At 43.4% G+C, this 288358-nt stretch overlaps 2 protein-coding genes across 2 annotated transcripts; one reads left to right on the forward strand and one right to left on the reverse strand.

Moving 5' to 3' along the window:
* Positions 1-9188: 9188 nt before the first annotated feature.
* Positions 9189-135483, reverse strand: GTPBP1 (GTP binding protein 1). Its single transcript, XM_073592522.1, has 12 exons — positions 135263-135483; positions 101576-101687; positions 97342-97522; positions 94530-94878; positions 77555-77678; positions 68925-69039; positions 53890-54034; positions 53608-53790; positions 51855-51990; positions 42246-42424; positions 22267-22449; positions 9189-19096 (listed from the first exon to the last, which is right to left on the reverse strand). Exons 1-12 carry the CDS (start codon positions 135458-135460, stop codon positions 19004-19006), a joined length of 1998 nt encoding a protein of 665 aa, XP_073448623.1. The 5' UTR covers positions 135461-135483; the 3' UTR covers positions 9189-19003.
* Positions 135484-157095: 21612 nt separating this feature from the next.
* On the forward strand, positions 157096-201136 carry JOSD1 (Josephin domain containing 1). The gene is made up of 5 exons (XM_073592523.1): positions 157096-157255; positions 160869-161404; positions 185092-185220; positions 188430-188624; positions 198543-201136. The coding sequence occupies exons 2-5, from the start codon at positions 161223-161225 to the stop codon at positions 198640-198642; spliced, it is 606 nt and encodes a 201-aa protein (XP_073448624.1). The 5' UTR covers positions 157096-157255; positions 160869-161222; the 3' UTR covers positions 198643-201136.
* The last annotated feature ends 87222 nt before the right edge of the window (positions 201137-288358 follow it).

Consider the following 288358-nt stretch of genomic DNA (forward strand, 5'->3'; position numbering starts at 1 on the left):
AAAGAAATCTCTATTTGTGGGAAAAAAAAATGGATGTCAATTTTGTTCGGGTGACCGCGTAATTGTCAAAGCAACGCAGTGCCGAATCGCAAAAAGTGCTCTGGTCAGGAAGGGGGTAAAATCTTCCGGGGCTGAAGTGGTTAAGTCACTATATCAGCAAAACAGTCAGGCAACTAGCACTTTCAGGTGAGATCAACAATAGCTGCCTGCATACCTCCTTAGTACTTTTCTACTTTAAAATGAACATTTTGGAAAATTGAGCAAGAAGCTCTCTCCCTAATAAGGAAAAAGTTCATTCTTACCTCTGCCACTACCAAAATGCTGCTCAGTTGAAGAGAATATCTGGCAAATACTGGCTGTGTGGTACAATCTCCTGTATTCTTCATACGTCTGGGCTATGGGGTAGAGTGGGAAGACGGAAGCCTTTTCTTACAAAGAAAAACATCCAAGCCCCGCTAAATTTTGCAAAAACACAAGTCTCTCAAAAGCATGTGGGAAAATGTGTTATGGTCTGATGAAACCAAGGTTGAACTTTTTGGCCATAATTCTAAAGGATACGGTTGGTACAAAAATACCATTGCATGTCACCAAAAGAACACCATACCCACAGTGAAGCATGGTAGTGACAGCATCATGCTTTGGGGCTGTTTTTTTTTCAGGTGGAACAGGGTCCTTCTTAAGTCAAGGTAGAGGGAGTTATGAATAGTACCAAATACCAGTCAATATTGGCACAAAACCTTCAGGCTTCTCCTAGAAAGCTGAACATGAAGAGGAACTACATCTTTCAGTATGACGATGACAAATCAACAAAGGGATGGCTTCACCAGAAGAAGATTAGTCTGTGGGGTGATCTGAAGAGGGCTGTGCGCAGGAGATGCCCTTGCAATCTGACAGATTTGGAGTGTTTTTGCAAAGAAGAGTGGGCAAATATTGCCATGTTAAGATGTGCCATGCTGACTCATACCCAAAAAGACTGTGCTGTGATGAAATCAAAAGGTGCTACAACAAAGTATTAGTTTAACCACTTCACAACCGGCCCATAGCCAAATGACGGCTACAGGATGGTTGCATAACTCTGGGAGGGCGTACAGTGATGTTCTCTCAGAATCCCGCTCTCGCGCGGCCCCTGGGGTGTGCACCTTAACACATCCACGGATCACGGTAAACGGCCGCTCATCGCGGCCGTTTACCATGTGACCGCTCCGTCAAATGACGGAGCGATCACATGTAAAACAAACCGGTGTGATATTTGGTTCCTCTTTCCCCTCTCCATCCAGTGTGAACGGAGGGGGGAGAGATCGGTGGCAGCAGCGATGTGGGCTGGATGTGTAGTGCCCACAGCGCTGCTCAGTGACAAATCCATTCATCCATTCTCAGCCATGCATACCCATCCATACTCTGCATACCCATCCATCCATACTCTGCATACCCATCCATCCATGCTCAGCATACTCACCATCCATGCCCATCCCATCCACACCATATTCAGCCGTACCCAGCCATACTCAGCTGTACCATCTATACCCATCCATCCCATCTATACCCAGCCATACTCAGCCGTACCCGGACATACTCGTTCATGCTCAACCATTCCCATTCATGCTCATCCATGCCACTACAGTGCCTCACAAAAGTGTAATAGGTAGTCAAATTAGATTTGAAACTTATGTCCCTAGAACACCTGATGGTGCTCCCTGCATGCTGGTCCTCTGTATGTGGCCAGGCTGTGGAAAAGTCTCACATGTGGTATCGCCATACTCAGGAGGAGTGGGAGAATCTATTTTGGGGTGTAATTTTTGGTATGTACATGCTATGTGTTAGAAATATTGTATAAATGGACAACGTTGTGTAAAAAAAAAAAAAAAAAATGCGTTTTCATTTTCTTTACAAATGTTCCAAAAAGTTGTAGAAAAAACTGACATGTTCAAAAGACTTTCTTTCCAAAATGGGGTAATTTTTGGGGCATTTCCATTGTCCTGGTTCTCCGGGGCCTTCAAAAGTGTAAGAGGTAGTCAAGGAATTATATGTGTAATTTATGCTCCAAGAACGCCTGATGGCGCTCCCTGCATGTTAGGCCTCTGTATGTGGCCACGCTGTGTAAAAGTCTCACACGTGGTATCGCCATACTCAGTAGCAGCAGAATGTTTTGGGGTATAATATGTGCTATGCATATGCTGTGTGTGAGAAATAACCTGCTAATAACAATTTTGTGAAAAAAAAAAAAAGAAGAAAAAATAATCTTGATTTTGCAAAGAATTGTGGGAAAAAAATTACAACTTCAAAACATTTACCATGCCTCTTACTAAATACCTTGGAATGTCTACTTTCCAAAAAGGAAAGAAAATTTGGGGGGTATTTGTACTTCCCTGGCTTGTTAGGGTCTCAAGAAATGAGATGGGCCGTCAGTACTTCAGGTGTGATCAATTTTCAGAGATTGGCACCATAGCTTGTGGACTCTCACAAAGACCAAATATACACAGATTTGGGTTATTTTTACAAAAGAAATGCAATATGTATATGTAAATTTTGGCCACAATATATGAAGAAAAATTACTAATTTGCAAAATTTTATAACAGAAATGAAGAAAATGCATTTTTTTATTACAGAATTTTCGGTCTTTTTTCTTTTATAGCGCAAAAAATAAAAACCCCAGCGGTGATTAAATACCACCAAAAGAAAGCTCTATTTGTGTGAAAAAAAAAGGACAAAAAATTCATATAGGTACAGTGTTGTATGACTGAGTAATTGTCATTCAAAATGTAAGCGCACCAAAAGCTGAAAATTGGTCTGGTTAGGAAGGGGGTTTAAGTGCCCAGTGGTTAAGGGTGTGCACACTTTTGCAACCATATTTTATTTTTACTTCCCTCCACCTAAAAGATTTCAGTTTGTTGTTCAACTGAGTTGTACAGTTTATAGGTCACATTAAAAGGTGGAAAAAGTTCTGAAATGATTTATCTTTGTCCCATTTTTTTTAAATGTAGTGTCAAACCAGTCCAACATAAATATAGATATAAAAAACTATATACAAGTTCAATTCTTCTGTGTAGATTCTATCTCAAACACCGTGCCTTCCTAAAGTGCAATGTGCTTGGATTTACAAGAAACAAGAAGTGCTTCACCCGAAGTGTCATAAATCTGCTCACCAGATATCTCTGGCCACAAAGTGACCGCCAGGCATATACAGTAATAGAAGGGAACCTTCCTCAATCAGCTAGGATCTTCCAAGCCGCATGTAGCTTCATTCAATCATAGACAATGCATGGTGTTCCTCAGTGTTCCACTCTTGGAGTATAAATCCAACGCTCTTAGTCATTAGATCTGTGGAAATTGGCTCCCCCATAAACGAGCCACAGAAAGGCAATATAGTGTAATCCTGTCTTTATTAAAAAGCACTTACATGCCTATAAAAGTACAGCGGATAGCAGCACAGCTGTGAGATGAGGCATCGGCCAGTCCGTCACTCGGTGTGTGAAGCAGGAAGCGCGGCGTGCGTCTCAGCAGGGAGTGGAAGTAAAACTCCTGTATCAGGCGTCTGAAGCCTCGTTTTCAATGCATTTCGTGCTAGGGCGCACGTCATCAGGAAAACTTTCCTGAATATTTTCACTCCCATTTTTTTACATCACAGAAACCTGACATTTTAACAGGGGTGTATAGACCTTTCATATCCACTCCATATATAGATATATACACATGTAGCGTCACGGTCCTTCAGAAACTGAAGGTTCTAGAATTGCCAAAACTTTTCCAAAGAATTCAGACATAGTGGCAGTGGTATAGAAAGGCCACATGTTGCATGTCTGAGAGGGAGCCAGAGTCAGATAATGGGAATAGTGTCATAACAGAACATCGCTCCAGGACAAGGAAACAGCTACCACCATGAACAATGGTCAGAGTTTCCTGTAGACGGTCTGCAAAACACATGCTATTTGGTTCTTTCAGAATCAATGAGGTTGTGTCCCAATATAGGGGCCACTATAACTCAGATGCAGACAGTGTTTCTGTGGCTGTGTCTCAGTAGAAGAGGGCAGCAATATGCTGTATGAGTTTTCGGGTGAGAAGGTGTCATCCAGGAGGCATGATGCAGTCTGGATAGGAAAGAAAACCTACCAATTGTAAACTACTCAGGGAATCCTAAAGAGACAAAATGGCAGCTGAGGCAGAATTCACACTGGAAGGAATATATGAACTGGAACAAGGTCAAAAGAATCATCTAATGCTAGCACTAGAGGGTTCTTGGTCCTGGTTACAAACAGGGGTAACTTGCTATTGAACCTCGAGACCAGGATGTCCACATAAAGGGCTCACTCCCCTTGGTGAAGTTGGTGACAACTGAGGTAATCCGCCCTCCAACTGTCCACATCTCTCTCTCTCTCTCTCTCTATATATATAGAGATATATATAGAGATATATATATATATATATATATATATATAGAGATATATATATATAGAGATATATATATATATATATATAGAGATATATATATATATATATATAGAGATATATATATATATAGAGATATATATATATATAGAGATATATATATATATATATATATATATATATATATATATATATATATATATATATATATATATATATATATATATATATACTCAAGTCACCGCCGTCTGTCTGCATGATCAGTGTATCATGCAGGCAGACAGCGGCCGGCGTGTGATAATTCCTTCGGAGGCTATTCCAGCTTTCAAAAGCCGCACCTCCTGCTTGTCTGTGATAGGCTGAACAGCTGTCAGTGTACAGCCTATCACGGACATTCTCTCATCCTCGTCCGTGGTATGAGAATGAGAGAATGTCCGTGATAGGCTGACCGCTGAGTGTTCTGCCTATCACAGACGAGGAGGAGGCGCGGCTTTTGAACAGTGGAATGGCCGCCGCACATACACGCTGATCGGAGGATGGAGATCGCCACAGGGAGGCTGCACAGGACACAGGTAAGCTGCACAGGACACAGGTAAGCTGCACAGGGACACAGGACACATACACATGTACAGGACACATACACATGTACAGGTAGGCTGCACAGGACACAGGGAAGCACGCAGCTGCAGATGGGCATTGTTGACCCTCTGCATTTCTCACCCTCGTCTTATACTCGGGTCAATAAGTTTTTCCCAGTTTTTGTGGTAAATTAGGGGCCTCGACTTATACTCGGATCGACTTATACTCCAGTATATACGGTACTTCTATTAAGGGTGCCTGACTCCTGACACCCACCTTTAAAACTGGGGTTTGTAGCTCGCGATGTAAGAGCCACCTTCTGTCTGCAACAGAAGGCCACCAGGAGCAACAACTGTTAAATATTTGTAACTGCACTTTTGAAGGAAAAAAACAATCCTATCTGTGTCATCTATATACATTGAAAGGATTTTAATAAACTTTGCTGCAAATTCATAACTTTCTCTTCTGAAGAAATTTCAGCTTGTTTCACCATGTCCTTTTCACCCAGATTCCTGAATGGGAGGGTCTTCCATTATAATCACTTTGTAAAATCGCTAAATGAGAAAAGCTCTAGTGTCTGTATGCTTTTAGGAGCAGTTAATCCTTATATGAACAAAAATTAAATTCCTATTTCAGAGAATCTCCAAAATTGGACTTGTATCTTAGTGCAGACGTCTTAGAAAATCAGCTAGCCAATCACAGAAGCAAATTACATTTCTGGGGACATTACATACATCAACACAAACAGTTAAACATATGAAAGGAAGGAGGTCTGACCAGATAACTGCTGTCTTTTTTCTTTTAAGCATCTACCAAATGTGCTTCAACTAAGTCCTGTGTAAAGGGTCTGAATACTTAAAGTGTAAGTTCACTTTTACAGAAAATCTGTAAGGTACCGCTGACTTGGAGTCCCGGGGTCACCGCTTCACTGGTCTGGGTATTTGACATACCCACAGCTTAATCTCCTATCTGTACCTCTCAGCATGTACAGATAGGAGGCATTCTAATTGGTCAGCATCGTCACTGACCAATCAGACTCCATCTAGCCTGTCCTGTCAGCACTGGAGAGGAGAGAAGAGAAATCGAGGAGGATTTAAAATCCCCAGACCGGTGAAGCAGCATCCCGGTTCCTACCAGGTGGGGATCACTGGACTCCAGGTCAGCGGGAGCGGAGGGAGTCCAGTGTAAGTTTATCTTACGGATTTTTTTTTTTTTTTGTAAAGGTAAACTTACCCTTTAAGCACGTCCTGAAGTAGATGAGCTTGTGCCTTGCAGAAATAAAATCTTCACTGTGCGTTCACCTCTGAAGACCCGTGAGTGTCACTCTCTTTTGGAGTACATGTACTATAGGCTTTGTTGCACACCCAAGCCCATATGTACAGTGGCAACCACTGGAATATACTTAAGTACATGTGATATTTCATTTTTGTTTCTTTTTAATATAGTCACAGACATTTCTAAAATTCTATTTTCATATTGTCATTATGGGGTACTGAGTGTAGATTAACCACTAGCTGTACATCCCCTTTAAGAGGCAGGGATAACAGGTACATGCCCTCCGTGGAGACACTCGTTGCAAGCGTCTGATCGTTCCATAAAGCGCTGGTTGTTTATCAACAAATTGTGAGTGCAACCCCCTTCCTTTTGGAGAGCTTTATTATAAACAGCATTGCGCAATGATACCTTTTTTTCTTTGTTTTTTATGAGAACCACTGTACACTGAAATCCTGAAAGAACATTGAAAATTGTAAGAAGCCGGCATAACTTTGAGGGAGAACTTGCTAATAGGACTGCTGTGAATAGGCTATCCATTGCTTCTTTACATGGAGGATTTTTATTTTCACATTTACTTGATTGTATTGTCACGGAGGATTGCAGCATTGTGTGTGTTTCTGTAGCTCAAATAGCAGGTTGAGTTTAGCACACTGTTTATTTACCGCCGTGTACAGCGTGACCGTGCCCGTGGGACCGGCGGACTCTATGTCCGCTGGTCTCCCAGCGATCGTGTCACGGAGCCGCAGAACGGGGAAATGTATATGTAAACTAGGCATTTCCCCATTCTGCCTTGTGTCATGACAGAGATTACTGTTCCCTGTTGTCATCAGAAGCAGTGATCGCTGTCATGCGAGTTGAAGCCCATCCCTCCCACAGTTAGAATTAGTCCCTAGGACACGCTTAACCCCTTCATCACCCCCTAGTAGTTAACCCCTTCACTGCCAGCGTTATTTACACAGTAATCCATGAAATTTTAATAGCACTGATCGCTGTATAAATGACAATGGTCCCAAAATAGTGTCAAAAGTGTCCGATGTGCCCGCTATGATGTCGCAGTCCTGATAAAAATCGCAGATCGCCACCATTACTAATAATAAAAAAAAAAAAAAAAAACAATGCCATAAAACTATCCCCCATTTTGTAGACGCTATAACTTTTGCGCAAACCAATCAATATACGCTTTTGGCTTTTCTTTTTACCAAAAAATGTAGAATACATATCAGCCTAAACTGAGGGAAAACTTTTTTTTTTCTAATATATTTTTGGGTGATATTACAGCAAAAAGTGAAAAATGATGTTTTTTTTCAAAATTGTCATTCTTTTGTTTATAGCGCAAAAAATAAAAACCGCAGAGGTGATAAAATACCACCAAAAGAAAGCTCTATTTGTGGGAAAAAAATTGTTTGGGTGCAACTTGCATGACCACGCAATTGTCAGTTAAAGCGACACAGTGCCGAATCGCAAAAAGTGCTCTGGTGAGGAAGGGGGTAAAATATTCTGGGGCTGAAGCGGTTAATGAGGAAAATAAAAAATTAATTTAATTTAAACTTCAATATCAAGCAGGACTATAACAAATTTAAAAAAAGTGAAGGGGGTCTGAATACTTTATGAATGCACTATATATTTATTTATATTTGCCATCTATGCTGTTTATCCAAACATTGAGGTGTGCAGCGTCTAGATATTGTTTCATATATTTTGTGTTTTATTCAAATTACACTAAGCACGAAGGTGGTTCTGCACAGACGTTATGACAGTGGACTTCTCCAACTGCATGGCAAAATTTAGGCTATTGCATATTGGCAAGTAGCGGACTATATATAATCCAATAATGATCACCCATGAATTGTACAGGCTGAGAGAAAAAAAAAAAAAAAACTTAAAGTGAGACTAAAGTTTTTTTATTATTAGTAAATTAAATATGAGGTTTATAATTCTTTAACAGGAACCTGCCACTGAAGGCAAGGGTAGAAAAGGGATCTGGGAGGTGGTGTGTGCGAGAGCGAGAGACAGAGCGAGAGAGAGTGTGCGTGTACTTTTTTCTGGGTGGCTTCAACAATCAATTTAAATCTGCCTATAGAGGGGATTAAAATTCGTCCAGATTTCAATCCATTTGTATCTGTTCCCGATTGACTTCTGGTGAATGTTTGAAACTTTCCTGTCCTGGAAGAAGGGGGGCATTCCTCCATTTGCCTCCCTTTTGCAGCATATTCTGACAGTGGGGGCATACCCCTCTGTCAAAATGCAATAGTGCAGCAGGGAGGATTCCCTCATTCACCTTGAATGTGTGGATCTGGAAATCATTTTTTTTTAACAGCTGTCTGCCTGATCAAAAAGAAAATACATATCTAGGGCCAGCTTTATATGTGATGGCTGCATTTGTTTTCTTTGTTGAGGTTTCTTTCATTTTCACCTGGTGATCTGACAATAAGTCTGTTATTTCTCAACAGAACAAGCTGTCCTGCAGATGTAGCAGTTAGGGGATTGAGACAAACCATTTAACACCGACAGGGCACTTACAATGATCAGCTTTTATTTATATAAAACCTTAATCCAAAAAGGAGCAAAACAGTTAATGCTTAAAAAGTGTTAGCTAAAATTTGGCTTCAATTTGTTTAGTGTACATAAATCTGCTAGTGCATCTAACACTCCGCTGACTGCCGACTGACAATGCTGCTGTCATAAAAGGTGCATCTGTTGCTCCTCCATCCAGAGTTTAGGCACAAATACAAAAAGTGTGTTATTAGCCAGATCACCAGGTTAAAAATACAGAAGTGGGAGGTCTACCAAAAAAGAAAACAATGCAGCTTTAATGATTGGCGAGCTGCAATATATTACATTTTTGGTTTGGGGTTAATTACCGCTTTAAACAAAATGGCAAACTGGCAGAAAAGAATAAACATGATCTAAGTAATTAGCAGTCTGTAGGTTAATTGAATCACAGACAATATTGGAAAAACATTGAGCATTTTATTTCTGAATGTTTTACGCTGTCAAAACAGCCTAAGTTTGGAGAAGCAGAGACATTTCCCAGTTTCCTGTGTCCATAACATCTACAGTAAATTATTTATTTAATAATGCACCAGACCCTGCATTATGCACAGAAGGAATCATTTAAGGACCTGTTCACATCAGTCATGCTGGCTGCATTGCTGCACACAGGCCCAATGTAATGACCAGTTGAAATCCATTGTTTCCACACGCTGCATAGATGTGTGCTGGGTGAAAATGTAACATGCTGCATTTAAATGCAGCACAAGAATGCATCACAGTGCAATGCAGGATATGTTAAGACAAAATGGATTCTTAGACCATAGGGAGAAAAACGACTAGGAAAGGTACATACTCCACTTCACCTATTCCCGTCTTCTCTTTCTGCCAAACCACCCTCTACATCATTTGTTGCCCAATTATTCCTGCAGCTGATGATGCATTATATAAGGTCTCCACCTCTGGAGACTCACACCATGATTAACATAGGTACATGAACATAGCATGTTGAAAAGGAGGAAACCATTTCATATGGTTGCCATTGCAGACCACTCTTTCTAAATGTGCTAGATACCTGGCTGACATGCCCATCTTCTGGCTACAATACTTTAAAGGCACTGAACTGAAACATGTATACAGATAAAAACTTCTAACTTTCTGGTTTACGCACTTTTGACAGAACTGAGGACAGTGGGTCAGCATAACAGCCAAGCAACCAGCATTTCCAGAAGAAGATTAGCAGTGGTAGGCCCCATATTTCTCACAGGTGTGGTTTTAACAGTATCTCCATTTCAGTGTAATGCCACCAACAGCTCCTCACAACTTCAGCAACTAAAATAAAAGCCGATCAGTTGATATAAAACCAAAAATCAGGTACACAATAGAGTCAAACTCTTTTTGCTCCCTTAGCCTTTTTTTTTTTTTTTTTTTTTTTTACAAATGTTAGTCACATTTTAGGCCTGAAGATTACTTAAACTCCCAAAAAGGATTATAGATTTTCTAAAAGCGGAGAACCTGCAAAATAAACTTTTGGCAGTTGCAATTTTTTATGCCACTTGACAACAGCACTGTTGTTTATCAAATCTATATTTTCAGTAAGAATTCATTTTAGATCCATCATTGGTGGTTGGAAGCTAGCTGGTTGCAGGAGGAATACGTAAAGATTAAATGTAATGAAGCTATCAAGCTTTTCTGGACAGAAAATAGGTACGCTGGGTCAGATCTCCTTCAGTGGGAGGCTTTTAACCACTTAAGGACCGAGCCTTTTTCTGAGATTTGATGTTTAAAAGTTAAAAACCTTTAAAAAGTTTTGCTAGGAAAATTTATTAATATATATATATATATATATATATATATATATATATATATATATATATATATATATATATATATATATAGTTTGGGGGTTCTAACACCCTAGAGAATAAAATGGCGGTCGTTGCAATACTTTGTCACACCGTATTTGCGCAGCGGTCTTACAAGTGCACTTTTTTTTGGGAAAAAATATACTTTTGATTAAAGAAATAAGACAACAGTAAAGTTAGCCCAATTTTTCTTTATATTGTGAAAGATGATGAATCCGCCGCAGAGACCACTTTTATCTGAAAGCAGACACCGGGGTTATGGCAGCTAGCTAACTCATCTATGATCTGAGTTTCAATGGTGGGACGTCTGAGGTGGGAAGAGGGGGAGGAGTTGACCCTTATGGGAGGGGGAGAGAACATGCCAACTCTTCTCCCTAAACAGCATTGTTGGGGCTTGAATTCTTCATTGTTCTGTTTTTTGTTTGCAATAAAAAAAAAAAAAAAGGGAGCGTAAATACTATACGGGGGTGTGGTTGGGATTCAGGAAAATATGCTAACAGAATGATGGCACTGATATCCTTGACTGAATCACTGTGAATTTATTCCTACCGATCTAGGATTACCCACCCGGTGTTTTGTATGTAACATTTTTGTTATGCTAAATAAACTTAAAAAAATAAATTTAAGTCCACACAAACACAATGCCCATTTTTGAGAAAAATTATAAAAGATGCATTTGAGTTTGAATGAATGAATAAATACCAAAAATGTCAATGCTCCAAATTGCGCATGCCCACGAAACATCAAACTATTATCCAACAATCAACCATCTGCAACTATAACTACTTATATCTGTTACATCGGTTACATCGGTATGTGCGAGGTTACCCAATTTGTGTTGGGTATTCTGAATGGATGTAGTCGCAGTCTGGCCAAATTTCCATTATGCAAATTGAAAGATGGCAGTTAGCAGGGGGCTGTCTGGGCTAAACACATAGCAAATTTCATCAGGAACCTGTTAAAGAATTTGCATAAAGAATAGGCAACATAAATTGCCAACACAAGGACGCTGATAAGCTCTCTATGTGATAACATAGTGCTGATGACAGGTTCTCTTTAAAGACTAAAAAAAGAGTGTGGGTGTAATAATATGGTGCCAAGTGGACTCCCCCGCTTTAAAAAAAAAAAAAAAAAAAAAGGAAGGTTTTCCCCTGCAGCAGCTGTCAGATTTGAAAGTGGCACAGCTGTGTGGGGCTCTTTCTGCACAGCCAAGTCACTCATTTAGAGATATGTGAATGAGCTGCAAGTCCTGTCTACCACTGCAGTGCCATGCTCACCACACTTAGTCCATTGACACTTCCTCCAGCTTTCTAACTGAAAGCCCATATCTTGCTATGGGCAGGGACCGAAAGTCTGCAAGAGTCTGGCATTGTGCAGGGTATCCACTGCTTTGCAAAAAAATAATAAATGCACATTTTTGCTTTCAAAAATACACTATTGTGCAAAAGTTTTAGGCATGTGTGAAAAAAATGCAGTGAATTAAGAATGCTTTCAGCAATATAAGTGTTAGTTTCTTTTTATCAATTAACAAAATGAAAAATAAATGATCAGAAGATGAATCTAAATCAAATCAATATATCGTATGACCACCCTTTTGCTTTCAAAACAGAATCAATTCTTCTAGGTATACTTGCACACAGTTTTTGAAGGAACTCGGCAGGTAGGTTGTTCCAAACATCTTTGAGAACAAACCACAGATCTTCTATGGATGAAAGCTGCCTCAAATCCTCTGTCTCTTCATGTAATCCCAGATAGACTGGATAATGTTAAGATCAGGGCTCTGTGGGGGCCAATCCATTACTTCCAGGATGGTATGTGCATTTATTTATTTTTGCAAAAGATGGACTTGGCCTTTTAGGATAAGTCAGGAGTGAATTAGACCTTTTAATTCACACCTGCACTCTGTTGAGGATAATTGAGCAGAGTTTGCACAATTATGTTTATGCCTGGTGTCATACTTCACAAGGAAGGTTAGTGAATGGATGTCCGCTGATCAGCCCCCACTTTGCATCCTGACACCTGCCATGTTGGCCATAAGCATCCAGGAGGGACAAGTCTGGCATACATGGCATAGGATAGAGGAGAAGCAAGTTGCTGAGCATTCAGAAGTGATCAGGCGGCTGATGTAAAATGTAAACAATTTCTTGGCTACTATAGCAGCCAGGTGACCATTTGCATGTCAACAGCAGCTAAAGGGTTAAAGGACCAGTCCACTCAAAAGTGAAATTATTATTATATACCTCTTGGGATCCCTATGGACAAGACCTTTCTGTCATGGTTTCCGGACATGTTGAAGTTTTATCACTACCTGGCTTGTTCCAGAGGTGTTCCCACTCTTCCTGCTGCATTCTACAGAATTAAAAAAAAAAAAGTTAAAAACTCAGGTAGAGTGGGATTCCTTCATAATGAAGAAGAGCAGAGAGGTCACAGGCTGGAGTTCTAGAGAGATGAATGGTTAGGCAATGTCACTCCTGCATCTAATAAGAAAAAAAAAAAAAAAAATGGACTGAAGAATTCAAAGCACACACCAGCAAGAGGAACAGGTTTCATTCACTGTAAATACCGACCCCGGTGCAGTTTTTTAATTTTCACTAAACTTCAGATTTAAATCTTCACACCATTTACTATACATATAAAAAGATTAATTGATCAAACACTGTTTTAGTTTAAATCTTTATTCCCATATAAAATGTTTCATGAAACTTTTAGGCCTATTAAAAACACCTCCCTCACTACCAGACTACATGGCCATAGGCGTACATGTACAATTGCCCGATTAGTAAATAGTAAACAGATATGCACCAATGTAAATGCTCAAATAAGCTCAATGACCAGCAATGCCTGTGTGTTGTACATGGCAAACTGTATACGGTCTCTTTTCTTGGATCAGGATGCAGACAATATTGAAGAATTTGAAACCGCTGGTCCTACCCTTAGCTCAGAATGCACAAAGTGTAAAGATAGTTGACATGCTCATAATGCATGCTTCATAAAGATGATCACAGAGAAAAGCTGGATCCAGAACTGGCAAGGTATAGTGAGGACTTTGACTCACTATTGAATGGCAAATAACTGCACAAGTGTAGCTTGTAATAGCAAATGATGGCAGTCAAACATTCATAATTCATCCAGACCATCTTATAGGTAAGAAGACCTCTATTATGATAGAGACCCTCCTAGATGGAGACTAGATAGAGTATGGCAGTCACACCTATATTAGGAATCTGCCAGGTAACACTCCTAAGCCCTCATGCATTTGGCAAAAGAATTAGAAATGGATGGTCATACGAACAAAAAGGATGCCACACATCACCAGCCCAGCAGGTAAGGAAAAATGTAAATGGCCACACTGCTGATGCATTTCACACCACCCACCAGGGCTTAATCATAGACCTCAACGACTAAGCCCCAGTGAGTGGGGTGAAATGCATCAGAGGCTTGGTTTAGGAGCAGTCTTTCCTTACCTGATGGACTGATGGCGTACAGCATCCTTTTATTCATATGTGCTCTATTGCTCTCTGGACTAGGCATTTGATAAGCCTGCACTCACCTAACACTGTGGGACATCAGACTTGTTTCATTCGTTATTGGAACACCTTGTACAGCTCCAAAAAGTTGTTACATGATATTGTAGAGACTAATGGTGTTCTCTGGCTTGATAGTGGACTTAAGTCCATAATGGGGATATGGCGGCCATACCCATTGTAGATGTGTACCTGGAAATATCCCATTAATATATAGCTAAACCCTGTTATACATGCATAGTCTTACAAAGGATTCTATAATGCAAATATGTAAATAGGGTGGAAGCAAAAGTTATTCAGCTTGAGGCAGACATAAGAAAACATGAATATGAACAAAACTCAGCTAAGCCAAAGTAAAGCATTAGCAGTGGCAAACATGTTAGTAACAGTCAGTGCATCCAGGAAGCCAAGCTGAGTGCCATCACATACTGAGTTCATATCTCAATCATATAGATGGGAGAGACATACAAAGCCAAGACACTTTGCACCATTCATGGACATCTTAAAGTGGTGATAAGAAGATGGTAGTGGGGAGCAATGCCTGACCAGTTTTGTGAGGCCCTCCTGGCTGCATGAAAAAGGTTTGTAACCCCCAGACCCCATAGCAGCCTCACAGGCTGCTTTGGCTATTGTTCGACCACTGGTGTTAAGTGGTCAGAAGTACATGATTATATTGTTTGTACTTTGTAGCAGACAAATTGAGGGAGAGGAGTCATCGATTTGAAAATGTGAACCTTTTGTTTATATGACACTGACAATTTGACATGACTGTGAAAGTGTTGGCTTTAAATATTACTCAAGACTAAAAAGTACCCTGGGAAAAACAGCACTCCTAGCCTAGGAGGTACACAAACATAAAACAGAAGTTGGAAGATTTGTGCACAAATAACAAAATATTAGCCAAGTTAAGATCTGAGTCAAGATATATGCATGATGCATAATTTCTTGAGTTCTATAGTGGTTGGGGGGTGGCGCCACCACTTCCTTCTCCATGACTGGCCAAAATGGATCTGCAGTAATTACAGAATGTCCATGGACAGGTGTTTGGTTCCTGGCTAGAACACTATAGATTATCTCCAGATAAAGGAAATATGATAATGGACGAGAAACACTGAATAGAAAACCTCAAACTTAAATAACTAAACCCAACAAAAGTGTAATAAAGTGCAACTCACCAGTTGTCAGACTGAAAATGAAAATTAATGTAGTCAACACATCTAAGTACATTTTCAACAAGCGCAGGAAATGCTCATTGATCTTGCTAGAAATGCAGTGTCCTGGTCACCACCTGAGATGAGCTGGAAGCAAAACAAAGTTTTATTTCCTGTATAAACTATTATTAAATTGGAACTTCACTCCCTAACTGAACTTTTACCCAAAACAACTCTCGCCTTAAAAAGTGGAATTTTATTTTATTTTTTTTTTACTCTAGCCATCCCCCTCCTCCATTCCCGCCTAGGGACACACACAGCGGCTGGACAGCAGACCTGATGGTGCTTCATTTGAAGAGATAGCCAGCTCAACAATGGAAGAAGGGATGTTGGTGCAGGACCTGGTATGTGATAATGGATCACAGTAAGACAACGCTGGATTCAATGGTGTGAAAGGAAAAGAGGCGGGAAAGGTAATTGGGAACACCGGTGAAGATTCCTCTTTAATCCCATCATTCCGTATATAGTCAAGATGAACAAAAGCAGACATGTTTAAAGTGACAACCATGGCTCCCTTAATGGAAACAGTTGAATAGCGAGCATATTGACCCAGGTCCAAGAAGTGTGTTTGCAGGATTACCCAATGAGAATAAAGAAAAAAAGGAAAACAAATGCAGCCCACCTCATCTAAGGTCTAATAAGCTGCAATTGATTACATTGCTTAGGATTTAGATATGGATTTGAGAATATTTTCTTGTGGAAATTGCACTTCTGTGTTCCAAAAAAAATAAAACGTCCAGCCTTTTCTGAAAGTCTGTAAGATACTGCTTTTGTCAACAAGATCAAAGAGTCAGACAATGGCGAACTGATATTTAAAGCCATTTTAAAGAACGAACCAAAAAAAATGTATATAGTGCAGCTTACCGATCATTAGATGTGGCGGCTGTATTCGTTTTCTATTTTTAGGCTTTTCCCCTTCTGCGATCACCTGGTGATCTGATCAGTAACACACCTCCCAAATTAGAGTGCTCCCACTCTGGCTGAATGAGCACAGGGGGACAGTAGCATTGTTAGTCTGGAGGGGAGGGTATTGTTGAAAGTATTAGCAGATTTAAATACACTAACAAATTGAAGGCAAACTCAAGCTCACACTTTATAAATCCGTAACAGCAAACCGTTTTTTCCTTTTGGGATAAAAGGTTTACATAAATTAAAGTTGATCATTGTAAGCATCCCTGCCAGTGTTAAATGGTTTTTCTGCCTGTAAACTACATCTGGAAGAGAGCTTATTCTTTTGATAAACAACTGACTTACTGGTTGGATCACCAGATGAAAATAGAAGAATATATATATATATATATATATATATATATATATATATATATATATATATATATATATATATATATATATATATATATATATATTCTTCTATATATATATATATATATATATTTTTTTTTTTTTTTTTAAATTACACACACACGAATGCAGCCATCACATCTAAATATTGGTAAACTACAATATAATATAGGTTTTCGTTTTGGTTTAATACCACTAATTTACAGTGGTATGCTGGGAGCTTTTATTCATGATGCATTACAGAAAGGCCATAGAGGGAGCAGAACTTCATGGAGGTAGAGCTGTGACCTTTGGTGTGGAAATCATGTCAAATAGTGATAATGTATTTTAAAAGATATGAGTAAACAAGATACACCACCCCATAACACAAAAAACTAAAAATGATGAAAAAGCATACTAGCTTGCATTTGAGTTTCAATATATAGTACATTGGTGGAGCATTGTTGTTTATTCAAACAACTGACATTCAGCCACAGCCAACCACAGAGTGGAAGCAGCCCTGTGCATATTTCCCTTTAAGACTGTGTAAGAGGGGGGATGCTGTCTAAAAGTTGTACTTTGAACAACTTTAGAGAAGGGAGTGCTGCAGATAAAAAGGTAAAACTTATGTAGGAGGTTTTTTTTCCCATCTCTGTAGCACTTGAAGCTAGTCACTTTATTGGGTATATGTAAGGGCTCTTTCACATAGCAGGTTAAATATAGCCACCCCATTCTTGAGGCAAGAACTGGCAATTCCTGCTGCTGGAATGACCGGGTCAGTCAGCACAGTTTAGGCTCAGACATCTGTTCCTAACCACTTTGTGTACGGCTACATGTTAACAGGAGTGGCCGCTGTCAGCTCACCATTAGTTTAACCACTTGCCACCAAATCACCTATGTGACGGACTTCAAGTGGTTATACCAGGATGATGCTTGAAGCTGCAGGCATCATCCGGTCATTTTTTTTTTTCCCAGGAGATGATCAGCTTTTATATAAAAGCCATCTGAGCAGTTAATTAGCTGCTGGACAAGTTTTAAAGGTGGTAGGTGTAGGTCTGTTCCCATACTAGACTAGCAATAGAAAAAAAGATTTGCTCGGAGATAAAGAACTAAACATATATCTTACAAAGTTGTGATCAAGGACACCAAAAGTTTAACTGAACAGTTCAACCCAGGACGAAGCTGACATCACATTAGGAATGACAAAAATCCTTTTAGGCTGGAAGCACAATTTAGCTTTTTTTTCCCCCCCGAATGAAACTTTCTCTTTGTAAAAATCAACAGAAATTCATGAAAATGCAATTCAATACACATTATCACAATGTGAGATGATGTAGTTTGATTGATTGCAATAGCAAACACATGACAAAAAAAAAAAAAAAGACAAAAGGAAAAGGATGTTTCGAACCTCAGTAAATTAGAGGGGGTATAAATATGTTATATCATGCCCAAACAGCAGCCTTAAATGGTGGAATTCTCTTAACTATAGGCCAAGTCCTGCAAACACAATAAAATCACATTTAGCTAGGATTGTCAGATATGCCTAAACCCAGAAAACAAGGTAGTGTTCATTGGTGAAACCCAAAGGGGACCTTACATGAGTGGTATTTGCAGAGATACTTTTCACTGGGTTAGTTCCAGCTCTTCGTGGCACACAAAATATCTTTGTAGAAGTATTTTTTTTTTGTTAGAATAGCACATTTAAACAATGAGAACAGCCACTTCAGAGGTGATATCGGCAATATGCCACAGAGAGAAACAAGCTGCCACATATACAATGAGTCATTAAAAATTCTGGAAGGTAATTTAAGAACATAAATGAAAACCCCTATTTATCATTACATTACAAGAAAAGATCTTAAAAATTTAGCCTTTGCCAGGAGGAAAAGTCACTGAAATGAACACCACAATAAGTAATGTACAATCCCAACAGTACAAAACTACACATTGTGTAAAAGTAAAATATTCTTTAAAATAAAATGTCAAACACTTTTTTCTTAAATAGCATGGTGGTAGTCTTTTTTGGAAATGTTAGGGAACTAAAATGTTTACCTAAAATTTACAAGATATAATGAAAGTCCATGTCCAATTTGCCGTTACATGGTGGACAATCACTTGTTGACTTGGCATTTCAAAGTAAGACCTTGTGAATTAATGTTACAATCCTGCCGTGGGTGTACTTCATTCTTTGCCTTTACAGTGAGCCAGGATTCAAAGCCACAATGACTGATCATTGGTCGCCATAGTCATAGCTCAGTAGCAAATCTGTGCATTCGGATTAGGCTGATGTACACAGAACTGCAGGACAGTTGGGAGTGTGATGCTTCTCTCCAGTAAACTGTGGTGAGGGCATGTTCAACTTGTTGGAGGGAAACATGAATTGAGCAGTCAAGTTCAACAACCTCCTGCTGGGGCCACACACGCCCCTTGGGATTTTACTTTATGCCTCTGCCCACCGCGGCGTCTTCCACCTCCCCCAGTCTTTGGCTGTTGAAGAGAGAAAAAAAAAAAAAGTTATAAAGTTTGTATAGTATGCCTGGGTTCTTCTTAAAGTGGTAGTAATCTTGTTTATTATAAGCTTACCTGTAGGTAAAAATGTCACAAAGCTTACCTGTAGGTAAAATGAATATCTCCTAAACGTGCACTGTTTTAGGAGATATTCCAGTGAGCAGCAGCTGGTAACGCCACTGGGGCATGCGCTCTGAAGGAATGGCATACCCATGCAGTCAACCGTGACTCCTGGGTGCATGTGTGGGAGTGAAGTCACCCAGTCAGACAGCTGAACCCAGCAAAGGTAGATCCGGGTGAAGATGGAAGCCCTATCAGCACACCGCTGGAGGGCTTCATTTTAAAGGCAAGTCTCTCATAATGTGCCAGTATATGATGCATACTAGCACATTATAACATTGCCTTGCAGGGGAATTTTTTTTTTTACTTTGCAAACTTTACTACCGCTTTACTTGCACAGAGCAAGGCTTTGCTAATTATCTGACTGCTAGCCCCTGACGATTTAGAGTAAGATTTGAGGATGCCACTACTGTGCTGCTCACTGCTTGTTCTTAGAGGCTCTAACATGAGGATGCAAAAACTCTACCTCTAGGCACATAGAAAATGAAAGTAAAAATCCTGGTTTACTTTGACTTTACAAAGTTCACTTGAACCAAGCTGACCCAAACAAACCATTTCCATCACTAATTGAAGCAGCCACTGAGCGTGCTGTAAACATACTGTAGCAACAATGTTTTGCAGCAGTACTAGCAACTTCCCATCTACTGCTGGAACTAAGACGTCTGCCTGAATGCTTCTCAGCCATTCAGGGAAAGTATTGTATTTTTATTAGTGAATACAAGACTTCCTCTGATTATCTAAGGTGGAGAGGCAGGCGTCACAATTTCCACTTCAGCCAATCAGAGGAAGCCTTCTATTCACTGATAAAAATGCAAGGCGTAGATGCATTCAGTCCAACTATTTGGTTTTGGCAGCAGGCAGTCACCTGTACTTCTGTGGAACACAGCGCTGCAAGTAGCTCATGCTACTACAGTATATTATGGTGAATTCAGCAGCCATATCAGTAATGAAAATAGTACCACCTAAAGTAAACCTGGAATTTTACTTTAATTTTCTATGTACCAGCCCCCTATGGGCCACAAGCCCCTACTCAAATTGTACCAAGCATTCCATAGACAGAAGGATAACATATGAGTGGAGGGAACTCCCAATGCAATCTGGAAAAGGGAAATTACAGAGTACAAAAAAATTAAAATATTTTCTATATCAACCACTGAAGGACACAGCAGATAGTTAGGCCACCTAGGGACATCTAAAAGCAGTTCAAACAAAAAGGGAGGGGCACACCAAAACAGGCAAACCAGCACAAGAGGAAAAAGCTAGAAATAAAATTAAAAGCATGAAATGGCCACTAGCAGAACCAGTCAACCAAACCTAGCATCTAATGATATATGATAAAGCAACCTTATAAAAAATCTTAATGAATATATGCACAGAAAACCAAAGTTGAAGCCTTACAGATCTAAGACCAAAGCCTGATAAGGAACGCACAATGGAGTGGGCTTTAACAAGTAGGCACTTTATCTTGCAATTCATAGGCCTGCACAATTCACTTAGAAATAATGGATACAGAAGCCAGAGATCTTCTTTGTAGATCTTCTAACAGCAAATGGGAAGTCAAGAAAAAAAAATGCAGCAGCTGGATAGAGTGGTAAACCCTTGGGACCATATCAGAGAGAGAGTTCCTTGGGATAAATCACAACATCCTTATTGAAGTGAAAGGCAGAGACCACTGAGTAAAGTGGAGGTCCTTGGTCTTAAGAGGACGTTAATATAAGAGCAAAAAGGGGTTCCTTACAGCAAAACGCTGATGAAATCAGACACCCTTCTGGCCGAAGTGATGACCAGAAGAATGGCACAGGACATCACTTCTTCTGGTCATCACTTCGGCCAGAAGGGTGTCTGATTTCATCATACTGGATCAAGTCAAGTAAAAGTTGCACATAAGTTCAAATGGGGGTTTCTGTAACATTGCCTAGAGTGGAGTAACACTGACTAGACAATTAACATTGACTGTAACACTGACTAGAGTGGGGTGGGGGCCCAACTGGATTGGCACTCCAACATGTGAAGCCCCTTGAATGCAAGTACAAAGCATCACATTAGTAACAATAGGATGCTAAATAAAAAGGTTGGTAGGACAAGGCAGACACCTGCCCCTTGATGGTACGAAGGGGCCAAGTGTCTTTCTACTACCAACTGAAGGGAAAATGGCTCACTGAAAAGGCAACATGGGAAAGTCTCCAGACTGACACCAGCAAAAGTTTTTCACATGTTGTTAAATCCTGTGGAAAGTAAATTTAGAAGCTTTAAGAATTGTTGGGGTAACATAATTCAAAATGCCCAACTCCAAGAACCAAAGTTTCAACAGCTAGGATGGTAAAGCCAACAACCCTGTGGATTTGGATAACCAATCCGCCTGCTCTCAGAGGTAACAGATCGTCAGATTAAAAAAGGCAGTGTACCAAATTCTCCAATGCCAATACAGAACTTTGTGAACGACTTTAGTTTCGATCCTTCGAAATAGACCAGGTAAAAGTTCCAGCAGAGGAAAGGCATAAATCCAGGCAAACTGAATGAATACAAAGCTTCTTCTGATTGACCTAGTCAGAGATCGTGAGGTCATCAGCCCTAGTGCCCATTTCCCCCTGTAGGTGGCAGTATAACCCTTGGCTGTTTATCATCAAGCCGTTTCCCCCAATGGACAGTAGAGAAAAGAAATTGACAAACAAAACTCCACCAATCAGGCATCCAGACCCGATTTCTTCAGACAAGAGATTTAAAAACAGCTAAAAATTATTGCATGGCTTCACAGCACATATTCATTCCTCCTAACAGTGTCCATTCTGGGAGGGTGTTAGGCAGAAACCCTTGTGCTCCCTGACACCAGCCATTTTGAAAATCAGGCAGCACTAGTCGAACAATCACCAAGAATACAACCTGTATCTGACAGGAGAATACTTCTGGTGCGTGTATATTTTCTGATAAAATCTTGTAGCAAGTCAAATGTAGAAAAGGGCCATAGTTTGGAGACCATTGCTGTAGTCTGATGAAAAAAAAAAAAGTATCCTAAACCCAAATTTTCATACCTGTGCTTGCAACCCTGTTGCTCCAGATGCTGCTCCAACAGTAGCTGCCAGAGGGACCTCCTCCACTGCTGCGGTCCCTAGGTTTGCTTCATCCTTCTTTCCAATCGGACTCTTTTTGGTGGACTGCATTTTAACTTGCTGTGGCTTAGAGTTCATTGGCAAGTTGTTTGTGCTTTGTAGCAACTAAATAGGATTACAGAAATTAGTTTCTCGAAATATAGTGAATTCAAATACAACCACTAGTTATCTCCTTTATCATTTTGCCGGAAGGAAAATTTTGCAATAAAAAATGAATGCAATTTATTGTTATGCACAACATCGACTGAAACAAGACTTGAAGACTGGCAGGCATGTTAAAAGGAATAAAACGCACATTTCATTGCATGCATAAATAAACAAAAACAAAAAAAAAAAACACTTATTATAATTTTCTAAGGAACCCTGCAAAGCATTACACCACCCATGATCAGTAGATCACAGGTGTAATGTTAGGCTCCTCAGTACAGCTGTCTGCTTGTACATCCCATACGGGCAGTTACTGGACAGCAGGAAGAATAAAATGAACTACAAGAGCGCTCATCAGTGCCACCACAGTTCACTGAGAACTACTAGCAATCCGCCGCAGTGACAGGAGGTACTAGTAGTTCATTTTTTCACAGCGCTCTGAATTAATGATGTGGCTGTGGAGGCGGAATCCCGCACAGCCGCACTATTTTCAAATGGTGACAGCAGCTGTGGGGAGAGGATACCCAGCCGCTGTAAAGGGGAAGGGAGGGTGGAATCATGGGAGAATGCTGAACATGTTACACTGTAAATATGGGTGTATGATGTAACAGGTTCAGAAAGGTGAACTTATCCCTTTTAAACCCCCTTGAGAACTACTCATCCTCAACCCCAGAATAGGCACTTTGGTCTGAATGACATTCCAGGAGCCACAATTTCTAAAAGGCTCTTGTGGTAACAAAAGCCATTCTGCACAAGCGGATTTACCCCAATCCCCCCAGTGTCTCATTGTTTGTAGATAAACGCTCTTAGGCCGACCATAGACTGTTCGAATCTGGGGCGGTTCAGCAGAAATTGGCCGAGATTTGAACCATTATTGTGCAGGCTGAATGTACCAAGTTTATCGATCAACTTGGGCAAACCAGCCTGTCAGATTTGCTTGCGATTATGAGGGGTAATCACTGTCTTCTGGCGGGGCTTCCCCCCCCGGGAGAAGACATTGGTCGGCAGGAGGAGTTCCCCTGTCAACACTGTGTGTTGATGGGGGAATCGTGCAAATTTCTTTCCTGCAACTTGTGGTCGCAGGAAAGAAATTTGCAGTCTGTGGCCAGCCTTGGGTATGCCAAATAAAATGGGTAGAGGCCTCCCTAAACAAAGAAGCACAGGTATGCAAGTTTTTTGAGGTCTGGGAATCTCATTAAAAATGTTGCTTATTGACACTCAGCAATATACTCAAATGGTATCAAACCAGATTATTAACCAATAATATTTTTATTGAATGAACCGATCACCAAAAAACACCCAATACACCATGGCTACCACCGGACAGCATGTCAATTTCAAATTGTATCATAAGAATGTTTTTATTTTTTCCATAGTGATTTTGTCCCCGATTAGCCACCCTAGTATGGTGTCACAATATCTGTGTAGCCAGTCAGTGTTCCTGACCACCGCCACACCAGTCCCAATGTAATCCGACCAGTGTAAGCCAGCAACAGTGTTCCCAATTGCTGCCACACCACTGTGACCAGATAAGTGAAGCCAGCAACAATGCCCTTAATCACCACCACATCAATACAGAGTCACCAGAGCAAGTACAGCCAGCAAGTGTGTTCCAGATTGCTGCCACACCAGTGCAGCCAACAACAGTGTTCCTGGCCAGTGAACATAGCCTTCCTGGGGGCAGCCACGTACCAGTAGGCTAGACTTGCTTGGCTTACAGGGACTGTATAGCGACGCTACATTGTTTTGGATGCAATGTTAGTTGAATTTGTGATACACAGGATACAATGTCCGATACATAATCAGTCCAAACACTGAAAGTCTCAAGCAGGTGGCATCCGTATACTTGGAAGGAGTAGTAGAAAGTGTTTTGGGTGTGTTATTCTAGGTATGTACGTGCAGTGTGTGAGAAATAACTTCATTTGCAACTTTTTTTTTTTTATCTTTTATAAAAAAAAAAAAAAAAAAAACACACCAATTTTCATTTTCTTTCTGCATTTTTGAAAAACTTGTGGCAAAAAAAAAAAAAATTTCAAAAAAGACTCACCATGCCTCTTAAGAGAAGTAAAGAATTTTTTTTTTTCTTTGCAGTTTTCTTTCAGGATCCCCTGAAATAGCGAACGTATTCCACTCATATTGTAGTTCGTTGTATAATGTGGGTCAGAGAGGGGAAAATAGAGGGAAACAAGACATGGAAGCCCAAGAGTACCTGCGGATCTTCCCATGGTGCCTAAGGAGGAGCTTGAACAACTCAAAGCTCTGATTAAGCATGAAGAGGTGGGGAGAGCAATAAAGAATATGGCCCTGACGGGTACTCAACTCTATACTATAAAAGATTCCAAAAGCTTCTGGTCCCCAAGTTATGCGATTACCTGAATACATTAGCAGAAGGAGAGACCCTGTGGGAGGAATCATTATTGGCCTATATAACTCTTATTTTAAAAGAGAGGAAGGATCCAGCAGCCCCAGCGAGCTATAGGCCAATATCTGTTAAATACAGATATGAAGATTTTTGCCCTTCCCCTCACATTGCTTTGGGGAAATTATGTTTCTGCCTTTTCCTCCCATCGTAGTAAGGGGGGGGTTGAAAGAGATGTCCAATTTATGGCAGAATTCCGCCAGATCATCCAGGAATCTCAGGATTGCAGTTCGGTCATCTTTCTTCCCTTTAAGACAGGCTAGGAATCCCCACTGATATGGTACATTAAGTGTCCTCATTTGCTCAGTCAGTGGTTTAACCCTTTCATGACTAAGTCCCTCTTTGACATTTGGTGTTTACAAAATTCATATTTTTTGCTAGAAAATTACCCAAACATTATATATATTTTTTTAGCAGAGAATCTAGAGAATAAAATGGTGATTGTTGCAATATTTTATATCAGGGGGTTAATAGCCAATGGCCCTTGTTCCCAGAGGCTTAAATAGAGTGAGAATACCGTGCGACTCCACCCTCTGATGATGTCATGAGTGACAAAACACGTCAGAGTGGAGCCACACGACGTACGTAGACACACCAGTGTTTCCAAGGTAAGACAGAAGGTTCCTCTCGAGAGTAGTAGGAGACGCTGTTTACCTGTAATTACCTGATGTGGATTTGTGAACACCGCTTGTTGACATATATATTCTTGTAAGTGTACACCTTGAAGGGGGGTATCCTCTTCTTGTTTTGGATTAATAATTTTTTTTTTTTTAAACGGGAATTACGCTATGTCTGCTCCTCTCTCTTTGGTTGAAACACTGAATCATTTGTGAGCTGTTCCGATTGTCTAATTGAGGGAGGATACCGGCATGGGTTCCCGTGGCTTATGACTTACACGTTAAAGATCAAGATTGGATCCAGCGAGAGTCTTTTAAGAGGGGGTTCCCTTGCACACCCCCCCTCTTTTCAAGCACATGTGATGTGGAATTCTTTGGAGTGAATACAATTATCCTTGGTGATTTCTCTCCATAACATTCAATTTCTGAAGGACTTATCTCTTTTCTGGATCATCTGTGTTAGTGTTTAAAGAGTGCACAGACTTGATCATATATGATTTTATATATATTTAGATTGTTCAGTATTCTTGACCATTTTATAAGCGCTGCCAAAAGTTTTTAGCCTTTTTTCCTATTACGATTTAGCAGTGTATGTTCTGGTCTCAGAAACACTTTTTCAGGCAGCAGCTGTTGCCATTAATTTTGGCTGTTGACATATACTGCTTGTGAAGATTCACCACTCCTAAGCGCTTGTTTTTAGATGTGACATTAGGCCTTGTCATATTTACTGTTTCTTTTTAATATTTTATAATCACACGGTATTTGTGCAGCGGTGTTTTAAACGCAACTTTTTGGGAAAAGGGACACTTTCATGCATTTTAAAATAACCAAACGGTAAAGTTAACCCAATTTTTTTTATAATGTGAGAGATGATGTTATGTCGAGTAAATGGATACCAAACATGTCACGCTTCATAATTGCACGCACTCGTGGAATGGCGACAAACTATGGTACCTAAAAATCTCCATAGGCGACGCTTTAAATTTTTCTTACGGACCAGGTTACAGTTAAAGAGGAGGTCTAGTGCTAGAATTATTGCTCTCGCTCTGACGATACCTCACACGTGTGATTTGAATATAGTTTACATATGCGAGCGTGACTTCCGTATGCGTTTTGTTTGCTGCGCGAGCTCGAGGGGACGGGGGCGCTTTAAAAATGTTTTTTTCTTATTTATTTTATTTTTATATTTATAAGCTGTGTTTAAAAGAAATTTATTTGATCACTTTTATTGTTGTCACAAGGAATGTAAATATCCCTTGTGACAGTAATAGGTGGTGACAGGTACTCTTTATGGAGGGATCGGGGGTCTAAAAGACCCCCAACCCCTCCTTTGCACTTCAAAGTATTCAGATCGCCGTTTTCGGCGATTCTGAATACTGTATTTTTTTTTTAAACCAGCGCCATTGGCAGCCGAGTAAACGGGAAGTGATGTCATGACGTCGCTTCCGTGTGTACTATTAGGAGGCTAGAACAAAGCCGCTTACGGCTTTGTTCCACTGTCACTAGCCGGAGGCGGCAGATTGGTGATCGGGCCTCCCGGTGGATCGGGAGGCCCGGTAAGAGTGGCAGGAGGCAGCGTGAGGGGTATATTTAAGCCGTATCGGTTGTTATACCTGGAAAGCCAATCGCCGGCTCTAAAAAAACAGTACCAGGATGATGCCTGCAGCTGTGGGCATCATCCCAGGTATAACCCCCGAAAGCCGAGTACGCACATCTGTGTACGCTCGGCGGGAAGGGGTTAAAGTGGTTGTACACCCTGTACAACCACTTCTACCTACAGGTAAGCCTATATGAAGGCTTACCTGTAGGTGCTTGAAATATCTCCTAAACTTCCACAGTTTAGGAGACATTTACAAAAAAGCCAAGCTCCGATGTCTACGGCGCATGCGCACTTTAGAAAGGGCACATTGTGCCGTTTCTAATAGGGGCCATGCTGTGACTGGCATGCGCGGAAGTGAGGTCACGCAACTCCGGCCAGTCACAGAGCCAGAGTTTACGGCCCCGGGAGGAAGAGGGGTGAAGATGGTCGCTCGCTGCTAGTGGGGACAACAGTGACATCGCGAGCTTCGGTTTCAGGTAAGTGACACATAATGGGCTACTATGCAATGCATAGTAGCCCATTATGCTTTACCTTTGCAGGGAAATAAAGAGGAAGTAAAACCCACAAGGGTTAACTTCCTCTTTAAGGAGTCTCTTTGTTAAAGTCTCTATAGATAAGTGAGAAAATCTGTAACTCAGCTCCTTCATAGGAGATTCCTGCCGATTTCCACATTTTTTCCATAATTTTAGATTTCTCTTCAGCATAGTGAACCCTAACTATTACATCTCTTGGGTTTTCAGTCCCCGATGTGTAATACCTTGTAATCCTATGTACTCTATCAATTTTCAATGTCTCTGTCATTCCTCTCCCTAATAGGGTGTTAAATAGTTCTTGCATCACTTTTGTTAATTCATCACAACTATGCTTTTCTGGCAGGCCTCTTATGCGCAGATTTTTATGTCGATTTCGATTCTCTTGATCCTCCATTTTGTATAAGAGAGCTCTATTTGCTCTCTGCAGGGATTGTATCTGTTCACTTCTTCCAATCTTTCATCGTGGGTATCCAGCCTTTCCTCCATCTCCTCTACCCTATCTAGAACTTGCCCGATACCTGACCGTATAGTGGCAATGTCTACTTTTAACGAAATCTCCATTTTTACCAACATCTCGGCCAGCATCTTTGATTTGAGGGGCCCCCTCCTGAGCTTCCATCGGTTGTAAATCTTCCGTTAGTGGTTCACCTCCTCTTTTCTTCTGCTCCCCATTTTGAATTTTAAGGCCTTCCTGGGAATTATTCCCAGTGCTTCTTGGTCGAGTAGAGGCTGAGTCATTAAGTCTTCCAGCCTTATTGTCCTTTTCCGACATTTTTTGTCTACTAGTCCCTGTTCGTAGTGAGATCCCCTGCCTAGGGATACTAAGTCCATCCTCTACTGTACTGGTGTCTGCTGACATGTAACGCTGGATACCTCCTTGGCTAGGGGCTGGTGGAACTCCTTTACCTGCTTTGTTTGCCTTACCCCTCATTTTCATCAGTTGTTCAACATAGAATACAAAGCAATTTTCCAAGTTCTAAGTTATAGTTCAGATACTTAAGTGGATAACGAAAGTAAAGACTTTCAATGTTTGGACTGATTGTGATGAACAAGATGCTTTTGGCACATAAACATTGGGTCAAAAACAATGTACTGTATATGCTCTAGGGCCGAAACAACGAATCGATTAATCGACAACTAATCGATTATGAAATTAATCGATTACTATTTTCATAATCGATTAATCGGCCAGTAACATAATGGGGTTAAAAAAGCTAAAATCAGCCCTATATAGTACAAAAAGAGCAAAAAATCTCTACTGTAAATATTAACTTTCAATGTTGCACAGTAAAAAAAACGAAGGGCTAATTTTTTTTTTTTTAACTCCATTATGTTACTAAATGTCTTAGGCCTGGTTCCCACCCATGTGTTTTTGGTGCTTTTTGCAGAAATGCACTACAGTTCATTTAACGTTCATATTTATGCTTTTTTCAGCTGCTGTGTATTTGGAAAGGGTGCTTTTTTGGTTCAATATACTTCAATGGAGAAGCTGCAGAAAAGTATGTAATATTACAGTTCTGTTTGAAAATCTGCAAAACCGTCTAGAATTGTTTTTTTCTTTAAATAAAAAAAATTTGATCTGAGTCTGATAATATTTACCAGATTCAACCTCTAATAGTATATAGAGTATATCTCTTCTGTCTGTTATTCTCAGAGAGGATTAAAGATTTTACTCCCTAACCATATAGTTGGTTATTTATATTTACCACTGCATAGAGATATTTAAGAATAAATTGCTTTTTTTTTAAACTTTACATATTAACTAAAATTATACACCACACTTTTCTTTAAGGTTATTAACCGATTAATCGAAACAATAAACAGCCAACTAATCGATTATGAAAATAATCGTTAGTTGCAGCCCTAAAATGCTCACCTCTGTACAAGTGGTAAGTGAAATATAAATGGTCAAGACACAATTCTGATTTAAAGAAGCACTTTCACAAAAATGTTTTAGCTTTTAGCACATGGTTTCATTCTCATCAGTGATCCCATTGAGGACTTAAACGCACCTCATTATACAGTACATTTTAATGATGCATGTAAGCTCCAAGTCAGACTGGAGCCCAATTTATGTATGTTCCTGTGAGGAGAGGTACAGCCAACACCGAGGTTCTGTCCCCTCTCTAAGCTGACTGTTCTTGAACAATCAGCACTGCAGGGCAGTGTGACAGAGCTGCCGGCTGCTAGAAAACCCAGAACTTCACAGATCCATCACACAGCCCCAACAGCGCTGATTGTATATTCAGAATAGTAAAAAGATTATTAAAAACAATGTGAAAGTGGAAACTCCTGTGCTGTCGGGGGGGGGGCTATGCTAAAAGGACACTGCTGCAACACCTAAGTACTGATCCAAGGCAGGACAAATGGGACAAAAGTGGGGGAAGATGGTAGTTGCGCTGTGATGAAGGGGGGGGGGGGAAGCTACAAAGATGACTAAAGTGGCAAAGTGAACTAAAAAAGCAGAAACGGGCCAATGCATGAATAGATCCTACATGCTAAAAGAACATGGTGGGGATGCAGTGCAGTGCAACGTAGCTGATCAACATGACATGTTGCGGGCAGACAAAGCCCAATATATAAAGGTAATCGTGAAACAGTGACTGCTTGAATATAGCAAAACAAAAATGCATATACTAACACAAATAGGATGAATAATGACACAATGCAGAAAAAGAAAATATATAATGCAAGAAAAATATATGTGGGCTAGTGCCCCATTAGCAAAAACGTGCCAGATCCTGGTGAACTACAAGTGACAAATCCCTAGGACAAACATGAATATTAGTTCTATCATCCAGTCCAAAAAACAAAAACATGTGATGAGAAACACAAAACAAGTCCAATCGTGAAGGGAGGGGGGGATCTTCAGTGAGGACACCTCCGTGTTTGCAAGCCGCTTACCTTACAGCTGTAAGGTGTACAGCCTGTGTTGCAAATGACCCGCAGGTGTAGACGTTCCGTGTATACAGGCAGTGAAAATGATGAACATGCCAAGCAAAATATAAAAAATAAAAAGTATACAGCATGTAAAATAACTCTGCAACGACCACAGTGGAGGGGGGGCAAGACACACACAGGGGGAGGTTGCACTCACTTTCATGAAGTGAGTGTGGGCATCAATCCACGAGCGCCGAGCTCGTATGCCTCCAGGAGTGTCACCAATCTGGAATCTGTCCCCGTGCCTGGAAACTGGAATATGTCCCCGTGCCTCTCTCCTCAGTGTTCGTCAGGTAGAGTAGTGATGTACAGTGTGAGGGGGAAAGAGACGCACATAGCGTGATCCCATATAAAAGGTATATTTATTTAATAAAACAAGTCCAATCAACTTACATTTAAAACAATGCTGCAGTGTGTAGTAACTACGAGCGCCGAGCTCGTCTCCTGTTTGTCTGTGGCAGCGTCCCGTGCTCCAATCCTAATGCATATCGTCACGTCACGTGACTTCAGAGGATAACACGGGATAGAAAGCCAATGCTTATATATAGTCCCCTTGTAATGGGCGCACGGCGGCCATTTTCCCAAAGCCCGCTCTAATGTTAATGGGTGTCCGGCGGCCATTTTTTCAAAGCCCATCAATACAAAGGATAGCACACAGTGCTGTTGCCTGTTGTCAGGATGGCTCTAACAGGTCAGGTTGGAAAGAATGTACTTAGCCACAGACCAGATCAGCTAGAACATAATCTCAAACTAGATTTTAGAAACCGAAAAATAAAAACCACAATGCAACGCCCTACCAAGACGCACTATCACATATATGGAATTGCACTGAAAATGCATAACATGTGAGGTATGCGGAAAACAAAAACGTAAATAAAAATGGATCTTAATAAAAATTAAATAAAAAATATATAAAATGAAAAAAAAAAAAAAAAAATGATGATGAAAAAAATATAAATTTACATATACAAATAAAAATAAAATAAAATGAAAATGAAAAAAATTAAAATTAAAAATAAAGTAAAGTAAAAATAGAAAAAAAAAGTGAGTGAAAATAAAAATAAAAAATAAAGTAAGAATAAAGAATGAAAATAGCACGACGGGGAAGACGGAAAAACCGACCCAATGCAAGAAAAAAGAAAGGAGGAAGCTGGAGCTCGGGACGTGTCACAGACCTACTAAATGAATAATAAAAATGTACAAAAATACAAATATAAAAATATGTATAAATATATAACATTACAACCAATGTGATCTAGTAAACTAGTGCAACTAGAAACAGAGAGTGGTTGACTTGATGAAAGGAAAGGAACTACTAACCGAGGAAGAACACTAAGAAGAATATTGAAGCCTAAAAGTCGCTAAGGAAACAATTTACTTCAAACTCGATGTTGAGTCCCTTCGGCACAAGGGTGTCCATGGAAAAAATCCATTTGGACTCGAGTTGACTCAAAATCCTTACTTTGTGTCCCCCACGCCATGGTCTGGCGTAGGATACGATACCCCAAAATTTCAAATGACTGGGGTCCCTTTTTATGGTATTTGTCGAAATGCCTGGACATATTGTGTTTGTCGAAACCCTTTTGGATGTTTTGCACATGCTCCTTTATACGGATTCTCAATAGCCTTTTGGTGCGGCCCCACATACTGGAGGCCACAGCTGCACTCCAATACATAGACCGCTCCCTCGGTGTTGCACCCGATGAACTCGTTGACATCATATTGGGTGCCATTACTGTTTGATTTAAAAGAGAATACTTTTTCATTCGGACGTTTGGTGCGGGTACAGGCATAACAGCGTTTACAAGGGTAAAACCCTTTACCCGTAAAGAAAGAAAATTGTTTTTTTGGGGGATCAATCACGCTTTTCACTAGCCGATCTCTCAGGGTGGGTGCCCTTTTATAGATGAACTTTGGTCTATCTGGTAGTACCTCTCTTAGGCCAGTATCGGATTTTAGAATATGCCAATGGCGAGATATAATGCTTTCAATCTTTTTGTGTTGAAAGTTGTAATCAAACACCAGGGGTACCTGGTCTTGCTGGCACATGGGTGTTTTATCTTCAAGCAGTTCTTTTCTTTGCATTTGTCCGACTTCTACTATTTTATCTTTTATAAACTCTTGATCGTATCCTTTGCTGGTAAATCTCTCTCCAATCATTCTGGCTTGCATATAAAAGTCTTCTTCCAAAGTACAATTGCGTCTTAGTCGCATTAACTGGCCTTTAGGGATGTTAAATAGCCAGTTACTGTGATGGCAACTACTTAGAGGTAAATAACTGTTACGATCGACATTTTTAAAGAACGTTTTAGTGGTGTATTGATTGTTAATACGTGAGATCTCTAGATCGAGGAAAGAAATGGACTGTTCCTCAATCTGCCAGGTTAATACGATGTTTTTGATGTTATTGTTTAGTTTGAGAAAAAAAAAGAGGTTAGGAGATCACGATCTCCTACCCATATAATAAAAATGTCATCGATGTATCTTTTATACAGTCGTAGTTCTTCGGGGGGGGGGGGGGGGGATCTGTAAACACCACTTCCTCTTCCCATTGGGACATGAATAGCCCTGCGACACTGGGGGCAAATTTAGCCCCCATAGCTACTCCTGTTTTCTGATGGTAAAATTGTTTACAGTACCAAAAATGGCTGTTTCAGACAGAAATCGAGGCACTTAACGAGAAATTTCCTCTGGAACCGGGGAAGTTCGGTATATTTTCTCAGACCCCCACTTCGTGGCCTCACATGCCGCAAAGTGGGGTATGATCGTATACAGTGACGAAACGTCAGCTGTTGCCATCCATACAGTGCCAATGTCTACTCTTTGTTCAAGTGTCTGGAGCATTTGTTTCGTGTCGCGTAGATAAGCCTTTGTACTTTGTACTGCCGGTTGGAGGTATTTATCAATATATTCACCCAATCTCGCTGTGATTGATTCTATGCCATTAACGATCGGTCTTAGAGGGGGATCTGTTCTGTTCTTATGGATTTTAGGTAATGCGTAGATAATCGGAGTTCTACAGGCCTCTGGGACCAGGTACTTGGATTCTTTTTTATTAAGAATGCCCTTTTTAAGGCCCAGTTGAACTACTTGTTCAAGTTCTTTTTTCCATTTAAATATGGGATTATTGGGAAGTGTACAATATGTATTCTGATCTTCTAGTAGTTTCATCATGCCATTATATTGTTCGGTGGCAAGAATCACGATTCCACCGCCTTTGTCTGAGGGCCTAATAACAAGATTCTTTCTTTTGGTGAGTTTTTGAATGCCAATCCTGATATTTCTTGGTTCTTCTCTTATTTTGTAGGTTAAATTCTTAATTTCTTCTGTCACAAGATTCTTGAAGACTTCTATGTGGGTATTGTCCTTCGGCTTCGGGTTGTAAATCGATCTATTTCTCAGATTACTGTGTAACACTGAATCTTCTTGCGTTGTGCTGACATTAATGGACTTTTACAACAAGTATTTTTTGATATTCAATTTTCTTATGTATTTTTGTATACTTATATAAGTTTCAAATTTATCAAGATTCTTCACCGGTGCGTATTTTAACCCCTTATCAAGCACTACTAGTTCTTCCTGGGTTAGTGGTATATCTGTGAGATTAAAAATGCCTTCTCCTAGGTCTCCCTTTTTCGTTTGTTTTCCCTTTCCTGCTCTACAGCCTCTTTTCTTGTGGGGCTTGTTCTCCTCGTTTCTTCCGTTCTTCTCGGGGGATGATGTTCCATACCTCTCTCTAAAAAAGATCTATTCTGACCTTGTTCGTATTGGTAGTCATAGTAAAATCCACCTCTATCTGTGTCTCGGAGATCCCTCAATGGGGCGTAATAGTTATATGTTTGGATAGGACTCCGTTCTCTAGGTCTAGGCGGTGCATATGGTAGTTCTCTGCCGTCTCTGGGCCCATAATAGTAGTTTGGGCCCGAACTTCTATCGCGTGGTCTATGATAATCTTGTTGACCATATTGATTCTCTCTTGTATCATAGTTATTTTGAGGATAGGTTGGATGTCTCTCCTGCCTATACGGTTCTTGTGGAGGACCTCTTGTCTCTCTGGGTCCATTAGAAGGTCGTGGCCAGTAAGGTCTTTTATTAGATCTATTTAGATTTATTAGGTCCTCCACAAGAACCGTATAGGCAGGATAGACATCCAACCTATCCTCAAAATAACTATGATACAAGAGAGAATCAATATGGTCAACAAGATTATCATAGACCACGCGATAGAAGTTCGGGCCCAAACTACTATTATGGGCCCAGAGAAGGCAGAGAACTACCATATGCACCGCCTAGACCTAGAGAACGGAGTCCTATCCAAACATAACTATTACGCCCCATTGAGGGATCTCCGAGACACAGATAGAGACGGTGGATTTTACTATGACTACCAATACGAACAAGGTCAGAATAGATCTTTTTTAGAGAGAGGTATGGAACATCATCCCCCCGAGAAGAACGGAAGAAACGAGGAGAACAAGCCCCACAAGAAAAGAGGCTGTAGAGCAGGAAAGAGAAAACAAACGAAAAAGGGAGACCTAGGAGAAGGCATTTTTAATCTCACAGATATACCACTAACCCAGGAAGAACTAGTAGTGCTTGATAAGGGGTTAAAATACGCACCGGTGAAGAATCTTGATAAATTTGAAACGTATATAAGTATACAAAAATACATAAGAAAATTGAATATCAAAAAATACTTGTTGGAAAAACCCATTAATGTCAGTACGACGCAAGAAGATTCAGTGTTACACAGTAATCTGAGAAATAGATCGATTTACAACCCGAAGCCGAAGGACAATACCCACATAGAAGTCTTCAAGAATCTTGTGACGGAAGAAATTAAGAATTTAACCTACAAAATAAGAGAAGAACCAAGAAATATCAGGATTGGCATTCAAAAACTCACCAAAAGAAAGAATCTTGTTATTAGGCCCTCAGACAAAGGCGGTGGAATCGTGATTCTTACCACCGAACAATATCATAATGGCATGATGAAACTACTAGAAGATCAGAATACATATTGTACACTTCCCAATAATCCCATATTTAAATGGAAAAAAGAACTTGAACAAGTAGTTCAACTGGGCCTTAAAAAGGGCATTCTTAATAAAAAAGAATCCAAGTACCTGGTCCCAGAGGCCTGTAGAACTCCGATTATCTACGCATTACCTAAAATCCATAAGGACAGAACAGATCCCCCTCTAGGACCGATCGTTAATGGCATAGAATCAATCACAGCGAGATTGGGTGAATATATTGATAAATACCTCCAACCGGCAGTACAAAGTACAAAGGCTTATCTACGCGACACGAAACAAATGCTCCAGACACTTGAACAAAGAGTAGACATTGGCACTGTATGGATGGCAACAGCTGACGTTTCGTCACTGTATACGATCATACCCCACTTTGCGGCATGTGAGGCCACGAAGTGGGGTCTGAGAAAATATACCGAACTTCCCCGGTTCCAGAGGAAATTTCTCGTTAAGTGCCTCGATTTCTGTCTGAAACAGCCATTTTTGGTACTGTAAACAATTTTACCATCAGAAAACAGGAGTAGCTATGGGGGCTAAATTTGCCCCCAGTGTCGCAGGGCTATTCATGTCCCAATGGGAAGAGGAAGTGGTGTTTACAGATCCCCCCCGAAGAACTACGACTGTATAAAAGATACATCGATGACATTTTTATTATATGGGTAGGAGATCATGATCTCCTAACCTCTTTTTTTCTCAAACTAAACAATAACATCAAAAACATCGTATTAACCTGGCAGATTGAGGAACAGTCCATTTCTTTCCTCGATCTAGAGATCTCACGTATTAACAATCAATACACCACTAAAACATTCTTTAACCACTTCCCGACCGCCGCACGACTATATACGTCCTAAGTTTGAACGGGGATATCGTTGTTATGGCAGCAGCTAGCTGCCATAACCCCGGTATCCCCGTTTTCGTGAGGCGGCCGGCTTTCAGATAAAAGTGGTCCCTGCGGCGGATTCGCCGCGAGATCACTTTTATCGGTGGCGGGAGAGGGGCCCCCCCCTCCCGCCGCGATCCGGTGCCCTCCGCCGCTTACCGGAGCCGTCGGTAGCGGCGGAGGCGATCGCGTCCTCTTCCGTTGTGTGTCAGGAGACAAGTGAGGCCAAGATGGTGCTCACTCGTCTCCAAGATACTGCTGGGCGGAAGCGACGTCAAAACGTCACTTCCGTCCACGCCTCTTAAAGGCATATTTTTTCAAATGTCATTTTTCTAAATGACTTTTTTTTTATTGCATTTTAGTGTAAATATGAGATCTGAGGTCTTTTTGACCCCAGATCTCATATTTAAGAGGTCCTGCCATGCTTTTTTCTATTACAAGGGATGTTTACATTCCTTGTAATAGGAATAAAAGTGAAACAATTTTTTTTTTTTTTTTTTTTTAAACAGTGTAAAAATAAATAAAATATTTTAAAATAAATAATAAAAATAAAAAAAAAAATTTTTAAAACCCCCCTGTCCCGACGAGCTCGCGCGCAGAAGCGAACGCATACGCGAGTAGCGCCCGCATATGAAAACGGTGGTCAAACCACACATGTGAGGTATCACAGCGACCGGTAGAGCGAGAGCAATAATTCTAGCCCTAGACCTCCTCTGTAGCGCAAAATATGCAACCTGTAGAATTTTTTAAACGTCGCCTATGGAGATTTTTGAGGGTAAAAGTTTGACGCCATTCCACGAGCGGGCGCAATTTTCAAGCATGACATGTTGGGTATCAATTTACTTGGCGTAACATTATATTTCACAATATTAAAAAAAATTGGGCTAACTTTACTGTTGTTTTATTTTTTTATTCAAAAAAGTGAATTTTTTCCAAAAAAAGTGCGCTTATAAGACCGCTGCGCAAATACGGTGCAAAAAAAAGTATTGCAATGACCGCCATTGTATTCTCTAGGGTGTTAGAAGAAAAACCATATATAATGTTTGGGGGTTCTAAGTAAGTTTCTAGCAGAAAAACCTGTTTTAAACATGTAAACACCTAAAATCCAAAACGAGGCTGGTCCTTAAGTGGTTAAAAATGTCGATCGTAACAGTTATTTACCTCTAAGTAGTTGCCATCACAGTAACTGGATATTTAACATCCCTAAAGGCCAGTTAATGCGACTAAGACGCAATTGTACTTTGGAAGAAGACTTTTATATGCAAGCCAGAATGATTGGAGAGAGATTTACCAGCAAAGGATACGATCAAGAGTTTATAAAAGATAAAATAGTAGAAGTCGGACAAATGCAAAGAAAAGAACTGCTTGAAGATAAAACACCCATGTGCCAGCAAGACCAGGTACCCCTGGTGTTTGATTACAACTTTCAACACAAAAAGATTGAAAGCATTATATCTCGCCATTGGCATATTCTAAAATCCGATACTGGCCTAAGAGAGGTACTACCAGATAGACCAAAGTTCATCTATAAAAGGGCACCCACCCTGAGAGATCGGCTAGTGAAAAGTGTGATTGATCCCCCAAAAAAACAATTTTCTTTCTTTACGGGTAAAGGGTTTTACCCTTGTAAACGCTGTTATGCCTGTACCCGCACCAAACGTCCGAATGAAAAAGTATTCTCTTTTAAATCAAACAGTAATGGCACCCAATATGATGTCAACGAGTTCATCGGGTGCAACACCGAGGGAGCGGTCTATGTATTGGAGTGCAGCTGTGGCCTCCAGTATGTGGGCCGCACCAAAAGGCTATTGAGAGTCCGTATAAAGGAACATGTGCAGAACATCCAAAAGGGTTTCGACAAACACAATGTGTCCAGGCATTTCGACAAATACCATAAAAAGGAACCCCAGTCATTTGAAATTTTGGGGTATCGTACCCTACGCCAGACCATGGCGTGGGGGACACAAAGTAAGGATTTTGAGTCAACTCGAGTCCAAATGGATTTTTTCCATGGACACCCTTGTGCCGAAGGGACTCAACATCGAGTTTGACGTAAATTGTTTCCTTAGCGACTTTTAGGCTTCAATATTCTTCTTAGTGTTCTTCCTCGGTTAGTAGTTCCTTTCCTTTCATCAAGTCAACCACTCTCTGTTTCTAGTTGCACTAGTTTACTAGATCACATTGGTTGTAATGTTATATATTTATACATATTTTTATATTTGTATTTTTGTACATTTTTATTATTCATTTAGTAGGTCTGTGACACGTCCCGAGCTCCAGCTTCCTCCTTTCTTTTTTCTTGCATTGGGTCGGTTTTTCCGTCTTCCCCGTCGTGCTATTTTCATTCTTTATTCTTACTTTATTTTTTATTTTTATTTTATTATTTTTTCTTTTTATTTTCACTCACTTTTTTTTTCTATTTTTACTTTACTTTATTTTTATCTTTATTTTTAATTTTTATTTTTTTTTCATTTTCATTTTATTTTATTTTTATTTGTATATGTAAATTTATATTTTTTTCATCATCTATATATATATTTTTTTTTTCATTTTATATATTTTTTATTTAATTTTTATTAAGATCCATTTTTATTTACGTTTTTGTTTTCCCGCATATCTCACATGTTATGCATTTTCAGTACAATTCCATATATGTGATAGTGCGTCTTGGTAGGGCGTTGCATTGTGGTTTTTATTTTTCGGTTTCTAAAATCTAGTTTGAGATTATGTTCTAGCTGATCTGGTCTGTGGCTAAGTACATTCTTTCCAACCTGACCTGTTAGAGCCATCCTGACAACAGGCAACAGCACTGTGTGCTATCCTTTGTATTGATGGGCTTTGAAAAAATGGCTGCTGGGCACCCATTAACATTAGAGCGGGCTTTAGGAAAATGGCCGCCGTGCGCCCATTACAAGGGGACTATATATAAGCATTGGCTTTCTATCCCGTGTTATCCTCTGAAGAAGTCACGTGACGTGACGATATGCATTAGGATTGGAGCACGGGACGCTGCCACAGACAAACAGGAGACGAGCTCGGCGCTCGTAGTTACTACACACTGCAGCATTGTTTTAAATGTAAGTTGATTGGACTTGTTTTATTAAATAAATATACCTTTTATATGGGATCACGCTATGTGCGTCTCTTTCCCCCTCACACTGTACATCACTACTCTACCTGACGAACACTGAGGAGAGAGGCACGGGGACATATTCCAGTTTCCAGATTGGTGACACTCCTGGAGGCATACGAGCTCGGCGCTCGTGGATTGATGCCCACACTCACTTCATGAAAGTGAGTGCAACCTCCCCCTGTGTGTGTCTTGCCCCCCCTCCACTGTGGTCGTTGCAGAGTTATTTTACATGCTGTATACTTTTTATTTTTTATATTTCGCTTGGCATGTTCATCATTGTCACTGCCTGTATACACGGAACGTCTACACCTGCGGGTCATTTGCAACACAGGCTGTACACCTTACAGCTGTAAGGTAAGCGGCTTGCAAACACGGAGGTGTCCTCACTGAAGATCCCCCCTCCCTTCACGATTGGACTTGTTTTGTGTTTCTCATCACGTGTTTTTGTTTTTTGGACTGGATGATAGAACTAATATTCATGTTTGTCCTAGGGATTTCACCAGGATCTGGCACGTTTTTGCTAATGGGGCACTAGCCCACATCTATTTTTCTTGCATTATATATTTTCTTTTTCTGCATTGTGTCATTATTCATCCTATTTGTGTTAGTATATGCATTTTTGTTTTGCTATATTCAAGCAGTCACTGTTTCATGATTACCTTTATATATTAGGATTTGTCTGCCCGCAACATGTCATGTTGATCAGCTATGTTGCACTGCACTGCATCCCCACCATGTTCTTTTAGCATGTAGGATCTATTCATGCATTGGCCCGTTTCTGCTTTTTTAGTTCACTTTGCCACTTTAGTCATCTTTGTAGCTCCCCCCCCCCCCCCTTCATCACAGCGCAACTACCATCTTCCCCCAAAAGATTATTAAGTGCTGCAAGGCTGTGCATCCATCTGTGGCTGCTTGTAAACACACACAGCCCCAGCAAATAGAATACACAGCACTGAGTGATGTTTTACAGTTATGAACAAATGATCAGAGCTGTTAGGGCCAGTGCCGAGTATGACCCAGCCCCGCAGTGCTGCCTGGCAATTGAGAAAATATTACTCAGTGCTGCGGGGTTCATGTGGTCTATCTGCTGGGGCTGTGTATTTACAAGCAAAGACGAAGACAAAACACAGCCCACAGGCTCCGTGATCTGGAGTGAACAGCAACGCTGATCTACAGAGAGGCCCTAGTCTCCAAAGACCAGTGCAGTCACTCCATCCCCTTGCTAGCAGCACAATCAAACAGCAAGGCCAAACCACACTGCTTGGCAACAAGCAGGACAGATTTCAACAGGACCAAGTGCTACATGAGGGAAGTAAACGTTTAAAAACTTTGTGAGACTTTAAGCTCAAAACGGTTTAAAGGAATAAGTGTACAGCAGAATTCTTAAAACTATAAAACCTAAGAATACTTTTGTTAGAGAGTACAGAGTGTGTAACCCATAGCAACTAGATTTAGAGGTGTAAGGACACTGAGGGCATTGGTTATTGTGGGTCCAGATATGGATTGTTAAGGGAATCACAATTAAGTAGCAGGGCTCCCAAAGAAATCTTTCCACCTCTAATTGAACTTAAAGAGGAACTGCAGTCTGCTCACATAATTTGTAATAAAAACCATCTTTGCCATTCTGAAGCTTCCCTCCAACCACTTTGCATATTTTATATATCCTCCGATTCTGTACTTGCCAAATATGCTGCAGAAATCAGAAATCTCCCTCCACTGAGTCTGGCTGCAACCATTTTAACTGTGGGCAGATGAAGCTGCTGCCTGATCACTTCCTGGATTTACACAGAGGCACACCTCCAGCTCTGCAGCTCTCATTGGCCCTCTTAGGACTCATCCTCTCCCTTCATGGCAAACTCACGAGAGAGAGAGCGCGAGAGAGAGAGAGCGAGAGAGCGCGCGCACGCTGTGCGTGATGTCATAAGCCTAGGCTTTTTACCAGACAAGAATCAGGAAGTGGGCTGTATAAGGTATTTCCTAGCAGGAAAAAAAAGTTTTACTATCCAAAAGCTAAAACAAGGGCACAGGATTTAAAATGGTTTTAAACCCTTACAGACCACTTTTTACTACAGGTAAGCCTATAATAAGGCTTACCTGTAGCTACACCAGATATCTCCTAAACCTACACGGTTTAGGAGACATCGCCTGTATCAGCATGTGCCAATGTCATAGGGACATAAGCACTGAAGCAATGGCACATTTGTGCCATTGCTTCAGCTAGTGAGCCGTTACCGGCGGCTCCCGTGGGAGTGACGTCAAAGGTCCGGCCAATCACAGCGCCGGAGCCCGCAATACCTGGAACTAACTCCGGGAGCCATGTCACCAGCCGGAGCGATGTACGGGGACTTCAATCTAAGGCATTTCATAATGAGCTCGTATGCCATGCATACAAGCTCATTATGCCTTTGTCTTGCAGGTTTTTTTTTTTTTTATTCTGAGTTAACAACCACTTTAATAGATGGAAAGATTAAAAAATTACTGATGTTCCACTTTAACATGTAATCTAAAAACACAAGAATAATTTGGGGTAATTAAAAACACATAGTATGTTGCTTTAGGTAGACCTTGTTCTGCATACATCTCATCAAAATACCTTAGTTATTGTGCCCACAGCTTTCGTTCGACCCTCTCTGAATACCAGTCGCTGGTCTATGTGCAAGTACTCAGGTGTTTTTATGAATCGGAAGTGAACTGTAGCCTTGTCTCCAGTGCGCAAGCAGTCACGGCTCATACTGAGGATGGTGGCAGTTTGACGGATACTGCCACAATGCACTGGAATAAAGACGACATTTTCCATCATTTACTTTAGGTAAACAGAATAAAAATAAATTATCTATAAAACTTGTAGTTGCACTGCTATCATGTAGTGAGTTTCAAGTGTGATCAGCATTGTGTGTACGATTCAGATTTAACATAAAAATTTTCAACCATCAATTTTTCAAGAAACACACAAGGGAACACAGATTATACTGGGTGGAAGAGCATTAAGCAAACAATGAAATGTATCTTTCGCTTGTCCTTTTATATTTCAGGACAGGACATAAGGTGGAGCAAAATATTGGAATTTGAAAGAACAGCTCTGTGTCTACATATATGCTTCACAAAAAAAAAAAAGTTTAATAGCAGGTACAAAATCTGTTTCTCCACCAAGAGCACATGTGGTACCCAAAAACACTCAGTGGATGTCAACAAAAGACTATAGGTGGGAAAACACCAATGGGAGCACTACTGAACCAATAGCTGCATCTGATAAAAAGGAAACACTCAAACACCATATGGTGCATATTTGCAGAGATGACCAGGTAGAAGGCCTTGTAGACCTGCTCCACCGCATACAGTCCACAATACATTTCATGGCCGGTCACGTGACTGCTCTCCTCCAATCTAAAGCTAGACTTGGAGGAGGAGCAGCAGAGCAGCCAGAAAAAAACTGAGCTAATAAGGTATTTACAGGCATCGGTTTACAAGGACCCTGACAGTGTAGGAGAGATGAAAAGGGGCTGGCAGTGATTTTTTTTTTTTTTTTTTTAAACTTTAGAATACGCTGGCAGGGCTGTCCCAGGAAAGGCGGGGCGTCCGGGATGGCAGTTACATAGTTTAGATAGGTTAGATTGGTTTGGCAAGAACAATTCTTCATGAATCCATGCCGATTACTGCTAATGATACTGTTGACATTACTAAACTCTTGTATATAATTCCTTATCCCTGCCAAGAGCTTACATACAAAATTAGTGTTAGGCCAACTGGTCTGTAATTCCAAGGGATGTATTTTGGCCCTTTTTAAAATATTGGTGCTACATTGGCTTTTCTCCAATCAGCTGGTACCATTCCAGTCAGTAGACAATTCATAAAAATTAGGAACAATGGTCTGGCAATTACTTGACTGAGTTCCTTAAGGACCCTCGGGTGCAAGCCATCTGGTCCTGGTGACTTATTAATGTTAAGTTTTTCAAGTCTATTTCTAATTCTGTCCTGTGTTAGCCATGAGGGTGCTTCCTGTGACGTGTCATGAGGATAAACATTGCAGTTTTGGTTACTGAAGGCTCCCCCCCCCCCCCTCCCCCCTGATTCCCTCGTGAAGACTGAAGAGAATAAATTTAATACCTTCGCCATTTCTCCATCCTTAGTAACCAGATTCCCTTCATCATTCTTTATGGGACCAATATGATCTGACCTCCCTTTCTTACTATGTACTTAAAGAATTTCTTTACTCTCCTCCGCTATGTGCCTTTTGTGTTCTATCTTAGCCACCCTAATATGTCTTGTTGCATTCTTTGTAAAGTTGGAATCCTGATGATAATCCCTCAGCCTTGAATTTTTTGAAGGCCTTTTCCTTTGCTTTTATATGCATTCTTATGTTGGAGTTAAGCCATCCAGGACTTATTAGCTCTTACATTTTTTTTCCCCATTGGAATGCGCTGACTAATACCCTTATTTAATATGCTCCTAAAAGCATACCCATGTTCCCTCTGTGTTCTTTGTTCCGAAGATTTTATCCCCCTTAGTATCTTCTAGCAAGGATCATAGTTTAGGGAAGTTGGCTCTTTTGAAATTCAGTGTCTTTGTATTCCCCTTATGTTTCCTATTTGTGTGATTTAAACTGAAACGAATTGACCTATGATCATTGTTTCCTAAATTACCCCGTATTTCCACATCCGTGGTCGGGTCTGTATTGTTGGCAATCAGTAGGTCTAGTAACGCTTTGTTTCTAGTTGGTGCATTTACCATCTGACCCATGAAATTGTCCTGCAAGACACTTAGGAACTGGCGAGCCTTAGATGAATGCGCGGTTCTTTCCACCCAGTCTATGTATGGATGATTAAAATCCCCCATTACAATGACACTTCCCATTCTTGCCAATAATCCAAATTGAGATAGGTCTGCCTCCGTTTCCTCCTTCTGGTTAGGAGGACTATAGCATACGCCCAGTATCACTTTCCCCTTAGTTTCCTTCCTTTGTAGCTCTACCCATAAGGATTCCACCTCCTCCCTTGCTCCATAAGTGTTAAGTGATGTCGTCTCTCACATTCACTTGTACTTCATTTTTGATATACAGGCATACCCCTCCCCCTTTTTTACCCCCTCTATCCCTGCAATATAGGGAATACCCTTCAATGGTTGCCAGCCTATCATGAGAGCTGTTGAACCAAGTCTCTGAAATTCCTACAAAATCTAAATCCTCCTCATACAACAGTAGCTCTAGTTCTTCCATATTGTCTGCCAGACTCCTGGCATTGTTGAACATAGTTTATACCAGGTGCCACATAGTTTATACCAGTAGCATACTATCTCCTTACTGGGTGTTCTGAGGTTGCAAATAGGACTTCTTACTGTACTTACCTCAGGTTGAGGTGCTTTAGTCAACCTACCACTAATGCCCCCAAATACTACCCTCTGTAATTTGTCCCACGCTGACCATCTTTACCTCGGGACCCTCCCCCCCTCGTCGCCTAGTTTAAAATCCCCTCTAACTTTTTGTCCATCTTTACTCCTAGCAGATCTGCACCCTCCTCATTTAGGTGCAGTCAGTCTCTTCTATAGAGCTGGTAACCAACAGAGAAGTTCTCCAGGAACCCAAACCCCTCCCTTCTACACCAGCTCCACTTGTTTACTTCCCTAATCTCACTCTGCCTTTCTGGTGTGGCTCGAATTACCGGTAGTATTTCTGAGAAAACTACCTTGGAGGTCCTTTTCCCCAATTTAGCTCCTAAAGCCCTGTACACACGGATGGTTTTTCCGACTCAAGATTGCCTTGCATACACATGGTCACACAAAAGTTCTCTGAACTTTCGACCGTCAAGAACGCGGTGACGTACAACACTACGACGAGCCGAGAAAATTAAGTTCAATGCTTCCGAGCATGCGTAGGAATTTTGCGTGTCGGAATTGCTACAGACGATCGGAATTTCCGATAGGAACTTTTTCCATCGGAAAAATAGAGAACCTGCTCTCAATCTTTTGCTGGCGGAAATTCCACCAACAAAAGTCCGATGGAGCATACGCACGGTCAGAATTTCTGACCAAAAGCTCACATCGGACTTTCGCTGGCGGAATTTCCGATTGTGTATACGGGGCATAAGTCTCCAAAATTGTTTAGGACACTACATCTACCTCTGACTTTGTCATTGGTGCCAACGTGCACCATGACAGCCGGGTCTTTCCCAGCCCCTCCCAGTAATCTGTTCACCAGATCCGTGATGTGCCCAACCTGAGCGCCCGGTAGACAACATACAGTTTGGCGCTTTAGGTCTTTGTGACAGCTTGCCCTTTCTGTCCTAAGAATTGAGTCCCCTACCACCAGAATCTGTCTTTTCTTTCCCTTGGCTTTACTCCCACCCTCACTGGAGGAGTTATCTCCCTGGTAGCTAGGGGAGTCACTCAGCTCCAGCAATGCCGGTCCCGGACTGGTTTCACAAAGGTCACTCAACAGGGCGTACTTATTGGGGACGTTCCAGCCCAGGACCGGCCTCCCTGGCACTTTCCACTCTATCCTTCCTGCCTGTCACAAATCTACTCTGCTTTGGTGCCTGCCGCTCATCTCCACACACCTCTGTGCTGGCCCCTGCTGGGTACAATCCCAACTCTCCTTTAGTATAGAGTGTCTTCTCAGTGTTGATAGTTGCTTCCCTAGATTCAGAACCTGGACTTCAAGCGAAACAATGTGCTTACATTTTGCCCAGCAGTATTTGCCCTCGATTGGATGCTCAAGGAACGCATACATGCCGCAAGATGTACACCGAGTCGCATCTCCACACCTGCCGGGCATCGTACCTACTAATTTAATGGGGATTGGGTCTTATACCCTGTCCAAATTAACTAACAACTAGCTTCCTGACACTAATACTCAATACACGGGATCTCAACAAGACAATACTCAGGCCCTCCACAATACTCAGGCAGTTTTTTATTTTTATGTTAATTGGTTATGACCGCTCTGGTCCTGTTCAAACACCCTTGCAATCTGTCACTTGCAGGGCTTGTCAGTGTCTACGGTCTCCCCTGGTCAGTCTGCCTGTTACTGCTCCCACCGCTCCCCTGTTACTCACCCCCACTGGTCTGCGGCACACTCACCTGCCGCTTCTCCTGGTCAGACCTGTCTCCTCACGGTCCCCTCGGTCTCCCGGTCCTGAGGAGTCAATGGGGTGGTGCTGTCCTCGGTCACTCTCGATGGCCCGCGCCCACTGCCGCTCTGTTCCCCCGCTACTTCTCCCGGGGGGGGGCTTCTTTGATCCAGTCCGCATCTCACTCACACAAGCTCCTTCCAGACACGATGCTGCTCTGTGGATTCGTGCCACCACCTAGCTACCAAAGTAGAGTAAGCTCTTCAGCGCAATTAGAGAAGGGTAGAGAAGGAAGCGCCACCTGAGTGTAGTATTAACAAATGATGTTTAATGACACCAGGTAAAAACACACTTACAGGATAAACATATAAAAGGCTCATCTGTATAGGTATGTGGTCCTTGGTGTTCCCTCTGATCCTGTGGTGGTGACGCTGCAGGGATGATGGCGTGGAGCGCACGTGAAGCGTGCATGACGTCACAGGTCGTCCGTCTGCTTCCGGGTTCGGTATCCAGGGGAGGGATCGTCCAGGGAGGAGGGCTAGCAGAGAGGTTGAGAGAAGGCTACGCGCTCGGAGCCACTGCTCCTTCAATAGGCCTATTCACGTGCGCTCCACGCCGGCCCCTAGTCTCTTCCTGATGGCCACACAAGGAGCTCCCGGCTGGTAATCCACCTTCTGCAGCCCAGCATCCCTGCAGCGTCACCACCACAGGATCAGAGGGAACACCGAGGACCACATACCTATACAGATGAGCCTTTTATATGTTTTTATCCTGCAAGTGTGTTTTTACCTGGTGTCATTAAACATCATTTGTTAACACTACACTCAGGTGGCGCTTCCTTCTCTACCCTTCTCTCATCCATCACAGAGCCAGCTCTCTGAGGAAACAGCAGCCGCCTAGCCTACTTTAACCATTACATTACCGGTTACCACTTAACCCTTGAACTTCCAGCCTGTCCCCTATGGACTAAGTTGCTCAGTAGGGGTGCGCATCTTCACTGGTCTCACGATTCGATTACGATTATCTGGTCAACGATTCGATTCCGCGATGCATCACGATTACCGACGAGCTTCCGCTTGGGCTGCCTAGGCGGCCCTTCTTCCCTGCAATCTCCTGGGACTCATCACAGTTCCCAGAAGATTGCCCGGCTGAGCAGGACAGCGCAGTGAGACATGCGCACCCGGCTGTGAAGCTGCAAGCTGTCACAGCCGGATGCCCACAGTAGTATTGCCAGTGCCGTGGACAGGCAGGGGAGAGAATGGAGGGCTTGGGTGGCCACGTCGCTGGATTGTGGGACAGGTGAGTGTCTTTTTATTAAAAGTCAGAAGATACACTTTTTTTGTAGCTGCTGACTTTTAATAAACAAAAAATTTACTAGGCGGCCCCTCCCAGCCAGCGATCTTCTGGGTCCCAGAAGATTGGCTGGCCAATGGCAGATCGCAGTGCAGCTCGTGCAGTCTGCGCCCAGCTGTGAAGCCATAAGCTGTCATGGGCGGGTGTCACTGCCCACAGTAGATGACGGCACCGAGGAGAGGGAGAGGAGCGAGGCTCCATGTGGCCGCATCAATGGACCGTGGGACAGGTGAATGTCTGATTATTAAAAGTCAGCAGCTGCACTTTTTGTGGCTGCTGACTTTTAATAAACTAAAAAACGTGTGGAACTCCACTTTACGTAGTGCACTAATCCGGTGCACTACAAGGTACAGGAATTCACACACACGGCTGCTGGAAGGTCAGGAGGGATTACAATCCACAACTGACAAACAGCCCTGTGAAGTTCCTGTACTGTGTCTGTGACATTTCTCTGGGCTCCCGTTTGCACCTTCCAGCACACTAGGAGTTAACACAGTGGAATGTGCAAACTGGGGGGGGGCAGAGAAATAATGTCACAGAGCACATGTATGAGACAGTGTAAGTAGAATACAAACACACTTGTACTCTACATACAGCTGTTAAAATACCTGTGTGGTAAGAAAAATGCAGTTAAAATCCATTAAGTGCCCACCACTGTATCTGCATTTTAAAATTTATGCAGCTTCATATCTTATTTTTCAGTCTGTGTAAATATATATAACTGTTTTTGTCAAAATTGCTTTTGTTAATAAATACAATTGTAATCCATTAACTGGTGATCGTTGTGTGTGTGTTTTTTTTTTTAAATATATGCATCTTCATACCTTGTTTTTTTTGTCTGTGTGTAAAACTGTATAAGCCGGTCATGTGACTGCTCAATCCAGCCCGCATCGCTCTCCTCTCAGTCTCAGGTCTCTCTGACTCTCCTGACGTCAGTGGGAGTTCTCAGCCCTGCCCACCAACTGTAGCTATCAGATCAGAAGAGAGGCGGGCGAGGCTGACGTCAGGAGAGACAGAGGAGAGGGGCAGGCCGGACCGAGCAGTCACATGAGCGCCGGGATATACAGTTATATACACAACTAAAAACGAGGTTTGAAGCTACATATATTTAAAAAAAGGACACATACAGCGATCACCACTGAATGGATTACTATTGCATTTAATAGCTAAAGCCATTTTGAGAAAAAATGCTCGGAGTACACTTCCGGGAGGGGCGGGGCAAGTCGGGATGACGTCACACCCGACATCGATTCTTCGGGGGGCTTGCATCGGGGACCCCCGAATCGCGATGCGACGATTAAAATTCCACACCCCTATTGCTCAGCCCTTTATATCTCCTGTTATATATGGACTTGTGTGTTTGCGCTTACAGTTACCAATACTCTGTTCTTCAGCGCAATTGTCTTTCAAAGTGCGACAGCGCTGAAAGCTAAAAATTTGCCTGAGCCGTTTTCTGCATCGATTATTTTCAACACCCCTAGTATGTACCGTGTGTGTCATATCGCTGTTCTTATAGATTTGAAACAAAAGAGGTGCTTTCATTCCTAGAAGTGCCGCCAGCCTCCCTTTCCTTTTACTTGGTTCCAACACTGACTTCTGAAGATATGACCCATCTGAACCTCTATAGAGCGTACACCGTTTGATGGACATTGGCAGACAGTCTGGGCCGACCGATCCTTAAGTAGGCGATTGTCCAGGTATTCCACAAAGGGAATACCTCCCTATCAACAACTAGGGGACCCCCTCATTGTGAGGAGGGCTTGCTTCTGGTTTGCAGGTTTGCTGGAATTGAAACCTGGAAGCCCGAGTAAAAGGGAAAGGAGTGCTTCATTTCAGGAGCTGAAGGTTTACCAGAAGGAGTTTTAGCCTTTTTCTGGGGGTAGGAGGGTACCTTGAACCCCCAAGACTTTTTTGATCTAGGTGTTGTCCAAGTAGTCACTGAAGAGGCGTTACTCCTCAGAGCATTCTGAAAAAAGCAAAGAGAACTCCTTCTTTGATAAGCCAAAAGGTTTATATGCAGAAGCTTGAGCTTTGCTTTTCTGGAGTAGGACATTACCCTCCCTCGAAGACAGCTGAGCACAAGCTGGTAAGGCCTGCTGACCCATTCATTCCTGTTGTGTCTATTATCTGCCATGCAAATTGAGGGTTAACTAACCAGAGGTACTCACAACCTGTAGGTAGGGTTAGGCTTTCTGTGACCAGTCACTGTAGGAAGCAGAGGAACCAGCCCACCGTGTGTGCACAAAAAAAATTGTGCGTGTGCGCATGTGCAGTGGATCTCCACGAGGAGGCAACTGTCCAGCTGCACTTGTGGCCTCAATCCATACAGGAGCACAGGATACACAGCAAAAAGGGAATCCAAAATAAAAAATAACAAATTTAAAAAAAAAAAAATTAAAAAAAAAAGTGAAACTTGGTTTTTGTCCAGTCATATAAATCATACTATGCTGTACGTTCTTTGTTTTGATCATTGTCTTTTTTATAGATAATTTTGCTTTCTAAAAATACTCCTGAAGAAGCGATGTGACCACGAAACATGTCGAGAGGATATGGATAAACTATGTAATTATCCACTCGAGAGCGATTTTAGTGCTTATGTCAATAATGTTTTATTGAAATGATGTAATAAAATAAATGTTTTTAGATCATTTGTGTGTTTGGTATCCATTTAGGTACCATGAAAGTCCACATAGCCTCCATATCAATTTCTTTGTACAAAGATTCTAGGACACAGGTACTTTTAAGCAGTTAAATAACTATTGGCACACATCTAACATTTACTCCCACCACCAGTTGCTTTCTTGATAATGGTATCCAGTCAAGATATGAAGAGGCTTGTTCCTTAAAGACCATGCAGATGCTTGTTAAACACAGGTTCTGCAGTTCAGCCCTTTAATCAAAGTGGCCTCTGTGTACAGAAACCTCCAGTGGCCTGTCACAACTGGAGCTTAATGCTACAATCATTTGCTCCAAATGTTCTATGACTGAAGGATAAACCACAACAAAGGCAATATCTCTTCTAAAAAGGGGCATTGACCAGTTGGCAACAGCCAAGATGGGGTGAAAAGCAAGGCCTGCCAGTGAAAACAGCACTCTAGAGGGCACATCCAACCATTGATCGGTTAGGTATGTCAATCTATTCTTTAAGATTAAAATTAGGAATAGCAGTGGTAGAAGCAACTTGTCGATTGTCTTTTTTCAAGTGGTGCTCATCAAAACAAAAATTCCAAACAGACTCTTAATTTGTGAGCAATAGCAGATGACCACCACTCTTTGGGGGCAAGCTTTTCGTTGGGTAATAACTGTATTGATTCAGAATCTACGTAACTATGTAATCAGTCTCACTGGAGACTCAATTTCACAGATGATTGCCCAGATGCCTTGAGTAGATCAGATGCTAAATCTGCAGTAAGGAAGCGCTGGAGTTTGTTTATATGGTAATGCACTTTAAATTTAAAAAAAAAAAAAAAAAAAAAAAAAAAAAAAAAACTGTCCTTCAGTCTTTCCCCTAATTGCCCATTGCAAGCTATTCTGAACAATAGAAGCTGCTTATAAAGTCCTATATATAAACCTACTCCAAAGAAAAATGGAAATGTGAATATTTTTTTTTCTAATATTTTTTCAAGTAACGCGGTGTCACTAGAAAACAAACCTATAGTGTGGGTTTCTCAAATTTAAACAGCAAAGGTTGAAATATACTTTAAATATGATGTCAAAGCGCTGTCCATGAACTATTTAGTGTTCCAACCTTAAATCACAAACCCTGAAATAAGTCAATATTAAACTACCCATCGCCTGGTATCGCGGACTGATTGTTGTAGGGTGATGCAGCACCAAGATCTCAGCTTCAAACTCCCAAGATGCTTGAGGGTTAAGGCGTGGCGAAACCATTACCATGCCCTTTCTGATAGAGGATCGCTTAATCTGAAGAACAAGCAGAAAGAATGCAGTTTGTTACTAGGACCATAAAAAACAGCACAAGGTTCTATAGAGGATTTATAAAACCAACATAAACCTTTTTTTTTTTTTACTGGTGCCGATGGGAACAATAAGAAAATGCAAAAGGGAGATAGAGGATAGTTACATTCTTGCCACGTTCTAGGCTGCACAATGTATTCATGTAGAATATCCTAGCAGGCCTCCTGCACACTGGAAGTTATAAAAAACGCCAGTAGCGTTAGCTGTAGAAAGTGTTTTTTGTAGTAGCGTTTTTTAGCATTTGCGTTTCTTTTTTAGGAAAACTATACTCCCACAAAAGCTTATGGCTCAAAAACGCTCAAATACCGAATAGCCTTTTTTCAGCGTTTTTCAGAGTTAAATCGTTTTTACAGCTGAAAAACACCTCTTCAAACCCACTAGCTGTTTTTTTTTCCTAGCCAGTTAACAAAGTTGATAAAAGCCTCTGTGCGCATGGACAAATCGGATAATGAGAGTTCACTGGCTGCAGAAAAAAAATTCCTGAAGCCAAAAACAGCAGCTAAAAACATCCAGTGTGCATGAGGCCTTAGAAGTAGTAGGTTTATTGGAAAAAAAAAGTGTTGCGTTTCTTCATAGTGTGTACAGAACTGCACCAAGATGTACAGATGCAGGCATGCACATGTAGCCTGGAGTCTCCAATGGAGTGTTCTCTGCAGAGAACATACTAACTGTCCATATAGGACTCTTGAGTTCAAATGCTCTCCCCCATTTACTGAAATTAGAGCATTACTTACTTTACAGTCCCAAAAGCAAGAGAAGCAGTAAACACATTTATAAAACATGTGACTGTGCTTAACAAAATGTGGTTGGTTTGTTAGTATTTCAAGGCAGCAGTGTTGCTGTGGTTAGGCCATACCACTGCCTTCTACACAGGACCCTTCGTAGAAATTTGTGGTCCATTTCCTAATGACAATTTACTTGAGTGCAGCTGCTCCTCTTCTCCAGGTCACTGATCAGGAAAGAACTCTGTTCACAAGATGTCCTGAACAAAAAAGCAAATCATATCCCTGTGTATGCTGAGAGAGAGGTGAGAACATCCTGGCTGAATTGTGTATGACTTTCTACATCTGAAAAGGAATGCATGTGATCACAGCCTTTGTAGGAGTCTCAGGGTAGTCAAGGGTATGCGAGAGGAATTCATGTTTATTCCTTCAGAACTACAGTTTTACACTTTTTTTTCCCTGTTAAAAAGGTATATCAAGATGATAAATTCTGTAGAGTCTGTTAATTTGTGTTTAAAATTGTTGCACGTGAATTTTTACTGAAATGAAAGCAGAACCGTCTCAAAGCATAACCCTGGCCAATGTTTTCCTAAACTGGACAGGGGCTCTAATCAAAACTAAAATAAGTTTTAGCTGCAGTTGGGTTTTAAGATCATACTAAACAATTGGACCACAAAATCAGAGTAAATCATGCCTTTGATTAAACGATTGTAAAACGAGAACTTATGTAAGTTATTGGAGATACGCACAGATAGAAAAAAAAAAAATAAGATCTCAATGATAAAAGAACACACTACTAGGGTGGAATCACAGCTAATCTGATATTACAACAATGCTGTACCTTCTTCAGAGCAAAAGATGCTGTCTGACCACCTCGTACTTCTTTAACAGGCATGCGTTTGCGATGTATAGACTTCACTGCAATAGAAGTAAAGTTGCCAAGAGGGTCAGGTCCTAGCAGCAGTAGATCATTTAGCTTAATTAGTCCTCTTAATGTTGTTCCTGAAACCACTGTGCCCACACCCTGTAGGAAAAAAAAAAAATCCTGTAATTTTCCAGTACGGAAAACATAACTATAGCTTCTGTGGATTTTTTTCTATTACGCTCAAAACAAAAAGCTTACTGGTACAGAGTAGGTATCATCAATCTGGAACTCTGCAGGTTCTTCTTCCCTTGAGCTGCATCGGGGAGAAAGCAAATTGAGGAACATTTTGAGCAGATCCAAGTTTTCCCCCGTTACATTCGAGATTTGAAAGATCGGACACATCCTAAGAAGTGTTAAAAAAAAAAATAAATAAATAAATATAAGTGTGGTTAATACAATATGCTAAAAACTTTTTTTTTTTCCCAAGAGAGAGATTATGATTATCTATATCTACAGTGGGGATGGAAAGTATTCAGACCCCCTTACATTTTTCACTCTGTTGTTATAGTGCAACCATTTGCTAAAATCATTTAAGTCTCTCGCTCTCTCTCTAATAAATTTTAACTTGCCTGTAAAACAGGCAACATATTCATAGACCATTGGTTACAGGCTCATACATTCAGGTGATTGGGCCCTGACAAAGCTTTCGCGGACACGCCACCTGAATGTCTTCACTATAACCCTAGCCCAATCCGCAAGTCCTGAGTTTTGTAGCAGGCAATTTAAAGTATCCAAGGAAAGAAAAAGGGAGAGTGGCCTGTGCCCTGCACTGTACTCCAAAATAAGTCATTTCCGGGTAAGTCTAAATTCCTTTCATCTTAAATCATACAGCCCCAAGCAAAGTATGAGAAGGGTGGGCAACAAAAAAAGCAAACTGGGTCAACAGACCCAACAATAAGGGTCAACACACCCAACTACACAGTGCAGCTGCAAGAACCTTTCAAGCCTCATCCACAAAAGATTGCACGTCCACCAGGTAGACCACAAAGCGAGGCTACAGAGGCCTGGTGCTTGAAAGCCCAGGAAACTACCACAGACCTGGTGGACTGAGCCGGTAAAAGCAAAAGGATTTTGTCCCCGAGAGGGCATCCTCTAGAAACCATATTTCTTAGCCACTGAGCAACAATGGACTTGAAGTGGGGCAGCCTGAGGACAGAACAGAGTCTTACTGTTCTGTACAGTACAGTATTATTGATTGAAGCTGTTGGTTTGACGTAAATAGCGCTGACTACAGCCAAGCAATGAACAGAAATTTCCCTTTGATGCTTTGGAACATGGTATAAGGATGGTAGGACTATGTTCTCATTGAGGTGGAAGACTCTTACCACTTTAGGAAGAAAAGGTTGGGCGTAACAATACCTCGTCATTGTGAGGAATGAGGAACAGCTCCTTACAAGGGAGCTGCCAACACAGACATGTCTGACAGATGGGAAAACAACCAAAAAGACCATGTTGCAAGAAAGATCACCTAAGGGAAGATCCTTTATGGTTCTCTGTCCTGTAAAAAAATCGCTCTAATCCCAACGAAGCACACAATTCTACAAGGGTGGCTTGATGCGAGATACACCTTGAAAAAAAATGTTTTTACAAGGGAGTGCAAAGCCAGAGGTTCTTGAATAACAAATGGACAAAGTAAAAAACTGACCTTTTAGAGTGCCTAAAGCCAAATTCTGCCAGAATGCAAGGCACAGAGTAATCTCTGAACTGCATTGCCTTTGTTCAGAATGGGTAAAGAAGGATTTTCATAGATCAATCTGGAAGTGGCTTTTCTTTCTTTCAGCAACGTAGAAATGATAAACTCTGGCTTTTCTCTCAAGACCTGGGCTTCAACAGCCATGTCATTAAAGCTAAAGACTGAGAAGCAGGATGGAATAGAGGGCCTTGAGACAACCAATCTGGCCTATTGGGGAGAGACCAGGGGACTCTACTAGAAGAGTAAGTATGTCTGTGTACCAGGTTCTTCTTCTGGGCTTGGCTGCTCAAGAACAAGAAAGGAAGCAGGTCATTGTCTTTGCACTAGAGGAGGCAGAATTTGCACTGAGGGAAAGGCATAGAATAGCCTGAATTGAGACCAGGGAATTATCAGGGCATCCAAAGCCAGCACTAGAGGATCCTTTATCCTGGCTACAATCAGGGAGGTAGTTTTTGGTTGGATCTGGAAGTTAGGATGTCCACACCTGGAGCCCCCCTTTTCTACCATATCCGAATGAGCAAAATGTAAAAGGGAACACTCCTACGGCCACATCCGTATGGCTGAATTATCAAAAAAAAAAAAAAAAAAAAAAAAAAAAAGAAAAGAAGGAGAGGTTCAACAAGGAACCCCTGGTCGGACTTTGAGGCACAGCAAACCAAAGGGATCGTATTCAAAGTAACAATATAATAAACTTTATTAAAGACATATACATTTGTGACAAGGACATTGACAAAAAATATATAAAAATCATCTATATAAAAATATACATGATGTGAGCCCCGATGCGTCTACGTGTTTCGTTCTAAAAAAAAACTTCAGGACACATTCAGGTTTCAATTAGACCCCTTTCACACTGGGGCGGTTTGCAGGCGGTATTGCGCTAAAAATACCGCCTGCAAACCGCCCCTAAACAGCCTCCGCTGTTTGTTCAGTGTGAAAGCCTAAGGGCTTTCACACTGAAGCGGTGCGCAAGCAGGACGGTGAAAAAAGTCCTGCAAACCGCTTTTTTGGAGCGGTGAAGGAGCGGTGTATTCACCACTCCTGCCCATTGAAATCAATGGGACAGCGCGGCTATACCGCGGCTATAGCCGCGCTGTACGAGAGATTTTAACCATTTAAAATGGTTAAAAATGAACGACGGTACAGCAGCGGTACAGCAGCGCTAAAAATAGCGCTGTTGTACCGCCGACGCCCCCACCGCCCCAGTGTGAAAGGGGCCTAAATGCAGAGAAAAGGAGAAAGGTCTCACTATCTTGCAGAAAGGCTCTCAAAAGCCCTAGTAGTTGATTATAAAAGTAAATAATTCATATTTCCGCTAGAGGTGCAGGAGACTTGTCATAAGAATGAGTGGCTGTCAGCTGTTGTCATATCAGTCCTAGCTATAGATGCAATCCCAACAAAGAAGACACAAAAGTTGCCAACAAGGGATAAGTGTCAATGCCACAAGAAAGCTCCACGAACCAAAGGGCTAAACAAAGCCCATATATAATGTCCACTCAATGATCCACGTGGAAGTGTATGAGTACCCTAATGGAGCTTTCAGTTAAATTTAGTATAAATCCCCTGGAGGAAACAAAGACGCTCAACTTGACTGATATGACAATAGCTGACAGTCACTCATTATGACAAGTCTCCTGCACCTCTAGCGGAAATATGAATTATTTACTTTTATAATCAACTACTAGGGCTTATGAGAGCCTTTCTGCAAAATAGTGAGACCTTTCTCCTTTTCTCTGCACTAAACCTGAATGTGTCCTGAAGAAGTTTAGAACGAAATGCGTAGATGCATTGGGGCTCACATATATATTTTTCTATAGATGATTTTTATATATTTTTTGTCATTTCCTTGTCACAAATATATATGTATTTAATAAAGTTTATTATATTGTTACTTTGAATACGATCCCTTTGGTTTGCTGTGCCTCAAAGTCCGACCAGGGGTTCCTTGTTGAACCCTTTTTTTCCCCTTTTTCTTTTGATAATATATCCGATTGTCTGTGTTGAAGGGCCCATTCCCCTTGACCCAGGTGGTGGTAGCTCAGGTTATCAGATTTCCAGTTGTTGACTCCTGGAATGTAGATTGTAGAGATGGCTGGACATTGATTTCCTGTCCATGAGGTTATCTGGCTTGCAACATTCAAGGATGCATAATTCCTGATTCCCCCTTGATGGCTGATGTAGGCAACAGCCAAGGCATTGTCTAGCTGCACCACAATTGGAGTCCAGTCTCGCAGAGCCATCCTTATTGCTCTGGGCTCCAGGTTTTGATTTGGGGGTTTTTTCTCTCCTTATTTTCACCTGTTAATGCAAATAAGCCTGTTATTTTTCTTCCTTTAACAGACTAAGCTGTCCAGGAAAAGTAGCAGCTGAAAAGTTGAGACCAACCATTTAACACTGATAGGGGGTGCTTACAATGGTCAGCTTTTATTCTTTTATGCAAAACCTTTATCGCATATGAGCATTGTCTACCGGACAAGTCAGGTTTTTGTTTACAGAGGATATAGCAACATCAATTCTTGGAATTACCCATTTTTTTATAGAACTCTTCCTCCATAGGATAAGGTATTGAAACCTTTTTAGGAAGGAAAAAATGTTTTTTTGGGTGTTCCCATTCAGAACACATTAGCTTTCTTAGCTATGAATGGATAGGAAAGGCATGAACAGATTGGGGAGGCTTTAGTGAACCCAAACCAGAGGTGGGCTCATCGACCGACTGCGTTACTGGCATTAAAAATATGGAGCGGACCAATTCAGTGAGAGACTGTACCAACAACCTTTCCTGCGAACCTGATCCTCCCGCATTAGGTTCTTCGGAAGAGGAGAAATCAGCCTCTTCCTGGTCCTTTTTAGAGAAATCAGTCCTCTCTTGCCCCTTGTTCCTCAGCATGAGGATCCTGAGCAATGGACGGGGATCTGCTATGCTTAGTCCCACTCTGAGATGCTGCCCTTCCTCTTTTAAAAAAAAAGTTTATTCCGTGCGAGCGTGGGCTCCGATCCTATGGGATCAGCAGGAAGAGAGGCAGTAATGGCGAAGCCGCCGAGCGGCGTGCCTTTCGCGCGCCCTTTATATGCGCTCCTTGGGAAGAAAAACAGCACAGGGGGGGGCGTCTGGTGGGGAGGTAAAACCCCCCTCCCCCAGATTTACTGGAGGTCTGGTGCCGGCTGGAGGAAGATAAAACTGCTGTTTCCTGGACACATCGTGAGCTCTCTGAGAAGCAAGAGACTGTAAGTGCTCTACACAGCCCCCAGTGGTGACACATAGCCATGACAACATTTACTAAATGAATGGAGACATTCGTAAGAAAAATCTTTAAAAATTTCTTAGAAGACTCCACTTTTCTGCCGCAGGGTTTTCTGTGGTAAACCAACAGACCCAATCTTCACCCTTCACAGTGGGTTCCATTAAACCTTCAGGAGCTGGGGATCCGAGGAAACCCACAATCCTGGACCTGTAATAGCACCACCGCCAGTAAAACTTTATGGCCTTAATACCAAAAAGTACTGGATCCCAGGGCCCAGCTCTCTAAAAGAGAAGCGTTATAGGCAAGACCACGTTACTTCGGACATGAGGCCTGGGTACCATTCAATTCAGCCAAAGACACTTTAAATGGATCTGGCTGCACGGCTAGCCCCAGCTCCAGTGGAGCTCAGCACATCTTTACTCCTGACCAACACCTTAGACACTGGCGAAAAAAACTGAGAAACTTCCAGTAGTGGGAGGGGTATATTAGTGAGGCAACTTCCTGTTTAGGGTGTGCCAGTGTCCAGCACCTGAAGGTGGACTATAACCCAAATAGTAATTACTATGGAGTCCCGTGATGTACGATTAAAGAAATTAGAGCCATTCTGTAAAATTGGTCTCATCCCACGTTCGAGGGCATCTACATAAAAAAAGCAGAGCAGAAGGTAACCACTGAAAAAACTGAGGTACTCCCAGTAGTAGGAGTGGTTATATAGGGAGTGCACTTTTTGTCTTAGGGTGTGCAGGGTCCATCACCTGAAGGTGGCCTATAACCCACATAGTAACTACTATGGCTCTGTGTCCAGCGATGTACGATAAGAAAGGAAGACTAGCCAGGGGCTTGTTACAAGGCGCTTAGCGAAGGGCGCAAGGCTTGAAGGATAGAATCTCTCATAGCAACTATTGCAAACATAAAGCTGTCTCCTGGGCCTGCTGAGCAGGATAACCTTGAACACCTGTTTAAACTGGTCTCTCAATGATTAAGCAATTACTGTCAGAGAAAAAAAAAGTGTTTTGTTTTTTTCCAATAGGAATTCCAACTTTTTATCCGTTGGATCCCTAAGCATTTGAGTATTATCTGCCAGACAAGTCAAACTTATAGTTATATACTTGTAAAAAAGGATATAGCATAGCGTTATATAGTGTTAATTGCTGGTATACCCTACTTAGTGAATTTCCTCCACCATAGGATAGAGTGTGAAAACTTTTTAGGAGGGGGAAAAAAAAAAAAAATGCTTATCTGGATGATCCTCTCAGATACAAAAAAGAAGAAAAAAAAAAAAAAAAAGCCTGCACAGCTTGAGGAGGCTTTAGTGAACCTAAACACTCAGTTAAGGGTACATAAATGTGGAGTGATCTTTCAGCAAGAAATTGCACGATCTTAAGATTGGAACAGCTGATTCTCCCGCATTTGACACCTTTGAAGAGGAGTCATCAGCCCCACCACGGTCCCCTGAGGGAATTCATCTTCTCCTGCCCCTATTTGCTCAGTTTGAGGGTCCTGGGTAATGGAAGAGAACCTGTCGCATTTTGACCCACACTGGGATGCGATTAAAGTCGCTAAACTTTTTTTTTTTTTTTTAAATAAAATAAACAGGTGCTGCAGTGTTTAACAGTTGCAGACATTTCATGGCCATGATGCTCACTCTGACCAGCCACCCCCTCTAAAGGGAGGATGCCATTTGTAGAGATAAGCAGGCTTTCCAGAGCCTGAGGGAGACCCTTTTAGCTCTTTTTTGGGGGTTTCAACCCCCCCTTTTGACCATAGCCTGATGCATAAAGCAGAGGTACTACCAGAAGAAACTGCATCCACTGCTTGAGCAATAGTCCGGCCACAGCCGCTGCTATTAATGCTCAGCCTGATGCAAATAGTAAATGTGTCAAATAGGAAATGCCTGTATCGCCAAAACCTCTTTCATGCTTTTCTTTGCTCTTATGTCTCTGACAATTTTGCAGCCAGCATAAATGGAGATTTTTTTTTTTAAACACTCTTGCGTTGGAGGACGCCAACGCCACGCTAAGCCCCGCCCCCACGTCGCATTGCGCTCCCTCCTTTCTTTTTTTAAACACGGACCTCCGATCTGACATGATCGGCTGAGTGAGGAAGGGATGCCCTGGAAGCCGCCGCCGTGTAGGGGCGGTGAAAGAAAACGGCATTGCCGAGCGTTTTTAGTTCTCCCTTATACTCAGCCTCTTGAAGAGGGAAAGAGTTCAGCTCAGGTGGGGGTGTCTGGAGGAAGCAAAACCCCCCCAAACTTACCGGAGGTCTTGCCTGCTAGCTGGAGGAACACAGCGACACAGCGTGACTCTGAGCAAAGCATTAGAAGGTATGTGCTCCATACAGCCCCCAGTGGTGACTTAGGCATGACAACATTTAAAGGAGACATTGCATAAGAAAATTTAAAAATACCTTAGAAAAACTCCACTTAGCTTTCCCGCCGCAGGGTTTTCTGTGGTAAAACCAACAGACCCAATCTTCACCCTTCACGGTGGGTTCTGTTAAACCTTCAGGAACCGGGGACCCTAGGGGAGCCCACAATCCTGGACCTGTAAAAAGCACCCCGCCAGTAAAACTTTATGGCCTTAATACCAAAAGTACTGGATCCCGGGGTCCAGCTCTCTAAATAGAGAAGCGTTACAAGCAAAAGCTCATTTCTTTGAATACGAGGCCCGGGTACCATTAAATTAGTCCGAAGTCACTTTGAATGGATTCGGCTGCATAGCTAGCCCCAGCAAGGATTGCTCCAGTGGAGCTCAGCACACCACATCTTTACTCGTGACCAATACCTTAGACACTGGCGAAAAAAAACTGAAATACTCCCAGTAGTGGGAGGGGTTATATTAGGGAGGCACCTTCCTGTTTAGGGTGTGCCAGTGTCCAGCACCTGAAGGTTGACTATAACCCACATAGTAATTACTATGGCTCTGTGTCCCGTGATGTACGATTAAAGAAATTAGAGCCATTCTGTAAAATTGGTCGCATCCCACATTCCAGGGCATCTACATAAAAAAAAAAAAAAAAAAAAAAGAGCAGAGCAGAAGGTAACCACTGTAATTGTTCCATCAAAGCATGGTCCTGGAATGCAGTATCCTCTTGGCTGTTCACTTCTCTAGTAAAGTAAGCTACAGCTTGACACACTGAAATTGCAGTGAGGCGATCACAGGGCTGGGCCTGGCAGAGTAAAGAGCCTTCAGAAGCGTCTCACACTTTCTATCTGTAGAATCTTGAATCAACAAGCCTCTTCAAATGGTACAGACTGTAGGATCAACTACAGGAACAGACCGCTTTTACTGAACTCTTTTTCCACTGGATACAGTATGGCAAAGGTTTTTGAAGGAGTGAGAATCTTTTCTGGAGTAAATGAATAATTACTGTATGCCCATTCTATTAGTCCATGAACTGGGAATGTCAATAGTTTTTGCAGGTACCCAAAAACAGCTTGGTGAGACAGAAAATCATCATGAACTACAATGCCAGGATATTCGCGCACGGCAGCAACAAGCTTATTTACATGTTGTGTGAAGCTGGGAAAGAGTGGAGGTGGAGAAAAATCTTCTGTAGCTTCTTCTAACATTGCTTCTATATCCTCCTCATTCTTTTCTGTGTCTGCCTCGTCTAGGGCAGGCATACTGGGATTCGACTCAGAGATGGAGGAGCTGGAGAAGGGGCATAGCATTTTGTAGCCCTGGACATAGATGGCTGTATAAAGCACTTAATTGTCTGAGGAATTGTGGCATTGATGCAGAAAATTCTGCTTTTGTCAGGTAGGTCTCATGTTGCATGCCTATAGAATGTGTCACTGGTGTTAAATGAAAAAAAAAACAAAAAAAAAAAAAACAGTTTGTGTTCTGGTGCAAGGGAACGCTTTGTCACTGAGGTGGAGTGCTGTGTGGACCCCTTCAGCAGAGTGAAGGTTCATCTAAGATTCAGCCCTGGCTCCTTTTTCTGGCTCCTGCCACTGCTACAGGTGAATGTATATCTTTGTGGCCTAATCCCAGAGTAGGGTATGGAATATAAGGTTTTGCCAGAAAAATATGCAGCGACCCGGGTGTAGACCGCCCCGGTTACGAATCCTCGTGGCGAAAGAGTGGAAAAAATTGGCGGTAAAGTGAGCAACCAACGGGGTAATGTAACACCTGGTCACCCAGACAAGACTAAGCAAAACTAAGTGGTTTAATTTTAGAACCAAGATTGAAAAGTTTACATTGTAAAATGAACACATTGCCCCCGTTTTTACAGTAATGGTCAGATACAGGGTGATCCGGTCTTTCCTGCCCATGACACTGGACTATATACACTCACCAGCCACCTTAGGTACACCTGTTGAAATTGCTTGGTAAAACAAATTGCTAATCAGCCAATTACCTGGCAGAAACTCAATGCATTTACGCATCTAGATGCGGTGAAGAAGACTTGCTGAAGTTCAAACCGAGCATCAGAATAGTGAAGAAAGGGGATTTAAGTGACTTTGAACATGGCATGGTTGTTGGTGCCAGACGGGCTGGTCTGAGTATTTCAAAAACTGCTGATCTACTGGGATTTTCACGCACAACCATCTTCTAGGGGTTACAGAGAACGGTCCGAAAAAGAATATCCAGTGAGCGGCAGTTGTGTGGACAAAAATGCCTTCTTGCTGTAAGAAAATGGGCAGACTGGTTTAAGATGATAGAAAGGCAACAGCAACTCAAATAACGAAGGTACACAGAATACCATGTCTGAACGCACAACACATCAAACCTTAAAGCAGATGGGCTACAGCAGCAGAAGACCCCAAGAACAGGAAACTGAGGCTACAATTTGCACAGGCATAACAATATTGGAGCACATTATATAAAAAGGTATCATCCACTGTATTCCAGTGGGTAATAAGTATAAAAGAGCAAAAAATAATCCTGGGTGGCTAAACTAGAACGTAAAAATGCATAGAAAAGCAAAAAAGGCCTAAAAAAACAAAAACAAAAAAAAAAAAAAACACATTAAATCCTTTAGGGGTCATTTTCAGCATTCCAAAAAGGAATGCAATAAGAAATGTAAGCATGCAATCAGGACATCTAAAATAGACCATGAAAGTCACATAGCGGAGGAGAGTTAAAAAAAAAAAAAAAAAAAAAACCCCACAAGAATTTTTTTCATTTTTATATATTAACAGTAACAAAATGAGGCCAGAGCATGTTGGCCCCATAAAGGATGATGAATGTAATTTAGTTACAAAAGACAAGGGTTTTAAATGCATTCTTCTCCTCAGTTTTCACGGAAGTAAAAAGGGGGCTATAGTAACCAAGACTAATGTTTAGTAACCAAGGACTAATGTTAACAAGTCACAGAATGTACCCTCATGGCTAACAGAAGCCAATATCAGTAATAGACTTGATAAACTTAACAAGTCACCAGAACCAGATGGCTTACACCAGAGGGTCCTAAAAGGGATTGTAAAGGTTCATGTTTTTTCACCTTAACGCATCCTAGGAAGGAAAAAATAAATAAATAAAAAAAATAAAATAAATGTATACATACCCTCCAAGTCCGCCTGCTAATTTTCTATGCTTGAGAGGTGGATGGCGGACAGGGCAGAAAAGTGCAGTTTTGCCCAAAAGAGGATCAAGTCCACTGCCCTTTTGTGTGATGCAACTTCTGGTGCCTCCCTGATGGTTGAGCAAGGCCATGGCATTGTCCAACTGAATTCTCATTGAGTCCAGAGGAGTCCAGCACTTAACAGCCAACCAAATGGCCCAGAGCTCCAAAATGTCCTGCACTGGGATGGTATCCTGAAGTGCACCCCAGCCTGACAGGCCGATATTGCTCATGAGAACTTTCTATGTCTTAAGAGGAAAGAGTTCCGTGACTCAAACTCTGGGTTGAACTGAACTGCCACAGGCTTGAGGCACTTCCAACCGTGTGAGGGAGCCAGCCATCCAGGCGGGATTTATCATTCTAAAGTGCAGTTAGACCTCGAGACGTGGGGTCTAAATATTTAGTAAGCTGCTTTATTTAAGATGGCTGGTGAACGTTTGGGGTGAAGAGTTTGTATTCACAGAAGACTACCTGAATTTGGAGTTTAATTTTTCACTGGACTCTAATGATATATGCACTTTATGAATGTATGATTTGTACGTTAGCGTAACACTATTTTTGGAAACAACTGATGTTGGATATTTGATGTGTGAATATCAGTAAGTGCTGCAGTCACAATTTAGATTTAAAAAAAAATTTATGTGCTATTGCACAGATCTGGTTATTGTCTAGCACTGGTTACCTTTGTATTTTAGAACCTTATATAGGGGGCTCAGGACACTAAGATCTAATTTTCATTTGTGGTTTGAGGGCAGTAAAACCCCATAGTTAAATTGTGGCCCACGAATGGTTACCAAATCACTTAAGCGGCCCTTGCTCTTCAAAAGGATGAGCACTGCTGGTGTAAAAATTATATGGTATGACTAGGACAATAAACCAAAAATTTTTGGTTTATTCAGAACCAAAATTAGTTACCGGCTACTGTGTGGGAATCACAACTGGTTAACGCACAGCTCTCGCATTGATTTATCTCTCTACGCACAGAACCTACTAAGTAAAACAACGAATGTCGGCAACATTATGGGGCAACATATGTTGGTAAAAATCATGAACCTGTAGGTGGATGCCGGGGATAAAAAAGAAAAAAATCTGGTAGAAGTATTCAAATTAAGTTTTCGACTAAGAGAATCATTCTTACTTACAGTATCTCACAAAAGTGAGTACACCCCTCACATTTTTGTAAATATTTTATTATCTCTTTTCATGTAACAACACTGAAGAAATTATACTTTGCTACAATGTAATGTAGTGAGTGTACACCTTGTATAACAGTGTAAATTTGCTGTCCCATCAAAATAACACACAGCCATTAATGTGTAAACCGCTGGCAACAAAAGTCAGTACACCCATAAGTGAAAGTGTCCAAATTGGGCCCAAAGTGTCAATATTTTGTGTGGCCACCATTATTTTCCAGCACTGCCTTAACCCTCTTGGGCATGGCGTTCACCAGATTCACAGGTTGCCACTGGAGTCCTCTTCCACTCCTCCATGATGACATCATGAAGCTGGTGGATGTTAGAGACCTTGGCGCTCCTCCACCTTTCGTTTGAGGATGCCCCACAGATGCTTAATAGGGTTTAAGTCTGGAGACATGCTTGGCCAGTCCATCACCTTTACCCTCAGCTTCTTCAGCTAGCCAGTGGTCGTCTTGGAGGTGTGTTTGGGGTCGTTATGTAAGGAAGGGGATCATGCTCTGCTTCAGTATGTCACAGTACATGTTGACATTCATGGTTCCCTCAATAAACTGTAGCTCCCCAGTGCCAGCAGCACTCATGCAGCCCCACACCATGACACTCCCACCACCATGCTTGACTGTAGGCAAGACACACTTGTCTTTGTACTCCTCACCTGGTTGCCACCACACACGCTTGACACCATCTGAACCAGACAAGTTTATCTTGGTCTCATCAGACCACATGACATGGTTCCAGTAATCCATGTCCTTAGTCTGCTTGTATTCAGCAAACTGTTTGCAGGCTTTCTTGTGAATCATCTTTAGAAGAGGCTTCCTTCTGGGACGACAGCCATGCAGACCAATTTTATGCAGTGTGCGGTGTATGGTCTGAGCACTGACCGGCTGACCCCCACCCCTTCAACCTCTGCAGCAATGCTGGCAGCACTCCTACGTCTATTTCCCAAAGACAACCTCTGGATATGACGCTGAGCACTCAACTTCTTTGGTTGACCATGGCGAGGCCTGTTCTGAGTAAATCCTGTCCTGTTAAACTGCAGTATGGTCACTTGGCCACTGTGCTGCAGCTCAGTTTTAGGGTCTTGGCAATCTTCTTATAGCCTGGGCCATCTCTATGTAGAGCAACAATTCTTTTTTTCAGATCCTCAGAGAGTTCTTTGCCATGAGGTGGCAAGTTGAACTTCCAGTGACCAGTATGTGAGAGTGAGAGCGATAACATCAAATTTAACACACCTGCTCCTCATTCACACCTGAGACCTTGTAACACTGAGTCACATGACACCGGGGAGGGAAAATGGTTAATAGGGCCCAATTTGGACATTTTCACTTAGGGGTGTAATCACTTTTGTTGCCAGCGGTTTAGACATTAATGGCTGTGTGTTGAGTTATTTTAAGGGGACAGCACATTTACACTGTTATACAAGCTGTACACTCACTACTTTACATTGTAGCAAAGTGTCATTTCCTAAGTGTTGTCACATGAAAAGATAGAATAAAATATTTACAAAAAAATTGTGAGGGGTGTACTCACTTTTGTGAGATACTGTATGTCCAAAAATTGGTCATACTAATGAGTGCCTCCCACACCAGATTATTTTTAAATTTAACCCCGCATCCCCTAATATAAAAAGCAGTGGCTCTCAACCTCAAGTACCCCCAACGGACCATGTTTTCAAGTTTTCCTTCACTATGCACAGCTGTCTTAAATCAATATCAATGACATGGCATCCATCTATTTTATCTATGGGAAGTTCACAAAACAGACTGTTGGGGGCACTTGAGGACTGAGGTTGAGAACCAGTGATATAAAAAAGCACTTAAAAGAGGAGTTCCCATAAAAAAAAAAAAAAAATAAATAAAAGTCAGCAGCTACAAATACTGCAGCTGCTGACTTAATTGGACACTTACCTGTCCCAGGGGATCGAAGCCCTGCTAGTCTCCCCCTCCATTCGGCGGCACCGGCATTGCAACTGTGGGCGCCGAGCTGTGGCTTCACAGCCGGGCACCCACTGCGCATGCGCGATTGGCCGCTAAGTCATCTGGGACCTGTAATGGGTCCCAGATGATTGACAAGAGGGAGGGTGCAGAGCTGAGCCCTTCCTGTGCCGAGGGGAAGTGATGTCACCAGCCCAGGCACTGAAAGGGGCAGACTACGAGGGATCCCCTAGCAACAGGCATTTAGAGGCGAGTAAAAAAAAAAAAAAAATTTCCAAATGTTTTTATTTTTTTTTTTAGGCACATTCATGTATTTTTTTTTTTTTTTTTGGGGTGGAACACCACTTTAAAGTGAGCACCCCAACCAACATGTGTTTTGTGTAGGAGCAAGTTTTATTTAAAATGACATTTTTTCACTCCCGATCAAGCCCTTTATAAAGTGAGCACCCCAACCACAAACACTCAACATGTTCCACCCATTAAAGTGCTATATAAAAAGAATATCTTTGCTTTTTGACACAGATCCATTAGAGCGGAATTAAACCCACCAATTTAACGGTCTCCCAAGATACCTGGTACAGTTACTAGTGTGCCTTTGTCAACTCTCAAATGACCTGTCAAGGCTAGTGTCACAGCTGATCACATGTGCAACATCATGGCAATTGCATATCAAATAAGTCAAGATGGCAGCATCCGTGGCTATAATGGATAGGAGGGTTTAGTTCGGCTTTAAAGTCGCTATACTGAATGCACCCGAGCATTACATTAAGTATGGATTTTCCCCCGAACGAAAACCCCATTGCCAGAATGTCATCCAAGAAAAATTTTTCATTCTCCTTTGATCTTGTCACTACAGTTGAAAGACTTAAATTTGACCCCCGTTATCAGATATGTAAACAATCCAAAAGACACTTACCAAATTAAATTCTACTGATGTATGGCCAGCTTTAGGGTCCATGCACACTGGGCATAAAAAAAAAAATGCTGCTTACACAGGCACTTGGCCGTTTTTAACCCCTTGGCACTGGCCGTCCGCAAAATAGGCAGCCTCTCAGCGCCTGATCCTTAGCGCCAAGGGGCCGCATGTTTGCATGAATTGCTGCTTATGCACTTGTGCAGAGAGCGCACGCGCTGCGCGGTCCCAGGACAGTTACCGTCGACTAGCCGAAAGCTCCCGATCGCTCGCTGCAATCGGGAGTTTTCGAACCATGTGACCAGTGGTCACGTGATCTTAAGCCACACCGTCATAAATCTACTAAAGGGCCAGGAGGTACAGGAGCCAAGAGGCCAATTCAGCCTGTATAAGCAACTCTACGTTAGTCTATTTGTCCATGCACATTTGAGCATTTAGGCGGTGCATTTTGAGGGGAAAAAAAAAAAAAACTGCTGAAATACTCCCATGAATGAGTACAAAGCTTCCTCTAATCAGCTGAGGCAGAAAGGCAGGCTAATGACATCATGAACTCCACCACAGCCAATTTGTACGTGCCTACTTCCCATTTCTCCTATAGGCATCAGTAGAACTCTAGGTTGCTTAATCTAAAGCTGTATCGCTCAGTGGATATTAGAATAAAACTATTAAGCGCATTAAAACCAGTACCTTTCTGAGCTGAAGTTGGAGGCTGTTACAATGACATCATCTTTATTTTGTACCAAGACTGGAATCTTCCTGCATCCAGGAGATTTAAGCAGCCTCTGCAGAAGTTTTAGAGTTTCTGTAAAATGAAAGGATGACATTTTCATAATGTATTTGAACTTTTGTCGGAAACTGTACTGATGTGATGAATTTAACTTTCTAGACCTACCCTAGGTATCTGGGGTGCAGCCGTCACTCAAGACCTACATTGCGGGGATTTGTCCCTGAAGGCAAAAGGGCCATAAACACGAGTACCACTTGATACAGCCTTCAGCCCCTTCCAGCCGGTCATATCTGATGACATACACACTGCACCTATGCCGCCCAGCTAACACCCCCCCCCCCCCCCATAGGCAAGGGCCCTTAAGTTTAGTTATTCTAGGCATCTTAAAGCGATTGTAAAGTCTTTTTTTTTTTCCAATAAATATCACCATAAAAATAAAGATCCTCTTCTCGGGTGCCTCTTCTGCACTCTTGCCCCCTTCCTCCTGTCGAATGCCCCCCAGCAAGTAGCTTGCTATGGGGGCACCCAAGCTGAGTCACAGCTCTGTGTATCCATTATGACACAGAGCTGCGGCCCAGCCTGCCCCCCCCTCTCCCGATTGGCTGACAGCAGCGGGAGCTAATGGCTCAGAAGGGAGAGTCTCAGAGGGCTGAGACACTCATGGACATCGCTGGACAGAGATGGGGCTCAGTTAAGTATTAAGGTGGCCGAGGGGGCTGCTGCACACAGAAGGCTTATCTGAATGCACAGAATGCATTAGGATAAAAAAACCTTCCGACTTTACAACCCCTTTACGCTCCCGCTGATGTTTTAATATATGTACAGTGGTGCACCGAAATTAAAATTCTGGACCAAAACTTCAGGATGCACTTGGCTGAAAACCGAAATGGACAGGTTTTTTTTTTTTTTTTTTTTTTTTAAACCTTTTTATATATAATCCAAAATATAATAGTAAAGTGCTTTCAACTACAAGTGCAATATTTATATAAAAAAATATGATGATAGATATATAGAGATTAAAGAAAATAAAAATAGAGCCAAAGAAAAATAATTTTTGAACTTTTTCCACCTTTAAATGTGACCTATAAACTGTACAACTCAATTGAATAACAAACTGAAATCTTTTGGGGGGGGTAACAAACGAACATAAAGTAGTTGCATAAGTGTGCACACCCTCTTCTGACGTAGCTGTGCTCAGAATTAAGCAATCACATTCAAGCTCATTCAAACTCTTGTTTAGTAGGAGCCAGTACACATCATTTATATGCGCTGCACAATGGAAAAAAAACACACAGGCAAAACATGGAATGACAAAGAGCCTCTAAGTTTATGTAGACATATTGTCACGCTTCTGAATTATTGTGCAATGTAGTAGTAATGAATAGAACGTCAAAAGGCCTCTAATCTGTTTCAAGCAAATGTATTTTCCCTACGATTTCAAATTCAATGTGCAAAACAGTAATAAATAGAACCAACAGATTGGCAAAAGGCAGTTATTTTCATGTAAACAGATTTCAACCTTACTTGAAATCTATTGAGCAAAATCGTATATAACCAAACTCTAAAATATTTCCACACCGCAGACATGGTCCACCTTTGCCGGTAGCACAGTGATATAATAAGATTAACCACTTCAGCCCCGGAAGGATTTGCCCCCTTCCTGACCAGGCCATTTTTTGCAATTCGGCACTGTTGCTTTAACTGACAATTGCGCGGTCGTACGATGCTGTACCCAAACAAAATGTATGTCCTTTTTTTCCCCACAAATAGAGCTTTCTTTTGGTGGTATGTGATCACCTCTGTGGGTTTTATTTTTTGCGCTATAAAACAAAACAAAAAAAAAAAGCGACAATTTTAGAAAAAAAAAAAAACACAATATTTTGTAGTTTTTGCTATAATAAATATCCTTTTTTTTCCAAAAACAAAAAAAAACACACCACATTTTTTCCTCAGTTTGGGCCGATATGTGTTCTTCTACATATTTTTGAAACCCCCCCCCCCAATCGCAATAAGTGTATACTGATTGGTTTGCGCAAAAGTTATAGCGTCTACAAAATAGGTGATAGATTACATTTTTATTATTCTCTTTGCTTTTTTACTTGTAATGGCGGCGATCAGCAATATTGCGGCTGACAGATCGGACACTTGACACCACTGACATTTATACAGCGATCAGAGCTAAAAGTAGCCATTGATTACTGTATAAATGTCATTGGCAGGGAAAAGGTTAACACTAGGGGGCGATCAAGGGGTTAACTGTGTTCCCTAGGTGTGTTCTAACTGTAGGGAGGGTGGGACTGACTAGGGGAGAAGAGAGATAGGTGCCTGGCGGTCATTGAACCCGCTGCGCATGCGCATCGGCTCCGGGGACAACAGCTCCAGGCCGATGCGCTCCAACTGTCACATCTTAAAAAAGGAGCGACGTACAGCTATGGTGATTTGCGCAGCCGTGCCAACCTGCCGCAGTATAACTGCCGCGGCTGCTCGGCTAGTGGTTAAACACTTCCCACAGAGCCTACAGTCAGTCAATTGACGGCCGGGCGCTTTCCTATTCTGACTGAACGTTAGATGTACATCCTGTCAGAAAGTGTCGCTTGTGGGACCGTGTAGCGGCGAGATCTGTCACTGGCTGTGTCCACGAGACACAGCCGATGATTGATCAGTGTACCGGCTCGCTGCTGGTACCATGTGCCCATGTGACTAATCACAGCAGGTCACATGACGGATGTACACAATGGATAGCTTCCTTTCATGACATCCACTGAGTACAATTGTGTTGCTAGCTGTGATTGCTTTGGTCACAGGGTTAAAAAAAAAAAAAAAAAAAATTCCATAAAAAAAACAAATTTATGAATTTTTTTTCTTCATACTGTCACTGACATTAGTTATATGACACTGTACTGCACTGGTGACATTGAAATTACAACTTCAAAAACCTGATGCCTCTTAAATACCTTGGACTGCCTACTTTCCAAAAATTGGTCATTTGAGGAGCATTTCTACTGTCCTGGCATTTTAGGGCCTCAAGAAATTAGTCCTGCGGTACATCGGGATTGATCAATTTTGAGATATATACCATAGTTTGTGGACTCTAACTTTCCTACAGACTAAATAATATTCAATGATTTGGGTTATTCTCACCAAAGAAATGTAACAGAACACATTTTGGGCTAAATGAAGAATGATTGCAAACTTTCAGCTTTTTTCCAATTATTTAGCAAAAAATAAAAAACCCACTGTGATTAAATGGCACCAAAAAAAGGCTTTACTTATGTGAACAAAATGATAAAAATGTAATTTGGGTACAGTGTTGCATGACTGCGCAATTCTCAATCAAAGTGCGACAGCACTGAAAGCAGGCCTGGGCAAGAAGGGGGTAAAAGTGCCCTGAAGAAGTGTTTAAAGCTAGAGTGGGAATTAAATCAGAGGAAAGAAAAAAGGAAACTACATTAAAAAAAAAAAAAAACTTCTATATTTACTCAAAAAATTACCTCCTGAAGTCACCTCAGCAGTCCTTTTAACAGATAGGGGAAGGGTCCAGTGAGCGAAGGTCACTGTGGTGTCACACAAAAATAGCCAGGCTATTAAGAGTGGGGGTCACACACACACTATATCCCCCTAATGTACACAGTACCTGCTACCAAATAATAGTATCACAATGAAGGATAGGGCAATGCTCCAAGTGATATTAACAAGGAATGAACACACCAGTGAACATCTTGCATGACTTAACAAAAGTGCAAACAAAATGTTTCTGTAAACTTTGACATCTGAGAAAAGTACAGGCAGTCCCCAGGTTACAAAGATAGGGTCTGTAGGTTTGTTCTTAAAAGGGGTTGTAAAGCTTTGTGTTTTTTCACCTTAATGCATCCTGAGTGACCGGCCTCCCAGACCCCCCCCCGTTTTATTTACCTGAGCCGTGGAACTTGACCCGGCAGGGACGCGCTGTCTCTGCATGGGGTTCTCGCCTCTTGATTGGATAGTTTGATAGCAGTGCGGCCATTAGCTCCCGCTGCTGTCAATCAAATCCAATGACGCGGGCGCTGGGCCATACATTCGGCAGTTATGGACGCCGAATGCTGGACTTGGATCACGCCCGCAAGGTAACCCCCTCAGGAGAGCGCTACTCCTAGGGGGCCATCTGATGCGGGGAGGAGCCGAGAGCCGCCGGGGGACCCCAGAAGAGCAGGTATCGAATTCAAGGACTAATTAATGGACGAATTCAGGGCCACTCTGTGCAAAACGAGCTGCACAGTGGAGGCAAGTATGAAATGCAAGTCATAAAAAAAAAAAAAAAAAAAAAAACGAACCCTTACAATCACTAAGTTGAATCTGTTTGTAAGTTGGAACAGGTACATTTTTTAAGTGTAGCTCCAACCAAAAAAATATTTTTAAAGCTTTTTTGGATAGCATAGGGGAGGGTAATCACTCCTGTAATGTTTGTTTTGCTGTCAGTGCCCCTGTTCAGAAGATTTCACCTCACTTTCTGTTCCAATGACAATTGGATTTTGGGATGTTTTGGAAACAAGCAATCGGTGGAGGTACCATTTTCCCATAATAACTCTTACAAGAGTGAATTTCCCTTCCTAGGGGTAGATTTCCTCTAGCTTCCTGTTGTCTTCCTCAGTTTGTAATTAGGAGTCGTTTGTAACTAGGGGACTGCCTGTATAAACCTTCCATTAAATTTTACTAAAAAATAAACTGATTAAAAAAAATTCCCAAAAATGCTCCTACTGCGAAACGTAGAAAGCACTACTGAACTTGGTAAATGGAAAAATCCAGATGGGCATCTTGGATGTCTGTCTACAAATGCCATTACTCCCCTTGTCACAAAGGAGGCAATAACTGATCTTACAGATTCCATATTAAAACTTTAGAACCTGGGGGTATTTGTTTAGCGATTTATGTGCAGGATAGGATGAATGCTCCTGATGCTATTGGTATGAGAACAGGTTTAAATATAATACTTTTAACCCGTCTTCCAAAGGTACTGGAATGACTACTCACTGGTAAAAGATGGTTCAGGGGATTCTGCAAATCTGACTGTCCTTGAGCAGATTTTGGTTGGTTTGAGAGAAGACCGTGATTAACCTCCCTGGCGGTATGATTATTTTAGATTTTTGGTGCTGAAAGCGGTACCATTTTGCATGGAAAGTTGGCATTTTATATTGCAGGCCTGTAATTCCTAGGAATAACTCACTTAAATCTGTCCAAACCAGAGTCTAATAGACATCTCAGGTATGATAAAAAGTTTGAAACACAAAATCATAAATTATAATAAATAACTATAAATATTAACAACATAACACTTTATTCAATAAATATAAAATCAAAAACACTGACTTTTGGCCAAAGGGTGCAATATTAGTAGTCATATTGCTTCAGTAAACATCCCGGGTATGGAAAATTTTAAAACATGCTACAGCACAAAGTCCAACGTCACAATCAGGACAATAGAACCTGGTTTCTTTTCTGATTTTCCTTCCAGTGTCGTCACGCTTAGAGCAGCAAACCACACACATCCTTGTGGGTGCGGACTTCTTTTCTGTTGGTGGAATGTGGTCCATAAAATGACGACCAGTCAGGCGTTCCGGGTTCACAATGCCAGCAGTACGACGTCCAGATCCATTTACAGTCGATGTGTGGTGCTTGAGAAATATAAGTTCGGCAACTTACCAAACAAAGTCCGCGTGAACCACATGCTTGTCACTCTTTTTTATCAGAAAAAAGGCATTCCACAGGCACTGTTCAAGAAGATGCCTGAAGACTTTTTTGTAATTTTTTTTTTGTTGTTTTCTCATCGCTGGATAAAATGTCATGGCCTGGTCACCTCCCATGGTGCTGTTGTAGTCCATCACGACTTTCATTATGTCTTTTTCACCTTTTGTGTGTACCATGACAGTAGAGGTTTTGTGAATAGTACTCATTAGGCACACATCTTTTTTGTTGCGCCATCATTTTGCCTTTCTGCCAGGCAACTATTTCTCCTGCCTTGAGCTTTTTATTGCCAAAGGTTGGTGGCATGTCACGCTGGCTAGCCCTAACGGTCCCATATGCCTCCATCTTGTTCTGTAGAAGGAAATCAGAGTTCTGGAGAAGTGTAAAAATGGTCTGTGGTTACAAAGTAGCCCTGATTCAGCAATGGCTCAAAGTAAGAACTGAAGCGATTGCTATTCCATAATTACTGAATCTTTCATTGAATTTGGTGCCTTTCCCGGTGTATAGGACCGAACTGCACATGTAACGAGTGCTCGATTCACATAGCATGAATGATTTTATGCCAAATCGTGCTCTGATGCGATATACTGTATCCAGCTGAGTCTTCCTTTGTAGACCATTAGACTTTCATTGATACTGATGTCTCTATCTGGTACACAGGTCTGCTGGAAATTTTTCTGAATAATTTGATATACCTCCCAAATCTTTGAGTTTTGGTGCTGTATGAGAAGTCTCAAATTCTTCATTATTTTCAAAGTGCAAATACTTCATTAACAGAGAAAATTTGTACTCCGACATGACAAAAAAAAAAAAAAAAAAGAAGGAGTGGCTAGTAATTTGTTGGTTGTCCAATACCACTTCTGCAGGGGTTTCCCCACCACTCCCTGAAGAATTATTAGGCCCAGAAACTTGCAGATGTCCTCTTTGGTCACCGGTTCCCACTTTCTGCTCCTTGCAAACCACTGATGCGTAGCAGCTTGTTGCTCCTGGCACCGATTTGTCTCCGTAACAATTTTTTCAATAACCTTATCGGTCAAAAAGAGTTGGAGGTATGCCAAGAGGTTGTCATTTTAAACCTCCACTTTGATACCGGGTGCTCCAGTAAACGGGAATCTTGGGGGCACTACATGCCCCATACCTCAGTCAATCGAGCACCAAGTCCGCACATCACTGGGCACAGTCGCAGGATCATCGCTGAAATCGTTTTCCGTGCCCGATGACGAACTTTCCCACAAATCGCTATCACTCAATTCTGCAAGCGATTCTGTATCGCTGTCTTCCAGCAGGTCATATACTGCTTTTGGAGGTAGGGGCGTGCTTTTTTGATGCCATGGTCTTTCTGCAGTTTCCAGACAGAAAGTACAGTAAAACTGCAGGCAAGGGTACTGGGGAAAGCACTGGGGGGCAAACTAAGGTCAATTTTATTTTATTTAGTAATGTAATCCAATAGGATTACAATGTATCAGTGCTTTATACTATTTGAATTTGCCGCCGGTTCCACCCCCTGCGTCGCAACACTCGCGGGGAATGGAAGCCAGGGCACACAGTGCATCGGGCGGAGGATCCGGCCGCCGTACACAGAGGGAGTGCATCGCGTGGGCAAGGTAAGTAACCTCTTCCAGGATCCAGCGATGCAATCCCGAGTGTGGTTCGGAGTTATCGCTAATCATACTGAAATCGCACCCCGAGCCACACTCGGGAATGCCACCAGGAAGGTTAAGGTGTAGCGTTTTAAACTCTATATTTAGCTTCAAATCCACTGATTGAACCCTAAGGCTTGGGACGTCTGACCCAGAGAAAAGGAAAGACGACTTTGGAATTGACATTGTAAATTTTGTGTTCCATGTCTTCCACTGAAAAGAAGGGGTTTAGCAGTTGTAGCCTGGGTGTTTTGAGGCCCTTGAAGAAGGGATTTTGAACCTTTGGAGCAAGAACCTTTCCCTCTGTGATAAATTTGTCAAGTGGCTAAACAAAGTGATGTCCACCCAAAGGGCATACATGTGTGGGATCTTTTGCAGGCAGCTCCAGTTGACCAGGCTTTGAGCCGCAAGATTCTGCACATGTGAATAGAAATTGAAGCCATTCTGGAGATTTGTGTCATGACTTGTTCTAGGGTATCCACACAAAAGAGCAAGAATGTGGAAACAGGGTTAGCATGTCCAAGATATAGTGTCCTGCAATCCGGGTGCAGACCAATCTGTAGTAAAAAGTCTTTCTGGCAAGAGGGTAGAAGGAAGCCCCCCATACCTTATAAAAGGCAAAAGTGGTGGTCAACTGTGTGACCTGTGGTATGACGCAACACCTGCTCATCTACCTGAGACTAAGCTGAGTGAATGTTAGCACCAAGTTTGAAACGTTTAACGCTGTATTAGTGGATACGTTTCAAAACACATTCCAGGTTCCCTGATAGTTTAAACATATAATACACAGAGTGTAAAGCAATTAATGGATGCATTATGCCCAATACTTACTGTGGGACTACAGTAAGTGGCAGAGAAACAGGGTGACCTGTCCATGTCGCTGGTCCCTATATAGGGTACAGGCTTCACCCATTCCAGTGGGCATATACCCAGGAGGAATGTTGTCAAAAAAACTTTGCCAATGTCCAATCACCTGAAGGTACTATAACCTAGGGTCTATGAATAACAAGCATTTGCTCTGTAGCGTATATATTAATAGTATTAAAGTATTAATTTAGGCTTTTCAACCCAGTAAATTTTTGATGAACATTTCATATTTTGTAGAAACCCAAGCTCAAGATGCTTTGTAATACATATTATGCTTTACCAGGAAAATGTAAAAATAATCTACAGTTTGATCCCCACTCACTGTTGTACTCATCACAAATCACAAAAACGGATGATCTTTTCACCTTGTAATATATTTGCTGGACACATGTCAATCTTTGTTACCACCACAAAAACTGGAACGTTTAATGCCAACGCCAGACCGAGGTGCTCCTTAGTCATGCCCACTATGCCAGCATTGCTGCCGACCTGTGGAAAGGAAGAGTATAAAAAGAAAAAAAATATATATGATTACTCCCAAATATTCAGTTCATTAAATAAGTTTTTTGTGATGACAAAAAAAAAAAAGGGGGGGGGGGGGGGAGGGATAATTTAAGCGTATCTAAAACCAAAGACAAAATGTTATATAGTGTAGCTTATACCAGTCCTTATACATGGTCATTGCATTGGTTTTCTTTTTAGTAAACAAGTGCAGTCACAACATCTAAGGAATGGTTAACCTGCAATATAATAAGATTTTTGTTATACCTGTAAAAACCCTTTTCTTGAAGTTCATTACAGGACAGTATCCAGGAACAAAAGCATAGCTGCCCAAAGAAAATTTGTGGAAAAGTAAGTATACCGAAGTAATACGGTTATGTAGTCCATGAATTATGTACATCCTTATGATCACATAATGTAGTTACATTAAAAAAAAAAAAAAAAAAAAAAAAAAAAAAAAAAAAACCCACGAATAAAGTTAATCCATACGGTATGTGTCCTATCTTTTCCTCTGGTGGATGGGAAGAATAGGAATATGCCCCTTCTGATAGGTGCTGAATCAGTAGTTCAGTAAAAAAAAAAAAAAAAAAATTAAATATAAATATATCTATATATCTATATCTATCTAAACTGATGCACGTGGTGGCCCATCTGGGCAATCTGTCTCTAGTTTTCCTTCGTTACAAACTATAGGGTCTTACCTTTTGCCCAGAATCAGACAGACAAAATTTGAAGTTATTAAAGACTTGTATCTATTCACAAGAAATATGTATAGTAAAGACACTGTACCTACTCAGAGGGAGAAAACTTCGAATGAAATTGACCTTGATGTTCTAATAGAACTGGCTGATGAGCAGGATGGTTTGGATTTTATTGACAGGATTGACCTAGAAACTCTCCTTGAAGCAAACACTATGACTAATAAGGAGAAAAAAATAGAAATTAAATCCACATTAAAAAAGAAATCTGATAAGTTTCCCCCACTTAGTTAGAATATCAACCTAGGAGCCTTTTAGACTATGACCACCAGAGACATCAACAAACTCAGTGTTCGTTCTGGCACGTACCATAATGCATCAGTAGGAGAAAAGGCAGCTATAACCACTTTAAACAACCAAACCCACCTCACAATAAAGCCAGCTGATAAGGGTAGGAATATTGTTACGATGACCAATATAAAATTTCAAGATCCCTGATAGAAAAATATGACAAAGAATTCTACATATTGGTAGATGATGCCTACCTGAATAATGTAATTGATAAATCTGGGATTTCATTTGTACCCCTCATCCAAAGATACCAACCTTCTACAGTTTACCAAAAGATTCACAAAAAATAAAAATAACCCCCAGGACGAGCTATAGCTTCGGGTTGCGGGGCTTTGATGGAAAATCGAAGTAAATTCATAGATGAACAGATCAGGTCATATGTTATCAATTTACCCTCATATCAGGGATTACCTTGCACCTCCTTCAAAATTTAGAGGAAATGGTATTGCCGCTAGAAGCTCTTTATAGCTCCAGCCCCCACCAGCAGGGCATCAGTGCTGTCAGTCATGCCATTTCTCAGTCACACAAGGACAATCGTCCTTTTAATGAATGTATCCTTTCAGCATTGGAATTTATATTGGTTCATAATGTTTTCTCTTTAGATGGTTCCCACTACCTCCAGGTACAGGGTGTGGCAATGGGGACCTGTTGTGCCCCCGCCTATGCCAACCTGTACCTGGGGGAGTGGGAACAGGCCTTTTTGATGGGCGACAATTATTCCCATTTAACTGACAAGATACTAAGTTGGTATGGCTATATAGACGATATTTTGATTGTCGGGGGGGGGGGATATCACTTGACTTATTGAACGACTGCATTTCAGCCATTAATCAAAATTCCTGCAACCTAAATTTTATCATGACCCATAACACCTCAGAAATTTTCTGGATGTCTCTATTTACAAGACGGTACACTTGCTAGCTCCCTGTACTGTAAGGAGACAGCAAGTAACACAATACTTCACGCTAGCAGTGCCCATCCGGCACCACTAATAAAATCTATTCCCTATGGCCAATTCCTGAGAATCCGTTGGAATTGTTCAGGTGAGGCTAGATTTCGTGAAGAGGCAAATAAATTGCGAGAGATTGCTTTTGAGAGGCTATTCCTCCACATGCCTTAAAAAGGCTTTTAAGGGGTGAACTCTAGATCAAGACATGATCTATTATTTAATAAATATATTCCAGGCAATTCTGATCCGAGACATTCCAACGATGCGAGAATTATCACACGATACACCAGACAATACAAGTAAATGCCAATGTATCATAGTACTGGCATTTACTTACTATTGACCCTTTATTAAGTCCATTTTTTCCAACTAGCCCCTCAATTACCTACCTCAGAACCAAGATATACATATACATACACACACACACACACACACACACACACACACACACACACACACAAAGTGAATTCACTGTAGAATTCCACAATCACCCATGGAGACGCTTGGGTATGTTTCGATGCAGTGGCTGCAACCACTGCAAATACATGTATATTGGAAATAACATCAAATTGCTAAGTGGTAAGATTTTCAAACCGGCACATTTTGCCAAAAGTAAAACGGCTGGAGTTGTCTATATGCTGGTATGCCAGTGTGGATACTTTTACATCGGTAAAACCAAAAACAAGAATTCCATAAAAGAGCACATAGACATATTCTAAGCATGAAAAAAAATCTAAACCTGATCTTCCACTGGGCAGACATGTCGGAGATGCTCATGGCAGCAAAACTCCCCAAATTAAATGCTTAATTTTGGACAGAATACATCCTAGTGCCCGAGGGGGCAATCGGAATAGGATTTTGTTGCAATGCAAAACTCGCTGCATAATCAATTTAAATGCTACTCTACCCCCAGGCCTAAATGACATGGTTAGTTCTCGTCCATTTTTGGAAGGCTTTTCCTCTGCTGGATGGGAAGAATAGGTATATGCTCCTTTCCGGTAGGTGCTGAATCAGTAGTAATTTCCCTTTTTTCTCCTCTATCTACGCATACATATATATTATCAAATATACAGCAGGGAGGTAAAGTATTCAGACCCCCTTAAATTTTTCACTCTGTTATATTGCAGCCATTTGCTAAAATCATTTAAGTTCATTTTTTTTCCTCAATGAACACACAGCACCCCATATTGACAGAAAAACACAGAATTGTTGACATTTTTGCAGATTAAAAAAGAAAAACTGAAATATCACATGGTTCTAAGTATTCAGACCCTTTGCTGTGACACTCATATTTAACTCAGGTGCTATCCATTTCTTCTGATCATCCTTGAGATGGTTCTACACCTTCGAGTCCAGCTGTGTTTCATTATACTGATTGGACTTGATTAGGAAAGCCACGCACCTGTCTATATAAGACCTTACAGCTCACAGTGCATGTCAGAGCAAATGAGAATCATGAGGGCAAAGGAACTGCCTGAAGAGCTCAGAGACAGAATCGTGGCAAGGCACAGATCTGGCCAAGGTTACAAAAACATTTCTGCTGCACTTAGGGCACAGTGGCCTCCATAATCCTTAAATGGAAGACGTTTGGGACGACCAGAAACCTTCCTAGAGCTGGCCGTCTGGCCAAACTAAGCTATCGGGGGGAGAAGAGACTTGGCGAGAGAGGTAAAGAAGAACCCAAAAGATCACTGTGGCTGAGCTCCAGAGATGCAGTCGGGAGATGGGAGAAAGTTGTAGAAAGTCAACCATCACTGCAGCCCTCCACCAGTCGGGGCTTTATGGCAGAGGTTCCCGACGGAAGCCTCCCCTCAGTGCAAGACACATGAAAGCCTGCATGGAGTTTGCTAAAAAAAACACCTGAAGGACTCCAAGATGGTGAGAAATAAGATTCTCTGGTCTGATGAGATCAAGATAGAACTTTTTGGCCTTAATTCTAAGCGGTATGTGTGGAGAAAACCAGGCACTGCTCATCACCTGTCCAATACAGTCCCAACAGTGAAGCATGATGGTGGCAGCATCATGCTGTGGGGGTGTTTTTCAGCTGCAGGGACAGGACGACTGGTTGCAATCGAGGGAAAGATGAATGCGGTCAAGTACAGGGATATTCTGGACGAAAACCTTCTCCAGAGTGCTCAGGACCTCAGACTGGGCCGAAGGTTTACCTTCCAACAAGAGAATGACGCTAAGTACAAAGCTAAAATAACGAAGGAGTGGCTTCACAACAACTCCGTGACCATTCTTGAATGGCCCAGCCAGCCCTGACTTAACCCCTTCCCGCCGACCGAACGTACATATGCGTACTCTGCCTTCCGGGGTTATACCGGGATGATGCCTGCAGCTGCAGGCATCATCCCGGTACCGTTGTTTACAGCGGGCGATCGGCTACCCGTGTATAACAACCGATGCGGCTAAAAGCCGCTCGGCTGTTATACCAGAGGAGCGGGAGGGGACATCCCCCCCCTCCCGCCGCTGTTACCGGGCCTCCCGTGCGATCGGCAGGCCCGGTGTCCGTTCGGCTGCCTTCGGCGGCTGGGGGCGGGCTGGAACGAAGCTGCGAGCGGCTTCGCTCCAGCCTTCTTGTTGTAAATGCGGAAGCGACGTCATGACGTCACTTCCCGTTTACTCGGCTGCCAATGGCGCCGAATTTAAAAAAGTACACATTATTCAGAATCGCCTTTTTCGGCGATCTGAATACTTTGAAGTGTAAAGGAGGGATGGGGGGTCTTTTAGACCCCCCATCCCTCCATAAAGAGTACCTGTCACCACATATTACTGTCACAAGGGATGTTTACATTGCTTGTGACAGCAATAAAAGTAAAAAAAAAAAAAAAAAAAAAATTTTAAACACAATTTATAAAAGTACAAAAATAAATAAATTAAATAAAAAAAAAAATTTTTTTTTTAAAGTGCCCCTGTCCCCGCGAGCTCGCGCAGCGAAGAAAACGCATACGGAAGTCGCGCCCGCATATGTAAACTGTGTTCAAACCACACATGTGAGGTATCGCCGCGATCGTCAGAGCAAGAGCAATAATTCTAGCCCTAGACCTCCTCTGTAGCTCAAACCTGGTAACCGTAAAAAATTTTTAAATCGTCGCCTATGGAAATTTAAAAGGTACCGTAGTTCGTCGCCATTCCACGAGTGCATGCAATTATAAAGGGTGACATGTTTGGTATCTATTTACTCGGCGTAACATCATCTTTCACATTATACAAAAAAAATTGGGTTAACTTTACTGTTTGGATTTTTTAAAATTCATGAAAGTGTCACTTTTCCAAAAATTTGCGTTTAAAACACCGCTGCACAAATACCGTGTGATAAAAAAATATTGCAACAATCGCCATTTTATTCTCTAGATTCTCTGCTAAAAAAATATATATAATGTTTGGGGGTTCTAAGTCATTTTCTAGCAAAAAATACGGATTTTAACTTGTAAACACCAAATTTCAAAAATAGGCTTAGTCATGAAAGGGTTAAACCCAATTGAGCATCCCTGTGGGACCTAAAAATGTCTGTCCACCAACGTTTACCACCCAACCTGACAGGACTGGAGATCTGCAAGGAGGAATGGCAGAGGATCCCCAAATCCAGGTCTGAAAAACTTGTTGCATCTTTCCCAAAAAGACTCATGGCTGTATTAGATCAAAAGGGTGCTTCTACTAAATACTGAGCAAAGGATCTGAATACTTAGGACCATGTGATATTTCAGTTTTTCTTTAATAAATCTGCAAAAATGTCAACAATTCTGTGTTTTTCTGTCAATATGGGGTGCTGTGTGTACATTAATGAGGAAAAAAGTGAACTTAAATGATTTTAGCAAATGGCTGCAATATAACAAAGAGTGAAAAATTTAAAGGGGGTCTGAATACTTTCTGTCCCCACTGTATATGTACTACTACAGGTATACTACCCGTGTTGGAAATATACTATATATTCCCTCAGTTGGTTCACATATACTGAATGCATCCTTTTTGTGCGGTGATACCCTTGATGCGCTATCTCCACGGGTATGTATGATCCTATGGAGGTCGCTCAGATGTGTTATATCTATATCAATTTATGCTCACAACCTATTAGTGCATACTTTTTCACATCATTTGATCTGATTTAGGCCCACGTTTTTGTTCGGACCTTCACTGGGGAATCTGTGTGGAGCGTTTTTATTTTGTTGGGATGCATACAGGCAGCTTTTCCTTGTTATTACTTGCAGAATTTTCATTCCCCAATTATTGGGACACCACCATTATCTGGTACGCTTTATATGTGTGTGTGTATGTGTATATATATATATATATATATATATATATATATATATATATATATATATATATATATATATATATATATATATATACACACACACACACACACACATATACACATACATACACACACATATATACACACACACACACACACACACACACACACACCTCTTTAATTGTCTTGATAAACAATAACAAAAAAGAGTTACATTGTATAATATATACATACACACACACACACACACACACACACGTTTTTTTTCTCTCAATAGACACCGGGCTTTGGATGTTAAAAAGCCCCAGAAGAATGGCATCAAGCTGGAAACGCTGGGTTCATCCACTACAGCCTGTGTCTGCACGTACCATGCAATATATTTTATATGTAGTATACTATTGTACTTTTTTGCCTCTTGAGTCTTTATACACGTGTTTTCTAAAAAAAATGTGATCTATTTGACAAAATGTATTGTTCCTGGTCACGTTTAAAGTCCCACCCACTTATGGTGGGTTCTTATTCTATTGGGATGTGGTGACCTTGAACTCATGACTCCATAAAACTTGGAATTTTTTTTTCATGTCCTTATTTTCTGACCGTCACCACACCTCCTGCTTTATCACCCCTATGGTAGTAAACTCACCGGATAAACAATAGGTAAATGTCTGTATAATCATCCATTTGTTGAGCAGCAAAATCAGTCATCTGCATATTATGACAAAGATGCATACACATAACAGGAAAAATTAAGGGGTTTGAGAGGGCTCACAGGGTCGCTTGAAGAACCTTATGACCAAAGCTAGCAAATGTGTTAAACATTTTAACACATGACCAAGTGACAGTCTTGTACATCTGAGAAACAGATTCCTGATGCTGGAAAGCCAAAGAAGCTCTAACACAGCTAGTAGAGTTCACATAGGTTTGAATAAGAGGTTTACAAATTTACATGGAGATGGGGTGGAACGAGAATCAGGTTGTCCCAGGTTAGGACTCTCAGGAATGACAAAGATTTGGTTGTTCAAACAAAGCTTTAGATGAGAAAAATGCAGTGTACACCACATCCAGATAGTGGAGAATGCCTTTCTTAGGATGGTAAGGATAGGGACAAAGAAGACAAGACAATTTTGTGATTAAAGTCCAAATCATAGAATATTATGGTGAAACATGAAAGCCAGGAGGTCCACGTCTGGCATCCTGATCGACAGAGGTCTTGAAAACGCCTCCAGGTGAAGAGACCATTCCCCATAGTTCAAACGTTGACAACTGCCAATTTTCCAACCCTGGAATATGAACTTGGGATAAGACTGGAATGGGACGTTCCATCCAAGTCAGTTAGTTCTATTTTGAGCAACAAGACTTCCAGTATCCCCTGGTGATTGATGTAAGCCACTGCTGTGCATTGTCCAACAATGCTGACCGAGTGACCCAGCAGTCAAAAAAGGTAGAGCATTGAAGGAATAACCAAACTGCTCTAAGCTTCAGGATGCGGTTCATGAAATGAGCTTTCTTTGCACTGAGAGAAGAGTCGTCTACTTGAGAAGCTGACATCCATTATGCCCTTCCATCATAGGGGCACCGAGCTAGAGACTCCAGGGGTGTGGGCGAATGTGCTGGTTTAGAGACTGTCATGTTTTGCCATGCAAACAGTTAAGGAGGTAAATTGGGCTTAAGAGACTGATCCGTCCAGTAACATTTCCTGCCTTAAGGTGTCTCCACACTACTGTATGAATAACAGGACTGCAGTACTGTCAATTTAGGGAGAGGGTAGTATCAGATGCATTAGCCAAATTAGATGGACTTGACTAACCAACGTAAGCCTAAGTGCAATCATAACAAAAATTAATAATTATTATATATGCGCACAAGAGAGATAAACTTACAGTCAGTAGGGCATGCCCCTTACACTGGTGCCTCTTTGGTTAGCTGAAATCCTCTTCTATCGATGCAACGCCCACCCATTGTAATCATCTGGTGTGTCGGGGATAATATAACTGTGGGAGTGGTCACAGGTTCCCATCAAGAGTGCCCAACAAAGCCTGTCCTTTAACCTCAGCTCCGCCACTTGTATAGCTTCTATATAATGAAACTGGATCTATGGACTGGAGGGGATGGACCTTTAAATCATCTGCCCGTCCATTCCATAGAAGCTGTAGCTCATAATGAGAGCCTGTGACTATTCCCACCATTCTATAAAACTTCTGCTACACTATTATGGCCGCAGAGATGGGGTGGGGAGATAGGGTATGAATGGAGGAGAATTTCAGCCAACAGAAGAGACCTTAGCACAAGGGACACATTCTACTGATAGTTATGTCCCGCGTGTAGATATAGGGTCCTATAGAAATGACACTGTGCAGACTCCGTAGAGTGCATATCCCGAATCTCTGAAAATGGTTTTGAATTCAAAATGGCAATCCACCTGTCAGTTGTGACCAAAGTGTTGTGCCTGGTGGAACTAAATTAACCATTTGTGGAAATACTCCCTAATGAGGCACAAACTACAGGGCTTTCTTCATAAAGGCCCAAAAACTACACTGCAGGATGACACAGGATGCAGGATTACACCAGACTTCACCCTCCCAGTGGGCATACACTAACAGTCTTCAAGTGCAAGGGGACAACTTAAGCGTGACCCAAATCCCTGGACCTGTAAAGCAGCCTGCAGCTTCCACCAATGCTTCACTACAGGTACTAAAGGGTGATCGCCCAGCAGTGTCTAGTGCACAAAGGCACATTTACAGGCCACCCCATTTCTCAGTGGGGTCTGAGTATGGCCTTCTAGGCTCTGAGGGTCAGCTGACCTTGAAAGCTGAAAATGAGCCCCAGGGCCAGGGTGCTGCCAGAAAAGAAACTTGGTAGACAAAAAAATGTATCTTGATATAAAAAAAAAAAAAAAAAGGAAGAGGAAGGTTTCGTTTCAGAGCAAAAAGAACACACATGTCTAGAGGACAATAGAAAAAAAAAAAAAAAAAAAAAAAAACCACACAAAACACAATACTAACATTTGTGGGGAAGGGGGGGTTGTTCCTGTATACCGTCCTGTAATGTATAATAAAGAAATTACATTTGTGTTCTTGGGTTTAGATATCCTTTACATACAAAATAACCATTTAAAAGCATACAACTGAAATACATTTCAAGTGTTCTACCAATTTGCTCTAGTCAGAGATTCGTAGATATCAGTTAATAAAGACGCATTCCACCTACCATTGCCTTGAAAAAGTATTCATACCCCCTTGAAATTTTCCACATTTCGTCATGTTATAACCAAAAACGTAAATATATTTTATGTGATAGACCAACACAAAATGGTACATAATTGTGAAGTGGAAGGAAAACGATAAAATGTGTTTCAAATTTCTTTACAAATAAATATCTGAAAACAGCTTTTCTTCTAAGATTGCCCTGTATTTGGCTTCATCAATCAACTCTGACCAACAAGAAAAAGAACCGCTGCTCCAGGTGTATGGAAATAAAGCTGGTTGGAATATCTCGTGGAGTACCAGCCCCGGCCTGCCTCCGTGGGAAACTTGGAAAGAAGAAATGGCTTTCTTATCAACTCTGACCAGGTTCTCTGTCCCTTTTGAAGAAAAGCATCCCCACAACATGACATGATGCTGCAACCACCATATTTCATGGTTGGGATGGTGTGTTCAGAGTGATGTGCAATATTAGTTTTCCGCCACACATAGCGTTTTTCTTTTAGGCCAAAAAGTTAAATTTTGGTCTCATCTGACCAGAGCACCTTCTTCCACCCATTTGCTGTGTCCGCCACATAGCGTCTCGTAAGTTGCAAACAGGACTTCTTATGGCTTTCTTTTTGCCACTCTTCCATAAAGGCTCAATTTGTGGAGTGCACAACTAATTAGTTGTCCGGTGGACAGATTCTCCCGCCTGAGCTGTGGATCTCTGCAGCTCCTCCAGAGTGACCATGGACCTCTTGGCTGCTTCTCTGATAAATGCTCTCCTTGCCTGGCCTGTCAGTTTTGGCAGTCAGCCATGTCTTGGTAGGTACACAGTTGTGCCATACTCTTTCCATTTTGGAATGATGGATTGAACAGTGCTCTGCGAGATGTTCAAAGCTTGATTTTTTTTTTTTTTTTTTTTTTAATAACCTAACCCTGCTTTAAACTTCTCCACAACTGTATCCTTGACCTGTCTGGTTTCTTGGCCTTCATGATGCTGTTTGTTCACCAAGGTTCTCTAACAAACCTCGGAGAGCTTCACAGAACAGCTGTATTTATACTGAGATTAAATTACACATAGGTGAACTCTATTTACTAATTAGGTGACTTCTGAAGGCAAATGGTTGCACTAGATTTTAGTTGGGGGTATAAGAGTAAAGGGAGCTGAATATAAATACACGCCGCACTTTTCAGATATTCATTTGTAAAAAAAATATAAGAAAGCCTTTTATCATTTTCCTTCCACTTCACAATTATGTGCCACTTTGTGTTGGTCTATCACTTAAAATCTCAATACATTCATGTTTTTGGTTGTAACATGACAAAATGTGGAAAATTTCAAGGATTATGAATACTTTCAAGGCACTGTAAATAAAACTACTGTATCCTACTAAGTGGAAAGTGCAGAAAATAGGTGTCAGCAATGCCATGAAAACTGAAGTTTGACTTGGTGGTGTGCACGGGTACAGCCTGTACTCCAGCAGATTTTAGTCATCTACATACAGTGGATATAAAAAGTCTACACAACCATTAAAATGTCAGGTTTCTGTGATATAAAAAAAATATGAGACAAAGATAAAATCATTTCAGAACTTTTTCCACCTTTAATGTGACCTATAAACTGTATAACCCAGTTGAGCAACAAACAAATATTTTAGGTGGGGGAAGTAAAAATAAAAAACAAAAAAATTATATGGTTGCATAAGTGTGCACATCCTTAAACGAATACTTTGTTGAAGAACCTTTAGATTTTATTACAGCACTCAGTCATTTTGGGTATGAGTATCAGCATGGCACATCTTGACTTGGCAATATTTGCCCATTCCTCTTTGCAAAAACTCTCCAAATCTGTCAGATTGCAAGGTCATCTCCTGTGCACAGCCCTCTTGAGATTACCCCACAGATTATTTTCAAATGGGATTCAGGTCTGGGCCATGCCAAAACTTTAATCTTCTTCTGGTGAAGTCATGCCTTTGTTGATTTGGATGTATGCTTTGGGTTGTTGTCATGCATGAAAGATGAAGTTCCTCTTCAGGTTTAGCTTTCTAGCAGAAGCCTGAAGGTTTTGTGCCAATATTGACTGGTATTTGGAACTGTTTATAATTCTCTCTATCTTGACTAAGGCCCATGTACCAGCTACAGAAAAACAGCCCCAAAGCATGATGCTGCCACCACCATGCTTCACGGTGGGTATGGTGTTCTTTTGGTGATGTGCTGTGTTGTTTTTGTGCCAAACATATATCTTTTGGAATTATGGCCAAAAAGCCTTGGTTTCATCACAACATAACACATTTTCCCACATGCTTTTGGGAGACTTCAGATGTGTTTTTGCAAAATTTAGTCGTGCTTGGATGTCGTAAGAAAAAAAAAAAAAAAAAAAAAAAAAAAGAAGAAGAAGGACTTCCATCTTGCCACTCTACCCCATAGCCCAGATATATGAAGAATACAGGAGATTGTTGTCACATGTACCACACAGCTAGTACTTGCAAGATATTCCTGCAGCTCCTTTAATGTTGCTGTAGGCCTCTTGGCAGCCTCCCTGGCCAGTTTTCTTCTCATCAATTTTGGGGGGACGTCCAGTTCTTGGAAATGTCACAGTTGTGCCATATTTTCTCCACTTGATGACTGTCTATACTGTGTTCCATGGTATATCTAATGCCTTGTAAATTCTTTTGTACCCTTCTCCTGACTGATACCTTTTAACAATGAGATCCTTCTGATGCTTTTGAAGCGCTCTGTGGACCATGGCTTTTTCTGTAGGATGTGACTAAAAAAATGCCAGGAAAGATCTACTAGAACAGCTAAAAACTTTATTTGGGGTTAATCAGAGGAACTTTAATGATGACAGGTGTGTACTGACTCCTATTTAACATGGAGTTTACATTTGATTGCTTAATTCTGAACACAGCTACATCCCGTTAGAGGGTGTGCACACTTAGAGCCAGTTCACACTGAGGCAGCACGACTTGCAGCATGACTGCTTCAGGCGACCTGCACACGACAACAGCAGCGACTTGCAAAACGACTTCTAAATAGAAGTCAATGCAAGTCGCCCCCAAAGTAGTACAGGAACCTTTTTCTAAGTCGGAGCGACTTGAATCGCTCCTATTAGCACGGTTCCATTGTACAGAACGGAAAGCAACTTGTCAGGCGGCTAAGTCACCTGACAAGTTGTCCCAGTGTGAACCTGCTCTTATGCAACCAAATTATTTTATTTTTTTTATTTTCACTTCTCCCTCTAGAAGATTTCACTTTGTTTTTCAACTGAATTGTACAGTTTATAGGTCTCATTAAAAAGGTGGAAAAAGTTCTGAAATTATTTATCTTTGTCTCATTTTTTTAACATCACAGAAGTGTGTAGACTTTATATCCACTGTACACCTTCTGGATCTTCACTGTTCTGAACATAGTTAGGGTTCCTTGCATCAAAACACATGGCCAAGCTGGTATTTTAAAGGCCATTGCATAAAAAAAATAACCAACACAAAACACCACACAACACTGTAGTTTTAAATAAAATGTGTCAAATCTTTTAAGATCAGTATTGTTGGCCCAAAAAGGTTTTCCAATTATATCTAAAAGTAAAAACAAGTACCCCAAGTCAAAAGAACAAAACAACCTTGGCTGTACATAACTGTAGAAACAGCATCTCATTCTAGATTAATGCATAGCATTTCTTTTTGACACCTTAATGCAAAAGGACCCATGTTGTATTATCAAAAAACATCCTACAATTCTTTCCTTGTTAGATATATTTATTTTATAATATATTCATAAGCACTTGGCACTATTACGATTTATTGTACTCATCCACATAATGTGTTACCCAGACATGAAAAAAAAAAAACTTTTTTTTTCAAAATAAATCTTCACTATGCAGCAATATCTTTGAATCTGTTGTAGTGTTTTGACAAATAATTTTAACAAATAATGGAAAATTTTAGATGCCTTGCAAGTTAAATCTATGTACACCAAAATTGCAATGTTCTAGTTCTTACCGTTCATATCTACCATCCAATATGTAGGTACAGTATACCTGTGTCAGCAATGCAAGACTACTCTAATACAACCTGGATCCTTTTTATTGAAGCTTCAAAAACTAATATACTGTGTATGTGTAGAAGGATATATCTACAGTCTAGAGGTCCACCAATATGGGTTTTTCTCTGGCCGATGCCGATATTTAGAAATCGCGGTTACGATGGCCGATATATGATGCCGATTTTTTTTGGGGCCGATATATTAGGCCGATTTTTTCTTTTTTTTCCCTTCATCTCATAAAATCTAACAGTTAGACCCCTTTCACACTGGGGCGTTTTTCAGGCGCTTTTGGGCTAAAAATAGCGCCTGTAAAGTGCCTGTAAAACGGCTCCCCTGCAGTCTGTGTGAAAGCTCGAGTGCTTTCACACTGAGGCGATGCGCTGGCAGGATGTTAAAAAAAAAGTCCTGCAAGCGGCATCTTTGGAGCGGTGTATACCACCACTCCTGCCCATTGAAATGAATGCGCACCGCTGCCGAAGCGCCTACAAAGCGTTTCGGCAGAAGCGCTTCAGGGGCGCATTTAACTCCTTCCTCGGCCGCTAGCTGGGTTATAAGCGCCCCGCTAGCAGCCGAATAGCGCCGCTAAAACTAACAGCATTTTACCGTCAACGCATGCCCGCTCCAGTGTGAAAGCAGCCTTAAGTAATAAGTGATACAGAAAATTTTTTACATTTATTAAACAAAACAAACCTCCAATCAGTTCAGTATGTATGATTTAGATTTAAAAAAAAAATAACTATATCTTAAATATTAAATACACAAAAACAGGTAATCAAAGCTTTCGGACGAAAAAAAAATGGGCTAACTTTACTGCTTTTTTTTATTTCATTAGTGTATTTAAAAAAAAAAAATTGCGTTTGAAAGACTGCTGCGCAAATACCGTGTGACATAAAATATTGCAACAACCGCTATTTTATTCCCTAGGGTCTCTGCTAAAAAAAAATATATATAATGTTTGGGGGTTCTAAGTGATTTTCTAGCAGAAAATACAGGATTTTTACTTGTAAGCAACAAGTGTCAGAAAAGATTTAGTCTTTAAATGGTTAAACTGAGAACTCCTCCACACCAGTTCAGTCTATTGATAAAAAAAACCTGAAGAGATACAATGTATCTTCTTATCAGATTTGGCAGGCTGCCCAGGGAGGAGAGAAGAAAACTTCAGACAACTTGCACTGACTTCTATTACAGAAGTCACTTGCAAGTCCCGCTGAAGTTATAATCGGCTTTTTTTATCAGCACAATCTGCCGATGCCGATTAAAGAGGGGTTCCACCCAAATTTTGAACAATATCTGTATGTATTCTCTTCCTTGCCTAGATGCTGACATGCCGTTTAAAAAAAATTTAAAATCGCCGTAATTACCTTTTATTTTTCTATTCTTCTTTGCACTTCCTGGTTCTCCTCCCGTGGGAGTAGGCGTGTTTCTAGCCTCTCCCAGACTCCTGGGAGCTAGTCTCAGGCTTCCCAGGATGCCACTGAGCATGTGCGGGAACGAGCGGCGAATGCTGGGAGCACAGCATTCACCGCATCCAGGAAATAAATGCTTGTGGGCTTCAAATGCCCACAATGAAGATGGAAACGCCTGCAGTGAATAATATAAGTTATTCTTTCCGACGAAATCTGACACAGGCGGACATATTACACACAATATGTGAGTATGTAATGCTGAGAAGAAAAGTTTGTGAATGAACTCAAAAAAAAAAAAAAAAAAAACCCCACACGATAGATAGGTGGACCCCCGCTTTAAGTAAAAAAAGCCAAATATCGGCCGATATATCAGTCGACCTCTACTACAGTCACCGAGATAGTTTTGCCCTTGACTTGGGGTATCTGGTTTCAATAAAAGACAAAATGTACTCGATTGTTTTTTACTTTCGCAACCTAATTTGAAAAAATAGCAATGCAAGTAGTTTGCTGGTTACCTAGAATTTTTTTTTTTTTGTTACAGATCACTTAATTCACGGACCTTTAAAATATTGCTCTCTCCTTTCCTCATTGTGCAATAAAAGCATGACAAGAGCTCTAACCTGAAATAGAAAAGTAAAAAAAAAAAAAAAAAAAATAGCTTTGGATGCCTTTTAATACCCTTTCTGACTTTTAGGCTCCGTTCACACCTAGGCGTTTTTCTGCTCTAAGACTCAGCTCTAAAAACGCCTAACAAGACAAATACCATTCATTTCAATGACCCCTGCTCACATCTGAACATTGTATCGCCCAAAGCAAAAACGCCCGTCGCTCAAAAAAAGTACATGAGCTTATTTGGCAGATTACAGGCGTTTTACTGCTTTTATGTTGGTGAGCTTTCAACCTTGAAAATTTTTGTACAAAAACATGACTAAGGCCTTATAGGCTGAAACGCATCAAAGGTTTTAATTTGCGTTTGTTCACTGTGGCTTGCCAATAAAAACTTTTTTTTTTTTAAAGAGCAACAACCGGAGTGCGGATCTTTTTTCCTACATTACTTTATTCAGCCAGCAACTGTGGATCGAGCACCCGGGAGCTCTGCCATCTATGTTGTATGGGTAGTAGCACTGACTTTTCTGTTTATACTTAACACCCGAAAAACACCTGTAAAATAGAAATGCCTAGATGTGAATGGAGTCCAATACCCCTTTGAGTGACCAACCCACCACAAGTCAACTGAGTTCTACCTCCACTGTGATCTCCAATGATATTAATGGTGCGTTTCAAAAAGTGTTGGAAGAAACAGGCAGAAAATTAGAATTAGAGACCAGCAGCAGTGAAATGTTTCTTTTACCAACAAAGTTGGGTGGAAAATTACACAAGTGTTGCTAAAAATATAATAATGAATTACATAAAGCGTAACTTAAAAGTGGTTGTAAACACAGCTCTGCATCCTTCCTCTGTTCCTTGTGCCGTGTGTGAAGCGCCTTACAGAGCAAAGGATTTTATCTAAAAATTCAGCACTTTTGAAGGGATGTAGAAAAGAGAAGACTGCAGATAAAGTAAAACTTACATAGGAGGATTTGTTTCATCTGTGTATTATCTGAGGTTATTCATTTCACTGGGTATAAGTGAGGATTTACAACCACTTTAAAAGCTAGATAATTGTTTATGCCAAGGTTACTAGTAGAAAGGACTTGTAACTGGTTACCAGGGGAGTAAGGGATAGGACAAGTGAAAGTCCTTTATACTGGAACCCCAAGAATAAACAAGCACTTAACCTGTTCAGTGCAGGAAAAGCCCCACTTGGAGAACATTTTTGTTTTCCCTGAAGTTCAGCTTTAAGGTGATAGCAAATACTATCATTTTGTTGCTGCAAAAGAGAAGGAAACTGGTACTACCCAAAGAGAAGTTTTATGTACAACACAAAATACCAAAAGCTTGAGCTCACCATCAGCATGCAGAAATCTGGTAGATGACCAGTCATTCCAAATACAGTGGTCTTCAAATATTTCTCATGGCCAGCAAGGTCTATAAAAGTAATGATCTTTGAAGACTTCTCACATATCTTGGTCCATTCCAGACTACCTCCATGACTGTCTGGTTTGTTTACAACATGTCCATGGCTATCAAAGCCTAGGATGTCATTGCCCACGCTGCTGGTGCGGCCCGACTCAATCTCATGCTTGTGCCGAAAGAGTTTCTGTCTGGCAAAACCACGGCCATTGTCGAGTTCTCCATGTGTCAGAACTCCTAAAAGTGTACTCTTCCCGGCATCCACATTGCCAACTACAGCCACCCTACAACAGAACACAGTAACAGACATATGCTTATTTTGGGTACTTCTACTATTCACAGAACATAGCTATAAATGTATCAGGAAGGGAAGAAAGACTGAAAAGACTGAAATCTTATTAAAAAGGTGTCATTAGAGATGGAGAGAGAGAGTAGGTCTGTAGTTCAGCAGGAGAGAACTCCAAGCTGACAGCATTGCTTGGGATTGTAGTGCAGAACAATGCTTGTCAGCTCACTATAGAAGTAATACATGCGAATAGCCCCATATTTAAACGATTGTTAAAAGAGGGGTGGGTTAAAAAACAAAAAATGCATTTTGATGCAAGGTCTGCTTTGAATGTACAATCATGTGCAAAGGAAAAAAAAAAAATAGTATTTGTCTCAACAGTAAAGTCAGTCTCCTGGAATCTAGTACAAGACACTGGTCCTTCCCCCTCTTTATGATCTTATTACTAAACTGAGGCTAGATGGGAATCGGAAGGGATGCAGATTTTTTTCCCCCAGTGTTCAGTTGCCTGATAGCTGCATCTTAGCCCATGGTTAAGGACTAAAAGATCCATGGTTCTGTACCCAAAGAAGGTTTAGTGGCAAGCCAAAAAATCCTATTTCTTAGTCAGTACAGTACAGTACACAGGCTATTGTGATTCCAAAAGCAGTCCAACCAAGGGGGTGGGCAACACAAACGCCAAAAGGCTCACGTAACAAAATGGGTCAAGAGGAGCTCGACACCCGAAACTGTCAGGCCAGGTAAAACAAGGTGAAACTTCACCCTCCCATCCCTCTTCTCTCACAATTGCAAAGTGTTTTTTTCTTGAAATTTTTTTTTTTTTTTTAACCCCTTCCCTTCTATGGGTAAAACAAGTGCCTAAGCACAATTTTGCAACTTGACATGTGTAAAACTACAACTACAACTACTTTGTGTATCATATTATAAAATTGTTTTTCTTCTGGACAAGTTGGGCTCTCTTTTTTTATCAAAAAGAAATGTGGCCCAAAACTAGTAAACAAAATAATCTTTTTTTTAAATTTATCTGTACATTTCCTGTTACCAAAATTTACCACCAAACAACCCCTCAAAATAAATTCTGCTCCTGACGATTGCAGCAATACCACATGTGTACATTAGCAGTTGTTTGTACCCGTAGTAGGGCCCAGAAGCAGGTTTACAATAATGCATTTTCTGCATTAACCACTTGCCAACCAGCTGGCGTCATCATACTGTGGCAGGTTGGCTCGTTCCCGCAAATCGCCGTAGCTGTATGTCGGCTCCTGTAAGAGCCATAGCAGGCTCGCGCTCGCTGCACGGCGGGGGACCTGATGCGCGTGGCTGCGATGTCCGCCGGGCTCCCGCGAATGCAGGAACAGCGGTCTTTCTCCTCCTTCAGTGAGTCCCACCTCCCCGGGAACACATTTAACCCATTACCTGCCAGTGACATTTACACAGTAATCCGTGCATTTTTATAGCACTGATGGCTATAGCTAGCACTGATTGATCTGTGCGCCGCAATAAAAAAAAAAAAAAAAAATGGCATAAATCTATTCCCTATTTTGTAGACGCTATAACTTTTGCGCAAACCAAATATACGCTTATTGCAAATTTTTTTAACCAAAAATATGTAGAATACATATTGGCCTAAACTGCTGAAGAAATTTGTTTTACATTTTTTTTTTAGGGGATATTTATTATAGAAAAGAGTAAAAAATATTTGTTTTTCTTTAAAAATTGTCGCTTTTTTTGTTTATAGCGCAAAAAATAAAAACCGCAGAGGCGATCAAATACCACCAAAAGAAAGCTTTGTGGGAAAAAAAAAAGGATGTCAATTTTGTTTGGGAACATCTTCGCATGACCGAGCAATTGTCAGTTAAAGCTACACATTGCTATTGCGCAAAAATTGGCATGGTCATTAAGGGGGTATTCTTCCAGTCTGTAAGTAGTTAAGGTAAAAACCTTCCAGCACCTCCCCCTCTCCCATCCCTAAACACTTAGCCCAATCAAGTGCTGATGCCCAACGGCAGCCCTGTTTTCCTCTCCTAATAGGAGGCTCAGACTCAGTGGAAGTCATTGGCTCCCACTGCTGGCAGTCAAATCTTGCGAGGAGGGAGCAGGGTGTGTGGCCGAGCGGCAATAAGTGTTTAAGGACGTACATAGCCCGGCACAGGAGTGCACCCACACAGGTGCTGCCTCAGCAAGCCCTATGCACTTGAAGAGGCATAACAGACAGCACCAGCTGGGGGATCGAAAAAGAGGAGGTAAGCCACTACTCTGTGCAATGTCCTTGCTCTGAACAGGGAAGAATTCAATTTTTTTTCACTTTAATGCGGTGATGTATTGATTTGGGCCTTTTATGTATGCATATAGTTCAGCTTTAATTGCTGTACCCAATATGAACTCAATTCCTCACAAAATAAAACCAATAATAAATAATAATGTAGCACACAGACACAAACATCTGAATAGGTGATCTCACCTTACTTCCAAGAAGTCATTATCTCCCACTCGTTTGCGCACCAGGTAGTCTCGTACTTTGCCTCCAACCTCTTGGTGCTCTCGCAGCAGGATCATGTCAGCACCAATCTGTTCTGCCATGCTAGCTACTGTAGCCACAGATGCCTCCATATCACTCTCATTTAGCCCATATTCTGTACCATCTGAAATGAAAAATAAATTAAAAAAAAAAAAAGGTAGTATAGGGGAAAAAAAAAAAAAAAAAAAACAAAAACCCACACACGCCCTATGGCTTCCACATTGAAAAGGATGGCGTCTGTATTTGATTTGTTAAAGAATATTTCAACATGCAGGGAAAACGAATATCAGTGCTTCAAGCAGGCTCCTAAAACAAAAGTAGAGTTTCTTTTCCCACTGTTTCATCAACCCCTTTGGAGTATTTTTTTATATTTTGTCCACACACTTTGAAATCTGCATTCTGACAGCAGGTGGGGAATCTCCTCTCCGAACCCGCTGTCAGAATTTAAAAACAGTGCTGCGGTGCGGGGCGTGGCCCACACAGCCACATCATTCATTTATCGTTGACTGCTGCCAGAGATGGACACTCCCAGAGGTGTCAGATTCCAGAAGAGGAAAGAGTACTCAACAGGGGCAGCAGAAAAGTATGGGAAGGATCCCCAGACTACAAGACCAGCATAGAAGAGCAGCATCCACCTTAGAGAGCTACTAACCAGGCCAAAGAGGAGGAGCCATAGAGGTAGCCAGAACTATCCACTTTAGAGAGCCACCATAACAGGAACAACTGTAGCCACTGGATCACCACCAGATCAGTCACTTATGCTGTTACCTTACAGCAGTAAAACGAGAGGCCAACTAGCACAGAGGTGTCACTGCACTGGAAAAGGAGACACTTTTTATATGTTCCTTTAGCACGGTAAAAGCATCTATCACTTCTGATATCATCTACACTTGATTTATTCCAGGACTTTTATATTCCAACCTTTATGGTCTATTACATGTCTAGTATCTATTTAGTCATGCGAACATGTTCACTAGCACATAGTGTTAATTTTAGTTTTTTTTCTGGGCTTTTATATATTTTTTTTTTTTTTTTTGCATTAATCATTTTGTGAGTTTATTTCACCACGTATTTATACATATTTAGGTACTTGTGTAACAATTAGTACAGTGTTGCATATATCTATTGGATTCATCTTTCGGATTGTGATTTTCTTCACTTTTCCACATTCATTATTTTTGTTTAACAGCGCAGAACCACACAGTGCAATATATTCTACATTCCATTGGCCACGGGTTTACCCTATCTGTGTTTGTGGCAGTTCGTTCTTTTACCCACTTACAGTGATAGCGCGGGAGCACCACTTTATACTTCATGAACTACAACAGGGCTCAAAATTAAGGCCTGAGCCACTAGCTAGGCCTTAAAAGTTACTCGCCAACAGTTACAAACGCCCCCCCCCCCATCCTCTACCCTGAGCCACCCCTAAACACGCTCTTGTAAAATTATCTCATGAAAATTACACTGTTAAATGTTTTATACAGAATTAAGTTCCAAAAATAACTAACGACAGCCTTAACAATATTAACACAATGCATATCAGTGCAGCCCATCAGTGCCCATCTAGTGCAGCATATCATTGTCAATCTGCGCTGCATATTAGTGCCCATAATTACAGCATATCATTTCCCATCAATGCAGCTTACCATTGCCCATAAGTGCAGCAGGGAGGATTCAGGAGGATTTGGTGGCCATATTACACAGAGCGGGGACCTGCTGAGATACATCTTGTATATGAATAGCCACGCTGTCAAACGAAGTCCTGCCTTCTGGACTTGCATTGGACCAGTATGCTGTCTATTAGAGTGGCTGGTGCAGGAGGCGGGACTTCGTTTTACAGCGTGGCTATTCATATGCTAGATGCGTTTCAGCATCCGGCCTCCAGATCCTCCTGACAGTTTCCTGGCTGATCGCTTCTGCCAGAAGCGGTGCAGCCTTTTTTACAGGACATCAGAGCGGTCTGGAGGCAGGGAGTCCCACGGGTTACCTGGCTATTTAAGTCAAGATTATGATAGGTCTGAATCCAGAAATGCTTGGAAGCCAAGCCAAGTATACTGTAGCTGCTGACTTAAGACACTTACCAGCTCATGGATCCAGAGCTGGTCTTTACTTTTCTCAAAGGGTAACTCCACTTAAAAAATGGCAAATAAAGAAAAATATAGCGTATACAATTGCGAAATATTGCAATTGAACGTCATTAAAAATTACCTTTCCTTTTTAATCTGCAGCCGCTGTAATTTTCTAAAATAATGCAATGGAATATGGCTATCTGGAGTTGTTCTGTACACAGAATGTGTACTCACCACCCCCAGAAACATTTCCTGCTTGTGTGATTGGCTCACCAAATTTCCTAGAAGTCTGCCTAAAGCCCCATACTAGATTTTCTGCAGATTTTTGTCTACAGATTTAACAAAATCATGTAGAGCAAGGGCCTGCCTGATTGCATACAAATTAAAACTCTTAAGGTTTGACCTCATATTATTTGGTTTTGGTAATCTGAAGACAAAAATCTGAAGAAAATCTAATAGTGTGTATGGGGTCTAAGATACAAGTCAGATTTCAGGCATCCCCTGCAACAAAAATGTAATTTTTGGTAGCAACATGTCTAAAGGGATGCAGGCCCAGCAGCTTTCCTCAGAGCTCTGTCAGTCAGCTGTGCATCTGCAATTATGAAACCACTTCCATTAAACCCACTCAGAACAGAGGAACACACAGGGATTTCTTCAGAATAACAAAAAAGGTAGGAATCTGCAACAAAGGTTGTTATAATCCTTGCAATATACATAGATCACCCAGGGGGAATGTTTTTCTCTCAACAAAAGTGGAGGTACGCTTTAAGCTTTTTTTTTCCCCCTGGTGATCCTGCCAGTAATCCGGTCATTTAACCCTGATAGGTGTAGTGTATCTAAATCTACTAGTCCATCTAATACTCCCCTTCCTCTACACTGACAATCATGCTGTCCAAAAGGTGCCCCTTCATCCAGAGTCGAAGCATTCTAATACTAGGTGTGTTACTGGCCAGGTCACCAGGTGAAAATAGAGGGGGGGAGGGGGGGATGCCTAAAAAATAAACCACAGCAACCACATCTAATGACTGGTTAGTTGCAATGTTAACGTTTGGTTAAATACCGCTTTAACCTTTGACATTAAGACAATATGAGGGAAGATCCCAGACAGGAAGTAATCTCTAAAGAAGGTGGATATGAGAGTTCACTAAAAAATAAAATGGAGAAAGGTTAGGAATAGAAGGATAGCAACCCTCAATCCTTAAAGTGATTGTAAAAGGATTGTTTTTTTATTTTTTTTTAAACATCTCATACTTGCCTCCACTGTGCAGCTCGTCTTGCACAGAGTGACCCCGAACATACTCTTCTGGGGTCCCTTGTGGCTACTTCCCACATCAGATAACCCCCTAGGAGTTAACTTGCGGGCACACTCCCGAGTCCAGCATTTGTGCCCATAGACACTCCATGCAGGAGACACCCTGCAGTCAGGCCACTCCACACCATCCACTTAGAGCCCAGCCATATCAGGACCCAGGCAGGACTGAGCTGTTGGTGGCAGCAGGGGACCTGTATGAGTTTTCTGTGCCCCAGGGCATAAGAAGGAGGAGAGCAGCACCCATTTATTGACAGGGGGCGGAAGTTCATTCGCTCGACCACTCACCCTCTGCTGTGCGGCAATTAAATATAATAGCCCTTCATCATAGCCACACAGAAGGGGGTGAGGTACGGGGGAGAAAAGCTCTGCCCTCTGTCAATGAGTGGCAGCTGCTCTCTTCCTTCTGACCCGGGGCACAGCAAACACATGGATGCAAAAGCCTGGTAAACTGAGGTGCTCGGGGAGGAGCTCTGTGCAGTGATCCACTCACTATAGCATTTCTATAAGAGTCTCTGTGCAGTCAAACCTCTCTAATGATCTGTAAATACAGATCATTAGCAAAGAGGTTTGACTGCACAGAAACAATTTGTTAAAACCCCATCAGTGAGTGGCAACAATATCACCCAGCCCCCATCACTGGGCCCTGAAAAAATTGGCCGCACAATACCAGTCCCTGGCACCAAAAAGGTTGGGGTCTGCTGCTGGAGCAAACAATATAACTTGTACATGTCATACATTTTATAAAATTCATGCTTAAACACACATTTACGAACATGTGTAGTAACTATCAACATACCAGATCCTTGGCCAATAACATATATCGTCTCCCCTCGTCCTTCATCCATTCGCTCACGTAGCTGGTGTAAAAGGCTGTCATACTGCTCTGCACTGGGGCTTACCAAGACATGCTAGGATAGGAAAAAAAAAAAAAAAAAAAAATTTAATAAAATAAAATGACAGGACATTGTGATAGGTACGCCCTGAAACTGGCTTATTGAAAACTAGACTGCGATTTTTGTATATATATTTGGTTATATTATTCTGAGGGATGACATTTCGTCATTTTGGAATAGTCTGCACTCTTAACCTTTATCGCTGCCAGGCTCTGCACTTCACTTTTAAACTCAGTTGGACGGAGCATATTATGCCTTTTCTTCAATTGCTTTTTTCCCCTAACAGCTTATAGAGTTTCTAAAGGACTCCCCCAACCATATTTTCTGAAAGCACACGACCTGTAGGATTAAAAAAAAACAAAACAAAAAAATACAAAAACCAACACACACACACGATTTTTAAGGCCCTGCAATATTTGCGCAAAAGTTTACCAAAACAATATTTTAGCTAAAAATAAACTAAAATCGTTAGTAGATAGAAATAGCAAGTTTTACAAATTTCCTACTCAATATAAAAGCTTAACCTTTATTAAAGCGGCGTTCCATCCAAAAATTGAACTTTTAAGTGATGGCGACCACCTGACATGGACACATTTGGCATCTTTTTTTTTTTGGGGGGGGGGGGGGGGGGGATACCCAGTTTTTACAGGCACCCAGCTCACACTTCCTCCCTGGGCTCTGCAAGGAAGTTCACCTCTCCCCCCTCTTTTTTTTTTTTTTTTTTTGAGGTTTTCAGTTTTTCACTCACAGCTTTTCAGAGTTTGTAAAAGACACCCCCACCCAAACCATATTTTCTGAAAGCACATAACCAGTAGAATATAAAATAGATGGTGCTACTGATTTTTAAGGCCCCTGCGATATTTGCGCAAATGTTTATCAAAGCAATATTTTTGCTAAAAATACAATAAGATCATTAGCAGATGCAGGCATAGCAAAACTTACAAACATTCCTGCTAAATATAAAAGCTAAGGGAGGAGCCGGGTGTTGTCACTTCCGGTCGCGGCCCAGACCAGAAGTTCATTTGTGAAGCTGTATGCAGCGATTTTAAACTAAGTTACTATGTGTGTTTTATTAATTTTTTATTGGATTACTACACCATGGAGCCCCCATCCTTTCATTACATGTAATTGAGGAACCGTGAAATTGATCCTTATATTGGTGCTTTCTTGGATACCTCTGGAAATCAATTGAGTGCTGGGCATCCTGTCTGGTTTAAAATGATCAATTTTTACTATGTACAAAGAACGTTGCTATTTTCTGTGAAAACACTGACTAAAAAAAAAAAAAAACAACGAATTCTTTGTTAAGTGGGTAATATTTCATTTTGTGCATTTTTTTTTTTTTTTTTATTATCAAAACTGCAGGATTTGAGGGAGGGGGTGTTCTATGTGTCTGTGCAATTGTACAGAAACGTACAACAAAATAAGACTATTCATTGCCAATTCAACTGATGAGGTCCAAAAATCAATGGAGCACATTTTTTTACATTTCATATGAATATTTAACCACTTAACAACTGGGCACTTAAACCCCCTCGTGACCAGACCAAATTTTCAGCTTTCAGTGCTCTCACACTTTGAATGATAATTACTCAGTCATGTAATACTGTACCCAAATGAATTTTTTGTCCTTTTTTCATACAAATGGAGCTTAATCACCTCTGGGTTTATTTTGTGCACGATAAATGAAAAAAAGACCGAAAATTTTGAAAAAAAAAAAAAAAAAAAAAAAAGCGCATTTTTCTTAGTTCCTGTGATAAAATTTAGCAAATTGCTAATTTTTCTTTATAAATGTTGGCCACAATTTATACTGCTACATAGCTTTGGTAAAAATAACCCAAATTAGTGGATATTATTTGGTCTGTATGAAAGTTAGAGTCTCCAAGTTGTGGTGCAAATCATAAAAAAATTGATCACACCTGATGTACTGGCGGCCTATCTCATTTCTTACGACCTGAACAAGCCAGGAAAGTACAAATACCCCCCAAATGACCCCTTTTTTGAAAGTAGACATTCCAAGGCATTTAGTAAGATGCATGGTGAGGTTTTTGATGTTGTCATTTTTCCCACAATTCTTTGCAAAATGAACTTTTTTTTCCCCCCCAAAATTGTCATTTTAATAGGTTATTTCTCTCACATGGCATGTGTATACCACAAATGACACCCCAAAATACATTCTTCTACTCCTCCTAAGTATGGCGATACCACATGTGTGGGACTTTTTCACAGCCTAGCCACACAGAGAGGCCCAACATGCAGGGAGCACCATCAAGTGTTCTAGGAGCATAAATGACACAAACTTGTTGACTACCTATTACACTTTTGAAGGCCCCGGAGCACCAGGTCAATGGAAACGCCCACAAAATGACCCCATTTTGGAAAGCTAACACCCCAACGTATAATCTATGGAGGCATAGTGAGTCTTTTGAATGGTTCATTTTTTTCCCAGAAGTTTTTGGAAATTTTTTTTTTTACACAAAGCTGTCCACTTATAAGATATTTCCAACTTATAGCATGAACATAGCAAAAATGACATCCAAAAATACATTCTGCTACTCCTCCTGAGTATGGTGATACCACATGTGAGACTTTTACACAGCCTAGCCACATACAAGGAACATCGTCAGGTGTTCTAGAGACACATTAGCATGCACATACCAAGATTACACCCCAAAATACATTCTGCTGAGCAAAGGGTTAAAAAATAAAATAAATAAATAGAAAAAAAAAAAAAAAAAAAGAAAAAAGGGATTACCTGTGGTTTTAATAGCACAGTTGTCCACAGGAGGATAGCACTAGTTCAGGCAGCAGGCAGCGACTTGGTCAGCAAAAGCAAACGCAATTGTCCAGGCAACAGGCAGGAACAATGTCCATAGTCAGTACAGGCAGCAGGCAGGGATACTGTCCATATACAGCCCTGGGTCAGTGCAGGCACAGATTGTCAGCAGTGCCAAAATATTGATCCTGGTAGTAGGCAGGAACATGGTCCATCCATGTGGTGTGGTCAGTTCATGCGACAGGCAGAGGCATGACGACATAGGTCCTACAGGCAGCAGTAGGGCCTCGTTCAGGACAGAATGGGGACAGGGGTAGAGGCTTCTCCCACCCAAATCTCTTTGAAGCCTCCGAGTCTCCAGACCCTAATCTAGGAATGAGAAAACAAAAAAAAAAAAAAAAGTTTTCTTCATCCAGAAAAACAATTCTGGAGCCCCTCACATGTGAGACTGTCCAGTGGCAGGGTACAAGATCAGTCCAAGAGGCAGGCAAAAAAAGGATGGTCAAACAGTCCAGGGCCAGTTCCAGATCAGGCAGAGGTATGAACAGAATTGGTAGGCAGAAGCATGGTCGAATAACAAGCCAGGGTCAGTTACAGAGCAAGTAGAGGCATAAGGGGTGTGAAGGTAAATGGCAGGAAGTGAGGGTTAGGTTTACCATACTTCACTAATAATTTAATGAAGTATGGTAACAGTACAGAAACTGTCTACTATGCAGAGGCCTGGTTGGAAAGGACATTGGGGACAATAAAAAGTGGTGTCTCTTCTCGCTCCTCCTTTGGTGCACACCCGTCATTTTTTCTGCCGTTTTTGGCCTGTTGGTCTTGGAGGGATTTTTTCGGGAAAGTGGCGTTCGGAGAGTCTGCTAATCACATCGGATTGAATGGTTTCTGGTGGGCCATTCGGGAATACAAGGGCAGTGATGATTTCCTCCTGGTAGCCAAGGAAGGATTTGGGGCTTGCAGTGGATTTGTGATAAATAATGTAGCTGTTGTATATGGCCAAATTAAACAAATTGAAACTTTTTTATACCACTGGTATGTTCGTCTCGTGGCAAGGTAGGGTTCGAGCATCTGGTCGTTGAAGTCGACACCCCCCATGAACATGTTGTATTCGTGGATACATGTTAGCTTTTGGATTCGGCCATTCCTCCTGGTGATCTCCACGACTGTATTATTGTGGATTGATGAAAACACGTAGACATCCCTTCTGTCCCTCCACTTCACAGCCAGAATTTCCTCATTCCGTAAACTCGCCATCTCCCCTCTTCTTAGCTTCTTGTTGACGAGGCTTTGAGGAAAGCCCTTGTGGTTTTTCCTTATGGTGCCACATGCTGGAGTGTTCTTTCTGTGAAGGATGCAGAACAGGGGCAAACTAGTGTAAAAATTGTCCACATACAAATGGTAGCCTTTCTCCAGGAGTGGGTTTAGGAGTTCCCAAACGACTTTCCCACTCGATTCAATGTATTCTGGGCAATTGGGGGGGGGGGGGGGGGGGGGGGGGGTGTAGCTGGGTGTCCTTCCCTTCGTATACCATGAAGGCATAGGTATACCCTGTAGCTCTTAACCCCATAGCGGGCCTTTTGGTGGAAATAAATTGTTTTATGCCCAGTCTGCCAGTAAATTTGACAAGGGACTCATCCACGCATATGTGTTGGTCTGGGGTAAACAACTGGGGGAAGATATCAGAAAAATATTTTAGTAGTGGCCGAATTTATAAAGCTTGTCAAAATTTGGGTCATTTCGGGGAGGGCACTGGGTATTATCATTGTAGTGTAGGAATCTCATAATCATGAGATATCTGGTCCTGGGCATTACTGAGGAAAAGATGGTCATGTGGTGGATGGGGAGGGTAGACCAATAGGAACGTAATACATTTTTTTGGTTAGTCCCATACAGAATGTGAGGCTCAAAAAAATTTTAAACTCCTCCACTGTTAGGGCTCTCCACTCGTAGGGACGGGCATAATAGGACGTTGGGTTACTTGCTATAAATTGTTGGGCATATAGGTTGCACTGGGCCACAATTGATGGCAAGCATGTCCTCAGTAAAAATAAGTTTGAAAAAATCTATTGGTGAAAAATGTTCTGTGTCCACCTGGACTCCTGGCTGGGCAGTGAAAGGGGGGAATGTTAACTTCTCCTGAATTAGGAGGAAGCCATAGAGGTTCTGAAGGGAATAGGGATGGCTGGCATGGCACCTAACCCTTTGGGACTGAGGTGACACCCCACTGGTATGTGGCCTTTGCCGAGGTACTGCGGTGCTGGTGGATGGCACTGCCTCCTCACCAGTACGCCTTCGTCTGGCGGGCGGACTCTCATCCTCCAACTCTGAGGCGGTCAGTGTACCACTGCTTAGGACAGGCTCGTAGTCCACGTCAGACTCAGAATCTGAATATGAGGAGGAATCAGAAGCAGAGAGCTCCCCGTTGCTCGGCCGCAAGAATATTGTATGCCTCCTCGGCTGAAAATAATCTGTGACATCGTTAGGGATGACAAATGGCACTGATGACATGTGACATTGGCAGATTGCACTGGTGACAGATGGCACTGTTACGCGACACTGATGTGGTAGGTGGCACTAATGTGGCAGGTGACAGACAGGTGGCACTGACGACACTGGCACTGATACGTGGCACTAATGACATGTGGCACTGACAGGTGGCACTGTGACACTAACAGTAATGAGCACTGTGGCACTGTATGGGCCCCTTATGTGTGTTTTTACAAAACGGCTGGCACTCACGATTTAGCACAGATCCTCCCTCTCCTCACATCGCAGAAGTAAACAGATGGACGTCCAGGGACGCCCTCCCGTCAATTGGAGTCCGCGCTGTAGCCGTCTTTCGGCTATATCGCAGACGCCTAGTTGTTAAAGTGTTACTAAACCCACACCAGTAAAAATCAGTCTGTATATGCAGTTAAAGCATGCTGGGTATACTCACTTTGGAAGCTAAAGGGTTAATCTTCTGCATGGTGAAAAAAGTCTGTTTGATCCTGTCTTCTCTGGTAGTCCCCAAACCATCTCCTGATAGAACTGAGCCTTGGGGGCAAGCTGCACATGCTCAGTTTGGTGTGTATTGCTAGAGAGTTTGTTTTTTTCTTGGGAGAGTGCATATGATCAGCACAGGGCCAATCAGCACTGTCCAGACAGAGGATCAGCGGTCCTGCAAACCTCATAGGACAATCAGGGGAGAATGAAACTCCACCTACAAGCTTTAACCAGACACTGATAGAAGTCACAAGACTGCTTTAACTGATGAGAAAGGTATCTAGCAGTTTATATTTACTAAAACTATTGCATTTCCTGGGTCCTGGTTTAGTAACACTTTAACAAATTATATGCTGCAGTCCCATTGAACACGATTCTCAAAATATTCGACAGGCATGTTTACTTCTACGGCAAACACGCTACCAAATCCCATGCATGTACTAGGCAGTATGCAGAAAGACTGAAAGAGGAGCTCCAGTATCCCCTCCAAAGAATCTGTAGCGTGCTACTTTAAAATAAAAACACCTACCTGCCCCTGGATCCAGTACTGTCCTCACCTGAGCGGATTATTCAATCGGCTCCGGGTCCAGGCGCCAGCATCTTAACTAAGGGAAACTGGCTTCCAGCTGTGCATGTGTATGGTCCTACAGTCTTCTGGGACCTGGGGAGGAGGAGGGAGGAGAGAGAATCCCCATTTGGGTGAAGTGCTGCTTTAAGTGACCTAAAGCCACAATAGTAATCCTATAAAAGGTCTTTTTACATGCATTATTTTTGTTTTTGCGATGTGTGTCGCTCTTTGTGAGGCAAAACAACAGGTGAACCTGTTGACTTTGAATGGGCTGTCTATGGGCGTGAAGAATTTCAGGTAAGGATATTTTTACATAGTTAACCGCTAGCTGACCAGCCGCCGCAGTTATACTGCGGCAGGTTGCGCAAATCGCCGCAGGTATAAGTCAGCTCTTTTAGATATTGCAGGTGCGCCCACAGCGTTTCCCCGGAACCGATACGCGTCCCGGGTGGGCACGATGTCCGTCGGGCACCCGCGATCGCTCGTGATAGAACGAGATATAGATAGATATATTCTGTCAGGGGAGAGGAGACAGATCGTGTGTTCCTACTAAGTAGGAACAATGATCTGTCTCCTCCTCTAGTCACTCCCATCCCCCCCACAGTTAGAACACAGTGAGGTTACACATTGAACCCTTTGAAAGCCCCCTAGTGTTAACCCCTTCCCTGCCAGTGACATTTATACAATAATCAGTGGCTCTTTTTAGCTCTGATTGCTGTATAAATGTCAATGGTCCCAAAAAAAAAAAGCATCAAGTGTCCGATCTGTCAACCGCAATGTCACAGTCCCGATAAAAAAAAAAAAAAAAAAAAACCACACACACATTCAGGTTTACATCCACTTTAAAGAATTTGTGATATCTACCTTAGTTTTCCCATATGAGAATTTTTTCACCATTACTTTCATACATTTCTGTGTCTGTTATATTAGAATCAGTTGGGCTATCACTCTTAGTCATTTGGGTGTGTTAGCTGCCTTAGTTTTTACACCATCACTCTCTTGGATTAATATTCTTATTTTTTCTACACCACTTTATCAGCGCTGAATCCTTATTTTATTTTAACTTATTTGAGTTTAGTATTGGACTTTTTGGTGCTGGCAGCTTTTCTATACCTTTTAGGGGGAGGGAGAGAGAGAGAGAGAGAGAGAGAGAGAGAGAGAGAGAGAGAGGAGAGAGAGAGAGAGAGAGAGAGAGAGAGAGAGAGAGAGAGAGAGAGAGAGAGAGAGAGAGAGAGAGAGAGAGAGAGAGAGAGAGAGAGAGAGAGAGAGAGAGAGAGAGAGAGAGAGAGAGAGAGAGAGAGAGAGAGAGAGAGAGAGAACGTTGTGCATGTCTTGATGCTCACAGCCGAGCTTGGAAGCATGCCTGCATGTGTGTCTCCATAGCAAGCAGCTTGCTGGGGGGGGGCACACAGAACAGGAAGAGCAGAGAGCATTGACTGAGGATTCCAGAAGAGGAATGGGGCTGTTCTGTGCAATGGCAAGTATAGCACCATTTTTCTTTTAAGAAAAAAAAAAAAAAAAAAGTTAGAGACCGTTTCTAGTGCTAAAACACCAGAAAACCACCTCCGTGTGAAAGCAGCCTTAACTTCAGTCCCGGAAGATTTCCCCCCCTTCCTGACCAGAGAATTTTTTACAATTTGGCACTGTGTCGCTTTAACTGACAATTGCGCGGTCATGCAATGCTGTACCCAAACAAAATTTGTGTCTTTTTTTCCCCCACAAAGAGCTTTTTGGTGGTATCTGATCACTTCTGTGGTTTTAATTTTATGGCTATAAACAGAAAAAAAAAAAAAAAAACGCAACTAATTTTGAAAGAATAATATTTACTTTTTGCTATAATATCCCAAAATTTTTTTTTCAAAACACAAAATTTCTTCATCAGTTTAGGTCAATATGTATATTTTTTTTTTTTTTTTTTTTTTTTTAGCAAAAATAAAAACAAAACAACGCAATAAGTATATATTAATTGGCTTGCGCAAAAGTTATAGCGTCTACAAACTATGGGAAAGATTTATGGCATTTGTTTACTAGTAATGGCGGTGATCTGCGATTTTTAGCAGTATTGCGACAGACAGATCGGACACTTGACAGATATTTGGGACCAGTTACATTTATACAGCGATCAGTGCTATAAATATGCACAGATTACTGTGTAAATGTCACTGGTAGGGAAGGGGTTAAATGTGTGATCCCTAGATGTATTCTAACTGTATGGGGATAGGACTGACTGGGGGAGGAGACAAATCGTTTGATCCTACTAAGTAGGAACAACGTTGTGTCTCCTCACCCCTGACAGAACAGGGATTTGTGCGCACACGCATTTAACTGACCTCTCCCTTAATCTAATGCTTATGCTCTGTTCTGCTCATGGAATCTTTGATGATAGCATCCGGGTAAGGTCAAAAGAGACTATGTCCATGAGAGGTCAAACAAAATAAGGTGCTCTGGACATGGCATTAACTTTCCCATATCCCAAGAAGTCTACACTGCGCATCTGTGAAGACCACAACCCCATACATGACAAAATTTGGATGCCTGAACCAAGCAATCACACCTGAAGCATAAAGCTCCAGACAACAGAACCAACTATTCACACAAGAAGGGACCTACCCTAGACGTAGAATGATCCTTTTCGGGGATATCATACTACCAAACGGACACAAGAAAGGAATCTGAAAGCCTGACCAGTGAGAAAAAAAAAAAAAAAAGTGTTAGCATGCCCTCTACATACTAGTAGTACTCCTGTAAGATGGGAAACTGGAAACCCACAGTGGGTATAAGCCGACTAAAATTGCAATCAAAAGGGTACAATCCCAGCTACCCTTAAGCCTTGTACACACAAATCGGATTTTCCTGAAGGGAATTGTGCGTTTACAGACTGTTGGCCTAAAATCCGACTGTTTGTACGCTCCATTGGACAACTGTCAGACTGGACAAATGTTGGATGGCAGGATTATAAATTTTCCGCACAACGGTCTGTTGTCGGATTTTCTTATCGTGCGTACACAAGTTCGTCATACAAAAGTCCAAACACGCATGCTCAGAAGCAAGGACGACCCAGAAACGGTCAGTCTTGTAAACTAGCGCTCGTAATGGAGAGTTAACATTCGTGTCGCGGCAAATTAAGAAATCTCGAAAAGCAGCGCGCATTCTCCTCTTCTTTAATGAGATAATAATGAAGCTGCTTTGCTGGTGATACTGATGGAATTCTGCCAAACGTATTTTAAAAGGCTTTTATTTTCTAGTGGTATCAAGAATAATATTATGGGGTTTTTTTGGGCAAGTTACCACAACACCATTATTCGTAGTTTTTAAGAACAAAGATACAACTATGTTGGTGTCCCTTGTTAATTTTACATTGTATTTTTTAAAATGTAACTGCCTACTCCCAAACTGTCATTTGAAATAAAAACACATAGCCAACTATTATTCTACACACATTTTTTATTGTGCAATAAAAGAAAAGAAAAAAAAAGTGCATTCTATGCATCCAAAAAAATATACCAAAACAAATAATTAACCAAAAAATAAAATGAAAGCCTCATGCATGTGTCCTTGCATGTGTTCTTAATATAGGGGGTCAACAATGCCAAGAGTTGGTGAAAGCAGGGAGTCCATCATCCGGAGACAATTCCAAAAGACTGGATTATTCTCCTGGAGCTCCCGCAGCAAAGGTATATTACATAATTGGTCACGATTAATAAAGTAACTAATTTTTGGTCCAAGAAACCCTCCTCCTCCCGTTCCTAGACTTGGGTCAAAGCAATAACTCCAAGGCCAATAATAAACACATCATCTCCTCCGATTCCACAACATGGCTGGTTGACGAACGGCCGTTCAGAAACAAACTGAAAAGTGAGAATCAACACTCCCCAAACTTCTACTAAACACGAAATTAGCAGAAGGAGCACAAAGGGTGGTGCCTGACAATTGAACTTTCTCTTGTTCGGCTCGTAGTACGTCACTACGTTCGCGTTTGTTGGCCGACAATTGTGTACCGTTTGTATGCAAGACAAAATCGAGGCACACGCCTTCGGACAAAAGTCAGAGGTTTGGTCTACGGAAAATCCGATCGTGTGTACGAGGCTTTAGGGTGGACACACCGGTAACTCTTTAAAATGGATACAGGCACCTCTCCAATACTCCTTAGAATGAGTACAGCCTCCTTTCAAATTGGTTCACTCAGGATGGTATAAATGGAAGAAAGATCCCAGATAGTATAATACCGTATGATACCATATGAACTGATATTTATTAGAATAGCATAAAAGGGAATACACTCACTTAAATAAAAACGCTCAGATAACACTCCACATACCACGAGCTTGTCTGCTTGCGTCGCTTCCGGTTTGCGCCTATTGCTCCAATCCCGACGCATATCATCACATCGCGTGACTTCATCAGGGGGTAACAGGCAATACTTGATGTCCTTAAATAGTGTGGTGAAATTAGTAAAGTGGCAGCCATTTTCCTGTAGTTTGCTACTGAAATACAGTACGTCGGCCATTTTGCTGTGGTCCCTCATAGACTAATGCTATTGCGGACATTTTCTCGTGGTCTACACGTAAGTAAAACCATAGTGGCCATTAAAAAGGGGTCACAGCATTAATCTAAAAAAGATAGATAGATAGATATCCGCACTCAGTAAAATTAAGGGTTGCAGCCCCCCGTTAGGTTCCCAAGGGAACTTACATAAAATAAAAGGAAAAAACGGGGTACGTGGCACTCCCTATTATATCAAGCGGTGTAGACAGGGTTAAAAATGAGTAACCTCCCACCAGTGGAGGCAAAAATACCTATGCTGTTGGAGCTAGGTTTATGGAAAATGTGTCTCCATACATGATGGATATAAAAGTGTAATGTGACACAAAACCGTGCCAAGTAAAAAGCAAGAGAGTGCCTGTGTGCACATATAAACAGATATGTATATTCCGTCAAACAAGAAAGTGAAAAAATAAGTAATATTATAGCCATATCTAGTAGGGGTGCAACGGATCGTCATCGATCCGTGGAGGTTGATCCGATCCGCGGAGGTTGATCCGTACGGAACACCTGCGATCCACGGAGCGCTCTGTGGGCTCGGCCATAGGAAAGGCCGCAGCTTCGGCCTAGCTCCGGAGCGGTGGCCATCTTGGTACACCCGGCGGCCGTTTAGCACATGATCGCTCCGTCAAATGACGGAGCGATCACTTGTAACAAACCGGCGTCATGTCATGACGCCGGTTCCTCTCTCCCCTCTGTGTACTGATCTGTACAGTGGAGAGGAGAGATCGGATGGCAGCAGTGCCAATACTCTGCAATGCCCTGCAATACCCTGCTGCAATGCCCTGACAATACTCTGCCACACCCTGCCAATAGGGAGATTGTGGATATTACAGTGGGGGAGATTTTTTTTTTTGTTGATCTGAACCGTGACTCCTAATCCGAGGAACGATCCGAACCATGAGTTTTTTGATCCGTTGCACCCCTAATATCTAGTAAACCAAAATTGTGAACTAACATACATATATATTGAAGGTGCTATCCCGTGCAGATTATGAGTGAAAAAGCAAAAATGATATAAACCTAAAAAAAAAAAAAAAAAAAAAAAAAAAAAGGTAAAAATAAATATAAAGTCCCAGATAAGATGTATCACGGGAGTATATTCCAGGATAACCGGTTATAATCCTTTCAAGTGACTTCGGAGCTCAGCAGATAGGGTGACTGAAGATGCTCCACCCCGTTGTGTCCCCACTCACCAAATGTTGTCACCCCTGCAGAGGTAATAGGTGTGAATGTGTGGTCCTGGATTGGCTCCCTCCCAAGCTCTCCCAGATTTCCGTCTGTAGGTCTATCAGGATCCTCCAGCTATCTCCACAAGTAAGGATTCACAATGGTCAGCACCTTCCCAGAATAACACTCCCAGTGCTCAGAAATGGGTCCTCATAAGAAGAGGGGGGGGGGGGGGGGAAGAAAAAAAAAAAAAAGGGGGGTGGGGGAGGGTTCTCTCATAGTATAGTACTTAAAAATATATATTTAATTGTGGTGAATAAAAACAATGGCTTCCCATCCAAAAATGTGGGAAAGCCCAGAAGAACAAAAAAAAAAAAAAACACCACAGTGCGGTAAGGGAAGCCGGAACGCAGCTTGCGTTCCACATGCACTCCAGGCTCTCTGGTAGCGTACCGGAAATGATGTAAAAGCGTAGCCCCGCCTTACGCGTTTAATCATTGGACTCTCTCTCTCTCTCCCTCGTTTTTTGACCACCCAAGTTCGGGGGTGGTTCTTTGGAGTGTAGCATATAAGTCACCCGGCCCCCAAATGCGGAAACCTGGGACAGCGCTTAGAAAAAAAAAAATGACTGGGGCTCCATCACACCTTGCCGATCTCAAGTCTATCCCCCTTACGATCCTGCATATGCATGGTCATCCTCAGGGGAAGAAAAAAAAAAAAAAAAAAAAACACACAAATGCCCCAAGTGTGCGTTCTCATAGCAACATTGCACCCCCTCAATCTCCGCGCCTTCCATGAATTGCAGCAATAACCCCCGTTAGACGCAACGTTATTTCCATGAATCTTCCAGGACAGCTACTTGATATGATTGGCTCCGCATCCAACAGGAAACACAAATCGGACACAATTTAAAAGACCCCTCCCTTGCCTCTGACCCTCAGTTGTTGGAAGAGCAAGTAAACCTCCACCAAAAGTGTAACAGGCAGAGGAATAACTGAATCTTGCTAAAAACACCACCACCAGGTTAAATAAGGAGACCAGTGAATAAAGAATAGGGTGGGACTAGAGACTCTGTCCTTGAAAATTTGTGGAAATACCATTACTGGTAAGTCTAACAGGGGTTCCTCCCCCCTTCATCTTCCAGGACAGCTACTGGAGGATAAGCAAGATTCTATACCTTAGGGAGGGACGACAGCCTGAAGTACTTTCCTTCCAAAAGGAGAGATCCTGGCTGGAGAGCATCTGGACTCTATAATGCATGAGATGACTAGACAGCAGTTTTGGATATTTCTTCTCACGATGCTCCCGCTTTTTCTGCCCATGATGCGGACAGGTCTAGTAGAATGAGCTCTAACTCTGGTAGGAAGGGGTCTGACCTGACAACATGTAAGCTTCAGAAATAGCTTTCCTAATCCATCTGGAAATGGAACCCCTGGAAGCTTTGTTCCTTTCTTGGGACCACTGAATGAAATCAGGAGTTGGGAGGATTTCCTAAACTCACTAGACACCTTTAAATAAAAGTAGAAGGCATCGCTTCACATCCAAAAAAAAAAAAAAAAAAAACAATCTTTTCTCCTCCGAATTCTTGGGGGAGGAACAAAAACTAGGAAGAAATACCTTCTGGGATCTGTGAAAATTGGACGAGACTTTAGGTACAATCACTACCCTGTCTAAAATTCTCAAGAAAGAGTTTTTACAAGAGAGGGACTCCAAGTCAGAAATCCTTCCCCCTGATGTTATGGACAAAAGAAAAGGTAACCCTCTCAGGTTCGTGGGGCTGCCGGAGAGGTCGGAGGGCTCGGAACCCCCCCACGTTCCTGGAAAACCTCCTCATCACCAACTTTGGCAGGGCGGCCTTTTCTACGTTTGTGGTGGAACGTGCGCATCGGCTTGCTGCAAGACCTCAACCATCTGGAGCCCCCCCGCGCACCTTCATAGCGAAGCTGCTGAATTACCGGGACACCATCCTTCGCCTTACCCGCGAGAAGGGCAACATTCCCTTTGTCAACTCGCACACTGCAGTGTTCCCGGACTTCTCCCCTGAAGTTAAGAAGAGGGCACAGTTCTCTGAAGCCAAACGACAGCTGCAAAACCATCACCTGGCCTACGTCATGTTGTTCCCAGCAAGCCTCCGCGCAATCCGGGATGGCAAGGTTCACTTTTTTTGAGGACCCCTCCATGGTCATCCTGTGGCTGGAGAGACAGGATGCAGCCACCCCAGCACCATCCTAACATTCCAGTCACATCCTCCCACAGATAAGACTTGCTGGTCTGGATATCCGGGAGGCTTGATCCCGAAATCCCCCTCTGAACCATTAGTTGGCTTTGGCCTGTTCCCCCCTTTGTGAACATACACATGGCACTCTGGGAACCGTCCGAGTTACCCGGACCTCTTTCTCCCAGCCCTAAGCAGGCACGCCGCCATTTTCACCCCAGTTCCCCCAACATGCAATGCCCCTCTAATGCATCCATTCAGGCACTCTCGAACAATGTACCTGCACTCCCTTAGCATCCATACACCACCTAGCACCATTGTGCACTGATAACTTTTGTTCGCCCCCAGAGACAGGAGAGAATGCATCTGGACTTCATTCTCTGTGCATTCTCCCCCCCTGCCCATCAACACAGATGCACCTTGCTGCCCCACTAAGTTCTGTTTCCCTGGCCAGCAGCAACCCTCACGGCTGTGGAGGGTTGCCACAAGTTTGACATGCCGCACTGGTCCAGAGCTGGCAAAGTTATGTTTTTGCTGCGTTTCTTTTTTTTTCCCCCCATTGTACAATCTGACATGCCTTACACCGCAATACAAGTATTGTTGTCTGCCACTGTATTCCTATGGTTGCTTCCTCACCTTCTTGGCGCCCTGCTGGTTCGTCACGGATGCTATGCTGCCCTCTATGACCCACCTGCAGGGCACCATCATACACCGGGACCCTTGTTTCATTATATGCTGCTGTATACAAAAATTATATCATGTGTGGAGGTGGACACGGGCCGCCACTTGCTCCGACTGTACTCCCAATCAGTATCACTACAACTATGGAGTCCCTTAAGATAGTTACCTGGAATGTGTAGGGACTGAGCCAAACCTAAACGGTTAGCCGTCCTCTTCCACCTCAAAACCATGCAAGCAGATGTCTCTGTTCTCGTAGAGACTCATATAATGGGTCAAATGCAGATGGCACTCAAACCCTGGATTGGGTGGGTCTACCAGGCCCCGTACACTAACAACTCTAGAGGCGTTGCCATTCTCATTGCCAAGTTGGTACAGTTCCAACTCCGCAGCCTACAGTCAGATCGGCAGGGCCGGTTCCTCTTCCGTCACACCACCTTCAGTGGCCTTGAGGTCCTACTCTTAGCATTTTACATTCCCCCCCACCATTTCAAATTGCTGCCCTGAGGGAGGGAGTGACATTCATGACCCAGCACCCCACGGTGCCTGCCATATGGATGGGGGACTTTAATATGATCATCAACCCTCTCCTTGACAGACTCCATCCGTCCACCCCAGCACCAACCCAGCCCACTCCTACTAGGTTCCTCTTGGAATTCGCCATGACAGATACCTGGAGACAAAAGCACCCTAACACAACCGCCTATTTCTGCTTCACTCCCTCACAAGCCGCAATGATCCCGGACCTCCTCAATGTGGGATTCTGTGTCAGGGTCCTCTCAGACCACTCACCATATCGGGCTACCCTTCGCCTGCCCTCCACCCGCATCTGGAGGCTGAACCCGTTTTGGCTTACTGTCCTCACGGACTCACGGAGAGAGTATCCAACGAGAGTGGACCCACTACTTCTAATCCAACGCGGGGTCAGCCTCAGTGGGGATAGTGTGGGAGGCTTTCTAACTACATGCCCGCTTGATCCTCTCCACACGCATAAACGGACACAAGGCCTCCTCTAGGCTTATCCTACAGCAAGCCGAGGAAAGTTTGACTAAGCTCTCTAGAGCAGGTTTTCCTGGCAGACCAATCGACCTCCAACTCTGTCCAGCTACGCCTACACTCTAGAGCAGGGGTCTCAAACTGGCGGCCCTCCAGCTGTTGAAAACTACAAGTCCCATCATGCCTCTGCCTGTGGGAGTCATGCTTGTAACTGTCAGCCTTGCAATGCCTCATGGGAATTGTAGTTTGGCAACAGCTGGAGGGCCGCAAGTTTGAGACCCCTGCTCTAGAGTAACAGACAGACAATCTAAAACTTTGAAAAAGCTAAACAAGGCATATTCTTCAGCAAACAAAAAGACCTTTGAACATGGCGAGCGCGCCAGTAAACTTCTGGTATACATGGCCCATCTACATCATAGCCTAGCTCCGTTTGGAAGCTGGAATCATACTCACAGACCCCACACGAGTTTAGACGATTCTACTCCGACCTACACACCTCAAAGAACAGCCGCCCCCCGAACGATTTACATCTACTCCTGCAGAGCATCGACTTCCCTTCCCTCACTGACTCCCAAATAGAGCTCCTAGAAGCACCTATAACTGCGGAATGCATAGCGGAGGCAATAACGAGCCTACAGACATCCAAAGCCCCCGGTTCCGACGGCCTCCCCCTGGCATTCTACTCCCAATTCCAAGAAATCCTCCTCCCCAATTTGCAAGCACTTTACTCCCATATCTATGAGACTGACACACTCCCATGCACCATGGGTGAAGCCCTTATTGTCCTCATCCCGAAACCAGGAAAAGACCCCCTCTACCCTGAATCATATCGCCCCATTTCTCTCCTACAACTAGATGTCAAAATACTGGCCAAGATTCTCGCCCTAAGACTCAAAGTGGTACTCAGCCTCATACACGCCAACCAAACTGGATTCATGCCCAATAAAAACACTGCATTTAATCACCAGAGGCTCTTTAAGAATCTCCAGGCTACTCATGACAACGTTGGCTCCAGGGTGGTGGTTAGCCTGGATGCTGCCAAGGTAGAATGGAGCTACCTGTGGGAATCTCTTTGCAGATTCGGCTTCGGCCCCAGATTTATCAAATGGCTCCAGCTCCTTTACCAGGCTCCCACCCCCGGATCAAGGTCAATGGTAAAATATCAGAACCCTTTCCCCTATCCCGGGGTACCCGCCATGGATGTCCCATATCCCCCCATGCTATATGCACTGGCTGTTGAACCCCTGGCCATTGCCATTAGGGCACACCCTGACATTAGGGGCCTCCGCATGGGACGAATGACTGAAGTCCTCAGTCTCTATGCGGAGGCTATGCTCCTGTATTTGGAGGACGCCGCCCCCTCACTGACAGCGGCCCTTCATTTGATTCAACAGTTTGGCACTTTCTCGGGGCTGCAGATCAACTGGTCCAAATCCCAAATTCTTCCTATAGACGTCACGGCTGCTCAGGTGGCTCTCCCCCTAGTGAGGACAAACAAGCTCAAGTACCTAGGCGTGCAGTGCTCACAATCTCTTAAAAGATTATATGCACCTCAATCTAGAACCCCTGCATGATCTCCTCAAAAGCAAAACCCAAGTTTGAACCAGACTCCTTCTTTGAGTCATGGGTTGCATTAACTTAGTTAAGATGATCCTCCTCCCCAAGCCCCACTTTACATCCCAGCCCGCGTTTTTAAATGCATGGAGTCTATACTTAACACGTTTGTGTGGGGCCCCTCTAGACAAAACTGTTGTGGCAGACCCTACAACGCTCTGTCCACCTGGGAGGCATGGCCCTTCCTGACATTGCGTTATACTACAGAGCCTTCCAGCTGTCCCACTTCTACTACTTCAACCACCAAAACAAGCTTACTCCACCATGGTATGCATGGTCGGTCGCCAACGTAGTGGCCCACCCTTTCGATACTTTTCTGTAATCATCGGGGCCCCCCCCTGCCTTGGCGACAGACATATGTTGACACACCACTGCAAAATATGGCAACTGGCGCTGGTCACTACTGAAGCTCCCCCCCCCCCTCCATGCCCACACACCACTCTGGGACAACCGCCAACTGCCTGAACTGATGACTATCCCTGACCACAATATATGGGTTGCTAAGGGCATCATATACCTTTCCTAGGTTATATCAGATGGCACGGTGAAATCATTTCAGGCCCTCAATGACGAGTTTGCCCTCCCTAATCATATGCTCTTCCGCTATCTCCAGGTTCGGCATTCCCTTCAATCCCTCAGCTAGTCTTCCCCCCCCCCCCCCCCCATGAACAGAGACAGGGCAGCAACCTGAACCCTAAAAGGTGCTGACAGAAAGCCCCTTTTCTGTAAGAGATCCAGTATACAAGGGATGGAAAAGGAGTCAATACCCGTTTTCTTCTGCCAGGAAACAAAAAAAAAATAAATAAGTGTTTTCCAAACTTTCCCATAAATCTTTCTAATGGCTAACCTACGGCTGTTTAGAAGTCTCAATAACTTTAACTGAACACCCTTTTAGTTGTAGAAGTCGCCGCTCAGCCTCCAGGTTGTCAAATGGCAAGTCTGAGGGTTTGGATGAGTACTGGCCTTTGATGGAGAAGGTTCCCCAGCTCCGAAAGTGCTCTCAGTGAGAACAAACTCCTCCTGGGCCGCCAAGAAGCAACTTCTGCTTATTCCTGAAAAATCTTCAAAATTACCAGGGGCAACAGAGGGAATGGAGGGAAGGCGTAGGCCAGAGTGAAATCCCACAGAAAAGAGCGCATCGGTCTCCAAAGACCCCGCCTCTTTCCATTGAGAAGAAAGCTGGAAGCTTCCTGTTGAACGTGGATGCAAAACGATCCACACTTTAATATGATCTCCTGGAAGGTTTATTGGTTCAGTTCCCCAATTGCTGCAGCAGATACTTACTCTGCTCCGATAGTCTGCCAAAACATTTGCAGTCCCACTGATGTGAACTGCCCTGACCGCAGAAACATTGTCCTTTTCCCAGGTAAGAATCTGCTGGCTCAACAACAGAAGCCTGTCCAAGCAAGCGCCCTCCTGCTTGTTGAGGTATTCCACGGTTGTGGCATTGTCTAATAAAAAAAAAAAAAAAAAAAAAAAAAAAAAAAGTCCCTTGCATTGACTCTTGCCTCTAGAGCTACAAAGCCTTCCCCACAGCTAAAAGTTCTCTTAAGTTTGACGACTGGGCTGCCTCTTCTGGCAACAAGAAGCCCAGAGCCTGAAAGTCCTCTGAATGAGCTCCCCACCCCCCACAGGCTGGCATCTGTGGTAATTTTTTTTGGGGGGGGGGGGGGGGGGGGGGATGCTGTGCCCAAGTCTTCCCTTTCTTCAGATGTTCCGGCTGCTCACACCAGGATAGATTGAGAGAATCTTCTCCTGGAAATTTAAAAAACTGATTCAAGGACTCTTTCCAGTGATCCCAATGATGCAAAAGAAACACCTGAAGGGGCCTGGAACGCAATTGGGCCCATGGGACCCCTGGAATTTCCGCAGTCATTAAGCCCAATAACTGCATAATTTGACGCAGGGGTGGCTGCGGGACTAACCTGAAACTCTGCACGGGGAGAAGGATCTTTGCCAGCTTTCCCCTGGAATAAAAATCTTCTGGGCGACCGAGTTTATCGGGAGAGGGAAAGATGACTTCTCCAGATTGCCCTTCCAGCCCAACTTCTGAAGGGTCTGGAAAATCAACTGTAAATCTTGCAAAAGGTTCTTCCACCTAGGCGAAGATCAAAAAATCATCCAGATGATACGGAACGATTGAGATCTTCTGCATTTGAAAATAGACCATGTCCTCGGCCACGATTTTCATGAAAATTCTCAGGGCTACAGAGAGAGACCAAAAGGAAGGGCTCTGAACTGTCAATGTCGTGGATCTTTCTCCATGAGGATCGCAAACCTCAGGAATTTTTGATGATTCTGGTAGATTGGGATATGAAGGTACTGTAAGCGTCCTGAAGATCCAGAGTTACCATGAACACTTCTGGAATTAACAGATTTCTGACTGAGTAAAATACTTTCCATCTGGAATCATCTGTAAACTAAGAACCTGTTCAGGATGCTTAGATCGATCACAATCTGAAAGCTGCCAGAAGCTTTCTTCACAAGAAAAACCTGAGAACCCTTGAAATTACCTGTTCCGATTCCCAGAGAGAGATGAGACCTCTGTCCATTCTTTGGTGAAATGGGTCAACCTTCCTCCTACCCCCGACCTGGCGTCACTGGGCATTCTTAGTAGGGGCTCCATTTCTTTTTGGTCTGTTAACCACCAGTATTTAAATTAGCTCTGTTCTGGAAGCTACCTATTCTTCCGAGAAAACAGGAACCGTTTATATACTTCTCTGAGGAACAAGCCAAGACCTCCTCTAAGGTGGAACCGAATAAGAGCTTGCCCTCAATAGGAATCCAGCACTAGGGGTGCAACAGATCTTCAGCGACCCGTGATCTAAACGGTTCACCCTGTTCGGATCGGCACGCATGTGCTCCGCGGAGCACGCCGCTGCCTCGGGCTTAGGAAAGGCCGCGGCGTCGGCCTAGCTCCGGAGCGGTGGCCATCTTGGTACACCAGGCGGCGGCAGCGGTGCGCGCTGATGTCATCAGTTCACCCCTTAAGCCCTCATCATGGATCTGATCTGGCTGGCTTGGGCGGCCGGCTTCTATTCTGTATGAGCCGGTAAACACTAAAACACTACAATGCTAGTCATCTAATAGTCTTCCTTCCCAATTTCTATACTATACTGTTACTGTATATACAGTGGGGGAGTCTGGGGATATTATTATAGTGGGGGGGGGGGAGATGTGGCTATTACAGTGGGGACTATATGGTGGTGGAATTTTCACAGGTTTTTGTAAATTCAATGAATTGCATTTTGCACATTTATCCAAACTGACTTTTAGCTTAGCCATATATTTTTCTAATTATTTTTAATATTTTTGGTGTTCTTGTCAATTCAGGTGTTTACATTTACATCATTTAAATCCCCTGTATGGGAGCATTTTGGCTTCCCTGTCAAATATGATGATAAAGGAGAGGTTAGTGGATAAAACCGTGACTGTGTGTAGGCACTGTGGCACAAGAAAGCCATATGACACTGGAAACACATAAACATGGCCACGCATTTGAAGCGACATCACCCCGGTGTTTCACTGACGGGAGTGAAAACGAAAGCTGCTCAACAACAGCTTATCACCACGGCATTTAAGCAGCCCCTTGTTGCACAATCAGACCAGGCTAAAGCCATCACAAAAGCTATCGGTGTGCTTATAGGTGCAGACATGAGGCCATATTCGGTTGTGCAAAACGAGGGCTTTAAACACATGCTGAAAGTGCTTGAGCCACGTTACAACATCCTGTCACGCATCCACTTCAGCGAAAAGATTGTGCCAGATATTTATGAGCAGGAGAAGAAAAAAGTTGTGGATGAACTATCCCGAGCATCCTCTGTTGTGCTCACGACAGACGGGTGGACGTCCAGGGGAACGGAGAGCTGTGACGATAACCGCTCACTTCATCACAGCAGACTGGGAGATGAGAAGTCCGGTGCTGCAGACACACCCCCTCTACGAGAGTCACACAAGTACTCATCTTGCGCAGGTACTGACAGAAGCAGTGGAGGAATGGAAGATGAAGAGGCCCAGTACTAATATCCCAGTCACAACTGATAATGCCAAAAATCAAATAAATGTAGTGAATGAGGCAGGACTGGGCCCACAGATAGGGTGCTTTACACATGTAGTGAATTTGGCATCACAGAAGGGAATCTCAGTCAATAGGATGGACCGCCTCCTTGGGAGGATCAGGAAGGTGGTTTCCTACTTCCACCGAAGCACAACAGCTGCTCATGTGCTTAAGACAAAGCAAGAAATGCTAAAGCTGCCTATTCATAAGCTCATACATGATGTCCCAACAAGGTGGAACTCCACTTATGATATGCTGGAGCGTTATCTGGAGCAGCAGGCAGCTATATACTCTGCATTGACTGATAAGACCCTGAAGAAAATTGTCAGACATCATTACCCTGTCTGATGAAGATGTGAGAGTGGCAGAGGAGGTCCTCCAGGTGCTTAAACCCCTCAAAACTGTTACATCTCTGCTGAGCACTGAAAGTTTACGATCTGTGTCAATGATCCTGCCGCTGAAAACAAGGATTCTACAATCCATGGCTCCAAGTGACGAAGACAGCACCATCACTCGAGATGTCGACTGCCATTAGAGAGGACCTGCAGCACAGATACACTTCACCCCCTAATCTACAGGACTACCTTCACAGATCTACTGCCCTGGATCCGAGGTTCAAGTCCCTGTCTCACATGAAACCTGCCTTACGCCAGAGGACATACAGTGACCTCACCAGTGAGATTGTGAGCAGTCTGGGCACTGAAGACTGATGAGGTAAACAAAAAGATTATTTAAAAATGATAAATTTTAATCTAAATACATTTTTTTATTTTCGTAATAATGGTGTGACAGACCTAGCCGGGAGAGAGACTTTTGGAGGGGACAGTATGCTAGCCTCTTGCCGATCGATCGGGGGCCCTTGCATTTGGGGGAACGGTGCTCTTTGTGAGCTGTATGCCTGGGGACCCTTGAGGTGGTATTACTGTGGATTCGGGTCCTGGTCCCCCAGACTCTGGGGACCCTGGATTTGCCATATTGGAATAGTGGCTGATTCATAATGCTGGGACAGATACTGTTAGGAGATGCTGATGTAAATTCCAACACCTGTCTGTCTATTGTCTGCTAAAATGTGTATTGTAAATAAGTCTACTATGGGATCTAAGAGTCATTAGATCCCCATTGTTATTTGTGTTAATTAACTCTGCTATTGTGTGAAGAAGAGTCTATGTTGATTGTGATAATGTTGATTGGATTTTCTGAACTACAAGACGGCCAGTCTGACCTAACGGTCATGTCTGAGTCATCTAGGCTGTCTAAAGGGATTAGTTAATTAGCTCATGTTAATTAGGTTACAGCCGTATTGTTAGAGTAATATGAGCAGGAGGTCTGCACTTCCACTTTGAGTGTATAAAAGCCTGTATTTTGCAATAAAAGAGAATTCCTGGTTGAACTTACATACAGCCTGCCTGGTGTTTGTTCTGAGCTATCACAACTGGACTAGAACGGCACCGAGCTGTAGTTCTAGTCCCGGAGCATCGAATGACTGAACAATCAGATGTTGTGACATTGCAATCTGATTCAATAGCTGCAGAGGAGTGTCGGGAGAGTGAAACCGAGCGAGCAAGGGGCTCGTTACAAATGGCTTTTATGAAACGTTATTTTTTCATGTTTCATAGACATGAAAAATGTGGTAATAATATTTCCACATTTTTCATGTCTATGAAACATGAAAATAAATAATAGGTTTAATCAACAATTTTTTGTCTGCAGGGTCAAGCTGCAGAGCCAACAGGAGCAAACTTGGACTCCTCTTCTCCTCCACAAAAGAAGTCGGCAATGGCAGAGCTTTGGAGAGACCTTTGCCAGCAAAGACTCTTGCTGACATCAAAAAGGAGGTGGCATCCTACCTGGCAGCAAGCGGCATTACAGTGGATGGTGATCCGCTGACATGGTGGAAAAGCAATGAATGTAAATACCCTCATATTGCCACGATGGCAAGATGCTATCTCGCTGTGCCAGGCTCTTCAGTTCCTTCCGAGAGTGTTCTCAACAGCAGGGGACATAGTGACTGCAACGAGGTCCACACTCGCCCCAGACAATGTAGACATTCTTGTTTTTTTAAAAGAATTTGAAAATATAAGCTCTGAAATCTTTGCTTTCTTTCTTTTATTCTTCTTTGATGTGGACATACTAGGCTTTCACAACCCATTTTTAAAGGAAGGAGATATGCCTTATGTTGCACTTTAAGTTGTTTTTGGCTCATTGCCCATCGGTCCATGTTTAAAAAGGAAGGAGATGTGCCGTTTTTATGTTGCACTTGAAATTGTTTTTCATTATGTTAAAAAGAAGATATTATGCCTTGTGCACGTTAACTTAATTTTATATATTTTCAAGTAATTTAAAAGTGTTAATAAACAAAAACTTATGTTTGACTTGTCTTTTTTTTTTTTGTTGTTGATCCGAAAATGATCCGAACCGTGACTCCTGATCCAAGGAACGATCCGAACCGTGAGTTTTTTGATCCGTTGCACCCCTATCCAGCACAGTGTATTCTTGGAGGTTAGATCCCCCTCCCTGGATTTCAACCAGATTGCTCGTCAATTAATGAGTGCTGACGTTCTCGCCACTGATCTAAGGGTATCTGATGCCGCATCAGCCAGAAATGCGACAGACTTCGCAATAAGGGGGGGACGGACTACCTCCAGCACTCATGTGGAAGAAGTCAGGAAATAAGCCCATCCAGCCTTTGAATCCACACATCCAGATTCCTAGCAACACAAGTGGACGCTAGGGCTGGACCAAGAAAAAAAGGCTGAGGTATCCCAGGCTTTAAGTAGCAGAACGTCAGCCTTCCTGTCCATTTGATTCTTAAGCACTTCAGAACCCTCAAATGAGCGATCTGACTTTTTAGACACTTGTGACATAGGAGCATCTAATCTTGGACATTTGAAAAACACCTTCAAAACTGGACTGAAAAAGAAACCTTCCTGTAGACAGGTTCTTTCCACTCAGAAAGGATCATGTCAGAGAATGATGTACTGAAAAAGAGGAAACCACCTCTTTCATAGAGGCCAACAATTCCTTTAAAGAGGCAAAAGAATCAGAACCTGCCACAAAAAAATAAATAAAAAAACCCAAAACACAACACCACACAAACACTTTCACTTAAAAAGTTTTTACAGCTATCAGAAAGCCTAGACCTACAGTTTCCACACTTTTTTTTAGGTTTGTCAGCCTAGGGAACAAGCAGAGAGGAAAAAAGCATTTAAAAAAAAAAAAAAAAAAAAAAAAAAAAAACCACCCCACACACACCACACATTTCACTGAATGTGCCAAATATCCCCTGCTCTGTCAGCTCTCGTATTGTAATCAGGAGACACACATACCGTGGGAGCAGCATTGGAATTGGATGCTGGATCAGTCTGAGAAGGGTGATCCACCTCCCAGGATGTCCTCAGCGTCCATGAGGAAAAACTCCTAGCAGACAGGGAAGGATGCTGTAACAAAAGGAGCACCGATCCCACGTGCCACGCTGCTAAGGCCAAGTGCTTGCCTGTGTGTACCAGCAGAGCTCCCTGTGCCTCTAGCTGTTCCCCAAGACAGCCCGTTCTTGCATGGCTAGCTCAGAATAAAAAAATTTTTTTAAAATTCCAGCATCCGGAAATGTGTCCCGCCACTTTCGGTTTCATCTTGCCACGTCACCAGAAGTGCGTCATCCGACGCCATTTTGGTGCACTCGGCAAGGTGAACGGACATCAGGACGCTAACTCCCGCCCATCCTCTTCACCCAAGTCCACCCTAGGCAGGACGTACTGCAGACTTGAGGGTGCTGGGGGAGTGGGAGTCGCAGGTTTAAGAGATAGATACATACATACATACAACCACACCAAAAACTACTGAGTGTCAGAGGCAAGGGAGGGGACTTTTTAAATTGCGTCTGATTTGTGTTTCCTGTAGAAGGCGGAGCAAATCTCCTCAAGTAGCTGTCCCAGAAGATGAAGGGGGAAAAGAAAAGTGAATCCCCTCCACTGTCACCTCCTGATAGCACAGGAACAGGGAAAAACCAGTGGGAGTAATGTCAGGCAACATCCCAACTTCACCTTTGCCATCAAGCTTCAACCTGAATGATTTCCAATCTGACAAAACTCACCTTGAAGACCTGGCTGACTACAAGGCCCTAAGCCCTATGTGAATGCATGTTCTGCAGAGCAGACACCACAAAAACCCCTAAGGCATCAAAAAAAAAAAAAAAAAAAAAGGCCCAGGCCTGGTGTGTGGTCACAGAATGGAAGGAAGCCCAGGTTAGCCAGGGCTGCACAATTTTCCATCCAGCATTCTCAATCTTTCAATTGAAGGATGTTTGGCGGGAGGGGGGGGGGGGGAACCAACAGCAAAGTGAATTTCGGTTAAATCATCAAAAACCGGCCAAAAATCGTACAGTGTATGGCCAGCTCAAGACGAGGACTACAGTAAAGTAACGCCAATAACTCTTAGAAAAAAAAAAAAATGAGTATAAAAATATCTCATAGGGGTAAAATACTACCTCAACCCACTCCTTAGAGTTGGAGACATACTGCCCAGGATAATTTCTGCAGTGTAAGCAGAAAACCCAATCTCTGCAATCAGCCTATGCAGCTGCTATAATTTTTGCTGAGCAGTTTGATATATCGTTTCAGCATATCATACTGTTTAACTTTATTGGCGGTCTACAAAGTTACACTCCAGTCAAGTCTCTGCAATGCTATGTGGTGACCTGCAGTGCCATCCAATGTGTTGCAGGGAAAAAAAAAAAAAAAACCCACCACAGTGGTTTAGATTTTTAAGGGTTAAAATAGGCGGATTCGTTTTCAGAGGGACTACTGCATGTCTTAATGAGCCCCACAGAAAGTAAAAACCAGCTTGCAAGAAAGTAAGACTGGTCTGGAAGTACTGCAAGTCAAACACCTGTTAAAAAAAAAAAAAAAAAAAAAAAAAAAAATCACCTGCATAGAAGTAAATGGGAAATATTTAAGGGAATTACAGTAGTTGGGTTGAATAAAAGAAATTATTGGAGAAAAAATACCAAGTAAATTTTTATGCTTAAAGTGGTAAAGGAAATAAAAACAGGATAAGGCTGAAGAGAAAACCCCCATCTTTTCTGCCAATAAATGATACCATTATCTCCATCCTCCAGCATAAACCCTGTACACAACACCCACAAACAGGTGGGCGCAGCCATCTCAAAATGAACCGTCCTGGATGGAGGTTCACTTGGGATTTTATTTAATCTTCTATTATTGTTTATTCTAGTGTTCCACAACCATTTTTCAGTCACAGCACCTCTTGAGTTTACAAAATCTTGGGAAACACTGGTCTAAAATGGGGTCCCCGTCACAACAGAGTTCACCAAAGCCCCTCATCAAATCCCTCCCCTTTTCACATCAGATTCCTCATCCCCCTTATATATTTTTCCCAGCACCCTGGTTGAGAAATGCTGGTGTATGACAATAACACCGGTCACCAGAATATGTAGAGTGGGAGATGCTACCCACCAGGGACAGAGACAGCAATAAATATTGACATGGTTCCAATTCTTCCCTGCTCCATAAAACAAAAACAAACCTGTACACTTTACATTTTTTTCCTTGACTTGCACTCCTTATATAAAAGGAAACAAAGCAACTAACCCACACAGAGTTCATGACAATACATGAAAAGCTTTAGAACAATTTTTTATCCAAACAGCTAAGGAACTAAAAGTTAAAGCATGCCCGGTCACAGTATTGGTTGGTAAAGCTTGCTTAGACAAGTAGTTCCCGAGCAGCTGAAAGGCTTCAGAATGACCAACCCCGAGTTGTACTATCCCTGTCAGGATAAATATACACAATAAAAAGTTTCTTTAGAGATGTCACAAAGTGGAATGTGGACTCCACTCCACCCACAATTATCATTTTATTGCAAACACATTTCATCAGCCATGCTTATCCAGTTTTGTTTGGACTGCCCACTGTCTATTGCTGTAGATTACATCAAGAAAACAAAACTTCAAATACAAGAATATGTTGCTAGGTAGCCAAAAATCAATACGCATTGTCAACAATCTGGTGCAGCCATTCAGTGACAGCTGCCAAACCTATAGGGCCAACAATCCATTCATACACGGAAAAGCTGATCTCCAACATCAAAAAACAACAGCAAGTGGCCTCATGGTGATGGTCAGTTCATTCATGTGTAGCATTATGCAAGCTGGGAAGAATCAATTCAAAAAGTAACACTGTGCTATAGGCATTTTATGAAGTCATCAGCTTTGCAAAGCTCACAGAGTGCAAGCGCAATGAGGAATTATGAGACATGGCAAACGTTTTACAACTCGTTAGATGACATTCTAAAAAGGCAAATGTAAAAATGGCATCTCTGGAATCAGAAACACTTTGTAATTAACATTAATCCAGCAATTATCATACATCTGGCATGACCAGATCTTCGGACGCACAGCTCATCTCTGACATGGAATTACTTTACATGTATGCAAAGATATGTCTGAGAGCTCACATGAGCACTGACTGGGGTTATTGTGTGGTTTTAATTAACTCATTTGTAACCCATTGTTCAACTCTTTCATGGCCAGACCAAGTTAATGTGTTTCTCATTATTCAATTTGTCATCGGGCATAACTAGGAGCACACAGTTGTACATTCCTAGTTCTCCGCTAAATGTTTACTGAAAGTTTATTCAAAGCTTCACTTCTCATGTGCTGGTGGCTGCTGTGTTGGATTAAAAGACCAGGTCCTCTGCCACCGTGATCTTCCAGCACTGTGGGGGTTAATGTGAGCTGCTGCACCTAAGGGACAAAAAGTGCCAACTATGCCTGCCCCAGTCTCCATTCAGAGAAGCTGTACTATTAGTTCCCACAATGAAAAGAGTTCTATGAATGGATAACAAGACTGCCACTTCCAATCATGGAATGTTTTTCATTGTGGGAACAATGAAGACACCCCACAACACACCCCTACCTCTTTCAGTTTGTGCCTTTTTTTTTTTGCGCTGTTGGCCTCACCCCACTCCCAGCCTGCATTCAAGGTAGGACAAAGATGATGTTTTGCTTTCCACCTGCACCTTCCTTGGATACTGATGTTACAAATCCCAGGAGGAACACTTTTCAGGCTGGGTTCACAGCATCCAATTTGCATGACAGGCTCTCAACGGAGCCAGTTCACACATCTCTGGGGCAGCCGCGGAGCGCACATCAGAAGGGTCCTGTGCACCTATGGCTCAATTTTAGGTCCAAAATGAGACAAAAATTCGGACCTGAAACAGTGACACACCAGACCCCCTGCTGTGCCCCGCAGTGTGAACACAGCCTCATTCTCCATTCATGTAAAAAGATGCAGGGCCGTATCTCACATGTGCGGACAGATATGGCGCCACATCCATCTACATATTTTTCTACAAATGGAGGAAATGAATGCCTCGTCATATGAGAGGTCTGTACCCCAGAAGGCGTCACTTTGACAGTTATTTCCAAAATTAGTGTTGCGCTAGCACATAAAGAAGTATCCTTAAGTGAAAGTCAAAAAGATTCCAATTTAAATAGTCTACTGTGAATATAAAATCTTCAAACCAAAAAGGGTACCAGACACCTATAATAAAACATGTTACCAAATATTTAGACCCCAAAACTCAAGAGGTCTAATAGCGCTTTAGGATGACAAATACCACCCAGATCGATGGATGGCTCCAGCTCTCACAGATGGATATGCCACAAGCCTATCACACTTCCAAGGGATATGCCCCACAGCCACTGGATCATCTCACATGATATTAAACACAAAAGCAAGGAAACCCCATAGTGAAGTACAGTTAAAAGAGATTTATTAAAAGAACTTGATGGGTACGCAGAAGCAATGCAAATGTTAAGAGCATAACACACACCTGCCGGCTTCTCGGATGGTCTCTGCCTTTTCGGCAATTATAGAATATCATGTAAACAGGCACGGCGGTAGATCTGCCTGCGATATGTGCGATATCTGGTGCTGCGTCACTGGGGAGCCTGCTGCAAGAACCAGAAGAGACCACCAGCTCCCCATTAGATTAAAAAAAAAAAAAAAAAAAAAAAAAAAAAAAAGACAGCGGCATGTGATTGGATCTGGAGTATGAAAGCGTAATTGGATTGAGATCTAAAGAACTTGGAGGCCAGGTCAATACCTCAAACTCGTTGTATTCCTCAAACCAGGCCACCTTCCTCCATTGCACCATGGTCCAGTTCTGATGTTCATATATCCATTGTAAGTTCTTTTGGCTGTGGAAACGATGCATCCCCATACTAATTGAACTGCGAAGCACTGTGTTCTGATGCCTTTCTATGGGAACCAGGTATTAACTTTTTCAGCAATTTGAGATAAAGCAGCTCTTCTATTGGATCCGACTACACAGGCCAGCCTTCACTCCCAACATACATCATTAAGCCATGGCCATCCATGACCCTGTTTCACCAGTTTTCATTTGTTGAAATTAGGGCTGCAACTAACAATTATTTTCATAATCGATTAGTTGGCAGATTATTGTTTTGATGAATCAGTTAATAACCTTAAAAAAAAAAAAAAAAAAAAAAAAAAAAAAGGGTGTGGTGTACAATTTAGTTAATATGTAAAGTTTTAAAAAGAAGGCAATTTATTCTAAACTATCTCTATGCAGTGGTAAATATAAATAACCAACTATATGGTTAGGGAGCAAAATATCTAATCTACTCTGAGAATAAAAGACAGAAGAGATATACTATTAAAATCTGGTAAATATCATCAGACTCAGATCAAATAAAAAAAAATAAAAAAAAAAAAGTAAATTTTAAGAACATTCGTTCTATTTTCTAATCGTTAGTGGGGTCAAATCAACGTTCACTTTCAACCACGGTGATGGGAAAATTTGGAAGTAGAAAACTTGTTGGTCAAAGGAATTTTCAGTGTATGTGGTTTTCTTTCAGAAATTACAATTATTTTAAAAAACAGAATGTTAAAAACAAGTGAAAATTTCAAACATTCTTTAATTCAGCGAATGTACAAAGATTTTTCGTCTGAATATTCTCGTCTGAAAATTGATCCATGTGGCCAGCATAAGGCTCGGTACACGCCTATGCAGTTTGCTTTTGATCTGTTTCTGCAGTACTTTTTGCTGTGCGTTTAGATTTTTGCGCATGTGATTTTGCTGCGATTTGCGTTTTTTGCATTTTTTTTGGCCAATTTGTTGTTGGGCAGATTAAAAAACACAAATTGCTGCAAAAATGCATTACATGCTTTTCTGCAGCTTCTCCATTGAAGTATATTGAACCAAAAAAGCACCGTTTTGCGTTAAAAAAAAAAAGTCCCTGATCCTTTCCAAATATGCAGCGGCTGAAAAAAGCATAGATGTGAACCTATCCCATAGGAAACCATGTAAATGAACTGTAGTGCGTTTCTGCAAAAAGCACCCAAAAAAAAAAAAAAAAAAAAAAAAAAAACACACATAGATGTGAACCATGTCTAAGATGTTTAGTAACATAATGGGGTTAAACTAAAATTAGCCCTTTATAGTACAAAAAAAAAAGCAGCAGATAATCACTACTGTAAGGGGTTCATCTCTTTACTGTAGAACTGTGAAAGTAATATTTACAGTAGGGATTTGCTCTTTTTGTACTATAAAGGGCTCATTTTATTTTTAACCCTATTATGTTACTGGACGATTAAAAGATGAAAATAGTAGTCGATTAATTTCATAATTGATTCGTTGTTTCAGCCTTTTTCAACTAGGGAGTCTTCAGGTTTTTTTATGGGTGCCTTGGCAAAATGCCTAAAAACTGGTCAAAAAAAAATTGTGTACAAGACAGCAGAAAGATGAAGCCTGCTTTTTATTTATACCAAGCCACGGGTTTTCATTGTGCACCATTAGAACTTTCGACCCGCTGGTTTCCTAACAACCAATGATGTAATTTGTTGATAAGGAGGACGTTGTGTGCCTCTACAGCAGTGGTTCTCAACCTGGGGGTCGGGACCCCCTTGGGAGTCAAATGATGATTTGCCAGGGGTCACTGAATCCTGGGCTGTTCTGAAGCCCGCATCGCTCTCCCAGCCTTTTTGCGGCCGCCCAGCAGGGCTGTCCCTGGAGCCTGTGGCTGCCCACTCAGCCTCTTTGCAGCCACCCATTCAGTTTACGCATGGCTGGGAGGCAGAGACTAGAGGTCAGGTGAGGAATGTGAAGTGGAAGGAGCTGGAGTAGACCCCATCTCCTGATTTCGGCATAGGTGTCACTGCTACGAGACACCAAGGAGCTGGAGACACAGTGAGTAACACTACCTGTGATTATAGTTGCCATTAAAAGTCCCCACTACAGTTCTCAGATCAGCAGATGACCTTGATCAAGTGCACCCAAGTTGGCTAATCAGAACTCCCACTAGCACTGCCACTTATCCCAATTACCTGCCAACACTGCCACTGATCCCATTGCCCCCACCAAGGAGTAAGTGAAGGAATAAAAACAGAGAATAAATGGAAGGGAAAGGAGGGGGGGGACAGAGAAAGAACAAGAGAAAGAACAAGAGAAAGAACAAGAGAAAGAACAAGAGAAAGAACAAGAGAAAGAACAAGAGAAAGAACAAGAGAAAGAACAAGAGAAAGAACAAGAGAAAGAACAAGAGAAAGAACAAGAGAAAGAACAAGAGAAAGAACAAGAGAAAGAACAAGAGAAAGAACAAGAGAAAGAACGCTAGATAGAGGGATGAGGAAAAAAAAAAAAATAGGATAGAGAGAGATAAAAAGGAAAGAAAGGAGAAGAGAAAGAGTGGTACATCCTAAAATGTACCATAAGGGGTTTTAATACTGTACGAGTGGAAGGGACTCGGAATGCTAAATGTTAGTGGGTTAGGGGTGCAAATAACTTGCCTTGGGTGCTGACAACCCACGCTATGAAAATAATTTTACTGTTAGGGGTCCCCACAACTTGGGAAACTTTATCAGGGGGTCACTGCAATAGAAAGGTTGAGAACCACTGATCTACAGCATCCTTGTTTGTCCCACTCCATCAGCACTGATGTCACATTAGCGGAGCGAGGGAGAGGAGAAACATTGGAATACTAGTCTTTACCAGTGTGTAAAGGTGTGATTGCTTTAGAAGAATAAATCACCTCTAAGGCCTCATTCACACGAGGCGGATCCGCTGCCACAGAGTCCGCCGGCTCAGCAGGAGATCTCTCAGTTGATCTCCGCTGATCCGGCAGATGACAGGTCCCTCTCTGCTCACTAAGCGGGGAGGGGCTTGTCGAGCGCCGCTGGTTACTATGGAGAGATCAGACGAAAATCGTCAGATATCACCCGATCCGATAGGGACGGATGTGAGCATAGGGCCAGCTGTCTGATTTTGTCAGATCGGATGTCAGTGGACAAGTCTCCGCTGACATCCGTCGCTCCATAGCCTTACATGGAGCGCCCGTTGAGGTCCGCCGACAAAACCGACAGGCGGACCTGAACGGTCAGTTCGTGTGAAAGGAGCCTAAATGTCGGGGTCTCCTACGTGTGAATGTTGCTACAATTTTGCAAAAATATTCATTTAGTTTTATACATTTTAGAATGGAGTGCCTTGAGACTGGCCATAACTTTAAAGGATGCCTTGAGTGAAAAAAGGTTGAGAAAGACTGGTCTAGCCATTACAATCTGGCCCTTGTCAGAGGCGCTCAAGTCCTTAAGCTTGCCCATATTTTCTGGCTTCAACACCAACTTCAGGGACAACATGTTCACTTGATTCCCAATATATTCCACTCACTTCCACGAGATAATCATATAAACATTGATCAGAACATTAAAAGGGCAGGGGGGAGGGGCATTGTTAAAGGGGAACTCCACCCAATGACAGGTATCATTTTCATGGCACCAATGCAGCCAGGAAGGGGTTAGGAGGCTGAGCAGAGCTCTATGGCCGGGAACACACACAAGCCAGAGGTGTCCACTCAGCCCAGGCCTCCCCGCCCTCTCCGAGTGACACGTCCACTTGTCCCTTCACCGGGGGGCCCAGCTGTCACCGTTTCCTCCTTCCCTGTACTTACTTTACTGGTGAGGTCCACCTCCGCCTCGCCGTTCCTCAGCGGCTCTCCGTCCACACTGCAGTCCGAGTCCTCGTCGTCAGGCTCCGGGGAAAACATTGACGCTGGCACCGGGGACTCGCACAGGTTCACCTCCGGCTGCGACGCTGAAGAAGCCGCCATCTTGGAAATACTGACTACCGTCCCGCAGTCTATTACCATAGTCTAGAAGACGGTCCGCCCCTTCAGCCCCATTCCCTGTTCTGATTGGTGGTTGTTGTATGAGCTCAGCATCAGCGAGCTCCTGGTGACACGCCCACCTCAGCGGTAGCTGCTGAATATTATGTAGAGTCCTCCCTGTGACAGGGACAGTAAATAAGGATTCACGCGGCTCATGAATAATATACACGGAGTCAGCTGGGCGAAAGCGGGTAACTGGAGCCATGAGGGTGGGGGGGGGGGCAACCCAGTCTGCTCAGCTACATTATTCATTAAAGTAGAACTATAGGTAAAACTTTTTTTTTCCATTTTGGATGGAGCATAGGAGGGTTATACACCCTGTCAGGTTTTATTTTCTGCCATCTGTGTCCCATTGTGGAGATTTCCCTTCACTTCCTGTCTCAAAGCCAAACAGGAAGTGAGAGGAAATCCCTGCAAATTAAAGGAATTCCTTGGCCCCCCCCCCCCCCCCCGGGTCACCAGAAATAGTGTCCCCATTGGAAGATTTCCCCTCTATTAGGGTACTTTCACACTGGGGCGGGGGTGCATTGGCGGTAAAGCACATCTAGATTTAGTAGCGATTTACCGTCCTTTTAGTGACGCGCTTTGGCGGCTGGCGGGGCGCTTTTAACTCCCGCTAGCAGCCAAAGGGTTAAAAGTGCCACTTACAGCCACTTTGGCAGAGCTGCCCATTCATTCCAATGGGCAGCGTGTTTTGGGAGCAGCCCCAAAGATGCTGTTTGCAGGACTTTTTTTCCCGTCCTGCAAGTGCACCGCCCCAGTGTGAAAGTACTCAGGCTTTCACACTGGGGAGGCTTGAGAGGCACTTTGCAAACGCTATTTTTAGCGCTAAAATGCCGAAAAAGCGCCTCGGTGTGAAAGTAGCTTTACTTTTCTGGGGACAACCCAAAATTTGGGATTTTCTTTTACTTTCACTTTTAATGATAATGGCAAACAGGACAGATAGAGAAGGTGAATCTCCCTAATGAGGGCACAGACAGCAATAAAAACTGACAGGGGTTCTAATCCCTCTCCACTCTATCCAAAACTAAAAAAAAAAGTATTGCGTTTAGTTATACTTTAACGCTTGGAGGGTGGCAAGTCTGCTCTTCTGCATTAATATTATTTAGTAGGGCCAAAGACAAAACTATTTTCATTTTTGATTGAGTGAGGGAGGGTTATAACTCGTCAGTTTTTTTTAATACATAAGAAAAATGCATTGTACATACAAATAAACAAAAACAAATTGAGAAGAAAAAACATTTAGGCTGGGTTCACACTGGTGCTATCACAAACATTGCAGTGCACATCTCCTGCGATGTCTGTGTGATGCGAATTCAGCCATATATGGCTGAAATCGCATTCGCACCAAAATGGTGCAGGACCCTTTTTCTGGTCCTCACTGGAATCAGATCACATAAGTGCTCACACCCATGCGATCCGATTCCTGTACCATTTTACAGTTCGCACTGCCACCTGAGAACATATTTGGGGGTGTCATTAACTTTACGCAGCAGTTCGCAGAGGTCAGTGTGGACCAGTGTGTGATTCAGGTGTGATGCGGGAACCCGCACAGGAATTGAAGGGTTTCCCACATCTCACCAGTGTGAACCGAGCCTCAGGCTCCATTCACACTTCTACGATTCCAAAGTTGCGCCAACTTTGGAGTGCAACTTTGGATGGGTGCCACGTGGATACAACCTTGACTTTGTTCAGTGATAATGGACAACTGTTGCGTTGTATAACATTCAGGTTTGACTTTCATGCAACTTTTAAGAGTTTAACATTGAAGTCTATGGCCCTCAAGTTGAATGAAAGTCGGACCAAAGTAGTGCATGAACTACTTTGAAGTTTCTGCAACTTTAAGTCGCACATATATGAATGGTTATCATTGGAAAACTTGGGGAAGGACTTGTCATGCGTCTTTGATGCCCAAAGTTGCATGACAAATCACACAAGTGTGAATGGAGCCTAAGTCTACAAAACAGTCCCAAAGTGATATTTTAAACTATGAACTGCAAGTCATGAGAAGCCTTCACCAGTCTCATTGCTCCCACCACATGGACATCCTTACCAGAGCTTGAGACCACATAAAAAGGAGGTCCAATATCGCTTAATTGTCTCCAGGAAAAAGAAGCCTCACAATCTGGCAACCTTCTTACTACGTTCTATGGGACGATACACGTAAGGGTGGAGCCAAGTGGTGACATCATCATACCAACATGGGCAGACAGCGGTTGCTTTTCTGCGAGTATCTAGCTCTGTTCTATTCTGTGAGTATATGAATGTGTTTCTAGTAAAACGATGCTTGAAAATATTACACTATGAGGTCTCCCCTTTCTTCTCTATGTGCAATACACTGCCTGGGGTGGATGTGACAAATTGGTGGATTCTGGTCTTTTATTCCAGTGTGAAGGATTCTAAGGCTTCTTCTTCCTGGAGATATTTAAAGCTATATTAGATATTTGACATTTATTTGGTGAATGATTCAGGGTACTATGTACCCCATGCTTTTTCATTTGGGGGGGGCAGGATCTAGGGGCTCCCTTTTTAAAGGCTTCCAGATTCCAGTGTCAACCCCCGCACCCCCACAACCACCAGGCCAGGGTTGTGGGGCAGAGGCCTTTATCCTCATCAACATGAGGACAAGGTGCTTTGCCAGGGGGGCCCCCTCATGTTGAGGGCATGTGGCCTGGTATGGTTCAGGAGGAGGGGGCCATAAGCTCGCCCACCCCCCCCTTTCCTGCGGTAGTCGGCTGCTTAACAACCAATGACTCATCCCTTTTTTTGACAGCAGGGGTTAGTCAATGGTTGTTAGGGTGCCGGCTCCTAACAACCAATGCAAAAAATGTAAACCAAAAAATGTGTGAGAAGTGGGGTTTTAAAGGTACCCCTGATATAGGAAAGAACACTATCAACTAAAAATATACCAAATATTTATTAATACAGTTTTACAAAAATGTGCGGTAAAATGTGAGAACAGTTATACATTCACAGTCAAAGGTATACATCCTCAACCTAATATTGACAATGAAGGAACTGTGGTCACAAAGGGTTCATAACATAACCACGTCCACAAAATTTCAACATGTTTCGCCTGGAAGGCTTCATCAGGAGAATGGATGAGGCTTTTCAATTATTCAACAACAATAATCACGATAAAAACAACCTTGGATGTTCAAAAAAGAAAAAGAGGAAGTAAGTACACAAAGAAAATACATGAAACATTCACATTTATACAACTTGAAAGCTCTTTAGCTTGTGCAACCATAACTCCACCAAAGCCCCCCTCCAAAAACATAAACAAAACAAACCCCCCACCCCACTCCCCCCCCACCACCACCAACCCCCATCGCACAGGCTCGCACCCACCCCCCTCTCAATACTCCCACCCAACACAACCCCCGTGTCAACTCCATACCTCTTTATAGAGTTCTGGGGAAGTCGCAGGATACGAGGCGTCAACTGAGAGAGGAGGGGAGGAGGGGTACCCCCAGAGTTGGCTCCCCCCTGTGGTCCAGATGGATGCCTGATCACCCGTAGGGAGGGATGTATATTCTTATGGATGAAGACCATCATAGGCAAAAAAGATGATTACAGTATCTGTAACATATATCATAGATAGTGAGATTTCACACATATTGCGGGTGAGGAGAGAAGTAGTCCACAAGAAAAACTAAACAGTGGACACTACTCACCAACCCCCCGAAGAGTAGAAGAGTATTTGTATTGGGAGCTCATGAGGACTGATGGCACAATATCAATTGTAAAAGAGCACCTGTGCAAGAGAAGACAGAGCTGCTCCACAATTTCTGAAAAGGTATATAAAAAAATATACATGTAGCTATATTAAACTTAGATGCAACAAAGAACATATGTACACTGCGATTTTAAATCTTCAAGAGCACCTGCTCACCTTGAAAAAGTATCACGTCGTTATATAAAGAGCTACGTCACGTTTCTATTGGTGCTACTGAAGGGGCACCCTAAGGTGATATGCCACAAAGGGTAATCACTTCCTATATTTGGAAAAAAAAAAAAGGGTTGTTTAAAGGGAGATAGAGCACCCAAAGTGGTGCTTGGTTTATAATTGAGCATATCACAGAGTGCTGGACTGACTAACGGTCAATGTTTGGTTTTACCTGGACGCCGCCACCCTCCTCTTTCAGTTGACGCCTCGTATCCTGCGACTTCCCCAGAACTCTATATAGAGGTATGGAGTTGAAGCGGGGGTTGTGTTGGGTGGGAGTATTGGGAGGGGGGGTGGGTGCGAGCCTGTGCGATGGGGGTTGGTGGTGGGGGGGTGTTTTGTTTCTGTTTTTGGAGGGGGGCTTTGGTGGAGTTATGGTTGCACAAGCTAAAGAACTTTCAAGTTGTATAAATGTGAATGTTTCATGTATTTTCTTTGTGTACTTACTTCCTCTTTTTCTTTTTTGAACATCCAAGGTTGTTTTTATCGTGATTATTGTTGTTGAATAATTGAAAAGCCTCGTCCAGTTTCCTGATGAAGCCTTCTGGACGAAACATGTTGAAATTTTGTGGACGTGGTTATGTTCTGAACCCTTTTTGACCACAGTTCCTTCATTGTCAATATTAGGTTGAGGATGTATACCTTTGACTGTGAATGTATAACTGTTCTCACATTTTACTGCACTTTTTTGTAAAACTGTATTAATAAATATTTGGTATATTTTTAGTTGATAGTGTTCTTTCCTATATCAGGGGTACCTTTAAAATCCCACTTCTCACACATTTTTTGGTTTACTACTTTAGGGATGATGGTACATACATAAAAATGTTTGGAAATACTGATCTCTACCCACTTAGCTTACAATGCAAAAAATGGATGCAAAAACAGGCTGTTTGTCCATTAACATTTATTTAGGTCCCCTTCCTGAACAGACACGGATGTAAACAGATGATTATCTGTTTATCTGTTTTTCATCTACCAACAGATGAATGAAAAACAGACAGACAGAATGCCTGTGTGAAAGGACCCTAAGCCTAGGTTCACATTGATGCGATTTGACATGTCAAACCACATGCCAAATCGACTGCAATTGCCGACAATGGCACCGTCCAAATCGGTGCAATGCCGCATTTGCGACGCCTCAACGATTCCCAAAGGTAGTTTCTGTACTACTTTTGGCAACTTTGGGGGTGCGATTTGTATAGACATCTGTGCAGGAACCTGCACAGATGTCTCTGAAATTGCCCCCGAAGTCAGACTGACATGCGGGAATGAAATCGTGCGAGTTCAGATGAACTCGCACGATTTCCATCCCTCTGTTAGTGTGAACCAGGGCTAAATGATAAAAGATCTGCTCTAAGCTTTAAAATTCAATCTAGAAGCTGATTAGGTTCAATGCACAGCTGCTCCAGATTCAGCTTTAGTAAAATACCCCCAGTGTGTTTAAGTCATTTGCCTAAGAAAGGGGAACTTAACCCTTAAAGAGTATGTAAACCCAGCATTTCATATTCCTGATATGTGCCTGTTGTACCATGTACTTCTATGAAAAAGTATCCTGTTCTCTTTGTATTGCTTCCTTTGTGTGAAATCCCTGGTGTTCCTGCCAGTCACTTTGCTTTCCTATTAAAAACTGACTACAATTTTGAGAATTGTATTTTTGTGCATGAGAGCACAGCGTGGTCAGTTCTCTAGCTGTGTTCTCCTCCAATGATCAGACTTCTGCACAGGCATTCACTAGGAAGTTCAGTGTGCTGCTGTTTCTCTTCTCCCAGTTCTCTGTTCTCAGCTGCATAAGGAGCTTAGATGGTATGTGAACACTTATAGAAATGATAAAACAGAAAAAAAGGGTATTTATAATGTTTATATATATATATATATATATATATATATATATATCTATATATCTATAGATATATATATCTATATAAATATAGATATATATATATATAGATCTATATATAGATCTATATATATATAGATCTATATATAGATCTATATATATATATAGATATATATATATCTATATATATATAGATAGCTAGATAGATAGATATTTTATTTACTGAAGAAGTGACACTTTGCTACAATGTAAAGTAGTGAGCATACAGCTTGTATAACAGTGTAAATTTGCTGTCCCCTCAAAATAACTCAACACACAGCCATTAATGTCTAAACCGCTGGCAACAAAAGTGAAAATGTCCAAATTGGGCCCAAAGTGTCAATAGTTTGTGTGGCCACCATTATTTTTCAGCAGTGCCTTAACCCTCTTGGGAATGGAGCTCACCAGAGCTTCACAGGTTGCCACTGGAATTCTACAAACAAAAAATAAACTCAGCGCGCATTTGAGAAAAGACCCTGGAGGTGTACACAGATAAAATAAATGTGTGTTACCCTGAAAAATCTCATAAGGCAACATGTGGTTTAAAAAGTCTCTTAATAAGAGAGACAAAGTCCATAGCAACAGTCTCTAAGATAAAGAGGGAGAGGAATTCATGTACCAGCACTAAGGGCAGCCAGTGTAAAGAGCTAGAAGCAGTCACTGCAATGCAACAAAGGAAAAGAAACACAGCGCTTATAAGTAATGGTAAACCATTTAATGAAAGGTCAAAAGTGAAACTACTCACAAAGGGAGCATAAACACAAGCATGATAGTAATCCTGCGGCAAAATCCAGGGGTGGCTTTCTCCTAAATGTCCATGTCTCTGGGAGATCAGAGATTACGTCACTTCCGGGTGCAGGGTGAGAGGAGGCGGCTTTACGTTCGGCGCATGCTTGTTCTTTCCTCTGGATGGCCTGAGGAATGTAACAAGCATGCTCCGAACAAGAAGATGGCCTGAGGAAGGAGCAAGCATGCTCTGAACGCGAAGACGTCTCCTCTCACCTTGCACCCAGAAGTGACATCATCTCCGATCTCCCATAGGCTGCGAATGCTGGAATCCACCCGCACATGCTGTCAGCTGCACTTCAGAGAAATGGACGTTTAGGAGAAATCCACCCCTGGATTTTGCTGCAGGATTACTGTCAGGGACGTGCCGGTGCCCGTCGGGCGAACCTGCGTGCGCGCGTGCGCACGAGGGGCTTTTCCAGGGCAGTTCAGCTGAATTCCCCACCGGGGGGCGCCGGCGCGCGCCCGCACGCGCGCCCGTGCGCGCTAGCGCTGTTTGGCGCCAAGGACTCTTTAAAAGGTTGTCAGATGCTTCCATCAGGTGCTGTTCGTCTGCAGCTCTGCACCTGAGTTCCTGTATCCCGCCTGTTGTTGTTATTTGCTATTGACCGGCTACGTCTGACTATTCTCCTATCTCCAACCCGACCCGGCTTGCCTGACTCTGCCTATATCTTGTGACCTGTTGCCGAACCTCTGCCTGCCTGCCTGACCATTCTGTAGTCATCCCTCCTGCCATATACCTGCCTGATCTCCTGCCAAACGGACTGTCTGACTCTGCTTTGCCTGTGTCCTGTGACGCTGCTTCCAGCCTGCTCTTCCAGCTCCAGGTTCTGCTGCTGCCATATCATCTACCTGCCTGCTTACTAATCAGCTTCTACCTGCCTGCATCCGCAGCTCAGCCATTCCGGAGGGACGACTTCCCAGCTCCTGTGTCGGCCACCGCAAGGACCCGCACCGGGCACTCCTACCCACTGTGCTAAAGAGACCACTGTTCCCACTCCAGTGGCTCCTGAACCAGCGCTTAGGAGAGGTCTTCTTCTACCAGTCGGGCTCAACTACCAGGTACCTAACAGTACGAACAGCCATGACTGAGCCTGCAGGAGAGACCTCTCCCATTAAGGAGATCTGTACGCACTTAGCGGCACTCACCCAGGCCGTGAAGACCTTGCAAGAAAGCTACACCAGACTGGAGGGTCAAGTCCTGAACCTCAGTGGCCTTGGAGGTGTGGCCTCTGCCTCAGCAGCTGCCCCAACACAGGCTGTTTCTTCTCCCTCTGTGGTCATGCTTCCACCCGAACCAAGAGTCCCCATCCCAGAAAGGTTTTCTGGTGACCGAACCAAGTTCCGGGCCTTCCGCAGCGCATGTCAACTCTACTTTGCCCTACAGCCACGGACTTTTTCCTTAGAGGCTACCAAAGTGGGATTTGTTATATCACTCCTACAAGGAGAACCTCAGACCTGGGCCCACCGCCTGCTTGAAACTGACTCTGTACAGATCCAGTCCTTGCCCTCTTTCTTCGAAGCCATGGCCCAGTTGTATGAGGATCCTCAGCGGACTGCCACAGCCGAGTCAGCTCTGTTCGCGCTCCAGCAAGGCCACAGAACGGCCGAGGACTATGTCACGGACTTTCGACGCTGGAGCGCGGACACTCAATGGAACAATGCAGCATTACGCCATCAATTCTGCATGGGGTTATCCAAGAGTCTAAAGGATGAGCTTGCTCGGGTTGGGATGCCTGATACCCTTGAGGAACTTATTGCCCTAACAAGCCAGATTGACCGACGCCTTCGTGAACGTCGTTCTGAAAGTTCCTCCCAGCAAACACACCCAATGTGGATGACTGCAAGAGTTCCGGCTCCTGCCTCCCGATACCTACCTCCCGCCTGCACAAACCCAGCCACCCCAACACCTGATGCTCCTGAACCAATGCAGCTAGGACTAATATGTTCTACTCTGCCCCCAGAAGAACGGGCACGCAGACGCCAGCTAAACCTCTGCCTCTACTGTGGTGGAGCAGGCCACTATGTGAACAACTGCCCGGTCAAGACCCGTAAGTGTTTTTCTTCTACCCCGGCCAGTCTATCCCCTTTGACCGCCAATGCAACTCAACTTGCTCTCCCTCTCTCGTTACAGCTCCAGGGAAAAACGATTCAAGTCAACGCCATCATTGATTCTGGGGCATGTAGCTGCTTTATTGATTCTGCCTTTGCTACTCAACAAGATCTTCCCCTGAAAGACAAGACTCATAAACTCTCAGTTTTCCTGGCCGATGGGTCCCACATAAGGTCGGGACAAGTCTCTCAAGAAACCCTTCCTCTGTCTGCCACCTGTTTATCTCAGCATAAAGAAATCCTAACTCTGGACGTTATCTCCTCTCCATTATTCCCAATCATTTTGGGCATGCCCTGGCTCCAGGCCCATAACCCCCACGTTAATTGGACTACCGGTGAAGTCAAGTTTTTGTCACCCTATTGCCAAAGACATTGTTTACCTGAACCCTCCAAATCTGCTACCACCTTACTTTGCATGGACGTTGACCAAGATCTGCTTCAAACCATACCAGAGGCCTACCGGGAGTTTGCGGATGTATTCAGTAAGAAGGGAGCGGACTCCCTGCCACCCCATCGTCCTTATGATTGACCAATTGAGCTGCTCCCTGGGGCCGAGATTCCTTTCGGGTGAATCTTCCCGTTATCTGAAAAAGAGCAAGAAGCACTCAAGTTATACATTGATGAGAATCTCGAAAAGGGCTTTATTCGACCTTTTACCTCCCCAGCTGGTGCCGGAATATTTTTCGTCTCCAAGAAAGATCAGACTCTTCGTCCATGTGTGGACTATCGGGAGTTAAACAAAGTCACAGTTAAAAACCGCTACCCGTTGCCCCTGATACCTGAATTGTTTCAGAAGTTGAGGTCTGCCATCATCTTCACCAAGCTGGATTTAGGAGGAGCCTACAACCTGGTCCGCATCCAGGCCGGGGATGAATGGAAGACGGCTTTCCGGACCCGGTTTGGACATTACGAGTATTTAGTCATGCCCTTCGGCCTATGCAATGCCCCTGCCACATTCCAACATCTGGTCAACGACGTATTCAGAGACTTCCTGGACATCTTTGTAATCGTCTACTTGGATGACATTTTAATTTTTTCCAGTTCACTTAATCAACATCGGGAACATGTTCGCAGAGTCTTGGGCCGTCTTCGTTTGCACGGACTGTATACTAAAGCGGAGAAGTGTGAATTCGAACAAGAGGACGTTCAGTTTTTGGGGTTAGTGATCTCCCCAACTGGCATCAAAATGGACCCTCAGAAGGTGTCCACCGTGCTAGATTGACCAGCCCCTCTGGACAAGAAGGGTGTGCAGCACTTCATTGGATTCGCAAATTTCTATAGGAAATTCATTAAGGGATTTTCTGCCATCATTTCACCCATCACGCAGTTAACCAAGCAGAACTGTCGTTTTCACTGGAGTCCGGAGGCTCATGAGGCCTTTGAAGAATTGAAAAAACACTTCACTTCAGCTCCGATCCTCAGCCACCCTGATCCATCTGGAGGTTGATGCTTCCGGAGTGGCCGTGGGTGCAGTCATCTCTCAACGGCAGGGCAACAAGGACCTGATGCATCCCGTGGGATTCTTCTCTAGGAAACTCTCGCAGGCTGAGCGGAATTATGACGTGGGTTATCGGGAACTACTCGCTATCAAGACAGCATTGGAGGAGAGGAGGTATCTGTTAGATGGCGCAGTTCACCGGGTTCTAATATATACTGATCACAAAAATCTAGAATACTTAAGATCTGTTAAGAGACTGAAACCCCGACAAGCTCGATGGGTCTTATTCTTTATACGTTTCTGTTTCCACATCACTTACTGGCCAGGAACTAAGAACATAAAACCAGACGCACTATCGCGCATGTTCGATAGCCCTAAAGACCTTTCCGTACCTGACACCATTCTGCCGGCAAATAATTTTTTACTTCTTCAGACGGATCTCCTGTCTTTGATCAGAGAAGCATCGCCAGAACCTTCAAGTCTCCAGGGAATCACTTTAACACCTCGAGATGGATTATTGTGGAGAGGAAGTCAAATATTTGTACCGGAGAACGTCCGAGTCAAGATGCTGATTTTGCTTCACGACCATCCACTTGCAGGACATTTTGGGGTTCGTAAGACCCTTGAACTCGTGCAACGCACGTTCTAGTGGCCTAATCTGAAAGAATTCTGCAGGAAGTACGTCTGCTCTTGCCCTGTTTGCATCCAGAACAAAACCTCCAGGAACCGAGCCTGGGGACTGTTGAGGCCATTGCCCATACCAGATAGGCCCTGGAGGATAATAGCAATGGATTTTATAGTTGAGCTACCATGCTCTGAAGGATGTTCGGCGATCTTTGTGGTCGTCGATCGCCTGTCTAAGATGGCCCATTTCGTGCCCTTAAAGGGGACGCCTTCTGCTGTAGAGACGGCCCATGTCTTCATCAAGGAGATCGTCAGGCTGCACGGAGTCCCTGCAAATATAGTATCTGATAGGGGGGTGCAGTTTACTTCACGCTTCTGGAAGGCCCTGTGTGAGATCTTGAAGATTGAACTAGCCCTGTCCTCAGCATACCATCCCCAAACTAACGGGCAAACAGAAAGGACAAATCAGACGTTGGAGCAATACATTAGGTGTTTTACATCTTTTGTACAAGATGATTGGGTGTCCCTGCTGCCCCTAGCGGAATTCGCTTATAATAATGCCAGCCACTCTGCCACTGGTCAGTCTCCATTCTTTGCCAATTATGGATTTCATGTATCTTTTTTATCTGATTTTCTTCCAGAATCCTCAGTTCCAGCGGTCCAGGACACATTACAGTTTCTCAGTCACCATAATCAGATGTTACAGGAAGCGGTATCCAAGGCACAAGCAGACAGTAAAAGGATCTTTGATCAAAAGAGAAGAGGAGATCTAAACCTTCAGCTTGGTGATAAGGTATGGCTGTCTACCAATAACATTAAATTGACTTGTCCTTCCAAAAAGTTTGCTCCTAAGTTTATTTGGCCCTTCCCGGTGAAAAGGAAGATTAATGAAGTATCCTATGAACTGTGTTTACCTGACTCACTTAAAATCCACCCTGTATTCCATGTGTCGCTATTGAAGCCTGCTGTGACCGATCCCTTTCCTGATAGGGGCACCAGGGTCCCTGAACCTGTCTTGGTGGACGGAGATGAGGAATACGAGGTGGAGGCCATTCTCGATTGCAGAAAGAGACTGGGGCAAGTACAGTTCTTGATTAAATGGAAAGGGTATGGTTCAGAGAATAATTCATGGGAACCTGACAGCAATATTCACGCTAAACGTTTGATCCATGCCTATTTTTCGCTCATCCTGAAAAGAAGAGTTGTCTGGGCATCCGGAGGCTGCCCATTGGGAGGGGGCAATGTCAGGGACGTGCCGGTGCCCGTCGGGCGAACATGCGTGCGCGCGTGCGCACGAGGGGCTTTTCCAGGGCAGTTCAGCTGAATTCCCCACCGGGGGCGCGTGCGCGCGCCCGTGCGCGCTAGCGCTGTTTGGCGCCAAGGACTCTTTAAAAGGTTGGCAGATGCTTCCATCAGGTGCTGTTCATCTGCAGCTCTGCACCTGAGTTCCTGTATCCTGCCTGTTGTTATTTGCTATTGACCCAGCTACGTCTGACTATTCTCCTATCTCCAACCCGACCCGGCTTGCCTGACTCTGCCTATATCTTGTGACCTGTTGCCGAACCTCTGCCTGCCTGCCTGACCATTCTGTGATCATCCCTCCTGCCATATACCTGCCTGATCTCCTGCCAAACGGACTGTCTGACTCTGTTTTGCCTGTGTCCTGTGACGCTGCTTCCAGCCTGCTCTTCCAGCTCCAGGTTCTGCTGCGGCCATATCATCTACCTGCCTGCTTACTAATCAGCTTCTACCTGCCTGCATCCGCAGCTCAGCTATTCCGGAGGGACGTCTTCCCAGCTCCTGTGTCGGCCACCGCAAGGACCCGCACCAGGCACTCTTACCCACTGTGCTCAAGAGACCACTGTTCTCACTCCAGTGGCTCCTGAACCAGCGCTTAGGAGAGGTCTTCTTCTACCAGTCAGGTTCAACTACTAGGTACCTAACAATTACTATCATGCTTGTGTTTATGCTCCCTTTGTGAGTAGTTTCACTTTTGCCTTATCATTAAATGGTTTACCAATACTGCACTTAAAGGCACTGTGTTTCTTTTCCTTTGCCTCTGTAATCCTCTTCCATTCCTCCATGACGTCATCACAGAGCTGGCGGATGTTAGAGACCTTCATCTCCTCCACCGTCCATGGATGCCCCACAGATGCTCAATAGGGTTTAGGTCTGGAGACATGCTTGGCCAGTCCATCATCTTTACCCTCAGCTTCTTTAGCAAGGGATTGGTCATCTTGGAGGTGTGTTTGGGGTCATTATCATGTTGGAATACTGCCCTGCGGCCCAGTCTCCGAAGGGAGGGGATCATGCTCTGCTGCAGTATGTCACAGTACATGTTGGTATTCATGGTTCCCTCAATGAACTGTATCTGCCCAGTGCCGGCAGCACTCATGCGCCCCAAAACATGACACTCCCACCACCATGCTTGACTGTAGACAAGACACACTTGTCTTTCTACTCCTCACCTGGTTGCCGCCACACATGCTTGACACGATCTGAACCACGACAGCCATGCAGACCAATTTGATGCAGTGTGTGGCATATGGTCTGAGCACTGACAGGCTGACCCCCAACCCCTTCAACCTCTGCAGCAATGCTGGCAGCACTCATACGTCTATTTCCCAAAGACAACCTCTGGATATGACGCTGAGCACGTGCACTCAACATCTTTGGTCAACCAAGGTGAGGCCTGTTCTGAATGGAACCTATCCTGTTAAACCGCTGTTTGGTCTTGGCCACCATGCTGCAGCTCAGTTTTAGGGTCTTGGCAATCTTCTTATAGCCTAGGACATGTTTATGTAAATGTCAGAAACCATGAACCAGACCGAGACAGAAGTATAGTTAAATCACACTTCTTTATTAATAAAAATAAAAAGGTGAATAGAGTAAGCATAGTCAAGCATAGCCAGAGTCCAGTAACCGGATCGAGTGGTCAGCCAAGCCAGAGTTCAGTAACCAGATCGGGTAATCAGCCAGGCCAAAAGTCAAGGATCCAAATAGAGGAACAGCAAGCAGGATAAGGAGCCAGAAGGGATGTCAGCAAGCCAGTCTTTAAACAGGAACGCAGGAGATGGTTTCTTGTGATGTGACCAAGGCGAAGGCAGGAAGGAAGTGAGCTGGATGTCTGTAAGTAGGCGGGACTGACAAGCAGATCCACAACAGCTGGTTAACTGTGGAGAGAGAAGAGAGCTGGCAATTAGCTGACAGCTGAGCAGCCAGCTCAGAGAAGGAAGGGCTGAGCCAGCCCTGACAGTACCCCCTCCTCAACGACCCCTCCCCCTCAGAGGACCACCGGGCTTGAGGGGAAAATGTCTATGGAAATCACGGAGGAGGGCAGGGGCATGTACGTCTGAGGATGAGACCCAGGAGCGTTCCTCCGGACCATACCCCTTCCAATGCACCAGGTACTGTATGTGCCCACAGGACCTACGGAAGTCAACAATGGATTGTACCTCAGACTCCTCATGGTTCTCAACCTGTATAGGGTGAGGACGTGGCACTGAGGTAGTAAAGCGGTTGCAGACCAACCAACACATTTGAGATGCGCATACTAGGAGGAAGGTCCAACGCGTAAGCTACTGGGTTAATCCTGTGAAGGATACAGAAAGGCCAATAAACCAAGGTGTGAACTTCAGTAAAGGAACACGAAGTCGGAGGTTGCAAGATGATAGCCAGACCCTGTCCCCAACCTGGTAGGAAGGCGCAGGCAGGCGTCTGCGGTCAGCATGGAGTCTGTACCTATCATTAGCATGACGCAAAGCCTCCAAGTAGAATGAAGACCACGGAGATGCTCCTCTAGCGCAGAAATACTCTGCGGAACAAACGAGTCAGGCAACATGGAAGGTTGGAAACCATAATCGCCATAAACGGAGACAATCGAGAAGCAGAATTCAAGGCACTGTTGTGAGCAAACTCTGCCCATGGTAATAGGTCTGACCAGTTGTTGTGATGGTCAGAAATATAGCAACGTAGAATTGCTCCAAGGACTGATTGGCTTGTTCTGCGGCCCCATTAGACTGCATGTGATACGCAGAGGAGAAAGCAAGCTGAATTCCCAACTGTGCACAAAAGGCTCGCCAGAACCGGGACACAAACTGACTACCCCGTCAGAGACAATCACCTTGGGTAGCCCATGTAACCGAAAGATCTCCCGAGCAAAAATGGAAGCCAGTTCCTTAGAAGTGGGCAACTTTATAAGTAGAATACAATGACACATCTTTGAGAACCGGTCAACCACCATAAGGATAACCATGGTGCCTTGGGAGTTGGGCAACTCCACAATGAAATTCATAGACAGGTGGGTCTAGGATCTCTCCCCATTGGGTATGGGTTGTAGGAGGCCCACTGGAAGGTGTTGTGGAGTCTTACTCTGAGCACACACGGAACAGGCAGCTACGAAGGCAGTTACATCGGCATGTAGACTAGGCCACCAGAATTGTTGGGAAATGGCCCATATACGATCAGGAGGAATCATAGGAACCGGAACTGAATCCAACTTGGAAGTGGAGGAAAATTGTCGTGATAAGGTGCCAGCCCTTAAATTCTCAGTACCAGGTAAGAATAAGACAATGTAATTGAAACTTGACAAGAAAAGAGCCCATCGCGCCCTTCTGGGAGAAAGGCGTTTAGCCTCAGACAAGAATGTGAGATTCTTATGGTCAGTAAGAATGAGAACCGGCACAGTGGTACCTTCGAGGAGATGTCTCCATTCTTTCAGGGATAAAATGATCGCCAACAGCTCTCTGTCACCAATTTTGTAATTGCACTCCGCAGGTGACAATTTATTGGAAAAGTAGCCACAAGGATGCATAGCACTCTCAGAGGTAGGACGTTGAGATAGAAGGGCGCCAACACCAGTCTCAGAAGCATCAACCTCAAGGATAAAAGGTAACATAGGATCAGGATGTGCCAACACAGGAGCAGAAACAAAGGCAGCCTTGAGACTTTCAAAGGCCTGAATGGACTCTGAAGACCAACTCCGTGGGTTACCGTTCTTTCTGGTCATATCGGTCAGGGGCTTGACCAGACATGAGAAGTTACAAATAAACTTCCGATAATAGTTGGCAAAACCCAGGAAATGCTGCAGAGGACGTAACCCCACGGGTCGAGGCCACTGTAGGACTGAAGAAAGTTTCTCTGGGTCCATCGAAAAACCAGCAGTGGAAATTACATAGCCCAGGAATTTAACCTGTTCCCGATGGAACTCACACTTCTCAAGTTTACAATAGAGATTGTTCTCTCTTAATTTCTGAAGCACACGACAGACATCTGTGTGGTGGCTCTCCAGAGACTTGGAAAATATGAGGATATCATCGAAATAAACCACCACACATAACTGCAACAAATCACAGAGGACATCGTTAATAAATTCCTGGAAAACTGCCGGGGCGTTACAAAGGCCAAAAGGCATTACGAGCAGGGCTGGTGCAAGGATTATTGACACCCTAGGCGAAACCTTATTTTGCCGCCCCCCCCCCCCCTGGCTCCACCCCTGACTCCACTCATAAATGCGACCTTACCAACACTCATAAATGCGACCTTACCAGCACCCATAAAAGCAACCTTACCACGACCCATAAATGCGACCTTACCAACACTCATAAATGCAACCTTACCAGCACCCATAAATGTGACCTTACCAGCACCCATAAATGCGACCTTACCAGCACCCATAGATGCGACCTTACCAGCACCCATAAATGCGACCTTACCAGCACCCATAAATGCGACCTTACCAGCACCCATAAATGCGACCTTACCAGCACCCATAAATGCGACCTTACCAGCACCCATAAATGTGACCTTACCAGCACCCATAAATGCGACCTTACCAAAACTCATAAATGCAACCTTACCACGACCCATAAATGCGACCTTACCAAAACTCATAAATGCAACCTTACCACGACCCATAAATGCGACCTTACCAAAACTCATAAATGCAACCTTACCACGACCCATAAATGCAACCTTACCAGCACCCATAAATGCGACCTTACCAGCACCCATAAATGCGACCTTACCAGCACCCATAAATGCGACCTTACCGGGGGGGACCCCTTGGTACACACAAATCAGAGTGATTGGCAGATCATTATACATGTACTATATCTGTATACATGTAAATGCGATAATGCAGGATGAGAATCTCAGTGACAGTGAAAACGTTTACTCACAGGTGATGGTCTTACTGTGACTGGAGCTCTCCTCTGCAGCTCTCTGCATCCAATGACCCTGCCGCTGCCAGTGTGAGAAACTAACAAATTTAAACACTGACCACCTCCGTGAGTTCAGGCAGGCTCCATCTGTCACCAAGCCCGGAGCGCTGTCAGTGACTACACTCTGACCCCTGCCGTAGTTCAGGACAGACCAGGTCAGGTGGGAGAGCAATCTGAGTCTTCACGACGGGGGGCGGGGCGGCAGCGGAGGAATCGTGCGGTGTATGGGTACTCGGCAGGAGGAAGAGAGAGCGGCCTCCATGGGGGGGATCATGCGGCGCCGGCGTACGTACATAGCACTGGGCATTAGAGACGGTGACCGCGTGCGGTGGTACACAGGTCACAGTCACACTCACTGCTAGTGGCACTGTAATGATCAGGGGCGCGCAGCTGTGCAGGGGATGTTTCCTTTTCCTTCCTTTATAATGGATACAGTTCGCCGCTGCTGCACCAGCGCCTCTGAAACTGTACGGAGGGACTCGAGAGCAGAGCGGCTGCCTGCTGAGTTAGTTGCTGAGGGAGGGAGGAAGTAGGATCACCAGCGGCCGGGCGCCCTAAGCAGCAGTGCGCCCTAGGCGGCTGCCTAATCTGCCTAGTGGTAGCACCGGCCCTGATTACGAGGTACTCATAATGGCCTGTTCTGGTATTAAACACAGTTTTCTACTCGTCACTCTCCTTAAACCTCACGAGATTGTAAGCCCCTCTCAGATCAAGCTTAGTGAAAACCGTTGCTCCCTTGAGGCGGTCAAATAACTCTGTAATCAACGGGATCGTGTAGGCATTCTTAATCGTGAAATGATTGAGACCCCTATAATCAATGCAAGGTCTCAGTTCACTGCTCTTCTTCTTCACAAAGAAGAAACCAGCACCAGCAGGAGATGAGGATTTGCGGATGAAACCTCGAGAAAGTGCGTCTGCAACATACTCCTCCATGGCTTTATCCTCCAAGACCGACAATGGGTAAACCCGACCACGAGGGGGAGTGGCACCAGGTTGAAGGTCAATTACGCAATCATATGGCCGGTGTGGAAGCAAACTACCGGCTTGACCTTTGTCAAAGAAATCGCTAAAATCACGGTACTCCTCGAGTGAAAAGGTACACAGGACCTTGGCTACCTTCCGGAAGCATGTTTCACTGCATTGTGGTGACCAGGAGAGAACCTCAGCACGGAGCCAATCAAAAGAGGGGTTGTGCCTCTGTAGCTAAGGATAACCAATAACCAGCGGAAACTTAGGAGAGGAAATCACTTGGAATTGGATAATCTCATGGTGAAGAGCCCCTACGGCCATGGACGGCCATGGACAATGGAACCGTCTCCTGAGTCACATGGGCAGGCTGTAGAGGTCTCCCATTAAGAGCCTCATGGCAAGTGGAGTGTCATGCACCTGCAGTGGAATCAAGTGCTTTGATACAAAGGCAGCATCAATGAACAGGCCTGCAGCCCCAGAGTCGATTAGAGTCTGTATCTTGATAGACGACTTAGCCCAAGAAAGGGTGACCGAAACCAGGGGCTTGTCCTTCTGAATAACTGGGGACGACACAACACCACCTAAGGTCTGTCCATGGCAGGACCTCAAGGTTCGGGTGTTCCCAGGACAGGTAGGACAAGACTTCAAAAAGTGACCTGCCTGGCCACAATAAAGGCACAATCTCTCCCTCCTCCTAAAGACTCTCTCATCCACAGAGAGACGCATGAAGCCCAAGTGCATGGGTTCATCTTCACTGACCGACTCGGTACCAGGAGGCAAAGGGAGGTGAGGGAGGCATGGGTGGGACTGCAAAGCTCGGAGGCAAACGTACAGGAGGCTTCCGCAAGCGCTCCTTAAAAGAAAGTCTTTCTCTGAGCCTGGAGTCAATGAGGATGGCAAACGAAAAAGCAGCCACGAGGGCCTCATTGTTCCAAGGAACCTCTGCTGCCAGAGTAGGGAACTCAATGGCATAGTCGGCAACAGTTCTCGTACTCTGTTTGATGGACATGAGGCACTTGGCAGCAGAAGTGGAGCGTGCGGGAACATCAAATACCCTTTTAAAGGAGGCCACAAACTCAGGGTAACTCAAGACAACAGGTTTTTGCATCTCCCATAGAGGGTTAGCCAAGGCCAAAGCTCTCTCTGTCCGTGGAAAAAGCCTGGGGCAGCATCTAAAAGTATATCTCAACTTGGTTGAGAAACCCTCTGCATTGAACTGGATTGCCCCCAAATCGCTGGGGAAGCGGGGTGGAACCAGACATATCTCTTTTAGAGGTAGTACTCAAGGCGGGTGCCTCCACAGAGACTGGAGCAGCAGCAGGGACGACCTGCAACTCAGGTTGTACTGGAGCAGCCACAGTGGGGGATTCCAGGTGAGCCGTGCGACTCAGGAACGTTTGTAACGCAATGGTAAACTGATCGATGCGGTGATCTTGCTCATCCAATCTGGAGAAAATATTACCAGCAAGTGGATTGACTGTATCTTCTGAATTCATGGCCTTCGCCTACTGTCAGAAACCATGAACCAGACCGAGACAGAAGTACAGTTAAATCACACTTGTTTATTAATAAAAATAAAAAGGTAAATAGAGTAAGCGTAGTCAAGCATAGCCAGAGTCCAGTAACCGGATTGGGTGGTCAGCCAAGCCAGAGTTCAGTAACCAGATCGGGTAATCAGCCAGGCCTGAAGTCAGGGATCCAAGTAGAGTAACAGCAAGCAGGATAAGGAGCCAGAAGGGATGTCAGCAAAGCCAGTGTTTAAACAGGAACGCAGGAGATGGTTTCTTGTGATGTGACCAAGACGAAGGCAGGAAGGAAGTGAGCTGGACTTCTTTACGAAGGCGGGACTGATGAGCAGATCCACAACAGCTGGTTAACTGTGGAGAGAGAAGAGAGCTGGCAATTAGCCAACAGCTGAGTGGCCAGCTCAGAGTAGGAAGGGCTGAGCCATCCCTGACAGTAAAGCAACAATTCTTTTCTTCAGACCCTCAGAGAGTTCTTTCCCATGAGGTGCCATGTTGAACTTCCAGTGACCAGTATGAGAGAGTCAGAGTGATAACACCAAATCTAACACACCTGCTCCCCATTCACACCTGAGACCTTGTAACACTAATGAGTCACATGACACCGGGGAGGGAAAATGGCTAATTGGGCCCAATGTGGACATTTTCACTTAGGGGTGTACTCACTTTTGTTGCCAGTGGTTTAGACATTAATGGCTGTGTGTTGAGTTATTTTGAGGGGACAGCAAATTTACACTGTTATACAAACTGTACACTCACTACTTTACAGTATAGCAAAGTGTCATTTCTTCAGTGTTGTCACATGAAAAGATATAATAAAAGATTTACAAAAACGTGAGGGGTGTACTCACTTTTGTGAGATACTGTATACACACAAATGCTTTGCCTTTCATTTCTATTTTAAACTGAATGGGTTGTTTTACATGGTGAGGGTTTACGAGGAGGGGAGAGCTGGGAGAACAGCTGCTCTATAGTAACTTGACAAAGGGACCTGGCCTTGAAACACATTGTTGCCATGATTATGGCCTGACTTTACGTGTTGGTGAGCTGTCCATTGAGTGGGTCTCTCCAGCTGTTGGTTCCCGGCGGTGCGATTGGTGTAGGCAGCCTCCTTCCCATCTGCTGCTCTGTGGCTAGATCAATCATTGGAATGTAACTGTTTTTTGGAACTGTGAAATAGATAGGTTTACTTCCGCTTTAAAGTGAAAGTTAACTTCCATGCATGACTTTTACCTATAGATAAGCCTATAATAAGGCTTACCTATAGGTAGTGTAAATATCCAGCGTCCAACGTTTAGGAGATTTTTACTATATATGCAGCCAGTGACATCACTAGTGCGTGCGCTCTGAAGAAACGGCAACCCGTGCCGTTCCTTCAGAGCCCTGTGCTGTGACCGGCGGCTCCTGTGCTCATGCGCGGGAATGATGTCATCGCGGCTCCGGCTGATCACAGAGCCGAAGCTTGGGTAAAGATGGAAGCGGCCTTAAGCTCTGACATTTTGGTGCGGTGAGGCTTAGCTTTAAGGTAAGTTTAACATAATGTGCTAATATGCCATGCATACTAGCTCATTATGGGTTTACAACTGCTTTAATGGTTTCTTCCGCTTTAAAGCGGTTGTATACCCCACTTTCACTTTTTTACCTACAGGTAGGCCTGTAGGTAAAATTAATATCTCCTAAACCTGCACGGTTTAGGAGATATTCACCTTGCATGCAGCCGCTGTTGTTTTTTTTGCATGCGGGCATACAACCGATTTAACGGTTTTTGTAGGAAGTGCACTAATATGGCTACTATCACCTCAAGCATGATGAAAGGTATTGTTAGGAGAGTAACTGAACTTATTTTAAAGCAAATTGCTTTGCTATCTGCTTCCTATTGTTGCTCAAGTCTTTGTTTTCTAATTGAAAGGAAGCTGAATAAAAAGAAAAAACTCCAAAGAACCATCAGAGCAACCAAACACTCAATGGACAGGGAAAAGTCTGCAAACGTGACGAATGCGGAAGTTTTGCGGTCCAAGGTCTCGTCAAGTCTTTCAACTCCACCCATACCCGGAACTAATTCACCAATCGCAGAGCAATTCGCAGCCGAGGTTTGAAACGCACGAGAAGCCACATCCTCTCCAATCAGCGAAGAGAATCTGAGACATTGGGTTGGTGCTAGTAAAGTGTTAGGAGCTGTGACGTCACGCAGCTGGCGAAACGTTGGGGGGCTGTAAGTGGTGTGGAAGCGGAGGAAGGATGTGAAGTGGTCGTTGCTTTCGGATCTGCTGAATGAGGTAATGTGTGCTGCAGATGGAGGGAGATCTCCGCACACCTCCCTGGTGGTCAATGGAGACCTGTGCTCTCTGACTCAGAGTGGCATATTCCCAGCAGGCCATGTACTCCTCCTAACTTACAGTGAGGTCTAAGCACGGTACGGGCCAGGGGGACCTTCCCATAGTGGTGTGAGTGTTCGGGCAGCCATGGGGCCCTCAGCAGCCAAGACAGTAAATGTGGAGGACTGCTCCTGTCCCTGGTCCCCCCTGAAGGAGGTCTCCTTGGTGCTCTGGGCTACATTCACCTCTCAGAGAACTTTCTACAGAAGCCTTTTGTTAACCACATTTTTGATTTGTGTTTGAGCCATGTGCACTCACAAGTCTAACCATTTCACTTTAATGATCTCATTATTCTCCAAATATAATCCATACACATCCACTACTCAATGGCCCTGTCATCTATGAAATTGGTTCCTTCTGTGTAGATCTAGCTCCTTGTAAGGTCCCCCTTTCCCCCCTCGCTTCCCCTTGGAATGAGCAGTACAGGTTAGTTGTGGTCCTGTGCACTGCTCTGTGCACACTACAAATCCCATAGTCCATCTCAGAGCGAGCAAGAGAGGGTGGCTACGTCCCTACATATAGTGGGTGCATGAATGTAGCCACCCTCTAACAGGAAGTCACAGCAAAAAAAGAATTTGGAGGAGGCCAAGAGCTATAGAAGGTATTTTTTTTTAGTTAAAGCAGAGCTCCACCCGGTTCTGTGTTTATTAAAAGTCAGCTACACTTTTTGTAGTTGCTGATTTTTAATAAACGCACACTCACCTGTCCCATGGTCCAGCAATGCGGGAACTCAAAGCCTCGCTTCTCTCCCTGCGGCGCTGGCATTACTACTGTGGGCACCCGGCTGTGACAGCTTGTGGCTTCATAACCAGATGCTCATTGTGCATGCGCGAGTCCTGAATGGCCGTGTAATCTTCTGGGACCTGTGACGTGTCCCAGAAGAATGCAGGGAGGGAGTGGAGTCGCCACCTAGGTGGCCCGAGGGGAAGTGGGAGCTGGGTACCTGTCAAAACTATGTGGCATGTCAGGGGGTAAGAAGTACTTAAAGCTGAAGTTCCACTTTTGGGTACAGCGCCACTTTAAAGTAGTAGTAAAGTCTTGTTTGTTATTTTTATAGAAAAAAAAAATGTTATACTTGCACAGAGCAGCCCCGGTCCTCCTCTTCTCGGGTCCCTCTTCTGTAATCCTGCTCCCTCCCTCCTGTCCCGTGCCCCCACAGCAAGCAGCTTGCTATGGGGGCACCCGAGTCACAGCTCCGTGTGTCCATTCAGACATGGACCCCAAACCCGGTCCGCCCCCTCGCTGCCCTGATTGGCTAACTGATTTTGATTGATAAGCACGGGAGCCAATGGCGCCGCTGCTGTGTCTCAGCCAATCAGGAAGAGAGTCCCGGACAGCCAAGACACTCGTGGACATCGCTGGAGAGAGAGGGGGCTCAGGTAAGTAATAAGGGGGTGCTGGGGAGGCTGCTACACACAGAAGAGTTTTTATCTTAATGCATAGAATGCATTAAGATAAAAAAAATCTGCCTTTACAACCCTCTTTAAAGCCCAAATCTGGGCATCATTTTTTATTTTTTGTCATGTTAACTGCTAGTTTTGTGTAGGGGTGAACACAGAGCCTATACTCACCTGATCCTTCAATCCCCTGGAAAATGGCACACCCCCACATCCAGCAGTGGAAAGTTGCTGACGTCTTCATGTCCAGAGTCTATGAGCATGATGATGTCAGGAACAGTCCACCGCCCAAGAGTGCTGGAGGGGGGGCAGGAGCCGAAGGGAGAATCGGGGGATTAGGTAAGTATATCTCCGCTCTACGATCCCCTAGACAAATACGAGCAGTTAACCCATGCAGTGCGGGCACAGCCTCACTGCATGGGGGGGGGGATGCCCAGAGTTCAGCTTTAACATGTCTCTTTATTGTGTACTGTGAATATATGTTTGTCCTGCTTTTCCTTGAGATTCGTTCTGCTGCAACATACATACAGTACCTACATGTTGCTAAAAGATGGCTAGCTCTTATGCCCTGTACACACGGTCAGCCATTGATCGGACATTCCGACAACAAAATCCATGGATTTTTTCCGACGGATGTTGGCTCAAACTTGTCTTGCATACACACGGTCACACAAAGTTGTCAGAAAATCCGATCGCTCTAAACGCGGTGACGTAAAACACGTACATCGGGACTATAAACGGGGCAGTAGCCAATGGCTTTGTGCGTCGGATTTGTGTACACACAATCGGAATTTCCAACAACAGATTTTGTTGTCGGAAAATTTTATAGCAAGCTCTCAAACTTTGTGTGTCGGAAATTCCAATGGAAAATGTGTGATGGAGCCTACACACGGTCGGAATTTCCGTCAACAAGGTCCTATCACACATTTTCCATTGGAAAATCCGACTGTGTGTACAGGGCATTACTGTTCACCATCACAGGAATGAGCTCTTTCTCTGATTCAATCCCCCTCGCATGCACTTTCTCCCTCCTGATGTAGTAGTTCTGAGCTTGGCGTTTGAGAGCTCGCTCCTGTGGTCGCGAAGGTAAACAGTAACAGCTAATGCCTAGTACACACAATTAAGGCTTCACAAATTTGCCTCTTACCCCAGGAGCCAACTAATAAAGTTAGGAGCCAGTTTTTTTTAGCGTAGTGTGGGTTGTCAGCACTTGGTGCAAGGCAAGTAATTTGCGCCCCCAAACTTACTTGCAGCAGAGCAGCCAGCTGATAACCCCAACGTAACGCTACAGAGCTAAAGTGTGTTTTTTTTGTTTGTTTTTAAAGGGTATTTCCACCTTCACCAAAAAAAATAAAAATATATATATATATATATATATATATATATATATATATATATATATATATGACCCTCCTGACAGCCTCCTCACTGCTGCCATCCCCAGTGCACTTATCTGTCTTAGGTAACATCATCTGCTGCCCGTGCATCTCTGTACACTTGAAACATTTTGTACACAACCCAGGAAGTTGTGTAGGAGCATAATCTTTGCAAGGGCTCACCCACAAAAATTAACAGGGCAGTTTAATTCCTGCTGCGGCATGTGTACACCTTTGACCGCTGCCTCAGCAGCTAAAGGGGGTAGGGATTGGGAGTGGTAATTCTGCGAATCAACCACAGAGTTTTATTTCCCCCCCCCAAACTTTATGTGTACACGGTCCCTAAGGGTGCTGCTGCCAAATGCAATTAGGGGCTCATTCTCAAGTGCAGCAGGTACTGCTGTTCCTCTGAAAAGTGATCCCAGTGTGTTTGCTGGGTGGCGAGGAGGCGGCATGCTGCCTCCTCACTACCTGATTTAAACCCATGATTTCCATGCAATACACGCGATTGCAACATGGTGGTATGGCAATTAGAGGTTTAAATCAGTTGTGAGGAGGCGACACTATGCCCAGTGATCTTTGGCTTTTTCCATGTTGTTCAGGTAGATCTCCACCTCTTTAAGGTTGCCAACCCCGGGTTTCGAGTACATGCAGTGTGAACAAGCCCAAAAACTTTGTTACATTTCTGATCTTGTAGGATGAGGATCATATTGTGCCTAATTTTTCTTTTATTTATTACAGGGTTAAGGAACCCTACTTGCTTTCATATACTAATAGAAGTGACTGAAAAGATTTCCAGTGATTTCGTTGGCTCCAAGACTGTGGTGGTATGGAGGAAAAAGAAAGATGTGGAGAGCTTTCCATCATCTAATTAAAGAATAAATTATCAGCATCCCTCTCCTTATTGTGGACTGCTAAGAAAGGCTCAGGTTATTAGTCACTGTGATAGAGCCCACACACCCCCCCCTGCAGGGAAGCATGGCATATCACATAAACGTACATGATTACTAGGACCTCCAGTGTGCAGCCACTTTAGAGGACATTTCTAAGACTAAACGCAAAGCTGCAGTTCTATCCTAACATTGGTTCTCAGCCATGAGTTGTGTACCGTGGAAAGGAGATAAGGCAAAAAACTGTGGTGAGTTTCAGGAACCTTTTCCAACACAAATTTACCACGAGAAACAGCGACGGGAACTGTGTGCTCTCCATGCCTTGAATAATGTCTTCCAGGATGCTGGAGCGTTCACTCGCGAAGCCCTTCAGGAGATATTCCAGAGGTGAGAAGAGATCTAGTCTAATAATGGAATTCACTGTGGTCTGTTTTGTAGAACTTGGATTGCCTGTAGTTTATATATAGCTGAATACATATTACTATGAATCCTATATACAGAATGAGCTCACTTTTAACTAGAACAAATGAGAGGTGAAAATGTTGCTCATTTTCGTTAACCACTTGCTTACTGGGCACTTAAACCCCCCTCCTGCCCAGACCAATTTTCAGCTTTCAGCGCTGACGCAGTTTGAATAACAATTGCGCAGTCATACAACACTGTACCCAAATGAAATTTTTATCATTTTTTTTCACACAAATAGAGCTTTCTTTTGGTGGTATTTAATCACAGCTGGGGTTTTTATTTTTTTATTTTTTGTTAAACAAACAAAAAAAGATGAAAAAGTTTCATAGTTTGTTATAAAATTTTGCAAACAGGTAATTTTTCTCCTTCATTGATATGCGTTGATGAGGCGGCACTGATAGGCTGCACTGATGGGCACAGATAAGGCGGCACTGATGTGGAGCACTGTTGATGATGACTGTGGGCACTGATGGGTGGCACTGGTAGGTGGCTGCTAGGTGGCACAGGTGGGCACTGAGGAGCTGGTGGCAGCTCTCCGTGATCGGGACTGATGTCCCTCTCACGACCACTGGTGATCGGCTTTTTTTTTTCTCCTCACGCTGTCAGAAAAAAAATTAGCCGATTACTGGCTCTGTTTACATCACGTGATCAGCTGTCAATGGCTGACAGCTGATCACGTGGTAAGGGGTCGGGATCACAAAGCAGGCTGCTTGGGTACGGGAGGACGTCAAGACGCCCTCCCGGCAAAGTAGGCGGGTCCGTGCTGTAGCCGCAATTCGGCTATAGCGCGGATCTGAAGAAGTTAATTAAGTTTTGGTTTTGTAACATGGAACTTGCATTAACCCTGTCATGCATGAATTATGAAAGCCACACTCAGGATTTCTTTCCTCAGCCTTTTTATTGCTCTTTGGGCATGAAAAGAAAAAATAGAACTTCATTTTTTTTTAACATTCATTTTCCAAGGCGTTCTTCACATATACACTTGAGTGAACTGCATGCATTTTAACAATATCAAAGTGAAAGTTAAAAGAGAAGTATGGGTGTGGTGGGTTTTTTTTTCTTTTCTTTTTTTTATAGAATTATACTGAGCACCGAGCAATCAAACACTGCCGGTCACTCGGTTCTCACAGCTCTGCAAGCAGAGAGCTGCTGACTGTCAGTCACAGCTCTCTGCTCTGCTCCCTCCTCGCTCAGTGTAGAGCCGTCCAGCAGCTGTAAAGCGTTCTCATGCGTGTTGGAAAGAGGAGGCAGCAGGGAAGCCTGTATTCACTGCGGCACACACAAGGCTGATGGTGTCAGTGTAGAGAAGGGGGTGGTAATGCGTTTCGGAGCACGTGCGGCTCCTTCGTCAGAAGGTCTGAGGTGCCTTTCTTTTCTTTTTTTAGATCTTCAGATTTGCTTCCCCTCTAACCAAAGTGCTGCCAGAAGTGCCATCTCATCACTATCATCCCTCTGACCAGCTACCCACCTCCACCAGAGCGCCCTTATCACCTCTCTGGAGGGGGGCCTGGGCTGCCAGCTCAGGCTCTCAGCGGCCCGCTTAGACGCTGAGCCGGGTGTCGGTCCAGGGATCTGGTGGATCCCGACTCCATGGTCGTGATGAAGCGTTGCCTGGACCAACTTCTGTGACGTCATCAGAGCGGGCTTCGGCCCGATCTCTGCTGAAAATGGGTCACAGGAGTGCAAAACGAACTGCACTCCTGTGATCCATAGGAGAAGTATATCCAAACGAGCTTGGCTGTACTTCTCTAAGTTTCATGGAAAAAATACAAATATGGTCCTTCTGCAGGTTTAACAACTTGCCTACCGGGCCAATTCTGACATTTCTCTCCAGCATTTTTGTTTTTTTTTGCTAGAAAATTACTTATAACCCCCAAACATTATCTATTTTTTATTTAAGCAGACACCCTACAGAATAAATTGGTTGGTGTTGCAACCTTTTTTTTTTTATGTCACATGGTATTTGTGCAGAGGTTTTTCAAGCGAAGTGTTTTTTTTTTTTTTCTGGTCAGCCACGTGAACTGTTGGATCGTTTCCCATGCTCGCCAGTAAAAACAGTAAGCCCAAGAAAAACCGGCGAGTGTGAAAAAAAATACTGGGATTATAACTGATAGCTTTAGTCATAACCCTGGTAAGCCACTTGCAACCAAATGAGAAAAAAAAAATTGACCAAAGCTATCAGCCATAATCCCAGTTTTTTTTTTTTTTTTTTTTTTTTTCTTTTCACACTACTGTTTTTACTGGCGAGCATGGGAAACGATCAAATAGTTCACGTGGCTGACCAGGGATCAGATTGACTCTGATCACCTCTATGAGAGAGTCTCTCTCTCTCTCTCTCTCTCTCTCTCTCTCTCGATCTCTCTCTCTCTCGATCTCTCTCTCTCTCGATCTCTCGATCTCTCGATCTCTCTCGATCTCTCTCGATCTCTCGATCTCTCGATCTCTCTCTCTCTCTCTCGATCTCTCTCGATCTCTCTCGATCTCTCTCTCTCTCGATCTCTCTCTCTCTCGATCTCTCTCTCTCTCAGATCTCTCTCTCTCTCAGATCTCTCTCTCTCTCAGATCTCTCTCTCTCTCAGATCTCTCTGTCTCTCAGATCTCTCTGTCTCCCAGATCTTTCCATAAAGAGAACCTGTCATCCCATGTAAACATCCCTTGTAATAGAAATAAAAGTCATTTTTTAAAAAATTAGAGGGACAGTGTAAAAAAAAACAAAAAAATGTATTGAAGCGAACGCATACATAATTCGTACATGCATATGTACACTGTGTTTGCACCACACATGTGAGGCATCATTGTGAGTGTTGGAGCAAGAGAAATAATTCTAGCGCTAGACCTTCTCTGTAATGCTAAACAGGTAACCTGTAAACATTTTTAAAGCATTACCTATGGAGATTTTTAAGTATCATAGTTTGTCGCCATTCCCAGAGCATGCACATTTTTAAAGCGTGACATGTTGGGTATCTATTTACTCTGTGTAACATCATCTTCTATATTTTACCAAAAACTTGAATATATGTTGTGATGTTTTATTTTTAATTTTTTTGCATTAGAATTAAAGTGTCATTTCTGTTTTCCTAAACAATTGCATTTAAAAAAATGCTGCACAAATACAGTGACATAAATTGCAACAATCGCCATTTTATTCTCTAGGATCTCTATATAGGATCTATACATACACACATATATAATGTTTGGAATTTTTTTGCAAAAATGCAGATTTTTACTTGTAAACAAAAAGTGCCAAAAAGGCTTGGTCTTTAAGTGGTTAAAGGGGTTGTAAACCCTCAGTTTTTCACCTTAATGCATTCTATTCTATTAAATGGTTGTCCATTTTATAGTGACCGCTATGCATGAAAGGATTAAAAAGCAAAAAAAAAAAACCTGCAGCTCCTTTTCTGAGTTGTATAAACCAGCCTCTGTGGTTTTATTTACTAAAGGCAAATCCACTTTGCACTACAAGTGCACTTGGAAGTGCGGTCACTGTAAATCTGAGGGGGACATGCAAGGAAAATAAAAAACAGCATTTTTGCTTGCACATGATTGGATGATAAAATCAGCAGAGCTTCCTCTTGTTTCAGATCTTCCCCTCAGATCTACAGTGACTGCAGATCCAAGTGCACTCATGTGCAAAGTGGATTTGCCTTTAGTAAATCAACCTCTCTGCCTTCTAGGTCCACTCAAAACTCATAATCATCTTTGAGCATCCTAGGTTTTCTTTTAAGGAGTTGGTGGAGCTATAAATCTTAAAATGTGAACCTTCTTGTCAGACCACAATCTATTTCTATCTCATGATGTGCTTTCCTTTCGGGTTAAAAACATTGTATGAAGCTGTCAGGTGATCAGCTTGTTATATTTTTCTTTTTTGTTCATTCACAATTCTAATTGTACCTGTAAACAGGTTATCTTTTGTTAGTTCTTTTCGTGTGTTTTTTATTTCAATCCAGATTTTTGATTTCTGTGTGTGTAGGTTCTGTAAACACTGAAGAATTAAGGGGTTAGTCCACTTTTTTAATGACATTTGCCAAAAACATCCCTATACGTTACTGCATCCTCAGTACTACAACATGCAGTCTTCCTTTAAAGCGGGGGTCCACCTATCTATCGTTTTTTTTTTTTTTAGTTCATTCACAAACTTTTCTTCTCAGCATTACATACTCACATATTGTGTGTAATATGTCCGCCTGTGTCAGATTTCGTCGGAAAGAATAACTTATATTATTCACTGCAGGCGGTTTCCATCTTCATTGTGGGCATTTGAAGCCCACAAGCATTTATTTCCTGGATGTGGTGAATGCTGTGCTCCCAGCATTCACCGCTCGTTCCCGCACATGCTCAGTGGCATCCTGGGAAGCCTGAGACTAGCTCCCAGGAGTCTGGGAGAGGCTAGAAACACGCCTACTCCCACGGGAGGAGAACCAGGAAGTGCAAAGAAGAATAGAAAAATAAAAGGTAATTACGGCGATTTAAATTTTTTTAAACGGCATGTCAGCATCTAGGCAAGGAAGAGAATATATACAGATATTGTTCAAAATTTGGGTGGAACCCCGCTTTAAGTAGAATAATGTTTGCTTTTCAAGATGCTTACTCCATTGCCCTGTAGATGGCAGGACATTTGTGGTTGGATGCATGGCCCCAGCAACTCGTGAACAAGCACTCTGCTTTTTTCCCTACTTATGCATGCGCAGTCCCCTTTCTCTTGCAGCTCGATGTTCCATGAGAGTGAAAGAGCAGGCTGTGCAAGCATGTATATGGAACGAAGCCAAGCTGATACTACCCATGCATGTGAAGTCGTCTCTCTCTCTCTCTCTCTCTCCCTCTCCCTCTCCCTCTCCCTCTCCCTCTCCCTCTCCCTCTCCCTCTCCCTCTCCCTCTCCCTCTCCCTCTCCCTCTCCCTCTCCCTCTCCCTCTCCCTCTCCCTCTCCCTCTCCCTCTCCAGTAAAGTTAGCCTAATTCAGTTCAGACACTGAGTTTAGAGTAATTTCAAGCACCAAACGCTTCTAAATGCGGCAACATGCGTTTAGCCGCATTTTGTTTACAGGCGTTTTTCATTTTTGGCTATTTGAGAAAAAAAAATTGTTGTTTTTTTCAAATGCTTCTAAACGTGGCATGTAAACACGGCAAAATGGATGTTTTAAACATGGGTTACTATCTATCAAGTTAAATCGTTCAGGAGAGGTTGTAAAAACATCCCGTGTACATTAAGCCTTAGGTTTGCGTTTGCTTCTGCTCGTGATCTCAGCGGGAGGGGGCCCTTTACATTTTACTTTTTATTTTTACACTGTCTTTTAAAAAAAAAACAAAAACATTTTGTCATAAGCGGCAGATACGACCAGAGGGAGGGGGGCCCTATCCCACCACAGGTAAAAGTGATCTTGCAGTGAATCCACTGCTGAAACCTCTTTTATCTGAAAGCCGACCGCCCGCTGAAGGAGAGGATACCGGGGTTATGGCAGCTAGCTGCTGCCATAACGGTGTTCCTCTTCAAACAGCCACCGTATAATGACGGCAGGTGGTCGGTAAGTGGTTAAAGTGATTGTAAAGTCTCTTTTTAAAGAAAAAGTAAAATAAAAATAACAAACGCGTTATACCCCCTCCGTGCAGTTGGTTTTGCACAGAGCAGCCCAGATCCCCCTCCTTCTTGGGCCCTTCTTTGCTGCTCCTGGCCCCTCCCTCCTGCTGAGTGCCCCCACAGCCAGCAGCTTTCTATGGGGGGGCACCCGAGCCAAGTCTCAGCTCCGTTTATCCATTCAGACACGGAGCCCTGGCTCCACCCCCTCTCTCCCCTGATCAGCTGACTGACTTTGACAGCTGTGGGAGCCAATGGCGCTGCTGCTGAGTCTGAGCCAATCGGGAGGAGTGTCCCAGGTGGCTTAGATACTCGTGGACATTGCTGGAGAGAGAAGAGGCTCAGGTAAGTAGTTAGGGGGGTGCTGGGGGGGGTTGCTATGCACAAGTTTTTTTTTTTTTTTTTTTTTTTTTTTTTTTTTTTAATCTTAATGCATAAAATGCATTAAGATAAAAAAGTGTGATGGAAAGATAAAACTGCGCTATTTTGAAAAAAAATTGGAAAAGCTAGAGCAGCTACATACAAATGTGACTAAAATTTATAAACGTGAGGTGAATGAAAATGTAGCGCTGGTGTGGGCTGTGTGAAACAGCTACATGGTCTAAAAAATATATTATTAATAAATGAAAAAAACATGTGGATAAACATATAGGGAATCTAGACACGTAAGTCTTATTGAGTGATAAAACACAAGTGAATCAAAGATTAGGGGTGAATCTCAAATGAAAAGTAATAGTAGTGACAACAAAAAGTCCGTCAGATGATGGACAACTTCCTGTTTTTGATTGTTCACGTGAAATGTTGAATGTTTTGGCAACTAGTGTCCCCAAAAGATGAAGGTTGTGAAAAAACGGAGTCCGTCAGTTAGTGGACATCTTCATGTGGGCAATCGGAGACATCAAATATAATGTTGACAGCAGATGTCACAAAAAAGGAATAAAATGGGTACTCTTACTGGAACATGTGGATCCGGATGTCAGCGACACTGGATCGAACAGGCATGGATAGGAGCAGCACAAGGTATCTTGGGATGATCAGCAAGGAAACTGGAGCGGGCTCAGGTGTCTTCAGAAGGCAATATCCATCCAATATGATCACCACAGACGGAACAAGCAGGTTGCCTAGTTGCCGAAACATTCACATTTCCTGTGTTTGATTGTTCACATGAAGTTGTCCATAATCTGACTGACTTTTTGTTGTCACTACTATTACTTTTCATTTGAGATTCACCCCTAATCTTTTTGATTCACTTGTGTTTTATCACTCAATAAGACTTACGTGTCTAGATTCCCTATATGTTTATCCACATGTTTTTTTATTTATTAATAATATATTTTTTAGACCATGTAGCTGTTTCACACAGCCCACACCAGCGCTACATTTTCATTCACCACCCATTAAGATAAAAAAGCCTTCTGCCTCTACAACCCCTTTAAAGATGAACTAACACTTGAAATTTTAACATGTTACAACCAAATTAAAAAATGAATAAACATTTTTTGCCCTCTTTAATCCTCCAATGTTTTGTGTGTGTTCCCAAAGAAGAAATCAGGCAAACAAATGTTTGGACTCAAACATGTGTAAGCATATTAAAGCCCAGCTCTTGTTTGGGCATCTTAAGAAACTCTGGCTTTCCATTATTTTTCTTTTTCTCTGTCACCAGTAATTCTCACACTGGTATTTTAAAATCCACTCTAAAACACTAAACTAGACTCAAATGAAAGTAAACACCTCATATTCATGCACATGTGAACAGGCACCTACAGTTTTGGGATTTTTAAAAAGGGAAAAAAGAACCCTCTCTGTATGGGGAAAAAATAATTGCCTGTTGTGATGCCCACTCTTCTTATCTTCACTGATTTGAAGAGAACAGCCTGTTGGCAGTCCCCTTATTTAGGCTGTGGCTCAAGTTTCCGACCACTACATCTCTGAGTGCTGTAGTGACAGAAGGGTCAGAGGCTGGAGCCACAGGATGCAAAGGGGACACTGGCATCCAATAAATGACCCATCCCTGGAATGGGGAGAGAAGGTAGGACACACAAGCCACCTGAGAGGTGAGTTCTTCTCTTGTGGGGTACCAGTATTTGGGTGTTTTAGCGACTTGATCATGTCCCTTTTGAAGGGCTTGTTCACATGGCTTGGGGAAGCAGTATTAAATGGTTTGTAAAGGTAGGTGTTTTTTTTGTTTTGTTTTTTAATCTTAATGCATTCTATGCATTAAGATGAAAAGCCTTATGTGTGTAGCAGCTGCCCTCAGCCCCCCTAATACCTGAGCCCCATCTCTATTCGGTAATGTCCAGGAGTCCCTCGGCTGTCCAGGACTCTCCCCCCTGATTGGCTGAGACACAGCAGTAGTGCCATTTGCTCCCACTGCTGTCATCAAAGTCTGTTTGCCAATCAGGAGAGAGAGGGGGCAGGGCCGAACCGTAGCTCCGTGTCTGAATGGATACATAGAGCTGCAGCGCGGCTCAGGTGCCCCTATAGCAAGCTGCTTGCTGTGAGGGCACACAACAGGAGGGAGGGGCCGGGAGCAGCAAAGAGGGACCCGATAAGAGGTTCCAGCCCCTCCAGTGAGAAACCAACTGCACAGAGGAGGTAAGTATAACATGTTATTAAAAAAAAAAAGAGAGAGACTTTTACAATCACTTTTAACCTAAAACCAAAAATGTAATATATTGCAGCCTACCAAGCATTAGATGTGGTGGCTACATCAGTTTTCTTTTCTTTAGTTTTTTTTTTTTTTTTGCCCTTTGTTTTCACCTGGTGATCTGGCAGTAACACACCACTTGTATTAGTGAGACAAAAGTTTGGAGCAATGAGCACAGGCGGCACAGCAGATGGGCAGCATTGTCAGTCTGGAGGGAGGGGAGTGTTAAATGTGCTAGCAGCTTTAGATACCCTAACAAATTGAAGCCAAACTCCAGTTCACTCTTTATAAGCAGTTATTGCAAACAGGTTTATTTTCCTTTTTGGGATAAAGGTTTTGCATGAATAAATTGAAGTGATAACAAAGGCAGATTAAAAAAAGAATAAGAAACCTGTCAAAATTACGTTCTCAGGTTCCCCGACGGTGCTTCTGGCCCCTCTCTCTTGCCAAGTGCTCCCATAGTAAGCAGCTTGCTATGGGGGCACCCGAGCAGGCTTGTTTCCAAGCTGCTGCTCTGTGTGTCCATTCACGCATGGAACACAGCTCGCCGACCCCCCCCCCCCCCCCCCCCCAAATTTTCATTGGCTCACTGGCTGTGATTGACAGTAGCAGGAGCTGATGACCTGGGGGTCCCCAAGGGCTCCCCTTTTTTATTTTGCATGGTTTTCCTCATTTCCTGGTTTGGCTATGGGACAGAGAGTGACCATCTGTGTCTCCCCATGGGCTATGGGACATGGGCCATATATGTCTTCCCAGTGGGACACAGATGGTCAAAAAAAAACGAGAGGTGTTCTAACCCTTCCTTACGCTATCCAAAATGAAGAAAAAAAATGTGCCTATAATTCGACTTTTAATACTGCTTTGAAACCTTTCCCAAATGCTTTGCATAGACTTTCCAATTTAGGACGAATGTTTTAGTACACATTCACATTTGAAACAAGAGTTTTCCGGGGGGTGTGGCCTGGAGAGCGATGGAGTAGGTCGTGGATTGTGAGAGCTCCGCTTGCTGACTATCCTGATCGCTAAACTTGTGGATATATTTCCCTGCTTAGCCTCCACTGGGTCTCGGGGTTCTGACTGAACTTTTCCCCAGCCAAGAGAAACACAGAGACTGCTAATCAGCTAACGAAATAACGCTGGCAAGACAAGAACCAGCAGGCCAAAAATGGAGCTGACACCTGCTCTGACTCAGAACACTTGCAGAATACTATTACGGCTAAGCTTGATGAAGTTACAATCGACATCTCACTTATCCGCCAGGATCTCTCCAAGCTGAAGGACAGGGTTACCGAGACCGAAACCCGCATCGGTAGAGCGGAGGACATCCTGCATCAATTACGGCATACCACTGAAGGGGTGCAGGGGTAAATACAGCAACTGCATGCACACCAAGATGACCTGGAGAATCACCTTCGTCGATGCAACCTCCGGCTCAATGGGCTCCCCGAGAAGGCAGAAGGGAATGACCTGGCAGAATTCCTTGAGGATCTCCGGAAATCTTGCGCTAGAATGGGCACACTGCATTCCGGCAAGACCTCCCCCACAGGTAGCATCCCCTCGTACATTTATAGCCAAATTTTGTTAACTTTCGGGACAGGGATAGAATTCTACGTCTCGCTAGAGAAAAAGGCAACATCCCTGTGGGAAATGTTCACGTTGCAGTTTCAAGATGTCAAACGCCGCTGCACCTCAAGTACGTCATGCTGTTCCCAGCCAGGCTGCGGGTGGAAGAGGGCGGTCAGGTACAATTCTTCAAGGACCCAGCCATGGCCTCTGCGTGGCTGGTTCAACGCGGACGCCCTGCTTAGCTGCCTGATTGCTCCTGTGCCTTTGTGAGTACAGCTTGTATGATCACCTACCATTTTTCTTTCCTGTGTTGGAGTCCAAATCTTTGTTGAAAATGCAACTTATTCACAGGGAGGGGAAAATCTGTGCATCGAATTGACTCGAATCCCTCCATATGCTTACCCATCTGCATAAAAAACTGGCACACTCCTGGTGTTTCTGCTCCCTCAATACCTGCTGTGTCCAGAGAAGACCCTGATGACAGGCAATTTCTACTCCACTACTCTGTTTTGATGCAAGTGATCCCCACGGAAGGAATTTTGTGGGGGACTGACCTCCCTCCATTACCTTAACATACGCTGTAGAGTCGCCCCCATAGTAATGCTTTTTTTCTTTTTCCCTATAATGGGGTTTAGCTTTCAGTTCCTGTTAGTAACTTTTGATTCACGTTCAGGAATTTTAAGTCATGTACCTCCAGCCAGCTCAGCCTGCTGGATGACCGTTCACCTGTTTGATTTTGGGGATTGTATGCTCTCACCAGGTTGGGGGGTGAGGAGCTGGGAGGGTTAGGGAATGCTCGATCAACACGACTGAGCTACGGGTTGATTTTTTTTTTTTTTTTTTTTCCCCATTTTATGTTCCACAATTGGATTGCACATAAGGATTTATGTTGGTACATTAAATATTGCGTGGTACAATGCATACTGTTAAAGGTTTCTATCTGCAGCCCTGCTACTGCCCTTCTGGTCTGATTGACTAATATCCTTTCACATAGTGCCCATATATCCAATGACCTCTGTTAAATTTCTTACATGGAATGTGCGGGGGGGGGGGGATGGGTGCGCAACAAAGTTAAGCGTACAGCTGCCCTCAAATTCCTTAAATCACAAAAAGCAGACGTTATGGTCCTGGTAGAGACCCATGGTTTGGGACACTTACAAGCTGCCCTAAAACGCCCCTGGATAGGATGGGCCTATCATAGTACATACACAAATCTGTCTAGAGGGGTCTCTATCCTCATTGCTAAATCTACTCCTTTCGAGCTGATTTCCTTACTGTTGGACCGGCAGGGCAGATATCTTTTCCTACATGCTGCACTGGGTGGGTCTCCCCTTTTGATACTGGCTTATGTCCCACCTCCATACAGCTCGGAAGTAGTTAGGAAGTAGCCTTTATGGCTCAGTGCCTGACATTCCCAGCTGTGTGGATGGGCAATTTTAACATGACCATGATCCCTGCTCTGGATCGTCCAGTACAGGCTTAGGCACATGCCACTGTACCGCAGCATACCCGTTTGTACCGCACACTGACTGAATTCACACTGATTGATGTTTGGAGGTACCAAAACCCTACCACTAGAGCATATACATGTCACTCTACTAGTCACAACACAATGTCTCAAAGATTTGTTTTTTGTCTCCAAGGCACTTCTGCTCAAAGTGACAGGGACGGGCCTTGCTCCTACAGCCTTATCTGACCACTCCCCCTGCTGGATGACGGCTTCACTACTAGTGTCGTCCTCCACTCCCATGTGGAGACTCAATCCCTATTGGCTGTCTATACTGCCTGAACGCAATACTTTAGCTAGGGAAATTCAGTTTTTGTTTGATAATATCAGGACTCTTCTACATATGCTATAGTGTGGGATTAATTTAAAATACACGCGCGTAGGATCATATCCACAATAATAAATGGGCTCAAATGTTCATCCAAGCTTATACTACAGCTGTCATCGGACAAATTACAAGAACTAGAGAGGGTGTTCAATACCCACCCCTCTCCTGAAAATCTTGATAGAGTTAAGAAACAAGCCCGCATGATCATACAGCTGTATACAAAGGCCAGACAGCACCTCTTCTTTTGTAAACAGCGAGTATTTGAGCATGGGAAACTGTTGGCGGACCTAGCCCACTTGGACGATAAACCGACAGTGGTCGTTTCCCTAATGGATTCAGATGGCACTACCCTCACTGACCCCCCCCCAACCAAGTTACAGCCAAATTCTAAAGTCTTTTTTTTTTTTTTTTAAGTAACCTGTATACCTCACAGTGTACGCAGGCCCAACAAGCCATTAGAGAATACCTATACAATCCCCACCTTAATGCTGCACAACTCACAATGCTATAAGCGCCTATAACTATCAGTGACATACAGATGCCCTGTCCCAACTAGCCAAATCCAAAGCACCAGGTCTTGATGGATTACCCCTAGAATTTTACACTGCCTTTTCAGAAATGCTCATTCCCAAACTGAAGGCCCTGTACCAATTTTATATTTGCTCAGGGAATACTTCCATCCTCAATGCAGGAAGCTCAAATCATAGTTCTCCCTAAACAGGGTAAGGATCCCCACTACCCTGAATCATAGCGCTCTATCTCCTTGTTGCAAGTCGACATAAAAATACTGGCCAAAATTCTCATCTTTTAAATAGTCATACTCTCACTAGTCCACCCCGACCAAACCGGATTTATGCCGCGGAAAAACACTGCTATGAACATCAGGCGATTGTTCATGAACATTCAGGCCTCTCATGAAAACTCTGGAACTCGGGTGGTGGCGGCTTTAGATACAGCCAAGGCCTTCGACTCAGTCGAATGACAGTACCTCTCGGAATGCCTTCATAGATTTGGATTCGGGCCTAACTTTATTAAATGGATACAGCTCCTATACCAGTCACCTAAAGCCCGGGTGTACGTCAATGAGTGGCTATCTGATCAATTCCCCCTTGAAAGGGGCACACGTCAGGGCTGCCCCCTTTCCCCTCTACTGTATGCCCTGGCGGCCGAACCACTGGCCATTGCCATCAGGGCAGAGACAAAAATATCAGGCCTTCAAATAGGTACCTCGCTAGAAAAAATAGGCTTATACGTAGACCACACCATTCTTTATTTAGCTAACCATGGACCATCCTTTTTGATTAAAGAAAAAAAAAATGTATTTTATAAAATTATTCTCATTATACATATCATTCGTGCATTTTGTTCAATAAAACATTACACATAAAATATACATGCCTATTCCTGCACTCATGCACTATTCTGTGTCGTTCTTGTGCATTTACTTCTATATCATATCACTCTATCTTCTCTTCCCTCCCCCCCCCCCCCCCCCCCCCCCTAATCTCATGGTTACATCCATCACCTGTGTCTCCTAATATTTATTCACCACATTCGTTTTTCCCCTTTATTCCCCCGCAGGTGCTCTCTCCTGTCTAGATTCAATCTCTACTCCTCCAGGCCATTCTTTTCCTCTCCTCTCTGCCCTTCCCTCTCCTACTCCACCCCCCTGGCTCTACATCTGAAGTCTTTCCACTACCAGTTGATGTGGTGCTAAATCCACATCCCCCAACCATGATTGCCATATAGTATCAAATTTACCCTTTTCTCTCCTATGACTATATGTCAATCGCTCTCTAGGAAGTAGAGAATTTACATAAGAGATCCACTGCTTCCCCGTGGGTACCGCTGGAGCCATCCAGTATTTTGCAATAAGTTTTCTAGCTAGATACATCAATCTAGTTAACATGTAGTACATTCCTCTTGGGAACGTTTCTGCATCTATAGCTCCAAGCAGGTACAATACCGGGTTTAGGGGGATAGGAACTTGCGTTAGTCTAGTAATACACTGAGAAACTTCTTCCCAGTACCTGTGTAGTTTTGGACACCTCCAAATTAGGTGTATAAAGTCCCCCTTATATATTCTACATTTGGGACACAGAGGGGAGTCTCTTCCTCCCCATTTATATAGCTGCACTGGTGTTCTATAAGCCCTATGCAAAATAAATAATTGTGACAATCTATGGGATGCGGATACCGATAACGCTGGAATAGATTCAAGTGCCATTTCCCACTGGTTTTCATCTATCTCCCCTATGTCTTCCACCCTCTTTTTTCGACACTTTAACGAGGCATGGTCCTGAACTGAGGACAACAATTCCCTATAAATTTTTTATGTTAATCCTTTCCTAGTGTCTGCTATCAGGACTTCTCTCAACAAAGATGATGTTGATACTATCAGAGGGTGCTTTGTTTGTTGTGCCTGCAAGGCATGTCGAAGTTGAAGATATTGATAAAAGCTTCTGGGGTTTAACTGAAATTCCCTACATAGTTGTTCATATGTCTTTAACGCCTCCCCCTCATATAGTTGTGCAGAGAACCAGATCCCCCTTTCTTTCCATGGGGTAAAACCTTGCAATTCTTGTACCTCTGGGTATCTTTTATTGTGCCATATCGGAGTAAAGGGGAGTACGCCCGTTATTTTCAGTGCTTCCTGGATCTCCCCCCATACCCTTTTAAGAAGGATGCTCGTAGGTTCTGACCCATTCATGCTTGGCAAATCCATCTCCATATGGGAGGCCGCCTTTAGTGCAGGATCTAATATGGTCACCAATTTACATATAGGATCCTCATTTCCTTCCCGCCCCCACCCTGCCATCTGCTGTAGTTGTGAGGCCAAAAAATACCTTTTGGGATGAGGTACTGCCAGTCCTCCTCTATCCTTTCCATATTGAAATGTGGCTAAACTGATCCTAGCTGTCTTTTTTTTTTTTTTTCCCCATATTAGTTCCCTCATCAGTGCGTTGATTTGCTTGAACCATTTGTTTGAAATCCACATTGGTGAATTGTGGTAGACATAAAGTTGCTGTGGGGCCCATACCATTTTTATTAAATTTGCCCATCCTATTACTGATAGTGGAAGCTTACACCAGCTGTTACATTTCACTTTCTGTCTGACCAACAGTGGACCCAGATTTAGCTGAAGGTACTCAGCCGGATCTGGGGATACCACCACTCCCAAATATTTGAAGCTGTTGACTATAACTATTTGTTCCGCCCCCTCTGGCAACTGTTCCTTCATCTGATCTATGGGCATTAAAGTTGATTTTGACCAGTTGATGGTAAAGCCTGAAAAGCTTCCTTAATCCCCTATTATCTCCATCACTACTCGCAATGAGGCGGCTATATTGCCTAAATATATAAGCGCATCATCTGCATATAAAGATATCTTTTCTTCCCACTGGCCTCTGCGGAACCCTACCACCTCTGGTGAATCGCGGATCAGTATGGCTTAAGGCTCTACCGCCAGGGCAAACAGTAATGGAGACAATGGGCATCCCTGTCGGGTACCTCTATATAACTGAAATGGAGAGGAAAGGTTATTGTTGATATGCAGTCTGGCTCTAGGCTTGGAGTAAAGCACCTTTTTATCCATGCTATAAATTTATTCCCTACTCCAAATCTCTCCAGTATTTCCAGGAGGTAGGGCCACTCCACACTATCAAACGCCTTTGTGGTGTCCAGTGACAGAATGGCCCTACCCCCCGGATTATCCACCGAAACCTGTAGATTCATATATAATCTCCTTATGTTGTCGGCCGTGGAGCGAGTGGGTATAAAGCCAGACTGATCACAATGAACCAGCTTACCAATTACTTGAGAGAGCCTCTTAGCCAGGACTCTGGCAATAAGCTTGACATCCGGGTTCAATAAGGATATTGGACAATAGGAGTCCGCTAGAAGCCTATCTTTTCCTGGTTTTAGGAGTACTGTTATTTATTGCCTCTTGCATGCTATCTGGTAGGCTGCCCACTTCCTCTGCCTCCGTTAATGCCTGCAGTAGGGGTGTTAGGAGGTCCTCTCTATAATGGCAGTATACCTCCACCGGTATCCCATCTGGGCCTGGGGATTTATGGTGTGTTGCCCCCTCTAATGCCTCTGTCAGTTCTGCCAATGTAATTGGAAAATTCAACATTTCCCTGTCCGCCTCAGATATCCCTGGAAACGAGTAGGCTTGTAAAAACCGCGCCAAATCAGATGGAGTATAACTAGTTTTAGAGGAGTATAAATCTTTATAGAACCACTGGAAGTTATTTAGAATGTCCGAACTAAGGGTCTGCTTCTCCCCGGATTCTGTCCTCACAGCTGAGATATTAGTGGATTCCCTCTGCTCTCTGGCTATGAGAGCAAGAAGACGGCCAGTGTTTTCCCCCTCTTCAAAATAGCTCTGTTGCTGAAAATATCTCCTCTTCTCCGCTGTGGACATCAAAACCGAATTTATACATTGCTTGTGCCTCCCTCCAGGAGTCATGGTTAGATTGGGATGGATCAGCTATTAGGGCCTGTTCTCTTTCTTTCACTTCATCCTGTACCTTACTCTCCCATTCCCTGGGCCGAGTTTTGATTCCCACAATCTCTCTAATAAGGCATCCCCTTAAGAATGCCTTAAGTGTATCCCATACTACTGCTGCACTGGCAGATCCCCTATTAAAATTCAAAAATACCCGCAGTGCCCCCCTCGTTCTGTCTATGGACGGGAGCAGGGATAACCAAAAGAGGTTCACTTTCCACAATGGGTGATTCGATGTTCCAGTAATATCCAAGCGTACCCAAAATGGCGTGTGGTCAGATAGTATGTGCGGCTCATAGGCCGAATCTACCACCCGTTGCATAAGTGCCTCATTCCCTAAACCTAGGTCAATACGGGAGAGTCCGTCATGTGTTGCAGAGTAGCATGAATAACATCTGTCCTCTTCGTGTCTCTCTCGCCAGACATCACGGAGTCCCAGTTCCAGAAGTAAGGAGGCAAAAGCCGTCTTACCAGCTGTCTGTCTCACCACTCTGGATATCAAGGACATTCTATCCTGGGAATTATCCAGGGTATTATTATAGTCTCCCAGTGCCAATACCGGAACATCCGGGTGTAGGGCCATAAATTGCACTAAACGTCTAAGAGGGTCTGTTGAGAATGGCAGAGGAATATAAATTGAAGCAATAATACATACTAGTCCATTAAGTTTGCGGAGCAGGAGAACACATTTTCCCTCCTTGTCCACCCTCTGTTGAATGCACTCAAAACAGACATCATTGGAAACCATTACACTAACTCCCCTCGAATATGAGTACATAGAATGGAACTGTATTGGATATTTCCGTGAGTACAGAAGGTGGATAGAGTCGGGACGCATATGCGTTTCTTGTAGAAAATTATCTGGGGTTTCATTTTGTCAAAATATTTGAATATTGCACTTCTCTTATTCCTATCCCCCAATCTCCTCACGTTCCATGTCATTAATAATGTATACCTTTTCTTCACGTTAATCATTGAGAGAGACAAACCAGGAACTGTGCTAAGTAAAACCAAAAATAAGAACAAAGAGAGTAAGTCAAGACAAGTCAAGAAGGAAAAAGAAAAAAGGAGAAACCCCCCAAAAACCAAAAAAGGGGATCTGGTTAGTCTCTAGTCTCTTGTCCCGCTGTGTTCCTTGGTGCTTTCCTGTTGTCCTCCAGCCACCTTTCGACGCTCGTTGGGGAATCAAAAAAGTGTATACCGTTCGTTGTAGATACCCTCATGTGGGCGGGGTACAGCAGTGCATACTCCATCCTGTTTTGCTGTAATGTACGTTTAATCTGCATAAAGGCCGCTCGCCGCTTCTGAAGGTCTGGGGAAAAGTCCTGGTAAAATGAAATTTTTTTTTTTTTCCCTCCTATAGAGTATTTCTTTCATTGCTCTAGCCTTCCGGAGCAGTGTCACTTTGTCTCTATAGTTAAACATTTTTATAAGTAAGGGTCTTGAATACTCACTTCCCTGACGGGGTTTAAAGGGGACTCGATGGGCATGCTCAATGCCAAAAAAAAGGGGAAAAAGATGCAGCCCCAAACGTCTCCTTAAACCACCGCTCCAGGAATTCTATGGGATCCAATCCCTTGCTCCGTTCAGGCATGCCTATTACTCTTACGTTACCTCTGCGATTCCTATTTTCTAGTTCATCTATTTTGGCGGCCTGATTGTCTATTTGTTTCTTCATTTCAGTTTTTAACTTGTCTGAGGGGGAATAACGTGTCTTCGACTGTGCTTAGTCTTTCCTCCAGGGCTGTTGTTCTTTCCACTGTCTCTTTCAACCTGCCTCCCACCACTTCCAATTCCTCTTTGATGCCTTTCAACTGGGTATCCAAGCCAGTAATTGATTCCTTACATGCATTTATAGCATGTAAAAGGTCCCTCATTGTAGGCTCTCCCTCTCCTCTTCTAGGGTCTCCCTCCATTTTCGCCTCGGCTATATTGGGGGGCTTTATTGTCGCAGTTTCAACAATTGTAATGTCTGATTTTCCCACCCCTTGCTCTTTTGTACTTAGTGCTACTACCGGGCTCACCGATGCTGATGCCTGGCCACTACCTTGGCTTTTCCTGACCGCCGAGGTCCCTATTTGAACTAGTTGTTGGGATTTTGCTGGTGAGAGGGAGGTTCAGGCAAATCTCTCTAGCTTTGTTGCTGCCGCTGCTGCTGCTGTCGCTGCCGTTGCAGCTGCGGCCTTCGCTTGGCTTGTCTGGCTCTTTGAGCGTGTAACCTGAGCTCCATCTTGTTGTGTCTGGTGCTGGTTTGCTTTTTCCTCCGTTCCCCATTTCCCAACCATAATAAGATATCGGGGAAAAAAAAAAAAAAGGGAAAAAAAGGGGGTGGGGGTGGGGTACGGAGAGACTAAGACAGATTTTTCACCTGTCGCCCAGTGCTGCAACACCAGTTTTCAGTAATTAATCCTCCAAGTCTCAACCTCTCTATATTGTTTATTTTGCAATTAGGACTGTCCCATACTACTGTTTCTATTGCTGTTGAGGTTTATCCCATAAACCAGCTCCCTTTCAGTCTCCCACCCTGATTTGGGAGCTGTCTTTGGGTTTTAGGTACAGCATCCTTAACACTGGCATTAGCAGTTTCTCTTTTTGGTATACCACTAAATCAGCACATCCAGTATTTACTTAGCAGACTCAGTTCAGTTCAGGTTATCAGCTTGAGTATGAGTGAAAAGTCAGATATGGCAGGAAAGGAGAAAAGGAAGGGCTTTCACCTGCATCCAGCGTCCGCGTCCTCGTCCTCAAAGCCAAGATTCATAGCGTCACAACTTTCTGTCAGCCACACACAGCCTTGTACACCGCCACTGTTACTGCTGGAGCCGGTTTCTTCACAGACTGCTGGCAGGCAAGGGGGGGGGCCTCTCACACCGCCCCTACAATCTCTTCCACAGAGCCTGCACTAGCGCCAGGTGTGTACAGGGACTCGGGTCCCATAGAAGCTATTCCGCTCGGCTGCTCACATCCCTGGCCGGCCGGCCGGCCGGCCTGCATGTCCTCGGTCGGCATCTTAGCTGGTCAGAGCAGAGGGAGAGGGAGCCGCACACACGTCCTCTCACTTTCCCATCCGGTCGCGCCCCCCCCTGTGACTTCATCCAAATACATGTCTCCAAACTTAAACCCCCTCAAATACTTCAACCATGGACCATCTTTACAAAGAGCACTGGAGGTTCTCTGGATTGCGCATTAACTGGGATAAATCCCAAATTCTTCCCTTTGGACCAAATCCCTCCACCCCCCATACATCCTCAATTACCTTTAGCTAGAGTATCAACAATTAAATATTTAGGAGTGGTGGTTACAGGGAGTCTTGGGGATTATATTCCTCTTAACATAGAACCTTTATTTACCTTGATTAAAGCTAAAACACAAGCATGGGCTAGATTACCATTGGGAGTAATGGGGCGTATAAGTTTAATGAAGATTCTATATATGATGTGCCATGCCCCTCTCTATATCCCCCTAAAATTCTTTAAGAAGATGGAATCTATTTTGAACTCTCTTGTTTGTGGACATAGTAGACACAAATTAGCTTGGTCTATCCTTAAAAATCCTCCCTCCCGGATTTACAAGATTATTACTTTCAATTGTCCCATTTTTATTATTTCAACACAACTGAGCTACAGCCTTATAGATCTCTGTTTTGCACTGGCTCCGGCCATCCAGCCTATGCTCCTATTCAAACCATTCTACGAGGGGGACAAACAAATCAACGATCCCCCCCCAGTATAATGAGGGGATGCTTATACATCGAGTATGGGGATTAACCTTAAAAAGACACAACATTGGTCAGATCCACACCCACACCCCTTTATGGCTCAACGGCCACATGCCGGAACTGTGCACCATCCCGGACCCTACAATTTGGCCCACATATGGCGTGATCTACCTACACCAAGTCATGACCACTTCAGGGCCTAAAACGCTCCAGTCACTTAAAGACTAATTTTCCCTTCCAAACCACCTACTATTCAAATATTCACAGCTTCGCCATGCGCTACAGACCCAGTTTGCGGGTCTCGCTGCCTCACTAGATACCCCCACCTGTCTTGAATATTATATTAGGCACGGAACCTTCTAAGCTCATTTACACTCTTTACTTTTAGACTTCCTGGTATCATGGTATTGACTCAAAAGGCCAAATCCGTGTGGGAACAGGATGTTGGGGTTATTAGCGACTCAGATTGGGAGGAAATCCTTGAGGGTGTGAAAACAGCATCTCCTAAAATGTCGGATAGACTAACAGAACTTACCTGACACCACAAAGGTTAACTTGTTTTCAACCAACATGTAGTCCATTATGCCCTCTTTGTTCATCAGCCCCGGTACATTTTATCACCTGCTCTGGAACTGTCCAAATATGCAAACGTACTGGCTCCAAGTTGTCCACTTTCTACACGATAAGATGGGTTCTCCTGTTTTCCTAGACCCGAAACTTTGCCTACTGGGTTTATTGCTGGATACAGATGTAGAACACACGCACACACACACGCGCGCACACACACGCACACGTATTCCAGAGTATGGGATAAGTGGTTGGGAGATTGCGAGACCTGTACTTAAATGAAGTAAGTGCATATGCAGATTGCACCCCCAGCCCCCCCCCCCCCCTCGTGATATACCGCTAGGCAACTGTTTCACCTACCCTTTTTATAATGGGCTATACTCTAGTGCCGAAACCAAGTATTGCCATAGAAATATGTTGTTTACCCTGTTTGTTTTGCTTGGATCGATGGGACCAAGATGTTTGTTTCTTATTAATCTATTTGACATATGTATCTAAACACTTGTTGAAATATGTGCATTTCCTTTTCAATAAAGTTGTTTTTTCCAATTAAAAAAAAAGTGTTTTCCATTGCTTTGTGTCGTAATGCTTAGATTTGGGCACTGCAAGCAATATTTATCAGGTGTTGAAACGTGTAAATGTCTCAAAGTTGTAGTTAACTGCGCTATATAATTTTTCTTTTTAGTATCACCCAGGTGGGTTAGTTATGTCATATTGTGCTAGTATTCACAGCATATTGGTACATCATGCCAGACTTGCCTGTCAAACGTTGCCTTCCAGTGCTGCGGTGGGATTGATCCGGCAGGCCCCCAGTACTTCCATCCTCGCCCCATCTTCCTACCGGGTTTCGTGCCTTCGGCTGTTTGAATGTCTGGACCAAGATGATGTCACTGTCGCGCATGCGTACGGGGAGTCTTATTGCCGCAGCACAGATCAGAGCCGTAAATGTTTGAGCTACGCATGTGCAGCACAGTGTACATGGCGGATGACAGGCAGAAGGATGCATTTATGGCAGAGGAGATCGATTAGGTCTTTTCTGTCATATGCTGCCTGTCTACAAATTTTTGAAAAATAAATAGATAATAATAGAAGTCAGTGTGAATGCTTCTCAAATCATTTAGAAGGTTTTGATGTTGATTTTCTGTGATTCTGTAAGCAGTGGTTAACATGGCAAGCTGCTGACGTATTAAAGAAGACTGTCAAGTGCTAGTTGAACCCATCACAAGCAGCTGTCAACAGTTGATGAATGCATGTGGCATTTAGTAAGCTCTGACTCCAAACACCCATGAGACCTAGCCCTAAAGGAATTTTTACAGTCAGATAAAGAGCTTATAGCTTGTCTATTTAAGACTTTGTACTCTGGAGCAGGGATCTCCAAACTATGGCCCTCCAGCCGTTGCCGAACTACACATTCCAGGAGGCATTGTTATACTCTGACATTAACAGCAATGACTAAGCATGATGGTAATTGTAGTTCCCGAACAACTGGAGGGCCATAGTTTGGAGACCCCTGCTCTGGAGGATAGACAAGTTCTGGATTTGCTCATTTTAAAAGAATCACGAGACAGCGCTTTTGATTATTTTTAAATATTATACATTAAAGGAGAAGTATGGTAATCTAGGGGTAAAAACAATCATACTTACCTAGGTGAATACTGCATGTGTCCCCCGCCGCCTCTTCACCGAGAAACGAGCCACTGAACACCGCCGCTAGCTTTGTTCTTTCGGCTCCCCAAAAGGAGAGCTGCTGACTGTCAATTAGCAGCTCTCCTGCTCTGCTCCTCCACACTCACTGGAGTGCTGAGCTGTAGAGGGGTGGGAGCGGCTGTCTCAGCGTCTTGCTGAGAGGCTGAGACTGCCATCAGTCCAGGCACCTGGTGTATCCAGACTTCCGAAGTCGGGAGGACGTGGTGCCTGGACTGATTCCAGCGGCGTCAGCGGAAAGCGGACTTCAGATCGCTCTCTGCTGAAAACTGGTCACAGGAGTGCATAACGAATTGTGCTCCTGTGACCCTTAGGAGAAGCCCAGCCAAAAGTGCCCAGGCTGGACTTCTCCTTTTATTGAAGTGGGACATGGGTTAATCAAGCTAAGCATGGCTATGTTTAATAAACCTTTTGGATCGCTTAATATTAGTTGCTGTGGGTAACTGTACTTTTGCTTATTGCCTTTTGCCTTATTGAATAAGCTTATTAAAGTTGTGTGTTTTTGTAGAATATAATGACCCATTTTTATCATTTAGTGTGTGTGGCCTAAAAAGGCTGCAAATGCTTACTTTTTATTCTACCCACACTACCAAACACTGTTGCTTTGGAATCGTCCCCAGAAGTTTGCTGGGAAAAGGACACAAGTGTTGATCTCCTATGTTCACTGCAGGCAGTCCCCGGGTTACAAACAAGGTAGGGTCTGTAGGTTTGTTCTTAAGTTGAAATCTGTAGGCTGAAACAGGTACATTTTTTGAGTGTAGTTCCAGCCAAAAAAACTATTTTTAAGCTTTTTGGATAGCATAGGGAAGGGTTAACACCCCTGTAACATTTGTTTTGCTGTCTGAGGCCCCGTTCAGAGGATTCACCTCAGTTTCTGTCTCAATGACAATTGGATTTTGAAAATTTTGGGTTGTAGAAACAAGCCTTGGTGATAAAGCATCAGTGGAGGTACCTTTTTCCCATGATCTTACAGGAGAGAATTTCCCTTCCTAGGGGTAGATTTCCTCTCACTTCCTGTTGTCTCACTCCATTTGTAAGTAGGAGTCGTTTGTAACTAGGGGACCACCTGTAACTGGTTCTTCCCACCAACACCTACTACTACTGTGTTCTATAGTGATGTAGAGTTTGGCAGAACAAACCAGAGAGCGTTCCATGGACACAAGATCGACATTCCTAGAAATGTGAGTTTCTTAACAACCTAGCAAGATAATTTCTCAGTATTTGAGCAGCACTGAGTGGCACGAGGAGAGGTATGGTATATAGAGTCATCTTTTCAGATAATGTGCATTTTTTGATATTTATATTGATGACGGGTTGCTTTAATTGCCATTTATGTATCACAGCTATCTTCTGCAATAGAGAATCGGGTAAACATTGGAAAAAAATTACATTTATTGCAGTGTAATAGTTCGGGACTTTGCTTTTCATTGTCTGAGGGTTCTACATGTATATTTAGTAAGATCGACCATAACCATTTTCATCATCCATTTTAGATTGTCCCCCAATACGTTGGTGACCCCACACAAGAAAAACATGTTGGGCAATGGAAACTATGATGTCAACGTAATTATGGCAGCACTTCAGACCAAGGGATATGAAGCTGTGTGGTGGGATAAAAGAAGGTACAGATCTCATTAGAGTGCCATAATCAAAATATTGCTTTATTTTGATTAGATTAGTAAATGTCAAAATGGCATTTGTACATGTAAGAAAATTCTATTTATTTTTTTGAGTAGAGTTGCTATGCTGTACAGTGCTTGAGGTACATAAGATATTAATGTTTAATTAAATGTCAAGTATTGAAAAATATTCTATATATAAAAAAATATATATTTACAGTTTTTTTTTTCCAGAGTTCTAGCTACTTTGGCTTTGTTCACACTGGTGCATTGTTGGAAATATGTGCACAAGTGCACCCTTCACGTTTGTGACAGTAGTAGTAGAAGTAGTGAGTGTGCAGCTTGTATAACAGTGTGAGTTTGCTGTCTTCTCAAAATAACTCAACACAGTCATTAATGTCTAAACTGCTGGCAACAAAAGTGAGTACACCCCTAAGTAAAAATGCCCAAATTGGGTCCAATTAGCCATTTTCCCTCCTGGTGTGACTTGTTAGCGTTACAAGGTCTCAGGTGTGAATGCAGAGCAGGTGTGTTAAATTTGGTGTTATCGCTCTCACTCTCTCATACTGGTTATTGGAAGTTGAACATGGCACCTCATGGCAAAGAACTCTCTGAGGATCTGAAAAGAATTGTTGCTCTACATAAAGATGGCCCAGGCTATAAGAAGATTGCAAGACCCTGAAACTGAGCTGCAGCACGGTGGCCAAGACCATACAGCGGTTTAAAAGGACAGGTTCTAAAGATGATGCCCAAAAAAGCCTGCAAATGTTTGCTTAAGACAAGCAGACTAAGGACATGAATTACTGGAACCATGTCCTTTGATCTGATGAGACCAATATAAACTTATTTGGTTCATATGGTGTCAAGTATGTGTGGCGGCAACCAGGTGAGGAGTACAAAGACAAGTGTGTCTTGCCTACAGCCAAGCATGATGGTGGGAGTGTCATGGTCTGGGTCTGCATGAGTGCTGCCGGAACTGGGGAGCTACAGTTCATTGAGGGAACCATGAATGGTAACATGTACTGTGACGTACCGAAGCAGAGCATGATCCTCTCCCTTCGGAGACTGGGCCGCAGGGCAGTATTCCAACATAACGACCCAAACACACCTCCAAGACGACCACTACCTTGCTAAAGAAGCTGAGGGTAAAGGTGATGGACTGGCCAAGCATGTCTCCAAACCTAAACCCTATTGAGCATCTGTGGGGTATCCTCAAATGGAAGGTGGAGGAGCACAAGGTCTCTAACATCCACCAGCTCCGTGATGTCATGGAGGAGTGGAAGGGGGATCCAGTGGCAACCTGTGAAGGTCTGGTGAACTCCATGCCCAAGAGGGTAAGGCAGTGCTGGAAAATAATCGTGGCCACACAAAATATGGACACTATGGACCCAATTTGGACATTTTCACTTAGGGGTGTACTCAATTTTGTTGCCAGTGGTTTAGGCAGACATAATGGCTGTGTGTTGTTCTTTTGAGGGGGACAGCATATTTACACTGTTATACAAGCTGTACACTCACTACTTTACATTGTAGCAAAGTGTTAGTTCTTCAGTGTTGTCACAAACGTGAGGGGTGTACTCACTTTTGTGAGATAGAGAAAAAAAAAGTATGTATGTGTGTAAAATATTTTCATTTTTTTTTCTATCTATATTTCTAATGTGAGGGGTGTACTGGAACTGTGCTTCTATTTGTAGTCGCATAGTTCTGCCCATTTCCCTGCGAGTCCAGCCTGTCATTTATACCACCCACTCTAGAGAGCAAGGCTGGCTTCAACAGCTAGACGGCTGCAGGAAAAGATGTTTAATAGAGAATAAATTACTTTCTGACTCCAAATTTGCAAGTAAACGTTATACCAGATTGTGATTTTTTTTTTTTTTTTTTTTTTTCTATGAACCAAAACTTATAAATGCAATCAGGCCTACATATGTGTTTGTTTTGGGGTGGGGAGTGAGGGGGGGGGGGGGGGTTATGAAAATAAAACAGTATAGATACAAATTATATAAATTTTTTTTTTTTTTTTTTTTTTTTTTTTTTTAATTGCAGCCTTGAAAGCACATGCTTTTTCTGAATGCACAGGAATAAAAAGATGGTGCTGCTGAATTTGTACACCCTGTGATAGTTGCAATACGTTAAAATCATTATTGGCGCACAAAAACGCAACATAACTTGCACAGCTCCAAATAAATCTACAGCATAAAACTGTATTGAATTAATAAATAATAAATGTTAGATACCTTTTTTGCAAAACTGTGAAAATCAAAGATGTGAAAATAAGCATTTTGTGCTAAAAATAAAATAAAAATGGTGGGTGGCTTAACACTTCTACATTGTGTAATACCCAATCCAACTATACTATGTATACTGTGTTGGTCTGCATTCAGATAAAATGATGCAGGCATACATTTTTATTGTGACACAGTGCTTTACAACTCACAACATGCCGCAGCGTACTGTGTGTTGAATCTCTCTAATGGGCACAGACAGCAATTTAAAAAAAAAAAAAAAAACTGGCAGGGGTTCTGATCCCTCTACACTCTATCCAAAACTAAAAAAAAAGCCTTAAAGGGGAGTTCTGCCCACCCCTTTAAAAATTAAGTCAGCAGCTACCCATTCTGTAGCTGTTGACTTTTAACATTAGGACACTTACCTGTCCTGAAGTCCAGCGATGTCTGCACCGCAGCCAAAATTTACATCAGCTGGCCTGGGGGCTGCCATTGCGGGTAAGGGAACCCGGCAGTGTAGCCTTTTTCGGCTTTACAGCCGGGTCCCTGCTGCGCATTTGTGAAGCTCGCTGCGATCTTTTACTGGCCCAGCAGAAGGGGAGGGGGGCAGAACTGCTGAAGTAATTCGCTGTGGCCTGGTCTCCAGGAGTAGGGACAGGGTGGTACCTGTAAAATAGAACAGGTACCCACACTGACATGTCAAATCGCATGCCAAATCGGCCCGATGTGAATGTGGGCTTGGTTATACTATAAGGCTTACTGAGTTGGCCCGCTAGAAGTGGTTCTGCTCTGAGAATGGCCTTACATGCTTGGCATTTGAAAGGGTAAAACCTTATAGGGATTGCAATTGGTTATACCTCAAAGCATTGTCTGTTTAGTGAAAGCTATTGAGATGCTCGTCACAATTTTCATTGGGGTACTGTAATTTCTGTTTTCACTTTACGCTATTTTTCTATTTTCTTGTCATAACTAGTTTATTCTTTTTAACAGGGACGTTGGCTTGATCTCTCTTTCTAATGTCACAGGGTTCATTATGAACCTCCCATCAAGTCTGTCCTGGGGACCCTTAAAGCTCCCACTTAAGAGGCAGCACTGGATATGTGTGCGTGAGATCAGTGGCACTTATTTCAACCTGGATTCCAAGCTTAAGAGGCCCGAGCGGATTGGAAGTGATGATGACTTAAGGTAAACTGTGTATTTTATACAAGCAATCTGAGACTGGTTTTTAACCTTTCCTTTTCCAATTACTCATGTAACATCAGTTTTTCTTTTTAAAGCAGACCTTTCAATAACACTACAAGTCTGCCTTTTTTTTTTTTTTATCAAAAAAAGCAGTAATTTGAACTTCCATCTAGTGACTTTTGCCTAGGCTGAAATGATGAGTCTGCTGCATGCAAGAGAAAGCATTCTCTCATTACTTTAGTGATCAGACTGCAACATTATTACTTGTAGCAAGTCACAAGATGTGAGGTTGTTGCAGGGGCGGATCTGTTTCAGAAGTTTATAAACATGGCCAAGAACTGCACAGGCACCAGGACTTGCATGATTGTGTCAATTTTGAGCTATCAATCTCGGTGTACGAATTAGATGCTGTGATTGATGATTCCTAAATTAAATTGCCTATGTCCTTATGGATAAAATGCAGGTGGTGGCATTGTCAGGGGGAGTACTGTGTTCTCTGGGCGAAGTAATAAATGCTTGTATTTCATTTACACGTTACTTAAAGTGGTTGTTAACCCACTTCCATTACATCATCCCATCCTCTCTGCATTATTATAAGAAGTTTCCCTGTGCCTGTGTTTTGTAAAAAAAAAAAAAAAAAGCATGATTCTACCTGTATGAGCTCAGCTCTGGGCGCTCAGCTGATTCCTCTCCTCTGTTTTGACGCTGGCTCAAGGCTGCAGTGGGCAGGGCCGAGCCTTCCCTCTGACGTCAGCCGGGGAGGAGGGGGAGAGAGGAGAGACAGAGCACCGAGCTGCCGGCAATCAGCTGAGCGACGGGTGCGGAGCTCATACAGGTATAATCGTGCAGTTTTTTGGGTTTTTTTACTGAACACAGGCACAGGGAAACTTCTTATAATGGTGCAGAGAGGCTGGGATGATGTAATAGAACATATGAAAGCAGCAGGAGCAGGGGACACATTGTACGAGCAGAGACAGACAGAGGGGAGGGGGGAGAAGGAGACAGATAGCATGACTGAGGCACGCAAACGGACCACGGTGGCAGGGCTCAGCAACCATGATTATTGTGGTCTGTTTGCAGAGGGGAGGGCATAGCCAGGCAGGATCAGCCAGATATTTCAGGTGATACGGGGGTCCGAATGACACAGCACAAGCACAGTGCTGTATAACATGCTTTAAGGGAACAGGGTGTGTGTGTATGTATGTATGTATGTGTGTGTATATATATATATATATATATATATATATATATATATATATATATATATATATATATATATATATATATATATATATATATATATATATATATATATATATATATATATATATATATATATATATAATTTGTAGTCAGAGTCTTCACTTGGAATTGCGATAATCCTAACTACCAAGACCTGAGGTGTGCCTTGGCCTGGCTGGTCAGTATGCCTAAAAGAGGGCATACCCTGAATGAATGAAATGTAAATTAACCCCTTCCCGCCGACCGTACGCAGATATGCGTACTCGGCTTTCCGGGGTTATACCGGGATGATGCCCGCAGCTGCAGGCATCATCCCGGTACTGTTGTTTACAGCGGGCGATCGGCTACCCGTGTATAACAACCGATGCGGCTAAAAGCCGCTCGGTTGTTATACCGGAGGAGCGGGAGGGGACATCCCCCCCCCCCCTCCCGCCGCCTCCCGCCGCTGTTACCGGGCCTCCCGTGCGATCGGGAGGCCCGGTGTCCAATCGGGAATCTTCGGCGGCTGGGGGCGGGCTGGAACGAAGCTGTGAGCGGCTTCGTTCCAGCCTTCTTGTTGTAAACACGGAAGCGACGTCATGACGTCACTTCCCGTTTACTCGGCTGCCAATGGCGCCGAATTTAAAAAAGTACACAGTATTCAGAATCGCCGTTTTCGGCGATCTGAATATTTTGAAGTGTAAAGGAGGGATGGGGGGTCTTTTAGACCCCCCCATCCCTGCATAAAGAGTACCTGTCACCACCTATTACTGTCACAAGGGATGTTTACATTCCTTGTGACAGCAATAAAAGTAAAAAAAAAAAAAAAATTTTTTTAAAACACAATTTTAAAGTAAAAAAATAAATTAAATAAATAAATAAATAATTTTTTTTTTTTAAGTGCCCCTGTCCCCGCAAGCTCGCGCAGCGAAGAAAACGCATACGGAAGTCGCGCCCGCATATGTAAACGGTGTTCAAACCACACATGTGAGGTATCGCCGCAATCGTCAGAGTGAGAGCAATAATTCTAGCACTAGACCTCCTCTGTAGCTCAAACCTGGTAACCGTAAAAATGTTTTAAAGCGTCTCCTATGGAAATTCATAGGTACCGTAGTTTGTCGCCATTCCACGAGTGCGTGCAATTATAAAGGGTGACATATTTGGTATCTATTTACTCGGCGTAACATCATCTTTCACATTATACAAAAACATTGGGGTAACTTTACTGTTTGGATTTTTTAAAATTCATGAAAGTGTCCCTTTTCCAAAAATTTGCGTTTAAAACACCGCTGCACAAATACCGTGTGATAAAAAATATTGCAACAATCGCCATTTTATTCTCTAGATTCTCTGCTAAAAAAATATATATAATGTTTGGGAACTCTAAGTAATTTTCTAGCAAAAAATACGGATTTTAACTTGTAAACACCAAATTTCAAAAATAGGCTTAGTCATGAAAGGGTTAAATAATAAAAGTATGGGGACCCGGAAATGATCCGACGAAGGATTTGATGGAGGAGGAGGGATATATAGCCCTCAGACTCCACCTACAAATCCAGGCTAGCCTGCGGCCAGCCTTCAAACTTGTAGTCAGAGTCTTCACTTGGAAATGCGATAATCCTAACTACCAAGACCTGAGGTGTGCCTTGGCCTGGCTGGTCGGTATGCCTAAAAGAGGGCAAAAAGAGACCCAAAGTAGGTGTTATCTGAAAGCTTCAATGAAGGGCCAGCAACAGCCATCTGTCCGAGAAAATAGCGAAAGCCTGGATGCCTACAAAAGGGGATTACGTATGAGACAGCTAAAACAGGAGGAACTCCAGCGCCCCATGTACCTGATGATGAAAGAAGGGACCCCCTGTTCGGGACCCACAAAGTTGCCTCCGATCCTGACAAATTACCAGAAAAGGGTTTAGGATATGAGCCTAATATGGAAGGTAAACCTGGACATGTGAACGAACTGTTCGCGCTGAGAGGATGCATGGGGAAGGGAGAAAGAGCTGACCGGAGGAATCTTGCAGAGAAGGACGTATACTTGAATCTGATACCGTAATGACCACGAACCCCTAGCTTGTCCCTCTATACTAAACATAGAGAAGTTGTGAGCGTAGCAAAAGGGAATTGCCTAGAGCACTAAGCGGTAACTGAGCCAAGGGTGGAAGACAGGAAGTCTGAAACGCCACGAAAAAACTTGGCCGGTAACTGGTAGCCGTGCCAAGAGAACATCCCTGACTACCCTTATCACAGCTTAGAGAGGGTGAGCTGCTAAAAATGGACAGACTGACAGGAGTTTGTAGGGACCTGAAATGCTGGACACCTGTTAGATACTTTGATAGAGTTGGCAGATGGCCAAAATGTAGAGGCAATATGCAGTGAAAGCCAGAGACAGGAACATATGAAACCTTCCCACCCTTGGTAGAAACCCTCGGAATACTCTGCATAAGAACCATAGGCCAGATTGATCGCCTGTGACCAGGCTAGCCCCCTAGTTCCACATGCCACTGTGAAGAAACGCCAACCTCGACTGCAGGGGCCCAGAGAAGAGCAGGAGCCGGGGTCGTTGCTGACACCTCCGCTCTAGCCGAGCGGGCTATGATGCCCTCCATCCTGCCTAATGATTATAGCATGGACGTAAGAGCGTATTAAGTACAGCATGGAACTAGGTTAAGAATCATGCATAGAAACATGTTCTGCTGGTGGATGGAAGAGGTTGGGACGGAGTTAGGAATAACAACCTAAAAAATACTGCCCCCCCCCCATCTAAGGCCAGGAAAGGGGTACACCAGTGAAAAAACTCAGCTATAAGTTTGGTATGGTCCCCCCCCCCACATGATGGGGTGCTGCCATGCAACAACGGAGAGATGAATGCGAATTTGTCGCATCTGGAACGCGAATCATGCCCTGATCTAAGGAAACACAAGAGAAAAGAGAACAGACAACCAACCCATGAACAACAACACCCCTTCGTACCTGACAAGTATGAGGCTGTAGGTGCGGAAATGACAAGACCAACAGCGCATGAAAGTGAAACTAATGACAACGCCACCCTAGTGTTTACAGTAAGTGAGCCCGAGCAACCTGCAGCGCCAAGACAGGCAATTAAAAACGAACACTCAGGGCTGATGTACCCACAGACAGTGGTGGGTAGTAGTAAAGCTGTAATGGTGAACGTGCATGTTTGACGTATGTTATACGGGCGAGAAGATTGTGGGACGACAATCAATTAAAAACAAAACCTCAGCCTGTATGGGTCCATAGACGTGACAGACCCTGGATGTGAGCACTAGCTAACAGAAATGCTACTAAATGAAAGGCTATGACAGAAAACAGACAGGAAGCAAACTGAAACCCTCAGGGCTAGTGTACCCACAGACCATGGTGGGTAGTCACACAGTTGTGATGAAATGAACATTCATTGTATGACGTATTGCACTAGCTAACAGAATGCTACGACAGAAAACAGACAGGTAGCAAACTGAAACCCTCAGGGCTAGTGTACCCACAGACCGTGGTGGGTAGTCGTACAGTTGTAATGAAATGTGCATCATATGACGTATGTTATATGGGTGAGAAGATGTGGACAAACATTTTAAACGAAACCTGAGCCTGTATGGATTCGTAGACGTAACAGACCCTGGATGTGAGCACTAGCTGACAGGAATGCTACGAACGTAATGCTACGACAGGACAAATCTACGAAAGAAAGCTACACAGGAAACTGCTACAAAAGAAAAAAATGCTACGACAGGAAAATCGCTACGAATGAAAGCTACACAGGAAAATTGCTACGACCGGAAAATCGCTACGAAAGAAAGCTACACAGGAAAATGCTACGACAGGAAATGTTATGAATTAAACTATACGGGAAAATAAAAAACTACGACAGGAAAAATGCTGCGACAGGAAAATCATGACGACTGAAAAGCTAAGACAGGAAAACATAATGAATGAAAGCTACACGGGAAAATGCTGCGACAGGAAAATCGCTACGACAGAAATGCTACGACAGGAAAATCGCTACGAATAAAAGCTACACAGGAAAAATCGCTATGACAGGAAAATCGCCAGGAATGCAATAAATTAAATGCTATCACCCAAAATGCTACTAACGAAAAGCTATGACAGAAATGCTACAATCGAAATGCTGTGACAGGAAATGCTACAAATGAAAGCAACGAATGAAATGCTATGTACGAAAAAGCTATGACAGAAATTAACTAAATGCTGTGACAGGAAACGCTATGATCGAAAAGCTGCGACAGGAATGCTACCCTTGAAACAGAAATGCTGCGAACAATGACAGATGCTGACAGATTGTAGAAATCCAGCAAGAACTGAGCAGATCTAGTATTGACGTCAGTCATATGGTAGTGAACCTAGGGCACTGCTTAACACCAGAAATAGGAATACTCCTGCTCCAGTTACATGAATCAACTCCCCGTATGCATGGCCCCTCCCCAGGACCGTCAGCGACAGACCAACTGGTTTCTCTGCCCCCTCCCCCTCGTGCCTGTTTCCTTTGGCTGAGTGCTTGCTGAGTATGCATTATAGTTGCTAAACATATATGTATAGCGTTCCTGGTGTTTGGCCAGCAGTCCAAATGAGGTTGCTAGACATCCCAGATGCTGGATGAAAAGCTGAAAACAGGGAGCTAAGGAAACACAAAAGACCACCGTTAGCTGAACATTTCTTAAATTAGCGTGGGAACAGTTGGTATGGACATGGTGGTTATGGCTGGAGGTGTATACATGAAGACGTGTCCACCCGGAGAATGAAGAGTATGGTGAGCCTGGATCTGTACATTGCTAAAACTGAGCATGTTTTGTCACACCCACAGTCGAGGTGATACACAGCCCACGTCCCTGCATTCCCACTGGCAGAGGTGGACGAGCCCTGCGTTTGGCTCCAGCTTGATGCCACCATGAAATGAATGGGAGCACAGCACCTGAGCTGTAGCTGCCCTCCTGGGCTCGGCACCGCCAGCTGCTCTGGAGCCCAGAACTGGCCATTACGGGCGCCAGAGCTTCCAACATCCCCCACATAGAGCATTGTTGCAGCTTCAGGAAACCTGCAACAAACCCCCCCCCCCCCGGAGTGAACAGGCTGAGAATTGCGGGATTTAATGTTTGAGCATTGTTGAGGTTTGCGAACACTTGGCTGTGAATGAGGACCTGAGCTGCATTAAACGGTATACTGCCCCATTCATCCACAAGGGGGCGATATTTATCTCTTTCAGGCTGTATGTTGCTGTAATATACCGTGGCCACTTCCCTCATACTATGTGCAGATATAGATGGACAAACCAGCAGAAAAGACGGAGAGAGGGGTGATTGTGCAGAAATAGGCTTGGAATTTCAATCATTTAACAAATGATGTTTGTGAATTTCCCTGTACCCGTATCTGAGTTCTCTTAGACCATAAATATGTTTGTACTTTCCCGAGCTTCACGGAGAGGAGGTAAATGACACAATACCCAGAAACCCAGCTTTAGCACAACTCTGCCAAAAAGCAGGTGGACCTCCCCTGTGACAGGACAGACATCCCCCCCACGAGCCGACACACCCACGCTGTCGGCTGACCTCCCGCTGAGAACGGGCTGACACCTGAGCAGGATGGATGGCATCCACTGCAGACCCTCTGTTGATGCCATCCGCTCGCACCTACCGGAACCGCGAGCGAGAACCCTGCAGCCGACTGCGCTGCTACTCTGCTGGCGGAAACCGGAAGTGATGCGATAATGCCCTATGCACCCGGAAATGATCCGACGAAGGATTTGATGGAGGAGGAGGAGGGATATATAGCCCTCAGACTCCTACAAATCCAGGCTAGCCTGCTGCCAGCCTTCAAACATATGTTTTTGTTAACAAACACTGTAATATTCATGCAGTTTGCATTAAAAATATATGTGATGGTGGTCTGGAGAAGTAGTGCATTCAAGATGACCCCCATACCTCAAATATTTTCTTAATTGCAATGCAATTGAGGCATTGGCTTTTCTGCCCAGTGTCAATACTACAAAGTGCTTAACCTTGCCCAGGAGTTTGTTGGTGTTGTCATCTGGCAATGGGTCCAGATCTAGCAAGACAACACTTAGGTACCCCTTCATTGTCTCCAGCAGTTACCAACGTGATACAAACTGTCTTTAACAATTTACCTGTTAAATGCAGCAAAAGCATGCATCCCTGCCCTTTGGAAGCGGCCCATAACTCCATCCTTATTTTTCTGAAGTTAATGAAACCATGAGTATGGTAGATCTGACTGCCTCACTCAATAACAAAGAGGAGAAATCCAGGCTCTCCTTCTTCCCATGGATTAACTTCATGTGATACAAGGCCACTATATCCTATAGTTTCCCTTTTTTTTCCCCACAAAAATGTCAGTTACATACTGAACCTTAAAACATTTAGCTTTTATTGTGTACCCACAAGTCTTATACATATTACTTTTCTAAACAAATAGGGCTTAGTTTAGTAGCAGATCTGGGTGCATATTTTTATCCTAGGTTTTAAATGGGGAGGAAGAGGGAAAATTAGGAAAAATACAATTCCCTGCCACTTCCTATATGACTTTGTTTGCACAGCCCCAAATATTTGTCTCTGATTTTAATCATCAGTCTCCTGACTAAAAAGACACAAAAAAGAAAACGTTCATCATGCAAGTTTTTTTTTCTGCTTGCTACAGTACAGCAAGACTCGCACAAAAATGTTTTCCCTGTATATTGTTAAAGTAACTTAAACTAAAAGTGACTTTGTACAGATTTGTGAACACAGAATTTCTCAATGAAACTATTCGCCTTTGTATGTTTTGATACTTTCCTAAAAAAATTGTTTGGCATCCACTTTATGTGATAGGACTTGCTGATTTTAATGGGGTTGGGGTATTTTCAGATTTATTTGTAATACATGGTGATCTATTACACTTTTTTTTTTTTAAACCATTGTGTGACCACTTCTCTTTGACCAAGAAAGGGGTAACTCGGGTGGGGGGGGGGGGGGGGGAAGGTTCACCTCCATTATATGGCAGAAACTTCCTTTTTTCTGTTTTAAGCTATCCTTTCAATCAGTTCATGTAGTGGACATAGAGCCCTGCATTGGAAGAAAAACAGGTGAGAGGTTTTTGAGGTTTTTTTGTTTTTGTTTTTTTTTGGGGTTTTTTTTGTTTTTGTTTTTTTTTTTTTTGCCACATCAGCGAGATATTTCTCTGGGAGTCATGTTTCATTTTTAAATTTCAAACATTGTCCCTTCATTTCATCACATCATAGTGGCAACTTTTATCCCTATTATACAAAACTTTTACATCACAAGAAGTACCCTTAGTGCGCTGAGATGCAGTCTTGTTTTAACATCACTACCAAAAACATGCACCCCCTCCCAACCCACTCCCCACCCCAAACCGCGGTTTGGGAAGAGGTGAGAGGTTAATCTCTTGTCTTTTTAAAATATTGTCCTAAATTATTAAAGTATATCCAAGACCAATTTTTTTTTTTTTTTTTTTTAATTTGGTTATGTTTTCCTTGTTTTATTTCTTTTTTTAGCTCCTTGTATTCCATATAAGATATTGCCTTTTATTTTCTGTCCTGGAGACACATCAGGTATTGTTAGAAAATGTCCCAAAGGGAGATTAAATTTAGTCTTTAATAGAGGTTAGTGAAACAGGGATCTTCATTAGATTTCCTTTCACCTTCTGTTTTGGTGATTACTGTAACATTTTTGATTTGACATCGCTTTCTGTCCTATTGACAATCGTAACCAGGACTAATAAAGAGGGTGAATCTCCCCAATGAGCACACAGTAATAAAATCTATGTATGTTGGTACCCCAAAAAAAAGTATATCCCTTCAGGGCAACAGTCGCTACGATTGACTATGAACATTTATGTATTACCTACGCATGTCACATGTGGAATGATTGTACTGAACAAAGGAAAAATGTTTGTGCATTGGAAAACTGTACATCTTTGTGGGAAATAAAAACATTTAATTAAAAAAAAAAAAAAAAAAGTAGACCTAAATGCCAGTTTTTTATTTATTTATTTTTTTTACCTTTTTAATGTATTCTATGGTAAAAAAAAAAAAATCTAAGTACAGCACCCCCCAGCCCCCCTATACTTACCTGAGCGTGATCCCAATCCAGCTATGTGCACAAGAGCAGCGGCTCTCTTTCCTCATTGGCTGAGAATGGCAGAGGCAGGAACAAAGCTAAGCGTGGGAATGTGGATGTCCCAATACCAGAGAAGGGGCACTTTACCAGGCCAGTTGCACTGTCCTGCGCATGCACACTAGAAGGCAGGAAAGAAGCGTTTATGGCAGAAGACACATTAACCGTGTTGCCACTCTTCTGCCTGCTGGTTAAACTTTAGTTTCACTTTAAAATCCTGGGTTTGCCTTTACTGTATTGGGTGCTAAAAGTATCTGCCAGCTTTAAGCACTCCCATGTTGCACACTACCTCTACTCACAAGCTGTCACTGAAATTAAGTATTTTTCTAAAGAGGCTATCAGCTGAAATGCAAGCATCTTTTACTGCTGCTATGCATCTACCAAGTACAAGCCCAATACCAGAACCTTGATGTCCACTAGTTTGACTATATATTTGGCCTACTTTTATACCGCTTTATCTATAACTAACCAATCCGGAGTTGAGTTTTCTTTCTGACCACAGATTTTATCAAACATAATTTCTTAGATTTTTTTTTTCTCCTTGCAGGAAATTTTTGCAACATCAACTAAGGGGAAAAAACTGTGAGCTACTCTTAGTAGTGCCAGAAGAAGTTGAAGTTCATCAGCGCTGGCGGACTGACCTGTAATAAACTTTGGATTTTTTTTTTTTTTTTACTATATTTTTTTTTTTTTCCATTCACTACAGTTTATTATGTATTGACAATCTCTGTATTGGATGCAGCCCTGTATTTGTCCTTCAGAAGAAAAAAGTCAAATGAAATGGAGGCTTTGGCCCTTTCACATCTGACAGTGCAATATGGAGAAGTAATCCACAGGTTCTTTTTGTTTGTATATATCAAAACAAGAGGAGGCTGATTCATCTCAGTAAAGTCTAAATGAAAAAAGTAGTAATGAATGGTGTTCTGTGGGCTACCAAATGAGTATAGTGCAGAAATAATTATAATTGAAAGGAACAGGTTTATGCATGCTGATGGTTGTGATGGAATCTCTACAGTACATTTTTTTTTTTTTTTCTTCTTTTTTTTGATAAATGTTTCAGGTTAACGCTGTAATTTTTACAGGATACCTGTGGTATAAGCCATTGATCAGGATGAAACCCATTATATATTCACGAGGAACACCTTGGATAATTATAAACAAACTGAGCCATCCTTGTATATGCACAATATCTAAAAGCTTCAGTTCTTAAAAAAGAGAAAAAAAAAAAACAAAAAACGAAAAAGTGCTCTTTATAACCTAAGAAATAATTGTATATGTGGACATAAACAGTACACATTATTTTGTTTTATCTTTATAATACTCCCTCTACAAGCAGACATTGCCTGTTTTTTATATCCATGTCTGTGCAGTTATACTGGTGCGATCTGATTAGTTTACATGTTCAGCCAAAATATGATCTTACTTGAAAGCAATTTCTAAACACTATATTCAAGTAGTGCTGAAAGACTAAAGGAGGTCCCTTTCCTGGTGCCTAATTTCAGTCTATATACTGTTTTGTGTTTTTTCTTTAAAACTATACCACACTAATGGATAATGGTTCTGTTCTACAACCGGAGTTCAAGGTAATGTATGCCTGTGTCCACTATTTTGTCTCAGCTTTGTAATATGGTAGTACTATGATATAACTTCTTGCCTTTGCTTACACCATTTAACATCCTGACTTTCCAAACTCCATCACTCATGTAAAATCATTGGATATGTGTTTGTTGCACAATGCTATATGTAGAAAATTTATAGCAAGGGCAAACTGTTTAATTTCATAGAAACCCTGGGTTATTACTGGGTAAGAAATAATTTACTTAAGCTGAACTCCACTAGATATACAATAGTACCAGTTAATGCAGTTATGAAGTCAACACTCAGATTGGGAAAGGGAAGGCCAGCACTAGAGCCAGTTACACTTCTGCACATTGGAATGAATTTGCTGCTTTCCCTTCATTGTGCAGCCAGTAGGCTGAGGATTTGTCCTTCACCAAGCTGTGCTGCCGTGAGAACTTAGCTGTACAGTGTGACTGGGTCACAAGACTGGCTGCACAAATTCTTTAGCAGGTTAAACAGTTCCCATAGGTCTATCTAGAGTTTAGCTTTAAAAATGGTGCTTTGTGGAAATAGGAGGAAACTGTTTTTGATCGGGGGGGGGGGGGGGGGACATGCAGAACGTGACATGCCCAACCAAACTGATGCTTTTTTTATTGCATTGCAAGAAGCAGGACAATGAGATTTTTGAATGGCCACTTCTGGAAATACCACCTTTTTATTTTGCACCAGTATTCATGTATATAATAATGTGTTATGTTTCAGGTGGGTAACATTTGAACAGTACAGTAAATAGGAGGAGAAATGCATATATTCAACTAAGAAACTGATAACCGGACAATAATAAACAAACATAAGTACCATATTTTCACTATGCTTTGTGGACCATGTTGAAGCATTTGAATTCAGCAGTTGTGACTTAAAGAAACAAAATTCAGAATTTAGTGCCTGTAATCTGTTGCTGTAGAAACGTGTCCCTTAGGGTTCATGCCACAAGTGTTCTAGTCAGACGCTCTGTTTTCTACTCAAACACACGCAGCGATGTTTGAAAGGAAACTGCAGAATTTAAAAAGAATAGGCTGCGTTCAACCTGTTTTAACTGCAGTTCAAAGTACCCAGATAGGGCATGCTGTATCCGAAGAGGCACAAAGCAGGTCGAATGCAGCCTTTGACTTCTCATTTGTATTGCTCGATTAAAGTCAGTGGGATTTTGCTGACCTGCATTGAACATGCGTTCCAAATGTACATCAAATGCAGGAAAACAGCGCCCTGTGACTTGAGCTCAATTATTGTCTGTATGACTGGTTTTAATACAGTTACAGCACGCACTTACATTGGTCAGTCATTAAGATTATCCAGTCTATAAAAAGTCTCGCAACAACAACGGTTTCTAAACTATATGCTGTGTTAATTGTATTGTACTGGTCTGGTGGTACAATATATACAAAAGCCTCTTGTTTGTTTTGAACTAATGTATTTTGATTATTAGGTGAAGGCCATGTTTACCAAGCAGCTGTGGGCTGTATTGCCTTTATCCTCAATGCTTTTTTAAGGTTGACGTAACAGGAATAATGGGGGGGGGGGGGGGGGGGATTACAATGGTGCAGAAAATTTGTGTGACTGGTGTGCTCCACAGCAGGTAGTCTGTCTGCACCACCCGTGCAAGTTTCCATTTCAGAGAAATAGAAACTGGTCGGGGTTCTGCACCTAATCAATGAATGGACTGTGGCCGTTTTTAATATAGAAAACTGGCACAAGTCCCTGCCATATAGGATGTGAACTATCTGCCAGCAACTTTGATAAGTAGGTCTGGCGCTCTATATACCGTTTTTGGCACAGACACTGCATAGAAAACTAAGCAGATCACTCCTAATATTTGTTATTTAGGGGCAGGCTCTGCTCCATTTTCTCAGTTTAGGCTAGGTTCACATATGCTGCGGGTCACAGCATGGGGTCCGGTGCGTCCCTGTTCACCAATTCAGGTGTGAATCGGGTCCAAATTTTTGCCTGAGTTTGCAGTTGAATTGGACCCAAAGATGCACAGGACCCTTTTTAAATGTGAACTGCAGCTGCCCCAGAGCTGTGTGACCTGGCTCCATTGAGAGCCAGTCACACTCTCCTGTCATGCAAATTAGATGCGGAGAAACCCCCACATTCAATTCACATGTGTGTGAACCCAGCCTTAGAGTGCCTGAGCCACTCTTTTTGTTGATGCCCACTCAATGTTTGGATTTTTCGTAGATTTGGCCATTTGTATTAAGTATGTAATTTAAGAATAAGTTATTTTTTTTATCAGGAAATAGACTGGGAGGGAACCTGTTTAATTACAGCTGTTACTGCACTAAGTATCTGACAGCCAATTCTCTATAGCAGGGATATGCAATTAGCGGACCTCCAGCTGTTGCAAAACTACAAGTCCCATCATGCCGCTGCCTCTGGGTGTCATGCTTGTGGCTGTCAGAGTCTTGCTATGCCTCATGGGAGTTGTAGTTCTGCAACAGCTGGAGGTCCGCTAATTGCATATCCCTGCTCTATAGTACAACATTAAATGCTCAGTGGTCACAGTTTGCCAAGTTACATATTACTAGCCTCAGAGTTGCAAGCAGGTTTTGCATGTTGAAATGTCTCTTTCGAGTATCAGTCCTTTGTAATCATCCTCTCTGATTCACCTAAACACCTGCCTGGCATGACAAACTGGCCTAAAAGTGAGTGATTTATAGTAGGTGGGGAGCAGACAGTACAACTATTTTTTTTCCAATAAAATAATTTGCTACAAAGGCTGGAAATAGAAAGCAAAGGTGGCGAAACTACAAGTGAATCTTTTTTATGCTATTTTCTGTGCTATTTGTTTACAGAGAAAATGTATTTTGTTATCCAAATATAAAATAAAGCAAAATTACAAAGGCCTTTTTGGTGAAATTATTTCCATTACTGAAACACTTTTACTATTGTACAGTATCATAACTTCTAAAGTGATTGTAAAGCTTCAATCATACAGTGCCTTGCAAAAGTATTTGCCTCACAACCTGGAATTAACATGGATTGTTTGAGGATTTGCATAATTTAATTTACAGAACATGCCCACAACTTTGAAGACGTTTGTTTGCTTCACAATAAAAAAAAATAGGACAAAATAACCGAAAAAGTCAGTTTGCATAACTATTCACCCCCCTAAAGTCAATACTTTGTAGAGCAACCTTTTGCAGCTATCACAGCTCCAAGTCGCTTTGGATAAGTCTCTGAGCTTGCCACATTTTACCACTGGGATTTTTGCCCATTCCTCCTTGCAAAACTGCTCCAGCTCCTTCAAGTTGGATGGTTTGTGCTTGTGAACAGCAATTTTTAAGTCTGACCACAGATCTTCTATTGGATTAGATCTGTGCTTTGACTAGGCCATTCCAACATATTTACATGTTTCTCCTGAAACCACTCAAGTGTTGCTTTAGCAGTGTGTTTGGGGTCACACATAGCATTTTTCTTTGGCTAAATATTTTAGTCTGGTCAGACCAGAGCACCTTCCTCCATACATTTTGGGAGTCTCCCACATGCCTTTTCACAAACTGAAAACATACTTTTTTGCTGAAAGTAATGGCTTTCTTCTGGCCACTCTGCCATAAAGCCCAACTCTATGCAGCGTATGGCTTATTGTCATCCTATGTACAGATACTCCAGTCTCTGCTGTGGAACTCTGCAGCTCCTCGAGGTTTACTTTTTTCTGTGCTGCCTCTGATCAATGCCCTCCTTGCCCGGTCCCTGAGTTTTGGTGTGCGTCCGTCTCTTGGCAGGTTTGCAGTTGTGCCATGTCCTTTCCGTTTGGTTATGATAGATTTGATGGTGCTCCTAGGGATCATCAAAGATTTGGATATTTTTTTTATAACCTAACCCTGACTTGTACTTCTCAACAACATTGTCCCTTACTTGTTTGGAGAGTTCCTTGGTCTTCATGGCAGTGTTTGTTTAGTGGTGCCTCTTGCTTAGGTGTTGCAGCCTCTGGGAGCTTTAAAAAGGTGTGTATATGTAATGACAGATCATGTGACACTTAGATTGCACACAGGTGGACATCATTTCACTAATTATGAGACTTTTGATGGTAATTGGTTGCACTAGAGCTTTTTATGGGCTTCATAACAAAGGGGGTGAATACATACGCACATGCCAATTATCATTTTTTTATTGCTGAAAAATAGTTTCATGTATATATTTTTTGAATTTTACTTCACCAATTTAGACTATTTTGTGTTCTGATCCATCACATATAATTCAGATTAAAAAAAAACATTCAACTAAAGGCTGTAATGTAACAAAATCGGTAAAAAGCCACGGGGGGGGGGGTGGTTGGTGAATACTTTTGCAAGGCACTGTGTGTGTGTGTATATGTGTGTGTGTGTATGTATATATGTATATATATATATATATATATATATATATATATATATATATATATATATATATATATATTACACACAGTGGGGATGGAAAGTAATCAGACCCCCTTAAATTTTTCACTCTTTGTTATATTGTTGTATTGCAGCCATTTGCTAAAATCATTTAAGTTCATTTTTTTTTCCTCATTAATGTACACACAGCACCCCATATTGACAGAAAAACACAGAATTGTTGACATTTTTGCAGATTTATTAAAAAAGAAAAACTGAAATATCACATGGTCCAAAGTATTCAGACCCTTTGCTCAGTATTTAGTAGAAGCACTCTTTTGATCTAATACAGCCATGAGTCTTTTTGGGAAAGATGCAACAAGTTTTTCACACCTGGATTTGGGGATCCTCTGCCATTCCTCCTTGCAGATCCTCTCCAGTTCTGTCAGGTTGGATGGTAAATGTTGGTGGACAGCCATTTTTAGGTCTCCCCAGAGATGCTCAATTGGGTTTAAGTCAGGGCTCTGGCTGGGCCATTCAAGAACAGTCACGGAGCTGTTGTGAAGCCACTCCTTCGTTATTTTAGCTGTGTGCTTAGGGTCATTGTCTTGTTGGAAGGTAAACCTTCGGCCCAGTCTGAGGTCCTGAGCACTCTGGAGAAGGTTTTCATCCAGGATATCCCTGTACTTGGCCATATTCATCTTTCCCTCAATTGCAACCAGTCATCCTGTCCCTGCAGCTGAAAAACACCCCCACAGCATGATGCTGCCACCACCGTGCTTCACTGTTGGGACTGTATTGGACAGGTGATGAGTAGTGCCTGGTTTTCTCCACACATACCGCTTAGAATTAAGGCCAAAAAGTTCTATCTTGGTCTCATCAGACCAGAGAATCTTATTTCTCACCATCTTGGAGTCCTTCAGATGTTTTTTTTTTAGCAAACTCCATGCGGGCTTTCATGTGTCTTGCACTGAGGAGAGGCTTCCATCGGGCCACTCTGCCATAAAGCCCCGACTGGTGGAGGGCTGCAGTGATGGTTGACTTTCTACAACTTTCTCCCATCTCCCAACTGCATCTCTGGAGCTCAGCCACAGTGATCTTTGGGTTCTTCTTTACCTCTCTCACCAAGGCTCTTCTGCCCCGATAGCTCAGTTTGGCCAGACGGCCAGCTCTAGGAAGGGTTCTGGTCGTCCCAAACATCTTCCATTTAAGGATTGTGGAGGCCACTGTGCTCTTAGGAACCTTAAGTGCAGCAGAAATTTTTTTGTAACCTTGGCCAGATCTGTGCCTTCCCACAATTCTGTCTCTGAGCTCTTCAGGCAGTGCCTTTGACCTCATGATTCTCATTTGCTCTGACATGCACTGTGAGCTGTAAGGTCTTACATAGACAGGTGTGTGGCTTTCCTAGTCAAGTCCAATCAGTATAATCAAACACAGCTGGACTCAAATGAAGGTGTAGAACCATGTCAAGGATGATCAGAAGAAATGGACAGCACCTGAGTTAAATATATGAGTGTCACAGCAAAGGGTCTGAATACTTAGGACCATGTGATATTTCAGTTTTTATTTTTTAATAAATCTGCAAAAATTCAGTGTTTTTCTGTCAATATGGGGTGCTGTGTGTACATTAATGAGGAAAAAAATGAACTTAAATGATTTTAGCAAATGGCTGCATTATAACAAAGAGTGAAAAATTGAAAGGGGTCTGAATACTTTCCATCCCCACTGTGTGTGTGTGTATATATTTGTGTGTGTATGTATATGTATGTATATGTGTGTATGTATATGTATGTATGTATGTATATATATATATATATATATATATATATATATATATACACACACACACATTATAATATGTATGTATGTATATAGTGTGTGTGTATATAATTTTTTTTTTTTTTACATGTTATACTTGCCGTCTCTGTGCAATGATTTTACACATAGGGGCCCTGAACCTCCTTCTCAGGTCCTCCGCCGGCACTCTCCGCTCCTCTTGTTCCTGGTTGGCCCCTATTGGAAGTAGCTTCACATGGGGACTCACCTGAGGGCTCGCAGTCAGACAGACAGTGCGACTCCATCCCGCCCCCTGCTGCTGCTGCTTCTGTGAGCAGAGAAGAGAGAGCTGCTGCAAACAGACACAAAGCTGGATTGGGAAAGGATTCAAGTAAGGATAAGGTGGGTAAGGGGGCGATACAGATACAGGGACATTTTTTTTTATTTTCAGTTAACAGCAAATTCTATGTGTGTGTGTGTGTGTGTGTGTGTATACACTGGAGATCAAAATTAGAGAACAATTGATAAACACTTCATTTTTTTTTAATTTTTTTTTTTTTTTTTTTTTCTGAAATAATGTAATCTTCATTGCTGAACATTTAATGGAATTTTTGTTGTGGTTATACCGTGCTAATAGGACAGTGTTTTTCAAAATAACCAAGGCGCTTAACAAAACAAAAAAACAACAACTTTATTTTGTAGAAAACACAATGATCAAAATTAGAGAACAGCAATGACTGTAGCTTGGAGAAAGATTACTAAATATCTGAAGGTTTCAACAATTAGTAGGAAAGATACAGGCCCTTGCTTTGAATGACTTGAGCACATCTGCTGCCACAGGACATCACTAGTCTCTCACACTGATCTGGTTTCCTTTCGTCTCTTCCAGAGTTCGGTGACTGCAGTGGGTTTCTTGGACATAATTTTGTTGCCAAGGATTTTCCAGAGGTTTTCTATTGGGTTTATTACAGGCCTCTGGGCTGGCCATTTTAATTATTTCAGTGATTTCAGTTTCACTGAACTGCTTTACCCATTTTGCTGTGTGACAAGGCATTGTCGTGCATGAAAATTGCTGGATGATTGGGTGATGAATGCAGGGAAGGAACCGGATGTTGTCAAAGAAGGTTCTGATAAACATTTGCACTCTCTGCCATGTTTGGCGCACAAACACTGCACATCCCCAAAAGAACACCATACCCACCGGGAAGCATGGTGGTGGCAGCATCATGCTTTGGGGCTGTTTTTCTTCAGCTGGAGCAGGGGCCTCAGTCAAGGTAGAGGGAATTATGAAGCATTCCAAATATCAGTCAATATTGGCACAGAACCTTCATGCTTCTGCTAGAAAGCTGAACATGAAGAGGAACTTCATCTTTCGGCATAACGACCCAAAGCATACATCCAAATCAACAAAGTAATGGCTTCACCAGAAGAAGATTAACGTTTTGTAGTGATCCAGCCTAAGCCCAGATCTGAATCCCATTGAAAATCTGTGGAACGATTTTAAAGAGGGCTGTGCATGGGAGATGCCCTCACAATCTGACAGATTTGGAGTGTTTTTGCAAAGAAGAATGGGCAAATATTGCCAAGTCAAGATGTGTCATGCTGATAGACTCATATCCAAAAAGACTGAGAGTAATAAAATCAAAAGGTACTTCAACAAAGTATTCGTTTAAGGGTGTGCACACTTATGCAACCATATTATTTTATTTTTTTATTTTTATTTCCCTCCACCTAAAAGATTTGTTGTTCAACTGAGTTGTACAGTTTATAGGTCACATTAAAGTTCTGAAATGATTTTTGTCTTTTTTTTTTTTTTCATCACAGAAATCTGACATTTTACCAGGGGTGTGTGTATGTGTGTGTATATAAAAAAAAATATATATATATTATAATTACAGTCGTGCTCTCAAAAAAGTTTACATACCCTGGCAGAAATTGTGACATTTTAGCATTAAAAATATGATTGATCATGCCAAAAAACTTTTATTTAAGAATAGCAAACGCATGAAGCCATTTATTATCACATCATTTTTTGGATCCTTTTTAAATCGTAATAACAGAAATCGCCCAAATGGCCCTGATAAAAAGTTTACATACCCTGGAATGTTTGGCCTTGGTACAGACACAGAAGGTGGCATACACAGGTTAAAATTGCAATTAAATGTTAATTTCCCACATTTCGTGGCTCTTTAAACACAATTATTGTCTGTATAAATTGTCAATGAGTTTGTTCGCTCTCAAATGGATGCACTAAGCAGGCTAGCCACTGAGCCATGAGGAGATAGAAAAGAACAGTCAAAAGACCTGCGTAACAAGGAAATTAAACTTTACAAAGATTGAAAAGGATATAAATAGATATCCAAAGCCTTGAATATCCCAGTCAGTACTATTTTTAATCATTTATTAAGAAGTGTAAAATTAGGGGCTCTTTTGATACCGAGCCAAGGTCTGGTAGACCAAGAAAGATTGCAGCCACAACTAGCGGAAGAATTGCTCAGGATACAAAGAAAAACCCACAGGTTACCAGCAGGAGAAATACAGGCTGCTCTCCAAAAAGACGGTGTGGTTGTTTTTAAGGAGCACAATTCAACAATACTTGAACAAAAAAGAGCTGCATGGTTGAGCTGCCAGAAGGAAGTCTTTACTGCGCCAATGCCACAAAAAAGCCAGTGAGGCATGTCAAGGTGTTGGGCATATTGTAACTGGAACTTTGTAGTGGAACTTTGTACAGTAAAGGCTTCTTTCTGGCAACTTTGTTCAAGTATCATCGTATTGTGCTCCTTAAAAACAACCACACCATCTTTTTCCAGAGCAGCCTATATTTCTCCTGAGGTTACCTGTGGGTTTTTCTTTGCATCCTGAACAGTTCCTGTGGCAGTTGTGGCTGAAATCTTTCTTGAGCTACCTGACCTTGGCTTGGTATCAAGAGATCCCAAATTTTCCACTTCTTATTAAGTGATTGAAGTCCAGACTGGCTTAGGATATCCTTTTCATATCCTTTTCCATCTTTGTAAAGTTTCATTACCTTGTTATGCAGGTCTTTCTTATCGTACATCATGGGACACAGAGCCATAGTAGTTACTATGTGGGTTATAGGCCACCTTCAGGTGATGGGCACTGGCACGCCCTAAGATAAAAAGTCCACTCCCTATATAACCCCTCCCACTACTGGGAGTACCTCAGTTTTTTTGCCAGTGTCTAAGGTGTTGGGCACGAGTGAAGAGGTACTGTGCTGAGCTCCACTGGAGCAATCCTTGCTGGGGCTAGCCATGCAGCCGGATCCATTCAAAGTGTCTTTTAGGCCGAATTGAATGGTACCCAGACCTTGTGTCCGAAGAAATGAGGTTTTGCCTGTAAACGCTTCTCTTTTTAGAGAGCTGGATCCCAGGATCCAGTACTTTTGGTATTAAGGCCATAAAGTTTTACTGGCAGTGGTGCTTTTGCAGGTCCAGGATTGTGGGTTTCCCTGAGGGTCCCCAGCTCCTGAAGGTTTAACAGAACCCACCGTGAAGGGTGAAGATTGGGTCTGTTGTTTTTTTACCACAGAAAACCCTGCGGCAGGAAAGGTAAGTAGAGTTTTCTCAGAAATTTTAGAATTTTCTTATGAATCTCCTTTAACCACTTGACCACTGGGCACTTAAACCCCCTTAATAACCAGACCAATTTTCAGCTTTTGGTGCTCTCACATTTTGAATGACAATTACTCAGTCATGCAACACTGTATCTATATGAATTTTTTGTCCTTTTTTTCACACAAATAGAGCTTTCTTTTGGTGGTATTTAATCACCGCTGGGTTCTTTATTTTTTGCGCTATAAAAGAAAAAAGACCGAAAAATCTGTAAAAAAATAAAATTTTCTTCGTTTCTGTTATAAAATTTTGAAAATTAGTAATTTTTCTTCATATATTTTGGCCAAAATTTATACCGCTACATATCTTTGGTAAAAATAACCCAAATTAGTGTATATTATTTGGTCTTTGTGAAAGTTATAGAGTCCACAAGCTATGGTACCAATATCTGAAAATTGATCACACCTGAAGTACTGACGGCCTATCTCATTTCTTGAGACCCTAACATGCCAGAAAAGTACAAATACCCCCCAAATGACCCCTTTTTGGAAAGAAGACATTTCAAGGTATTTAGAAAGATGCATGATGAGTTTTTTGAAGTTGTCATTTTTTCCCACAATTCTTTGCAAAATCAAGTTTTTTTTTTTTCTTTTTTTTTTTTCTTTTTTTTTTTTCCACAAAATTGTCATATTAGTAGGTTATTTCTCACACACAGCATATGCATACCACAAATTACACCCCAAAACACATTCTGCTATTACTCCCGAGTATGGCGATACCACATGTGTGAGACTTTTACACAGCGTGGCCACATACAGAGGCCCAACATGCAGGGGAGCACCTTCAGGCGTTCTGGAGCACCCAGGCCAATTCTGACATTTCTCTCCTACATGTAAAAATCATCATTTATTAGCTAGAAAATTACACAGAACCCCAAAACATTATATATGTTTTTTTAGCAAAGACCCTAGAGAATACAATAGCAGTCATTGCAACTTTTTATCTCGCATGGTATTTGCGCAGCAATTTTTTTTAACGCGTTTTTTGGGGAAAAAAAACTGTTTTGTGCTTTACAAAAACCAAAACAGTAAAGTTAGCCCAATGTTTTTGCATAATGTGAAAGATGAAGTTACGCCGAGTAAATAGATACCTAACATGTCACCCTTCAAAATTGCACGCGCTTGTGGAATGGCGCCAAACTTTGCTACTCAAAAATCCCCATAGGCGACACTTTAAAATTTTTTACTGGTTACATGTTTTGAGTTACAGAGGAGGTCTAGGGTCAAAATTATTGCTCTCGCTCTACCGATCGCAGCGATACCTCACATGTGTGGTTTGAACACCGTTTTCATATGTGGGCGGGACTTACGTATGCATTCGCTTCTGCATGCGAGCACACAGGGACAGGGGCGCTTTAAAATTTTTATTTTTTTTTTTATTGTTCATTTTACTTTATTTATTTTAGTTTGATGCTTTTTTCCAAAAAAAAAAAAAATTTGACCACTTTTATTCCTATTACAAGGAATGTAAACATCCTTGTAATAGGAATATGGCATGACAGGTCCTCTTTATAGTGAGATATGGGGTCAATAAGACCCCACATCTCACCTCTAGGCTGGGAAGCCTGAAATTTAAAAAAAAAAAAAAAACTATCCTGGCTTCGATCGTAGCTGTGAGTCGGTAGAAGCATGGGAGGGGGGGACATCCCCTCTCGCCTCCCGTAAGAACGATCAAGCAGTGTAACAGCCGCTATGATCATTCTTATGGTGTAGGGAATCGCCGGCTGAAAAAGCTGATATCTGAATGATGCCTGTAGCTGCACCCATCATTCAGATATTCCCGCACAAAGTCAAGGACGTTGTATGACGGCCGGCGGGCGGGAAGTGGTTAAAACGCATTTTTTTTTTTTAACACAAAGTTGTCCATTTATACAATATTTCTACCACATAACATGTACATAGCAAAAATGACACCCCGAAATAGAGCATGGCTCGGTATGGCGGGGTATTGCGGAGTATGGCGGGGTATTGCAGAGTATGGCGGGGTATTGCAGAGTATGGCGGGGTATTGCAGAGTATGGCGGGGTATTGCAGAGTATGGCGGGGTATGGCAGGGTATTGCGGGGTATGGCGGGGTATTGCGGAGTATGGCGGGGTATTGCGGAGTATGGCGGGGTATGGCGGGGCTTTGCAGAGTATTGTGGGGGTATTGCAGAGTAATGTGGGCTTTGCAGAGTAATGTGGGGGTATTGCAGAGTATTGTGGGGGTATTGCAGAGTATTGTGGGGGTATTGCAGAGTAATGGGGGCTTTGCAGAGTATCGTGGGGGTATTCAGAGTATCGTGGGGGTATTGCAGAGTATTGTGGGCTTTGCAGAGTATTGCACAGCAGAAGGGATGGCTGAGCATGGATGGATGGCTGGATGTCTCTGTGCAGCGCTGTGGGCACTACACATGCAGCCCACAGCGCTGCAGACATCCACCCATCTCCCTCTCCTCCACAGTGTACCGATCGGTACACAGGAGGGGAGGAGAGGAACCGGCGTCATCGGATGACGCCGGTCTGTTTACATGTGATCGCGCTGTCATTTGACGGCGCGATCACATGGTAAACGGCCGCGATCAGCGGCCATTTACCGGTATCAGTGATGCGCCGGGTCCTCTGGACCCGGCGGTCACGGATGTGCTCGGGTGCGCGCCCCAGGGGGCGCGCGAGAGGGGAATTCCGGGAGGACGTCATATGACGTCCTCCCAGAGTTAAGCAACCGCCCTGAAGCCGTCATTCGGCTATGGGCCGGTTGTTAAGTGGTTAATTTAGTAAATGTTGTCATGCCTATGTGTCACCACTGGGTGTTGTATAGTGCACATACCTTCTCACGCTTCCTCAGAGAGCTCACGTTATGTCTGGAACAACAGCTTCCTTTTTCCTCCAGCCAGCAGCAGACCTCTGGTAAGTCTGGGGGGGGTTCCTTCCCACCAGACGCCCCCCACCTGTGCTGTTTTTTTTGCTGTGTATATATATATATATATATATATATATATATATATATATAAATGTGTGTGTGTGTGTGTGTGTGTGTGTGTGTGTGTGTATGTATGTATGTATGTGTGTGTGTGTGTATATATATATATATATATATATATATATATATATATATATATACCGTATTTATCGGCGTATAACACGCACCCCAATTTAGGAGGGAATTTTAAGGAAAAAAAACTTACATTTAAATGCCCATCATTGCAGCCTTCTCAGTGCAGCCATGTCCCAGTGCAGCCATATCAGTGCAGCCTTGCCCCAGTGCAGCCTTGCCCCAGTGCAGCCTTCGATCCTCTGTCCCTGCCATCCTGGGCTTCAAAATCGCCGACCGCAATTTGAAAATGGCACCGCCGGCGCCGAAATACACAGAGCCGGTCCTCGGCTCTTCCCGGCGGCTCTCGTTCACTTTCGGCTCCACTCGTAGTCCCGAGCGGAGCTATCCGAACCTAGCCGAGTAGATTCGGATAGCTCCGCTCGGGACTACGAGTGGAGCCGAAAGTGAACGAGAGCCGCTGAGAAGTGCCGAGGACCGGCTCTGTGTATTTCGGCGCCGGCGGCGCCATTTTCAAATCGCGGTCGGCGATTTTGAAGTTGTGACAGCTCGGGATCGCAGGGGATCGGCGTATAACATGCACCTGCGATTTTTCCCCTGATTTTAAGGGGGAAAAAGTGCGTGTTATACGCCGATAAATACGGTATATGTATGTGTGTATGTATTTGTGTGTATATGTATATATGTCTAGTATTTTGTATGACCTCCATGATTTGTAAGGACAGCACCAAGTCTTCTAAGCATGGAATGAACAAGTTGGCGACATATTGCAACATCTATCTTTTTTCAATATTCAAGAACGGCCTCTTTTAGAGCCGGGATGCTGGATGGAGATTGTCTCTTCAGAATTCCCCGTATGTGTTTGATTGGGGTCAGTGAATCACTTTCATCCTGTTCTTTTTCAGAAATACAACAGTGGCCTTAGATGTGTGTTTTGGATCATTGTCATGTTGGAAAAGTGCAAGACGACCAAGGAGACACAGTGATGGTAGCATTTTTCTCTTTAAATATAGAGCAGATCATCTGTGAATTCATGATACCATCAATGAAATGCAGTTCCTGACACCAGCATCACACATGCAGCCCCACAGAAGGACACTGGCACCATGCATTTTTCTTTGTACTCCTCACCTTTGCGACGCCATACTATTTTGAAGCCATCCGTTCCAAAAACATTTATCTTGGTCTCATCACTTCAGAGTACAGAATCCCAGTAGTCTTCTTTTTTAGCATGGGCCCTGGCAAATTCTAGGTGGACTTTTTTTGTGCATGGGCTTTAGGAGAGGCTTCCTTCCTGGGTGGCACCCATGCAGGCCATTCCTCTGCAGTGTACGCCGTATTGTGTCACAGGAAACAATCACCCCAGTTTGGCTTTCTAGTTCTTTAGCTAACTGCAGTTAACTTGCAAGGCGATTTTCTTCAACCCTTTCAGAAGACACTCTAGTCGAGGTGTACACTTCCGTGGACAGCCTGGATGCCTCTGTGAGATGGTTGCAGTTCCATGTCTGTTAAATTTTTGTATCATTTTTGCTACAGTATTCTGGCTGATGAGTAAAGCTTTGCTGATCTTCTTGTAGCTTTCACCTTTCTTGTGTAAAAGAAATTATTTTCTTTCTCCAAGCCTTGTGACATTTCTCTTTCATGTGGTGCCATCGCAGACAGCATGAAATGGGAAGATAATTTCCTTAACCACTTCCCTCCTGGCCTATAGCAGAATGATAGCTGGGCGGTGGTTCCATAATTCTGCCGTCTTTCAGGATAACAAGCCAGTGGGGGCATGCAGCGCGGCGATCGGGAGTGCGGTTTGTCAGTCTGACACACCGCGACTCCGATAGGTAAAGAACCTCTGACGGAGGCTCTTAACCACGTGCTCAGCTGTGTTCAATCACAGCTGATCACTGTGTAAACAGGAAAAGCCATGTATCAGCTTTTCCACTATCGTGTCTGAGAGATGCGAGTAGAGGAGAGCCGATCGGCTGCTCTCCTGACAGGGGGGTCTGCGCTGATATATTATCAGCGCAGCCCCCCTGAGGATGCCCACCCAGGACCACCAGGGATGCCAACTAGTGCCCATAAATGCCAATCGGTGCTCATCAGTAATGTCTGCCAGTGCCTCCTTATTAGTGATGCCCATCAGTGCTGCATATCAGTACCACCTCATCAGTGCCCATTAGTGCAGCCTCATCAGTGCCCATTAGTGAATTAGAAAACTTACTTATTTACAAAATTTTATAACAAAAAACAAAATCTTTTTTTTTTTTTTTTTTAAACTTTTGTCTTTTTTTTAATTTGTTTTAGCAAAAAATAAGAACCCCAGTGGTGATCAAATACCACCAAAAGAAAGCTCTATTTGTGGGAGCAAAATCATAAAAATTTTGTTTGGGTACAGTGCGTGGCCTCCTTCTTCAGGTAACGCCCTCATCTCCTCTAGTGATAATATATGCTCAAACCCCCCGCCCCTCCTATCTATGAACCAATGACCCCTATCTGATAACATTATAATCTGATTCATACAAAACAAAAGTATGTGTGAATCAGATTATAATGTTATCAGGTAGGGGTCCATTTTAGTATGGGACCCCACCATATACTTTATAGCTTAATATAACTTTATTTCTTCACCACCTAAAAACCATATAATATAATACAATTAATTTCTACATTGGATATGCCATGATGTCTTGCATCTTTATCGATATGATGTTGTATTATGTATATATTATATATCATTTATTTATGTATTTTGATATGTATGATTATGCCCTCTCAGCATGATTTTCTGTTGATGATATTAACTAATATATAGTGTATATTTTATAGTACTGTTCACATAAGTACTTTTTAAATATGTTTTAATTACATATGACAAGAATTCTTTTTATTTAGATTTACATTAAAGATAGTGCTAATTCTCTATGTTTATTTGTACTAAACACCATTTTAGGATGCTGTTGCTATATAACCCCCTCCATTTTGTAGATACCTTTTGCTGTGTTCTCCGTGCTCCTGGTCTGTTATGATGCCATTGGTTCATAGATAGGAGGGGCGGGGGGTTTGAGCATATATTTTCACTAGAGGAGAAACCTGAGGGCGTTACCTGAAGAAGGAGGCCACGCCTCCGAAACATGTTGTCCTAGCAATTGCCTGAAGCTTACGAGAGGAGTCAGCTGCATCCCCTCCCTGGCCACAAGTGACGTCAGGCAGCGCCGGCTGGTCCGTGCGAGTGCTTTGGGCGGTGTGTGTTACAAGGAAGCAGGCGGTCTGTGCATACTGAAATACTTTACCACGCTGCTAGTTGCTGTGAGCTAACTGATCCCTACAGACCAGGAGAGGAGGCTATTATGGAGCTGTTTATGCCATTTAACACTGGATGTTTGAGTGCAACCCTCGTTTTTTTATACACTTATCTTCATCTATTAAACAATAAGACACTAGGGCTGGCATGCGCTCTCTTGTCTTTATATAATTTCAGAATCATGTCTACCACCCAGTGGACTTTTGGGAGAGCTGCAACACCTTAAGCGAGGAATATACATACAGACTGTTCACTGTTGGAATAGGTATAGTTAGGGCTTTTTTTCTCAGAGAATAGGTGCAGGAACTCAACCATGCCTGCTACACACACATACCTGTCAAATGGCTCTTCCCTCTGCATACAACCACTCCCTCCACTGCCCTCATCTTCTCCCCCCTCCTTAAAAGCTCCACCATCTGTCATATTTCTTACATTTGTTGCAATATTAAGCTGAAGCACCTATCCGGCTGTAGTACCTCCCAGCATACTATACTATACTACATTCACTTGCAAGGGAGATCATGCAGTAGGAGCATCAACAACTGGTCACCAGGGAAAAAATGGAGACCACAGAGGGTGCAGCCTACCACGTACCCTCTCCTGCCCATGACTGCACTGAACCCTGGGCACCTGTTCTGTATCTCCCTTGTCCCTGTCTGGCACTCAGTGGGATCTGCGCAGGGGGTCTGACCTGTGGGAGCTACTGAGAGATAAGCTATCACTTGTAAACGCAGAAGCTGGACTTCAGTGTTACCAAGTGATAGTGGTGAGCAGGGAGCAGAAGACCTGAGCCAGAGGTGGTTCCCTCTAGTTCCTGCTGAAAAAAAGCCCTGGGTATAGTGGGGACAGCGCTAAACTTGGTTTGTTGTGTGTGTTTGGACTATCAAAGCAAACTGGGCTTCCATAACACCTCAGCAGTGTCACAGGCTGATCACCTCAATGGCATGCCTCATTGATGCAGTAATTCATTTAAAAGGAGCCCGACCAAGTATTAAGTGCATACTATACTGTAGATGGACATACTTTTTAGTAAATCAACATTTCTGTATTAAAAAATCCTTTTCATTTATTTTATTTTTTTTTATTGGTCTTATGTAATATTCTATTTTTTTTTTTTTTTTGAGATACTGAATTATGAGTTTTCACCATCTGTAAGCCATAGTCATCAAAATTAAAAGAAAGAAATGCTTGAAATATATCACTCTGTGTGTAATTAATCTATATTTTGAGATGCACCTGTGTTTTTTCCTGAGCAAATTTGATCATGTTTCCTCTTCCTGTAAATTAAGCAACCTCGGCACTCAAGCTGTGCTGAAACTACAAACCTCATCATGCTTCTACCCTTGGGATTCATATCTGTGACTAAGAATCTTGCAATGTCTCGTGGGATTTGTAGTTCAACAACAGCTGGAGTGCCAAGGTTGCCTCACTTTAGAGTAATAGTTTTTATTTTAAAGGGTAACTCTACTTACATGGAAAAATATAGCAAATACAATTGCTACACAAACCATATTGTGATTTAATGTTAGCAAAAATTTTCCTTTCCTTTTCAGTCTGCAGCGGTGTAATTTTTTTTTTTTTTTAAGTAAAACAATACAGCAACCTGTAACCTATATCAGGCTGGTACCTTCAGGTGATTAGACACTGGCAAAGCTTTGAAGGACTCTCCCCCCGAGCATTACCCTATAACCCTACCCCACTTCGTGAACCTCAGATTTTTTTTTTCATTAGTGTCCCAAGGTGCTGGATCTCTTCTCTCATATGGAGAAATCACTCTTAGCTCAACTAGTTTATTGTTTTACTTCAGATTCTTCAATGAACTCTTCAATACCGACATAGAAACAATGCATCTGGATCAGTCAACATTGGTAAAATCACAGACCCCACGATGTGGGGGTTGGCCTGTAATGTTGCTTCGGACACTGGCTCATACTTGGGCACTCACCTTGGCACTACAAGCAGTGCATGTAATTAGCCTCAAGGTGCTATACAGGTCCAGGGACCTGGTCCATTCCTATGGAACCCAGACCCTTCAGGGGTATACCTGGGCAAAGCCTGGACCCTATTTTTATTGACCAGCGACATGGTCAGGTAAGACAGGAGCACCCTGTATCTCTGACCATTACTGTAGCCCTATAGCATGTATTAGATACAGTGCATCCAGAAAGAATTCCCAGCGCTTTACTTTTTCCACATTTTGTTATGTTACAGCCTTATTCCAAAATGGATTAAAGTGGAGGTTTTCCCACTGCTGCAAAAATTAAAAGCCAGCAGCTGCACATACTGCAGTTGCTGACTTTTAATAATTGCACGCTTAATTTCCCAGAGTCCAGTGATGTAGGCACAGCAGCTGATGTTTCCATCAGCTGTCAGGTGCACGCTGCCTCCTGGGAACTCTACTGAACATACGCGATGCTCCACCAGGGGCGGATTCAGAGTCTAGTCTCGGGAGGGGCACTGCCAGAAAATTTTGCGGGCAATTTGTCAGGGCAATGGCTGGTGTTGGCGCTTAAATCATCACGGGACCATGGTTGATATGGTGTCAGGATGATTGAAACACATTATTTCTATTATTACATTGTAATATAAAATGAAATAGTGAAACTCGCCATAATGCAGAATCAGTGGGAGCCCTGAGTGTGTCACTTGCCACCATTGCCTGCCACCAGATGCAGCGTGTCACTTGCCACCGTTGCCTGCCACCAGATGCAGCGTGTCACTTGCCACCGTCGCTTGCCACAAGATGCAGATTTTCACTTGCCAGTAGCTGTGTCCCAGAGTGAGGGCAGGCAGTGAGAGATGATGTAATCTCTCTGCTGCTCGCGCCTACACGGTGATGGCGGTGTCCTGTCAGAAGCTGAACTGCGGTGATGCAGGGCGGGTGGTAACAGATGATCTCTCTGCTCGCTCGCCTACCAATGTCCTGTCAGAAAGCCGCTACCCATCAGAATTTGCAACCGTTGTGTTGTGGCCATTTTGGTATACCTGCACTCTTCCGCAGTAAGCCTAGAGTTAATAGTCGGCAAGCAGACATCTTTTTACACCCACCGGAGTCTTTCATTTCACACTTATTTTTACTTGTAAACTGAGCTTACACAGTGAAATACAGTATTTAGAAGTCCGTGGCTGTTTTGATGACTGTTTTGATGTTTAATTTCAAAAGCAGCGGTGTTCGGTCACATCAGCAAACCTGTGAGATCAGCAGTGTTACGGACTTCTAAATACTGCATTTCACTAAAAATGCTGAGTTTACTGTTAAAAATAACTGTGAAAAGCAAGACTCTGGTGGGTTAATAAAGATGTTCGCTTGCCGACTTTTAACTCTAGACTCACTGCAGAGGAGTGCGGGTGTACCAAGATGGCCATGATGCAACGTCAGTTCGGTTGCATATTCTGATAGGTAGCGGCTTTCTGATAGAACACCTGCCTGCTCGCCCAGCCGCCAACCTGCTCACAAGCCTGCCCCCCGCTGGCCTGCTCACTCACTCGCTGGCCTGCTCAGTCACCCGCCGGCTCACCCGCTCATTATTTTCTCAGGGGGAGCAATTGCCCTGTTGCCCCCCCCCTGGATCCGGCCCTGTGCTCCACTCCTCTCTCCTACTGGCCCGGTGACAGGGGGAGGAGAAGGGAGCCCCAGCCGTGACGTCAATATCTGTGGCTTAGGCTCCCGGAAGTGGGGAAAGCATACCTGTGAAAGAGAGGTTTGCTGTCCCCCCTGAAAAGTGCCAAATGTGGCACGGGGGGGGGGGGGGAGTACAATTATCGGAAGTTCCACTTTTGGGTGGAACTCTGCTTTAAATTCATTATTTTCCTAAAAATTTTACAAACAATATACCCTATAATGACAATGTTAAAGAAGTTTGTTTGAAATCTGTGCAAATTTATTTTAGAAAAATGAAAAAAAAAATCACATGTACATAAGTGTTCACAGCCTTTATCAGGACACTTAAAATTGAGCATCCTGTTTCCACTGATCATCCTTGAGATGTTTCTACAACTAGTTTGGAGTCCACTTGTGGTAAATTCAGTTGATTGGACATGATTTGGAAAGGCACATACCTGTCCATATAAGGTCCCACAGTTAATTCATGTCAGAGCACAAACCAAGCCATGAAGTCCAAAGAATTGTCTGTAGACCTCCGAGACAGGTTTGTGTCGAGGCACAGATCTTGGCAAGGTTACAGGAAAAGTTTTTCAGCATTGAAGGTCCCTAAGAGCACAGTGGCCTCCATCACCTGTAAATGGAAGAAGTTTGGAACCACCAGGACTTTTCCTAGAACCTGCCACTGGCCAAACTGAGGGATCTGAGGAGAAAGGGACCTAGTCAGGGAGGTGACCAAGAACCCAATGGGCACTCTGGCAGAGCACCAGCATTTCTCTGTAGAGAGAGGAGAACCTACCAGAAGAACAACCATCTCTGCAGCACTCCACCAATCAAGCCTGTATGGTAGAGTGGCCAGATGGAAGCCACTGCTCAGTAAAAGGCACATGACAGCCAGCATGGAGTTTGCCAAAAGACACCTGAAGGACTCTCAGACTATGAGAAACAAAATGTTCTGGTCTGATGAAACAAAGATTGAACTCTTTGGCCTGAATGGCAAGCGTCAAGTCTGGAGGAAACCAGGCACTGCTCATCACCTGGCCAATACCATCCCTACAGTGAAGCATGGTTGTAGCAGCATCATGCTGCGGGGATTTTTGTTCAGCGGTAGGAACTGGGAGACTAGTCAGGATCGAGGGAAAGATGAGTGCAGCAATGTACAGAGACATCCTTGATGAAAACCTGCTCCAGAGTGCTCTGGACCTCAGACTGGGCCTGAGGTTCATCTTCCAACAGTACATCAACCCTAAGCACACAGCCAAGATAACAAAGGAGTGGATACTAGACAACTCTAAATGTCCTTAAGTGGCCTAGTCAAAGCCCAGACTTAAACCCGATTGAACATCTCTCGAGAGATCTGAAAATGGCACAGATGCTCCCCATCCAACCTGATGTAACTTGAGAGGTCCTGCAAAGAAGAATGGGAGAAACTGGCTAAAAATAGGTGTGCCAAGTTTGCAGCATCATACTCAAAAAGACTTGAGGCTGTAATTGGTGCCAAAGGTGCTTCAACAAAATATTGAGCAAAGGCTGTGAATACTTACTGTATGTACATGGGGTTTTATTCATTTTTTTATTTTTAATAAACTTGCAAAGATTTCAAACAAACTTCAGTCATTATGGGGTATTTGTAGAATTTTGAGGAAAATAATTAATTTAATCCATTTTGGAAAAAGGCTGTAAAAATAACAAAATGTGGAAAAAGTGAAGCGCTGTGAATACTTTCCAGATGCACTGTATATCTATTATAATGTAAATTGCTCAAATCTAGTGCGATTGCGCGCGGCGCCCAGCTCGGTTATGCACTGACTAGGCTCCGCTCACCTCAGGCCAGAAAAGCTTTTAAAAAAGCGATAGGGGACGATCGGACCGCCACCCGACCGATGTCCCGGTACTCGGGAGCAGACCATGCAGCGGAGAGCGTCGGGAAACTTAAACAACAGCCGCAAACCTCCCCAGCAACTCCGAACAACCCGTGCTTCCAAGGCCCAGCAGCAGCCCTCCTCACCTAAGATGGCGCCGGGGAAGAGAGACACTACACGCGGTGGGCCCCGCAAACCACAATGAAGCAAGGAGGGGGAGACACAGAATGCAGCAGTCCTCAAGCCCACTATCAGATTTGGGCAACTCAGCAGCCGAACCGAGGAGCTACAGAGCAGGTTAGTCCCCAAACACAGCAGTGGCCCCCCCAGACCAAGATGGCGCCTGGCACAGGGGACATGTCCTGCGGGGGAGGCCAGACACAAAGGACCGAGCTAACCTGCCCAGCAATTACCTTTCTAGCTAAAGTACACAGAGATCCCTTCTCATCCCAATCCCAGGAAGGGCCTCCATCCCCACAGAGTGAGCACTCACAGATGTCCCCCTTGTCGGGCTCTTCAGACAGGCCCCTATTGTTTACTGACTCCCCAGCCTCCTCCACAGATAGGCAAATGGCTGAAATTGCTGAAATAGCCCTGAGCCAAAACAGTGCGTCTTTTTCACAGCCACCTGCCCCTACTACCGGGTACTCAGGAGACACAGGTCTTCTCACTAGATTTTCAGCACTTCTGCAACAAGAACTATCTAAAGCATGCACCATAATCACTACGGGTATGAAAGATGACTTTCAAAACATAGGGGAGAGATTGGACACAATCGAGTCCAAAATGGATGGGACAGTAAAGCGGGTGAACCAAAACTCCAAAATGATCACATCCCTACAGGACCAACTGGACCAAGCAAACGCAAAAATCTAGGACTTGGAAAACAGCTTTAGGAGGTATAATTTCCACGTGCGGGGCCTCCCAGAATCAGAAATGGACATAGAAGAATCGATCCACACCCTAATGAAGCAACTGATACCGGACATCGCTCCTCACCAGTTAGAATTGGACAGGGTGCACCATGCCCTGACAGCCCCCAGACCAGATGGCCTGCCACGCGATGTGATAGTTAAGCCTCATTTCTATCGTATAAAAGAAAAGATTATGCTAGAGGCCAGAAACCAAGGAGACATAACTATCTCAGGACATCCAATCCAGATTTTTGTGGACATAGCCCAGATAACGATCCAGAAAAAGACAGCACTGAAGCCGCTTCTTAACCAACTTATCAACCGACAGATTAAATACCGGTGGTCGTTTCCATTTCGACTGTCATTTTCCTACAAGGTCAAATCCCATTCCTTTGCTACCTTCCAGACCGGTGAAGCTTTACTCCAGGACTTAGGTCTTATTTCATCAAAACCACAGGGAACCAGTGCCCAGATTGACAAAAGACGACCTATCTCCCCCCTATGGTCTCAACAGGGAAGGTCCAGAGCCAGGAAATCTCCGTCAGTCACCTGGATCCTACCAAAGCTGCAAATCTAAAATTTGGTCCTAGAGACCGAGCTCCTTACAGGTGATCAGTGACCAACTTTTGAAAACCCAGATATTTATATCTGACTGTTCCCGTTGTTCCTGTTCTACACAGACTCGAATGAAGATATCGCTCAAGGTTACAAGTTATGATGCCTATGTTCCCCAGGAGGGAATTCTGCTGCTGACTGCGGAATTACCCCTTTTTTTTTCTGGTTCTCTTTTTTTTTTTAATTTTTTTTTATTTATCTTGGAAAAAGAGGGGGGGGGGGGTTGCATTACCTGTTGACCTCTCTGATCTCCCTTTACAACCTTACGGCGGCTGGATCCCGCTCGTCCCTTCCTGACAATAGAAAAATAGCGCCTGGAGGTGAACCACATGCCACTAGGGGTGAACTTGTCTCCGCAGTGGGAGTGGAGACAACCTCACAACAAACACACAGGGGCTTGGTACCCCTGCAGTCACACTGCGACGCAGTGTGCAGGTGCCTTTTTGGTGCCCTTTTTTCATTTCATTTTTTGTTTTCCTATTTTATTTGTATTTCTCCTTAAATTTTTTTTTTCTTTTATTCACAGGTTCTACCTGTTAATACAACAAAAATAATTCTACATTGTATATGCCTCAATATTTCTAACTCTGTCTTTTTTCCTTCCCTTTGTCCCTCCCCTCCCTTGGATGCACTCCTATACCAAGCAAAGGTCCGAGAGTATGATCCTGGAGACTTCCGAACAGACCTCTTGAAACATCCAAAACGTGAGTACAGCCTCCTGAACTACCATGACCTGTAGAAATCAACCTACCTACACTATACTGACACACAATGTACAGGGCTTGAACTCCCCAATCAAAAGGACTAAGGCTTTTCAGCAATATCACAAAATGGGGGCAGATATCCTGTTCATACAGGAGACACACTTTTCACGAACTTCAGCCCCAAAACATCTAAATGCAAAATATCCAACAGTTTACTTGTCTAATGGACCGGATAAAAAAAGAGGAGTAGCTATAAGCATTGCCAAACAGGTCCCCTTCACTCCCACTAATGGGATAAGGGATAGAGAGGGCCGCTACATTATGGTCGCTGGTAAGATTAATGATAGTGTGGTCACCTTTCTTTCTTACTACACCCCAATGTAGGACAGTTAAATTTCTTTCACACAATGCTTGAAGTTATAATGCCTCACTTTGTGGGCCACGTGATGCTAGGTGGGGATAGCGACACCTTTCTTGACCAGATTCTAGATAAACAAATAGATAAAGTGCAGCGCTAGAAATATATAAGATGTACTAAATATACATGTGAAAAGAAAAAATATAAAAATAAATGAATTAGGTTTAACATGTACTCAATACACATGTGGGAAGAAAAAATATATACCAACATACAAACAATATATAATCAAACTGTAGTGGAATATGGAACAGCAAATAATGGAAGTCCATATGGTGAATGGTGAAGGGGTATCTTCTCCAATAGGAGGATAACAGTAGACACCAGAAGGCGTGTAGATACTCAAATGAAAGGGCAACAGCAGACACCAAAGGCCAACACCAAACAGATGTTCAATGGAAGTAAATGGATACCCTTACCAGATCCGTAGGATGCACATACCGTATAGCAGTGTGTCAAATAGGCATGGGGAGGATCTCCTGTGATGTCCGGCCGGACAGTGTCCCATGGGCCACAAGCACCGATGGAAGATGGTAGTCGCAGGCAGAAGTTGGACAACTGCCGCTCACGTTTTCCGATTCCAGGGCGGAATAATCCAGAGGTGGCGATTCAATATGAAGCCGTGGAAAAAGAAAAAAGGAAGCTCCACAGTGCAGGTCAAAAATGGGATTTATTGAATAAACACCATACACGGTTAAAAAGTGATCACAAGCAGATAAAAAATTGCAAGCAGATAAAAAAATGGCAATGTGGGAAGCTGAAAGCGCTAGCCCTACGCGTTTCGACTGAACAGTCTTCAACAGATAAGTCTGATCCTCGAAAGACGACCCTGAAACATACCCCTAAACAAAGCAGTACATTAGCACGCTTACTACACAGTTACGATCTTATCGATCTTTGGAGGGACGCCCATCCCACAGTTCGTGACTTCACGTTCTACTCGCACGTCCATAAAACATATTCGCGCATCGACCATCTACTCACGCTGTCTCCTCTACTTCCGTACATCTCATCGACTAAAATAGTACCTATTGCTTGGTCGGACCATTCTGCGGTCCAAGTCGTTTTAGCAGATCTATGGTCTAAGTCACGACAGCCTTCTTGGCGATTAAATGAATCTTTACTGATCCTATGATTGCCAAAGAAGTAGAAAAAGCCATACAACAATATTTCCAAAACAACACATCCTCGGCCTCGTCCCCAGCGATGGTTTGGGCAGCCCACAAGGCTACCATACGTGGCAAATTAATACAGCTAGCTACCAGGGTCAAACTGGAACTCACACAAACAATACAACAACAAGAGGAAGAGTTGCATCGACTCACGCGCGAACAACAATCTAACCCACATATGGATCTTAGGAACCAGCTTGATATAGCAAGAACAGCATTAAATTTGAGCCTCAAAACAAAACAAATATGTTAGATGGGCTATGCACCATTATTACATAATGGGAGATAAACCTAATAGACTACTGGTAAGAAAACTTAATCCCAGGCCATATAATCCGGCGCTCCCCAAACTGAGACTACAGACTGGACAGGTGACCCAAAGTCCTCAGCTTATATTGCAGGAATTCTTTGCATTTTATTCTAGACTCTATGATTCCCCAAAAGACTTTAGCGCAAATAAGGTAGAAGAATTTTTGAGGGACATACCACTCCCAACATTATCTAATGACCATGCGGAGGTGATGGAGGCAGAGTTTGCAGCAAACGAAGTAGCGGCGGCTATTAAATCCCTGAACCCGTCAAAATCACCGGGTCCAGATGGATTCTCAGGCCACTATTACCGCTCTTTCTATAATTCACTAAGAAAGGGGTCCCCGTTACCACTTCATGAGAACAGAGCCTTCATACATGTTATCCCCAAGCCAAACAAAGACCATGGGGACTGCACGAATTACCGCCCCATTTTGTTGATCAACGTCGACCTCAAAATGCTGACAAAGATATTAACCAATTGTATGAACTCGTTCATATCGAAATATATCCACCCCGACCAGACTGGATTTGTTCCAAATAGACAAGCCCCGGACCAGACTAGACGCATCATTGACATAATTTCTGCTTTGAACTCGGGCTGGGATGGAGGGGGCCGGAGAGGGGCATTATTGGTCTCATTAGACCTACACAAAGCATTTGATTCACTATCCTGGGACTACCTTTTTTTAATTTTAGGAAAGTATAGGTTTAGATCGCACTTCCTGACCACACTCAAAATCTATAGTGATCCCACGGCAAATCTTGTAGTTAAGGGCTACCAATCACAAAGCATAAATATACTCAGAGGGTCCAGACAGGGCTGCCCCCTATCTCCCCTATTATTTATTCTGGCTTTAGAGCCATTGGCCATCAAAATTTGTGAACATCAGGATATATTGGGAGTGAGGTGCGGCGATCGCGAACACAAATGCGCAATGTTCGCGGATGATATCCTGTTACTCCTTTCCTCCCCGGTCACCTCCTTGCCCAGTCTACAGGTAGTACTAAGACACTTCACGGAATTTTCGGGCCTCAAAGTAAATCACTCTAAATCTTAGGCACTTAGTGTCTCCCTACAAACACATATAGTTCAAGCCCTGCAACAATCTTTTCCATTTAAATGGCAGAAGGAGACCTTGCCATACTTAGGCATTCTCCTGACTCCCACCCTTACAACGCTGTACAAACATAATTACCCCCACTATTTAGGAAAGTACTAGAGGATCTCAAAAAATGGTCGAATAACCCCCCCCCCCCCGTCATAGTTTGGTAGGCTGTGCTCTGTTAAAATGACCGTTTTACCAAAAGTGCTATATCTGTTCAGGACTCTTCCGATAATGATAATAAGAAAAGATTTACAGAAATTCCAGACAAGGTTGTTAGATTATATATGGGGACACAGGAGACCTAGGGTGAAAAGACGAACATTATATACACCGAAATTGAGAGGGGGCCTGGGAATGCCCGATTTACTTAAATATTTTCAAGCAGCACAAATGTCCCAATTAATCCGATTCCACACACGACAGCCTAGACCGCTCTGGATGTCGATTGAGTCCTCTCTATACCCTGATAGAGAGATCAGCCACTTCATGTGGATGAAGGCAAAAGACAGTCCGGTTATATTGTGCCCGAGCTTGTCGTTCTCCCTAGATTTGTGGGATCGGCTGGTAGCTACCCATAAGTTTAAGTCCCAGCACACCCCCTTAGCCCCACTGTTTGGAAATCCTTTGTTCACCCCGGGTCTCCATCCCCAAAATTTATCATGGTGGACTAACAAAGGTTTGCTGCGTATAGTGGATTTTTGTGATCATAGAGGTGCTTTATCAAAATCAGCCTTACAGGAAAAATATAACATTCCAAATTCTGAACTTTTCCGCTATACTCAGATAGCACACTTCTTGGCGACACTGAACTGCACCTCTGATCTTACCACATTCACCTCAATGGAAAACCTCTGTAGGACTTTCGATAAGCACACTGGTCACATATCACAGATATATAATATCTTGACCTCGACTCCCCAAAAATTATTTTATATGCACAAATGGGAGCAAGATATGGACACAGATTTAGCAACAGAGGAATGGAGCAAAATAATACAGAACGCATCTAAATCGTTTATTAATACCTCTTTGATAGAGGCAAACTATAAAGTATTGATGCAATGGTACATGGTCCCAGAGAGGATAGCAACCTTCGTCCCAGGGGCATCCCCCCGGTGCTTCAGGGGATGCAATACAGATGGTACCATGTACCACACTTGGTGGACATGTCCTAAAGTGAGGAGGTTTTGGATACGTACATACAATCTAATTTATTCCCTCACGCAAGTGAATCTACTTAAATCGCCTCTGCACACACTGTTGGGACACCCAGTGGAGGGGGCATCAAAACCACTGCGTAGACTTACCACATTTATATTTGTAGCGGCAAGAATTTTGATAGCTAAGTTTTGGAGGTCCCACTCGATTCCTTTTTACTTACTAAAAGCTTAACTCTCATGGATAATGGTAAACTAACGCCTTTCGGCAATTTTGAAGGATAAGATCACTGGGTTCACTAAAATATGGGACCCCTGGATCAGGTATCTTACAACTACGTAGGACGCCTGGTAATTGAAATATTTGCTACGTGATAGGAGTGCATCCACCCCACTTCCCTACCTCTTACCCCTCCCTTTTTCTCGTCTCTTTTCCTTTCTCTTCTCAGGTATTTCTCTATCACTGTTTCTCCCTTATTTTGTTTTTCTCTTCTCTCTCTCTTTTTTCTTTTATTAAGACGTGCCTGGCATCGCGTGGACTCCAGAGCCATATAGGGGTTTGGGGTCCGCGCGAGAGCCCAGTTAATGGGTTGAAAGCTTGTTTCAGTTTCAACCCGAATAGATGTACAATGCAATATATAAGCTGTAAAGTACATAAGATATAACAGTTCTATAATCAACCTGTAGAGCCTTATTTATGTACAAAAATTCTTCTTACTTGCAAAGACAATTGCATTTCCTTTTCCTTGGTTTTGTTTGTAGGTTTAATTGAAAACTTGAATAAAATATTGGAAGAAAAAGAAGTATGGACTTGCAGGGGCTGTACCACCACCAAGTCACAGTGAGCTCCCAAGGGGGTGACTGGTGGGGGGAGACAGCACCTCCTGTCCTATTTATACTCCTTACAAACCATACAAATGTGATGTAACTGTAAGGTAAATGTACTATTTTGTTAGCTGTTATTATCTATACCACAGTCTATGATACCTGTTGATGTATTACATATACTGTTCACCTTTTTGTATGTTGACAAAATTGAATAAACATTATTGATAATAAAAAAAAAAAAAACATTGTTCAAATTTCATGCTAAAATTCAACCACTCAAAGCTTAGGTGAATGACCAGGTGTTGCATCACACCACATATCACAAAATGTACTGCCAATTCAGCCTAACACTCTTATGAGGTATTAAGGTGCTCCCCCCTGCCTTGCTGTTACAAGATGGGCTACACATGGGTTACTGCGTACACCTTTGAACACCTTTATCCCATTTCTGCACCATCCTGGACCAAAAATTGGTTGCTTAATCATGACCAATTATGTCATATGCCTTTGCTGCAGGAGCTTCAGGAGAATAATCCGGAAATTTCGGAATTATCTTCGGATGACGGACCCCTGCTTTCATCAACTTTTGGCATTGGTGACCCCATATATTAAGAAGCAGGACACATGCATGAGGCTTGCCATCACTCCAGAGCAAAGGCTCATAGCCACCTTGCGTTACTTGGCGGCGGGGAGACGTCTCCAGAACCTCAAATTTACCACTTGGATCTCTCCCCAGGCTCTGGGACTCGTTATTCCAGACACCTGCTCAGCCATTATTCAAGTGCTGCAGAAGGACTATATTCGGGTAAGTTTTTACCTTTAAGATAACATTCTATGTATTAATGTTTGCTAATGTATTGTCTTAATTTGGTGATTACATAATTATCAATATTGTAATATGCTGTGAATGTCCTCTTTGTCCTCATGCATGCTGTAAGCTTTTCCTGCTCCTTTGTTGGCCTACAGGCATATTTTCCTTAACTAACCTCCCCGGCATGCTATCTTGGGCCCATACACACCTAGCCTAGTAAATTCACAGTGTTTTTGGTCAGCTAAATGTTGGGGCTTACCCTAAACAACCCCTAAAATGTGTAAAAATTTTATTGTTTGTCCTGTGCAAGAGACCATTTTTTGGGGCACAAACTCATTTGGATCCCTCCCTCCCCCTCAAGAATGCAAAGTCAACAGATACAAATACTCTATCTGCTGACTTTGCCAAACTCATACACACTATCCTTTTGTATTTAAATTTCTGTCTAAATTCACCTAACCATGTAGCGCAAGGGCCTGCCTGATTACCTACAAATTGTGATGTAGACAGTTTTTGTCTCCTATTATATTGATGGGTATTTTCAGAATGTCAAAATGTGCTGTAATTTGCACAGTGTGGATCCATATTTTTAGATTATGACACTTACCTGTCCACTGGGCTGCCAATAGTGTAAGTAAGAAGGGCTAGCTAAAGTATCCACGATTATTTGAGCAAACAGCTCTCCTGGAAGTGGAGAGGGTTACCTGTCCAAAACATCTACCCATTCCCCCCCCCACCCTAAAATGGGCTAATGGGCCACCAGAGGGGGAGATGAATCGGATAAGTTGACCTTACCCTTTTGTCTTTAAATACTCATTTAAGTTTTCTCCTTATGTTGGCTAAGCATTTTTGTGCCAAATCTGCTTGCAATGTTATGTGCAGAAGTAGTATTTTTTTTTTTCTTTTTTTAATCCACAGTTTCCTTCCAACCCACAGCAATGGCAGGACGTTGCAGCCCAGTTCCACCATAAGTGGGATTTTCCCAACTGTGGTGGTGCTATTGATGGCAAGCATGTCCGGATTGTCCCACCACCCAGCTCTGGCTCATATTATTTTAATTATAAGGGCTTTTGCAGCATAGTCATGCTAGCTGTAGTGTCTGTCAACTGAGTTTTTGTATCTGGATGTTGGGAAGAACGGCCGCAAGTCTAATGGAGGAGTGATTATGCAGAGTTCTACAAGCAGCTCCAGAATGGCACCTTAAACTTGCCACCTGCTGAGGAGAATGTTGAGGGCCTCGATATTGTTTTTGTTGCAGATGACGCTTTTGTTCTGGGGGAACATCTGATGACGCCATTTCCCTATAAGGAACCTCACCCCATCAGAGAATCTTCATTTACAGGCTCACTTGTGCCAGAAGGGTGGTCGAAAATGTCTTTGGCATCCTTTTGAGTCGTTTCAGGCTGTTTATGACTCCAATCAACCTGGCACTCTACAGGATCAACCATGTGGTCCTGTGCTGTTGTAGTCTACATATTTTTTCAAGGAGGAATGCGACTAGCTAGGACTAAAAATTGCAGGAGTTGGCCACATTTTAGAACACATATGTTTTGCATTATTTCCCCTTTTTAGGGCTAAACAGGCATGTTCTAAAACATTAGATACACATCCCAAACTCAGGAATAAGGATGGGCGCGGGCATGTTCGCACACTCCACGTGCAGAGCCCGCCAGGAAGTCGGCATGGCGCTGTGCTAATCACAAGCAGTGAGACATTTTCCCGATGTGCAGCTGCAGAGATTGGGAAATGTCTCAATGCCTGTGATTAGCGCAGCACAGTGCTGACTTCCTGTCAGGCTCTGCACATGGAGTGTGCGAACACGCCCGAGCCCATCCTTACTCAGGAACTTACAAAGTTAGATTTTGGTAAAGTGAAGGCCAAATGAGACATTAGTATCCCAGGACTGTGTGGATGTTGCCTTCCTCATATGGGGTGATCTCATCCCTTTAAAAGACAAAATTTGAAGCCACGTACACGTAGAGGCATATCAATTAAATTACCCTTATGATCCCATGCCGCAAATGTGTGTAGTTACAAATTTTTTCCTAAACCCACAAAACAGTGTGTCAACATGTGCTAGCTCCCATCACAGGGTATCAAGGGACATGTTTCAGGGGTGCAACCCCTTCCTCTGAGCTTCTGTAGTTATAAGGAAGGGGTTGCACCCCCAAAGTGCGTCCATTGATACCCAGTGATGGTAGATAGCACATGTTGACACACTGTGTGTTTTGTGGCTTTTGGCAAACTAGATGTATGGAAATACACACATTTTAGGCATGGGATCATGAGGGAAATAAGAATGTTAAGGCACAATTTCTGTGCATCTTCAAATGTTGGCTTTGCTATTCTTCAAAACACAGGAAGATTACAATTAACATTACTTAGGGCAGTGTTTCCCAACTCTCCTTCTCAAGATGCAAACCCAGGTCATGTTTTTTATATTTGTTGAATTTGGCACAGATGATGTTGTCATTTTCAATGTTAGTAATTCACACAGTCGTTTTTAGACTGAGGAAAATACAGAAAACAGAACCTGGTGGTGCACCTAGAGGAGTGGACTGGAGAATCACTGATTTTGGACACTAAACTTTCTCATTTAAAAGTCTGAAAAACATGGTAAATATTAAAAGTGCAAACAGGAGCCAACAAGTGGAATAAGAAACTTCCAAACAGGCAAGAGGAAATTAGAATTTTGCAAGCATGTCTACAAAATTTCTGTCAATTTCTGTAAAGCAGTGGCAGCCTCCTTTATTTGCTCCAGATCCTTCAAACAATGCAACATATCTGCACTCATTCGGCCAATTGTGCATCTTGGAAGATCATGACCTAGTAAGAAGACAAAAAAGGATTAAGGGAACGATGGTCAAGTGGCTGAGGCTCTACATAGTGAGTTATGGTCAAGTTCCTATTCAAATTCAGGAAATGCTTAATTACCCAGTCTATTGTTGCCCTGCTTGCCCTTCAGACACCTACACTACTAGGAATGTACACACTGCAACTACTCAGTAATCTTGGCCCTGGTGCCTGGGTCTACAAAACTTAGGTACCTAGCAAAAATGACAGCTCCTTCCACCTCTTCCTTCTTCTCAAATATATATTTTATTAGTTTTCAATAGAAAAGAGAGGGGCAGAGCCCACAACATACCACAGTGGTATATAACAAAAGGGGGTCGCAGCCTCCTGACATTGCATTATAGTAGTACATGTAATACATCAAGGCATGTAGCATTATCATATCTTTAAATATATATATGGGTATCTTTGTTTCTCTGAGTTAGAGTCCCAGTATGATATGAGAGTATAAATACCCTAGTCAGGAGGCAGCTACCAGAGAAGAGAAAAAAGAGATAGGAGAGAAAGTAATAGATAGGGGGGAAAAGAAGTAAGAAGAAGAGACAAGAGGGGGGTAAGAAAAGGGGGGGTATTAGGCGTTCAGATACGTGAATCCCTGTGTACGATGATTATTGTAGGTTGTTGATCAGTATGAAATGGTAGGGTTTTAGTTCCTAAGGAGGGATTTACCCTCTTCTGAATACTTGAATATATTCCAATGAGTCCATGTTTTCCGATAGGTTTCCTGTCTATCTTGAGCTGTCATTATCAAGTCTTCCATTTTATTTATGTCTTCTACTTTTCTCAACCACATTGCTGTGGTTGGTGGGGATTGCTGTTTCCACAACATGGGAATACAGGATTTGGCTGTATTTGTTAAGTGTCTCAGTAGAGATTTCTTATAGGTTTTGATTGGTATGGAAGAAATGTGGAGTAGAAAAAAGGCCAGGTCATTCGGGATTTGAAAGTCAGTGAATTTTTGGGAAATGGTACGAACTGCAGTCCAGAAAGTTGTCAACATAGGACATGACCAAAACATGTGTAGAAGCGTTCCCTCTTCCTGGTGACAACGCCGGCAATACTTTGAAGTATCAGGAAAAATGATATGTAATCGACTTGGTGTTAGGTACCACCTTGTCAGGATCTTATAATTTGTCTCTTGGACTTTAGTGCATATTGAGAATTTAAGGGAGAGACTAATCATGTTTTGTTTCTGGACTGTTGTAAAAGTGCGTTGGAGGTCTGTTTCCCACTTCATAATGCATGGTAATCTGGGTGGCTAGGGTGGGGTGTTCAATAGGCTGTACATCTTGGATAGGGTCTGCGGCAATGGCTCTGTGTCTTTACAAAATTCTTCAAACGTGGTCAAAGGCCTGGTGTAACTTTGAGGGTTTGGGAAGGTCTGGAGAAAATGGTGAATTCGTGCTGCATACCAAAACAGAAGTTTAAACGGACCTACTGGGTCCATTAATTCTGAGATGGAGGGCCATTTATTTTGTTGCACAAATTGTGACGCTAAAACACAATTGGATCTTCTCAAGGTCTGAAATTGCGAAGAGGAGAGTCCAGGAAAGAACTTGGGGTTACCTAGAATCGGGGGTTAAAGGTGATGTTTTGGTAGTTAGAGAGGTGTGTAAGGTAGCTTGAATGCACTGTCTTATAGTGTTTCCGATGATAGGATGGTATTTCAATTCTGCAGGGAGACAGTCACTACACCATATCGCAGATCGTAGAGGTATAATGGTTTGGTGTTGTTCTATTTGTGCCCACAACTTAGAGTCCCTATGACGGCACCAATCAAGAACCCTACCTAGGTGAGTAGCTTGATAGTACTTCCTTACGTCTGGTAGCGCTAGGCCGCCGTAATGTTTTGGCGTGGATAGTTGAGATCTTGGGATGCGAGGCTTTTTATGAGCCCAAACAAAACGGGTGAAAAGGGCTTGTACTTGTTTGAAATATATGGGAGGTATCTTGATCAGTAGGGCCTGGAAGAGGTATAAAAATTTTGGGAGTATACTCATTTTGAGTAAATTGCACCTCCCAAACCAGGAGTGTAACCCTTTATTCCAATTTTCTAGCAATATCCTGGTCTTAGCTAGGAGGGGGGGGGGGAGTTGCTCTCGTAGATGTGAGATAGATCTGGTGGTATTTTCGTGCCTAAATAAGTCAGAGCGGAGGACGTCCATTTAAATTTAAAATTCGATTGTAAATTCAGAAGAATATGGGCCTGTAGTGTTATCCCCATTACTTCCGATTTGAAAAAATGTATTTTAAGGTTTGATATTTTCCCGTATATCTCGAATTCTGCAAGTAGATTCGGTAGGGACACTCCTGGGTTGATTAGCGAAAAGAGCAGGTCGTCTGCATAGGCCGAGATCTTGTGTTGCAAAGGACCAATTGATATCCCCTGAATGTCGGGGTTCAATCTAATTTTGGATAGAAAGGGTTCCAGGGAGAGAGCAAATAGGAGCGGGGAAAGTGGGCATCCCTGTCTCGTCCCATTTGTTATTGGGAAGGGGTCCGATAGGACTCCATTGGCCTTTACTCGGGCTGTTGGGTTCGAATATATTCTGGCTATTCGGTTAAGCATCACCTTCCCCAGGCCGATGTGTCTGAGCACCACAAACATAAATGGCCAGCTTACCCGGTCAAACGCTTTTTCAGCGTCCGTATTGAGAAAAATACATGGGATTTTCTGAGACTTAGCGACATAAAGTAGATTTAGCACCTTTGTAGTACTATCTCTGGCCTCCCGAGACGGGATGAAGCCTACCTGGTCTAGGTGTATGATTTGCTGGAGGTGCTGCGCCAGCTGAACAGCCAGAATTTTATTGAATATCTTTAAATCAAGATTTAATAATGATATGGGTCTGTAATTGCTACATGCTGCCGGGTCTTTTCCTTCCTTATGAATCACTGAAATATGAACACCTAGTGTTTCTCTAGCAAATGCTCCGTCAACACCGACCCTGTTGAATAGTGTGACTAAACGAGGTCCTAATATCGGGAGAAGAGTTTTATAATATTGCAGTGTATAACCATCAGAGCCTGGGGCTTTACCTGGCTTCATTGTCCCTATAGCTTTTTGAATTTCTATCAGAGTTATAGGGGAGTCTAAATCTTCCTTAATTTCCTGGGTAAGGGATGGCATTTGAGAAGATGTGATGTAGTCCTCTATCTCAGGCGTGGAGGAAACTACTTGTGGCAAATTGTATAGATTGGAGTAAAAATGGTTAAACTCTTTTGTGATTAGTGCTGGCAGGACTTCTTTTTTCCCTCTCGTCGTGATGATATGTGGGATGTATGTAGATGATTTGTGGTCTCTAACCATCTTTGCTAAAAGTTTCCCACATTTATCCCCTGACTCATATGTCTGTTTGCGACAGAACTGTAAGGCCACCTTAGCTCTATAGAGTAAGAGATCAGTGATTTGTCGTCTAAGAACTGTCAGTGCAGTCTCCGAGGACTGCGTGGGGGCATGTTTGTGTCTGGCTTCAGAAATAGCGAGATCCTTTAGAAGTTGGGAGAGTTGTTTATTTCTTTCTCGCTTAATTCTTGCACCATGTGTGATGAGGATTCCTCTGATAACTACTTTGTGGGCTTCAGGTTGGTCGTTTTCCTGAAAGTATAAATTCAGCGCTCTGGTCACGTCTGTCAACACTTCTGGGTCTTGCAAGAGACTTTCATTAAGACGCCAGAAACGGTGTCTGGGAGAAGAAATGTCCGACAAAGTGTAGGTCAGGAAGATAGGCGCATGGTCAGACCACGTTCTATTGCCTATGGAGGTCTTTTCCACTGCATGTAGCTGACTGTGTGGGATCAGGAAATAATCTATTCTGGTATATACCTGGTGCAAGTGTGAATAAAATGTGTAGTCGCGTTCTCCCGAGTGCTGTAAGCGCCAGATATCGATTAATTGTGATTTGTGTAACGTTTTTGCTAATCGTTTGAGTTGATTTGGTTGGATCGAAGATTTACCAGTCGAGGTGTCTACAGATGGGATCAATGGGGTGTTAAAGTCTCCTCCCAGAATTAGCTGTCCTTTCTTAAAGTCGTCTAGTTTCTCCAAAGTGTCTCGGATAAATTTGGCCTGCTGCTCATTAGGGGCTTAAAGTGCTGCTAGCGTTACTTTTACAGTACCTATGAGGCCTTTAAGGAAAACATATCTTCCTGATGGGTCTATCATAGAGCTCAGAAGGTGCCATGGAGTTTTACTGGATATTAATATGGAAATTGCTTTGGATTTGGCAGTCGGGTTTGTAGAGTGATAAGTCAACGGGAATAGTTTACATTGTAAATATGGTAATTTGTTAGTTTTAAAGTGCGTCTCTTGAATAAAGGCTATGTCTGTGCGAGTCCGCTTCAGGTCATCTATCAGTATGCGTCTCTTCTCAGGCGTATTAAGCCCCTTTCAATTGAAAGACATCACTTTGATTTTATTAAATGCCATGTTGTTACGGGACAGGAAGGGGGGGAAGGGTAGGTTCGGGTATGAGAGAAGAAGAAAAAAAAAGGGGGGGGGAGAAGTAGAGAAAGAGAAGTAAAGGAAGAATTGTTCAGCCTGAATCAAATTCGTCTTAAGGGATGCCTACTTCAAGACTCACGTGCATCTTCTTGTGATGGCGCTCTGGGTCGACGACGATTCCTCTGTTGTCTGGGTGGCAGGTTCCCCCTCAGTCTCGGTATATTCATGTGTCCTGGTGGTCACTGCAGGGGGGCGAGCCAGTTGGGCACATCAATAGGATCCGTGTCAAGGAAGGAAAACAGGGCTGGCAAAGCATCTGGTTTACGTAATGTGAAGAATCTCTGTTCCTTCCTGAATGTGACCGAAAGGGGATATCCCCAGCGATATGTGGCTCCTCTGTGCCGGGCTAGATCCAGTAAAGGTTTCATGATCGCTCGTCTCTGTAGGGTAGCACGGGAGAGGTCAGGAAATATTTTAACAGCTACACCATCTAACTCTGGGTCTTCTGCTTCACCTCTTCCTTCTTCATGCCAATGTTAAGGCACTACATACTTTGCTAATGTGTGGAGTGGGTGTTTTGTTTGTTCAGCTAAATGTCACGGTACTACTTACAGTGAGCCCACAGGCGAGCAGGTGACACGGGATCCCCCAGGGCGTGGAGTCTAAGGGCCAGCCGGTATTCTGCCAGGGACTCCCTCACAAGGGTTTGGGCTTAGCTGCGTGCTGACCCCAGGTAACGACTCCCAGGTTCACCCTGCTCGCTAGGGAAGTACCAGAAGACACTGTCAGACAAGGATGGATGGATGAAGCAAAGGAGAGCCGGATAGCGAGCCAAGGTCAGGGCAGGCTGCAGACAACGTAATCAGAACAAGCCGAGTCGGTGCACAAGAGATCAGTTCAGGAGAGGTCAGGTTAAAGCAGGTTACAAGAAGGAAGCTCATAAACAAGCTTTGCTCAAGCAACCAGAAAGTGGTCTGAGAGGGATTTAAATAGAGAAGTACATGAGGGGCTGGACAGGAAGTAGCAGGAAGGAATTATATATTAAGCAACAGGTGAAGCCGGCGACACCCATAGCTGCAGAGTGCAGCAGAGCTGAACACAAGCTAGTGGAACAACAGGTGCCAGCCGACCTACAGCAGTAAAGGTAAGATACAGATCAGCTCCACAGCTGATCTGTGACAGTACCCCCCCTTTTACGAGGTCCCCCTACATGTCTGGGGGCTGAGTTGGAGGGAAATTTTCAATGGAATCTGGTCACCAAGCTTGGGGCTGAGATATCGGTGGCAGGAACCCAAGACCTCTCCTCCAGACCATAGCCCTTCCAATCAATCAGATAGAGCAGCTTCCCTCTGGAGTATTTGGAGTCCAATATTTCTTTAATCTCATACTGATCCGAGGAATCAGCCACAGGAGTGGGGTGAGAAGAAGGGCGAGAGAAGCGATTGAGGACCAGTGGCCTGAGCAGGGAGACATGGAAGGCATTGGGTATCCTGAGATGAGAGGGCAGACGGAGCTTGAAAGCAACTGGATTGATCTGACAGAGAATAGGAAATGGACCAATGAAGCAAGGGGCAAATTTCATTGAGGGCACCCGGAGTCGGATGTGCTTGGTAGAGAGCCAAACTCTATCGTCAGGCAGGAACTTAGGAGCTGGACGGCGATGATGATCTGCTGCCGTTTTATGACTGGAAGCAGCTAGATCAGGGATATGCAATTAGAGGACCTCCAGCTGTTGCAGAACTACAAGTTCCATGAGGCATAGCAAGACTGACAGCCACAAGCATGACACCCAGAGGCAGAGGCATGATGGGACTTGTAGTTTTGCAATAGCTGGAGGTCCGCTAATTGCATATCCCTGAGCTAGATGAAGATTCTCAGAGACTTCTTTCCAGATTGAGTTGAAGGACCTTTGGGTCTCAGGTGCTGCTGGTACAAGAGGAGAAATGGGAACAGGAAAGGGAACAGATGGATGCTGCCCGTAAACAGTGAAGAAGAGAGATTTTCCAGAACTGCCATTGGAGTGATGGTTTAAGGCAAACTCTGCCCAGGGCAAAAGGTCCACCCAGTCATCTTGGTGGGCTGAGATGAAGGCACAGAGAAAACGTTCTACATTTTGATTGACACGTTCCGTTTGCCCATTGGACTGGGGATGAAAGGCAGATGAAAAATCCAATTTAATCCCAAAAGAGCTGGCCAAGGCTCTCCAAAACCGAGCAGTAAATTGAACTCCTCTGTCAGAGATGATATGTGAAGGCATCCCATGAAGACAAAAGATCTCCTTAATGAAAGTCGTGGCAAGACTGGGAGCAGAAGGTAGGCCTGGGAGAGGAATCAAGTGACACATTTTGGAGAACCGATCCACCACTACCCAGATGACTGTAGAATCTGTTGAAGGGGGCAGATCCGAGATAAAATCCATGGAAATACAACGCCAAGGTATATTGGGAACTGATAAGGACAGAAGCAACCCAGCTGGGGGGGACGTGGAAGACTTGGATAGTACACAAACCGTAAAGCTTGAAAGTACTCTTTGACATCCTTACGAAGAGAGGGACACCAGTAATGATGCTGAAGAAGGTCACAAGTACGAGGTATACCAGGATGTCCAGAGAACTTAGAGTCATGTGCCCAGGCAAGGAGTTTGGGACGAAGTGCGGGAACTACAAAAGTTTTACCTGGAGGAGGCTGTTTAGACCGGAGCTGAGTAGTGGCTAGAATACGATGATGAGGGATGATGGGACCAGGATCTAGGTGATTCTCAGAATCGTTGACATCAAATGACCTGGACAAGGCATTGGCTCGAAGGTTTTTGGCACCTGGACGAAAGGTAATGTTGAAGTTGAAGCAGCCAAAAAAGAGGGCCCAGCGAGCTTGACGTGGGTTCAAGCGTTTCGCGGATTGTAAATACTGCAGATTTTTATGATCAGTATAGATGGTAATACAATGGGGAGAACCCTCTAGAAGATGTCGTCATTCTTGAAGAGCTAGTTTAATAGCAAGTAGTTCACGGTCCCCAATGGTATAGTTCTTTTCTGCATCAGAAAACTTCTTGGAAAAGAATCCACAAGGCTGAGACTTGCCCTTCTGAGCTTGGAGTAGGACGTCACCGACACCTACTGAAGAGGCATCAACCTCCATAGAAAAGGGTTTCGTAATTTCCGGACGTAGGAGAATTGGGGCGGAGAGGAAGGCTGCCTTGAGTTTGTGGAAAGCATCAATGGCTTCAGGGGACCAGAGCCGGGAATTGACACCCTTGCAGGTGAGAGATGTAATAGGGCCACCAAGGTGGAGTAGTTACGAATGAATTGGCGATAGTAATTGAAGCCCCAAAAGCGTTGGGTGGCTTTAAGACCAGAGGGCTGGGGCCACTCTGAGATGGCCCGAAGTTTGGCTGGATCCATGAGGAGGCCCTGTGACGACATTATGTAGCCCAGAAATGGGACTTGTGTTTGTTCAAATAGACATTTCTCCAATTTTGCATATAGACAATTGTCCCGTAGACACTGTAGCACAGCTTTCACATGGAGACAATGGGTAGGTAAGTCTGGTGAGAAAATAAGAATATCATCCTGATATACAATAACACAGACATACAGAAGGTCGCGGAAGATCTCATTAACCAAATTTTGGAAGACAGCTGGGGCATTGCATAAGCCAAAGGGCATTACAAGATATTCATAATGTCCGTCCCTGGTGTTAAAGGCGGTCTTCCACTCGTCTCCTTCCTGGATTCTTATTAAATTGTAGGCCCCTCTAAGATACAATTTGGTAAAAACATGAGAACCTCGCAGTCTGTCAGAGTGCCGAAATTAAAGGAAGTATCGGTTCTTCACGGTGATGGTGTTAAGACCCCTGTAGTTGATGCATGGACGGAGAGAACCATCTTTTTTTCCCTACAAGGAAAAATCTGGCTCCGGCAGGTGAGTTGGATTTCCTGATGAAACCCTTTTGCAGGTTTTCCTGAATGTATTCAGACATGGCTTGTGTCTCTGGGATAGATAGAGGGTAAACTCGGCCTCGAGGAGGAGAGGTCCCTGGTAAAAGATCAATGGAGCAGTCATAGTCTCTGTGAGAAGGAAGGCGATCAGCGGACTTTTTGCAGAAAACATCTCGGAAGGACTGATATTGGGAAGGCAGCATGGGAGTTGTGGAGGTCTCAGCCAGAGGAATGGAAGGAGGTGGTAGTACCTTGGAAATACATTGTTACTGACACTGAGGACCCCAAGCCAATACTTGTCCAGAGTTCCAGTCAAGATGTGGAGAGTGTTTCTGAAACATAGAAGGCTCAAGATGATGGAACTGGAGGACTTAGGCAGAATTAGGAAAGAGATTTCCTCCTCATGTAAAACTCCAATGCGTAACACAATAGGAGGGGTTTTAAATTGGATGGGGCTCACTGGCAAAAAAGAGCCATCTACTGCGGTCACTGAGAGGGGTATATCCAAGGCAACAAAGGCAATGCCTAACTCAGAAGCCAAAGATTGTTCAATGAATTTCCTGGCAGCTCCAGAGTCCACGCATGCAGAGAATTGATTTTGCATTTAGAGCCCAGTGGATAGCCACGGGAAGGGTGAAACGAGGGAAGCGAACAAAATTAAAGGATCGGTCTAGATCACCTCCCTCCGAGTGACCTAGACCCTGGAGTTCTGGGCGGATTGGACAGGAGTTCAAAAGATGTCTTTTATCGCCACAATAAAGGCACAAGTCCAATCCCATGCGCCGGGCACGTTCCTCTGGAGTGACGCGAGTTCGCCCAAGCTGCATAGGTTCTTCCAACGTGTGAGAGGTTGAAGACGGAGAGGATTCCACAAGTCTTTGGACTACCTGTGCTGGACGGCCAGCAGGGGGGTGACTGGATCTGGATTTCTCCAGGGCCCGCTCCTGAAAGCGAATGTCTATTTGAATGCTCAATGCGATTAAAGCATCCAATCTGGAAGGAATGGTGCGTCCAGCGAGTTCATCCTTTACACGCTCAGACCTTGCCAGAAGGTAGCAGTAAGGGCCTCATTACTCCATTTGAGTTCAGCGGCCAGCGTACGGAATTGAACTGCGTATTGGCCGGCTGTCATTTCTTGCTGACGAAGACGAAGGAGGGCCCCAGCAGCAGAAGACACTCTGCCAGGCTCATTAAAAGTTTTCCGGAATGCATCCAAAAAGGACTGGAGGTTGGAGGTGATAGAATCGTGTGATTCCCAGAGTGGGGAGGCCCAAGATAGAGCATCACCGGCAAGGAGACAGATGATATATGCAACTTTGGTGCGATTAGTTGGGAAATGATGGCTGGAAAGTTCAAAGTGGATGGAACACTGATTAATGAATCCCCGACAAGCCTTAGGGTCACCAGAAAAACAAGGTGGCGGTGGCAGATGCAAGCAGGGATAGTCAGGTGTAGCAGGTAACACAGGAGCAGCTGAAGCAGAAGCAGGAACGGGAGGAGCTGAAGTTGTAGCGAATTGCAGACGATCCAGACAGGAGGCAAGATCCTGTAGAAACAATATTATTTGCTCTTGATTTGCTTGCTGGGAGTTAAGTCTCTGAACTAGATGTTGCTTTTGATCCTCGGTCAGTGGCCGACTCTCAGAGGAGCTCATAGCTTGAGCAAACTGTCATGGTACTACTAACAGTGAGCCCACAGGCGAGCAGGTGACACGGGATCCCCCAGGGCGTGGAGTCTAAGGGCCAGCCGGTATTCTGCCAGGGACCTCCTCACGAGGGTTTGGGCTTAGCTGCGTACTGACCCCACATCATGACCCCTGGGTTCACCCTGCTCGCTAGGGAAGTACCAGAAGACACTGTCAGACAAGGATGGATGGATGAAGCAAAGGAGAGCCGGATAGCGAGCCAAGGTCAGGGCAGGCTGCAGACAACGTAATCAGAACAAGCCGAGTCAGTACACAAGAGATCAGTTCAGGAGTCAGGTTAAAGCAGGTTACAAGAAAGGAGCTCAGAAACAAGCGTTGCTCAAGCAACCAGAAAGTGGTCTGAGAGGGATTTAAATAGAGAAGCACATGAGGGGCTGGACAGGAAGTAGCAGGAAGGAGTTATATATTAAGCAACAGGTGAAGCCGGGTACACCCATAGCTGCAGAGTGCAGCAGAGCTGAACACAAGCTAGTGGAACAACAGGTGCCAGCCAACCTACAGCAGTAAAGGTGAGACACAGATCAGCTCCGCAGCTGATCTGTGACACTAAACACTCGACATGTAGACACATTTGAAGCCAGATTCCAAGAATACTTACTTGCGCAAACAAGAGGCTCCCGAATACTTTCTTCCTCTTCGGGGTCGCTTTGGCCCTCAGGTTGACTCCACAATGGACAGGAGTCAGATCCCATGCCTCCAAACCAACATCCTGGGTGAGATGACCACACTCACTTTCCTCTAAAAAGAAACAATACACCATTCATTAAGCCACCCCTAGTCCCATCTGTTTCTAGCATCAATTTTGCTACATTAGTTGACCAACCCTGCACTTGGTCTGATGACGTTTGCTCCTGACTAGTGTACACCACCATGCTGCACTGTGTTTTTTTTTTTTTTACAGTGAAAAATGCAGAATGATGCAAAATGAAGAAAAGGGAAGGTGATGTAATTTTTGCAGAGAGCAAACACTGGACAAGTGCCAACATCGAAAAAATCCTGTAGGTGCCCCCCACCCCTTTTGACTCGTATGGGATAGGGGAAATATGATGATCATTCTAGCAGGTGTGACTCTGTGTGACTGTGATCCCCGGGGCCTCTCCTCAAGCCATGTTTACACTGGCAAGGCTGCATTAATGGGCACTGATGAGCCAGGCAGCAACCAGAAAGTGTTCTTTAACCCTTAAGTTCTGCCCTAAGCCCATGGCCTTTGGCCCACCTTGAATCACCCCTTTCGGTGGCTAAATGAGTGTGTTTGAAGTTGTCACTTATGTTTTTGGTGGGAAGATGGCCTTGTTGCCTCCCCTGTTTGGGCCCGAGCGAGGGTAGCCTCCCTTCACCCCTTCTGGTGGCTTGGCTGTTGCCTCATTTTTTTAGTGCCTCCCTGTTGAAAGAAGAGAAAAAAATTAGGTACAAAAATAAAGAAATGTCCAAAAACAGAACCAAATAAGAATGTTCATATGTGCTTTATATTTTACTTCATCTTTAAAATAACAATTCAGACAAAGATTATAGAAAACATTATATATAATTCTCTCAAGCTACTTGGAGAAAGCACATATACATATTGGTTAGATACAAATATTGCTTACTTTTTTTGATGATCTTATGTATTGACTCCATCTGGTCTTGCTCACGGTGTTTGAGACCAGACCATCGTTTTCTAATTTGTTCGTTGCACCGAAAAATCACCCTACAAAACGGCGATGACCTTCTCCAAAATGCTGTCCTTTCGGCTTTTGGGCCTTTCGTGATTGAGCAGCTTGCAGTCGTAGTCATGCTTCTCGAGGATGTGCACCATCTCCACCATTTCATCCTTGCTCATGATGGTTGCTTTGTACCTCCTATGAGCTACACCACCGCGGGGCTGCCTGGAATCCGCCATGTCCCTCCCAAATGTTCTGTTATGTGTGTCGCATGCAGAAGAGAGATGGTCACGCCCCAGCGTCATGACGCACTGAGAGCAGAGTTTCACACATGCGCAGTGTATATAAAGCCATAACACGCGGTCGATGGAATGGCCGTAGGAATGATCTTGGAGTGGAGGACGAACGATCGCCATCGCCAACACACGAAAGGAGCCAGAAAACGAAGGGACAATTGGAAATTTGGGCATAGGTGGTTAGTGGCGTATACTGCTTAGAGTAAGGCCTCGATTGGGAGCAGCTTATGTGTTAAGCCAAACATTATGTTTTGTATTGTGTTCTGTCTTGCAGGCATCATATCATTTATCATGTCAGATACATTTACTGCGCCTGATTTTTTGCACCAATTCATTGACCTGTACCAGGAGCTGCCCTGTCTCTGGAAGGTCAAGAGTCGAGACTACTCAAATAAAATCTTGAGGAAGGCAGCGTTGGAGAAACTGCTTGAGTTGGTGAAGCCAGTGTACCCCAGGGCAGACATCAACTATGTCAAGACAAAAATATCAAACCCGAGGAGTACTTTTAAAAGGGAGCTCAACAAGGTGATGGACTCACAGAGATCTGGAGCATCAGCAGATGACATATATGTCCCCAGGCTGTGGTATTACCACAGCCTGTGGTTTTTGTCCGACCAGACAGAACCCAGGCCATCACTGTCTACACTCCTTTCGACAGCTGCTGAGGCCACAGCTCAAGAGGTCCACCCAGGTTCTGCTGCACATGAAGCTGTGGAGGAGCCCAGCTTGACCCAGGTATAGCATTGTTGAACATATTTGTATCCAAAAATACAATGATGATAACTAAACAATATTGTTAAAATATTTCTGCCTTAACAAAGTGGTTTTCATATAAATAGACAGTAGTGACCAAAAATGATTTGTACAAGATCCAAAATTGCTGGGGTCAAAATGATAGTCCTTTTCTATTTGTCCACATTCAATTTGGAACAATGAGGAGATGAAAATTGTGTGTGATTGATGACCAAACCCTAAAAAAGATTTTAATTATGTCCCATTTTCATACACAGGAAAGTGTCAGTCAGCAGGAGCCCATGGCCAGCAGCCAGCCAGAGTCCCAGATCCCTCCCCTACGCCCTCCTGCTAAAAGGGCCAGGAAGAGCAGGAATCTGGATGAGGCCACAGCTGCCTTCCTCAACCAGGCCACTACTGCCCTCAGGACAGACCCAGATGAGGCTGAGGAATTTGCTGTGCTGACTGCCAGTAAATTAAGGCAGATGGATGGTGAGCAAAGGAGCAGGTGTAAGGAACTCATCCTGCAACTCCTCAACAAGGGGGTGAGGGGCCAAATTAAAGAAAACACACACCTGTGTGATTTTGTGGCCCCACATCCACCACCTCCACAGACACCCCCCCCCACCACCACAGCCACCCCACCCACCCACAGCAGCAGGGCTGACAGTGGCAATACCAGCTGCAAGGCCGCTGGACTGGGGATTTTCAGCCCTTCACCAATTACTAATTTCCTTTTTTTTTGTTTTATTTTGTAATGATGATTTTATTTGTTATATTTTCTATATTTTTGTATGCATAGAATGCCTTTTTTGGTTAAGTTCTTTATATTTGGATGGCAGATAGCATCTCTACTTTATTTATTTATTTATTTATTTTAATGCACAATAAAAAAAAATGTGTAGAATAATCCTTGGCTATGTGTTTTACTTCTAATGACAGTTTGGGAGTAGGCAGTTACATTAAAAAAAAATACTATAGAAAGGCCTGGCATGGAGATGGACGTTTGAATTCAGAGCTCCGTTCACCACAGGAGATTCCTAACGAAGCATAGAGGTATTTCCACACCCTCTTCCCTTCGGGCAATCCTCATCTGCCTCCCGCTCGAGGTCTCCCAGGTACCTAGCCGGTTCAAGAAGCCACAACATCCCAGAGATGTTCCGGGCCGGCAGAGGCAACATGGCGCCTGCTCACCAAGGCCCTGCTCACTCCGGAGCACAGCCGATACTGCTGAGCAGCTCAAACACACCGGATGCTTTACACACCCGCTCAGGCGGCAGCGGGGACGGGATAGTACTCAGCCCACAACCGCCGATCAGTATTCAGGACCTCCGTTCAATAGCGGATGACATAAAGGACACTTTATCAGCCGCCATTTCTGAACTGCGGCTAGACTTTCGCGCCTTCACTGAACGTGTACAGATGGTAGAGACAGTGATCGATCACCATGACATTGCCATCCATTCGGTTACTGACTGCCTAGACTCCCACACATTGCGGATGAGGGACATGCAGCGACACTTGGAAGACCTCGACAACAGAGGTCGGAGGCATAATCTCCGGGTCAGGGGCCTCCCGGAATCCATTGAGGAGGAGCAGATCTCCCCGGCTATAGTACATATCTTCGATGACCTCCTCCACCGACCCCCACAAACTCCTATAGCCATGGTGAGAATCCACCGTGCCTTGCGCCCTAAAGGCAGGGAGAATGACCCCCCACGAGACATAATCTGCTGCATAGTAGATTATAAATTAAAGGAGGAAATTCTAAAAAAGGCCAGGGGCTGTCAACAGATTCTTCATGCAGGAGACCACATTCAAATATATCAAGACCTATCTGGAATAACCCTACAACACAGAAGAGATTTGAGGCCCCTCCTGGATGTCCTCAGGGAGAAAATCATCATATACAAATGGAAGTTTCCATTTTGTCTCTCGGCCTCCAATAATAGTTGCACAGCCATCCTTAAAGTACCGGAGGATCTGCCGCATTTCTATGCCGCCCTGGGTATCGCCCCTGTACCTGTGCCTAACTGGTATGCCGCCTTCCGCATTGCACCAGTGGTTCATGAGCCGCTGAGAGAAGAACCTATGGACACTTAAAATCCTAGAAACCGCAGGAGACGCTCTCCCTCTACCCTCAGGGCCCAGACTGGTTACCGGACCGGACCTGGGGATGCAAGCATCAATATCTCCCCACGATCCAGGAGAGCGCGCAGAGACCGCTGAAACCTGGGTTAAGGGAATCTGCCGTATACACAAGTTCCATTTGGTTTAATACAGTTTGCTGCTCCTACTGACTTTTATTTTTGTTCAAGGTCCCAATCTTTTTAATCTCCCCACAGCGCTAAAGATACAAGACGCCTAGAGACTATGTTTTGAACCAGCCTTCCATGTTACAGATACTCTCATGACTTATTTTGAGCACTCCTAGATTTTGTCAGGCTCTACCATTAACATGGCCGGCTGCTGTTCTCAATATCCCACCCACTTCTTCTTCAGCGGCTTGAGAATCTCTGACCACAGCCTACGGAAACTATCCTAAGCCTCACCCGGCTAGAAACTACATCTACCAGAAGGCTGTGCGTCCTATGACTCCTCCCCATGACTCATACTAACTTAGCTTCCTGGTTTGCCGTCCACATTGCAGAAACCTACAGACCATCCTGATGCCACACTTTGGCTATGAGCCTCGGACCTTAGACGCCAGCGCAGCCTCTCTCACCGCGCTGACGCAACCCTCCATCAGCAAACCCAGAAGTCCATATTCCACACGGAAGCATCCCCGGCTCACGACGCCCTGATCAGGAGGCTCCGAACGACTGTCTCTCCTCAACAGACGCCTACGGCACACTTCTGCAAGTCTCACACGGTCCCACATCTGGACTGCACTGGTATTGTCCTCTTATTAGTTTGGTTCTCAGGGCAGGATCCAAACTATAATTGCTAGTTTATTAATTTGTTATATGTCAGCATGCTATTGGTACTGTAGTTAGCGTTTACAGATCCGATCTCCTATCTATTCGCTGGACATTACTGTTTACTAATCTTTTCTTGAGTAGTTCTGACAGTTAGAAATGTTATGTTAAGATAATGTTTATACCTCATAGGCATGGCAGCATCCCCTGCTATGCGTTATGAGTGTTGCAGGTTTTTAACCTCTTGCTTACACCGCTACCCTCCTCCCACCTCCCCGGGGAGGATGATTGTCCTGGGGAGAGGGGCAGAATTGATATAGTACCCCCTCTCGTAAGCCAAGGAGGGTATTCGTTACTTACATCTCGCCATCGCAGGTCTCCGCATTAACCTCGGCCACGGTCTTTTACACACTCCACATTGCTTCAAAAACATTGTCCTACTAATGTACACACCCGCTGGGATAATTGCTAGTCCCTTCTGGGCGATGCATAACTAATACCTCATACTCAATCTCTACACACCATCCTGTGGTGGCAGCTCATATCCTGTGCGCTGCACATCACCCTTTGTTGGTCCCTCACTGCCAGGGTTTTTTGGTCAACCCCCACACGGGATCGGACAGGGGTGTAGTCCCCCCTGTTGGGGCTCCCTCATTGCCCGTACACCGTTCCACGACGATTACTGACCCCCGAGGTGGTCGGACGCATAGTCCCACACCTCTTCGGATTTTCCCCAGATACATACACCCCTAAGCCACATCCTTCTCCAGTCCATCGGACTTCAACCCCCCTCCCCCCTATCCCTTTCTTCCCTCTACACCTCTCTTCCAATGGCGGGCCCGCAGAACACTAGCATTAACACGGACAAGTCCCAGAAACAGCTGCAATCCCTCAAACTGCTTTCCATCAACATACGGGGACTTAACGTGCCCGAAAAGGGTTCCAAACTCCTCCACTCTCTACAACTAACCAAAACACATATCGCACTTATACAGGAGACCCAGTTCCGGACAGACTCTATTCCCAAACTAAAAAAACATTTCTTCCCCACAGCCTTCCATTCCTCCAATGCGGAGGCCAAATCAAAAGGGGTCACTATACTTATTTCTAAACATTGCCCAATCCAAATATCTGACGTACAATCAGATCCGCTAGGTCGTTTTCTCTTCATCAAAGGCACCTTAAACAAATTGCACATCACTATTGCAAACATCTATGCTCCTAACACAGGCCAAGTCACCTTCTTTCGTCACATCTACCAGCAACTTTCTAGCTTTCAATCAGGGACCCTCATCGTAGGCGGAGACTTCAATGTTCCCTTAAACCCCTCTCTTGACACGTCCAATGGCACCTCCTCCCTACCCTACAGGGCACTGAGGTCAATCAAGCAACAATTACACAACCTACTTCTTCATGATACTTGGCGCACATTGCATCCCAAAGAAAAAGATTTTACCTTCTTCTCTACTCCACACAATAAGTACTCTAGACTTGATCACTTCTTTCTTTCACAGACAGATCTCTCGCGCCTCGCTAAAGCAACCATAGAACCGGCCATATTCTCAGACCACAATCCCATTTCCATGACCTTACGTTTGAATACATCTAACATAAAGACACGCATCTGGCGACTAGACAGCTCTTTACTAACTGATGAGTTGAATATTCAAAGATTGACCACTTGCCTCTCCAACTTTTTTCAAGATAACTCGACTCCAGACATAGCACCCATGGTTACATGGGCAGCGCACAAATGCATCATCCGCGGAGAACTAATGGCCATAGCTGCACACTGAAACAAACTTACAAACACCCGCTTGGCGGAGTTAACGGTTCGCATCCGCACACTAGAACAGACACACAAGGCCTCCCTAGCTATAGCCTCACTGGAAGAACTCTCCCAGGCTAGAGAGGAATTCTTAGAAGCACTGAATGCAACGGTCAAACGAAAGTTCGCACTGTCACAAAAACTATACTACGAATTCGGCAACAAAGCCGGTAAACTTCTGGCGAGGGCTCTACAAACCAAAAAAGCCTTGCATACCATCCACAAGCTCATTAACCCCAATGGAGAGGCAGTAATTATCAATGAAGACATTTCGGCCCAATTCGTCCAATATTTTACCAAATTATATAACCTTCCGCCTTCCCATACGGCAGACACGTCGGTCGATCGTACGAAAACACTTACCAATTTCTTAGCACAATTCGGCCCTACGCCGATATCCCCAGAGAACTCACATTCACTAGATCTTCCAATATCATCAAACGAAATCCTCGAGGCTTTAAAACAAATGAAGACAGGCAAAAGCCCAGGGCCGGATGGTCTCATGACAGCCTATTATAAATCATTCCCGAATATCCTAATATCCGAATATCCTTTAACCAAAGCACTTAATGACCTTACAACAACTTCGCCCGCTCGCAAAGACCTATTGGAAGCTCATATTACACTTATTCCCAAACAAGGCAAGGATCCCACATTAGTTCCCAACTATCGCCCTATATCGCTACTTAATGTGGATTTAAAACTATACGCTAAAGTTCTAGCCAACCGTATCCTCCCTTTTATTCCATCCCTAGTCTCTCTTGACCAAGTAGGTTTTGTCCCTGGCCGCGAGGCCAGAGACAACACCACATAGGCACTAAACATTCACCATTGGCTAACCAAAACAGCTACGCAAGGATTCTTTCTCTCCCTGGATGCAGAGAAGGCGTTCGACCGGGTCGCCTGGGACTACATGGAAGCCACCCTAAGGGCAGCTGGCATCCCACCACGCATGTTACAAATGATTCTATCCCTATACGCCTCCCCGACCGCTAGATTGCGGATTAATGGTGGATTGTCGGACGCCTTCTCTGTATCCAATGGGACCCGCCAGGGGTGCCCCCTATCACCCCTAATTTTCATTATGACGATGGAACCCTTACTCCGTAAACTGAGACATAATCCCGCTATCAGAGGGATTGACATCCAACAAAAGCAATATAAAATAGCGGCTTACGCCGACGATATCTTACTCTTCCTGACGGACCCTATAACGACTATCCCTAATCTCCTTGCAGACTTTGCTCTTTTCAAACACTTATCCAATCTTCAAATAAATTTTAAATTTTAATTTAAATTTTAAAAATCCAAAGCCCTCAATATCACTCTACCAACTGACACGGTAAACCTTTGCCACAGTAACTTTCCGTTTGTCTGGGAGAAATTCGAAATCACATACCTGGGGATTAAAATTACTACCCATCTAAGGGACCTTTATGCCAAAAATTTCCTCCCACTGATTAGATCCATCCAAGGTGACCTAAAGAAATGGAATCTAGGTTTATTTTCTTGGATGGGCAGAATCGCAATATTAAAAATGAATGTCCTTCCCAGACTTCTCTACCTCCTCCAAGCCATCCCGATCACGCTACCTGCGTCTTTCTTTGCCTCCTATAAACTTCTTTGTAGGACCTTTGTATGGGCCTCCAAACATCCACGCCTTAGCTGGGACAGGTTAGTTCTTCCCAAACAAATGGGGGGACTGGGTCTCCCAGATCTCCAAAAATACCATTGGGCCTGCCACCTGACCAGATTGGTAGATTGGCATGTACACCGTCCCTCAAAGGACTGGATCGCCTTGGAAGTCTCATTCACAAACCTACCCATCGCCAACTGTAACAAGGGGTTAAATTCTGTGTTACATTTATTCATAGATTAATTTATATATTTACCCTTTTAGATATGTGGTCAGTAAATGCAATGATTAAAACACACAAAACAAAGAATGTAATAAAAGAGATTTACTTAGCTTCGATTAAAGATTTATTACAGATGTTACAATACAGGATAAATTCAGCATTCAATCTAGGGAACCCCTCAACTTCTGAATATTCAGATAGTTCTGGAAGCCGACAGCCTGTTCAAGATCTAGGACCTCTTACGTCCTCAGCGAAGTTCACCGGCCTGCTCTATTGTCTGACCTTTTAAAGGCTAGATGGAAGGCGCGAAAAAGCTGGTTTTATCTGGTACTAACAAAGCCTATCCCAAGACAATGTGACCATCTGTGAATGATCGTCTGTGAGCTCAGAAACATACATTATACACATATAGAAATATATATATATATATATAAGCAATCACCTTAAAACTATTACTAAGTTTCTTGTAATTCAATAATTAAAGTTATATATGAATATAGACCCATACTACATTCCACCCCTTGACTTACAAGATTCTTAGTTTAGTTTATAATACTCAAGATTACTTATAGATATATCAAGATGTTCTACTCAAGGTAGTCCTTTTGCTTGTACTCCAATATAAACATTTCTGACTTCATTAATTTCATCCTTCACATTTCCAGTATTATAAGTATGTATGCGAAACACTCCTCATTATTACATATGGTCCCATATATCCCACCCCTTGGGTATTTTCCACATGTAAATCAATGTATAACAGTTGTACATCCTTCCACACCTCGTCTTATTTATCTAAAGTTCTATCTCTTGACCCACTTTCTCTGTCTGATTTACCTGTCCAGGAAATCTCATTCTGCTATGTTAGGGCTGAAAAATATAAAAAATGTCCAGGCTTATAAAAACAACTATATGTTGGACTAACAGAATAACACCAAACTTCCTTTTGAAAGTACAGGCATGAGCATCAAACTTTCCTTTCCAAGAGTTTAAACGCATAGATACTTGTCAAAGTCCTCCATATCTGGTGATGGACAGCAGAGTCTTAGACATCCGGTTACCAGATCACAGCTGCAGCATAACACTTGCAACACTGTATAACTGAAAGAACTGTAGAATACAAAGTACATATCCTTTGGACTATTGCAGCTCACAAGTCATAGACGTGCAGGCACATAACCACATAGTAGCTGGAACTTCTACAGACAGTTCAGGCACATGACCATCAGAGCAGATAAAACAGTTCAAGTACTTCACCATCAGATTCAGGTACTTAACCATGATAGCGGATGGAACAGTTCAGGTACTCGACCCTCAGAACAGGTGGAACTTGCACCAACAGTTCAGCTGCTGATCATTGGTAAAGACTTTATAGACGTTGCTGCTGTCAAAAGTGTTTGTCTTCTTTCTCCAATATGCTTCTAGTTGACATCATGACAGGTGTGTTACCAAATATGTCAGTCCAACATTCCTTAATTAACAACAATGCCCATATAGCCCATTATAGATTTCTGAACAGGCGAATCGATAATCATTAGTGACCTGTCTTAACACTGAAAAACTCAGCTTTCTACATTAAAGGTGATATATTATTACAGGTATATTACTTATCCCCCACCTGAACTACTCTGTCTCAAATTATAGGCCCAACTTTAAACTTCTTCATGTGTGTTTCCTCTATGCACTTTGATCTCCTTCCACACTCTAAAGATATTCTGGCAGGCTAACCGGCTCTTGTCTACACTGATCCCAATATGTGCATATAATATGCCCATGCATATGTGTCACTGTATTCTACATGCCAGTCCCACCCCAAGCAATCAAGGAGAATTGAGAAAAACAAAACCTGAGAACCTATTTTATAACTCTTTTTTCTTTACCAAGAAAATTTTATGAAAACTCAACCAGGTGTATAGAACAAGGTGGTCAAAGAATCACTGAGTGTCAGATATAACTGACCATATATATAACACTAGAACACCTCATGTTGATAGACTTAAAAATTGTGTTCAGTGCAATAATATTAACCTAAATGTACAATTATAAGTAGACATAAGTACTTTTTTTTCCCTTGAAAAACAAAATGATTACTTTAAATTTAAACTGTCAATCATGCAGAAAAATTTACGTTTATATGTAAAACCCCAGGCACACTCCCACAGTGGTACCAAAATAATTATGGCAGAATATACAGAAGTAGATGCTGCCATAATTTAGCTTACATATACACAGAAAAGAACAATATGTAAATGTTTGGGTATTCTTACACCCTTCAAACCATTACAAGTATTATATAATTCCAGATATCAAAACAATCTTGCTGTCAATATTCAAACATTATTTGTTCTATATCATTTTATATTCAACTCAATCAGAGGAAACCCTTATAAATCTATTATGCAGCATCGAGAGTATTAGCTGCTCTGGTTTACAATCAGTTCCAATGAAAACTTTCAGTACCTTTGCATATTGCATAAAAATAACAACAACAAAAACAACATAAATTATTCAGTTTGACTGTAATCTTCATCTTTAGTTCTTGGACATCAAACCATATCAGACAGGTGGATTGATGCTGTTTAATATTGTCTAGGAACTAAACAAAACAAAAAGGTTATTTAGTGTGATGTTATTACAGCTCCTTCCTAGAAAGTAACAAATAGTTAGCAACAAACACATTTAACCAACACTTTCCACAAACAACAAAACATATGGCCATTATTTCTGTTATTCATGAGTGCACTTTTATTACCCTTATTAATTGAGCTCATATTACTTAATTATAACCACGTGGATTTTCATTAACGGACGTCCATTCAAAGTTGTCAATAACCATGGTTGAAATAATTCACAAGAACATTATATGGTGTTCATTACATTTGTGCACAAACATTATACATCACCAAACTCATATTGATGTTTCTATTGCAACCTCTTGTTCAATACCATACAGATCTACGAAACTTCTAGGAATAGATCTGGTTCCTTCTGTATTAACGAAAAAAACATTAGTGTTGTATCCTAGAACATAACACTATTACATTCACCAATAGAATTATAATAATCATGACTGCTATTCAGGATTTTAAAGGGTGTTAACATCAATCAGCCATTTACTTTCTTTGTTTCAAATAATCCTAGATTTTAACAAAACTAACAATTTCAACAAGGATGTTATTTTTTCAACATGATTAGACATTTCTCAGATGTTCAGCACTGTCCTGCTTTTCACAGGCACAAGCTTTTTTAAGGGGGGGGGGGTGTTAAGGGGGAATCTCCCTCTCTTAAGGGATCGTCTTAATCAAGCAGACTCTCACAAATATAACATCAGATAGTGCAGCGCTAAAATCAAAATGAAACACTAAAGTCCACCATAATATCAAAATTCATATGAGTAATCAATAAATCATCCTCAAGCGCGAGCGAACACCCGTTTGCAGAGAAGTGATTTCAGGCAGCCCACCACCAAGGAATAGGTTGGCCTCTCACCTGAAGGAATGGACCCTTTAATTATAGAGGGTCAAAAATCGCCTTATTCAAGCAAGGTACAGCATGTATAGGCATCCGTCAGGGCTCAGGTGTCAGACACTCCACTGGGACCGTGGGACTCCGATAACAGACACTCCAATATGACCAAGATATAAAAAAGAATGGCAAAAAGATAGTGCTCTCTGTATGCAAAGTTTTATTACAAAAAAGCTAAAATGTGACACTCACATGTTAAGCAATGGGTAAGTGCATGTAATCAACAGAAGCGATGCGAACCTCCGTCTGGTAGTGTGGATGCGCAGTGGCCGCGGGTGACGTCACGGCGTATCCTCGTTCTGGACGTGTTGCGTCCCAGTGGGCGGGGACTTCATCAGCAGATGAGGATACGACGTGGGCACCCGCGCTATATACAAGGTAAGTATCCATGACAACGAACAGCATGGTACAATTAACCTCTCGCTAACAAATACAGTCTACAGCTGCAGCTCTTCTTTTCACAAAATGCTGGACTATTGTCCATTGTCCGGGGGAGGGGGGGGGATGCTGCAGACTAGCCGTTCCTGCTAACTCTTCAGTTACACATACAAAAGACTTACTTTTCTCAAAGCGTTTGCCTTAGTTTCATTAGTTGAATATTCTAATGTTAAACATACTTAAACATCCTTTTCCTACCTGTTTTCTGCTCATCAATTTCAAACCTCAAAGAACAATTATGTGAGGACCAGCGAAAGGGCCACTCGTCCACCTAACGCAGTCATCAGCTCATCTGTTCTATATCTCAAAAATCTAAAGCTTTCTGGGGGCTCGCTAAGCACACAATGAGTGGGAACATTTGACCATCTACCCCCTTTTTGTCTCAGTGCCTGCAAAAATATCCATCCTAATATAGATGCAGCTTTCTGTTGCGATTTTGAATATCAAAACAAGTCAAGATTCAGGAGACAGTGGCGGGGGGTCTTCCACTTGATCAATTCACGAGCCAGAGTAGACCAGTGTCTAGAATCTGCCCACTCTGAGATGGGGCTCTTTCGACTGTCTCCCCCCTTCGTTTTTTTTATCCAGTTAAACATATCTGCCACTAACTGCCACCAAAGCAAAGCTAGCAACAAACCTCCCATCACAGTGCACACTAATAATACAGTTTCCCAATTGTCAAAAAACATTACAATTCACAACAGTATTACTAGGATTAATCACTGCACTTCAAACCAGCACTGAAAGGGTTAAATATCCTGCTCACAGCGCCATTATGTAACAAGGGGTTAAATTCTGTGTTACATTTATTCATAGATTCATTTATATATTTACCCTTTTAGATATGTGGTCAGTAAATGCAATGATTAAAACACACAAAACAAAGAATGTAATAAAAGAGATTTACTTAGCTTCGATTAAAGATGTATTACAGATGTTACAATACAGGATAAATTCAGCATTCAATCCAGGGAACCCCTCAACTTCTGAATATTCAGATAGTTCTGGAAGCCGACAGCCTGTTCAAGATCTAGGACCTCTTACGTCCTCAGCGAAGTTCACCGGCCTGCTCTATTGTCTGACCTTTTAAAGGCTAGATGGAAGGCGCGAAAAAGCTGGTTTTATCTGGTACTAACAAAGCCTATCCCAAGACAATGTGACCATCTGTGAATGATCGTCTGTGAGCTCAGAAACATACATTATACACATATATATATATATATATATATATATATATATATATATATATATATATATATATATAAGCAATCACCTTAAAACTATTACTAAGTTTCTTGTAATTCAATAACTAAAGTTATATATGAATATAGACCCATACTACACCAACACACCTTGGATGAACCACACCAATGTACCCAGAGAACTTATCTAACATCCTCTTGTTGGTGCCACACTCTCTCTTTTCAAAAGAGCTTGCAAATTGCTCGCCTTCTCACCCTCGCCAGGCCCCATGACCCCTTTGGACAAGAACCCAGACTTCCCCCCTGGACTCCCCTTAAAAGACTCAACCTTAGATACTCACATCTCGCAAGCTAGGGTGCAGAACTTCTATCACAATGGGATTCTCCTCCCTTTCCACACTCTTACAGCTACAATGCCTCACCACGACATACCCTTTTACAAATATTTACAAGTAAGACATTTCCTACAGTCATCCAGACATTCTTCTCTCTGGCACAGGGATCTCACTCAGTTCGAATCTCTTTGCACCTCTACAGAACCTCAGGGTCACCGAATTTCTGTAAACTACTCCCTTCTGTTTTCAGGACATAAGGTCAAGGAGGACAAATTTATACAACAGTGGGAAAACGAACTGACATTAGACCTCACTCCCACAGAATGGGATCACATACTCACTCTCATGCATAAAGGCTCCATTAACGTCACGATGCAGGAAAATAGATACAAACTGTTCTCGAAATGGTATCGGACCCTCGACAAGGTACATCACTTCCACCCCTCCGTCCCTCCGACATGCTGGAGGTGTAATGACTCTCGTGGTACTCTGCTCCGCATATGGTGGGAACGCACCCTTATACAACCCTTCTGGTCAGAAATCCATCGGCTAATTTCCCAAATCACCACATACACCCCAGACTTTTCTCCCGCCCGCTACTTATTACACCACACCCCAGGGTCCCCCATCTCCTACAAAAAAATCTCTAACTATACATCTGATTAACGCAGCCAACTTGTGTATCCCTGCGCATTGGAGAAATCCTGCCCCTCCCACGGTAGAGGAATGGATCCGCAGGGTGGAAAGGATAGCGAATATAGAACAACTCATTGCCCAAGCCAACGACACACCCACTAAATTTCAGAACACATGAGCGTGTTGGACTCACTACAGACACTCCCAAGCGCACTCGACCTTACCCCCTTCATCTCCTCATACTCCCTGAGGAATTTCTGCGGCCTGTCCCCTTCTGTCCTCCCCCAAAACTCACCCACCCCTTTATCCCCTATTACCCCGTTCCCCCCCCCTTTGTGCGATACTGAGCTGACATATCCAAGCACATCAGAACTGCTCATAGCTTTTTCTTACACACTCACTATCCCTACGTATCCTACGCATCGCCTGGTAACTTCCTTTTCCCGTTTAGGGGTGAACGAAAACGGAGCTGTTCACAAAACGGTCTGGCGCATCCCCGCACAATACATCCGATCTCACCGAACTACCACCCACAGTTCATATATAGTGATATTTACATTGTTCATTGATAGGGCTTTATGCCAGTATTCGCTTTCTACCAACTGTTCTTGTTTTTCCTGCATTTATCTGTCGACGCCTACTGAACACTTGCGATTTGCTTCACTAAGATGTATGTCAAATTCTACTTGTTATTCTGTAAAATTTCAATAAAATCTTTTGGAAAAAAAAAAAATACTATATTCTTTGATCTACACCGGGGAACAAGACAGGGCTGTCCGCTATCCCCGTTACTCTTTGCTCTGGCCACAGAGCCCCTAGCTGCTGCTATCAGAGGGAACCCAGCTATATGTGGCTTTAAAAGGAAAGATTTGGAAGATAAAATAGCCCTGTACGCGGACGATGCGCTCATTTTTTTGGGCGACACATCTGCCTCTTTAACAAATCTCATGGAGTTAATCTGTAAATTTGGATCCTACTCGGGGTTCAAGATAAACTGGGACAAATCCACATTGTTACCACTTGATCCCCTTGTATCGCCTCTTCCCCTTTAGCAGCAGACCAGATCAGGGTGGTAGATACATTCCGGTATTTAGGCATAGTTATTCATCCCGACCTAGAACCATATGTTAAATTTAATGTAAATCGGGGGCGTGGCCGAGACATGGAACAGAGCGGACGTGTGTGAGCTGAGCTCCGTCTGACCCGCTCCTCACATCGCTCTCTGCAGCAGCACAAAGTGACCCGGACGCCGGCTCTGAGAGATGCTGACACGGAGGAAGCAATCCCCGCAACCCCAGAGAACCCCACGGCTTCGTTCCAGCTCCCTTGAGGCCTTTTTTTGCGGGGGAAGACGGCTGGGAGCAGAATCCAAGATGGCGCCGGGTGAGTCTTCACAGGCCGCAAATGAGGCCTCCCCAGCCATGTCACCGCGCCATCCACCGGCATCCCCTCCTCTCCCATCCTCTCCGGACCCCCCGGATTCAAGAGGGAGCCCATCCAGTAGCCCGGGTAGGAGGGATGCAGGGAAGAACCACAACCATACCCCGCCACACGCTTTCCCAGCGCACTCTGCTGCCTCTTCCTCCCCCAGCTCTGGGCTCACTCAACACATAGCCCCAGGACACAGAGGTCCGCACATAGCCCAAGATGATGGCGACCTCAGGTCCCATATCCTTGCCCTCCCCACCTGGGCAGACCTTGAAGGATTTATGGCCCGCATGGAGAAGGCCTTTAGGAAGGACATTAGCCCTTCCCTACAGGCTCTGCAAGCACACAGTAAAATGCAAGATCAACGGATTGACTCTTTGCTTGATCAACTTGATGATGTGGAGAATAGAAGCCGCAGGGTCAATATTCGCATTAGAGGTCTGCCGGAAGCCACAGGCCCCAGAGACATAATCCCCTCACTTCAGGGCTTGTTCACCCAGATCCTGGGAAGAGAAGCTCCCGACCACATAGAGATCGATCGTGCGCACAGGGCCCTTAGACCTCCCTCAGAGGACCCTGATAAACCCAGGGACATTATTTGCAAACTGCATAAATATACTGTGAAGGAACGCATTATGTTTCATGTTAGAGGTATGCGCCATGTGTATTTTGATGGAGGACATGTGTCCTTATTATCCAGACGCACGCTGATGCAGTGCAGGGCCCTGAAGCCTCTGTTGGCAGTCCTGCAGGAAGCACATTTGGTATACCGCTGGGGATTCCCCTTTAGTCTTTCCGTCACAAAAGATGGCCAGCAAGTTACTTTGCGGAACAAGTCAGACTTACCTCACTTCCTCTCACGCCCTGGCCTTCCTTCAGTGGACATACCTGACTGGCGTATTTCTCCTGAAGTTCCAGTACCAGTCCGTCCGGAACCCTGGCGGCAAGCCCGCCGCAGACGTCGCAACAAACCCCGGGTTGGTCAAGCTGCTGCCACGGAGCAAAGCCCTCCCTCTTCCCCAACTGCACGCTGAGGTCGGGGAACAACTTCGGAGGCTTCAACTTTCCACCTACAAGACTGGTGCTATGTCCGTGTTTTGGTTCTAAAACTCTGTTAGTTTTATTTTTCTGTTGCAGATAATTTACATGCGCATCTGACTTTCAGATGTGCTCACATAGAGGAGCGGGTCCCCTCAGTTGGGGCTCCTGTTTAGTGACTCTCCACTTTCCCCCCATAGGTGAACTCCTGAGAGTTACACTCCTTGTAGAAGGCTGTGCACGACGCAGAGGTTGCCCGAATTTTGTGGTGCCATTAGGCCGGCGGGCGATCCCGGCGCCGTTGCACCTAGTGGTTACTAAATACCCACAGGGTATTATGTTTTCTGTTTTTCTGTTGCTTTTATTTTTCCCCCCCAATTCCTCTTCCCCCCCCTTTTTTTATTGTTTTTCTCCCTAATGTTCAACGATGTCTATGGGCGGGTTGTTTACTTATTGCATGGGTTATACTCATATGTTTCTCTTATCAGCACTTTAGATTTGTTGGGTCGTATGCCGTGGGTCTCTCTTCGTCCTCCTCACGCCTTCTGGGTGATCCTACCAGTAACCAGCAATGGCTGATCTGAAAATCGTGTCATACAACATCCGGGGCCTGAGCTCTCCATCCAAACGCAGTAAGTTGTGGCTTGAGACAAAGAGATCTGGTGCACATATTTTATTATTGCAGGAAACTCATTTCAGAGCTGACTCCCCACACACATATACAATCAATGGTTCCTCAGTAACTCACCCAAATCTAAATCAGGTGGTGTCGCGGTGGCGATTCATAAAAATTGCCCTTTCATTACCACAGACCACCGCGCAGATCCTGAAGGCAGATTTGTCTGTCTGAAAGGCACTCTGTACAACCAGAAATTTACAATTGTGGCGCTATACGCCCCTAACTCTAGGCAGTTGGATTTTCTGGAGAGGGTTCTAGATTCCCTTTCCGAATTTCACGAGGGGCGTCTCATTGTGGGAGGGGAATTTAATGCCTTTTTGATCAATGCCTTTTGGAATCACTCTCTGGCTCGTCGATCGGATCGATGACGATTTCCGATCATGCACCCATTTCCATCTCCCTAGTGCCGTTGTCCCCAGAGGTTCGCCAATGGACTTGGCGTCTGAACGAAAACCTACTAGATGATGCAGTTGCGCTAGCTCAGGTGACAGATGCTATCTCTCTGTATTTCAAAGAGAACTCGACGGGAGAGACTGGGGTAGCGTATGTTTGGGAGGGACACAAAGCTGTGATACGAGGTGAATTTATTGCCCAAGGAGCTAGGCTTAAAAAGGCACGCTGTGGGGAGCTTCAATCCTTGCTGACACAATTAGGCACAGTAGAACTTAAACACAAGCGACAAATGACCCCACCCCTATATGAAAAATTAACAGCCCTCAGGGCACAGCTCTCAGACCTACTAGAAAAACAAATCCGTGACAGACTTCGGTATGTCTCTCATAAATTCTATGAGTTTGGAAATAAGTGTGGCAGATTACTGGCCAGAGCCCTGAAAAGACAACGCACATCTGGATATGTCCATAAAATTCAAACGACCTCGGGGTCCCAAACCGTACTATCCTCCACAATTGTGGATGCCTTTCGCGATTATTATGCCCAACTTTATCAACTCCCGGCCACACTTGCGGGACATACGCCCTCTCAGAAGGCGGAATGTATTGCGCAATATTTGGAAGACGCACTAACACCACAATTATTGCAACAAATCAGTGATCGGCTTGATAGGCCTATAGCGGTAGAGGAAATTGAAGCAATCATTAAGGATCTCCCGCAAGGGAAAAGTCCTGGTCCAGATGGACTAACCAATGCTTATTACTGCAAATTTTCTCACCTACTGGCTGCTCGTATGTGCACATATTTCAATGCTCTGGCTTCGGGCACCACCCTTCCGAGGGACGCATTGATGGCACACATCACCGTCCTTCCAAAGGAAGGTAAAGATCCCTCCATTCCTAGCAGCTATAGGCTGATTTCACTGCTGAACACTGATATCAAGATTTTCGCGAAAGTGTTGGCTAATCATCTCAAACCTGTCCTCCCATCGGTGATTCATACAGACCAAACGGGTTTTATAACGGGTAGGGAGGCTAGGGACAATTCCAATCGAGCTATACAACTGATACACTGGGCGAACTTGCGGCGGCCCAGTTCACCCTGTCTTCTTTTATCTACGGACGCTGAGAAGGCCTTCGACAGGGTGGACTGGGCCTACCTGCAGGCGGTGCTTTCTCGATTGGGCTTGGGAAATAATATGCTTCAATGGATAGGATCATTATATAGTTCCCCCGAAGCGCGGGTTAAAGTAAACGGAACGCTTTCCAACCCTTTCCCTATTCGAAACGGTACACGGCAGGGGTGCCCTTTGTCCCCCCTGATTTTTGCCCTCACCCTAGAACCACTGCTCAGCATAATTAGGGCAAATCCTAATATTAAGGGGCTCACGGTGGGAACGACGGAACATAAATGATCTGCTTACACTGACGACGTCCTTTTTTATGTCACAGACCCACTGATCTCCCTACCTAACATTATGTCTGAATTGAAAAGATTCTGTTCTTTATCAAATTTCAAAATTAACTACAAGTCTGAGATCCTCCCCCTCAATGTTCCTCCTCCTATGCGTTCACAATTACAAGCCTCCTTCTCCTTCACGTGGTGCTGCTCCTCCTTAAAATACCTGGGTATCCACCTCCCAGTTAATATAACACAACTTTACTCATGCAATTTTGCTCCTTTACTCACAACTATCAAAGCTGACTTAATAAGGTGGGACCGCACTTCCTTTTCGTGGATGGGACGGGTCAGCATTCTGAAAATGAACGTACTGCCGCGAATTCTTTTCTTTCTCCAGATGATACCTATTGCTTTACCCAGATCTCTTTTCTCAGCCTTCAACAGCCTGTTTGTTAAATTTATTTGGCAGGGTCATGTACCCCGTTTAGCTCTCCGCACGCTGCAACGCCCTAAAAATATAGGAGGGTTGGGATTCCCTTCTATCCGCAGATATTATGAAGCAGTGGCCTTGCAGAGAATTCTCGACTGGCAACACCACACCTCTACCAAAGCTTGGGTTCCTCTCGAGAAGTTTCTGGCGGGACGCAACTTGTCTCATGCCCCTTGGCTCCCACGAGGGAGCAGAGGTCTTTCGGGCTTTGTGTCCCAGATCTCTGTGCATGTGCTGAAATTGTGAGATGCTATTAACTCAAGGGAGCGGCTGTCACAACCAATATCCCCGCTTGCACCACTAGGGGGCTTTCCCTGGTTCACTCCAGGGGAACACCTTTCTTATCTCCGTAATTGGACAGATGACGGGGAGGTTCGTTGTGGACGGTTCGTACATGAACAAGGTTTGGTCTCCTTGGACTGGCTTCGCTCATAGTTTGGTAGCTTTCCAATGGATGGATGGCGATACAGACAATTACAACATTTTATTAAGAGCTTACCTCTTCCTGTACGACCCCCCTCATCACTAACTCCCTTTGAAAAACTATGTAAATCCGAGGGCCCCGTCTATCACTCTATTTCCTTGCTTTATGCGATGTTGCAGTCTGCGGAATCTCAGAACAAGCCTACTTACATTAGGGAGTGGGAAAGGGACCTGGGACACATGTTTACTGAAGTCCAACTGAACAATCTTTATCTGCTTACTCATAAAAGTTCAATAGATACCAAAATGCAAGAAAATAGTTTCAAACTGTTAACCCGCTGGTATAAGGTACCAACGAAACTGGGCAAAATTTATCCGACAACCTCTGCTGCATGCTGGAGGGGCTGTGGGCTTCGGGGCACTTTCCTACATATTTGGTGGGAGTGCCCGATGCTTCGGCCCTTCTGGCTGGATGTTAGAGCCCAGATAAAAGTTATCCTAGATGTGGATTTACCAGACTCCCCAATGGAGTTTCTACTGCATGTGCCATCCGCCCCGCTAAACCATTACCGAAAGTCAATACTCCCACACCTCTTAAATGCTGCACGGCATCTGATCCCCGTTCACTGGAAGTCGACCCATATTCCGGGACGAAGTTAGTGGATGGGCCTGATTGACTCGGTGATGGCAGCGGAGGAGTGGATGGCAAAATGCAAGGATAGGTTTGACAAATTTTATGATATTTGGGCGACATGGACACATTATAAGTCTAAGGGAACGGTAGTTCCACCTCAGGCCTCCCCTAGAGATGCCTCTAGTAGGTTAGACATTGCTGGAGTTGCTCCTTAAACAAATGTGGAGGATGAGACCCACGGCATATTTATTTACCCCCAGGTTTTCCATAATGTTGTTGCACTTATAATTCACACAGCTGTACTGGCTATTAGACAGACGTGTCAGTGATTATTAGATATACCCATCTGCCTTCCCCCTTTTCCCTCTCTCCAACTCCTTTCTTTACCGCCCCCTTTCGGTTAGGGTTTAACCCTAAGATACTAACATGATGCTGTTTTCTTCACACCTTTACCGTAAACCTGTTTAGATATATTGGTTGTTTCAACTATAGATTCCGCCTCTCTTAAGATGGCAGACACAGGTTGAAGAAGTCATAAGAGTCCCATTATACACATACGTCAAGGTTTTCGTAATCAGTTTGCACTACATGATATTCTCTCCCTTTAATATGCATCCTCTCAACATGTGTTGCTTTGTGTACCTTTACCAAACTGTAATTTCCTGGTTCCCCCCCTTTTTTTCTTTTTTTCTTATTCTGTATCCCCTGTATTATTATTTGTTATATTTGAAAACAATATATAATAAAGATTATATAAAAAAAAAAAAATTAATGTAAATCCCCTGATTCAAAAATTCCAGGAAAAAGCAGCTAGTTGGATTAAACTTCCCCTCTCGGTAGTGGGTCGATGTAATCTGATAAAAATGGTCTGGGGTCCACAACTCTTGTATACGCTCCACAATGCCCCCATCTGGATTCCTATCCATGTTTTCAAAAAATGCAACCCCATATTCCGCTCCTTGATATGGAGGAAACAGGTGCCACGTATTAAGTATACAGGAGGCGAAGGACTCGGCGGGCTGGCAGTCCCGAACCCATACTATTACTTCATAGCGGCACCTAACGGGATGGCAGCACCCCGGGTCCTCTGACCCCACAAGCAATATCATACGCACTCTACTCTCGAGCGGGGGCCTTGTGGAGTGCATGGAAGTGGGAGAATTCCAAAAAATACCTGAATAACAAACTATGGTGCTTATAGATAAAATATGGAACAAGGCCAAGCAACACTTTCAATATGAAGGATACTCTGAATGGTCTCATATCTGAAACAATAGCAACTTTCCCGAACTGTGTAAATTGCAGGGCTTCTCTGCGTGGTCTAGAAGTGGGGTGGTATACATCCTGCAGCTATACCGAGGCGGACTCCTACAGGATTTTCAATCCTTGAGGGAGGAATATGGCTTAGCAAACATCTTGTTTTTTCAATATCCAAACTTAGGCATGCCATCTCAGCACAAGCTACACTGTCAACATAGGAATTGACTAGACCCTCAGTGCTCACACTAGTAACATTGACGTCTAGGAAAGGACAGATATCATCTATATATGAATCCCTGCATGCAGGACAAGCTGGGGGGAAGATATAGGCCACATCACAGACGAGGAATGGTCTGCTATAATGGAAAATGTACCCAAGGTGTCCCTTTCCTCTTCCCAAAAACTCATACAACTATTCATTATACACCGAACTTACCGTACCCCATATAAATTACATAAATGGCACCGAAGAGATGACCCTTTTTGCCCTCGTTGCAGGATAGATAACATTACTCTTATCTACATGCTCTGGAAGTGACCAAAATTTCAAAGGTACTGGTCTGAAGTAATCAACTCTATTAACAAAATATGGAATCTTACATTTGCAGTTGACCCCAAGCTGTGTCTGCTAGGATGGTTAGATGAGGAACTATATACACCACACACTTATAAAGCCATTCTCAGAGTATTGTTTATTGCCAGAAAACTTATAGCTAGAAAATGGCTTTTGGTGTCGCCGCCGACACACACAGAATGGGTTAATACCATAAACGACACCCTATTGAGGGAAAAGTTGACATACCAACACAGAGTTAGCCCAACAAAATTTGAAAATATATGGGATCCTGGTTGGAGGTACCTGGTTTAGCCCCCTTCCAACTGGTCCAGAACAGAGTACTTGGTGGCAGGACATGGACACCCACCCCCTCTTATGAGGAAGGAGGCTATTTACACTAGGTGGGTAAAGGGTGAGATGGTGACATAGAGACTCAGAAAGTGGATCAATCTGAAATAATATTCTTGTTGAGAAGATGTCTTACTCTGCAGTGACGAGTGATTTGGTTTATTTATATAAGATAGTTAATGGAAGAACACTGGAAATCCCCCCCCCCCCCACTGTTTGGGGGGGGGGGGTACCTCTACACTGACCGATTGTCCTTTTTAGGACCGGGAGCGGAGTGCCGGTACAGAACACTAAGAGGACACACTTACTAAAAGAGGAAATATACGAAATGGTAGATACTGGTATGTACATGTAGAGATTTGTCTTCTTAAATTGTCTGTAATTTCACATTTAAAAAAACAAAGCAGGAGAAGCAAATCCGATCGGCTGTACAATTAGATAATAATATGTCCTTTGCAATGCTATTTGATGTATGTTTTTGTTTTTGTTTAATGGAAGAGTTTTTTTTTCTCGTCCTATGTTTTATAAATAAAAAAAAATCTGATTTAAAAAAAAAAAAAAAATACTAGGTAAAATTTAACAAGGGACACCAACATAGTTGTATCTTTGATCTTAAAAACTATGGGATAATAGTGTTGTGGTAACTTGCACAAAAAAAAAAAAAATAACAAGAATAATAATATTATTCTTGATATCACTCGAAAAAAAGCCTTTGAAAATACGTTTGGCAGAACTCCATCAGTATCACCAGCAAAGCAGCTTCATTATTATCCCATTAAAGAAGAAGAGAATGTGCGCTGCATTTCGAGATTTCAGAATTTGCCATGTCAGGAATGTTAATTCTCCATTACGAACGCTAGTTTACAAGACCAACCACTTCCAGCTCATCCTTGCTTACGAGCATGCGTGTTTGTACTTTGGACTTTTGTGTGACGGACTTGTGTACACACAAGACGAAAATCTGACAACAGACCATTGTCCGCTGAAAATTTACTAGCCTGCCATCCAACATTTGTTGGCGGGAAGTTGGACAATTGTCTGATGGAGCGTACCAACGGTCGGATTTTAGGCAAACAGTCTGTCATCACACAATTCCCGGATGAAAATCCGGTCGTGTGTACAAGACTTTAGACCCCATACACACTATTAGATTTTTGCAGATTTTTGTCTTCAGATTTACCAAGACCATGTAGTGCAAGGGCCTGCCTGATTGCATACAAATTAAAACTCTTAAGGTTTGATCTCATATTATATGGTTTTGGTAAATCTGAAGAAAAAAATCTGCAGAAAATCTAATAGTATGTATGGGGTCTAAGGCATACTTTTCTGCAACTATTTTGCAACAAACAGCTTTAAAATAGCCATCACTGTCCAGAGCTCCAAAACGCCATGTTCCTCCAGTTCATAGTTACATAGTTAGTCAGGTTGAAAAAAGACACCAAAGTCCATCTAGTTCAACCAATTAAAAAAAAAAAAAATCATACAATCCCATATACACAATCCTTCACCCACAGTTGATCCAGAGGAAGGCGAAAAACCCCAGCAAAGCATGATCCAGTTTTCTTTCGCAGGGGAAAAAATTCCTTCCTGATCCCCTGAGAGACAATCGGATTTTCCCTGGATTAACGTTACCTATAAATGTTAGTTCCCAGTTATATTATGTACATTAAGGAAATAATCCAGGCCTTTTTTAAAGCAATCTACTGAGCTGGCCAGAACCACCTCTGGAGGGAGTCTATTCCACATTTTTACAGCTCTTACTGTGAAGAAACCTTTCCGTATTTGGAGATGAAATCTTTTTCCTCTAGACGCGAAGGTTGCCCCCTTGTCCTCTGTGATGACCTTAAAGTGAATAACTCAACACCAAGTTCACTATATGGACCATCTATGTATTTATACATGTTGATCATATCCCCCCTTAATTTCCTCTTCTCAAGAGAGAATAAATCCAGTTCCTCTAATCTTTCCTCATAGCTGAGTTCCTCCATGCCTCTTATCACTTTGGTTGCCCTTCTCTGCACTTTTTGCATTTCCCCGATTTGTCCTTTTTTGAGAAAAACATGCCAAAAACATAACTGTATATTCCAGATGAGGTCTTACTAATGATTTGTACAGGGGCAAAATGGTATCTCTCTCTCTGGAGTCCACACCTCTCTTAAAACAAGAAAGGATTTGCTCGCTTTGGAAACTGCAGCTTGGCATTGCATGCTTTTATTAAGCTTATGATCTACCAAAACCCCCAGAACTTTCTCCACTATGGATTCCCCCAGTCATACTCCCCCTAGTATGTATGGTGCATGCATATTTTTAGACCCCAAGTGCATAACTTTACATTTATCAATATTAAACCTCATTTGCCACAGAGTTGCCCAATTAAACAGTACATTGAGGTCGGCTTGTAAGTTGAAGACATCCTGTAAGGATGTTATTCCACTGCATAGCTTGGTTTCATCATCTCTGAGACACATCCTGATATGTATCCACTAGAAGAGGCATACATAGAAGCGAATGAAGAGAACCCAGAAGCCATGTTAGAGGAGACCACAGAAGATTTCTCACCCCCAGGCTTCTATACAGTTATGACTTCATGCTATATGCTTTCCAGTGTTGAAATGCTTACTTCTGCTGTGTGCAAAAACCTTGGTATTGCACTTAATTCTCCTCCCTCTCGCCATCCCCCTTTTGGTAAAAAGATACCTGCAATAATCTAAACAGACACTACCCATTCATGAACATTAAAATGGATCGATCTATGATGATTGGGTCAATTCAGAAAAGATTTTCATCCCTCTGAAAATCATTGCCAAGCTCTATGTAGTGAAAAAAAGTTCCCAAAAAAGTAGTGTGCTGGTAGAGGAAGCTACCATCTCAGTCTTAAACTTTACACTGAAAGCAAGAAAAGCGACTTCCAGAAAGCTCTATTGTACCTGGAGATCCTTCTTTGATGGGCATGAACACAGGCACTTCAATCCCAGACATTACTTTGTGCCTCCCATTCTGGCCTTCCTAAAATCAGGACTTGCACAGAAATTGGCCTTAAAGGAGAAGTACAGCCAAAGCTCAAACTACACTCCTGTGACCCGTTCCATGCTCGGGCAAGATCGCAACAATGAAGTCAGGATCTGTCCACATGCCTGGAACGGCACCCAGCTCAGCCTCTCATTGAGCCACTGAGAGCCTGAGCTGGCCGCTACTGTACCCTCCACTCCCCAGCGCTCCAGTGAGTGGGGGGAGGGCAAAGCAGACAGCGGTGACTGACAGTCATTAGCTCTCTGCTCAGAGAGCTCTAAGAACCCAGCGATCAGTGGTGTTTGATCGCTCGGTTCTCAGCCTTAGAGCTGGCGTGGGACAGATGCAGCATCAGACCGATGCTGCATCCAGCTCGGTATGTATGATTCTGAAGAAAAACAAAACCCCATACTTCTCCTTTAGAGGAGAAGTCCAGCTTGGGCTTGTTTGGCTGGGGTTCTCCTAAGAGTCACAGGAGTGCAATTAGTTTTGCACTCCTGTGACCCGTTAGCAGTCTGAAGTCCGCTCTCTGCTGACGTCACACAGATCAGTCCAGGCACCATGTCATCCCGACTTCGAAAGTCTGGATCCACCAGGTGCCTGGATTAATGGCAGTTTCAGCCTCTAAGCGAGCCGCTGAGACAGCTGCTCCCTGCCCTTCCCTGAGCGTGGAGTAGCAGAGCAGGAGAGCTGCTGATTGACAGTCAGCAGCTCTCCTCTCGGGAAGCTGAGAATATCAAGCCATCGGCGCTGGTGGTGTGGTGTGTCAGTCTGCGCAGTGATCGTTGGTGTGGTGTGTCAGTCTGACTCACCCCATCTCTGAGCGAGGTAAAGAGCCTCTGATGGAGGCTCTTTACCATGTGATCAGGAACAGGAAACAGGAAAAAAACGTGTATTGGCTTTTCCTCTACTCGCACTGACAGACGCGAGTAGAGGGGAGCCGATCGGCTGCTCTCCTGATGGGGGGGAGGGTGGCACTGATTGATTATCAGTGCAGCCCACCCAGGACCACCAGGGATGCCTACCCATGACCAGCAGGGATGCCTACCCATGACCACCAGGTAAGCCCACTAGAGCCCACCAGGGATGGCAATCGCTTCCCATTAGGGATGGCACTCTGTGCCCATCAGTGATGCCTGCCAATGCCTCTGATCAGTGCCGCCAATCAGTGCTGCCTATACCTGCCCTCCAGTGCCACCTGTGAGTGCCCATCAGTGCCACCTATGAGTGCCCATCAGTTCTGCTTATCAGTGCCGCCTATCAGTGCTGCATATACGTGCCACCTCATCAGTATCAATCAGTACTGCCTCATGGCCATCAGTAAAGGAGAAAACTTACATATTTACGAAGTTTTGTAATAGAAACTAAGAACTTTTTTTTCAAAATTTTCAGTCTTTTTTTATTTGTAGCGCAAGAAATAAAAACCCCAGAGGTGATCAAATGCCACCAAAAGAAAGCTCTGATTGTGTGAAAAAAATTATAACACTTTTGTTTGGGTACAGCGTTGCATTGAAAGCTGAAAATTGGTCTGGGCAGGAAGGTGTATAAGTGCCCTGTATTGAAGTGGTTAAATCTAATTGTCGGCTCCTTTTTTTGTATAAACAGTGCAGAGCCAGAGCTGGCAAAAAAAAGACATTCCTCAGCACAGAGAGAGAATGAAGAGATACAATGTGTCTCTCGGTTATTGCGTCAAAGGAATGAAATTCGGTCTGTAGATGAGGACAGTTTAACTACTTAACCACTTAGGGCCCTTTCACACTGGCTTTCCGATCAGGTCCGCCTGTCAGTTTTTTGGGCGGACCTGATCAAACGGTCCATGCACTTCTATCCGATCCTGTTAGTGAAATCCAGATGTATGGAAACCCTATTTTCCATCCGTCTGGAGAATCGGCTCAGATAGGATCGGATGAAAACGGACAGGCAGTCTGTTTTCATCCAATCTCCATAGAGGACAGCGGGGCTTTGGCAGGTCCATCTCCGCACAGTGAGCAGAGACTGACCTGCTCAGCTGGAATCAGCAGAGCGATCCCTGCTGAGCAAAGTGGAGTCCGTACACGGACAAGCCCGTGTAAAAGGGGCCTTCAGGACCAGGCCTATTTTTTACACTTGGTGTTAACAAGTTAAAATCAGGTTTTTTTGCTAGAAAATTACTTAGAACCCCCAAACATTATATATATATTTTTTTCAGACACCCTAAAGAATAAAATGGTGGTCGTTGCATTACTTTGTCACACTGTATTTGTGTAGCGGTCTTATAAACGCAATTTTTTTGGAAAAAATACACTTTTTTAAATAAAATAAGAAAACAGTAGAGTTAGCCCAATTTTTTTTATATTGTGAAAATTCATTTTAAGCCAAGTAAATTGATACCCAAAATGTCATGCTTCAAAATTGCACTCGCTCATGGAATGGCGACAAACTTTGACAATTAAAAATCTCCACAGATGAAGTTTAAAATTTTTTACAGGTTACCAGTTTTGAGTTACAGAGGAGTTCTTTTGCTAGAATTATTGCTTTCGCTCTAATGATCACAGCGATACCTCACATGTATGGTTTGAAGACTGTTTACATATGCGGGCGCGACTTACATATGCGTTCGCTCTGCGCGCGAGCACGGAGGGACAGGGCGCTTTAAATTTTTTTCTTTATCTTTTATCACGGGACACAGAGCCACAGTAATTACTGTATGGGTTATATGGCACCTTCAGGTGATGGACACTGGCACACCCTAAACAGGAAGTTCAATTCCCCATATAACCCCTCCCCTTACCGGGAGTACCTCGTTTTTTTCCGCCAGTGTCTTAGGTGTTGGTCACGAGTAAAGATGTGCTGAGCTCCGCTGGAATATTCTTTACTGGGGCAAGCCATGCAACCAGATCCATTCAAAGTGTCTTTTCCAGGCCGAATTCAATGGTACCTGGGCCTCGTGTCTGAAGAAACGAGGTTTTACCTGTAATGCTTCTCTTTTTAGAGAGCTGGACCCCGGGATCCAGTATTTGTTTTTTTCAGCAATATTCCAAGCGGGGTGCTTTTTACAGGCCCAGGGCTGTGGATCCCTCGATAAAAAAAGGGGGCCCCAGTCCCTGAAGGTTTTCTAAACGGAGCCCACCGTGAGAGGTGAAGATTGGGTCTGTTACCAGAGAACCCTGCTGCTGGTTAAGGTAAGAGAGATTCCTGAGGAATTTTTCTAATTCTTGTGGGTTTTCTCCTTTAAAGTAAATGTTTGCTATGCCTATAGTCACCACCAGGGGCTGTCAAGAGCACATACCTGTTCCATGCTTGTCAGTCTCGCCTCTGTGTCTCAGGCTGCATGCTTCTTCAACCCAAAGCTCCAGGTAAAATTGTGGGAAAGGGGGGGGTTTCTTCTCCGGGAATGTCCCCCCACATGGATAGCTTCCTCCAGGCAGGGGGAGCAAGGCACTATATGGCGGTGTGCCACGCCGCTCCCCCCACCATTACAGTGGTCCTCCTTCGGCAGCTTCCTCCTCTCCTCCTCCCCCAGTCCTCCTCCCCCAGCCCTCCTCCATGCCGTCGGGCAGAATCAGAGCCTGCCTCGCATGGGAAATCGCTCTAATTTAAAATAGACGAGGGGGGCGCGGTGGGTGGTCGGAGGAAGGAGGGGGTGGGGCTTAGTGGCGTTTTGCGCAAATTGAGCATCCACAACGTGGGCTGCATAGCTATAAAATGCACCTTTTTCAGCTAGGAGGGACACAGAGCGGACAGAGGGCATGTAACTTGGTGACACAGGCATTCCCAGGCACATTTACTTTAAGCATCAGGCTGAGCTTAACCACTTCAGCCCCGGAAGGATTTACCCCCTTCCTGACCAGAGCACTTTTTACAATTTGGCACTGCGTCGCTTTAACTGCTAATTGCGCGGTCATGCAATGCTCTACCCAAACGAAATTTGCGTCCTTTTCTTCCCACAAATAGAGCTTTCTTTTGATGGTATTTGATCACCTCTGCCGTTTTTATTTTTTGCGCTATAAACGGAAAAAGACTGAAAATTTTGAAAAAAAATGATATTTTCTACTTTTTGTTATAAAAAAAATCCAATAAACTAAATTTTAGTCATACATTTAGGCCAAAATGTATTCGGCCACATGTCTTTGGTAAAAAAAATGTCAATAAGCGTATATTTATTGGTTTGCGCAAAAGTTATAGCGTCTACAAACTAGGGTACATTTTCTGGAATTTACACAGCTTTTAGTTTATGACTGCCTATGTCATTTCTTGAGGTGCTAAAATGGCAGGGCAGTACAAACCCCCCCCCAAATGACCCCATTTTGGAAAGTAGACACCCCAAGGAAATTGCTGAGAGGCATGTTGAGCCCATTGAATATTTATTTTTTTTGTCCCAAGTGATTGAATAATGACAAAAAAAAAAAAAAAAAAAAAATTTACAAAAAGTTGTCACTAAATGATATATTGCTCACATAGGCCATGGGCATATGTGGAATTGCACCCCAAAATACATTCAGCTGCTTCTCCTGAGTACGGGGATACCACATGTGTGGCACTTTTTGGGAGCCTAGCCACGTACGGGGCCCCGAAAACCCAGCACCACCTTCAGGATTTCTAAGGGCATACATTTTTGATTTCACTCCTCACTACCTATCACAGTTTTGAAGGCCATAAAATGCCAAGATGGCACAACCCCCCCCCAAATGACCCCATTTTGGAAAGTAGACACCCCAAGCTATTTGCTGAGAGGCATGGTGAGTATTTTGCAGCTCTCATTTGTTTTTGAAAATGAAGAAAGACCAGAAAAAAAATTTTTTTTTTTCTTTTTTCAATTTTCAAAACCTTGTGACAAAAAGTGAGGTCTGCAAAATACTCACTATACCTCTCAGCAAATAGCTTGGGGTGTCTACTTTCCAAAATGGGGTCATTTGGGGGGGTTTTGTGCCACCTGGGCTTTCCATGGCCTCCGAAACTGTGATAGGCAGTGAAGAGTGAAATCAAAAATTTACGGCCTTAGAAAGCCTGAAGGCGGTTCTTGGTTTTCGGGGTCCCGTACGCGGCTAGGCTCCCAAAAAGTCCCACACATGTGGTATCCCCGTACTCAGGAGAAGCAACAGAATTTATTTTGGGGTGTAATTTCACAAATCCCCATGGCGTGTTTGAGCAATATAACATTTAGTGACAACTTTGTGCAAAAAAAAAAAAAAAAAAAAAAAATTTGTCTCTTTCCCGCAACTTGTGTCACAATATAAAATATTCCATGGACTCGACATGCCTCTCAGCAAATAGCTTGGGGTGTCTACTTTCCAAAATGGGGTCATTTGGGGGGGTTTGAACTGTCCTGGCATTTTATGCACAACATTTAGAAGCTTACGTCACACATCACCCACTCTTCTAACCACTTGAAGACAAAGCCCTTTCTGACACTTTTTGATTACATGAAAAAATTATTTTTTTTTTGCAAGAAAATTACTTTGAACCCCCAAACATTATATATTATTTTAAAGCAAATGCCCTACAGATTAAAATGGTGGGTGTTTCATTTTTTTTTTTCACACAGTAATTGCGCAGCGATTTTTCAAACGCATTTTTTGTGGAAAAAACACACTTTTTTAAATTTTAATGCACTAAAACACACTATATTGCCCAAATGTTTGATGAAATAAAAAAGATGATCTTAGGCCGAGTACATGGATACCAAACATGACATGCTTTACAATTGCGCACAAACGTGCAGTGGCAACAAAATTAATACATTTTTAAAAGCCTTTAAAAGCCTTTACAGGTTACCACTTTAGATTTACAGAGGAGGTCTACTGCTAAAATTACTGCCCTCGATCTGACCTTCGCGGTGATACCTCACATGCATGGTGCAATTGCTGTTTACATTTGACGCCAGACCGACGCTTGCGTTCGCCTTAGCGCGAGAGCAGGGGGGACAGGGGTGCTTTTTTTTTTTTTTTTTTTTTTTTCTTTATTATTTTTTTGCTTTTTTATCTTATTTTTAAACTGTTCCTTTCATATTTTTTAAATCATTTTTATTGTTATCTCAGGGAATGTAAATATCCCCTATGATAGCAATAGGTAGTGACAGGTACTCTTTTTTGAAAAAATTGGGGTCTATTAGACCCTAGATTTCTCCTCTGCCCTCAAAGCATCTGACCACACCAAGATCGGTGTGATAAAATGCTTTCCCAATTTCCCAATGGCGCTGTTTACATCCGGCGAAATCTAAGTCCTAAAATGCTCGTAGCTTCCGGTTTCTTAGGCCATAGAGATGTTTGGAGCCACTCTGGTCTCTGATCAGCTCTATGGTCAGCTGGCTGAATCACCGGCTGCATTCTCAGGTTCCCTGTTGAGACAGGAGAGCCAGAGAAAAACACGGAAGACGGTGGGGGGGGGCATTCCCTCCCACTGCTTGTAAAAGCAGTCTAGAGGCTAATTAGCCACTAGGATTGCTTTTACATGAAAGCCGACCGCTGGCTGAAAAGAATGATACCAAGATGATACCTAAACCTGCAGGCATCATTCTGGTATAACCACTCAAAGTCGTGAATGGCGTACCTGAAGACAAAAAAATGGTTAACAATAAAGCACAGTAAACGGTAAAGTATAAAAAATTGCATACCTGAAAAGCAAACATGATAAAACATAATAACAATAAAACATTGCAGAATAGAATACAGTAAAAAAGAGCAGAACACCAGAGAGAGAATAGAGAGAGAGAGAACAATAAAACGACAACTATTTTTTTTTATTTTTGTTTGTGTTTTTTTTTTTTTTTTACGCTTTTTTTTTGTAACTGTAACTTTTATAACTGTAACCGGTTCCAGGTTCGGGTCTCTCAAAATGCGATGGCATCTTGGGAGACCCTGTGAAAGTGTGCCTAGTCTGTGCAATGCTGTACCCTACGCTAATACTCAACTAGTGAATGGTAGCGTTCAAAACATTCACCAATGCAAAGACCAGGATTATCAGGACAGGAGGGACAATAATAGCGGGTGTCACGTCTATATACGCGCTTGCTGCAGACACATCTTTTTTGGGGGGGTTCGTTGGGTAGGGGTACTCGGGAGGACATATAAATGCCTCTCATGCAGCCGACTGCATTTGGTTGGGGATGTGAATGGGGGAAGTACGGGCGCTGCAGAAGTGGTGGGTTCCCAATTAGGATTGGCGAATGCAGCAGGAAGGGCATTATGGGCATGACGGGCCTGTGTTTGTCTTTTTGGTGGCAGCGGGACACTACTTGTGCTTGCCACCTCACCAGCTTGAACTGCACTTATGAGACTCGCCACGTCACCAAGTGTTACTGCAGTGCTGGTATGACTACGACCGGGGTGTACTAGGCCGCTGGCGCTTGCCAGTTCACCAAAACGCTACAAAAAAAAGTGACAGTGATCGATCGATACTGCACTTGGGTGGGCTGGGCTGGGCCGGGCGGAGGGGCAAAACGCAGGTGTTAGCAGGTATCTGGGCTGATCCCACTAACACTGCGTTTTTGGGAACCCTAAACTGCTGGGGACGCTAGTATAGATCTGATCGGATCAGATATTGATCCGATCAGATACTATACCACTAAGGGAGGTGTACGGTGCGTGCGTGGGTGTTAGTGGTACTGGCGCTAATCTGACGCTGCTTGGGGCTGGTGCTTGCCAGTTCACCAAAATGCTACCAAAAAAACTGTTAGCGATCGCAGGGATCAGGCCTGACTCTGCGAACGCTGCAGTTATGCGTTTAGTGTTTTGTAAGTGACAGTGATCGATCGATACTGCACTTGGGTGGGCTGGGCGGAGGGGCAAAACGCAGGTGCTAGCAGGTATCTGGGCTGATCCCGCTAACACTGCGTTTTTGGGAACCCTAAACTGCTGGGGACGCTAGTATAGATCTGATCGGATCAGATATTGATGTGTTCAGATACTATACCACTAAGGGAATGTACGGTGCGTGTACGGTGCGTGCGTGGGTGTTCGCGGTACTGGCGCTAATCTGACGCTGCCTGGGGCGACGCATATCACCGCCGGGCGATCAGGGGGCTAAACCTTTATTCGGTAATAAACGGCGGGTGCCCTGACACTAAAAAAAATAAACGAACTAACCAGCGTCACCCGTAACAGTTATACGGTGATCAGTGGTGAAAGGGTTAACTAGGGGGCAATCAAGGGGTTAAAACATTTATTAGGTAGTATATGGGGGTCCCTGTCGCTATAAAACGCTGACAGCGAACCTAAATATTTACGTTCCTAACTAGCGTCACCAGCGACACTAATACAGCGATCAGAAAAATGATCGCTTAGCGACACTGGTGACAGGGGGTGATCAAGGGGTTAAAACTTTATTAGGGGGGGTTAGGGGGGTACCCTAGACCTACAGGGGGCTAATACTAACTGTCCTACCACTGCTAACTGTCACAAACTGACACTATGCAGTAATCAGGAAAAAAACAAAACAAAACAAAAAAACCTGCTTGGTGTCAGTTTGTGACAGGGGGGGGGGGGGTGATTGGGGGCGATCGGGGGGGGGATCGGGGGTGTTTAGTGTGCCTGGCATGTTCTACTGTGTTGTGTGAGTGTTGGTGCACTTACATGTCTTCTCTCCTCGGTGCTGGAACGGAAACTGGCCAGCCGAGGAGAGATGACATCACATCCTCTGCCTCTGTGTACTATACAGAGGCAGGGGATGTTTCTCATTGGCTGGGAGCGATCGCGAGGGGGGGGCCACGATCGGATGGTCTCCCCCTCGTCTCTCAACTCTCCCAGCCAAACGCCGACCGCCGATGGCACCGGGGGGGGGTCCGATCGGACCCCCCGCCCGCGGGAAGGCAATCACGTACCAGGTACGTGATTTTGCCTGCCCGTGCCGCTCTGCTCACGTATATATGCGTGAGGCGGTCGGCAAGTGGTTAATAGCAGCAGCAGTTGCTGGACTATTGCTCAGCAGTGGGTGCATTATTTTGGTGGTACCTCTGCATTGTGCTTGGCACTATGACCAGAGGAGGTGGTTCAAATGCCTCAAATACCAAGGACACGAAGGGGTCGCCCTCAGGTCCTAAGGACCCTCCCTCTGCAACACCTTCCAGTTCTAAGGAGGCTGGTCAGAGTGAGCCATCAGGGTCATCAGGGGCTGCAATTGCTTCTGACACTTCAGCCCCTGTCTATATAACTGAGGTTTTCTTCTCAGCTATGAGTGGTTTAGAGGAAAGATTGGTGGATTTAATTGCATCTCCAGAGAGTGGAAGAAAATACATTAGGTCCCCTTCTACCACCCAGGATCCTCAAATGGAGGAATTGTGGGAGGGGAAAGATGAATCCCCCTCAGGGACCGTGAAGAGGCTGTTGACTCCTCATCCGAGGAATCAAGTGGGGAAGGATCTTCTTCAGCTTCACATGCTGAGAAGTTGCTGGTGCATTCTCTTACTGAAATGGTCCGCGCTACATTTAAGCTACCCTTAAAGGAGCCGGTTGAAGAGCCCACTTCCTGTTTGGGTTCACTAAAGCCTCCTCAAACCTTGCCTGCCTTTCCTGTCCATTCATTGCTAGAAAAGCTTATGTATTCTGAGTGGGATCACCCAGATAAGCACTTTTTCCCTCCTAAAAAGTTTTCAACACTTTATCCTATGGAGGAAAAATTTACTAAGATGTGGAGTATGCCAGCAATTGGCGCTGCTATGTCCTCTGTGAATAAAAGTTTGACTTGTCCAGTTGACAATGTGCAAATGCTTAGGATCCAACTGATAAAAAATTGGAATTCCTTTTAAAAAAACATTTTTCCCTGGCAGGTTCAGTGGCTCAACCTGCAGTGCAATTGGGGTATGTCAGTCCTTGAGAGACCTGTTGAAACAGGTACTCAAGGTGGTCCCTGAACAGCAGGCCCAGGAATTAGCTAAGCTACCAGCGGCTTTGTGCTTTGTAATTGACGCAATCAGAGATTATATTCTTCAAACCTCTCGCCTTACACTTGGGTTTGATACATATGCATAGAATCTTATGGTTGAAAACTTGGTCAGCCGAAGCGCCATGCAAAAAGCTCCTGGCTGGTTTTCCTTTCCGCGGTGAACAGCTGTTTGGGGAGGATTTGGATAAATATATCCAAAAAATATCAAGTGGGAAAAGTACCTTTTTGCCAGTTAAGAAAAAGAGTAAACGTCCCTTATTTAAACTGGCTCTTTTTCCGGTGCCAGGGGCATCAGCCTCCAGGCAGTCGCGACGGCCTTCACCGTCAGGTTCAAGAGGTAAACCTCGGGGGCGTGGCCTGGCCAAGCAGGAAGATGGACGTGTAACTGGAGAGCTCCTGCCGTTACCAGTCTTCTAACTCAATTACCGGAGGTATTCCTGCGACCAACCTTGCTCTTTAAGATGGGAACAGCTTTCAGACAATCCTCAGCTTCTAGATCCCGTTCCCCTAGAGAGCATTCCCGGAGGAATCAGCCAGAATATCCCGGAGATGTTCCGGACACAAAGAGGCAACATGGCGTCCTCCCGCCACAGATTACCTCAGAACTCGGAATCACTGCAGCGAAATCCACTTCTCCATCCTATGCCTCAAACATCAGCCCCGCCACTCATGGATGACAGTACTACTCCCGCTCCACCATACCTAAACATCCACGATCTAAGAACCATAGCGGCTGACATTAAAGATACCCTGTCAGCAGCCATTGCGGAGCTACGCATTGATATACACACGCTGTCTGACAGGGTCCATGAAGTGGAACAGGTCACAGCTCAACATGACCTTGTACTTCGCAAAGCGACTAGACGGATTGACACACACACCATGCAATTGAGAGAAATCCAGCGTCATGTCGAGGACCTCGATAATAGGGGGCGCCGTCACAACCTTTGGATTCGAGGTATGCCCGAGGCAATCACCGCTGAACATCTTTCCCCTGCTGTGGCTAACCTGTTCAATAATCTATTGAATAGACCGCCTCAAACACCTATATCCATTGAAAGAATCCTACGCCCCAAAGGAAAGGAAACGGATCCACCGAGGGATATCATATGCTGCTTAGTGGATTATCAATTTAAAGAAGAAATCCTCAGGCAAGCCAGAAGCAGACAGCAGTTACAACATGAAGGAACGTCCATTCAGCTATTCCAGGACTTATCCAGTATAACATTACAGCATCGCAGGGATTTCAGACCATTACTGGATGTCCTACGCTCAAAAGGGATCCAGTATAGGTGGAAGTTCCCCTTCTGCCTTTCGGCTACTCATCAGGGTCGCACTGCCCTGCTAAAAACTCCAGAAGACCTGCATCCATTTTGTGATACACTGAATATCCCCCTCGTGGATGTACCAAACTGGTACGCGGAATTCCACCATCAGGCGTCAGGAAACACGCACCGAGGGAAGAACCGATGGAGGCTTCAGACAACAGGATCAGAGAACGGAGATCCCCATCAGGCAACAGAAGACGCTACCAGCATCATGATACATCACAATGGCCCTAACCAGTCCGACTCTCCTCGGTCCCGAAGAGCCAGGCGGGATTATTAAACTGTGAGTGATATTGATCCCCCCTTTGATCGTTTATTGCCAGGTTTTGGCACAAATTGTGTGAACCCTACTTTCAACAGTGTTATGTTCAAAGCACATTCCAAAGTTCACTCGTTCGTTATCGTTCACTGACACTGGCAAGAGGAACGGCGATCTCAAATTCCCCTTAGACGGCTGCACTGATTTACTACCGAGATGATTTTCCTTACAGCTGGCTTCTCACCCCTCTCCTGTTGCCTTTTTACAGATACCGCATCGCCTCTGACTAATGACAAACTGACATGTTCAGATGCTGATTCAGACTGTCCCTCCAATGCTCCCACAGTATACACCTATCACTCTCGTCTGTCTCCCGCTTCTCTTATGTGAACAATACTGTGCCTCCATTGAAGGTCGTCCCCTCGTCCTGAACTGTGCTATACCCACACTTGTTCTTCTTTGATTTCAGTAATTACCACAGAACGAAATTGTTTTAAAACGGGTAACGTATGACAGGTTAAAACAATGAATGAGCTAAACTGCATGGTTTCATGTTACTTACATACTGTCTATTACTATGACTTTAATAATACCCTGGCATAGTTATCTCAGTGTGCAGGGATCCCCTCTACTATGGGTCTCCTGCAACTATCATTCCATCATAGCGCAGGGGATTAGATGCTTCTTCATTTAGCTGATATAGATGGCCTATCTCATCGTTACGTACCTTGCATGTAATTCTCACCTTCCTCCACTAGATGCCACTATCGCCCTTACCACACAGTGATTCATGACAGCACAAACCCCAAGGCTCTGGCCTCTTGCTGGGAGGGTATGGGAGGAGATAATTTTCTCTCACACCCACCCCACACACTCAGGTGTCCGTTTATGAAGCAGTGATCAGCGGTGATCCCGAGGATCACCGCTGATCACAGTCCATAAACAGTTTATGAAACAGTGATAATCGGGGGAGAACATGTTTGAACTTGTTCTCCCGCCGATTATCTCTACACACAGAGAATCCTCATTGAATGACAGTAACGGCCAGTTTATGAAGCGGTGATCTCACCGCTTCACTGGCGATCTGAGTCAGAATTCACACTCCCAGGTTCACCAGCTCAGAGGTGGTGAATCGGGGAGTGAAGAGGAAATCTGGGGGGATCTGAGGGGGAAGTAGGAAGATTTTTAACTTCCTTATGCCTCGTTCAGACCCCCCAACACTGTAACCATGTCCCCCTGTCATATTTATGTGTATACATATATACATATATACATATAATGTGTATATGTATATATATATATATATATAATGTGTGTATGTATATATATATATAATGTGTGTGTATATACATGTATATATAATGTGTGTGTGTGTATACATATGTATGGAATGTAGGGGGACTCATTATTTTATTAACATTAATCGTCCGTGTATTGAGCGGTGATAATTTATCACCGCTTAATAAACTGACATCTCTGTATTTCTGGTGCTGTAATCTCGTAAAGTCTCACGAGATTCCAGTATCAGGGGCCGTTCTCCACTGTTTGAAGCATTTGTAGATCTCTTCACTCCTCCAAAGGTGAAGCGATCTACAAAGCTTCATAAACAGGCACACAGAGGAGAAAGATCTTCACTGTGAATGCCGGAGAACGAAGCAGTGAATAGATTTCACTGCTTCATAAACGGACACCTCAGTATTGAGATACGTGATACCTGGATCTGATAGCAGCTAGTTACGAAAACACACGTCTGTAGCATCAGACTGCTTGACACAAATCTACATAGCTCTGGGAGATAATACTAGGGGGTTTAGTATGCAGAACACACGACAGTTTGAAACTTAGGCTGGATGTTAATCCACAAATGTCATCCTATAATGGAACACCAATTGGTTGGAACTAAATATGACCAGGGATAGAGAGGACTATATCCTCTAGGCATTCAGCAATTATATGAAAAGCTTGGATATCAAGATATGACTAATTTCTTCTATCCAGCCACCAACAAATGTTTGTCAGTTAAATGAACCGATAATATATATACAGCAATGCGATTGTACCGTGATACACTTAACACACTAGGCACATAGCAGGAGACGGAGACAGTTCAGCAGACAGAATGTGGATAAGATAAACTTTATATTCACTCACAGCATTCATCAGAACTCCGTAGAAACTGCTGAAACTTGTTGTTATTTCCAGATCCGCTTACCTACGCCATGTTTTCATACAATATAAGGTTTAAGGCTCATTTAATGCTTTATTTTGTTGAATTATTTTACGTTTTTTCTTTCTGGTGTATTTTTTACGTGCTTCGGTATCTTTAGATACGGCCGCTCATACGGCTCTTCATTATACTCCTCCCATGGGCTCAACGTCTCACCACTCACATTTACGTAAAGAGTACACTGCTCTTTACTTCCATATCAGGTAGTTGATCAAAGGGAGCATAATCTCTTCCCTAGACACCGGTTCTTTGGTCACATAACCTTGTAAGTTTCCATACTTACCACATATAATTTTGATCACCACCTCCACTGTTAAAACGATTCATAATATACCCCTCATAATTGATGCATTCTCGCATACATCATGATAATCACTATCCTCCACGTATTTACTCATAGGACTGGTAACGGCGGGCTTGCTCACTTTGGAAAACATCTTTTGTGCTAGGTTCTAGCCAACCCCCACACGGTGCAGTGGACTGGTTTGGATCTGAGTTCAGGCCAGATTCCTCTGACGACACACCGTACATATTTTCCCTCTGCTCGCAGAGGGTACTTAAATACCCCCCCCCCTCCTTTTCCCTCATTGTGCCACTTTGACACAACCAAACAATCCACTAAGAACTCTCATTAATTCCGATCTTTAACCAATTACATATCAACAGCTCCAAATAAACACCTCTTCCCCTCCAGTGATGGCGGACACTCCAGCCCCGAACATGGATAATTGCATTAAATCACCACCTACCTCCCAAGTGAAATTCTGCTCCTTGAACATCCGCGGGCTTAACATACCAGAGAAAAGATCTCAGCTACTCCACACCTTAAGGCAGAGCAGAACTCAGATAGCATTCATACAAGAAATGCACTTCCGCTCAAACAACATTCCAAAACTCTACAACCTACGGTTTATCACGCATCCAATGATGAATCTAAAACAAAGGGTGTAGCGATTCTGATAGCAAAAAACTGCCCCTTACAAGTACTAGAAATTAAAAGAGACGTCAATGGTCGTTATCTTTTCCTAAAGGGGACTCTTCATCACAAACCCATCACGTTAGCAAACTTGTGCGCACCTAATACAAAACAAGTTCTATTCTTCCGTGAAACTCTCCAACTGCTGACTGAGTTTTGTTCTGGCCTCCTCATTGTTGGTGGAGACTTCAACGTAGCACTCTCATCTTCTCAAGACTCGTCCACAGGGACGTCCTCTATGCCGTACAAAGCCCTCAGGGCCATCAAAAAACACCTAAGAGAATTGACTTTGCACGACGCTTGGCGTACACTACACCCGAATGAGAGGGATTTTACGTTCTACTCTTCGCCACACGACAAATACACGAGAATTGATCATTTTTTCATATCCCAGTCTGACCTATCTCTCCTTTCTTCAGCTTCCATTGACCCTATGGTCATATCAGACCATAACCCCATATCCATTATACTAGACATACCGTCAAATAGATCCAAAAATATGATCTGGCGCCTGGATAACTCAATCCTTACAGACATTGAGATCACTCACAAACTCAGCACACGACTCTTGCAGTATTTTACAGAAAACACTCTTGAGGACTCAAAATAATCCAGCATATGGGCAGCGCATAAATGCGTAATACGTGGAGAAATCATCTCCTTTACTGCCAACAGACACAAACTCAAAAGGAATCGCATTGCTGCCCTATCAGAGAAAATACATATTTTGGAACAATCGCATAAACTAACGTTAGCCACCAACTCCCTGGTTGAATTGATCAAAGCTAGGGAGGAACTCCTTGAAGAATTAGGCAAGTCACTAAAACGCAAATACGTCTTAACACAAAAATTGTTTTACGAGTTCGGAAATAAATCCGGTAAACTATTAGCCAGAGCTCTGCAATCTAGGAAAGCGACAAATACCATACACACAATCAAAGACCCGTCAGGAACTTCTTTTGTGTCTTCTGAAGATATTGCCAACCAATTTGTACATTATTTTTCAGATCTTTACTATCTCCCTTCATCCAACGAGACGAGTAACACTCCAGAAAGACAAGCGGTCATTAGAGATTTTTTAACACAACATTTCCCCCCTCCTATTGCACCAGAAGATGCAGCCAGTCTTGACCTTCCTATCAGTATAGAAGAAATTAATGCGGTGTTAAAACAATTAAAAACAGGTAAAAGCCCAGGCCCAGACGGACTGACAGTAAGTTACTATAAGACATTCCACGACGTACTTACCCCTCACCTTGCTAAGACGTTTAATGCTCTCTCCTCTCCAACCCAAGTCAATAAAGACCTACTTGAAGCCCACATTACACTCATACCTAAACCTGGCAAGGATGAGACGCTAGTCTCTAACTACAGACCTATCTCCCTCCTTAATGTTGACATGAAAATTTATGCCAAAATTTTAGCCAATCGGATACTCCCTTTCCTCCCTAAACTAATTTCACTGGATCAGGTCGGCTTTATCCCTGGCAGGGAGGCCAGGGATAACACTATAAAGGCCATCAACATCCACCATTGGCTTTCAAATTCCTCCAAACAAGGGTTTTTCCTGTCACTGGACGCAGAGAAGGCGTTCGACAGGGTGGCATGGGACTACATGATGGCAGTGCTGCAGACGATGGGGTTCCCAGCACACTTCCTCAAATTGATTCTAGCATTATATACCTCTCCAACAGCCAGAATAAGGGTCAACGGCCACCTGTCGGACACCTTCTCTGTCTCAAATGGCACCCGACAAGGATGCCCTCTGTCCCCCCTTATCTTTGTTCTTTCATTGGAACCTCTTTTACATAAACTTAGGACCAACCCAAACATAACGGGAGTTGACATCCGACAAAGACATTACAAACTAGCGGCTTACGCAGACGACATTCTTCTTTTTCTCTCTAATCCGTTAATCTCTATACCTAACTTACTGCAGGATTTTACCCTATTCCACAAATTATCTAATTTAAAGATAAACTTTGCGAAATCCAGGGCCCTCAACATAACCCTCCCTTCATCAATAGTATCTCAATGCCAAGCTAATTTTCAATTTAGTTGGGAACCACACGCCCTCACATACCTAGGTATTCAATTACCCTCTAAACTTACTGAATTATATGATAGAAATTACTCTCCCATACTCCAAAACATAAAAAAGGATCTCACTAAATGGTCCTCGGGACAGTTCTCCTGGTTTGGACGCATCTCCATTCTAAAAATGAACGTCCTACCCCGTATATTATACGTCTTTCAAACCATACCGATCAAATTACCACCAACGTTTTTTAAAACTTACAAAAGACTCTGCAGAAAATTTATTTGGGCCCATAAGCCCCCCAGAATTGGCTGGGACAGAATGATTCTCCCCAAACTTAAAGGCGGGTTAGGCCTACCGGATATCCATAAATATCATACGGCGTGCCACATCACCAGACTAATCGATTGGCACATACATGCTCGCTCCAAAGATTGGATCACATTAGAAGACTCATGCACCCAGATTCCTTTATCACACGTGCCGTGGATTAGCGTTAAGGCCACCCCTAAAGAACACTCCACACATCCACTAACAGGTCCTACGTTAAATAGCTTTAGAAATGCTTGTTAATCTCTTAAACTGACTCCCTCTCCGGGTCCAATGACTCCTCTAACTAGCAACCCTGACTTCCCCCCTAGCCTTCTAGAAGATAATAAACGTTTAGCTAACACTGAATCTACTCTGAGAGCTCATCAATTTTTTCACAAGGGCTCCATTATCCCATTCACTAACATGGCCTCTAGATTCCCAGATGGTAACATACCATTTTTCAAATTTCTGCAAATTAGACACTTCCTCAACAGCGCCAACCACAAATCTCAATGGTATAGAGACCTAAATCCCTTTGAAGCACTATGCTCCCAATCTGGTCCTCAAAACCACCTAATCTCGACGGTATATTCTATTCTATTTGGTGAGACTAACCTTAAGGCCTACCCGGTCAACCAAAAATGGGAGAGAGAGCTTAACGTAGACCTCCCCAATGAGGAATGGGAGAACATATATGAGCACATGCATAAGGGCTCTATTAACATTTCAGCTCAGGAGAACAATTACAAACTATACTCAAGATGGTATCGCACACCTACACGAATTCATATATTTCAACCTACTATTTCACCTTTGTGCTGGAGATGTGACTCTGCAGTGGGCTCTCTTCTCCATATTTGGTGGGAATGTGCTCACATACAACCATTTTGGGAAAAAGTGCACAACATGATCTCTCACATCACCACCTACACCCTTGACTTTTCTCCCGCTCAATATCTACTACACCACACATCCCTACCACAAGCTACTTATAGAAAATCTCTCATGCTTCACCTCATAAACGTGGCTAAACAATGTATCCCATTACGTTGGAGAAGCGCTGCCCCACTCACATTATCCGATTGGCTGAAAACGGGTTGAAAAAACAGCAGAGATGGAGGACTTAATACATCAAGCCAAAGACAACCCAACAAAATATCGAAATACTTGGGCTTACTGTATACACTTTAGAGACTCCTTTAGAGTTTAAGACATTAATACTTGACAAATAATCAAGACTCATACTATGAAATAAATAACCCACACAGTGGAAGAATGCCCTGGCCGGGGGCTGGAGTGTCCGCCATGTCCTTACCCGCCATGTCCTTACCCGCCATGTCCATACCTTCCTACCTTTAGTTATACCTTACTTTGCCCATGACTTACCTTTTATTGATGCCTGTATACTTAGTTCCCATTCCACTTTAAAACCTAAATATAGCACACACGTAATTACTCTGAATGTCATACAAGACTTTAAGAATACTTTGCTACTCATACTGGACCATCAGTACTAACCCCATACGTTAAGTAAATACTGCCATCCCCCCTCGCACAGTCTGATCCCGTTAGGGGTGCTTGGGAAAGGAGCGGCTTTGCCCAGGTCCACACGCCATCAATAGATGCACCCTTAAAGCACCTACCCCAGTTACTATGTTTTGTCCTTAGACAACTCTATGTTTATTATGCTAGCTTTAGTATATTCAAGGTGACCTGAACTTCAAAGTACTTATTAACCAGTTGCCGACCGCCGCACAAACATATACGTCCTCAGAGCGGCACGGGCAGGCAAAAGGACTTACAGATACGTCCTTGCCTGCCCGCGGGTGGGGGGTCCGATCGGACCCCCCCCGGTGCCTGCGGCGGTCAGCAAATCTCCCCCGGCGATCGGTGGTGAGGGGGAGGCCATCCATTCGTGGCCCCCCCCTCGCGATTGCTCCCAGCCAATGGGATCATTTCCCTGCCTCTGTATTGTACACAGAGGCAGAGGAAATGATGTCATCTCTCCTCGGCTTGGTATTTTCCGTTCCGGCGCCGAGGAGAGATGACTGTACTGTGAGTTACACAAACACACACACACACAGTAGAACATGCCAGGCACACATTACACCCCCGATCCCCCCCCCCAATCACCCCCCCCCTGTCACAAACTGACACCAAGCAGGTTTTTTTTTTTTTTTTCTGATTAC

This window comes from Aquarana catesbeiana, linkage group LG07 (assembly GCF_042186555.1).
Source record: "Aquarana catesbeiana isolate 2022-GZ linkage group LG07, ASM4218655v1, whole genome shotgun sequence".
Classification (NCBI taxonomy): domain Eukaryota; kingdom Metazoa; phylum Chordata; class Amphibia; order Anura; family Ranidae; genus Aquarana; species Aquarana catesbeiana.

Excerpts from the sequence above, each read along its gene's own strand:
- JOSD1 (XM_073592523.1), top strand. The coding sequence starts at position 161,223 with ATGAGTTGTGTACCGTGGAAAGGAGATAAGGCAAAAAACTGTGGTGAG. Across the intron at positions 185,221-188,429 it reads GTGTGGTGGGATAAAAGAAG|GGACGTTGGCTTGATCTCTC; the intron begins GTACAGATCTCA and ends TCTTTTTAACAG. Across the intron at positions 188,625-198,542 it reads GGAAGTGATGATGACTTAAG|GAAATTTTTGCAACATCAAC; the intron begins GTAAACTGTGTA and ends TTCTCCTTGCAG.
- GTPBP1 (XM_073592522.1), bottom strand. The coding sequence starts at position 135,460 with ATGGTAATAGACTGCGGGACGGTAGTCAGTATTTCCAAGATGGCGGCT. Across the intron at positions 69,040-77,554 it reads TCCAGCAAATATATTACAAG|AAACTCTAAAACTTCTGCAG; the intron begins GTGAAAAGATCA and ends TTCATTTTACAG. Across the intron at positions 54,035-68,924 it reads TCCAACTTCAGCTCAGAAAG|GATGTGTCCGATCTTTCAAA; the intron begins GTACTGGTTTTA and ends AACACTTCTTAG.